This window comes from Pituophis catenifer, unplaced genomic scaffold (assembly GCF_029215685.1).
Source record: "Pituophis catenifer annectens isolate HBS135680 unplaced genomic scaffold, rPitCat1.0.hap2 SCAF_16, whole genome shotgun sequence".
NCBI classification, from domain to species: Eukaryota; Metazoa; Chordata; class Lepidosauria; order Squamata; family Colubridae; genus Pituophis; species Pituophis catenifer.
In genome coordinates, this window is record NW_027256896.1 from 16215570 (window position 1) to 16467697 (window position 252128).

Genomic DNA, 252128 nt, shown 5'->3' on the forward strand with positions numbered 1-252128 from the left:
TGCACTTACCTGTATCCAAAACGGGAGGGGCATGGAGGGGTGGGTGGGGCCAGCCAGGAGTGGGATTTGGGGGTTCTCCGAACTGCACAGAATCTTAGCTAGAGGTTCTCCCGAACCCTTGCGAACCCCCAGCAGCCCACTCTTGGTCGCACCATTTCTCAACCATGGCAACTTTAGGATGTGTGGACTTCAGCTCCCAGAATTCTCCAATCAGCATCTAACCAACTCCCAGAATTCCCCATGCTGACTGGGGAATTCTGGGAGTTGAAGCCTGCCCATATGAAAGTGTTTGAGGTTACAATGGCACGGGAAAAAAACTGACTTACGACTGTTCTTCTCACCTACGACCGTTGCGGCATTCCCCCCCGATCACACAATTTACATTCAGACGTTTGACAAACTGACTCGTAGTTATGACGGTCGCAGTGTTCCCGAGGTCACATTGTGATCCCTTCTGACAAAGCCCAGTCCGCGGGGAAGCCAGATTCACTTAACAACCAGGTGACTAATTTAACAACTGCAGCAGGAAAAGTTGTAAAGGTTGGTGGGGGGGCTAATTCACTTAACCCAGTGTTTCTCAACCTTGGTAGCTTGAAGATGGGTGGACTTCAACTCCCAGAATCCCCAGCCAGCAGCACTGGCTGGGGGATTCTGGGAGTTGAAGTCCACCCATCTTCAAGCTTCCAAGGTTGAGAAACACTGACTTAATCAATTTCTCACTTAGTCACATCAATTCTCGGCTCAATAGTGGTCGTAGGTTGAGAACTACCGTGTTTCCCCAAAAATAAGGTTTAATTTTCTTCTCCAAAAGATGTATTAGGATTTATGTTCTGGTTAGGTCTTATTTTGGGGGGAAATACAGTACTAAATGACAATCTTAACTGCGGCTTATTTTTTATTTATTTTTTTAAATTTGATTTATATGCCGCCCTTCTCCGGGGACTCAGGGCGGCTTACAATGTGCTAAGCAAAAGCCTTCATCCTTTTTGTATATTTATACAAAGTCAACTTATTGCCCCCACAAACTGGGTCCTCAATTTACCTACCTTAGAAAGGATGGAAGGCTGAGTCAACCTTGAGCCTGGTGAGATTCGAACTTACAGTAATTGCAGATTGCTGGTGTTAATCACAATGCTATCAGTCTGCTGAGCCACCAGGCCCTTTTGGGGGTGGGGGGTTCGGGCTTATATTACGAGCATCCTGAAAAATCATGCTAGGGCTTATTTTCCAATTGGGTCTTATTTTCGGGGAAACAGGGTAATTGTACGTTTCGATATAGATTTAAACGCATAAGACTTAAAAAGGCCCTTTAAACGATCGGCACGATAGAGAGGTATGCACTGAACCTTGGCTTCCTTCCAGCGAAGTGGCATGACTCTGCTCGTTGGGATGTGGATCTGCCACATCCGTCCGTCGTTGCCGAGAGACGGATGAGTAATGGTGGCTTTGTGACGGCAGGCAATCCCGATGCGAGAAACCGAGTTCCGAAACTTAGTAGTAGGTGTGGTGCGTTTATCTGGAGAAGAAGAGGAAAAATATGCAGGCAATGAATCAAAGGCGTGCGCCAAGGAGTCTATAAACAAACAGGGCTGCCATAGTTATCTCCCGCAGCATCTATTTCCCCAGCTGTTCAGACAGCTGCAGAGAGGAAATACTGTACAAACCAGGTCAGTGTTGGCTTAAGCCTTTTTTTTTTTTTTTTGTCGGCTACCAAAACTGGAGGACCAAAGAGGACTAGAAAAAAAAAAAAGACTGAATTAAGCAATCACAACGACGATTGCTTTCTGTAAATATTTAAAATATTTCTGTCGACGGTGCACTCTGGATTGCAAAAATAATCACAGGGTTGAATGTACATGGCGGCTCGCTAGGTTGAAACCAAGAATGTGGGGCTGCGGGAAAGCGGTTCACCTCTCTCTAATACAAGCTGAGTTTTCCCAACAGGCTAAAAAAAAAAAAAAAAAGAAAGATGGACGGTGGGATGATCACAGGAATTGTGGTTTGCAAATTGTTTCTTTGGGCTTTGCCCAGAGGCACCAACCTGGTGTAGGTAGTCCTCTGCTTACGAGAGTTCATATAGTGACAGTTCAAAGTTACAAGGGCACCGAAAAACGTGACTTAGGATCGTTTTTCATACTTACAAACCCCGCCAGACATAACTCAACATTTAAATCATAATATTTCTTCAAACGTGAGGATATCGCGGCCCCTCAGGAGTCTGCGGGCCACAGGTGGAGAACGCTGGTCTAGGGAATTCTTTCTTTCTTTCTTTCTTTCTTTTTTCCTTTCTTTCTTTCTTTCTTTCTTTCTTTCTTTCTTTCTTCCTTCCTTCCTTCCTTCCTTCCTTTCTTTCCTTCTTTCCTTCTTTCTTTCTTTCTTTTTCCTTCCTTCCTTCCTTCTTTCTTTTTCCTTCCTTCCTTCCTTTTCTTTCTCTCTTTCTTTTTCCTTCCTTCCTTCCTTCCTTCCTTCCTCTTTTCTTCCTTCTTTTCTTCCTTTTTCTTTTTCTCTTCCACTCTCTTGCTTTCTTTTTCCTTCCTTCCTTTTCTTTCTCTCTCTCTCTTTCTTTTTCCTTCCTTCCTTCTTTTTCTTTCTCTCTCTCTCTCTTTCTTTTTCCTTCCTTCCTTCCTTCCTCTTTTCTTTCTTTCTCTCTCTCTCTTTCTTTTTCCTTCCTTCCTTCCTTCTTTCTTTCTTTCTTTTCTTCCTTCCTTCCTTCATTATTTAATTCATTAGATTTATATTGCCACCTATTTGCACATGGTGACTCAAGGTGGCTTACAGGAATATAAAAACCTCATATATAAAACAAGACTAATAAAAAAGAATAATAAACTAATGTAAGAACCTCCCCCACCCCAGTGACAGCACATCACAAGAGCCATTGAATGGGCTCCATCCCACTCTGGGTCATGTGGCCGGCATGACTCAATGCCAAAGGCGCATGGAATGCTGTTACCTTCCCACCAAAGGTGGTCCCTATTTTTTTTACTTGCATTTTTTTTTTTTGCGTGCTTTCGAACTGCTAGGTTGGCAGAAGCTGGGACAAGTAACGGGAGCTCACCCCGTTACGCGGCACTAGGGATTCGAACCGCTGAACTGCCGATCTTTTGATCGACAAGCTCAGCGTCTTAGCTACTTTGCGTCCCCTAGACACAAAGAGATCTTCCTAATTCAGGAGTTTTCCAGCTAAGAACTGTTGAAATAACCCATGAATAGGGAAGATCTCTCTGTGTCCAAAAAGAAGACAAAGAAACATCTAGGAGATTTCTGTCCTTCAATGGAGTTACAGCAGAAATGCCATCCACAGCTTACTTTTCCTCTGGCATTTCTTAGTCGGGGTTAAAAAATTAACAGAACAGAATAACAGAGTTGGAAGGGACCTTGGAGGTCTTCTAGTCCAACCCCCTGCTCAGGCAGGAAACCCTACACCACTTCAGACCAATGATTATCCAATTTCTTCTTTAAAAACCTCCAACACTGGAGCACCCACAACTTTTGGAGGCAAGTCCACCAGTAAAGTATTCACGTGGCCATAGGTCGGTCTGTCTTTAGCAGCTTTGATGGAAACATCTAAAGATGCTTCCTTCGATAAAATGTCGCACGAGACTGAAAATGCTACAGGAGAAGTGAGAGAAGTAATCGTCCTCACTGTTAGAAGAAGTTTCTCCTTAATTCCAGGTTGCTTCTCTCCTTGATTAGTTTAGAATAGAATAGAATAGAATAGAATAGAATAGAATAGAATAGAATAGAATAGAATAGAATAGAATAGAAGACAAGACAAGACAAGACAAGACAAGACAAGACAAGACAAGACAAGACAAGACAAGACAAGACAAGACAAGACAAGACAATAGAGGAATGGAATGGAATGGAATGGAATGGAATGGAATAGAATAGAATAGAATAGAATAGAATAGAATAGAATAGAATAGAATAGAATAGAATAGAATAGAATAGAATAGAATAGAATAGAATAGAATAACAGAGTTGGAAGGGACCTTGGAGGTCTTTTAGTCCAACCCTCTGCTTAGGCAGGAGACCCTACACCACTTCAGACAAATGATTATGCAACATCTTCTTAAGAACTTCCAGTGTTGGAGCATTTACAACTTCTGGAGGCAAGTTGTTCCACTGATGAATTCTTCTCACCATCAGGAAGTTTCTCCTTAGTTCTAAGTTGCTTCTCTCCTTGATGAGTTTCCACCTGTTGCTTCTTGTCCTGCCTTCGGGTGCTTTGGAGAATAGCTTGACTCCCTCTTCTTTGGGGCAGCCCCTGAGATATTGGAAGACTGCTATCATGTCTCCCCTGGTCCTTCTTTTCATCAGACTAGACATACCCAGTTCCTGCAACCGTTCTTCATATGTTTTAGCCTCCAGTCCCCTAATCGCCTTTGTTGCTCTTCTCTGCACTCTTTCTAGAGTCTCCACATCTTTTTTAGTTTCCTTGTCCTTTGGGAGGTTTAATTCTTTCCTCCTCTGACCGTCTCTACTAATCCCTGCCTTTTTACTCAAGGCACTTGACAGCTCACTTAAGCTGACAGATGCTCCGTAAAGCGAAATATGGCTTGGCAAGGCCGTGTTTCCCTTTTTTTCCTTGGCAGCCGACACATGCCGTTCACGAGAGAGCCATGTGTCTGTTGGTTTTTTGTCTTTTCTTCCGCTGCTCCTTGGAGATTTACCCGAAGAAGGAAACAGCTCAACCTGTTTGGTTGCTACGAAGTACAAAGACTCGTATTTATGTCTGGAGTGAACGTCTGCGTTGGGATTTATTCGGTTTCCTTTTGGAAGTTTGTGAAACTTTGTGGTGGGAGCGGTCCTTTAGAGAACCCAAACAAGGCACCAATGCAATTTGGTACAATGCAAACGGTTGCAGGAACTGGGCAAGGCTGGTCTAGTGAAGAGAAGGACCAGGGGAGACAGGATAGCAGTCTTCCAGTATTTGAGGGGCTGCCACAGAGCGGAGGGGGTCAAGCTGTTTTCCAGAGCACCCAAAGGCCAGACAAGGAATAATGGATGGAAACTGATCAAGGAGAGATTCAACCTGGAAATAAGGAGACAGTGAGAACAATCAACCCATGGAACAGAAGTTGCCTTCGGAAGTTGTGGGAGCTTCATCTCTGGAAGCTTTCAAGAAGAGACTGGACTGCCATCTGTCAGCAATGGTGTAGGGTCTCCTGCTTGGGATGGGGGTTGGACTAGATGACCTACAAGGTCCCTTCCAACTCTGTTAAACTGAATCTAAGATGATCAAAGATCTGGAGACTAAAACATATGAAGAACGGTTGCAGGAACTGGGCCTGGCTAGTCTAGTGAAGAGAAGGACCAGGGGAGACATGATAGCATCTTCCAATATTTGAGGGGCTGCCACAGAGAGGAGGGGGGCAAGCTATTTTCCAGAGCACCTGAAGGCCAGACAAGGAACAATGGATGGAAACTGATCAAGGAGAGATTCAACCTGGAAATAAGGAGAAATTTTATGACAGTGAGAACAATGAACCAGTGGAACAGAAGTTGTCTTCAGAAGTTGTGGTAGCTTCATAGTCCTCTTCCTCCGGTCCTCTTCCTCCCCTTCTTTTCCTTTCCTCCTCCTCCTCCTCCTCCTTTTCCTCCTCTTCCTTCTACTCCTCCTCCCCCCTTCTCTTCCTCTTCTCCTTCTCCATCCACAAAACCACTCCCTTCTAGCACTGATGATGTTCCCTAGTTGGGTCATGAAACGTCTGCAAGAAAGCCACCAAGTTCAGAGACCACCAAGGACCCCTCATTTCAACCCTGAGCTACAAATATTCTCCTTTATAAGGACTACTACCTATATGTAGGAACGTTTACCTAGGCATAAGGGGCGGAAACGTGTTTTAAAACTCCAGAACAATGAAATAACGTTCGGAAGTGGCTCAGACAGATGCCTCCCTAATGGAATTACAATATTAAAAAGGAGAGGAGACGCAACACGATCAGGAGAGCAAGATTCTGTTTTTATAGCCAATCTCAATCAAAGTAGTTTAAGCTTTCCTGTGGAGTTGATTTCCTGGTATGGTCTACTGTAGTGGGGCTGACCCATTTCTTTTTTCATGCATCGAGAAGATCTGTGTGCAGATTATATTATTTGCAGGTATTTGTTTGCAAAGCACACGTAATGCAATTTTTGTCAAGGTTCTGACGGGTGCCCTAATTAAATTATGAGCCTTGAGCCAAGCTTCAAAAGAAATCCAGTTATTTATTAGGAGCTCCATGTCCATACGTTATCATATGAAGCCAACTCTGACCCCACGTAATTTACAGCCCCAGTCATGACCCTGTTTCCCCCCTCACATTCGCCAACGGAGCAATTTTGTGGGTTGTAGAGATCACTCCCCTCTGGCCGCTGTGGGTAACCCTGGGAGACAGCCTTGAGAAAGATCTGTCTGGAATGCACTCCTGTCTTCGGCTGCCGGCTGCTTCGTCGGTTTCCCATCCCCCTTGCCTATGGCAACTCGAGAGCAGGCCAGGAATGCTTTGCGAGTTGGCAGATATCACAAGCACACTTAGGCAATACTGAATTAATATAGTTTTTCCACCAGAATGCAAACACATAGGGAAAAATACAGGTAGCACAATTACAGTTCTCAACCTCAAATTTTTGTTGCCATGCGAGAGATTTTGTTAAGTGAATTTTGCTCCATTTTTACTGGTTTGGGTTTTTTTTTCTTTTAAATGTTTGTATTTTTGATGTGTCATTTCCGCTTTACCATTTTCTTGATTTGTTCGTCATTCTCGGGGGCTTAAAATACATACCTGCAACCAACTCTTTTGAATTTGACTAATAACAGGAAGTGCAGTTTTTAAAGGCACTTTCCCACTTTCTGCTCAGCTCTTGGCCCTTTTTGGAAAGAGTCCCCTGCAAATATTCTGAACAACTGCAATATTTGAGAGTCGGGAAATGGCAAGAAAGGCAGAGGTGTTTTTACACCTGCGTCTTGAATTCCAGAATGTGGATGTAAATATTTCGTAGCCATAGCCTTATGGACCGAACGTTTTTTTTTAACAAAAGCCAATATTCTCAAGTTTGTTTGTTTTTTTAGTCTCCTGCTGGCCCTTTTGAATGGAGTTCTTTCTATAATTAAATATATCAGCTGTTTCGTTTCTCATTCTCAGCCCTGACGGTTTTGAAACTCAGGCTAAAAAAGGGTAGCTGGTTGAGATGATTATTTGCATCCAGCTTACAAAAATAAATCCTTATTAAATTTAACGTGGAAGGGGGAGAAATGTGAGCTCTTTGAAAACCCTTGGCATGTCCAGTTATATAGATTAATCTTGCCTGGCCCTTATAGGAAAATATCTGTAATTTATCCCTTTGATTAATTACACAGAAGAACCGGATGCTTCCTGCCTGCATTTCCGGAAGAAGCTTCGTATTCCCCTTTAACTTACTCTTAATGCTTTGTAACCTCTCAGTACTTTCTTTTAGTGCTTAGTTCAGGGATCATAAATAACGTATATTTTTAGCTTTTCGAGGTTTCCAGACCTTTAGTTCTCCAGGAAAAAAAAATATATTGCGGAGAATTGCAGAAGTATCCAAGAACGGAGAGAAAAACTGATTTTGGACAGTTCAACTCTATTGAAAATTTTTGGCTGCACAAATATCTCCCGGAACTTAAAAGATTTTCTGGCTCCGTAAAAAGCGTCTTGTCACACATTCAACACGTAATCTCTGCAAAACCATCGTTGGCAGCATTCACACAACAGCCGAAGCCTCCAGGGATGAAGCTCCCACAGCTTCCAAAGGCAACTTCTCTTCCATCGGTTGATTGTTCTCATTGTCAAGAAATTTCTCCTTATTTCTAGGTTGAATCTCTCCTTGATCAGTTTCCACCCATTATTCCTTGTCTGGCCTTTGGATGCTTTGGAAAATAGCTTGACTCCTTCCTCTCTGTGGCAGCCCCTTAAATATTGGAAGGTTGCTATGATGTCTCCCCTGGTCCTTCTCTTCACTAGACTAGCCATGCCCAGTTCCTGCAACTGTTCATCGTATGTTTTAGCCTCCAGTCCCCTATTCATCCTGGTTGCTCTTCTCTGCACTCTTTCCAGAGTCTCAACATCTTTTTTTATAGTGTGGGGACCAAAACTGGATGCAGTATTCTAGGTGTGGTCTTACTAAGGCTTTATAGAGTGGTATTAGTACCTCCCTTGATCTTGATTGTATCCGTTAAGATCAAGATAGAATTAAATCTAGGGATCTTCACAACACCAGAAAAAAATGCAGTCCAATCTCTTCTCTTCACTAGACTAGCCATGCCCAGTTCCTGCAACCGTTCATCGTATGTTTTAGCCTCCAGTCCCCTCATCATCCTGGTTGCTCTTCTCTGCACTCTTTCCAGAGTCTCCACATCTTTTTTTATGGTGCGGGGACCAAAACTGGATGCAGGATTCTAGGTGTGTGTGCTAGGACTGTCTAGTTGCAGGCCCTGAATTCTCCTGCTGCTGCGGTGGAAACCCTCCCCTCCCCCCCAACTGAAGAGTTTGTGGGTCAACAGGATAAACCTTGGATGCTTCTGTTGGGCAAATCCTGGCGAGACATCCTTTATCCCCTTCCACGCCATCTGGTAACCTTAAATGTAACTACTGCATTCAAGACGATGGCGTGTCTCAAATATTGTTTATAGATCGGCTGCTGCAATGTAGGTTCAATCCAAGCAAATTGGAAAGTATGCAGCTGGACCTTAACAGCTGTTAGGTATTTTCTTCTCAGCCTCTCTCTCTCTTGCTCTGAAATGAAATATTTGGCGCAGGAGAACGTACATTGTTTACTTTACTTTATTGCTGTTGCACCTCGTACAACGAAATTGAATGTCTTCAATGTACATCATAACTATAAAAATAAAACACAAATACACATCCTTCGCATTTTATACAATTGAATTGAAAACCCCTGATGCTGCATTAATATTGCACTATACAGTAGAATTCAATATAGTTACTGCTCCGGGGGAGAAGTCAGTGATGAAATCTGAACCGGTTTACTATCGGTTCGCTGGCTGTGCATGCATTTTTTTACAACCTATTCGGACACTGCCACTGTCATAAAGATGAGTCAGTAGCCAAGTGTCTGGATTTTGATCACGTGTCCATGGGGATGCCGTAAGTGTGAAAAACGGTCACATACGTCACCAAATGAACTCTTGTAAAACGAGGACTAGCTGTAATCAAAGTTTAGATTAAGATGGCCTCTGATGGCAAAACAGATCTTAATTACGGTGGGAGACTGTGCAGGGGACACAAATCTTGGGGGGAGTGTTTCTCACCGTTGGAGTCACAGGGTGGCCAAATACGTTTGGCGCCATTTATTGGCACCGCTGGTATTTGTTTAGTATGGATTCGGGCCACGTGTGAAGTTAGCAGTTTGCGGCTTAGTCAATAAACTGTGGTTTGGTAAATGCCATCTTGGTGAATTTGTCTGAGGGCGGCTCCTGGCTCGGTTCCCACGGCACGCTAAGCCAAACTCAAGACACCAGATTGTAGGGCTCGTTCGGGCTAAGGCCGGTCATTTTATCCTGAGAAACGTCCAGCCGTGGCAGTTTTCAAGTAAACACGGAAGGAACTGGGGGCACGTGATTGTAAAAAGCTGAGCTTTTATTTAACTTACCCTAAACGGCTGACTCAGGCAGGAGGGCAGGCAGGCAAATTTCTTGCCTTATATAACACTTTGAACGCCCTTTTGTTCGATTATTATTTTGCTCTGTTTTTCATTTGGACATTCCAAGGGCCATTTGTATCAGGGACACGTTACATTATGGGAGAGTTGGTGTTCCCATCTTGGAAAACAGCAACAGATGCGTCTTTCGGTCTTCCAATATTTGAGGGGATGCTACCCCAAAGAAGAAGGGGGTGGGCATGGCTTGGTGGGCATGGCAGGGGAAGGATACTGCAAAACCTCCATTCCCACCCCACTCCAGGGGAAGGATATTGCAAAAACTCCATTCCCACCCCACTCTGGGGCCAGCCAGAGGTGATATTTGCCGGTTCTCTGAACTACTCAAAATTTCCGCTACCGGTTCTCCGAACTGCTCAAAATTTCCGCTACCGGTTCTCCGAACTGCTCAAAATTTCTAGAGCTAGATTAGTGAAGCAATTCTTGTGTGAATTTCAGATCAGCAAGAAGTGTACCCTTAGGCACTACGGTGTGGGTATGTGTTACAGCTTGTCTCCAAAGGGCGCCTTGGTGCTTGCTGTTTCATAGCAACCTACCTAACAAAAGTCAGATTTCAACCGCTAATTGTGTGGAAAGAGAAGGTGCATCGCCCAGTTAGGAAAACAGAATGCCTATTTATGTGCGTGTCTGCTGGACAGACTTATTTTCAAAGAGAATGGAGACCGCCTCAAAATCTGGAGGCTTTGCTTGCGTTCCCATTTCACTCGACATTTTTTTCTGAAAGCCTTGAGGAATTGAGGAATTGAATTCTCCTGTCGTGGGAATGGATGGGAGGAGAGATCTGACATCCCCATGTGTTTACAGTATGAACAGAAGAACAGAGTTGGAAGGGACCTCTAGTACAACCCCTTGCTCAAACAGGAGGCCCTATACCATTTTAGATAAATGGTTGTCCAATCTCTTCTTAAAATCCTCTAGTGATGGAGCAACCCATAACTTCTGGAGGCAAGCAGTTCCACTGGTTAATTCTTCTCCCTGTTAGGACATTTCTCCTTACTTCTAGGTGGCTTCTCTCCTTGATTCCATCCATTGCTTCTTGTCCTACCTTCAGATGCTTTGGAGAATAGGTTGACTCCCTCTTCTTTGTGGCAGCCCCTCAAATATTGGAAGACTGCTGTCATGTCCTCCCTAGTCCTTCTTTTCACTAGACTAAGGTAATGGTAAAGGTTCTCCCGCACCTGCGGGCTAGTCATTCCCGACTCTAGGGCGCGGTGCTCATCTCCGTTTCAAAGCCGAAGAGCCAGCGCTGTCCAAAGACGTCTCCATGGTCATGTGGCCGGCATGACTCAACACCAAAGGCGCATGGAATGCTGTTACCTTCCTACCAAAGGTGGTCCCTATTTTTCTACTTGCATTTTTTACGTGCTTTCGAACTGCTAGGTTGGCAGAAGCTGGGACAAGTAACGGGAGCTCACCCCGTTACACGGCGCTAGGGATTCGAACCGCTGAACTGCCGACCTTTCGATCAACAAGCCAACTCCTGCGACCGTTCTTCCTATGTTTTAGCTTCCAGTTCCCTATTCATCTTTGTTGCTCTTCTCCGTTCCTTTGTATGGAATGAATTAATGGGAGGAATTTCTATACTTTTTTTAAAAAAATTCATTTTTTAAGATCAGATGCAAGGCACATGTGTATGTACAAGACTAAAGAGGAAAAAACGGTGAGGTCACATGTTGGAAAAAATAATTTATGATAATGCAGGTCAGATTTTCCCACTGCTTGCTAGACTCTTGAGCATTATAAACATAGCTTTCGAACATCTGGGAATAATACAGGATCCAGCTGTCAGGGGATTTTTATTATTATTTTTTTCTGTTTCTGAATGAGCTTGGTTTAGTGGCAGTTCAGTCTAACTCATTGTGTAAAAATTCTCAAGGAAGAGGGCAGGGTGGGAAAAAAAATGACACCGTGTAAAAATATTCAAGGGAAAGCAAACAGGAAATCTGTCTCTCCATTTCAGGCTTGTTTTTCGGATGCCATAATGAAATAAATAAATTAAAAAAAACCCCAAAAAACCAACCCCACAGTTTAAATATTTAGTGTTTTTTTTTTTTCCGTGGTTGGCGCCTGCAAAAAATTTTTTTTCCTTTCAGAAAGAAATAAATCGTTGGGTCATAAGAAACGACGTGCTTCCCAGCTGAAGTGCCTGTGTTTTCCATTGAAATTTTTGCTTTTAGAGAAAGAGGAAAAAAAATATTGTGTTTTCAAAGGAGAAAAATGCCTTGATGGACTGGTTAATCACAGATCTCCACGTTAGGCGCAGGGGACCTGTGGCTCTCATGACTGTTGTGGCCCGCCAGTGGCAGCGGAGCCGGCAGCAGATTCGGACGGTGAGAAGGTTGGGGAGGAACATGGGCCAGTCCTGGAGTCTGGGGAAGACTCTGATGAGGGCTCTGCGTCGGAGGCAGAGAGGGGGCCAGGGCCGTATGCCAGTTATCAGCTGCCTTCGGAGTCGGACATCAATAAGGCAGATGAACAGCTGGAGCCTGTTCCCAGTGTGTGCATGCGCAGAGTTGCCAGACGAAGGGAACAGCTAAAGAACAAGGGTCGACTTGGGAGTAAGGCCACAGGTGGACGATGAACGGTCCCTCCCAGAGGGAATAAAAGAGGAGCAAAAGGGGAGTGGAGTTTGCAGGAGACAATTAGTTCGCCTAATTGGTTTGTGACTCTTCGAGACTCTTTGCCAAGTGTTGAAGATATCGGCCTGGCAACTCTCCAAGCCAGATAAGGTCTGTGAGTGTAAGTTCAACCCTTGAAAGACTTCGCTGGATGTGAATGAGAGGAATTCACAGTAACTTAATAAAAAGGACTTTTTGTCGGAATCAAGGAGTCTGCTTTGTGCACTTGGGAAGCCTAGGTCAGAACAATGGCATCAGTGAACTACAAATCCCAGCATCCCCTGCCATTGACCAGAGAGGCTGGGAGGGATTCTTGAGAGTTGTAATGCTCAACCTCTGGAAGGCTGAAAATATCCCCATCTGTTAAGAGTCTTTGCCACCAAATAGAAATAAAAGAAGAAAAAGGAAGGAAGATGCTGCAATTGAATGATGAGCAGGAAAAATAATTAGTCCTTCAGAAGACGTAAACGTCCTTCAGAAGGTCCAGAAATTGACTCTCGAGATTCTATTTGTGGTGTGATTGAATCATCAGACTTCCTCTTTCCAAAAAGGACACTGGATTGGACAAATGAAGAAGTTAATGGAGTTGGCAGCATGCAATTTGGAGATCTGTATCTTTTCCAGATTCTTTAAAAAAAAAAAGACCCTGGCCCAACCAGAAACAACCTTGTCTCCAAGGGGCATCTAAGTAGACTTAATGACCAAATACCATCCATCCTTCCGTTCCTTCTGCTTTTAAGGTCCTAAAGTGGCGATGTTCTTATACGTATGTAATCCCTGGGCTGTCAGAGGCTGCGTTAGCATAGCAGTTAATAATATGCATCCGGGAACTATAATTAGGTGTTGCGATGCAATCTAATTATGTCTAATTATAGCATTGACACATTCCATCCGCCATGGTGCCATCAAAATCACTTGCCCTGCTCTGAATTCATTCTCCTGGCTGGGGGTTCTAATGGAAGCCGTGCTCCGTACGAAGATATTACATATTGGCCGCAACTTACACAGGCTGTCCTCGACGTACGACCACAATTGAGCCCCAAATTTATATTGTGAAGTGAGACGTTTGTTAAGTGAGTTTTTGCCCCGCTGTACGACTTTTCTTGCCACATTTGTTAAGTACCTGCAGTTATTAAATTAGTCACATGGTTGTAAAGGGAACCGGGTTTCCTCATTGACTTAGGATGCAAAAGGGGATTGATTATATGTCCCAGGGACACTGCTCCCCGTCATAAATGTGAGTCAGGAGCCAAGCATCTGAATTTTGATCGCGTGTCCATGGAGGATGGTTTTTTTTTTTTTTTATTTGATTTATATGCCGCCCTTCTCCGGAGACTCAGGGCGGCTTACAATGCGCTAAGCAATAGCCTTCATCCTTTTGTATATTTATACAAAGTCAGCTTATTGCCCCCGCAATCTGGGTCCTCATTTTACCCACCTTAGAAAGGATGGAAGGCTGAGTCAACCTTGAGCCTTGGAGAGATTCGAACCAGCAGTAATTGCAGGCAGCTGTGTTAATAACAGGGTGCTTAGACCACTGTACTATCAAGGCTCTTATTATTATGTTGCATCATAAGTGTGAGAAATGATCCTAGATCACTTTTTCAGTGCTGCTCACTAAGTGAGCTGTTGTAAGTCGAGGACTACCTGTAAACATCACATTTCTGAATCCCTTGAAGGGGAGTCCAGCAATGCGATTTAGGAAAATTAAGGTGCTTTGCCTTTCCATTCCAACCACAGCACTTTGAGTCATTGGTTGTAGGAGAAGAAGAGGCAGAGCTGGGGGCAGAGTCAAGAGAGGAATCAGCCTGCAATCATTGCGTTCCCACAAAGGATCTCCCCCCGCTTTTGACACGTGACGGCAAAAAGGTTAGCCATCACTGCTGTAGGGTTTCCTTCTTGAGCAGGGGGTTGGAATAACAGAATAACAAGTCTGTTATTCTGTCTTGAAATCTATTAACTCTTCTCTAGAACCAATTTAGTGCTGAACGTTAGCTGACTACATTCTTATGTATAGACTTGAACAATAAATATTATTAACTGGAACCTAAACTGTGGTCCTGTTCCTTCACGCCTGACACGGGTGCCTGGTACAAGCCATGATGCCTCTGTGTGTGCCACGGTGAGGTCCTCGTGCCAATGATGGGTTGTTTCATTTCCAAAGTGACATCAGGATATACAGTGTCCTTATTTGTTCTCTTAATCTTTCCTCCTGGCAGGAGATCTGGCCGATATGTTCTTTCCCTAGCTAAAAAGCAGAAGGTGAAAAAAAACATGTTGGATCTGTTTCTAAAGCAGACGAGAATCGAAACTCTGGTTTCTCCTGAGTTGCTAGGAGCCAGATTTTTTTTTTCCTCTTTCTTTCTTGTTTGCTACATACTCCGGCCAGACTGCAAATGTCAGCATCCCAAGGTTGAGGAAGTTGATCCAGCCACAAAGTGACATTTGACTGCCAGGGGAAGGGCTCCATTATATTCACGCTTAATGCTATGCCATGCTATGTTTTGTTTAGCTTTTGCTCAGGAAACCGTACTGACTCAATCACCGTCGCTTAGGCAAGGAAACCTTGATTTAGTGGACTGTGATGTAGCAGAGCCTGGATTTAGCGGACCATTTTGCAGTGTCCGTTATTTCCAATGGTCTGTTAAATCAGAGAATCTGAGGCTTCTGATTTAACTCATTGCTGTAATGGCATCTTTGCACAAACAATGCCCTTTCATGACCTGGGGGGCAGGTATGGAAGTCATCACATAAGTGACCTGATTTGGTTCATTTTGAGAATGATGTCATGAGGTCTGAATTGCCGTGGGTATTTGGTCTGTTAAATCAGAAATATTCAGGAGCTTAGCAACCGGCGACACATTTACAATGATTGCAGCATCCTGGAGTCATGTGAATGCCATTTGTGACCATCCCAGACAGCCTCCGATAAGCAAAGTCAAATAGGGGAAGACGGATTCATTTAATAACCTCATGATTCACTTAGCAACTGTGGCAAATTTTTTTTTTATAAAATTGGCCCCGGTTGTTAAACGTTGGGCACTCTCTGAGCTGCAGAAGGTAAAAAAGACTTTGTAGAAAATAATATGTCTTGGAGAAAAAAATGGAATTCTTGTCGAAAGAGATTTGAGGCTATTCTCTAATAGGATAAACATGTGGAAAATGCAGGACCCTGTTCTCTTAATTTAGCTGCAGCAACTAAAAAAAAAATCCCTTTCTTATGTCTGAGACACCAAGAAGAATTATTTTCTTCAGGAAACACATTTTTCATTCCTTCGGGCTAAATTGAAATTCTTTCGCTTGGACATATCAACAATCTTTGTTGGTGGAGTTGGGAGGGGTTGGTGTGTTAGTCTTTTTTTTTTGTTATTACTTTTTTTTCTGCATGCCGCGAGCTTGCCTGTTTTAGTAACATGTGGTATTAATATTCTTGGTAAGGGATTGCATTTTTGGTTAAGGTTTTTTTCCCCTTCCCCTTCATTTTATTTGTTTAGCGGAGTGATGGCGTTAGGGAAAAAAATGTCCTTGTGTCTAGTTGTTCTGGTGTGCAGGGCTCTATAGCGTCGTTTTGAGGGTAGGAGTTGAAACAATTTATGTCCAGGATGTGAGGGGCCTGTAGATATTTTCCCAGCCCTCTTTTTGACTCGTGCAATATCCAGGTCCTCAATGGAAGGCAGGTTGGTAGTAATTGTTTTTTCTGCAGTTCTAATTATCCTCCGAAGTCCGTGTCTGTCTTGTTGGGTTGCAGAACCAAAGCAGACAGTTATAGAGGTGGAGATGACAGACTCAATAATTCCTCTGTAGAACTGGATCAGCAGCTCCTTGGGCAGTTTGAGTGCCATTGTAACTTTGAATGATCACTAAACGGTTATAAGTCGAGGATGTACATCATAGAGTTTGTGGCCTTTGCCCAGAAACTTCAAGGATGCCCTAAAAATGATGAAGGGTCTCCTTCTTTTTTAAAATTTGCCACCGAATTACCATTTCTAATGTAGAAAAAGGAAAGAAGGCATTAACAAACCTCTCGTTCTTTGATTTCTTGGTTTAAATTGAGCCCCGTGACCTCACCCGTATCTGGTGTAGTTGATTCTTCTGAAAGCTAATTGTCCTTCAGCCAAAGCTCAGGACATTTTTATCTTGGGGTGGTTTCTGTTGAAGGTGGTATCTTATCTCGTGAACTTTGCACACAACTGCAGACTCATTTATTTTCTCGTCTTGAGCATTCCTTGGACAGAAGTAGACAGACTTCCTTCCTATCCAAGCCTTGTTCAAAGAGAAGTGTGGAAGAAATAGGTCCAAGTCCCCTCACACTTGGTCGACACCCTTCTGACACTTTTGAATGTTTGGGACACTTTCCCAGATGCACAAAATGCTCCGTTTTACACATTGGCAAAAAAAAAAAAAAAAAATCAGAACACCAAATAGAAGCTGGGTGGATACGACTTCATAGATGACCCTCACTCTGTCAAGGACCTCAGAGTACTCATCTCAAACAATCTAAGTGCCAGAGCTCACTGTAACAGCATTGCCAAAAAGGCATTAAAAGTTGGCAACCTAATCTTGCAAAGCTTCTTCTCCGGTAACATTGTACTGCAAAGTAGGGCATACAAAACCTTTGCCAAACCAATTCTCGAATACAGCTCGTCTGCCTGGAATCCTCACTGCATATTGGACAGTAATACAATCGAGCGAGTCCAGAGATATTTCACGAGAAGAGTCCTCCACTCCTCTGCTCGCAACAAAATCCCTTATGCCATCAGGCTTGAAATTTTGGGCTTGGACAACCTAAAACTACACCGCCTACGGTCTGACCTAAGCGTAGTACACAAAATTATCTGCTACAATGTCCTACCTGTCAATGACTACTTCAGCTTCAACCGCAACAATACACGAGCATACAATAGATACAAACTCAAGGTAAACCGCTCCAAACTCGATTGCAGAAAATACGACTTCAGCAACAGAGTGGTCAATGCCTGGAATGCACTACCTGACTCTGTGGTTACTTCCCCAACCCCCATAACTTTAACCTTAGATTGTCTATTGTGGACCTCACCACATTCCTAAGAGGTCTTTAAGGGACAGTGCATAAGCGCACCAGTGTGCCTTCCATCCCTGTCCTACTGTCCCCATTTATTCGTATCCATTTCCCGTGTTCATATCCATGTTTATACTTATTCCTGTTATCTCGTACATGTTTGACAAACTAACTAACTAAATAAATAAATAAAATGGATCCTTGGTGATTCTCCATCTGTCTGTGAGTTGCTTTGTTTTTTTTCCCCCTGAGGTTGATTCTCCATGCTCCCTTGTTTATTTTCTTAAACCCAAAAACGGGACTAATTGAGCAACGGCTAATCAAATATTGCTGAATAAAAACAACCCCAGAAAACCAAAATCCTACTTTTTCAAAGCCTGATGCGGTATGTGTGTTACATATTTTTTCACCTCACTATGCTTACATCTCCAGTGTCCATTTACATCTACGGTTTAAAACTAACCACAGTCCTTGAACCAATTCCGCTGTAACACAGATGGATTACATCTGCGGTTCGTCATCGCACTGAGTTTGGGTTTAACCATCGTGTTTGAATTGTTCTAGTAGGGATTCTTACTATACAAAATTGTAAACTGTGGCTTTGTTGTGGCCTGCCAGTGGCCTGTGCAGATCGTGGCTGATCCCAACGACGAGGAGGATGGTGTGGGGTCGCGCCAACAGCCTGCGCAGCCAGTGCTCACATCGGACAGCGAGGAGGCTGAAGAGGATGTGGTGCCAGAGGCAGAGATTCAGCCTGGGCCTTCAGAATCTCCAGAGACTCCTTCAAGTGGAGAGAGCGGAGTGGAGGAACCTCTCCTCAATGCTCGAGCACGCCAAAAGGCAAGAGTGGCTACTCAGGAGGAGGAGGACTCCTCGAGAGTAAGGTTTCAGGATAATTGGTTACTCCCTTAGCCTATTTAAGTCGCACGCAGTTAGTAATTTCTTGCTGGAAACAACATGTAATTATTACAGAGCATTTTGGAGAGTGAGTGTCTTATCGTATCTTGTTTTCTGGGCTGGTTGCCAACCGTTGCCGGACTTTGTTTATTCTTGGTACATTATAACTTTGATAAGGACCATTGGTGTGTGTCACAATCCTTGGGAATCCGGAGCTGGGGCAGAACAGTCTTATATAAACCATGGGGATAGCTTCGTATAACATGAGAAATCAAAAAGAAGCAACATGGCAATATATGAGTACACAACATTGAATTGGGGATGTCTAGTCTAATGAAAAGAAGGACTAGGAGTGACGTGATAGCAGGTTTTCAATATTTGAGGGGCTTTCTCAAAGAAGAGAGGGTCAACCTATGCTCCAAAGCACCAGAAGATGGGACAAGAAGCAATGGAAAGGAAAGAGGACAAGAAGTAAGAAGAAATTTCCTGACAGTGAGGACAATTAATCAGTAGAATGGCTTCCCTCCAGAAGTTATGGATGCTCCATCACTGGAAGTCTTCAAGAAGAGATTGGACAGCCATTTTCAATTTTCAATTCAGAATAGAGCTGGAAGGGATCAAGTAAAATGGCTTATCTCCAGAAGTCGTGGGTGCTCCATCACTGGAGGTTTTTAAGAAGAGACTGGACAACCATTTGTCGGAAATGGTATAAGGTCTCCTGCTTGAGTAGAGGGCTGGACTAGACGACCTCCAAGGTCCCTTCCAATTTGTTAGTCTGTTATTCTGAATCACAAAATCAGAACTCCATCTTAGTCATGACAGACCATTAGGAAAAAAAGGCCATGATTTATTTTTATTTTTTTAAAACAAAATGCTGCCGTTTAAAAATAACCCAGAAAAAGGAGTTTGTGAGAAACAGATGCATCTGTTTCCAGGAAGAGAATGACCAAGTCTTTATTTTCTGAAAACGGTATGCGTGTATGTTTGTGTACAAATCCCCTCGCTTCTTTGTAAGTGAGTTTACTTTTGTGTTCTGCCCTTTAAAAGCCATTTATACGCGCGGTATAAAAGCACATTGTGAGAGACGACAGCAAAGTACACAAATGACAGACCTGTTTGTTATCAGATTGTGGTGTGGGATGGAAAAAGAAAAAAAAAAAACACCAACAAGGGAAGAACAGACAAGAAGCACGTATTATTCCAGTTTCAATCTGTTATTCTTTTTCAAAACGGGAGGAAGAGAATTTTAACTAAGTGTTCAGATACCTGGTTGGCAAAGAGCTAAACTAATATTTGCCAAGCCTGGAGAAGACATAATAGACCTTCAGGAGAAAACGTGCGGCTTGTTAATGTTCCTCTTCTTGTAAACTCTTTTACCAAACGATGCTTTGTGTTGATCGTCGTCTTAATTTGTTTTTACTCTCGGGAAGATCAAGATACACCATCTGTTCGTTTCTACGGTGTTTTATCGTTGGCCAAATGACCCGGATAATCTCCCAGAAGGTACCTGGTTCACTAGGTTTCCTTCTGAGGAACGACCTCTGGATTAAGCTACAGGGCAATCTGAACAGGTCTTCCATGACGGTGAGACAGGTGGGTCCCCAAACGTCTCGGCGTGAGAAGATAAAGAGAAGGTCGTCCAATATTTAGGCATGAGATTTAACCTCGTCCATTTTCTGAAGCCAAGATCTTATCAAGAACGGTTGCTGGAATTGGGTATGTCTAGTTTAATGAAAAGAAGGACCAGGAGATGACATGATAGCTGTCTTCCAATATCTGAGGGGCTGCCACAAAGAAGAGGGAGTCAACCTATTCTCCAAAGCACCTGAAGGCAGGACAAGAAGCAATGGATGGAAACCTATCAAGGAGAGAAGCAACCTAGAACTAAGGAAAAATTTCCTGACAGAACAATTGATCAGCGGAATGACTTGCCTCCAGAAGTTGTGGATGCTCCATCACTGGAAGTTTTTAAGAAAAGACTGGATAGAGCAGGTTACACCTGATAGAACCAACCATAACTTCTCTGAGCCACAGTTTTCCTTCCGACATTTCCATTCCTCTTAAAATGGAAGCAGAGTGTGTTTCTATCCAATGTTTTCCAGGCCAAGGAACATAGGAGATTTTGTAGGATGTCCTGAGGGACACATTCAGGAATGTAATTAGGGATGAGGCAGGACAAACATTAAACTTGATGCGATTTAACATTTCAGAAATGGAATTCATGACGATAAGGAAAACCCAGTGTAAGATCAAGTTCAGCTACAGTCTGGGCACGGGGCCAAAACCCATGAAGTGAACTCAATGCCTTCTCCTCTTCAAACGTGGTTTGTGTACCCAAGAATTTGGGGGGAAGGAATAACTCGAGCAGGCCACACAGAACCGAAAAGCAGCTAGAATTCGGTTAATCTCATTGACCCTTTAGGGTTTTGCTTCTCTGCCGTAGCTCTGAAGTTAGAGCTAATTTAGTGAAAATTGTGCAGCCACCAAGGGATGGTCCTTACTGTAGGTCAGTGTTTCTCAACCTTGGTAGCTTGAAGATGGGTGGACTTCAACTCCCAGAATCCCCCAGCCAGCAACGCGTTGCTGGCTGGGGGATTCTGGGAGTTGAAGTCCACCCATCTTCAAGCTTCCAAGGTTGAGAAACACTGCTGTAGGTTATTTTATGGAAGATCTCTTCAGGAATTTGCCGTTTGTTTTCTCGCCCCCCCTTTATTGTGGAGGTTGTGAAGCTATGGAGTTGATTCTGTCCTTAACCAAAGTATAAAGATAATTCCCAAAGTATAAAGATAATTCATTTAGTGACTGTTTGAAGTTACAACGGCACTGGAAAAGTGACTTACGACCGTTCTTCACCCTTACGGCCATTTCAGCATCCCCACAGTCATGTGATTCAAAATTCAGACGCTTGGCAAACTGACCCCTATTTATGACTGTTACAGCGTCCTGGGGCCACGTGATCTCCTTTTGCGACCTTCCGACAAGTAAAGTCAATGGGGAAAGCAGATTCACTTAACAACCGTGTTCCTAACTGAACACTGGAAAGTGTGGCACAAGAAGTCTTAAAATGGAGAAAACTCACTTGACCCACGTCTCACTTAGCAGCAGGAGTTTTGGCCTCCGTTGTGGTCGTAAGTCGAGGACTACCTGTATTTCTCCATAATGCATTTTAGAAGGATGCATGAATGAATGAAGGGCTGGGGTGGTTAGGTCCCCATAATATATGAATCCAAGACAGACCAACTTGTAATTCCTCTAGTGGAATACGGCACATATTCCCCCAAAGTATCTTGAGATTGTTCTGTTGTAACTTGTTTGTTTTATGCTTATTCTACCAATACGTACGATCCAATGGAAGAGATTATTTGTGGCTCAGGGTTGAACTGTGGGGCCCTTTGGGGTCTCTGAGCTCGGCAGTTTGCTTGCAAGACGTTTCATTACCTAGCTAGGGAACATCATCAGGGCTAGAAGGAAGTGGGGTTTGTGGAGTGGATGAGGAGGGACTGTGGGGCCCTTGCATCACCCAACTAGGTAACATCATCAACTGATGATGTAAGATCCAGCTTCTAAACAATTTTTAAAAAGGAAAACACTGGATTCTTTTCCCTTTGTGAATGGTAGCATTCCTTGAATTTGATTAAAGTGAAGAATCCCTCTCCCTTTCTCCTCTTCCTCCTCTTCTTTTTCTTCTTCTTCTACTTTTCTTCTTCCTATTTCAGTCTCTCTCTTTCTCTCTCTTTTTCTCTCTTTCTTTCTTACTATTTCTTTCTCTTTCCATTTCTCTCTCTCCCTCCTCCTCCTCTTCCACTTTCAGTCTCTCTCTTTCTCTCTCTTCTTCCTCGTTCAGTCTTTCTTTTTCTTTCTTACTATTTCTTTCTCTCTTTCCATTTCTCTCTCTCCCTCTCTCTCTCCTCTCCTCCTCCTCTTCTTTTTCAGTCTCTCTTTCTCTCTCTTCTTCTTTCTCTTTCAGTCTCTTTTTCTCTTTCTCTCTTACTATTTCTTTCTCTTTTTCCATCTCTCTCTCTCCCTTTCCTCCTCCTCTTCTTCTTTCTCTTTCAGTCTCTCTTTTTCTCTCTCTTCTTCTTTCTCTCAGTCTCTTTCTTTTTCTCTCTTTCTTTTTCTTACTATTTCTTTCTCTTTCCATTTTTCTCTCTCCCCCTCTTCTTTTTCAGTCTCTCTGTCTTTCTTCCTTTCAGTCTCTTTCTTTCTTTTTCTCTCTTTTTCTCTCTTACTCTTTCTCTCTCTTTCCATTTCTGTCTCCCTCCCTCTCTCTCCCCCCTTCTTTTTCAGTCTCTCTCTCTCTGTGTCTTTCTTCTTCTCCTTCCTCTTTCAGTCTCTCTTTCTCTTTCTTTCTCTCTTACTATTTCTTTCTCTCTCTCTTTCCATTTCTTTATCTCTCTCTCTCCCCCCACCTCTCCTTCATCGGACTTAGGCTTTTATGAGGAGTTGCTTTTTCATCATTCTTGGCTGTTAAAAAAAATATGTCAGCTCAAGGATTACTAATCTTCTACTGCTCCAAAAAATTAAAACAGCGAGTGGGTGGGGGATCAATTTTGACTGACTCTGCTGCTTAAGCAGAGAGCGCCTATCCTCTTCGCCTTTCCGGCATGGTATCAGCCTGCTGCCCAAATCTTTTGCTTATAAAAACATTGGGAGATCAAAGGTGTGTTCGGGGAAGAGCAGCCAAAATATATTTCTCCCTTTATTTACATAAGAAGCTTTCCTTCTGCGGCTCCCAAGAGTTGCCTATTTGTAATATGTCCCCATCTCTTTGTTCAAACGACTCCGACCGGTCTAAATTCACCCCACCCACCCCGGAATAATGTTGCTTCATGGCCCACCCGGTTCAGTCTTTCTGGCAAAAGCTTTTCAAAACACGGAGCTTATTTTCATATCGTTGGCAGGAATACAGGTAGGTTAGTCCTCGACTTACGACCAAGATTGAGCCCTGTTGCCAAGCGACAGTTGTGAAGTGCGTTTCGCTTCGTTTTGCCATATTTCTCGTTGTTAAGTGAATCGCTGCAGTTTCGTTAAGTCGGGAACCCGGTCGTTAATTGAATCTGGCTTCTTCATTGGCGTTGCTTGTCAGTAGGTCGCAAAAGGGGATCACGTGACCCCCCCCAGGAGACTGAAACCGTCATAAGTATGAATCGGTTGCCAAGCATCTGAATTTTGATCACATGACCACGGGGATGCTGCATGGAGTGGTGCGGTGGCCTAGAGGCGGAGCTCTCTCGCCTCACAATCAGGAGGCTATGAGTTCGATCCTAGGTAGAGGCAGATATTTCTCTCTCTGGGCACACTGAGAATATATCTGCTGGACAAAACTCCGCATTGGCGACAGGAAAGGCATCCGGCCATTCAAACACTTTGCTAGCTCCATTCAGTTGCCCAGAATCTACCCGCAAGGTAGATAAAGAATAAAAATGAGTTCGGCGGGATTCTCCTTGCAGCTTGTCAAAAACGAACCTTTTCAGTTGTTACGTCTATCAAACTAAAAAGCTACGATCTTTCTTTTCGGCTTCCTAAATGTGTCTGTTTGTAGACAAGCAAAAAAAAAAAAAACACACACCAAAACCCCCCACTTCCACTTTAAAAGGTCTCTGTGGGCGCCCTTTGCCAGTGATGTAGAATAATTTAATGCTGTTTATTGTTTCAGCCTCTGTTCTGCGATCCAGTCGGAAGGGCCATCTGCGTTTATATAATTTTTTTTTTTAAAGCTAAGTGAGCGGCTTCTGCATTAGCCAACATGCGGTCGTGTACGCTTAATGGAGTTACGTGCTAATTATTGTTGAGCGTTTTCTGGGAAAATAAACCTGACCGAAGGTCTTTGCTATGAAACAAAAATTATTCACTTGAGGGTGGAGGTTCATCCTTTGAGTTTGTGGATTGGTTTTTGAACGTTTCGTTACCAGGCCGGGTAATGTTTTCCAGCGGAGTTTAGGGGATGTCAGTTTCGGTGTACTTCTGTCTATAAGGACTTCTTTATAAACTCCTTTTCTCTAAGGGACACGGTGGCTCAGTACCTAAGACGCTGAGTTTGTCGATCAGAAGGTCGGCATTTCAGCGGTTCGAATCCCGAGTGCCGCGTAACCGGGTGAGCTCCCGTTACTTGTCCCAGCTTCTGCCAACCTAGCAGTTCGCAAGCAGGTAAAAAAAGGCAAGTAGAAAAATAGGGACCCCCTTTGGTGGGAAGGGAACAGCGTTCCATGCGCCTTTGGCGTTGAGTCATGCCAGTCACATGACCATGGAGATGTCTTTGGACAGCCTTGGTTCTTCGGCTTTGAAACAGAGATGAACACTGCCCCCTCGAGTCAGGAACAACTAGCACATATGTGCAAGGGGAACCTTTACCTTATAAATTCCTTATAAATAAACAGAAGAACACCGACATCTCCTAAACTCCGCTGAAGATGTTATCTAGCCTGATAATGAAACATTCGGAAACCAGTCCAAGGTTTGGAGAATGAAAGTTCACACTCATCCTGCAAATATTTCATCACTATTGCAATATTCGCTTGATTGATGGAGTTTCTCCTGATGTGCAGAGGGGGAAGTAGTCCTCGACTTACGATGGGTTCAATGATGGTCATGAGGCGAGGACTACCTGTATTCCGATGGAGTCCACCTCTACCTTAAGACAGATTCAAGTACAGATTAACAGAGTTGGAAGGGACCTTGTAGGTCATCTAGTCCAACCCCCAACCCAAGCAGGAGACCCTACACCATTTCTGCCAGATGGCAGTCCAGTCTCTTCTTGAAAGCCTCCAGTGATGAAGCTCCCACAACTTCTGAAGGCGACTTCTGTTCCATGGGTTGATGGTTCTCACTGTCAGAAAATTTCTCCTTATTTCCAGGTTGAATCTCTCCTTGGTCAGTTTCCATCCATTATTCCTTGTCTGGCCTTCTGGTGCTTTGGAAAACAGCTTGAACCCCTCTTCTCTGTGGCAGCCCCTCAGATACTGGAAGACTGCTATGATGTCTCCCCTGGTCCTTCTCTTCACTAGACTAGACATACCCAGTTCCTGCAACCGTTCTTCGTATATTTTAGTCTCCAGTCCCCTCATCATCCTGGTTGCTCTTCTCTGCACTCTTTCTAGAGTCTCCACGTCTTTTTTATAGTGTGGTGATCAAAACTGGATACAGTACTCTAGGTGTGGTCTTACTAAGGCTTTATAGGGTGGTTTTAGTACCTCACTTGATCTTGATTGTATCCTTCTGTTAATGCAATATTTACTAGTAAAATATTAGTAGTTTCATTAGTAGTCTGTTTACAAAGGTTTCTTTCTTTCTTTCTTTCTTTCTTTCTTTCTTTCTTTCTCTCTCTCTCTCTCTCTCTCTCTCTCTCTCTCTCTCTCTCTCTTTCTTTCTTTCTTTCATCAGTGCCTGATGATCTGTCTGCAGAGGAGAAAGAGGAACTGCTAAACATCCGCCGTAGAAAGAAAGAACTCATCGATGATATTGAGGTAATCCATTTCCTATCCTAATCAACTTTCTTGTCTCCTGGGTAAGTCCTCGACTTACGACCCCAATTGGGCCAGAATTTCCACCACTAAACCAGGGAGGTTGTTAAGTGAGTCATTGCTTAGTTATAATGACCTTTTTGGCCACAGTTGTTTAAGTGAATCCCTGCCTGGGATTCTGCAGGGATTCTGCCATAGTTGTAAGTACGAAAACCAGTTGCAGGTCATTTTTTTCCAGTTCTGTCGTAATTTCGAATGGTCCCTAAATGGATAGATGGAAGTTGATGACACCCTGTATATGGCGTTTAAATTGTTCTGCAGTTTTTCAACTCAAGAAGTTGTGGTTTTTTTTAAATAACTGCTACTAAGGGAAGGTAATTCAGGCTGCCACGTCATATGAATAAAATGACAGAGCAGGTATCTTAAGATTTATGACGCATCTGAATTCCTTTTTTTTTTTTTTTTTTTTTTTCTTTTTCTTTTGGATCCCTGCAGAAGAAAGTGTCATATTAGAATGTGTTGAGATAGATAGATTAACACTTGAAAAGAAAAGGAAGAAACAGAATACTTTTTAACATGGGACCTATTTTACCAAACGAATAGAAACAGAAGTTAGAAACTAAAAAGACTAAAAAGATAATTAATTATATATTGAAATTTTTCTAAGATGGATGAACTAATCATACTATTACTGTGTGAGTAATATTGATATGTATATTATGATCATCATCATGATTATTGTTGTATCTCTATTCAAAACTAACTGTCCCCAGACAATACGTTGTTCAGATAGTTAATGGAGTACTTTGTATGTGTATTAAAAATTATATTAATAAAACATATATTTTAAAAAAATTCCTTTGAAAAAAAATGAACAAATTTGCTATCCCACAGATGCACTTTCTGGGAAAACTCCTTTAATTTCATTATTTTAATTCGATCGCTTCGATTTAGGCTCTGCCCCACTCCTGAATGACTCTGCAAGGCTCACAATAGGGCATCTAACCAGGGGGAGGGGCTGCTGGGGGTTCGCAGGGGTTTGGGAGAACCTCTAGCTAAGATTCTGTGCAGTTCGGAGAACCCCCAAATCCCACTCCCAGAACCCCCACTACGCCCGTCCCTGGAGTCTCCACGTGGCCCGCTTTGGATGCAGGTAAGTGCAGGGCGCGTGTGGAGGCTCAGGGATGCCGAAAAATGGGCCTACCGGAAGTTCAGGAAGGCTGGAAATGGGCCATTTCCAGCCTCCAGAGGGCCTCCGGAGCCTGGGGAGGGTGTTTTCGCCCTCCCGGAGGCTCGAGAAAAGCCTCCGGAGCCCGGGGAGGGCAAAAACGCCCCCCTGCCATGATGCAGGAGGCTGACTAGGCCACGCCCACCATGGCCATGCCCACCCAGCAATCCTAACCCTAACCCAGACCCCTTGCTAAAATTTTTGAAGCCCCCCCCCCTGCATCTAACATAAAATGCAACACAATTTCCTCTCCCCCCCAAAAAAAATAATAAACCAATAAAAACAAAAAGGTTAGATTTACAATAACAAAACAAGACACGGCCACCGACACCAAAACGACACAACCACAACACACTCGCAAGGGTAAACTCTGACCTGTGTTCTTTCTGCAGCGGTTAAAATTTGAGATTGCTGAAGTTATGACGGAGATCGATCACCTGACCAGCGTCGAGGAAAGGTGAGTTGGCTCAGCTTGCAGGGTTTTTCACGGGAAATATACTTAGTATTTCTGAGATATCGGTTGCATTTCCTTGTCCGCTTCACCGGAATGTGATCAGATGGGGCTCAAATCGGCCACCAAAGGAGGAGAAGGAGCCTCCGGGACGGCGAAAATGGCCTCCCCAGGCTCTGGAGGCCCTCTGGAGGCCCTCTGGAGGCCGGAAATGGGCCATTTCTGGCCTTCCCAAGTGGGTGTGAGAAAAAGCTTTAATTTGTAGGCTAGAAGAAAGTGGGAAGGGGTGATTTTTCTCCTGGTTGGAAAGGAGGCTTTGTCGGGTGCTTGCATTAAAACAGCAAGAAGTGAGTGGGGATACCCTGATGGCCTTTTCTTAAGTCCTTAGAGCAGTGTTTCTAGACCTCAGCAAGTTTTAAGACGTGGACTTCAACTCCCAGAATTCCCCAGACAACCAACGGTACCAAATTATAAATGTCGGCTGCATTTGAAAATTTGGAAACCACCTCTGTGGGTCCTTGGTGTTCTTTGAGCTTGGTTGCTTTCTTGAAGACGTTTCATGACCCTACTAGGTAACAGCATCAGTACTAGTAGGAAGGAGTGAGTTTTTTTGCTCTCTGTTTTTATACAAGTGGCTCACCCTGTTATTGTTGGTGGGGGTTTTCTTGTTGGTTCCTTGATTAGGCCGTTGTGTATAGTTTGATGGTTTGTCTGAGTTGGTAGGACCTTGATTGTCCCGCCAACACTGACAGGGCAGCCACTAGTATATAAACATAGAGCAAATCCCACTCCCTCCTAGCACTGATGGTGTTACTTAATTGGGTAATGAAATGTCTGCAAGAAAAAAAAATCAAGCCCTCCTCTAAGAGTCCTCCTCCTCATCCTCGTCCTCCTCCCCCTTCTCCTCTGCCTCCTCCTCCTCCTCCTCTCTGCAAACATCTCCCTTCTAGCATTGATAATGTTATCTAGTTTGGTAATAAAACGTCTACAAGAAAGCACCCAGGACCCCACGTTTCAATCCCGAGCTACAAATATTCCTTTCCACGGAAAGCATTTGCTAAGCAGAAACTTTGCTGCAGTCCATCAATGTAGACTTTCGCATCAGATCTTCGTATTTATTCAATTTATTGGGTGATCGTTTTTTTTCCTTAGCTGCAAGATACATGCCTTTCTGTATCCAGAGCAGGGATGAATTTTAAAGGGTTTTATTATATCCTAACCCGCTACTTGGATCTTAGCAAACAAATTTTCATTGTCTTTGGGGGGGGGAATAAAAGAGATAACCCATTTCACCCCTTATTCAGAGTGTGTTGTTTTTAGTGCATCTGGACCCCCGAGTGGCTGAAATGCCTTCAAGATGTGATGGTCTCCGCATCAACTTTTTGTAGGTCGAGCTCAGGAGTGAAATGCTCCCGGTTCGGACCGGATCGGGCAATCCGGTAGCAATTGCGGCAGGTGGTTTGAAGAACCGGTAGCGATGGCGGAGTGAGGCTCCGCCCACCTGCCCAAGTGCCGTTACTTCCCGCTTTTAAAAGGTTAAAAAAAAGGCTCTGACGATCGCGCGCCACAGCTGTAATCATCAGAGCCTTTTTTTACCTTTTTAAAGCATTTTTTAACAACCTTTCACCCAAATAGGTTGTAAAAAATGCTTTAAAATAATAATAATAATAATAATAATAAGTTGGCCACGCCCACCCAGTCACATTACCTCACCACCACCACCAAGCCACGCCCACAGAACCGGTAGTAACAAATTTTACATTTCACCACCGGTTGAGCTGGTTAAAAGCCTTGCATCCTGCCCCTGGCACGATGCCCGCAATTCTCACAGCGTTTTTGGCACAACCTCTTTGGTTATGCGTTGATTTTCGTAATATCAATGCAGTTTGCATACAAAACACCTACCCCCTACCACTAATGAAAGACTTGCTGAACCACTTGTCGAAAGGCAAGATTTTCACCAAGTTAGATCTAAGGGAAGTCTACTACTGTTGTGGCCCGTCAGCGGCCTGTGCAGCTAGTAGTTGATTCCGACAGCGAGGAAGCTGGAGCTTTATCAAGCCTCTGCAATCGTTTTTGTTGTGGGATTGTGCTAGCAAAGCAGACGTCCCAAACGCTTATTGGCATCCAGACGCTCGGCGTATTATTCCATCCGTTCCCTTGACTGAATCCCGTTGAACTGGTTTGTGGGTTCAAACCTTATAATTCCTGGCTCCAGAATATTAAAATGTCATTTATGATTCCTTTGCCATGAAGCCAAAGCTACTTTTGATTTTTCTCTTGCGTTAAATACAATTTTAAGCCATGAGAAGGGGTATTCAGCTAAGATGTAGGCTCTTTGTGGGCTCCATTGGATGCTAAAGGTAAAGGTTCCCCTGGCACATATGTGCTAGTTGTTCCCGACTCTAGGGGGCGGTGCTCATCTCCGTTTCAAAGCAGAAGAGCCAGCACGTCTAAAGACGTCTCCGTGGTCCTGTGGCCGGCGTGACTAAATGCCAAAGGCACACGGAACGCTGTTACCTTCCCACCAAAGGTGGTCCATATTTTTCTACTTGCATTTTTTACGTGCTTTCGAACTGCTAGGTTGGCAGAAGCTGGGACAAGTAACGGGAACTCACCCCATTATGCAGTACTCGGGATTCGAACTGCTGAAGTGCCAACCTTCTGATCGACAAACTCAGTGTTTTAGCCACTGAGCCACCATGTCCCTTAGAGAAAATGAATTTATAGGGAAGTCCTTATAAACAAAAGTATACTGAAACTGACATCCCCTAAATGCTGCCCACCTTCCGATCAACAAACTCAGCATCTTAGCCACTGAGCCACTGCGTCCCTCATTGGATGCTAGGATATTGTAAATAATGCCTTCAGTTTAATTGTGCAAATACATTTTTTCTTCTAATGCTTTCCTTTTTCATCTCTCTTCCCTCCAAACTGACAGCAAAGCTACCCAAAGGAATAAGCAGGTTGCAATGGGAAGGAAAAAATTTAACATGGATCCCAAGAAGGTGAGGCTTTTAAAAAAATTTTTTTTTGAGAATGTGTACTTTGAGCTGAGTTGTTTCATGTGGCCCAAACCACATGAACAAACTGGTTTGTTTAACCGCAGTTTGTTCAGTCAACTATAGTTAGAGGAGTTCATCACATACTTTAAGCCAGGGGTGAATAACCTTGGCAATTTTAAGACTTGTGGACTTCAACTCCCAGAATTCTCCAGCCAGCCAACTCCCAGAATTCCCAGCTGCAACGGCAGACGCCATCTTGTTTAATTAACCCACCTCCGCTGAACTCCATCATACCACCTTGTTGGAAAAGTCCAATAAATGGAGCTCGGCATAAATGGTGCTCTCTGGGGCTGTTCTGCAAACCTATCTTTCTTATTACATTTCAGTCTTTAGCTTGTTCTCCCATTTTTCTTTATTAGATCTCAAAGAGACAGTTTAGCGAACGCACGTTCTTTTTGTCTGATTCGCCTCCCTCCATCTTCAGAGCTAAATACATCTGGAGCCTTGTCTTCCCCCTAAGGGGTTAGCTTGATTTTGTTTCCGATGACGTTAATTTCATTTTCTTGAGATATCTGGATTTCCAGAAGACAGGGCCCATTACAAGAAAGGGATATCTGAAGCATGGAGCTGAAAGAAAAATAAAGAGAGAGAGAGAAACTGAGAGAAAGATAGAAAATGAGAGAGAGAAATAAAGAAAGTGAGAGAGAGAGAAGAAAGAGAAAAAAGAGAGAAACACTGAAAGAGAAAGAAGTAAAGAAAGAGAAAGGGAGAAAGAGAAACACTGAAAGAGAAAGAACTAAAGAAATAGAAAGAAAGAAAGAGAGAGAAAGAGAAACATGGAAAGAGAAATAAGTAAAGAAAGAGAAAGAGAGAGAAAGAGAAACACTGAAAGAGAAAGAAAGAAAGAGAAAAAGAGAGAGAGAGAAACACTGAAAGAGAAAGAAGTAAAGAAAGAGAAAGAAAAAGAAAAAGAGAGAAAGAGAAACACTGAAAGAGAAAGAAGTAAAGAAAGAGAAAGAAAGAAAGAGAAACACTGAAAGAGAAAGAAGTAAAGAAAGAGAAAGAAAGAAAGAGAAACACTGAAAGAGAAAGAAGTAAAGAAATAGAAAGTGAGAGAAAGAAAGAAACACTGAAAGAGAAAGAAGTAAAGAAAGAGAAAGAGGAACAGAAAGAGAAAGAAAGAAATAAAGAAAGAAAAAGAAAGAGAAACATTGAAAGAAAAAGAAGTAAAGAAAGAGAAAGAAAGAGAAAGAGAAACACTGAAAGAGAAAGAAGTGAAGAATAGAAAGAGAGAAATAGAAAGAGAAAGAAAGAAAGAGAGAAAGAGAAAGAGAAAGAGAGGGGGGAAGAGGGAGAGAGAGAGAGAAAGAGAAAGAAAAGAGACCCCTTGAACAGCTTTTGAATTGCCACAAATTTCCTTTCTCACGGTGGTTTTGTGGAAGGAAACATAATTCTTTTTGGTAACCAAATACTGCCTCCAGATGGAAATCTGATTTTTGTGTGTCTTTTGACTAGATATTTATTTAGGGAAGCTTTTACAACACAGGCAAAAGTTCTTGACTTAACGACCACAACGGGGGCCAGAATTCCTGCTGCCAAGCAAGGCGATTGTCAAGCGAATTGTGCCCAATTTTTACAACCTTTCCCCCCCACCCCCCCGATTGTTAAGCGAATCAGTGCGGTTGTTAAGTGAATCATATGGTCATTAAGCAAACCTGGCTTCCCCCGTCGACTCTTATTTGTCGGGAAGATGGCAAATGGCGATCCAATGATCCTAGGGGTGTTGCAACCATCATAAATAGATGCTGGTTGCCAAGCTCTCAATCGCGAGGATGCTGTCATGGGCGTGAAGGCGAGGACTTGTCATAAGTGACGTTTTCCCCGTGCTGCTATAACCGTGATGGCGAACCTATGGCACGCGTGCCACAGGTGGCACGTGGAGCCATATTGGTGGGCACACGAGCGTTGCGCTAGCTGAGCTCCAGTGCGCATGCGCGCACCAGCCAGCTGATTTTGGGGCCTTCCGGTCCCACCGGAAGTCGGAAAATGGGCTGCTTGCGGCCTCCAGAGGGCCTCCAGTGGGGTGGGGAAGGCTGTTTTCGCCCTCCCCAGGCTCCTAGAAAACCTCTGGAGCCTGGGGAGGGCAAAAAATGGGCCTACTGGGCTCACCGTGCTATTGCGTGCCAAAAGCCGGGGGGGGGAGGTCGTGCGTGCATGCGTTGGGGAAGGGGTGGGGCACATTGAATTATGGATTTGAGCGATTGCTAAACGAATGGTTTGAAGTGGAGGATGACCAGGTTTTCTGCACACACACAATCACACAGACAGACAGAAAAAAGGGAGTATAAAACAGCAACGGTTTTTCAAGACTAAAAATAGTTTCCAAGCTTGATTTAAAAAAAAAAAATCTTTTGGGCTTACCCTGATAATAAAATAATTCAGTGTATTTTCCTCCTTCGGGAACAGGAAGGGCATTTTTTTTTTTCTTTTGGCACCAAATGCTGCGGCTGCCTTCTGTTTTTCTTCGGTCCAAAAATGCATTTGTTTTTCCTTATTTCTCCTCCATCCTAAACCTGCTTTGAACTTTCCGCTTGTTTGTTTGGGAAAACGAACCCAGTTATTTCCAAGCCAGCCAGTTTGTGGTTCCAGCTGTCTCAAGAAGGAAAAAAAAAAGAGCAATAAATCTCGTCCAGGAATTGCTCCGATTAAATCCCGGGTTTTAAAAAAATGTAGTTAAAAGGCCATTTTCTAAAAGTAGAGTTTGCACACAACGAGCTTCGAGTCAAAAGCAAGCAAACTGCCTGTTGGTTTAACGTTGTTGGTCGCAGTTAATCGTTCGATTAACCATTGTGAAAATAAGCCACGGATTAGCATGGTTTTTAGCAAGGAGGCGGCCAAAGGCTTTGGGTGGACAAGTTCTCCTTGTTCAATAAGCCATGGTTAACACAAGCCATAAGTTAGTGTAGGATTTAGCAGTGTGTAAGCCCAACCATGAAGTGGCCAAGAGTTAGGGTAGATGAGTTTCCTTGCTCAATAAACCATGGTTAAAAGCAAGCCATGAGTTAGAATGCTATTTAGCAATGTGTTGACCCAACCATGGGGTAGCTTTGGGTGGATGAGTTTCCTTGCTCAATAAACCATGGTTAAAAGCAAGCCATGAGTTAGAATGCTATTTAGCAATGTGTTGACCCAACCATGGGGTAGCTTTGGGTGGATGAGTTTCCTTGCTCAATAAACCATGGTTAAAAGCAAGCCATGAGTTAGAATGCTATTTAGCAATGTGTAGACCCAACCATGAGGTAGCTTTGGGTGGATGAGTTTCCTTGCTCAATAAACCATGGTTAAAAGCAAGCCATGGTTAGTGTGGTATTTAGTAATGTGTAAACCCAACCATGAGGTAGCTCTGGGTAGATGAGTTTCTTTGCTCAATAAACCATGGTTAAAAGCAAGCCATGGTTAGTGTGGTATTTAGTAATGTGTAAACCCAACCATGAGGTAGCTCTGGGTAGATGTATTTCCTTGCTCAATAAACCATGGTTAGTGTGGTATTTAGTAATGTGTAAACCCAACCATGAGGTAGCTCTGGGTAGATGAGTTTCTTTGCTCAATAAACCATGGTTAAAAGCAAGCCATGGTTAGTGTGGTATTTAGTAATGTGTAGACCCAACCATGAGGTAGCTCTGGGTAGATGTATTTCCTTGCTCAATAAACCATGGTTAAAAGCAAGCCATGGGTTAGTGTGGTATTTAGCAATGTGTAGACCCAACCATGAGGTAGCTTTGGGTAGATGAGTTTCGGTTGTAAGTGGAGGACTACCTTTATTCCGTATTTCTGGAATGTGAATTTCGATAAACAGCAACAAAGCCTGAATTCTCATCTTCCTTTTATTTTTTTTTCCTCCTCCTGCTGCTTTAGGGAATTCAGTTTCTCATTGAAAATGATCTCCTGCAGAACACGCCGGAAGACATCGCTCAGTTCCTGTATAAAGGGGAGGGGCTTAATAAAACCGTTATTGGCGATTATCTCGGTGAAAGGTAGGTGGAGGCCAGTCCTGGTTGTACGTCGCCTCGAGATGAAAATGGAGACCTGGACTTAGAACCTCAAGTTTCCTTGGCTTTTATAGGCAGTCCTCAACTTGCAACATTTTGTTTAGGGACCGTTCGAGGTTCCAACGGGAGTGGGAAAAGTGACTTATGGCCGTTTTTCACACTTATGACTGTGGCTGCATTTCCATGGTCAACATTCAGATGCTTGAAAGCTGATTCATACTTACGACTGTCGCAGTGTCCCAGGCAAGGGTGGGTTCTACTTACCTTTACTACTGGTTCGCAATGGGAGCGAAGCTTCTGCGCATGTGCAGATCGTCATAAGTAAATATCCACATACCAAAAATATATTTAAAAGGCTCGGCTGTGTTTGCTTGCATTGCTGACAGGTTAAAATTCTACAGGGCATTTATATAATTGGGATTCAGGAGGTGCGGAATTCAAACCAGGATAATTTCATATTAATGATATGCCTTGGTTTCAATCTGTTGAGGCAGCTGTATTTATTTTCCTCTCCTCCCTTCCTTTCACCCACTCAACAAACAGGTGATTTACTTCCCGGTTTACCAAGAAGGAAGTCGTACTTGACCAAAAAAATATCCGGAGAAAAACTTAGAATTCGATAATAAGGAGGTTGTCAGGGTTCCAACGGATGCCCTAATTAAATCATGAGCCTCGCGAAGCTTCAAAAGAAATCCAGTTATTTATTAGGAGCTCCATGTCGGCACATACTCAAATGAAGCCAACTCTGACCCCACGTAATTTACGGCCCTAATCATGACCCTGTTTCCCCCCTCCCCTCTAGGGTGTCTCATCAATCACATTCCCCAACGCAGCAATTTCAGGGGTTGTAGAGATCACTCCCCTCTGGCTGCTGTGGGTAACCCTGGGATACAACCTTGAAAAAGATATGTCTGGAATGTGCTCCTGTCTTTAGCTGCCTGTTGCTTTTTTGGTTCCCTCTCCCCCTTGCTTATGGCAACTCGAGAGTAGGCCAGGGATGCTTTGCGAGTTGACAGAAGCCTTGAAAAAAGATCTCGAGATGTTAGTGACATAGTGAAGGTCTCGAGATCTCTCTCCAAAAGGACTCTCCTGGAGCCTCTTTGCTAAATTGCGTTATTGCTGTTGTTGGTATGATTGTGTCAAAGTTAAACAACAACAACCACCCACCTTTGAATCCACCACGTTCATTTCCTCTTGGCAAAGACTGCCTAGTAATTTACACAACCATCGGCTTGTCTCCGATTTAATGAATGGGTTGTTCGACATATTAATTAAAATTCTTGGAAAGGTTTGACGGGCTCCCTTCGGAAAACCCGCCTGTTAAAAAAAAATCCACCTACCCTGCCTTAGGTGGAAGCGGATCCACAACATTTTAATCTACTTGTACGCCTCTCAAACACACCCTGTTGAATTGCAGGGCTTTGAATTGGCCATGATGAAATGATGATGAATCGTTGTCTTAATGGAGTTCTTCTCACCCGCACTGAAAGGAAGGGGACGGGTGCTCGGTTGTTCCTGTTTCATGGTTGTTTGGTTGTCATCTGGCAACCAAACTATGTCTCTGAGCCATTCTTGGTGCTCTCTGAGCTTGGCTGATTTCTTGCAGATGTTTCATTACCAAGCCAGATAACCTCATCAGTGCACCGAGGATGTTATCTAATTTGGTAATGAAATAAATGTCTGCAAGAAAATAGCCAAGCTCAGAGAGCACCAAAGACCACAAAGTTGTCGTAGTTTTCCTTCTCCTCCTCTTCTTCCTCTTCTCTTCCTCCTCCTCCTTTCTTCCTTCTTCCTTCTCTCCTCCTCCTCCTATCTTCTTCTCTTCCTTTTCTCTCCTTTCTTCCTTCTCTCCTCCTCCTCCTCCTCCTATCTTCTTCTCTTCCTCCTCCTCCTTTCTTCCTTCTTCCTTCTCTCTCCTCCTCCTCCTATCTTCTTCTCTTCCTCCTTTCTTCCTTCTCTCTCCTCCTCCTCCTATCTTCTTCTCTTCCTCCTCCTCCTTTCTTCCTTCTTCCTTCTCTCTCCTCCTCCTCCTATCTTCTTCTCTTCCTCCTTTCTTCCTTCTCTCTCCTCCTCCTCTCTTCCTCCTCCTCCTTTCTTCCTTCTTCCTTCTCCTCCTTTCTTTCTTCTTCCTTCTCTCTCCTCCTCCTCCTCCTATCTTCTTCTCTTCTTCCTCCTTTCTTCCTTCTCTCTCCTCCTCCTCCTATCTTCTTCTCTTCCTCCTCCTCCTTTCTTCCTTCTTCCTTCTCTCTCCTCCTCCTATCTTCTTCTCTTCCTCCTTTCTTCCTTCTCTCTCCTCCTCCTCTCTTCCTCCTCCTCCTTTCTTCCTTCTTCCTTCTCCTCCTTTCTTTCTTCTTCCTTCTCTCTCCTCCTCCTCCTCCTATCTTCTTCTCTTCTTCCTCCTTTCTTCCTTCTCTCTCCTCCTCCTCCTCCTATCTTCTTCTCTTCCTCCTCCTCCTTTCTTCCTTCTTCCTTCTCTCTCCTCCTCCTCCTATCTTCTTCTCTTCCTCCTTTCTTCCTTCTCTCTCCTCCTCCTCCTTTCTTCCTCCTCCTTTCTTCCTTCTTCCTTCTCCTCCTTTCTTTCTTCTTCCTTCTCTCTCCTCCTCCTCCTCCTATCTTCTTCTCTTCTTCCTCCTTTCTTCCTTCTTCCCTCTCTCTCCTCCTTCTCCTCCTATCTTCTTCTCTTCCTCTTCCTCCTCCTCCTTTCTACTTCTTTCCCTCCTCCTTGTCCTCCTTGCCCTCCTCCTCTTCCTGCTCCTCCTCCCTGCAAACCCCACTCCTTTCTAGCACTGATAATGTTACCTAGTTGGGTATTGAAATGTCTCATTACCCAACTCGGAGAGCATCAAGGACCATACAGTCCTCCTCCTCCTCTTCTTCCTCCTCCTTCCTCCTTCCTCCTTCCTTCTCTTTCTCTCTCCTCCTGCTGCTGCTGCTTTCTCCTCTTCCTCCTTTCTACTTCTTCCCCTCTTCCTCCTCCTCCTCCTCCTCCCTACAAATCTCATACCAAGTTCAAAGAGCATCAATGACCATACCAGCGGTAGGTTTCAAAATTTTTTACGTTCTGTGGGTGTGGCTTGGTGGGCGTGGCAGGGGAAGGATACTGCAAAATCTACATTCCCTCCCGATCAGCTGGGACATGGGAGGCAGAGAATAGATGGGGATGGGGCCAGTCAGAATTTTTACTACCGGTTCTCTGAACTACTCAAAATTTCTGCTACCGGTTCTCCAGAACTGGCCAGAACCTGCCGAAATCCACCTCTGGACCATACAGTCCTCCTCTTCCCCAAGTTATGCACTTTTCCAATTAGCTAATAATAAAAATAATTTCTTAAAATGATTGTTGAAAGTTTCCAGGTTTGGACCAGTGACTACAGCTTGGTAACAGGCCAATTACAACAACAAAACAAAATAAAAATAACCCCTCAGCCTCAAAAGCCCAACGCGTGAATATTAAATTAAAAGAGTTACTTATTTCAACTTCTTCATCTTTTCTTTTACAGGGATGACTTTAATATTAAAGTACTTCAGGCTTTTGTTGAACTCCATGAGTTTGTGGATCTCAATCTCGTCCAAGCGTTACGGTAAGAAGTCTTTTTAAGAGCCTGTTTGGGGGTGGGGGGGAGAGAGTTAAAAATGTTTGACACTGTAGTAGAAAGGAAAAATGCTATTTAACAAGGCTTTTCTGGTGTTGTGAAGTTCCCTAGATTTAATTCTATCTTGATCTTAACAGAGAGATACAATCAAGGCCAAGGGAGGTACTAATACCACTCTATAAAGCCTTAGTAAGACCACACCTAGAATCCTGCATCCAGTTTTGGTCCCCACACTATAAAAAAGATGTTGAGACTCTAGAAAAAGTGCAGAGAAGAGCAAGGATGATTAGGGGACTGGAGGCTAAAACATGTGATGAACGGTTGCAGGAACTGGGTATGTCTAGTTTGATGAAGAGAAGGACTAGGGGAGACATGATAGCAGTCTTCCAATATTTGAGGGGCTGCCACAGAGAGGAGGGGGTCAACCTGTTTTCTGAAGGCCAGACAAGGATTAATGGATGGAAACTGACCAAGGAGAGATTCAACATGGAAATAAGGAGAAATTTCTTGACAGTGAGAACCATCAACTGATGGACCAGAAGTTGCCTTCAGAAGTTGTGGGAGCTTCATCACTGGAGGCTTTCAAGAAGAGACTGGACTGCCCTCTGTCAGAAATGGTGTAGGGTCTCCTGCTTGGGCGGGGGGTTGGACTAGATGACCTCCAAGGTCCTTTCCAACTCTGTTAATCTGTTAAATTTAGCATTGTGCACAGCCGCCTACTCTAAGCCACAAGACAGTTCGTGCAGGAATAGCTGGTGTGTTAGGTGATTTCAGCTAATGTTGGTTTCTTAATATAATTCACAGCTTAACAAATGAGCCTGTATTGCGATCGTCTACAGAGATAATTTTTTTAAAGGGCAATTTCTTAAAAATTAAGAAATCAAGATGGCAGCACTATCCTTCTGATAGAAGGCCGCTCCCTTTTGGCTGCCATCTTGATTTTTTTTTTTTAAACCAACCCTTTGGTCAAGTCTGTCCTGTCCATCCTCAGGATCACATTTACTTCCTGATAGTTGGTCAACTAAGCCACTGTTTCAGGTGTGAAATCCAGCAGGTTCTGACAGGTTCTGGAGAACCGATAGCGAAAATTATGAGCAGTTCGGAGAACCGGCAAATACCACCTCTGGCTGGCCCCCGAGTGGGGTGGGAATGGGAATTTTGCAGTATCCTTCCCCTGCCATGCCCACCAAGCCATGCCCACCAAGCCACACCACGCCCACCAAGCCACGCCCACATAACCGCTAGCAAAAAAATTTGGATTTCACCACTGCACTGTTTGGCTATGTTTGCACAGGGGACAAACCCTGTTGTGACTTCAAGCAAGGCAGGAAGCTATTCATAGAATGTGGGGACGAAGGCACCCCGGATCATACAAATCATGGCTTATTGAGAAAGATGTCTGGTATAACAGAGTTGGAAAGGACCTTGGAGGTCTTCTAGTCCAACCCCCTGCTTAGGCAGGAAACCCTACACCACTTCAGACAAATGGTTATCCAACATCTTCTTAAAAACCTCCAGTGTTGGAGCATTCACAACTTCTGGAGGGAAGTTGTTCCACTGATGAATTGTCCTCACCGTCAGGAAATTTCTCCTTAGTTCTAGGTTGCTTCTCTCCTTGATGAGTTTCCACCCATTGCTTCTTGTCCTTCCCTCAGGTGCTTTGGAGAATAGCTTGACTCCCTCTTCTTTGGGGCAGCCCTTGAGATATTGGAACACTGCTATCATGACTCCCCTAGTCCTTCTTTTCATTGTCCAGTTCCTGCAACCGTTCTTCATAATTAAGGAGAGAAGCAACTTAGAACTAAGGAGAAACTTCCTGACAGTGAGAACAATTAATCCGTGGAACAACCTGCCTCCAGAAGTTGTGAAAGCTCCAACACTGGAAGTTTTTAAGATGATGTTGGATAACCCTTTGTCTGAAGTGGTGTAGGGTTTCCTGCCTAAGCAGGGGGCTGGACTAGAAGACCTCCAAGGTCCCTTCCAACTCTGTTATTCTACTCTATACTTTAATCGTATTTTATCATATGAACTTTCTGGATATCTTGGCAGGCAATTCCTGTGGAGTTTTAGGCTGCCGGGGGAAGCTCAAAAAATCGATCGCATGATGGAGGCGTTCGCTTCGCGCTACTGCCTTTGCAACCCTGGGGTCTTCCAGTCTACAGGTGAGTGGGCGTGGCCTTTCCTACCTGCCTTTGTCTTTATCGGTTGGAGACTGCCACATCCCGCAAGCCTCAACCTGTTTGGCGTTGTCATAACTTGGTGGCTGTTGTCATTGGTAACAACTATTGAAGGTTTGCTCGGGAAGGTTTTTGTAAACCTCTTTAGAGTAACTGGGGTTGGAAGGCAAGGAAATTAGCCATGTACAGGTAATCCTCGACTTACTACAGTTCATTTAGTGGACCGTTCAAAATTACGACGGCACCGACGAAAGGGACTTACCGACCATTTTTCACCCTTACGGCCTTGGTAGCCTCCCCATGATCATCACGGGATCAAAATTCAGACGCTTGGCCAACGGGTTCATACTTATGACCGTTGCTGTCTCCCGGGGTCACGTTTTGTGACCTTCTGACAAACCAAATCCACAAGGAAGCCCGATTCACTTAACAACCAGGTTACTAACTTAACCGCTGCAGCGATTTGCTTAACAACGGAGGCAAGAAAAGTCGTAAAAATGAGGGCAATGCACACTTAACAACTGTTTAGCTTCGTTGTTGTTGTTAGTGGCGAAGTCGTGTCCGACCCATCACGACCCCATGGACAACGTTTCTCCAGGCCTCCCTGTCCTCTACCATCCTCTGGAGTCCATTTAAGCTCACGCTGACTGCTTCAGTGACTCCATTCATCCACCTCATTCTCTGCCGTCCCCTTCTTCTTTTGCCCTCAATCGTTCCCAGCATTCGGCTCTTCTCCAGGGAGTCCTTCCTTCTCATTAGGTGGCCAAAGTATTTGAGTTTCCTCTTCAGGATCTGGCCTTCTAAGGAGCACTCATGGTTGATCTCCTCTAGGACTGACTGGTTGGATCTCCTTGCAGTCCAAGGGACTCGCAGGAGTCTTCTCCAGCACCAGAGTTCAAAGGCCTCACTTTGGCGTTTTAGCTTAGCAACGGAAATTTTGGACTCAATTGTGGTTGTAAACTGAGGATTCCCTATAGTCATTTCGTGCGAGCAAAGCTGAAGTTCAGTTTTAAATTCAGATTTCCTTCTTGGCTCGGTGCCTGAGAGAGTTGTGTGTGTGTCCCAAGTTCAACACAACTGGCAGGATGTCTTTTCTCTCTGCCGGGGGTCCTTAAGAGAGGAGAATGTAGTTGTTTACTTTATTCCTAATTTGCCAGAGGCTGGTTTTTTTTACAAGCGGCTGTGGAGGACAATCCTTTTGCTTTGATCTCCCATTCTCCAGATACCTGCTACGTCCTCTCCTTTGCAATCATCATGTTGAACACCAGTCTGCACAACCACAATGTGAGAGACAAGCCAACAGCGGAGAGATTTATCTCAATGAACAGAGGGATTAACGAGGGAGGAGACCTGCCGGAAGAATTGCTACGGGTAAGGGGCTTTGCAAATGGGATGAACATGTGATGGCATATTCATGAAGGATGGCCAAGGAATCAGTGAATCAATTCTTGGTATGATGACTGTAGAAACCAACACAACAGTATTCTGACCATGGGACGTTAGATCTCAGTAGAGAATTGGTGCCAACTCTGTTATTCTATGACTCCGTGATGGTATTCCTGCTATTATTAGTTCTATTATTATTGTGATTGTTTGCACATTCAGGCAGATGTTTAGACAGGGCATTTTTGCCCACCCATCGAGTCTTTCCCAAGGTCCAAGGATAGGCAGATGTAAATGTATGATGGTGTTCAAGGGATCGTGGCAGGTTGTTCAGCTGTTCTGAGTCAAGCTGCCTTTTGCAATTGACTGATGGTGAATTTGTCAGTGCCAATGTTGTTCAGACAACGCTCCAGATAATAAATTATTAGTATTACGGCTTGTTGCAAAGTCAGCCAGATGTTTAAACTGGATTTGGCATTTTTTTGTCCACCTATCGAGACCTTTCCAAGGACCTGGGATAGGCAGCTGTGGATGTTGGATGGTGTTGAAGAGATCGTCGCAGGATGTAAGCTGTTCCAAGTCAAACTGCCTTTTGCAATTGACTGATGGTGAATTTGTCAATGCCACTGATGTTCAAATGGTGCTCCAGTTGTTTTGGGATTTGCACCCAAGATGCTTATCCTTATTGATGTTATCTTTGCTTTCTTCAACCACAGTTGCTCTACTTCTATTTGAAGGTCTTCTTCTTCCTCTTCCTCTTCTTCTTCTTCTTCTTCTTCTTCTTCTTCTTCTTCTTCTTCTTCTTCTTCTTCTTCTTCTTCTTCTTCCTCTTATTTATTTATACCATCAAATCTTCCAAGGTTTCAGAGAAATATACACAAATGCTCTTGGAATTTGACCTTGTAGTATAAACAATACTTCTTCCTGTAATTCTTCAGAGTGGGAAGCCTTCTACTGGAAAGAAAGAATGAGTTTGCTCTTTAAAATCAACACCTCCCCAGGTCATACACCACCTCTAAATTTTGGTTACATGCCAATAAAAACACATTTCCAGATTGTGGACCAAGCTATGTTTCATTTCCAAGTGCTTAACAACTACTGGTTGAAGTTGTCACATGTCCAGATTTCTCCAGATTTGATAAAGAGGAAGGTCTGGAAAGAAGACGTTACCAACTGGTTCTCCAAGAAAACATAAGAGTCTTAATTTCTGGACAGGATGTAGGAGAAGAGGTGGCAGAGCTGGGGGAGGTGGAGTTAAATGTGTCATCAGCCTAGAGTTGTTATGTTCCCAAAAACGGTCCAAATCTAACCCTTCTCGAATTCCACTGACCCTTATCTGGTGCCAATTCAGATTTGAACTTGAGTTGACTAGATTGAGTTGACTAGGGTTGAGCAATGAATCTTCCGAATGGCAATTTAGTGTACATCCAGGATCCTTTGCGCCTGACCTGAGTTTGTCAAGCATATATAAGATAACAGGTAAAAGTAGAAACATAATTTGAATACATGAAAAGAGTAAGTAAAAAGGAATATTAGGACAGGGATGGTAGGCACGCTGGTGCACTTATGCACGCCCCTTATAGACCTCTTAGGAATGGGGTGAGGTCAAAAGTAGGCAGTTTAAGGTTAAAATTTTGGGGGTTTTGGGATGAAACCACAGAGTCAGGTAGTGCATTCCAGGCATTGACCACTCTGTTGCTGAAGTCATATTTTCTGCAGTTGAGTTTGGAGCGGTTTACCTTGAGTTTGTATCTATTATTTGCTCTTGTATTGTTGTGGTTGAAGTTGAAGTAGTCATTGACAGGAAGGACATTGTGGCAGATAATTTTATGTACTATGCTTAAGGATGTGTGGCGTTAACCTTCTCCGCCCTCTGATTTCTTCCAGAATTTATACGAAAGCATTAAAAACGAGCCCTTTAAGATCCCAGAAGACGATGGGAACGATTTAACCCATACCTTTTTTAATCCAGATCGAGAAGGCTGGCTCCTGAAATTAGGTCAGTGGATCCAATCTTCCCTTCCAGCTTTTTCTTCTGCTGATGGTTGTTTTGTCTTTTGCTCTTTCCGCCCTTCCGCTGCTGGGCTGGAAATCTCTTTCTGTTGAAATCATTATTTCACTGGAAAAATGCCTTGCTTTTTGATGATTTTACCCCGAGCTGTGGAATTGGATTTCTGAAGTTACCAATCTCACCCTGAAAGCATGCAGACCAGTGATGGGTTCCTCCTGGTTCGGTCCGGTTCGGCCGAGCCGGTAGCACTGATGATATGACGTCACCGAACCGGTTCTCCCCCCCCCCGCCCTCCCACCCCCCCACGTTATTCTTACCTTTTATTTGGTCCCACCCCCAATCTATTGCTACCTCCTGAGTCCCAGCTGATGACTAGAGGGAAAAAAACTGTTTAAACTCTTGCCACAGGGCTTCAAAGGGCCACCCTACAGCTGATCAGCGTTAAAAGCAAATAAATGAGTCGGGTCGTAAGTGCGAGGACTGGTCGTAAGTGCGAGGACCTTCCAGAAATGACTCTGACCCGCTAGCCACGCCCACCTAGTCACATGACCTCCAAGCCACACCCACAAAATAAGCCACGCCCACAGAACCGGTAGTAAAAAAAATTTAGAACCCACCCCTGATGCAGCCCGTTCTTCCCGAGCATCCGAGCCCATCAAAAGTTCGGTTGGATTTAAATAGGTATTCCGTAATGTACTTTTTCACCATTGGTTCCCAGGAAACGCGCAAGCTTTTTCCTTTTATACCTGAATGTCTTCTGTTTTCCCCCCCCCCCCCACTCTTGTTATTTGTGCCTTTCTGTTTGTTTTGATTTGGGGTTTTGATTTTTTTGGGGGGAGGAACGAGTGGTTTAAACGTGCCTTCTTGTTTTCCTTTTGGGCTGAGATCTCTCACCTTTCTGTTCTGTGATTGGCTGTCCCTTCTTATTCTGCGTTAGGAGGTAGGTATCTCTCTTTTCACCTTCTCTTGCTTGCTTGCTTCTGCTTTCCTTTAATCGTTCCTCGGCATCCATTTTTCCTGACATTTCTCTGCTTGCCACTAAATGGCTCAAGCGGAGCCTGCAGAATTGTGCCGGCCTCAATTTAAACCCGTAGCAAATGATTGAGTCCTTGGTAACATCTTAACATAACACCCTCTCACTGACCAAATTGATTTAGGGCACTTTGATCCGGTGGAACTTTCTGGAATAAGAGCACCAAGGTAGCCCCAATATGGGAGGGGGCTGACAGGCTCCAATCCAGGAGCCTTCAAGCAGTCGCATTCACGACAAACCGTTTTATACCAAATTTATATTTCGCTGATAAAGAAATAAAGGGAGACTAGTATAGATCTATTTCAAGCTATTTAGCTCTCATCAGCTAGCCATACCCTTACTCGGATTCGAACTTGGGCTGCCTGCATGTTAGGCAGTTGTATTAACCTCTGAGCCACAAGTTCTCCTGCCTCCATCAGCTTGAGCCAGGGGAGAAATTAAGTGCTTGTCAGCACTTCAACCTGCATTTATTTTAGTGCTGACATTAGGAGAAGAGGGGGCAGCTGGCAAGAGGATGCTTGACTTCTCACCTACTTATTTTCCTTGAAGATAATATCCCCTAGGAGATGGGATGGGAGGGGGGGACATTCCTGGGAGCTTAAGTAGTAGATATGGGGAGAGTGATTTGGAAGGAGGCCAATGAGATGCAGAGAATTGGGGAACGGAAAGGGAAGGTTTGGGGTCAGGAAGTCAAGAGTTGGCTACGCCACGATCGGGGACAGGTTGTCGTGCTTAATAAAATGAAAGATTTCTTCAAAGACTATCTGTTTGGAAATGCAATTTATTTTGAGACGACATCGAAACCTGACAGAGCTTTTCTATCGGGGCACCTGGTCTACCCCAACATGTAGGAGGGAGCATACTGCTTCCCTTTCGCCTTTCAGCTCCAATCCAGGAGCCCTCAAGCAGTTGCATTCACGACAAACCATTTTATACCAAATTTATATTTGCTGAGAAAGAAATAAAGGGGGACTAGTGTAGATCTATACTAGTCTCCCTTTATTTCTTTCTCAGCAAATATAAATTTGATATATATATATATATATATATATATATATATATATAATTTATTTATTTTATTATTTGTTATATATATATAATTTTATAATTATATATAATAATTATAATTATAAAATAAATATTATTTATTTCTCATTTCTCAACTTGGTCTGTTGTGTGGATGTTTGGGTGATTTAGGGGTGGGGAATTTGTGGTGGGTGGGAGTATGTTGGATCTGGTCTTTGGATGTTAAGTGAATTTTATTGTATGGGTATACTGTGTATACACGTACAATGACAATAAAGTTATTATTATTAAAATCTCAATTTCTTGGGTTTCGCTGCAGATTTTTTTTTTTTGCATGGAACAGACAAAATTCCAGCTCCAATTAATGCCATTGGCATCAACTTGTCTTTATTCCAATGTCAGAAATGAATGCAAACAATGTGAATTGACGCAGGAGATTCTTATTTAATAGACATTTGTTAATAACGGACACTCTCGTGTTAGTCTGCTAAAGTGTGGCATCGGTGTAGTATATTTCTGTTTCTGCCCTAGTTATTGGTATCTTTCTTTTTCTGTGTTTGATCACTGAGCAATAGCTTTTAAAACATAATGTCTGGTTGTACTTATCAGTTGTCATAATAAGAGAGTTATGAGAAAGTTATGGATGTGTTACTGGTCTTTTCAAGGTTGGTAGATTAGCAACGGGAAGAATTCAGGCAAGGAAGAGTTTATGTAAAGGGTAATTCATATACACAATTCTCCCATCTGTAGAGGAATTCTGGAATGGTTTTTCAGGAAACCATTATCTTATTAGGCAGAACAGTTATAGGGGGGGAAAACCTTCCCCCATTTTAAATATATTTTTAATTAAAAATTCATGTCCGCTATATAACTCAAGACACAGTAATTTTTTCAGAGGAAACACAAAACTGAAATATCAAAAATGGTATTTTTGTGCAGACCAGCTCATCTTACAGAACCTTCAGCAGAAACTTTGAAATTGGCCATCACAACTTTTCAAAAATTCAGGCATTTTTTTTTTTTGCGTTTTAATCTTGATTTTCAGAAAGGAACCTGACGTCTCCACACCAGTGGAGGGGTTTCATTACCAGGCTAAATAACGTCTTCTGTTTAAACCCCGCTGAAGATGTTACCCAGCCTGGTAACGAAACGTTCGGAAAACCAACCCGCAAGCTCGGAGAACGAAACTTCACCCTTACTCTACAACACCCCAGCTACAGATATTCACCACTATTGCAAACAAGAGGTTCTCCAAAGTCATCCAGACTCTGATGAAGGATTAGACAATTCATAGACAATTAATAATTGAGATCCTGTCAACTCGCAAAGCATCCCTGGCCTGCTCTCAAGTTGCCATAGGAAAGGGGGGGGGGAATGGGAAACCGATGAAATGGCAGGGCAGCCAAAGACAGATGCACATTTCAGACTTCTCTCTCTCAAGGCTGTATCCCAGGGTTACTTACAGTGGCAGAAGGGGGAGTGATCTCTACAACCCACGAAATTGTCCCGTTGGTGAATGTGATTGATGACACACCCCGGGGGGAGGGGGGGAAATAGGGGCATGATCCAAGCTCTGTTGATTTTTTTTTGAAAAGGGCTCGGTTACAAATTCAGGTTTCATGCGCCGATCAGCCCAAGTAGCATCTGTTTTCATTCCCAGTTAACTTCTAACTTGACTGTCGACTCGTTTCAGAGTCTAACCCTTGTCCATGACAGAGGCAGGAACTGTCTACTGCCCTATTTTAATGCTACAGAGGATGGAAAACGATGTAATGAATTGCAGATGGTTTTCCTCCTCCTCATGGCCGGATTGCCAGAAACCGTTGCCAGAAATCTGAGGTTTGTTTTATTCTTTGGCAAATCTGCCTTCTCACGGATCACAAAAAGGGGTTTGTTTGTTTTTTTTTTGCTCCAGCAATCCCCCAGGATTAGGACTGAGAAAAAGCCATCCCTGCCTCCTTTTTCTTAAATAAGCCCCAGCAAATGTTTAAATTCAGTCCCAAAGGTGCTTTTTCAAGAGGCAAAAACTGGACTTTCTTTGTTGTTCTTTGAAGACGTTTCGCTTCTCATCCAAGAAGCTTCTTCGGCGTCAGAGAGCCGAAGAAGCTTCTTGGATGAGAAGCGAAACATCTTCAAGGAAATGTCAGGGTTCCAAGTAGCACACCCCAATGAAAGAAGACTCCGAGGCTAGAAATTCCTCAAAGTTCCATTTTCTTAGAGATGTCATATTGGCACATCTGGGAATACCCGAATCTGAAAGCTTCCAAGTTTTCCCCACCCAAAAGAAAGTCCCTGGCCAGCACCCACAAGTCCATCACATGGTCCAATCAATGCACTGTCCCAAGTGGAGATGCCCCCCAGTCACACCCCTCCACGTGCAGGGCAAGATGTCCTTGACTCTCTGAGAAAGGAATGTTATTATGACTACATATCTCCGCTGCTTCATACAATCCCCTCAGTTTCCCACAGCACTAAATGTGGGAATAAAGCCTGAAGATCCAATGTAGAAGACAGCTTCCAGGCATGACAGGAAAAACAATGAAAGTCCAGTTCCTTTTTGAAAAAGCACCTTTGGGACAACCATGACCTAGCACAGGGATCTGCAACCTCAAGCACTCAAAGAGCCATTTGGGCCCGTTTCCCACAGAAAAGAAAACACCGGGAGCCACAAAACCCTTCCCGTGCCTGACTATTTCTTGAGCGGCCACAAAACTAGCATATGTAGTTGAATTAAACGTTCTGTTTTCTTCTCAAACTTTTCTTTTCTTGGATTTATCCATAGTTGGCCTACCAGGGGTTGAAAAGCTCAATAAATCGCGTGCCGGCGGGTGTCGCACATTGGCGGTTGTGACGCATATTTTGAGTGACAGGAAGCCGCAGCAGAGGGGTGAAAGAGCCACATGCAGCTCCAGAGCCGCAGGTTGCTGACCCTTGACCTAGGATGACTGAGAATCTCCCCAGACATTTAAAATCAGTCTTTTTCTAAAAGATGCTAGTTGCATCAACGGAGAATAGATTTGACAGCAGATACCGGCAAACAGATTTCCCACCCCCCCACCTTCCAAACCCTGCAGAAAACTTTGAAGTCCACATGATTGTCTGAATATTTTACGACGGGGTATGAAGCGTGCGGTTTTACACTGCGCAGTTTGCATGTAGAGGTAGTTTCCAATTTATGAAAATTGGGATGAGGATTTCCGTTGCTAAGCGACGCACCTGTGAAGTTACCTGGTTTTATGATCTTTTTTTTTGCTATGGTTGTTAAGTAAACCACGGCAGTTGTTAAGCGAATCACCAGGTCAAGTTGTTAAGTGAATCCATTGACTTTTCTTGTCGGGAGTTAACTGAGAAAATCAAAAATGGTGATCACACGATCCCGGGATGTTGAGACCATTGTAATTTTGATCAATGTGACTCAGTGGTGGGATTCAGCCAGTTCGTACGTATTCGGGAGAACCGGTTGTTAACTTTCTAAGCAGTTCGGAGAACTGGTTGTTGGAAGAAATCTCCTTTTGTTTTTTCCTGCTTTATAGGGCTAATCCTGTAAGGAAGGCAGGAAGGAAACATTCTGGTGGTGTTTCTAGCCTAACCTTTATTGTTTACAGAAACTGCCTCTCTGGTTAACCCTTATTACATTGTAACAGCTAAAGTGAAGTGCCCATTGCCACGAGTGACATTGAATTGGCCACGCCCAAATGGTCACATGACCACTAAGCCACGCCTACCCAGCTGGTCATTAGGGCAGAGAACCGGTTGTTAAATTACTTGAATCCCACCACTGATGTGACTCTAGAGATGCTGTGATCGTTGTAAGTTCGAGGACTGGTCATAAGTCTTTTTGTTTTTTCAGTGCTGTTTTCACTGTCACTAAACTATCAGTTGTAATTTGAGGGCTCCCTGTAACTCCGGGCAACATGGGAAACTTCTACCTCTTTCAAATTTTCCTTCGTCTGCTTTTGCTGTGGTTTTTATTCTCCTCTCTACCCCCAAAATAAATACTTTTTGGGGTAGCATTAAGGATTCTATTTGTCCTTCAGCCAGGAAAAAAAAAATCGGTAACGCCCAAGTTTATTTTGGGTGAATTTGGAGACATTGCCTAATGATTAATTGCACGCCAATTTGAAGGGGTGGAAGAGGCAATGAAATTCCTGCAGCAGATGTTGGAGCTTGACAAAATCTTTGCAAGCAACAGATCCCAGGGAGGGATCCCTCTGGACAAGACAATTTTAAAAATTCCAAATTACACTGTCTGTTGGCCCCAGCTCAGCTCCACTGTCTGAGACGAAACCTTTTCTCGTAAACAGCCAAGGTCTGGTTTTAATTACTTCCTCTTCGGCTCAGGAAATAAATATGTCCAAGTTTTGGAATGCCGTTCTTCTCCGATGTTTCTGCTGAAAAGGAACAATTTGGTCGCTCGTTTGCGTTTTCTTCACCAGGAGAGGATAAAATGTCTCTCTCTTTTTTAAAAAATGCCTTATTCGCTTAACCCAAATGCCTGGCCAGCATTTTTGTTCTTTGGGGACATTAAATAATCCTTTGGAGGGTGGAAAAAAAGTAAATTAGAGAAATGTGGAAAGGGATTCTAAAGCGCACCGAGAAAGAAGTAGAAAAACATGGGAGCTCTTTTGCAGAAGGCAAACGTTTTGAGAAAGGAAAAAGTGGATTTTGGCATTGTCTCTCGAGGGAGGGGGTGGCTCTCAAAGATCTAGATCAGAGGTCAGCAACCTGTGGCTCTGGAGCCGCATGTGGCTCTTTCATCCCTCTGCTGTGGCTCCCTGTTGCTGGTCGGCTCCACAATTGATAGGGCTTTCAGTTAGGACAGATAGAGGAAAAAGGATGCCATGCTAGGAGGAGGCTCTATGATGGGGGAACCGGACTTCCGGTCAGCAGGGGAAAACAGATGCCATGCTAGGAGGAGACTCTATGGTGGGGGAACCGACTTCCAGTCGGCAGAGGAAAAAAGACGCTGCGCTAGGAGGAGACTATGATGGGGGAACCAGACTTCCGGTCGGCTCCAGAATTGAATGGGGGCTTCCGGTTAGGACCTTTGTGGCTCTTTGAGTGTTTAAGGTTGCCGACACCTGATCTAGGTAGACAATTGAAGATAAAGTGCTGTTCCTTCCTAGTTGTTCCTTCGTTCTTGTTGGCAAAAGCCACCAGCTTTGGAACCTACTTCAAAGTTGTTGTCTTCGCCACCGATTTGGAGTAGGAGTTGAATCCCGTTGGCGCAATTAAATCAAGTTTTGGGTGGCTCCTCGAAGTGCACAGGTTCCGTCGCTAATTCGCTACCATCTTGAGGGTTTCTTTTCTGGAATTCCTTGCTTGGTGCCCTCGCTCATCTGCCACCCACCAACCAGGAAGAGGCTGTTCTGTTGGTGGCAGGGAATTAAGACATCTGTATGAACGTCATGGAAGTTCTTTGGCTTATTCCTAAAACATCCTTCCTTTAGCCCTTCCAATTCCAGCAGGAATGGAAGACGGGGTCCATAAAATGCTCACCTTCATTTTATCTCCACAATAGTTCTGTAAGGGAGATTGGACAGAGAGTTAGTGCATGGATGAGGTTAGCTGGTTGGGTAATGAAACGTCTACAAACTCAGAGAACCAAGCTCAGAGAACACCAGAGATCCCACAGTTAGTCCAAAGTCTCAATAAATTTCCATTCAGTTTCAACGTTCCATTTCATAGTTGCTCCATATTTCATCTGAAGAGCCAGTGTGTATTTCATAATAGCGACTGGATTTTCCCATCGTGTTAAGCTAGAAAGTCAGGTCACCTGAATTTTGCTTAGAGTGACGTGTGAACCCAGCTCAGAGGCAGCTCAGTTGACGATGGGTGTAGGCAAACCGTGGATTGAGGATTGTGTCTGAACTCAGCTAACTGTGGCTTGATTGTCAATTCATAGTTAAATAAAACCCTGGCTTACTTAGCTCAGCAAATCAATCCAAGCTACCCTTTCTCGATAAGGAGAGGCTCAGTAACCTTGCGTTCATTTTAACCCTACTTCTATATCCATTTTTCCATTCAATTGTCTGATTTTGACACGGCTAATCCTTTAATGAAATAACAAGGTAACCAGGTTATTTTGTCCCATTCATCATAACTTAGGGCAAACCCCAATCTAACTGAGTGGCTTGTCTTGTTTCTTTTTTTTTAGGTGGACGGGTGAAAACGTGGAAAAGGAGATGGTTTATACTGACGGATAACTGCCTCTATTATTTTGAATACACAACAGTGAGTATGGTTTGTTGTTGTTAGTTGCAAAGTTGTTTCCGACCCATCATGACCCCATGGACAACGTTCCTCCAGGCCTCCCTGTTCTCTACCATCCTCTGGAGTCCATTTAAGCTCACGCCGACTGCTTCAGTGACTCCATCCAGCCACCTCGTTCTCTGCCGTCCCCTTCTTCTTTTGCCCTCCATCGTTCCCAGCATTAGGCTCTTCTCCAGGGAGTCCTTCCTTCTCATTAGGTGGCCAAAGGATTTGAGTTTCCTCTTCAGGATCAGGCCTTCTAAAGAGCAGTCGGGGTTGATCTCCTCTAGGACTGACCGGTTTGATCGCCTTGCAGTCCAAGGGACTCACAGGAGTCTTCTCCAGCACCACAGCTCAAAGGCCTCAATTCTTTGGCGCTCAGCCTTTCTTATGGTCGTAGGTGTCCATGTTATAGGTGTTAATAATAATGTCGCTTCTTCCACAGCCAAGCTATTTCAACTGGTTGACTGGATATTCTTTTTTTTCCACGAATTCCTAGGACAAGGAACCCAGAGGAATCATTCCATTGGAAAACCTCAGCATCAAGGAAGTTGAGGATCCAAGGAAACCAGTAAGATCTCCCTCCTTTCCCCCGACTTCTTCAAAAGATCCTTTTCTCCCAGAAGGATCTTTCTTGATGTTCCTTGAAATCAGTCCTCATCCTTAGCGAGTAGCTTTTATGGATGTACCTGCTGCTTTTTGAACCTTCCACTTAGTGGTAAACTCTTGTTCTGGAGATGCATTTCAACGGCTTAGCATTGTGAACGTCTGCTAATGTAAAATAGAAAACGGCTGATACGCAATTGGGTGGGGACGGATGTGAAGGGATGGTTGAATGTTGGCTTGTGCAGCAGAGCAACTCTGTGCCAAACGGAGGTTAAAATGTCAAATGTTGGTCTGTGGTTTGCTCCCTAGAATTGCTTTGAGCTGTACAACCCCGGCCACAAAGGACAGGTGATCAAAGCATGCAAGACGGAAGCCGACGGCCGGGTGGTTGAGGGCAACCACGTGGTGTACAGGATATCGGCTCCCACGCCTGAAGAAAAAGAAGAGTGGATTAAATCCATCAAGTGAGGACTTTATTCATGGAAAGACGAGTAGCACCAGGCCAGCTGTAGGGAGTCCCAGCTGTAAAATGGTGGGGCGGTGACCTAGAGCAGTGGGGGTTCCTCCCGGTTCGGTCCGGTTCGGCCGAGCCGGTAGCGGTGACGATATGACGTCACTGAACCGGTTCTCCCCCCCGCCCTCCCCCCCATGTTATTCTTACCTTTTATTTGGTCCCACCCCCAATCTATTGCTGCCTCCTGAGTCCCAGCTGATGACTAGAGGGAAAAAAACTGTTTAAACTCTTGCCGGGGGGGCTTCAAAGGGCCGCCCTACAGCTGATCAGCGTTAAAAGCAAACAAATGAGTCAGGTCGTAAGTGCGAGGACTGGTCGTAAGTGCGAGGACCTTCCAGAAATGACTCTGACCAGCTAGCCACGCCCACCTAGACACATGACCTCCAAGCCACACCCACAAAATAAGCCACGCCCACAGAACCGGTAGTAAAAAAAATTAGAACCCACCCCTGGCCTAGAGGTGTTCTCGCCTCACAATTAGGAGGCTGTGAGTTCAATCCTAGGTAGAGGCAGATATTTTTCTTTCTCTGGGCACAATGAGAATATATCTGCTGAACAAAACTCCTCATTGGCAACAGGAAGGGCATCTGGCCACTAAACACCATTCAATTGCCCAGACTCCATCCCACAAGGGATTATGGGGTCGTTAAATGATGATGATGATATCATGTGGATGTGTTCACCATACAAGGTAGTCCTTGATTTACCACCACAATTGAGCCCCAAATTTAGGTTGCTAAGTCAGACATTTGTTGTGAGTTTTGCTCCTTATTACGACCTTCCTTGCCACAATTGTTAAGTGAATCACTGGTTAAGTTAGTAACACGGTGGTTAAGTGAATCTGGCTTCCTCATTGATTTTGCTTGTCAGAAGTTTACAAAAGGGGGATCACATTACTTGGTCTGTTGTATTACTTGGTCTGTTGTGTGGATGTTTGGGTGGTTTAGGGGTGGGGAATTGTGGTGGGTGGGAGGGTGTTTGGGGATTGTTATGTGTGTTGGACGTGGTCTTTGGGTGTTAAGTGAATTTCATTGTATGGGTATACTGTGTATACACGTACAATGACAATAAAGTTATTTATTATTTATTTATTTATCACATGACTCCGGGACACTGCAACTGTCATAAATATGACCCAATCGCCAATTGTCCGAATTTTGATCACTTGACCATGGAAATACTGAAGCGGTCGTGTGAAAAAGTCACTTTTTCCACTGCCGTTGTTAACTTCGAACGGTGACTAATTGTTGTAAATCGAGGACTAATTGCACTTAATCCTTGATTTACAACCTTTCCAGCAGGGAAACTTGGGAAGGGGGTGTATTTTAGCCAAAACTACTTAGCGTTGAGAAACCAGGTGGAAAGTAATTGCCCAAAGTCCATACAGAGACAATGGCTTGTTCTTAGTTTGTTATGATCCAGGCAGAGTTTTTCAGCGTTGGCAATTTTAGGATGATGGACTTCTGACTCCCAGAATTCCCCAGTCCACAAACATTAAAACTGTCTAGGTTGAAAACCACCTACATTGCAAACTTAGCCTAATTATTTATTATTATTTGCTTTTGTTTTAGGGCAAGCATCAGCAAAGATCCTTTTTATGACATGCTGGCCACTCGGAAGAGACGGATTGCTAATAAGAAGTAACGCTGAGGAAGGACTCTCACCATCCCTTGTGTCCAGTGCAGAGGAAACCTGTCTCATCCCAACAAACCTGTGTCTTTGCTGTGTGGTGGAACCACAACTGAGCTGGACATTTCTTGTTCTTCTTTACTACTTGTTGGGGATTGTGATTCGTTGGTGTCCTGTCCTTCCTGGTAGAGGGAGATCTTTTCCTCTGTGTCTTTACGAGCTTACATCCAGAGCTTACATCCAGAGCTTACATCCGGAGCTTACAACCAGACTGTTGTGTGTAGCGTTGAACCCTACTGATGTGGCTTTTTGTGTGATCACATTTCTCTCTCCTCTGCAAGATGGTCATGCTTGAAAAAGCTTTCCAGGAAGTTGCTTTTCTCCCCCAACTGGTATTCCTCTCCCCCCTCCCGTTTGTTTCTCTTGGGTTTTTAGCGCAGTCCTCCATATTGTCTTCTCCAAGAGGTTCTCACTCTGCTTCCAGAAAACTGGATTGAAGGGATCCCCGATCCTTGCTCAAAAAAAAAGAAAAGAAAAAAAAAAAAAGAAAAGATAGCTGTTTGCTGGCAGGTGAGGGGGAAAATGGCGATAAGCTTCGAGTCCTTATAATGCCAGGCCCATCTTTTATTTAATAAAACAGATCTCCAAAGATTCCTGGAAGGATTGAGATGGAGAACGTTTTCCTGGGTATTTTGGACAGGATTGGGGCTAAAGCATTGATTTAAATGTTGCTTAACCCGGATAACTTTTAAGAAGTGTTGAACTTCAACTCCCAGAATGTCTCAAGCCTGCATGGAGAATTCTGGAAATTGATTAGGGTGCTGGCTTGGGGATTCTGGGAGTTGAAGTCCACACATCTTAAAAGATGCCCAGGTTGAGAAACACTGATTGAAAGTTATCGATGTTCCTGGTTTGATCTGTTTCCCCTCACCGAGAAGTTTAAGCGAGATGCCATTTCTCCTGGCGTCATTTTTGTGGCCAATAAAACTTGGAATGACCATCGCCGCCGGCTGGTTCTCTGCTGCCATCTAGTGTTCATCCGGACAGCTGCTATTCTGCCTCAGTTGCCTTGTGTCCCTGTTATCCTAACAACCGTGGGAACTTTATAGTTTTGGGGGTTTTTTTGGGAGGGGGGAGTCTTCAAAGGGGTTTTGGAGAATTCAATAGCACTTTAGGTTCAGCTGGCCTGACAGGTGCGAAACTCAACAGGGAATTTGGGCTGGAAAGCTCATTTGAAGATTTTTGGGGTGGGTCGCCCCTTGTGGTACTAAATTTTTTTTAAAAAAAACTTTTTAAGCTTCAGAGCATTTGGAAGAGTTCATACTTACATGTTTGCAAAGGCAGTGCCTATATTTCTAGGTATGCTTGCTGGAGAAAAAAAGGCTTGACGGACAGATTAAGGTTTAATGCTGGCTCCCGACTAGCCATTGTTCACGAATCGAGGGCCCTCCTCCGTGGCATAATTCTGTACGATTTAGTGGCCCACTGAAAGTGAGGCCGTGATTGAACGGGATACATTGGCTGAGCCAATGGCGACTTTTAAGAGGTGTAGGACTTCGACTCCCAGAATTCCCTAGCCAGCATGGCTGGCCGGCTGAGGAATTCTGGGAATTGAAGTCCACCAAGTCTTTAAAAGTAGCTACGGTTGAAGGACACTGTTCTAAACTACCTGAAATTTTGGCTTCATGGACTTTAGGATGTAATCCTAGCCCAGAGGTGGGCAAATGTGGCTCTTTTATAACCTGTAGACTTCAACTCCCAGAATTCCTGAGACAGCCAAGCAGGAATTCTGGGAGTTGAAGTCCACAGGTTGTAATAGAGCAGTGTTTCTCAACCTTGGAAGCTTGAAGATGGGTGGACTTCAACTCCCAGAATCCCCCAGCCAGCAGTGCTGGCTGGGGGATTCTGGGAGTTGAAGTCCACCCATCTTCAAGCTACAAAGGTTGAGAAACACTGTAATAGAGGCACATTTGCCCATCCCTGTCCTAGCCTATTGTGTTTTTGCCAACCAATCATGCCCTCGTACCGTTCACGACACACGTTGCGTGTTTTTGAAACTGTCTAGCGGTAGTGTGAGAAGTGAAAGTACAGCTTTCCATCTGTACGGGCGTTTTTTGTTTTCCCAGCCAGATATTGCAAAAAAAAGTCTGTTAACTCCCCCAGTTCTATTTTTCTTGTACAATATTTCTTAACCACTAAATGTAAAGTAGCTTGTATATAGTGTATATCTGTGTATTGACCGGGTGCTTGGTTATCAATAAAGTGCACAATATAATTCCGTATCCATCGGGAGGGGCCAATCTCGTATGACTCTTTTTTTAAAAAATCCCATTTAGGCGACAGAGCTTCTGCCCGAGATCTCAACGTGAAAGTCAATTCGAGGAAGGTGGGGCACAATTTGGAAAAAAACGTATAGGTTGCCCTGGATTTACCATCATTCATTTAGCAACTGTTCCAAGTTAAAAGGGCACTGAAAAAAACAGAGGGACTTGTGCAGTGGTGAAATGCAAAACGCTTTGCTACCAGTTCTGTGGGCGTGGCTTGGTGGTGGTGGGGTCATGTGACTGGGTGGGCGTGGTTAACTTTAAAAAAAATCATCGGAACCACTTCTTAACAAACTTTTTTAAAGCATTTTTTTTTACTACCAGCCGGTTCGGGCGAATAGGTAGTAAAAAAATGCTTTAAAAAAAGTTTTTTAAAAAAGGTTCTGACAATCGCGCGGCAGTTGTGATAATCGGAACCTTTAAAAAAAAAAAAAAAAAACAACTTTCTAAAGCATTTTTACTACCGGTTTGCCTGAACCAGTAGTTTTTATCACTACCGGTTCGCCAGAACCGGAGCGAACCGGTAACATTTCACCTCTGGACTTGTGGCTGGTCCACGCACTTACATCCGTTGTGGCGTTCCAAGTTGCATGATTAAATTTTGGGCAATTGGTAACCAGCATGTTAGGACTGACTTAAGCCCAATTTGATGTATTTTTAGCAGGCTGACTAGTCTTTTTTTGAGGGGGAAGGGGCATGGTGGATATGGATACCATTTTATGGATATGGCAACAGTGAAGAACAGAAAGGAACTCTGACCCTATATCCAACTTCTATGAGGGAGGGAGGGAGGAAGGAAGAGGGAGGGAGGAAGGGAGAGGGAGGGAGGGAGGAAGGAACGAAGGAAAGGAGGAAGGAGAGAGGAAGGAACAAAGGAAGGGTTGAAGGAAGGAGAAGAAGAGAGGGAGGGAGGGAGAGGGAGGAGGGAGGGAGAGAGGAAGGAACGAAGGGAGAGAGGGAGGGAAGGGAGGGAGGAAGGGAGAGGAAGGAGGAAGGAAGGGAGGAAGGGAGGAAGGAGAGGGAGGGACGGAGGGGAGGGAGGGAGGAAGAAAGGAAGGAAGGAGAGGTAGGGGGGAAGGAAGGAAGGTTGTAGCGTCCTCGGATCATGTGATTGCCAATTGCAACTTCTCAATGTGGAAAGCCAGGTTTGCTTAACATACATAGCACATGATCCACTTAACAACCGTGGCTCAAATTTGTAAAATTGGGCTTGACTGAGTTAAAAACCACCTTGTCCAGCAACCAAAATTCTGCTTTCTATCGCGGTCGTAACTCGTAGTATTTCTGCTTAAATGCTCCCATGCTAATAAAGAGAAAGTCATTGAAATTCTTCCCAATAACTGCAACCCAACCAAGAGCTGGTTAGGCACGTGTCACCGTCAAATGAACTGTGCTGAAATACAGATGGTCCTCGACTTCCAACTGTTCGTTTAGTGACCGTTCAAAGTTACAAAAGCGACTTATGACCATTTTTCACACTTCACGACCATTGCAGCATCCCCATGGACAGCTGATTTAAAATTCAGATGCTTGGCAATACAGTTATAACGGTTACAGTGTCCCAGGGTCGTGTGATTCCCTTTTGCGACCTTCTGATATGCAAAGTCAATGGGGGAAACCAGATTCACTTAACAACCGTGTTACTAACAGAACAGCTGCAGGGACTCGCTTAATAAAGGTGGCAAGAAAAGTAGTACGATGTGGCATAAATCACTTAACACATTTCTCACTTAACGACATAAATCCTGGGCTCAACTGTGTTCGTAAGCTGTCCCAACCTGTAGTTTAGACCCATCAGAGAACAGTCAGATGTAACTGAACTAACAACAGAAACGTCGTTTGATTTGATTTCTCGGATTTATATACTATATAAATTTTACATGCCATATATTTACAAGTGGGGTAAGTGCTTTTTTTTTTATCTTTAAAAAAACAAAGATCAAACTTTATAGACATCTCTGAACAACGCGGCTTGTATAAATCAGACAGATTATTCAGATGAACTGTATTTAATACAGTTTTCCCCACTCTTGTCTCCTGATGCAGGACCAGTGAATTAAGTGTATCACAGTTTGATAGCATTTCATCATTAAAAAAATAATAATAAAAATTAAAAAAAAAAAAGAAAGAAAGAAAGAAAAAAAGAAATCACAGTATGAACGTTGTCTGTAACTAGAAACTTGGAGAAGGAAACAGGAATCAGACAGCCGAGATCGGTCAAGGACGTACATCGCTACATTAAAAATTAACGCAATAAAAAAACTTAAGCGGATTTTTTAAAAAAAATTAAAATTAAAAACGGCTCCTCTCCAGGCGGATACTAGAGATCCCGGCACCTGCTCTCCTCGCTTACTTCTGGCGCAGGCTAGAAGTCCAGATATGGCAGGACAACCTGAGCAATAAAATAAAATTCTGCGGGACAGGGAAGAGATGCCCAAGGACCAGGCAGAGGATGGGAAGAAAAAGCAGGAAAAAAAAAAAAAGAAGGAAGGGCCAGAAATACGACGGGAGTCGCTTTCGCAGGCGACGGTTACAAAAGGCGTATCCTGCAAAGGTTGGGTGAAGGGAAACACCCACGGAAGGAGACACTCGAGTGGGGGAAACGGACGCGGAAGCCTTTCGCAACAATGCACGGGCTGGACATCGCCTGTCGTCGGTCTCGGAAAGGAATTTCAGGTTAAGCCGTGAAGGACAGGCCAGACGGTGTCGAAGCGATCTTCGGACGTGGCCCGCAATACATTCAAAAAGAAAAGAAAAAGAAAAAAAAAACCAAACCCACGGCCAAGCGTCTGAACGTCACGCACTTTGCACAACAGTCCAAAGACGGGAATCCCAACGGAAGGAAAAATGACGTGGAGTTTCTAGTAGCAGACATCGGAAGAGGGGGGGGGAAAAAAAAACCTCGAGGCGCGCTCTCTTTTCTCTCTCTTTCTCTCTCTCTTGCAAACATCCAAGTTGCCTGTGAAATGTTTTAAATAATTAAATTAAATAGACACTTTTATCAGTTGCAGGCTTGCTTAAATTCGGGGAAGGTTCCTCGGCCCCTCCCCCCCGGCGCGGCAAAACAAGGTTCCGACTCGGGAGCGAACATCACGTGGAACATATGTATATATATGTATATATATATATATATATATAAACACATTCAACCTGAGTGGTGGAACGAAGCAGCAGCATTTTGAGATGTTCGGATCCAGGGGCGTTATCTCTCACGGTGACGCGGATTATCAGGAGGAGGTTGCAATTGTTCAGCAGCTGTAGAAGGTTGTCCATCCTCTTGTCGTGTTTGGGGGAATTGCGGAGAATTCTGATTTTTGTTTTGTTTTTGTTTTTTTTTTAAAAAAAGAAGAAAGGCTCAAGGTAAAAACTAAAAAGAAAAAATGAAAAAAGGAGAGACGGGGCTTTCTTCAATGATAAAATCCTGTACAGTATTTTTTTTCTGAAGCACCAATTATGAATATTAAAGAGTTTGTAAGGGTTTTTTTCTTTTTTCCTGGTTTATAAATACACTATAAGCTGGACTTCCAACGGACATTCCGGATCTGAAAGGCAAAGACAACAATATTATTTGGGGAAATGGAGACCTGGAGGGTGGTTTCAATAGCCTGACACTTTTTAAAGGTAAAAGGTAAAGATTCCCCTCACACATATGCGCTAGTCGTTCCCAACTCTAGGGGGCGGTGCTCATCTCCGTTTCAAAGCCGAAGAGCCAGCGCTGTCTGAAGACGTCTCCGTGGTCATGTGGCCAGCAAGACTCAACGCCAAAGGCGCACAGAACGCTGTTACCTTCCCACCAAAGGGGGTCCCTATTTTTCTACTTGCATTTTTTTACATCCTTTCAAACTGCTAGGTTGGCAGAAGCTGGGACAAGTCATGGGAGCTCACTCCGTTATACTAGGGATTCGAACCGCTGAACTGCCGTTTCAATCGACAAGCACAGTGTCTTAGCCACTGAGCCACCGGGTCCCTTTTTAGCCTGACATTTTTTAGCCGGTGGCAAATACAGCTAGTCCTTGATTTACAACAATAATGCAGCCTGAATATTGCTAAGATGGTGTTAAGAAGATCATAAATGAGGTCATCCATGTGACCAATCCGATGGTCAACTTTCAAAACGACTCTGGCTGTAAAACGATTTTACAACTTCGTTATGACTGCAATTGACCCCAAAATTTCTATTGCTAAGCGAGAGATTTGTTAAGTGAGTTTTGTTCCATTTTACGACCTTCCTAGACACAGTTGCTAAGGGAATCCCTGCAGTTAAGTTAGTAACATGGTTGTAAAAGGGAATGGAATGGAATGGAATGGAATGGAATGGAATGGAATGGAATAGAATAGAATAGAATAGAATAGAATAGAATAGAATAGAATAGAATAGAATAGAATAGAATAGAATAAAGAGTAGAATAAGAGTAGAATATAATAGTACAGTAGAAAAAGAGGACAGTAGAATAGTAGAGTAGAATAGAATGTAATAGAAAATGATAGGATATAGGAATGAAGAGTAGAGTAGAGTAGAATAAGAGAGTAGAATAAGAGTAGGGTAGGGTAGGGTAGGGTAGGGTAGGGTAGGGTAGGGTAGAGTAGAATAGAATAGAATAGAATAGAATAGAATAGAATAGAATAGAATAGAATAGAATAGAATAGAATAGAATAGTAGAGTAGAAAAAGAGGACAGTAGAATAGTAGAGTAGAATAGAATGTAATAGAAAAGGATAGGATATAGGAATGAAGAGTAGAGTAGAATAAGAGAGTAGAATAAGGGAAGGGAAGGGAAGGGAAGGGAAGGGTAGGGTAGGGTAGGGTAGGGTAGGGTAGGGTAGGGTAGGGTAGAATAGAATAGAATAGAATAGAATAGAATAGAATAGAATAGAATAGAATAGAATAGAATAGAATAACAGAGCTGGGAGGGACCTTGGAGGTCTTCTAGTCCAACCCCCTGCTTAGGCAGGATACCGTACACCAGGGGTGTCCAAACTTGGCTCCTTGAAGAGTGGTGGATTTCAACTCCCAGAATTCCCCAGCCAGCATGCGCTATAAATATGAGCAAGTTGCTGGCTGGGGAATTCTGGGAGTTGAAGTCCACCACTCTTCAAGGAGCCAAGTTTGGACACCCCTGCCCTACAGCACTTCAGAATATCGGACGTCCCCATGGCCTTTGCTTGCCAGAAGGTCGCAAAAGGAGGAGGATCACATGACCCTGGGACACTGTGACTGTCAGCGGTCAAGCGGCCAAACTTTGATCACGTGATCACGGGGATGCTGCAACGGTCGTTAAGCGTGAAAAACAGTCATAAGTCACTTTTTTTCAGTGCCCTTGTAACTTTAGTCTTAGCTCCCCACAACCATCAAATCAGCCGCTTCTCAAATGCTCGGTGGAATTTTACATCGGCTGCCAGCAAAACTCGTCATTCTTCAACTGGGTTCTGAAACTGACACGCCACAGTGTGTAATTCTAGGACGGGGGGGTCGGCAACCTTAAACACCCAAAGAGCTACAAAGGTCCTAACCGGAAGCCCCCGTTCAATTCTGGAGCTAGCCGGAAGTCCGCTTCCCCCACCATAGAGTCTCCTCCTAGCGCAGCGTCCTTTTTCCTCTATCTGTCCTCACCGAAAGTCCTATCAATTGTGGAGCCAACTGATGACAAGGAGCCGCAGCAGTGGGATGAAAGAGCCACATATGGCTCCAGAGCTACGTGTTGCCGACCCCTGTTCTAGGTGATAGAAGTCCACCGGACGGTTTGTGAAAGACCGGACGGTTTTTTCCCCCAACTCTACGATTCTCTGAGCATCCGAGGAAGACCTCCTGACAGATCAGGTCCCCGTACTCACCACTGTTGTGATCTCTCTGTGGATGGAAGCCATCCCTGTTGCTCCTTTCGAGGGATTTCGCTTTCCGCCAAACAGCGGAAGGGCTTTCCTTGCAGGACGTTGGGCTGTGTTTCCGACAAGCCTCCGAAGAAGATTTGGGCGCCTCCCAGTTTTTGGAATCCTTGATCTGCGGGGCGGTGGGCTTGGGGAGGGAAGGGGCGGAGGCCTCGTCGCCTTCTTCTGATTTCCTGGCTCGCTTCTTCTTTTTCTTCTTCTTCTTCTTGTGTTTGTGTTTGTGGGTCTCGGCCTCGGAGTTGGAGAGGGATGGGTCGGAATCCTGGCGATGCCTGAAGGAGAGCAAAGACCGGGAAAGTCAGAAGGTTCCGGAAAACAGACAGCGAGGCTGCTGTTTTACAGAATATAGAATAGCAGTGTTGGAAAGGACCTCGCAGGTGGCACACGGAGCCATGTCGCCTGGCACGCCAGCTCAGCTAGGGCGCGCATGCACGCGCCGGCCAGCTAATTTTTGGGCCTTCTGGGCCCACCAGAAGTAGGGAAATAGGCTGTTACCTGCCTCCGGAGAGCCTGGGGGTGGGGTTGGGGAAGGCTGTTTTTGCCCTCCCCAGATGCATAGAGAGGATCTGGAGCCAGGTGAGACAGAAAAACGGGCCTACCGGGACATCGCGTGCCAGGAGTGGGGGTCGTGCGCGCAAGCATGGGGCGGGGCACATAGAATTATGGGTGTGGGCATGCTCACGCGCGAACCTCCCCCACACACCCCCTTCCTGGCACGCGATGGCAAAAAAGGTTAGCCATCACTGTCTTATAGTATACCATTCCAGACCTCTATATCCAAGCAGCCACTTCCCCTTCAAGGAGAACTTGCTTAAATTTCTTTTTTTTTTTTTTTAGTCCTCAATTTACAGCCGCAATCGAGCCCAACATTTTCGAAGACAGTGAAGTGAGTTTTGCCCCATCTTACAACCTTTCTTGCCACAGTCGGTAAGTGAATCCCACAGTCGATAATTGAATCCTAAGTTGTTAAGTTAGGAACAGGGTGGTTAAGTCAATCTGGCTTTCCCTGTTGACACCGCTTGCAAAAGGGAACCGCGTCATTCCCCAGGACACTGCAAACGTCATAAATATGAGTCGCTTAGCATCTGAATCTTGATCACGTGACCACGGGGATGCTACAACAGTTGTTAAGTGTGAAAAATGGTCCTTTTTTTTTTTCACTTGCCGTTGTAACTAAACTAACGTTTGAGGACTAGCTGCATGAACGTTAATAGGAATAGCACTTAGATTTATATACCGCTTCACAATGCTTTACAACTCTCTCTAAATGGTTTTACAGAGTCAGCCTCTTGCCTCCAACAATCTGGCTCCTCTTTTTACCCATCTCGGAAGGATGGAAGGCAGAGGCAACCTTGAGCCGGTCAGGATCGAACTCCTGGCAGTGGGCAGAGTCAGCTTGAAATTCCGCATTCTAACCATTGTGTCACCACAGCTTCCTTCCTTCCTTCCTTCCTTCGCAAGCAATAGCAGACTTATATACCACTTCATAGTGCTTTTACAGCCCACTCTAAGCAGTTTATAGAGTCAGCCTCTTGCCCCCAATTACCTTGGAAGGATGGAAGGCTGAGTCAACTTGGAGCCTGGTGAGATTTGAACTGCCCAAATTGCAGTCAGCCGGCAGTCAGCAGTAGTAGCCCTGCAGTACTGCACTCTAAGCACTGCGCCACCATGGCTCGTGACGTAATGTACTGAAAGAGAAAGGGTTCTTCCATGCTTACGATTTATATTGACTGTTTCCTAATATGATTTGATTGCTTATTTGTACCCTATGACTATCATTAAGTGTTGTACCTTATGATTCTTGACAAACGTATCTTTTATGTACACTGAGAGCCTATGCACCAAAGACAAATTCCTTGTGTGTCCAATCACTCTTGGCCAATAAAGAATTCTATTCTATTCTATTCTATTCTATTCTATTCTATTCTATTCTATTCTATTCTGTTCTGTTCTGTTCTGTTCTGTTCTGTTCTGTTCTGTTCTATTCTATTCTTATTCTATTTTTTATTTTTTTTTAAATTTGATTTATATGCCGCCCTTCTCCGGAGACTCAGGGCAGCTAACAATGCGCTAAGCAATAGCCTTCATCCTTTTGTATATTTATACAAAGTCAGCTTATTGCTCCCACAACTGGGTCCTCAATTTACCTACCTTAGAAAGGATGGAAGTCTGAGTCAACCTTGAGCCTTGGCGAGACCCGAACCCGCAGCAATTGCAGGCAGCTGGTCTTAATAACCAGCTTAATAACAGGGTGCCCTAGACCACTGCACTACCAAGGCTATTCTATTCTATTCTATTCTATTCTATTCTATTCTATTCTATTCTATTCTATTCTATTCTATTCTATTCTACCCTACCCTACCCTACCCTACCCATTCATATTCATATTCATATTCATATTCATATTCATATTCTATTCTATTCTATTCTATTCTATTCTATTCTATTCTATTCTATTCTATTCTATTCTATTCTATTCTATTCTTCTAAGCGTCCATTGGAGTTGGGTGGGTGGGATGAATTTAAATACATCATTATAAACGTGGGCTGGCCTAGAGAGAGCGTTACTACTATAGGACAGGACCTACCGGCTGTCTTTGGGACTTGACTGAAGAGCACATTCCTGTGGCTTTGATTCATTCATGGGGTCATTTACTGAGTCATTCACTGAGTCACTCTTTCGGCCACCCCAGAAAGTAGGGGGCGAAGACTGCTGTGCTACCCACATGGCAGGTAAGGAACTAGGGCTAAAAGAAAGGAAGAGGCTTACAGGCTGCCCTGTCAATCCATACATTTCAACCGCCACCAATTCACACCAGGGGTGAAATCTACTTACTTTCCCTACCGGTTTCGGAAGTGCGCCCGCGCGCATCATGTGAGATTTTGGACACTCTGTGCATGTGCAAAGACTTCTGCGTATGCGCAGAGGGTAAAAAACAGGTTACTTCCTGGTTAAAAACAGGAAGTAACGAGTTCCAGGCGGGTGGGTGGACCTTTGCGCTGCCACCGCTACCGGTTCTCCGAACCACCCGCCGCTGCCGCTACCGATTCGCCCGAACCGGTGTGAACCGGTAGCATTTCACCCCTGATTCACACCCATGTCGTGAAGCTATCTTCGGTTGCATGCCACCCGGAGTCGTGTTTTGTGGAGAGGGGCGGCCGTGGAAATTGTGACGGACAAAAGCAGAGAAATAAATACAGGGAGTCCTCGACGTACGACCACCAACTGAGCCCGACGTTTCTGTGGTTAAGTGGGACATCTGCCAAGTGAGTTTTTGCCCCGTTTGATGGGACTTTTCTCGGCCACGTTTGTTAAGGGAATCACTGGTCTTAAATTAGTTAACCCGGTTGTTAAGTGAATCCGCCTTCCCCGTTGATTTTGCTTGTCAAGAAGGTCGCAAAAGGGGAATCACGTGACCCCGGGACACAGCAACCATCACAAATGTGAGTCAATTGTCAAGCATGTAAATCACGTGACCATGGGGATGCTGCAATGGTCATAGGCCACTTTTTTTGGAGCGCCGTTGTAACTTCCGTCGCTAAATGAACTGTTGTAAGAGTCGGGGACTAGCTGAACAGGTAACCCTCGACTTACGACCCCAAATTTCTGCTGCTAAATGAGACAGTTGTTAAGTGAGCTTTGTTAACCCCTGCAGGTGTTAAAGGTAGTAATAAGCTAGTTAAGTGAATCTGGTTTCCCAACTGACTTTGCTTGTTGGAAGGTCACAAAAAAGGGATCACATGACCTCACAAAGACACTGCGACCGTCATAAGTATGAATCAGCTGCCAAGCATCTGAATTTTGGACACGTGACCTTGGGGGATGCTGCAACGGTAGTTAAAAACGGTCATGAGGTCACTTTTTTTCAGTGCAGTTGTAACTTTGAACGGTCACTAAATGAATAGTTATTAAGTCGAGAGCTACCTGTATCCACTTCTTGGAGGATTCTGTTGAAAACTAAGGTATTCACTGAGAGGTAGGTCACAGGGCATCAGCCAGGCCTTTCCAAATGAAATAGGTAAAGGTTCCCCTTGCACATATGTGCTAGTCGTTCCTGACTCTAGGGGGTGGTGCTCATCTCCGTTTCAAAGCCGAAGAGCCAGCGCTGTCCGAAGAAGTCTCTGTGGTCATGTGGCTGGCATGACTCAACACCAAAGACACATGAAACGCTGTTCCCTTCCCACCAAAGGTGGTCCCTATTTTTCTACTTGCATTTTTTAAGTGCTTTCGAACTGCTAGGTTGGCAGAAGCTGGGACAAGGAACGGAGCTCACCCCATCACGCGGCACTAGGGATTCGAACCGCTGAACTGCCGGCCTTTCGATCGACAAGCTCAGCGTCTCAGCCACTGAGCCACCGCGTCCCTTAAATGAAATAAGAAATAGCTTTAAAAGAAATCAAGCTCCTGAAATCTTTCAGCCTCTTTTTTTTTGGGGTGGGGGGGTGGAGGAAGGGGGCAGACGGTGGGGGAAAAGAAGGATTGGGACACCAGTGACCAACTTCAGAAACCACACAGTAGAGATAAAACCCCGTTTACATCTCAGGCTCCCACCGTAGTCTTTTGCTCACCTGGACTCTTTCTCCTTGTGTTTATCTTTTAACTTCTTCTTCTTCTTCGACTTCTTCCGCTTCCGTCCCTTTTGTTCGTCGAGAGAAGGGTCTGGCAAGATTTTGGGGTGTTTCTTTTCGGGGACGCAGTCGCCGGCCTCGGGGCTTGGGGAGAAATGCCTTTTCCGATCGAGGTTGTGGCTCAAACGGCTTTTGTAGTAATTGTACTTATTATAGGGGCTACTGTAAACATGACTTGATTTGCTATAGTCTCTCTCGGAATGAGTCGGCTTCCTCTCCTGGTTATGCCGGGGCACGTGGGAAGCCGAGTAGTAGTAACTGTACGACCGGCACACGTCCCACCTCCTCGGCGTCTCCTGGTAGTACCGCTCCCTGCTCCACGACCTCTCTCCGCCTTTCCCGTAACTGGGCCTGCTCCGTTCAGAGTCCGTTTGGCCCCGGCTGCGGGATCTGTAGGGAGGGTACTTCCCCAAACTCCTGGCGGGATCGGGACTGCCCGGGAACCTGTAGTAGCCAGTGCCGTGGTATTCCCGTCGGGGCTGCTCCTGCTGCTTTCCCCGCTCCCTACTGTAAGCGCACCTTTGTTTGCTGCAGTGTCCATCGGGCTGGCTACGCCCACCTGTTCCGTCTACCTCTTCCTCCTCCTCCTCCTCCTCTTCCTCGGTTTCCGAACGCTTCCTTTTAGGACGATAATATTCTTGGTCGGTTTTTTTGTAATTGTGGGCTTTCTCCTTCGGGGAGGATCTCGGGCCCGGCTTTTCGAGGCTTCTTCGAACCGGCTCGCTGCCGTCTGCTGGTTTGCTTTCCGTCTTTGAACACTGGCTCTCAGCAAGAGTTTTGGGTTGGGGAAGGGGAGAATTCTCGGCGCACGGGGAGTCCTTACTGCTCGGAGGGTTGTCCTGCCTTTCTGGACCCGTCTCGGGTGCCTTTAGGGGAGTTTTTAGCTTTTGGGGCCTAAGTTCACCGTCCAACCTCATCTGGGGGCTCTGGGCGTCTTTTTCTAGCGATCCTGCCTGTCCTTCAGCAGGCTCGGGGTTCTTCTCTGAAGCGGCTTTCTCGTCTTTGGATACACCTGCCTTTTCAGGAAGGACTTGACCGTCTCCTTCTCCAGGGGAGGCTGCTTCATCTGTTTTTAGGGAACCATGCTGCCGGTCGTTCTCAAGCGGTCTGTTTTCTGTCTGGACAATCCTTTCACCAGGGTCCTTCATGGTCGAAGTGACGTCGAGGTCCAAAAGTATTACGGGGCTTGGGATACTGTTGGGAAGGGCAGCAGCGGCCTTTTCAGAAGCGTCCTCGGCTGTTGGTTTTTCTGGTTCAGGAGCGCTGCTGGTCATGAAGAGAAAGACATGTCAAGATGGATGTCAGGCCTGCCACCATTTAAACCTTCTAAACCAGGGGTGTCAAACTCAAGGTCTGGGACCTGATCTGGCATCACGGTGCCTCTACCAGTGAAAACAGAGCTCGCGTGGGCCGCAAGGCGAATTTCACGAGCTCTGTTTTTGCTGGCAGAGGGTTGCAGGAGGCCATCGCAGCTGGACACGGAGCTCGGGAGTCCGTTTTCACTGACACGAGTGACATCAAGCTGGGCACACACACCCTGCCCCCCCCTCCCCCGAGGTCAAACACAAGCCTGATGCGGCCCTCAATGAAATAGAGTTTGACACCCCTGCTCTAAATAAAAACAAGCCTTGGTTGCATTGGTTAAGAAAGGAACAGTTTTATTAGAAGTGCCTTGCAGTAACGCAAAGCCAGAACTGAGAATCGCACGCCAAAATTCCTACGTTCACCTTTTCCCTCCCTTAGCTGTATCTCATTGCCACCCCATGTAACCAATCAGACCCAGGTAAGATGTTTTCATAATGGACAGTCCAAGCACAGTTTGCTATGTGGCTCCCTCCTTCTTCCAGCTGGGTGACCTTGAGGCAGCATCTCGAGAAGATAACAGCATTTACTTTCATTTCCCCAAGCATTCTCCCACTCCCACTCACCCAGTTCATGGCAGTCTGTTACCATATAGCAAGCATAAGGTGGCAGCTGACATGGGATTTCAACCTGAGCATTCCTTAAAAGTTCTTTTAACTTCTGGGGAACCTTTTAAAAAAAAGGGGGGGAGGGAAAAATGAACCTGACGAGCACTCTAGGCATCTGACAATACAGATTTTGTGAGGCCCATAACAAGTTTATCTTGTCAAAAGCAGCTTGTTTTCCTCATGTCACAAAATACAATTCTATCTGGTCCAAAATCTTTTAGCACAGAAGGCTTCAGATGGAGAAACGAACACGGAGATTCATTTCTTCAAAGGCAAACAGATTAAAATGCAACTTGGGAACCTGTTTTTGTTTCTTATCTCAAAATCCTTGCTTCGTACCACGTTCCCTCAGTTCCTAAAATAGGTAGGAAGAATTTACCAGCACAAAGGAACAGGCCACATGGTGAAGGATTAAAGACTGTGACTTGCAAGCTTCACTCAATGAAGGCAGCCATTCCGATTTAAACAACTATAGGCAATTTAATAAACGAATTTATAAAATTGGCAGATATAGTAAATTGATTGTAGTTTGCTTTTTAACTGGAGTGTAGCTATTTTGCCTTTATAAATGTATAAATTTGTGTTCCCAAGGAGGAGAAACATGAAAAATATAATAAAAACAGAAAGGGAACAGAATGATGTGGCTATGTGACTTGAAAATCCAGCTAAGATATAGGTATTTGGCGTTAAGTCTAGATGTGTTCCAAGCACCAATTATTTATTCTTTTGTGTTTTCAGCATCTTTGGTGGTGTACATGGGATTCTTCTCTAATTTTATCTCCACAACAACCTTGTGAGGATGGCTGGTCTGAGAGAGGGATGGCTGGCCTACAGTCATTCTACAAACTCTTTGATCAAGGCGGGATACAATCTTGTATCTTTCCCATGCCAAACCAAGTCCTCAGTGAGGTGCTTCTGCTGAGCCTCCTTCTCGGCCAGATCCAATTTGAGCTGAGCTGTTTTGCCAACTCTTTCTCATGGTGGCTGCTTAGCTCCAACAACTGCTTCTTGTTGGGGCCCTAAGGAGTCCGGGCGGGGAGGCGAGGAGTGGCGGGGGGGGTGCAAGTAGAGGCTGGCGAGGCGCCCCTTGTCGTGAGTGACATCGAGTTGGCACCTCCCACCCAGTCACATGACCACCTAGCCACGCCCGCCCAGCCGGTCATTAGGCAGATCGTATTAGTGGTTCACGTGATTTAAAATTATGACTTTAGTGGTCCCTGAGGTCCGAAAGGTTGGTGACCCCTGATTTAAATGAACATTTAGTTTTAAAGGTGCGTTTCTTTTACAGAGCGCTAATCACCTGCCTCTTAAAATTCAGAACCTACTGTATTTTTTGGAGTATAAGATGCACCGGAGTATAAGATGCACCTTAGTTTTTGGGGAGGAAAGTAAGAAAAAAGCTGATTGGCAGGTGGATCGGCCTCCCGGAATACCCCCAATCAGCTGTTCCCAGAGGTGAATTTTAGCAACAGGTTCCTTGGTTGTGAGCTCTGTGCCTTGCTTTTTTTTTTTTTTTTTTTTTGCTTTTTTCTCTGCTTCTGAAACTTCTGAAACTGTTTCAGAAAAAACTTTCTTTTCTGCCTCTGAAAGCCTCTGAAACAGAGCTTCAGAAAAAAAGCCTCTGAAGCTCTGTTTGGAGGCTTTTTTTCTGAAGCTCTGTTTGGGGGCTTCTTTTCTGAAGCTTCGTTTCTGATGCTTTTTTCAGCCTCTGAAACTTCTGCTTGAGAAGCTGGGCGGGGCTACATTCGGAGTATAAGACGCACCCAGATTTTCACCCTCTTTTTTTGGGGAAAAAGGTGCCGTCTTATACTCCGAAAAATATGGTAGTTAGAATAAAGGAAGACTGTTTTACCTGGAGTCCCCGGGCAAGGTTTTCGACTGCTTGTATCTGAAGGAATCTGAGACGTCCTCTTCAGGGACTGAGGACAACGCTTTTGGAGAACCCTGTAAGATTCAAAAGGGACAAGGTTAACACAATGACAAACAAGGGGATGGGGTAGACTAGATTCCGGTATGACATCCAGAGTGGTAAGATCAGCACACGTGACTTGCCCCCAAGAAGAATGCAACCATCAACTGGAAGAATAGGACACAAGCGGTTCCTTTCAGATCTAGAAGGGATTCCATGGCCACCTCGTTCTGTAGCCTTTTCCAGTTCCATTCAATTCAAACCTTTGTCGTCAGAGTACAACATGTGTACAATGAGATTGGCTGAGCCTCCCTTTGTGTGCATCCCCACCCAACCCAATACAACTCACAATGAAAGACAGTAAAAGAAAAATCCCTAGCCCAGTGGATCCTACTAACAAACACACAATCCTACTGCACCATGTCAATGTATTGCACATCGCGCTGGCCCAGCAAGTCAATCGTACTATGTTGTTGCAAAGTTATTTTCCGTTCAGGAGCCTGACAGCCCACGGATAAAAACTGTTCTTCAGCCTATTTGTGTTGTGGTCCGCCAGCGGCCTGCGGAGCTGGCAGCAGAGTCGGACAGTGAGGAGGCTGGGGGGGAACATGGGCCAGTCCTGGGGGCTGGGGAAGGCTCGGATGAGGGCTCTGCGTCAGAGGCAGAGAGGGGGCCAGGACCATCTGGGACTTATGTGCTGCCTCCGGAGCCTCCAGTTGGACATCAGTGAGGCAGAGGAACAGGGGGAGCCTCTTCCCAGTGCGCGCATGCACAGAGCTGCCAGAAGGCAAGAACAGTTAAAACAAAAGGGGCGACTCGGGAGTAAGGCTTGGAGGTGATTGGTCCCTTTCATAAGACATAAAGGAGGAGCAAAGGGACATGAGCCTTTGCAGGAAGCAACTGTTGTTCGTGCTGGTTGGTTTAAATTCTGCAGCTCCGCTTGACTCTGTGTTCCGTGTGGCCTTGCAAAGCTAATTGCCAATTAGGTCTTTGGCAGCGTGTCAAGGGAGATAAAGGTGGGTGCTTATCAGCCTTATCCCGAAGGGATAAGGCAGACTGTGGCAGACGTCTGTCGGATTCTTTACAAACTATTTGGGACTCATCTGTGAATGAACAGATTGAGAATGAACAGGCTGTGAACGAACAGAATTCACAGCCGTTGAGATAAAAAAGAGGGTTTTGGGGACTAATTGTGTGCTTTTTACTGTCTCAGGAAGCCTAGGTCAGAACAATTTGTGCGGCTGCCTATGCTTGCATATCTCCTTCCCGACGGTAGGAGGGTAAAGAAATAGTGACCAGGGTGAGAGTCATCCCTGAGGATTTTCCTCACTCTTCTAAGGCAGCGAGCCCTAGTGATGTCGTCTAGCGATATCAGGGGATAGTCCACGATGTTTTGGTGCTGTGCTCACCACCCTCTGTTAATGAATTTCTATCTGCGGCTGTCAAGCCAGCATACCACACCGTGATGCAATGAGTGAGGAGGCTTCCTATTGTGGACCAGTTCTTCTCGGAAAAGGAAGAGGTGGAAGCTGAGGCCGCATGTGTGGGAAGCCAGCATTTAAGCATTGAACTCTGGCTTTTCCCTTTGCAACTCAGGAGCCCCAAATCTTATTTGGAAGTTAAAGAAGGAAGAGGTATGAGTACAGGAAGTCCTCGACTTACAGCCATTCGTTTAGCCGTTCGAAGTTACGACGGCGCTGAAAAAAAGTGACTTACGACCATTTTTTTTTAACACTTGCAACCACTGCAGTATCCCCGTGGTCACATGATCCAAATTCAGGCACTTGACTCATACTTAACGACGATTGCAGCGTGCCCGGGAGTCACATGAGCCCCTTTTGTGACTTTCTGACAAGCAAAGTCAATGGGGGAAGCCAGATTCACTTAACAACCCGTATCGCTAACTAAAACAACTGCAGAGATGCACTTAACAACTGCGGCGAGAAAGGTGGTAAAATGGGGGCAAAGCTCACTTAACCACGGCCTCATTGCCTGGCAAATAAAAATGTCGTAAGTTGAGGACTCCCCGCATTTCCAAGAAATCCACTCACTTTTCCGGGCAACCCGTTGGTTTTGGAAAACGGGTGATCTGCCAATTTCACGGGCTTCCCTTGGGAGGTGGGAAGATCATTGCTGATTTGTCCATTCTGCTTCGGGGTATCGTTTAGGCTAATGGAGACCATGACGGTTATGTTTTGGGGTAACTCGGGCTGGCAACTTTCCTTTTCTGGCTTGTGACAGGACGCGCACGAGTTCTCCAGCCCGCCCGCCGTCTCTTCTAATAAAATGCCGTTGGAGACTTTGACGTGGCCGTTCTCTTTCAACAGGCCTTTAGATTCCTCGTCCGATTCTTCGGAAGATTCCGCTCCGTAAGGGACCAAGATGCTGGGACTGTGTTTGGCCTTGCCGTTCATGATCAGCTTGGAACCGGATTTGCCGGGGGCGGTCGGTTTGGAGACTTGGTTAGCAGCCGAGGAGACGGTGGAGGAAGTGCTTGAGGTAGATTGCACTGCGGAAGGGTTTGAAATGGTGGCGGACGGGGCGGGTTTGTTGAGGCTCTCCAAGGTACAGCTGGTGTGAGACACGCTTTGGCGAGCAGGCAGCTTGTTATTGTGAATACTGAGGGTGAGTTTTGGCTTCTTGGAGGAATCCGGGGTGGCGGCCGTGGCCGACCGGTTCATGGTCCACTTGGAGATGGACAAGGAAGGTGCCGACGGAGATTTGACGAGGGAAGCGTTACTAGAAATGGCCACCGTACTGCTGGGCGTTTCCTTCAGGGATCCGTTTCCGTTCAAATGATTCGAATTCTGCAGTTATGCAAAAAGGAGAAAAGAGAAACCCAGAAAATAAGAGATCTATTCCTGGGCAAAAGACATATGATTCCATGTTGGTTTTAACGTTTGATATTGATTTTAATTGATATGTTTTAAATTATGGGCCAAATTTTATTTAATTAGTTTTAAATAATTATTTTAACTTTTGTACAAATGTTTTTATTTTGGCTGTTCACCGCCCTGAGTCCGAAAGGAGAAGGGCGGTATACAAACTTAATAAATAAATAAATAAATAAATAAATAAATAAATAAATAAATAAATAAATAAATAAATAAATAAATAAATAAATAAATAAATAAAATAGATGGAGCGATTGTTAAGGACTTCCTTTCTCGAATTAAAAATCAGGGCTCTCTCTAAACAGTTGGGGTGATGCCCTCTGACTTACCTTTACCATGTGCGGAGGGAGCTGAGGTCCGATAAATCCAGGATTACTTTGTTTATTACCGATCACCCGTTGATTGATAACCGGTCGGGGAGAAGACTGCCCGGGCGTGTGGATAGAATGAATGTGTTCTGCACCGTTTTTCAAGTCATGGGTCCTAATAAAAAAAAAAGTTACATTAAGCCATGTTAACTTCCCCTTCCCACAGATCGCCCTAAGATTCTTTTTTTTTTTTAGGGTGGCATCCTTATTTGTCACCAGGGAAGATGAGTGACTCACCAGAAGTGGGGCAAAAACCCAAGGAAGGTCCTGGTGCCAAGGATCGGAAGATTTTATATATTTTTTTTGAGCACTTGACCTTACCTGATGTAAAACAGCACGTAGGCTTGTTGATTTAATACAGTCCTGATGTCGCTGTTTGAAACAGTGGAGTCATTCATCTGGTACCACTGCCCGTTACTGGCCTTAAAAAGAAAAAGAATTACAGGAAAAAAAAAATTATTGTCGTCTGTAAATCCATTCTCCAATGTGTGGCAAAGCAAAACCTGCAGCTAACAACTTTGGCGGTTAGCTTCCTTAGATCTCAAATTATAACATTTATCCTATGCGACTCTAGGGTGCCATATTGTGGTGATTTTATCAGGATTTTACCGTCAGGTTTCGATGTCATCTCAATTAAATTGCACTCCCAAACAATTAATCTTTGCTGAAATATTCCATTTATTGAGTACGACAGATCTGGCCCCGACTTCGTCGTAGCCGATACTAACCCTCTGACCCCCAAACCCTTCCCTTTCCGTTCCCCAATTCTCATCTTCTCATTGGCCATCTTCCAAGTCAGTCTCCCCAGCTTCTGACCTCACCCCACAGGAATGTTCCCCCGTCCCCTCCCATCTCTTAGGGGATATTATCTACAGAGAAAATAAGTAGGTGAAAAGTCAAGCCTCGTCTTTTTATGGCAGCATCAGAATGCTGACATTTACCTTAATTTAATATTTTATCTTGGATATTGTATTGACCACCTATATGCATTTATCCATTCACCCATCCATCCATCTACCCACCCACCTGTGTTTCCCTGAAAATAAGACCGGGTCTTATATTAATTTTTGCTCCAAAAGACGTATTAGGTCTTATTTTCCAGTTAGGCTTTATTTTCGGGGAAATACGGTACTCAATGCGTCTGGCTGATGATCTTAACTGGGGCTTATTTTTGGGGTAGGGCTTATATTACGAGCATCCTGAAAAATCATGCTAGGGCTTATTTTCCGGTTGGGTTTTATTTTTTTTCAGGGAAACTATCTATCTACCTACCTACCTGTCGATTTGTCTGTCGATCTACCTACACACACACACATTATATATGTGTGTGTGTGCGTTGTGTATTTGCTGATGCTTTAAACTTATATTTGTGTTTGCATGTATAATGTGTTTCATATCAGGGACTGCATGACCTCTGTTGATGCCATATGTTAAATAAAATGTTTAAAAAAACTCCAACCTCCTGCGCCTTCTTTATTTTAAAAAAATGTCTACAGCTCCCACCGAGATATCAGAGGCATTTTTTTCCAAAATAAAACTGTGCCCATGCCTCACTTAGAACTGGACTGCACCAGATGTTTCTCTTCTAGAAGGGGATGCAACTGGTGGTCAGCCAAAAGAGATAAAAATTCTTCCATGCCACAGATGTTACATGTCAACGTTGGATCCAGAAGGAGGCCCAGCCCGTTTCAAAGCCCTCCATCCTTTTTGCAGGAAAATACAGATGCATTACGATCTCAGATACTCCAGATGGCAGTAGGGAAAATTAGAAATGGCAGCTATGTTCTTCGGAAAGACTCCGGATCAATTTTAATTGGAAAAATAAAAGGCTTTTTTTAAAAAAAAAAAGGCTGGTGGGAGAAGAAACGGTGCCCTCTGCTGGGTTTTAGTGAAATACATACTGTACTAAACAATGAAATGATTTTGTTTAGCAGCAGCACAAGGGAAAAAGATTCCAGAAAGAAAAAGAGACTTGCATAGCGTTTTGAAGCAAGCATTTAGTAAAAGTCTAAAAGTAAAAGCACAAATTTCTTGAGAGCAAGAACTGCCTTAAAAGAAGTGTTTCTCAACCGTGGCAACTTGATGTGTGGATTTCAACTTCCAGAATTCCCCAGCCAGCATGCAGGGTTGAGAAACACTGCCATAAACAATTACTGTATTTTTCGGACTATAAGACACACATTTTTTTTCTCCCAAAAGGGGGTGAAAATGTCTGTGCATCTTATAGACCGAATACTGCCGAAGCCCCGCCCACCCACCAGCCATTTTATGACCTCCGCGCGGCCCATTTTCAGCCCTTTTTTGAAGCTTTTTTGGCCTGTTTTCGGGGCTTTTTTCTGCCCATTTTTTCCGGAAAAAAACAGGCCAAAAAAATCCTTGAAAATGGATTGAAATAAATCCTCGAAAATGGGTCGAAAAAATCCTCAAAAATGGGCCGAAAAAGTCCTGAAAATGGGGCACATGGAGGCCATAAACTTTTTTTTGTTGTTTTCCTCTTCTAAATTTAGGTGCGTCTTATAGTCCGAAAAATACGGTAAATGCCTGGGTTTTTACATTTTACAGTGGTTTAGGTTAACAATGATCTCAGAGTTATGAATTAGTGCAGGGATGTCAAACAAAAAGAGCCGAGGTGGCGCAGTGGTTAGGGTGCAGTATTGCAGCTGACTGCTAGTTCAGCAGATCAGCGATCAAATCTCACCGGCTCAAGGTTGACTCAGCCTTCCATCCTTCCGAGGTGGGTAAAATGAGGACCCAGATTGTTGGGGGCAATATGTCTTTGGTGTAAGCCGCCCAGAGTCCTCAGAGAGTGGGCGGTATAAAAATATGACTAATAAAAATAATAAATAATAAATAATAATAATAAACTCAAGGCCCAGGGGCCAGATTTGGCCCTCAGGGCTGTCCTGTAAACGGCTCACGGTGCCTCTGTCAGTGAAAACAGAGGGCCCTCCTGAGCTCCGTTTTTGCTGGCAGAGGATTGCAGGAGGCCGCCGACAGCGGAGCTGGCAGCAGAGTCGGACAGTGAGGAGGTTGGGGAGGAACATGGGCCAGTCCTGGGGGCTGGGGAAAGCTCGGACGAGGACTCTGCGTTGGAGGCAGAGAGAGAGAGATAGACAGTAGTGAGGCAGAGGAACAGCTGGAGCCTGTTCCCAGTGTGCGCATGCGCAGAGCTGCCGGAAGACAAGAACAGCTAAGAAAGCAGGGTCGACTTGGGAGTAAAGCCGCATCTTGGAGGCGATTGGTCCCTCCCATAGGAAACAAAAGAGGAGCGAATAGGGAGGGGGCTTTTGTAAGAAACAATTCATTCGTTCGTGACTCTGAGAGACTCTGGGCCAAGTTTTGCCTTGTACTGCGTTTGGAAACTAGTTACGTGGCAGCTTGCCAAGCGAGATAAGGTCTGTGTTGATAAATATTCCTTTGAAAAATTTTGGACAGGCCTCGCTGACTGTGAATGAAAGGAATTCACAGTGGTGTAAATAAAAGAGGTTTTGCCGGGACCAAGACTCTGCTTCCCGCTTTTTAAGGGAGCCTAAGTCAGAACACAGCCAAAACAGAGGTTGGGAGCCCGTTTTCTCTGGCACGGCGCTCTGGCCACCTCAGGCGCCCGCGACACGAGTGACGTCGAGCTGGCCACGCCCACTCCGCCCCCCTCGAGGTCAAGCACAACCCTGATGCAGCCCTCAATGAAATCGAGTTTGACACCCCTGGCTTAGTGGAATCAAATATTCTTCATCGTGACAACAATTTGGGCTGCGTCCTGTGGCCATCGCCCGTTTCAAATTGTAACGGGTCATAGTATTATGGTCACTTGCTCTGAGACGCCTCCTTGAACGTCTGAGAACAGTAAGAAAGACGAGAAAGATAAAAACACGCTTACCTTTATGTAGCAGTAATAATGTCCAGCGTGACAGCTGAAGCCCGTATGGACTAGCACGGCATAAAGTGCGTAAATGATTGGTTCTCCATTGGGTTGGGACATATATGGTCGTATATCTAAATATTCTGGGTATTTCACTTCCTAAACCGGAGAGACAGAGAGGCGCCTCTGAGTTTGCGTGCAGAATCCAATTTAAAACGCACCCACGGAGAGAAAAGCAACCTCGTAAGAATTAAACTTTTACACTTATCTCTACGGAGAACATCGGTTCACACAATGATGTTTGTGAAAATGCCACCAAAAGAATAGAATATAGAATAACAGAGTTGGAAGGGTTTTTCTAATCCAACCCTGTTCAGGCAAGAAATCCTATACCAGTGATGGCTAACCTTTTTGCCATTGCGTGCCAGGAAGGGGGGGGGGGCGGGGGAGGTTCGTGTGCACGTACCCATAATTCTATGCGCCCCGCCCCGCTCCTGCACATGTGACTCTCCCTCCCCCCACTCCTGGCACACGATGGCCCAGTAGGCCTGTTTTTCTTTCTCACCTGCCTCCAGATCCTCTCTATGCATCTGGGAAGAGCAAAAACAGCCTTCCCCACCCCTCGGAGGCCCAAAATGGCCCGTTTTCCAAGTTCTGGTTGGACAGGAAGTGACTTTTTTGCTGTCCCCAGCCTCCAAAGACTCCTGGAGAGGCTGAGAGCTGAGCTGGTGTGCCAGGTGAAATGGCTCCGCGTGCCACCTGTGGCATGCGTGCCATAGGTTCGCCATCACGGTCCTATACCATTGCAGACAAATGTCTGTACAGTCTCTTCTTAAAAACTTCCAGTGTTGGAGCATTCACAACTTCTGGAGGCAAGTTGATCCACTGATTAATTGTTCTCACTGTCAGGATGTTTCTCCTTAGTTCTAGGTTGCTTCTCTCCTTGATTAGTTTCCACCCATTGCTTCTTGTCCTGCCCTCAGGTGCTTTGGAGAATAGCTTGACTCCCTCTTCTTTAGGGCAGCCCCTGAGATATTGGAAGACTGCTATCATGTCAACCTTGGTCCTTCTCTTCACTAGACCAGCCATGCCCAGTTCCTGCAACCGTTCTTCATATGTTTTAGCCTCCAGTCCCCTAATCCTCTTTGTTGCTCTTCCCTGCACTCTAGAGTCTTTCTAGAGTCACCAATGAGTGACCCCGAGCATCTCACTTCGTCCCTTCTTCTAAGCATTGTTCATTTAACTCAAAACCTTTTTTTTTAATACAATCCTTTATCTGGTTTAATTCTCAGCTGGGTGGGATACTTTCATATATACAGGTAGTCCTCGACTTACGACCACAACAGAGCCCAGAATTTATGTTGTTAAGCGAGACAGTTGTTAAGTGAGTTTTGCCCCGTTTTATGACCTTTCTTGTCACAGTTGTAAAGGGAACCATTGCAATTCTTTAATAACATGGTGGCTAAGTAAATCTAGCTTCCCCATTGACCTTGTCAAAAAGTCACAAATTTATGACATGACCCTGGGTTACTGTGACCGTCATTTATTTATTTATTTATTTGTTCCTATTTCTATACCGCCCTTCTCCAAATAGGACTCAGGGCGGTGAACAGCCAAAGTAAAAAACAGAACATACAAAATTTAAAAACAGTTTAAAATAATTAAATATTTTGGCCGAAAATTAAAACAACCCAATTTAAAATCAATTTAAAATTTAACTCAAGCCAACTGACTCATAAATATGAGTCAGTTGCTCAGTGTCTGAATTTTGATCATGTGACCACAGCGATGCTGCAACGGTTGTTAAGTGTGAAAAACGGTCGTAAGTCACTTTTTCCCCCCAGTGCTGTTGTAACTTCCAACGGTCACTAAATGAACTGTTGTAAGTTGAGGGCTAACCGTATTTCGTTTGTATTGCTAGAGGGCTACGCCATCATTTAAGGAAGCTCATGTCTTACCTTTGTGATTTTGCCACCACTGAAATTTGCAAACCGTTTGAGGGATAAGGTGAGGACATTTGAAGCCCGGTGTATCGTAAACCGCTTGGATGCAGGAACCATTTTTTTACACCTAAAAAACATAAGGGAGATTTAAGACTTATTTTTTCTCTCTCGCCATTTTCGGAAGTTCAACCAACTACTTCCTATTTGGAAATTAGTGTCTGAAAACAGTTTTCTTAAAAGATATGAAAGAGAGGTCAAATCATTCTTCTTTTCCTTCCACTCTTTAAGACTCGTCCTCCTTCGATATCCCTTTGGGCCAGGGGTCTCCAAATTTGTCCACTTTAAGACATGTGGATTTCAACTCCCAGAATCCCCCCAGCCGGCAAGCATGGCTGAGGAATTCTGGGAGTTGAAGTCCACAAGTCTTAAAGTGGACGAATTTGGAGAATTTGCTTTGGGCAGTGCTTTCCAAATCTGACCACTTTAAGATGCGTGGACTTCAACTCCCAGAGTTGGAGCTGGGGAACTCTGGGAGTTGAAGTCCACCCATTTTAAAGTGGCCAAGTTTGGAAAACAGTGCCCTAGAGATTACTGGGAGATGGGGTTGGGGGGAGAGAGATCTAGAGGGGATCTTTTCATTCTCCTTGAAGGATGCCACGTGCATTTAAGGAGCAAACACAGGGCAAAACAGTTAGTTATACATGCCATCCCTTGCTAAATTAACTATAGCATAGCAAAATCGGTTTGGCATTAAATACGAGGTTCTATAACCGAGCCAGACATAGAAGAAGAATCAATTGATGAATTATAAAACATAGGAATTCTCTTTCTTACTTGCTACATTTATATGCATTTTCTCCATCGAGCTGTTCAGGCTTGACAAACTGTTCCAGAGCTTTGTTGACACTTTGAGCTGACTGGAAGGGAGGAAAAACAAAGAAACAAACATGCTTGACTGGGGGAATTCTGGAAGTTCACACTTCTTAAAATTGTCAAGGTTGAGAAACACTTTTCTAGGATGCCAGGCCTCGGCTTAGAGGGCTGTTTTTCTGGGATGTCACCAGGACACCAGAAAAAATAGCCTTAGGAACAGAGATCCACAGTAAGCTAATGTCTTAACTGATGACAAAGTTCTTTGTGATTGTGGTGACATGAGACAACAACACATATGTATACCTGCCCTTCGTGTCCTGATCAATGTACATTGAGCTCATGACAGTGAGACAAACACACTTAATGTGGTTAGTTTCTGGGCAAGATCTGTTTAATTTGTACATATTTTAATCTTGTATCTTATATTTTAAATTTTATGCCTTATTTTAATTGTGATGCTTCTGACACAAATAAATACATCTACAAAATAATGCCCTTCACAAATGCATTGCGCTAAGTATACTTAGGAATTTGCAACAAACAAACAAACACAGCAGCAAAGAAAACAAGAACCTACCTTTATTTCCAATGTAATATCCAGATAGGGATCAAATGTATCGGAAACACCTTTGCAATTCATGCATTTTACTGAAATTTTAAAAAAAGGAGCAGGTTTAACATACAATGAAAGTTAAAAAAAACCCAGAGTATTTGAAATTCTCAATGAACTTTAAATAAATATTCAAAGAATGGATTTCGTTAGGTGTGTACCTCTAGATCTGAGATATCCTCCGAATATCTGATGAATAAAAGTGGTGGCTTGGGTATGTCTGTCCAATCTAAAAATACAGAGGCAGAAGGGGAACTATAAAAAACATCTATACAAGGAGAAACTTAAAAAAAACATCTATCCGTGAATGAAAACAATCATGCACAAAAACAATATGAACAGCCACTTACTTGTTGCTACCGTTCAAACATGCTTTCTGCATAGCGTCGACCGTGTACCTTAGGAATTCGTGGGCATCTTCCTGGTTACCGAAACGGAAGTGTTTTGCTATTCCTAGATAGTAAAGGAGAACATCACGTTACAGATCTTGGGATCGCTTTCCTAAGAGAATAAGAATCGAAGCGCAGAACAGATGACTGAGGATGGAACAAACCCACCGTTATAGCGTTTTTACTTTTATTAGATTCATCAGGTTGAATTGTTTTGTTTGTTTTTAACATTGTAAGGCCTCCCGGAGTCACCTTGTGATTGAGATGTTGGCAAATAAATTTAATATAAACGAACAAAGGAAACAAACCAAAAACCCCTCCCAGGGAGAGGATAATCCATCAAAGGCAGAAAGCAATTTGTGCTACCCAAAGCAGAACTACTAGATTCTGTAATGCTTTGTACCATTGAGTATCAACCACATTAACTCTCAAGACACTTTTTTTCATTATGTATTCAAAATGGACTGTGATCTATCTATCCATCCATCCATCCATCCATCCATCCATCTATCGTATGTATCTATCTACGTATCTATCTATGGTATCTATCTATCTATCTATCTATCTATCTATCTACAGTATCTATCTATCTATCTACAGTATCTATCTATCTATTTACAGTATCTATCTATCTATCATCTATCTATCTATCTATCTATCTATCTATCTATCTATCTATCTATCTATCCATCCATCCATCCATCCATCGTATCTATGTATCTATCTATCTATCGTATCTATGTATCTATCGTATCTATCTATCTATCTATCTATCTATCTATCTATCTATCTATCTATCTATCTATGGTATCTATCTAACTACGGTATCTATCTATCATCTATCTATCTATCTATCTATCTATCTATCTATCTATCTATCTATCTATCTATCTATCTATCTATCTAACTACGGTATCTCTCTCTCTCTCTCTCTCTCTCTCTCTCTCTCTCTCTCCCTACCTCCCTACGGTGTCTATCTATCCATCCATCCATCCATCCATCCATATGTGTGTGTGTGTGTGTGTGTGTGTGTGTGTGTGTGTGTGTGCCTGCCAACCACATTTAACATGTTCAGTTTCCTTTATTGTATCATCTTCCATTGAGATCCGTTGGCTAAGGTAGTCTACTATGTCCAGTTCTTCTCCAGATATAAAATTCTGTACCTACCTCCCTCCCTCCCTCTCTGTGTGTGTCTGTTTATTTTCTTTTCTGAATGGACATCAGAATTTCTTTTTTTAATGTGTGCCAGTGTGTCAATAAAGCTTATCTTATCTTATCTTATTTTTTCTTATCTTATCTTTTGTTTGGGGGGAGAGAAATTTAAAGAACAGAGATTCGCAGTGGCATAAAGCACACTATTGTGTCCCTGGGGTTTTTAGTGGCCAAGGGGGCCCATCGCAGGCCAAAACCTGCCTGGCAACTACGGTAGAGGCTTACGTCTAAGTTCGTTTATGACAGACATCGGCTTGATGACGGTGCCGGAATTGGACAGAGCTTGGTTGATGTGACCTTGCATGGTGCACATCATGCAAAATCCTTGTTCGTGACCTGCATGCAAAGAGAGAAACAAAGAGAGACATATATGCCGTTAGGAAACACGCACACTTGACAAACGACAATACTTTGGGCAATCTGAAACAAGAAACAAAGGTTGGGGAGGGGGAGAGGGAAGAGGAAGCAACACAATAGGAATGATCACTAATTGAGAGGAATAAATAGTACCTAAAATACTACCCATCTTGAGGAAGCAAGGCGAGCCTATGTGTGACTTATACAGCTGTGAAAATATTTAGCCAAACATAGGTTTGTAGTAGTCCCTGATTTACGACTGGCTGCTTAATGACCGCCTGAAGTTACAACAGACCTCCTCAGAGTTGCTTAAGGCCTGGATCTGAAGTTCTGATGTATCCCATTCCCCTCCCCCAATGATCATGAGATCGCATTTTGGGCACTTGGCAACTGGCCCACGTCCACAGCATCCTTCCGAGGTTAGTAAAATGAGGCCCCAAATTGTTGGGGACAAGATGCTGACTCTGTAAACCGCTTAGAGAGGGCTATAAAAGCACTATGAAGCGGTATGCAAGTCTAAGAGCTACTGCTGATTAGCTGTGGTGGCGCAGTGGTTAGAATGCAGTATTGCAGGCTGACTCTGCCGACTGCCAGCAGTTCGATCCTGACCAGCTCAAGGGTTGATTCAGCCTTCCAGCCTTCCGAGGCGGGTCAAATGAGGACCCAGATTGTTGGGGGTGAGAGGCTGACTCTGTAAACCGCTTAGAGAGGGCTGTAAACGCACTATAAGGCGGTATATAAGTCTTAAGTAATTTTGCTATCCTGTGATTATGTGACCACAATTCGTCGTTTTGTTGTTGTTTTGTTTTTTGCTGGAAATCACCTTTAATTCTGGTTTCTGCCCATTGCAGACGATGGATTTGCTCAACGACTGCAGTGTTCACGAACTGCAGTGATTCACTTAAACGACTGTAAACTACTCGCACAACTTACGACCGTAATTCTGAGCTCCGTTTACGGCCGTTGAGGATTACCTGTATAGAAACATCTGTTGTTCCTACCTGGTTTGGGGAGAAAACGCAGGCTTCCTTTTTTTAAAAAAAAAACAGTTTGGAAGAAATGAAAAGGATAAAACATACTCACAGGTTTTGGAGTGTTCGTAGGAGAGCATGTAGTTGGCGAGCGGAGGGGTATATGTCAGACACTGCAGAGCAGAGTTTAGGAAACAGGTGTTGCCGAGGTTTTGGAGACCAGCTCCAACCCGATGCATCTTTTGCCATTTTAAGCAAATCTTCTCTGAGGGGAAAAGGACCTTCTGAGGCGCCGCAATCCCATCGCCAATAACTGTCAGAAATTAAGAGATCAGGAAATTATTTATTTATTTGTTTGTTTATTATTTATTTATTTATTTATTTATTTATTCATTCATTCATTATTTGATTGATTGATTCGATTTATATGCCACCCTTTTTCCGGAGACTCAGGGCGGCTTACAATGCTTTTAAGCAATAGCCTTCATACTTTTGTATATACCTGCTTAGTAGGGCTTTCAGGCCCCCCCTAAGCGGTGTTCTTTTTTATACAAAGTCAGTTTATTGCCCCCACAATCCGGGTCCTCATTTTACCTACCTCGGAAGGATGGAAGGCTGAGTCAACCTTGAGCCTGGTGAGATTTGAACTTGCAGTAATTGCAGGCAGCTGGCAGCTAAATACTACTTTAACAGCAGTTTAGTCCGCTGCGCCACCAAGGCTCCTTGGTTAAGGGGGGGGGGAATTAACAGAACAGAATAATAAGAGTTGAAACGGACCTTGGAGGTTTTCTAGTCCAACCCCCTGTGCTCAGGCAGGAAACTCTATACCAGTGATGGCGAACCTGTGGCACGCGTGCCAAGGGGGCACGCAACGCAGGAGTGAAATGTTCCTGGTTCGGACTGGATCGCCCGATCCGGTAGCGATGGAAGCGGGTGGTTCGGAGAAGCAGTAGCAAAAATCCATGCCCCCCCCCCCCATGCCCAGCTGAGCCGCACAATCATCAGAGGCTTTTTTTTTTTTTAAATTTTTAAAAGCATTTTTTCTACAACCTCTTCAGCCGAAAAAATGCTTTTAAAAGTAAAAAAAAAAAAAAAAAAAAAAAGCCTCTGATGATCGTGCAGCTCAGCTGGGATCATCAAAGGCTTTTAATGCCTCTGACGATCCAAGCTGAGTTGCCTGATCGTCAGAGGCATTTAAAAGAAAAAAAAAAGCCTCTGCCGATTAGGCAACTCAGCTGGGATCGTCAGAGCCTTTTGAAAGCATTTTTTTACCACCTCTTTGCAGAAGAGGTTGTAGAAAAAATGGTTTTAAAAGTAAAAAAAAAAAAAAATTGGCCACACCCACCCAGTACTTCTCCCCCACAGAACTGGTAATTACAAATTTTAGATTTCACCACTGACGCAACGCCCTCTCTGATGGAACGTGAGCCATCGCCCCAGTTCAGCTCTGCTGCGCATGCGCCAACCAGCTGGTCTTCGGGTCTCTGCTGTGCGTGGGGGGGGGGGGGGCTGCTGCGTACAAATACGCAGGGGACGGGGCATGTGGGGGGCATGTGCGGGGGGTTGCGCGTGCATGCACAGGGCCGTGCGCGCATTGCATTTTTGTCTGTGCCATTGAAACTTCGAACGGTCACTAAACGGATGGTTGTCAGTTGAGGATTACCTGTACTGCAACTTTTTTAAGTGTTTTTTTTTTTTTTTGCCTCGATACACACTATTGAATAGCATTATTGTTTTATTTTTGTAGGAAAGATAAAGAACAGAGGATCGCTCAAGACAGCCCTTGGAAATAACTAGTGTGGGAATGATATAATAATTGAAAGGAGAATGTTTGCAGCTCAGGATTTAAATGAGGTCCCTAACATTGATGTTACCTAGTCTGCTAGAAAATAACCAAGCTCAGGGAGCACCAAGGACCCATAGTCCTTCCCCTTCTCCTCCTCTCCACAAACCCCCTTCTAGCACTGAGGATGTTACGTAGTGTGGTAGTGAAATGCCTACAAGAAAAGAACCAAGTGCAGAGAGCACCAAGGACCCCACAGTCCTTCTCCTTCTCCTCTCCACAAACCCTACTCTCTTCTAGAACTGATGATGTTACCTAATGTGGTAATGAAATGTCTGCAAGAAAAGAGCCAAGCTCAGAGAGCACCAAGGACCCCACAGTCCTTCCCCTTCCCCTTCTAATCCTCCACCTCCCTCCCCTCTTCCTCCTCTCCCCAAACCCTACCCACTGATGATGTTACCTAGTTTGGTAATCAAACGCCTGCAGAGGAAAAGAGCCAAGCTCAGAGTAGCCCCCAAACAGGCCTCATGTGATACTTTTAAAAGGGTTTCTCTGTGCTTTTAAATGCGGTTTCATCACTTACCCAGCTCTTTGGCGGAAGGCTTGCATTTATCTGGTCCCGATGTACTGGAATACACCGCGGCTCCTGGCACGGGCTCCAACGAGATCTTGTGTTTCGGAGCCTCTAACGAAGAAGAGACGGCGACCCATCCTGTAGACCCCGAGTCCATGTCACCGGAAGCTGGTGCCAGAGAGTTGAAAGGTTGCTTCTCAGAAGCAGAGGCCTTGGAGGACTCGGTCGTCTTGTCAACTATGGTCATGGTTCATCTCTGGAAAAGAAAAGAGAGGCAGGGAAATATATTGAGCGTGTGACAGAAGGAGCAGATATTCTACACTTCAGAGAAATAAGAATGGAATGAAGGGGAAAAAAAGGATTTAGGTCATTTAAAAGAGAAGGAGAGCACAATCTCTTTTCCTCTACATCAGGGTGTCCAACCTTGGCAACTGTTGAGAGGGATCTTGGAGTCCTAGTGGACAACCATTTAAATAGGAGCCAGCCGTGTGCAGCAGCTGCCAAAAAAGCCAACACAGTTCTGGGCTGCATAAACAGAGGGATAGAATCAAGATCACGTGAAGTGTTAATACCACACTTGGTAAGGCCACACTTGGAATCCTGCATCCAGTTTTGGTCACCACGATGTAAAAAAGACGTGGAGACTCTAGAAAGAGTGCAGAGAAGAGCAACAAAGATGACTAGGGGTCTGGAGGCTAAAAGATATGAAAAATGGTTGCAGGAACTGGGTATGTCTAGTTCAGGGGTCAGCAACCTGCGGCTCTGGAGCCGCATGTGGCTCTTTCACCCCTCTGCTGCAGCTCCCTGTCATTCAAAATATGCGTCACAACCGCCAATGTGCGACACCCACCAGCATACAATTTATTGAGCTTTTCAACCTCCGGTAGGCCAACCATGGATAAATCCAAGAAAAGAAAAGTTTCAGAAGAAAACAGAACACTTAATTCAACTACAAATGCTAGTTTTGTGGCCACTCAAGAAATAGTCAGACACAGGAAGGGTTTTGTGGCTCCCGGTGTTTTCTTTTCTGTGGGAAACGGGCCCAAATGGCTCTTTGAGTGTTTAAGGTTGCAGACCCCTGCGCTAGTTTAATGAAAAGAAGGACCAAGGGTGACATGATAGCAGTGTTCCGATATCTCAGGGGCTGCCACAAAGAAGAGGGGGTCAACCTATTCTCCAAAGTTTTTTAAATTTTATATTTGTGGGTTTTATGATGGCTGTACACCGCCCTGAGTCCCTTTGGGAGAAGGGCGGTATATAAATTAAATTAATAAAATAAAAATAAATAAATAAATAAAGCACCTGAGGGCAGGACAAGAAGCAATGGGTGGAAACTAATCAAGGAGAGAAGCAACCTAGAACTAAGGAGAAATTTCCTGACAGTGAGAAGAATTCATCAGTGGAACAACTTGCCTCCAGAAGTTGTGGATGCTCCAACACTGGAAGTTTTGAAGAAGAGGTTGGATAACCATTTGTCTGAAGTGGTGTAGGGTTTCCTGCCTAAGCAGGGGGTTGGACTAGAAGACCTCCAAGGTCCCTTCCAACTCTGTTATTTTATTATATTTAGGTTTGTGGGCTACAAACTCCCAGAATTCCCCACCCGGACCCCTGTGATTTGACTGCAACAAACTAAGTTAAGTGCCACTAACAAAGAATGATCATTAATAGGACACATCCCTTCCAACTCTGGTATTCTTTATCATATTGTTTTCACTATTCAGGCTACTGAGAGTCTTCGAATAGTTTTTTGAAAGAGCAGTAGGCATTAAAACAAAAACAGAAAGCAAAACTTAGCAAAAGCTGATGAAAACTATATCTCATGGCTATGGAATAGCATTCGTTCCTCCAACAACTCAAGTGTTGTTGACTTTAAAATAGCATTACTTTAAAAAAATCCCCCCAATGACTTCCAATTAGATATTACAAACACAACTGTGGATATTTGTGCTGCTTGTAGCTTAGTAAGGTCAATAAAATAACATCAAAGACACAGTGAAACCCTCATCCTTTTACACACAATGCAGACTTACACCAACCAGAAGGAAGACCAAAAATATCAGTCAAAAGCTCTTGCCAGTGTGACTGGGCTTAATATTAAGCCTGTCTTTATGACCCTGTTAAGAGGAGTCACCAAAGGATTGTTAAGCCACCACACGGTCCTTAAGGCAAAATCCTTTCCCTTAAATGGGCGTGGGGTTGTGGGTTTTTTTTTTTTTTTTTTTTTTTTTTTTTGCCAGAAACCATTCCTAAACATAGTAAATCATGGTTACAGGATGCTGCAACTAGTTGCAAATGCTCATCCTTTTATTCATGATAGACTTACAACAGTGGTGGGTTTCAAATTTTTTTTACTACCGGTTCTGTGGGTGTGGCATGGCTTGGTGGGCGTGGCAGGGGAAGGATACTGTAAAATCTCCATTCCCTCCCCAATCCAGGGGAAGGATACTGCCAAATCCCCATTCCCTCCCTATTCCAGGAGGTTACTGCCAAATCCCCATTTCCTCCCGATCAGCTGGGACGCGGGAGGCAGAGAATAGATGGGGGCGGGGCCAGTCAGAATTTTTACTACGGGTTCTCCGAACTACTCAAAATTTCCACTACCGGTTCTCCAGAACTGGTCAGAACCTGCTGAAAGCCACCTCTGACTTACAACCACAACAATAGATGCCCCCGGGGCAGGAAGGCCTGAGGGCACCTTTCAAAAATGCTCTGCAGGTGAAGACGCCTCCTGCGCTTGGCTCCCAGTGATGGGAGAAACGTGGATTGCACCAAGACAAATCTTCACTGTCCCCTCAACCTCAAACCCGATCCAGGTGTGGTTATTTTTTCGCTGCGGCAGGTGAGTGAGTAGGGGGAGAGGGAAGGCGAGTAGCCTGCCAGAGGGACACCCCAGTTTAAGTAACTTAGTAACGTCAATAAAGACACAGTGAAACCCTCATCCTTTTACCCCCAATACAGACTTACACCAACCAGAAGGAAGACCAAAAATATCAGTCAAAAGCTCTTGCCAGTGTGACTGGGCTTCATATTAAGCCTGTCTTTATGACCCTGTTAAGAGGAGTCACCAAAGGATTATTAAGCAACCACACGGTCCTTAAGGCAAAATCCTTTCCCTTAAATGGGCGTGGGGGTTTTGTGCCAGAAATCAGCCCCCCACCCCAAAACATTGTGAACCGCAGCTGGTCGTAAATGCGAGCCGGTTGCCCACGGCGCCAATAATGTGATCGTAAGGCCGCGGTCCTAATTTTGAGGATGGTTTATGAAACTGTTGAAACTTCCAATGGTTGTTAAATGATTGTTTTTAAGCCAAGGACTAGGCGTAATATTTAACTCGGTTCCCCAGAGAAACGGCCACAATATCTATGAAAACGGAAGATGAACTTACCTCGGTTTACTGGCCGCTAGAGAAAATTAAACCAATTTATTCAATGTCCAGTGAAAGGCAGGCCACCATTTTTTACTGGTCAACTTAATATTCTGTCGGTTTAACCCAAGAACAGCCCAACCCCCGCTTGGAACACACGTACACCGAAGTCACTTGAAGAGCGAGGGAATAAACGGATGCACAACTAACTGCCTTTGGATCGTACAGGCAGTCCTTGACTTACGACGGCGATCCAGCCCCAAAATTTCCGTGGCTGAGAAATTCGTTAAGTGAGCTTTGCCTCATTTTACGACTCGCCTTGCCGCTGTTAAAGGAGTAACACGGTGGTTAAGTGAATCCAGCCTCCCCCCCCGTTGACTTGGCTTGTCAGACGGTCGCCCAAAGCGGATTGCCTGACGCCCCCCCCACCAGGGGACCCCCGCAAACGTCATAAATGTGAGTTGGTTGCCAAGCATCCGAATGCAAATCACGTGGGGATGCTGCAACGGTTGTGTTAAGTGTGAAGAAATGGTCGTAAGTCAACTTTTTTTCAGTGCCGTCGTAACTTTAAATGGTCACTAAGGGAACGGTTGTAAGCCGAGTACTACCTTTATATGCTGTCGGGACAAGCCCGTTTTGCAGAAGTTGGGAATAGGACTGGGATTGGTTGTAAATTTGTGTTTTTTATTTGCCTTTTAAACATTCTATTTTATCCCCCTTTTTTTTTAGCAACTCGGAGTTACAATTTGTGGGTTTATTTACAAGTTCTGCAGGCAGCTTACAATTCTTTTCTTTAAAAAAAAGGTAATTTTTATAAAGGGAACAGGATAAAAGCAAATAAAAACCTCCGGGGGGAGGAAAAATGGTCAGGGATTACACCAATACCCCAAATCCAGCTGGGCCTGAGAGATTTCTAGGACATTTGATAAGTGTATATGTGCACATATACATTCCTATATGTATCTTAGGAAGATGCTGCTCCAGAGGGCAGGTGAGGCAAGATAAAAGGTGTACTTTTTCAATCCTGCAAGGTAACGATGTTTAAATGACATGACTCAGTACGCATCCACTCTGCCTGATCACACCAGACCGGCAGGAACAATTGGAGACACTCAAATAAAAGTCAAGGAGCACCAGTGAAAAATGGAACGAACATGAAATATAAAGAAGACCAAATACGATTTGGTCTTGCAGGACCAAACGGTTGCAGGAACTGGGTAGGTCTAGTTTAATGAAAAGAAGGACTAGGGGAGACATGATAGCAGTCTTCCAATATCTCAGGGGCTGCCCCAAAGAAGAGGGAGTCAAGCTATTCTCCAAAGCACCTGAAGGCTGGAGAAGAAGCAATGGGTGGAAACTAACCAAGGAGAGAAACAACTTAGAACCAAGGAGAAATTTCCTGACAGTGAGAACAATTAATCAGTGGAACAACTTGCCTCCAGAAGTTGCGAATGCTCCAACACTGGAAGTTTTTAACAAGAGATTGGATAACCATTTGTCTGAAGTGGTGTAGGGTTTCCTGCCTAAGCAGGGAGGCAGTTAAGGGTTCCTCATTGTTTTAAAGCCTACTTATTAATATTTAAGCTTTTACAGCAGACCCTGGGGCTGAAAAAAAGGAAAGGAGGCTGGAATGGAATTAAGTTTTCATAATAATTCAATTCCATGAAGGCAAACCAGATTGCTGTCAGATTACGTAGTGAACTTCATGGGGGGAGTCGGAATTTGGTTTAGGTTGTTGTCCAGCTTTCAAGCTGGAGGTGTCCAACCTTGGCAACTTTAAGGCTTGTGGACTTCAACTCCCAGAATTCCTCGGCCAGCCATGGTGACCGAGGAATTCTGGGAGTTGGAAGTCCACAAATCTTAAAAGTTGCCAAGGTTGGACTCCCCCTGTTTTAAGCCGTTGCGAGATGGAAGGCTTGCTTATTTCAAGACGAATGATCATTTCCCGAAATTAATCTCTTTGCAGCTGGCAAGGAGAAGGGATCCTGGTTTGCAAGCAGAACACTTCCTTTCAATGCAGAAATCTGAGATTCTGTCTCCAGAAATTTTTGGAAAGACACCCTTTGATCAAGCTTTCAAAAGTCAGGTTAGAGGGACCAGTTCCAGCGAAAAGCAATTCTTACAGTGAAATCAGGAAAAACTTTCAAAGTTTTTGATGACTTCCTGATGCTCAACTGATTAAAAAGGCGTGTGGTTCGGATTTAAGAATGGATGAATAGCGGAAGCGTTGTTTTTTTTTTCCCCACAGGAGTAACATTAAATAAATTAAACATTTAACAGTTCTCCTTGGTGCAGAAAAACGCACGTTCTCCGAAATCCTTATTAAATCGCATTTCCTTCACAGAATCATAAGGCTCTCAAATTACCAAAATTGCACAATCAAGAGAAAACAAAAATCCAACTGAGAAAGAAGCCTCTGCACCAACACGCTCAAGGATTTACTCATTTCCTGCGTGAGGCTGTTTGCTTTTCATCCGAACACATCACAAGCGGAATTCTCCTTTCCCCATTAACTAGGAAAGGTACAATGTACCAAAAAAAAAAAAGAAAAAAAAAAAAAAGGAGGCAAATTGGGACATAAGAAGGGCCTCGTTTTACAAAGGAGCCCATCATTACGGAATTGCTGGTTAAGAGTTCGCTTGCAAGTCATCTAGGAAATTTGTTTACAGAAGAAAAACACACAACACAAAAACTCCAAAACAGCAGCGAAGAAGACATCAAGCCAAAATTCATTTGGAGGGAGAATAAACTACAGGCAAAACACATCCTTCCAGAAGTGCCTGGAGTGAGACTAGTAATAAGAGAGAACAGGGTGGATAAAAATTGGATTTTTTTAAAAAAAATAAATCAAAACAATCGATTTTTTTAATTTTTATGAAATTTATTGTAATAAAAATGCTTTTGGAGTAAAAATCTATCTAAAGGTAGTTTTCTATTTAAGATGCATTAATAATTTAGTTTATTCAGCATGAAATGGGGCTTAGTTGTAAGTAGCAGGAGGCTATATATTCTACAATATTTACATTTTTGGTAAACTCACTCAATGAATCCAAGCTCTGCAAGCTGAGATAACATGCATTGCATTGATGCATTCACATACAATTTCACAGCAGAGATGGCAGCTGCTCTTTAAAAATTATGATTTAAATCGAGTTGATTTAAATCAAGCCTTTTTACTAGTGATTTAAATCATGATTTAAATCGTGTTTTAAATTGACCTGATTTAAATCAAATCCACCCTGAGAGGGAACCCAAAATTGTCTGCAGATTCAGATCACAAATACAGGTAGTGCTGGATTTGCAGTGATTCGTTTAGTGACCGTCCGAAGTTACAACTGGACTGAAAAAAGGGACTGGTGGCTGTTTTCCATACTTGTGGATCCCCACGGTCTTGCGATCATAATTCGGCTGCTTGGCAACTGACTCGTACTTATGACGATGAGAGTGTCCCCGGGTCAAATGATCGCCTTTTGGCAAGCAAAGTCAATGGGGCAGCCAGATTCACTTAACAACCGTGATTGGAAAAGGGGCAAAACTCAACAACTATCTCGCTTAATAAAAGAAAATTTGGGCTCAATTCTGGTTGTAAGTCGAGGACAACCTGTACACTGGGACTATCCTGTAAGAAAGAATGGTTCAAAACATAACTTCAATGATTAAAACACAAAAGACAAGACATAGACTTCAGAGGATAATTAGAACTGCAGAAAAAACAATTATTTCTACCAACCTGCCTTCCATTGAGGACCTGTATACTGCACGAGTCAAAAAGAGGGCTGTGAAAATATCTACAGACCCCTCGCATCCTGGACATAAACTGTTTCAACTCCTACCCTCAAAACGACGCTATAGGGCACTGCACACCAGAACAACTAGACACAAGGACAGTTTTTTCCTGAATGCCATCACTCTGCTTAACAATTAAATCGCACAACACTGTCAAACTATTCACTAAATCTGCACTACTATTAATCTTCTCATCGTTTCTACCACCCATCTCCTTCCACTTTTGACTGTATGACTGTAATTTTGTTGCTTGTATCCTTACGATTTATATTGATATTGTTTCCGGATTGCTTATTATTTACCTTATGACTATCACTACGTGATGAATGTATCTTGTCTTTTTATGTACACTGAGAGCATACGCACCAAAGACAAATTCCTTGTGTGTCCAATCACACTTGGCCAATAAAGAATTCTATCTATCCAAAAAAAAAAAAAAAAAAAAAAAAGGAAAAGGGGAGAATATGAAAATTGAACCTTAAGCTACAGTCCAAGTGACTCTCTTCAAAAGAACAACAACCCACACTGATCAATCGGCTAAAAAGGAAATACTTCTCTCTCTTAATTCCGCCGTGCCCTCAAAACATTCCTGTTTCAGCAGGCCGGCCTGGCCTAACTTTCCCTTTATATTGCTTTTTGATTTTATTTTAAACTGGGATGTCTTGAATTATCTAGGACCAGAGTGTTTAGTATATTTTAATTGGTTTTTTATTAACGTTTGTATTACATGTATTTTTATCGTTCGCTGTTCACCGCCCTGAGTCCCTTAGGAATAGGGCGGTATATAAATTTAATAAATAAATAAATAAATAATAAATAATCAGCTAACAGTGACTGGAAGGGAGTTGAAAGCCAAATACCAAGTTAAATTTGTTACAGAATGTCTATGTTTCCCAACAGGGATTCCAGCAATTCTTGCAAATTTATGGGGTTAAAAACCATCTGCAGGGGGTTCACTTCCCAATAAGTTGACCTCACAGAAGGCTGTCTGTGTTTGCTGGAAATTCGCTTCCTTATGAAAAAGACTTGGGGGAAAAAGTTATCCAAATAGCTAAATTAAGCTGGCTGGGGAATTCTGGGAGTTGAAGTCCACCAGGCTTAAAGTTGCCAAGGTTGGAGACTCCTGCTTTAACTCAAGGCTTCCTGGCATCCTTCGTCCACATTGACTGATAGCACCAAATCTCTCACTGATGCAAAGATTAACATTTTTAGAATAATTTGGAAATAGAAGCACAATCCCTAAACTCGGCTGCTCTCACCCTTAGCCCTGCAGGTATGTCTCTCCCATACAACAAAACTGTGCGAGAGCCGAGAAGAAGCTGAACGAAACAGAAGATACGCTTCAAACATCACACCTATCATTTTTTCTTTTTTTAAACCATGGTTTCCTGAACAGGTCCCTACTAACCTGATTCATAAGTTTTTTACTAAGTTGTAAAACAGCTATGGGCAAATCAGTGACTTCCCCCAGGCCCCAAATCTTACAGCATTTGCAAAGTGACCAATTTTGCAGAGTGTGATTTTTGGCATTTTGTGTGTTGTGTGCTTAAATTTATATTTATATTTATATTTATATTTTTATATATATATATATATATATATATATATATATATATATATATATATATATATATATATATATAACTCAGACTAACACGAGCACAACCAAGCCCCCACCTAAACAGAACACACCCCCATCCAATCAGAGCACAGCCAACCCCCCCATCCAATCAGAGCACAGCCAAACCCCCAACCAATCAGAACACACCTCCACCCAATCAGAACACAGCCAAGCTCCCACCCAATCAGTTCACACCCCCACTAGCAGTTAAAAGGAAGAAACAGCTGCGATCTCACATTGCTCCTAGAAGCACGAAGCCGAAAACACCAGCCTGAAGATGACGAATGAGACTTCATCAAAACGTCGCCAAGACACTTCCAATTTTGCGTGGGAGAAAAACCGAATAACCAAAGATCTACACACACACACACACACACACACACACACACATATATATATATGTGTGTGTGTGTATATATATGTGTGTGTGTATATATGTGTGTGTGTGTGTGTGTGTGTGTTTTTCCTCTAGCCAGGTTTTCCCTACGTAACCAAGGTTTTTCTGCAGCCCCAATGGGTTTGGTTCTGTAACCAAACCTTGGTTACGTAGGGAAAACCTGGCTAGAGGAAAAACACAATGGTTGTGAATTTTCTTCCAAGGCAACCACCATTAAAACCTCTCCTGTCTGGGACGAGTTTGGAGTGGTTTTAAGGGGAATGAGTGGTAATGGTTTCCTTTTCAAAACCTCTCCATTCCTCTTTGCATCCTTAAAACACAAGCTGCACATTTTCAGTCACATCTTTTGTGGTGATGCTGCCTTCTTGATCCCTCCAGAAAGTTGAAATGTTGTGCTGCAGCCTTTTCAAAAGATCCCCACGAACCATGGTTCATATTGTAAACTACAATAGTTAGGTTGATAAACTGATGAATTAAAATCAAGCCAAATATATGAGAGTTTAGGACAATATACAAGGTGGCTTGAATCCATTATTATGAGGATGTAGGCAGACAAGTAAAGGTAATCCTTGACTTATGACCACAATGGAGCCCAACATTTCTGTTCTTAGGTGAGACATTTGTTAAGTGAGTTCTGCCCCCATTTTATGACCTTCCTTGCAAAATTCATGTAACAAAATCTCCCTTAGAAACAGAAAGGGGAGGAGGGAGAGGAAGAGAGAGAGAGAAAGAAAAGAAAGGGAGGGAGGGATGCTTCTACCAAGTAAGCAACCTACAAGATCCCTCCCTGCAAACAAGTCCATTTGTCTGAAATGGTATAGGCAGAGTTTCCTGCCTAAGCAGAGGGTTGGACTAGAAGACCTCCAAGGTCCCTTCCAACTCTGTCATTCTATTCTATTCAACAGAACACATCTTACAGCAGAACAAATGCCAGGATAAAATTCATTAGCTCTCTAATTAGAAACCTAGAATTATTTTAGGGACCGAGATGAGGATGCATGTGAACTTCTAGCAAAAAAACACCCCCTCCCACTTACACTAGTTCTATTTTTAAGTAAAACAGCGCATGGTTCGCTTACTTTTGATGCTAAACCGTTTCATTTTTAAGTGCCTCTAATTCTTTTCCCTCCTCCAGCTTTGATCTGTAGCCTGAACCTTTCCAATTTAACAACCACTTTTTACAACTAAGTTAGCGGATTCTCTTAACGGATCTGATCTCACCGGGCTTGCCTGAAAAAGCAATTAACTTGCAAAGAATATTTTGTGTGTTTGAGGGTACTTTTGAGGTAGATTTACGGCCATAGTTTCAGTGTTACAAGGAATTATTTATGCCAACAGAGGCTAACATTTCTATAAAGCAGCTCAGAGAAGTAATCAGTCTATAGTGAAAGCAAGCAGACCAGCTGTAAAAAGTCAATTTCCTTTAGTCCTGGAAACTAATGTTACAGAAGCATCTGACAGGCACGCATCCTATGTGGGACGTATCCTATGTGGGAAGGAAAAACTATATTCCCCATCCCGTTCTCAGTTACAGGTCGTCCTCGACTTACAACTGTTCATTTAGTGACCGTTCGAAGTTATGGCACTGAAAAAAGTGACAACTGTTCTTCATCAAACTTACAACAATCGCTGCATCACGTGATAAAAATTCAGATGCTTGGCAACGGACTCATATTTATGACGACGGCAGCATCCCCAACGGTCTCACGATCAAAATTCGGCCACTTGGCAATTGACTCACACTTATGACAGTTGCAGTGTCCTCTGGGGGGTGGGGGGGAGATGTCACGCGATCCCCTTTTGCGACCTCCCGACAAGCAAAATCAATGGGGAAGCCAGATTCACTTAACCACCGTGTGACTACTATTATTATTATTATTATTATTATTATTATTATTATTATTATTATTATTATTATTAATTGAATTTGTATACCGCCCTACTCCCGAAGGACTCAGGGCGGTGAACAGCCAGATAAAATACATATAATACAAATGTTAAAAAAAGCATTAAAATACAATTAAACAATTTGGCCTGGAAAACGAAATTTAAAACACCCCAAATTCTTAAGACTAACTTGGCAACTTTAGCGATCCGCTTAACAACTGTGGCAGGAAAGGTCGTAAAATGGGGGCAAAATTCGCTTAGCAGATGTCTCGCTTAGCAACAGGAATTTTGGTTATAAGTCGAGGACGATCTGTATATTACCTTGGTTATATTACCAAATATACTACTTGGTATATTAATATCTTGGTGTATTACCATTTATTGTGTCAGAGCTGTATCATTTGCATTAAAGGAAAAAGCAACTTCATCTCTACATGTCATGCAGCAAAAATTCATGCAAGAGAAAGATTCACCACCTTTGTCGGAATCTGGTGGCATCTGCTGCAACACTTCACAAATAGGAAGAGAGAGAAACAGGGGAGTTCCAACTCAGGCCTGAGATGCCACAGAGAATGCGCAGCCCCTGCCTGGCTTCATTTCCATCCCCACCACCCCAAGGCCTGATCCCCAGGCGCAGGGGGGCAGGAAAGACAAGCCGGGACTGTAAAGGAATCACTCTTGGTTTGAGAGGCAGTGGCCATGGCAACCAAGCGGGGAAGAAACACACCAATGACACCAGTGACTTTAAAAAGTCGCCCCTTTCAGCAGGCGGAGGGAGGAATGTGGACAGGGCAAGAAAAGAAGGCAAAAGTGAAGGTAAGTAATGCAACAGAAAGATCAGGCAGGCTGGGAGGGGAGGGGGAGAGAGAGAGAGAAAGAAAAAGAAAGAAAGAAAGAAAGAAAGAAAGAAAGAAAGAAAGAAAGAAAGAAAGAAAGAAAGAAGGCAGGCTGCTGACAAACTAAAGGAGAAGTGGGATTTATTTGCTTAAAATAGGGGTGACTCAAAAACAGGGAGCAATAATACAGTGGGAGCATTCAAGTGAAACCTGCAGAGGTAGGAGACGAAATAATTCAGAAGTGCTCAAACAAAGGAGGACAAGGGTGGGGAAGAGGAAGAGGGGGAGAAAGAGAAAGAGAGAGAGAGGGAGGGATGCTTCTACTGGTACCAAACAAGCAACCCACAAGCTCTCTTTGCAAACAAGATCCTCTCTTTTGACCATTTTCACACTCACAGCATCCCTGTGGTCCAGCCATCAAAATTTGGACGCTTGGCAACTGGTTCATAGTTTATATTGATGAGAGTTGTCCAGGGTCCATGTGATCATTTTGTAACTTTCTGACAAGCAAAGTCAAGGGAGGAACCGGGTTCGTTTAACAACTGCATGACTAACTTAACAATTGCAGTGATTCATTCAACAGCCGTGGCAAGAAAGGTCGTAAAATGGGGCAACAGTCTCCCTTAGCAACAGGGGGGGAGGGGGGAGGGAGAGGAAGAGAGAGCAAAAGAGAGAAAGAGAGGGAGGGATGCTTCTACAGAGCAAGCAGCCCACAAGCCTTCTTTGCAAACCAGATCCCCCTCTGCAAACCAGATCCCCCTCTGCAAACCAGACCCCTCTGCCAACAAGATCCCTCTCTGCCAACAAGACCCCTCCCTGCCAACAAGATCCCTCTGTGCAAATAAGATCCCTCCCTGCCAGCAAGACCCCTCCATGCAAACAAGATCCTTCCCTGCCAACAAGATCCCTCCCTGCAAACAAGATCCCTCTCTGCAAACAAGATCCCTCTGCAAACCAGACCCCTCCCTGCCAACAAGATCCCTCTGTGCAAACAAGATCCCTCTGTGCAAACAAGATCCTTCCCTGCCAACAAGATCCCTCCGTGCAAACAAGATCCCTCCATGCAAACAAGATCCCTCCCTGTAAACAAAATCCTTCCCTGCCAACAAGATCCCTCCCTGCAAACAAGATCCCTCTGCAAACAAGACCCCTCTGGGCAAACCCGATCCCTCCCCGTAAACAAGATCCCTCCCTGCAAACAAGATCCCTCTCTGCCAACAAGACCCCTCTGTGCAAACACGATCCCTCTGTGCAAACACGATCCCTCCCTGCCAACAAGATTCTTCCTTGCCAACAAGATCCCTCCCTGCAAACAAGACCCGTCTCTGCAAAAGAAGATCCCTCTCTGCAAACCTTTGTGCCCGCACGTGCAGAGTCGGCGGACCCGCAGCCCAGGATGGAGGCGCCCGGGTCGGCCTCCCTATCTACCGTAGCAAAGCCCCGGAGGGCTGGGCAAAGCGTCGGGGAGAAAGGCGGCTTGGGCACCGAGACAAATCATCACCCCCTCCCCAACCCCGAAATCCGCCCTCCAGGTGCGCTCATTGTTCGCTGCGGCAGGTAAGCGAGTGGGGGGGCGGTGTTAGGAGGGAGGGAGGTCAGCGGCCGGCCAGAGGGGACCCCGCTCTTCCCCCCGGGCTGCCCTGCAAAACCCATCATCCCCAGCAGGCCGAGGAGCGGGGGGGGAGGAGAGACCCAACAGGAGGGAGCCCGCCAAATCACACGGGGGTGGGGGAGGGGAGGGGAGGCAGGGCGAAGAGACCTCCCGCCCCGCGCGCGGAGACACACCTCCCTCCCCCCACCCCGAAGAGACCCCCCCCACCAGCCCTGGAGGAGGAGGAGGAGGGGTCCCTCCCGAGGCCCTCCGGCCCCCCGCGTGCACGACCCCCCCCGCCTCCCCCAGGAGGGGCGCCCCAATTGCCCCCCCTCCCCGCGTGGGAGGAGGAGGAGGGGGCGGGGCCAAGGAGGGAGGGAGGTGGGAGGGGGCGCTCCCTCCTCAGCAGGGGGGCGGGCCGGGCTTGTGCAGGCCAACGGCGGCCTAGCGTGCTTTGCCCGCCCGCCCGCCTCTCCTCTCCTCGCCGGCCCGCCCGCCCGTTTTTCCCGCCGCTTCAGTTACCTGGCTCGGCGCTGCCGGGTCGCTCTTGGCCTCAGCCCGCCCGCCCGTCCGCTCCGCCTCCGCCTCCTGCTTCGCCCGTGTCGGGGAACAATGACGTCCCCGCTCCGCCCGGCCTCCTGCATCCGGGGCCTCCGCGGCCGGCGCGCCTCTGGGTCACACGGGGATCACAGGCGGCGCTTGCACGCCGTCGGGCGACAGGGGGCGCTGCGGGGGCCGGGCGCGATCTCCGGCGCGCAGGCGCCGGGGAGGGGCCGCCGAGGGGCGTGGCCCAGCTGGAGCTTTGGAAGGGCGGGAGTGGAAGGGAGAGGGAGAGAGATGGAAAGAAAAAGAGGGGGAGAGAGAGAGAGAGAGAGGGAGAGAAAGATGGAAAGAGAGGGGGAGAGAAAGAGAGAGGGAGAGAAAGAGAGAGGGGGGAAAGATAGAGAGAAGGAGAAAGAGAGAAAGAGAGAGGAAGAGAAAGATGGAAAGAGAAGGGGAGAGAGAGAGAGAGGGAGAGAAAGATGGAGAGGGGGAGAGAAAGAGAGAGAGACAGGGAGAGAAAGATGGAAAGAGAAGGGGAGAGAAAGAGGAGAGAGAGAGAGAGAAGGGGAGAGAAAGATAGAAAGAGAGAGAGAGAGGGAGAGAAAGATGGAAAGAGAGGGGAAAGAGAGAGAGAAAGAGAAAGATAGAAAGAGAGGGAGAGAAAGATGGAAAGAGAAGGAGAGAGAAAGACAGAGGGAGAGAAAGATAGAAAGAGAGGGGGGAAAGAGAAAGGGGGAGAGAAAGAGGGAGAGACAGAAAGATAGAAAGGGAGAGAAAGATAGAAAGAGGGAGAGAAAGTTAGAAAGAGGAAGAGAAAGAGAGGCAGAAAAAGGGAGAAAGGAAGAGAGGGGGAGAGAAAGAAAGGGAAAGTTAGAAAGGGTCTCTTTGAGAGAGAGGGAGAAAAAGAGGGAGAGAGAGAGAAAGAGAGGAAGTGAAAGAGAGAGAAAGAAAGGGAGAGAGAAAGAGGAAGAAAGATAGAGAGGGAGAGAAAGTGCAAAAGAGAGAAGACAAAAAGAAAAAGAAAGGGAGGGAAAGAAAGATAGAAAGAGGAAGAGAAAGAGAAAAGATAGAAAGAGGGAGAGAAAGAGAAAGAAAGAAAGAAAGAGAGAGGGAGAGAGAGTGAAAGAGAGAGAGAGAGATATAGAGAAAAATCCTGTTCTAATGAGCACTGCCAACTCATAAGGAGCTTATCAAAATGGTGTAGACACCCCACGTTTCCTACTTATCTCAAAAAAATTGACTTCCTGCTGAATTAGCACTATAGATCATCCCCAGTTCTATGTCTCCTGCACAAATATCTCTGCTCTTGGGAAGAAAAAAAAAACATGATAAAAAGATGTGTGAATGTAGAACAGTGCTGGTTAATTTCACAAAAATTCAGAGTTTCCAAGCGCCTTTAATAGCAGGCACTCATTTTTGAAATCTGCTGGGTTTTGACAGGAGATTGAAAAATCCTCTAGCAAGTTCGTAGGAACTTCAATGAGCGAAGAGATCAAAAGTGAACAGGAGCGTCTATTGTAAATTTTTGTTACAGTTCGTGAAAAAACACAAGGCTTCGCTACAGTATAATGTTCAATTACCAGGAAGATGTGATTTAATTAATCGCCTCTCTGTTTGCTGAGTTTCTGAACTGCATATTCCCCTGGGAAATGGATGGCCCCATTAGCTTGACACAGATGCCTCCTGCGTAAAATATGGCTTTAAAAAAAAAAAGACGTCCTATTGAATACTCATACAAATTAAAAAGCATATTTTCTACCAGATCCAAAAAAAGAATATCACGGATGAAATTCAGCAAAAACCAGGCTTGCTGAGTTGTAATGGGATTAATGCTGCATAGTTTTATCACGTTAAGGTACCATCCACATTTAAATAAAATAATCGATCTGAATGCTATGTTAGCAGTGGGAATGCATTTATTATTTCGGGGAAATGCATATGATAAAGTTAGCTGTTCTCATTTGTATTCATTTCTCATTTTTGACACGAGCGGGCTTTTAAAAACATTCTCCAGATATATGCTTGTTCCCATGCGTCCTTCACTTGCTGGAAAAGGCTTTTGAATTACCTGGTGGTGTATTTACCTGACCTAATTTTATTGGAATCCTTGGCAAAGGTAGTCCTTGACTCATGATCACGATTGAACCCAAAATTTCTCTTGCTAAGTGGGGCATGAAGTGGATTTTGCCCCATTTTATGGCCTTTCTTGCCAATGTTGTTAAGTGAATCACTGCAGTTGTTAAAAGTTAGTGATATAGTTGGTAAATGAATCGTTTCCCCATTGACTTTGCTTGTCAGAAAGTCGCAAAAGGGGACCACATGTTTATGGGACACTGCAATTGTCATAAATATGAGCCAGTTGCCATGGGTCTCGATTTTGCACACGTTGACCATGGGGTTGCTGCAATAGTCCTAAGTGTGAAAATGGTTATAAGTCAGTTTTTTAAAGTGCTGTTGTAACTTCAAATGGTCACTATACAAACTGTTGTAAATCAAGGACTACCTAATATTCTCCAAAAGAAGAGAATCAATCAATCAATCAGAATACAGCTGGAAGGGACCATGGAGGTCTTCTAATCCAGCCCCCTGCTCAACCAGGAGACCCTATCCCATTTCAGACAAGGGACTGTCCCCCCCATTGATGAAGCTGACTGTGTGACCATTTGTGTCATCATAAATTTGATAACCCTAATTATGATCAAGTCAATAATAATAATAATTTGATACCTAGGATGCTGGCAGCAACCCGTATCAACCATTAGCACCAGTCAATGATACTTACGATACATTTTTAAATGTTGTTGACTTGAGTTTCATGTTTAATGAATAAAAGAGAGTAATAATAATGTTTAATGAATAAAAGATTAATAATAATAATAATTTGATACCTAGGATGCTGGCAGCAACCCGTATCAACCATTAGCACCAGTCAATGATACTTATGATACATTTTTAAATGTTCAGTTGACTGAGTTTCATGTTTAATGAATAAATAATGTTTAATAATAATATTTAATGAATAAAAGATTAATAATAATAATAATTTGATACCTAGGACGCTGGCAGAAACCCGTATCAACCATTAGCACCAGTCAATGATACTTACGATACATTTTTAAATGTTCAGTTGACTGAGTTTTGTGTTTAATGAGTAAAAGAGAGTAATAATAATATTTAATGAATAAGATTAATAATAATAATTTGATACCTAGGACGCTGGCAGAAACCCGTATCAACCATTAGCACCAGTCAATGATACTTATGATACATTTTTAAATGTTCAGTTGACTGAGTTTCGTGTTTAATGAATAAAAGAGAGTAATAATAATGTTTAATGAATAAAAGATTAATAATAATAATAATAATAATAATAATAATAATAATAATAATAATAATAATAATAATAATAATAATAATTTGATACCTAGGACGCTGGCAGCAACCCGTATCAACCATTAGCACCAGTCAATGATACTTATGATACATTTTTAAGTGTTCAGTTGACTGAGTTTCATGTTTTAATGAATGAGAGCTTAATAATAATAATGGTTAACAATAATGGTTAATAATAATGGTTAATGAATAAAGGAATAATAATAACAATAAATAATAAAATCAGTTAAAAAATAAAATAAACAGTAACCCCTTCTATTGGGCGGCCTGCCACCCCCTTCCACAACCATCCACGCCCTCCGGATTCGCCCCCCTCAGCCCTCCGGCCGGGAACCATGGGCACTGTAGTGGCGGCCTGACGTGCGGGCCGGCCAAGCAAGGGGGCGTCGCCGAGCCAGCCAGCCGGGCGGGCGGGACGAAGACGAAGCAGGGCAGGCCGGCGAACACGCCGAGCAGCGACGGCGGAGGCCTGGCGGAGCGCGGCCATGTGGCGAAGGAAGGCCGTCTTCAGGGTCGGCGGGGCTGGGAGGCCGCGGGTTGTCTTCGACTTCCCCGAGGAAGAGGAGGAGGAGGCCGGAGCCGAGCTGCCTTTCGACGGTGCGCGGGGAAGAAAATAGGGCTGGAGGGGGGGGTATTACGTGGGGAGGTGTGTACACGTGTATCGGTGGTAAGGAGGGAAAGAGGGTGATTTGGGGGGGGGAGGGAGGGGGTGGGGGTGCATCTTGCCTGGGGTGCGGGCTGTGTTTGTGTGTATACAGAATAATCTAGGTTGTTTTATTTATACACACAGAGGTATGCAGTATTTATTTACCTCTGTCTTTTTAATTATATCTGCCTAAATATCTATCTGTATTTCTATCTCTCTATCATCTATTTCTTCTACCTACTAACCTATCTACCTTTTTATCTATCCTCTGCCTATACCTATCTCTCTCTCATCTCTCTCTCTCTCTCTCATCTATCTCTCATCTATCATTCTCTCTCCCTCTATCATCTCTCTATCATCTAGCTATCTAGCTATCATCTAGCTATCATCTAGCTATTTGTCTATCATCTATCATCTAGCTATCATCTAGCTATTTATCTATCATTCTCTCTCTCTCATCTCTCATCTATCTATCATCTATCTACCATCTCTCTCTCTCTCTCTCTCTCTCTCTATCTATCTATGTATCTATCTATCTCCCTCTTTTTATCTATCATCTGCCTATACCTATCTGTTTCTCTCTCTCTCTCTCTCTCTCTCTCTCTCCTATCTCTTTTTATCTATCGTCTGCCTATACCAGGGGTCCCCAAAGTTAGCGACTTTAAGACTTGTGGACTGGCTGGGGAATTCTGGGAGTTGACTTCCACAAGTCTTAAAATTGCCAAGTTTGGAGATCCCTGGACTATACCTATCTGTATCTCTCTTATCATCTGTCTGTCTGTCTGTCTGTCTGTCTGTCTGTCTGTCTGTCTGTCTATCTATCTATCTATCTATCTATCTATCTATCTATCTATCTATCTAATCTCTCTCCTCTTTTTATCTATCATCTGCCTATACCTATCTGTATCTCTCTATCATATCTCTATCTATCTAATCTCTCTCTCTCCTATCTCTTTTTATCTATCGTCTGCCTATACCTATCTGTATTTCTATCTCTCTATCATCTGTCATGTCAGTCAGTCAGTGTCTGTCTGTCTGTCTGTCTGTCTGTCTATCTATCTATCTATCTATCTATCTATCTATCTATCTCTATTCTTCCTTAGATTATTTTATATGCAACTGGGGATTGTTAAGCGTGGGAGTGCATACAAAAAGATGTTTATTTTAGAGGGGGTACACATATATAGATGCACAGTGCACTATATGTGTGAGAGAGACAGGTAATGTGTATTTTTGTGTTTATGTGTATACACTTACACATACAGAGAGAGAGAGAGAGAGAGAGAGAATAATCTAGGGTCTGTTTTATGTATATATATTTATGCATCCCTGAATTATCATGTATACTACTGGGGATTGTAAATGGGGTGTGCATAAATTGATTATTTTAGAGAGAGAGGTATGTGTACATGTGTAGTTCATTTTATACACAACTGGGGATTGTAATGGGGGCTTGTATAAAAAGTTGGCTTTTTAATGACCTACGTATACAATATCTTTCTCTCCTGTGTTTTTGTTCAGTGAATTGCAGTAGACAAAGGTCCCTGCAGGGCGGCCTGTTATAATTTGATATTTAACAAGAGGAGGTTACAAAGTGGATGGAGAAGAAGATGAAGGCAAATGAGGCATAATGAAGGGCAAATTACTACTTGCAGTTGCTAATAAGAAAGCTCCTTTGGATTTGGTTTCCTCCACTCACCTCCACATTTGCAAAACAGACTTAGCAGCATCCCCCTGAGCAGGGAATAGGTTTGCAGTAGAGTTCACCTCAGCGCCCTAATCCACTAAGAAACAAAGTAAAAAAAAAAATTCTCCCTCAATTGTTCAATTTCTGTCTGAATGCTTTTTTCGCTGGAAAGTATTTGCCGGAACCTGTCCAGGCAGTTTTTGCAAATCAGATATGATTGAACAGAAAAGGAAACCTGCATCTAGAAAAACTAGAAAAACGAACATGCTAGTTTTCTACATTTTCAGGTATTGCTCCTAATGCATGGAGAAGAACAGTCAAAGAGAGCTTATTTTTTTTTATTTGTTACATCTACAGGTAGTTCTTGATTTACGCCATGATTTTCAATGGTTTTTTTTTTTTTTTTTTGCTGGTTTCTGGCATCATCTTCCAGTTGCAAAGCAAAAAAAAAAAAAAAAAGCCCATTGGGTAAAATTGATTTGTTTAACGACTGCAGCGTTCGCTTAACGACAGTTGCAAAAAAAAAAAAAGTCAGAAAATCAGATCCAGTCACCTGGCGACCCACTTAAGGACTGCAGTAACTTATGATCATAATTCCAGGCTCGATTGTGACCGTAAATTGAGGATTACCTGTATTTATTTCCTCTATAAAATGAATTTAAGAGTTTATTTTGTTGACTGTGCAGATTGACAACTCTGCACTGGAAAGATGATGCTTTTTGAAGCTGTATTTTTTTTTTTTTAAATAAACCTCCCACAAGGAAAATAAGATATCTTGCATTTTTCTAAGTTCTGGGTTTTTGGGCAAAGATTTAAAATTCAGGATGAGATGTAACTTAATGTTCCTTTGGTTCTGCTTGGGGGAGGGGCGGGATCTTCCTTGATAAAGAAGGAAGAGGTATTTTAAAGTTGTATATTTTCAGTTAAATAGCTACTTTCCATGTAATTCTGTTGCCACTCTTTATTTTTCCTTGCTTGCCTTTGTTTGAAAATGTGGTTTTTGTACCACAGTGTTTTGTACAACGGTCGAAATGCTGAAGGGTATCGAATGGCTGAACTATTACCTTATCGATCTCACGTCTTTATCTTGAGGCCGATAAGTGAAAGGAGCTGTTTCATCATTTCTCTGAATGGGTCTTGTGACTCTGTTTGCAATCTCCTTGCATCAGACGTCCTCTTTGTGGCTTCAGTTGCAAACCCGGATCGTTGCAATTCTGAATGAGGTTCCTTTAAAAATCGAGTCTGCTGCACACATGCTGCACAAGTGTTTAGAGGCCTCCAAAATAAATTCTGTAGTCAGGTGTAAATCGCACAAACGTTTTAGCGCATTGATTGATTTGAAAGGGATGAAGAAAATCAGCATTAAGCTCAGCGGTGGGTTTCACGTTTTGTTACCACTCGTTTGCCGCGTGCGTGCACGCTCACTTCACGGATATGCAGGTGCCTTCAGCGCATGTGCCCAGCCTTATGGGCATGTGTTGCTGTTATGCGTGCCTTCCATGCATGCACCCAGCCTCAAAAATGTGCCTACTGTATTTTTCAGAGTATAAAACGCACCTTTCCCCCCCCCCCAAAAGGGAGTGAAAATTTAGGTGCGTCTTATACACCGAATGTAGCCCCGCCCACCCACTGGCCCCCACCTTTTGGCCTCTGCCTCCCAGCAATTTACCTCCTTGCAAGCAAGCAGCAAGAAGAAACAGCTCCTTTCAGCTTCAGCACAGCTTACTTAGCACGAGTTGATTGGATCGGCCTCCCGACTCTCAGCTGATTTGCTCCCAGCTGTTTTGCGCAGGGCTCTGCTGCTTGCTGCAAGGAGGTAGATTGCTGGGAGAAGATTTTTTTTTTTCCTTTGTGCTAATCAAGCTATGCTGAAAATGAAAATGAAAGAAAAGCAGGCTGTTGGCTGCAATGAGGCAAAATTGCTCAGAGGCAGAGGGAGATTCTTTTTCTTGCTTTCCTCCCCCAAAAAAGGTAGGTGCGTCTTATACTCCGAAAAATACGGTAAATAGGACGGCATAGAGCCGGGGCGGGTAGGCCAGCCCACCCTTGATCTTGGCTACCGGATTGGCCAAACCGGCTAAATACCACCTCTGATTAAGCTATTTCCCATTTAGAATTGATTTCTCTTTTTTTAATTAGTTTTTATTGAATATTTTACATATTCAAAACCAAAAACATAATAGAAAAAGACAAAAAAAACGAAAAAAGAAGAAAAAAAAGGGGGGGGGAACATACACATACACCAAACAGTAAAATACAGAACATAAGTAACAGTATTATATAATATTTTACAACTTTCTTCATCGACAATTATCTTTGCTTTTAAATTTAATCTTCCTAATTATTCCCTTATTCTTGTATAAACATATTAAGCATTCTTGTAAACAAAATTGTTATATATGCTTACGTCAGTGGTGGGTTTCAAATTTTTTTACTACCGGTTCTGTGGGGGTGGCATGGCTTGGTGGGCGTGGCTTGGTGGGCGTGGCAGGGGAAGGATACTGTAAAATCTCCATTCCCTCCCCAATCCAGGGGAAGGATACTGCAAAATCCCCATTTCCTCCCTATCAGCTGGGACTTGGGAGGCAGAGAATAAATGGGGGCTGGGCCAGTCAGAATTTTACTACCGGTTCTCCGAACTACTCAAAATTTCCGCTACCGGTTCTCCAGAACCGGTCAGAACCTGCTGAAACCCACCTCTGACTTACATCCTATTTATTAACATAGTATTTTATCCGTTCCAGCATTCAATACTCTTAGATTCCAATTAATCGAATTTCAATTTACATCCTTATTTCTTTTTTGGATTTCTATTTTCTAGCCACACATAGAATCTATTCCACACTTTATAATAGTCCGAATCATCTCTTTCTTTAATCTCCATTGTCATTTTATCCATTTCAGCACATTCGAGGATCTTTTTGATTACTATTTCTTCAGGCGTTGTGTTAATCTGCTTCCACATTTGTGCCGGAGTAATTCTAGCTGCCGTTATTATATGCAATGTTATGCAGTACAGACTTTTCTCCATTTTCTTATCAATTATTTCTAGAAGAAACAACTCCGGTTTGAAATCAATCTTTCGGAGTGTTTAGAATTGATTTATCCTAAGATAAGCATAAGGCTAAGCTGCATGTAAATTAATAGGAGTTGGAATTCTACAGTTTGAAGAGAAATCACTTATCAAATGCTTTAGCATAGATATGTCGGTATTTTTTTTTTCACAGCACTATTGGTGTGCATTCATGAATGCACATGAATTTCCAGCTATAGTGTTAACTCTCTGAAGTAGAATCAGTGTAGCTATTTGCACAGGGATAAACTCGGCGAAATTATCCTATGCGTTAATTTATATTTTTCTTTTGCGTTTTTGTTCTTTGAAATCTTAATAACCACCGTAGCTCGTGCCATAAATATAAAGCAAATAGGCAGAAAGAGCTGTGAAGCTTTTTATAAATGAGTAACAGCACTTTGTCCATATAACAGTATATGTACGACTAATAAATAGTCGGTATAATAATTCTGGGGATGATTGCTTCTTCTATAGGGGCTTTTATAAAGCGACTCAGCCTTAGAAGTGGATGGCATCTTTATTACATCCCATTTGTCATGAAAAGCAAGCATTTCTCTTATGAGCACGGATCCTGCAGCTTCACAGGGCTATAAAACAGCATTGCAGCATGGATATTCCACGGCATAAATAGGAGGCAGAGATAAATAATGGATAATTGCTTTGCTCTGCACCGTTTCCATCTGTTCCAGAAAAAAAGTTCCAGAAAGAAAGTGGAAGGAAGCGAAATGGCCTTTGAAGGCATCTGGGTTCTTAAACACTGTTGAAACGGGGGGTTGTCCAACCTTGGCAATTTTTAAGACCTATGGACTTCAACTCCCAGAATTCCGGACTTGTGGGAGTTGAAGTCCACAGGTCTTAAAAGTGCCCGACCTTGGCTGCATGTGCAGTGCGCATGTGTAGTGCGCACAAAATGCGCGCTTCGCACAGAAAAAGGAGCCATTTGAAGGTAAGTAGCACAGCAAGGGGTGGGAACAGCTGTGCCGCGTAATTTAGATTCGCTAGAAAGCAGGATTTCCTGCTTTCTAGCGAATCTAAATCATGCGGCACAGCTGATCGTTGGAAATACCAGTTCAGTATTTTTTTTTACTACCGGTTCACCCGAACCGGTGTGAACCGGTAGCATTTCAACCCTGCACCATGTCTTTGAAACTCCTTTAAATCTTATTTTCAGGGCACTGAAGATGTAAAACAGGTTTCCCCTTTTGTTCTTTTTTTTTTCAGATTCTGACTGGCCCGCCGAATTTCGGGGTGCAAATGGTTCCCAGAAATTAATGAACATCAAGTCCTCCTTCGCCAATCAGCTCCTGCTAGTTTCTGTGCTGGAGCACCTTTGCCATGTCTACGCTCAAGATCCGACATGTTCGAGACGATTGTTTCAGTGTTAGTGAAGGGTTTGAATTGATTTTACGGAGGAGTTTGGGATTGTTAGCTTCCCAGAGAGTAGCAACCAAAGAACAGCATTCCTTCAAGCTCGATTTTGTTAAATTCAACCAATGGGTTCAATAGGTGGAAAATTAACACATTCAAGATGGGTTTTGTTTGTATTTAAATATTAAAATGGCAGCTTTTTTAGCCCCGCGGATATGTTTGCCATTGTCCGGCCCACAGCGCTATTGAGGGTGTGGCCAGTGATGTCATCGGGACATCCAGTGGGTGGGACTGCATTATTTTGTTCTTCCTTCCCTCCTTCCTTCCTTCCTTCCTCCCTCTCCTTCCTTCCTTCCTTCCTCCCTCCCTCTCCTTCCTTCCTCCCTCTCCTTCCCTCCCTCCCTCCCTCCCTCTCCTCCCTTCCTTCCCTCTCTCCTCCCTCCCTTCCTCTCCTCTCCTCCCTCCCTCTCCTCCCTTCCTTCCCTCTCTCCTCCCTTCCCTTTCCTGCCTCCCTCCCTTCCTCTCCTCTCCTCCCTCCCTCCCTCCCTTCTTTCCTCTCCTCCCTCCCTCCTTCCCTCTCCTCCCTCCCTTCCTCTCCTCCCTCCCTCCCTTCCTTCCTCTCTCCCTCCCTCACCAATAGAAGATAATATTTGTAGCTCAGGGTTGAACTGTGGAGTCCTTGGTGCTCTCTGAGCTTGGTTATTTTCTTGCAGATGTTTCATGACCCAGTTAGGTAACATCATCAGTGCTAGGTGGGAATGGGGTTTGCAGAGGGGAGGAAGAAGGAGGAGGTGGTGAAGGAGGACTGTGGGGTCCTTGGTGCTCTCTAAGCTTGATTGTGTTCTTGGAGACGTTTCATTACCTATCTAGGTAACCTCATCAGTGCTAGAAGGGTTTGCTCTCTTATACACAAGTGGCCTCACCATTTATAGACTTATAGGAAAGCTTAACATTCGTTTCTCCTGTTTTCCCTCTTGTTGCTCTTTATTTATCTCCCGATGCTTTGGAGCTGCTGTATTTTACTGGGTTTTTTTCATTTGGAGAGCTGGACAAGGCTAGTTTTATTATAACTGTTAGTTGTATTAATAACTTAACTTTTTATTAATCCAAAATCCACCCTCTGGGACCTACAAACATAATTTAAATGTAATAAAAGCAATTGAAGCCGAGGGGAGGCCATAAAAACATAATGAAGACAAGAGTTGAAGAGTGTTCGGTTTATTTTCAAATGGGTCTTGTTTCCCCCCCACTTCCCCACCCCCAATACAGTGCTCTGTAAAACATTTACTCAGATGGGCTTGCTTTCCGATTTCGCCGTCTGTGAAGAATTCAGCAGTTTGCGACTGCAGCATAATCGAGCCATTACCGAACTAATGAAAGCAGCCAACAAGCAAATACACAATGAGGTAATTCTCTCTCTCTCTCTCTCTCTCTCTCTCTCTCTCTCTCTCTCTCTCTCTCTCTCTCTCTCCCTCCCTCTCTCCCTCTCTCCCTCTCTCTCCCTCTCTCTCCCTCTCTCCTTCCTGGCAGGACTATTTGGGAGTTTAGATTGTCTCTTTTAATCCTTGTGCAAAATGAGGACGCTTGGCCAGTTCATTGCTATGGCTGTGGTGAAGTATTTTTGTGGGTTGTTTTTTTTTTTAAATCACGGAGGCATCTTATTTTGTTGAAGGAGGGCAAAGGGATTGAAAACCACTGTTAAGGAATTAAGCAGAGCAACCCTTGAGTAGCAAGGGTGTGCCTATGAAAGCGATTGAGAGAAGTTAGGAATAAACACAGCCAACACACAGATACACTGAGTTGTGTTTACTTTCAGGAAATAGTAATAAGGCACAGTCCAATAAACAGTCCAGGTCATACACATATAAAGCAGTAGATAGTAAAACAATAGTCCAGGGATAATCCAATAACAAAGTCTTCTTACCAGTTGTCATAGTCATACACATTAACAGTTCTTCTGCATTTGCAAACAGTAGCAAAACACAGCAAAGAGCAGTAAAGATCAACAAAGATAAACAAACCATATTTCTAGCTCCCTCTTAAGGACATTGGCTACAGAGCTAACCAATCAGGACACAGTATGATGCAATACAGCAATACAGCAGTCTTAAAGCTATAATGATGGTTTATATTTTGCCAACCCAACGAGTTAGGTAATAATCATTTCCTAACAACCACCATTACATATTCCAGTTTGTTTGGCTATCATGCTAAACTACTGTTTTGGCCCACCGGCGGCCAGCAGAGGTGGCAGCAGATTCGGACAATGAGGAAGTTGGGGAGGAACTTGGGCCAGTCCTGGGGGCTGGGGAAAGCTCAGATGAGGGCTCTGCGTCAGAGGCAGACAAGGGGCCAAGGCCATCTGATAGTTACGTGCAGCTTCCGGAGTCTGACATCAGCGAGGGAGAAGAACAGCGTGAGCCTGTTCCCAGTGTGCGCATGCACAGAGCTGCCAGACGACAAGAACAATTAAGGAAGCAGGGTCGACTTGGGAGTAAGGCTTGGAGATGATTGGCCTCTCCCATAAGACATAAAAGAGGAACAAACGGGACGTGAGCTTTTGCAGGAAGCAATTAGTTCATCTGGCCGATTCAAGAGTTAAAACTTCTGTTTGTGACTCTGTGCCAAGTTTGGCCTTGCCCTGCATCTGGAAATTAGCTCTCTGGCAGCGTTCCACGTGAGATAGGTAGGTGTTGATAACCTTCCTCTGAAAGACTGTTTATCAAGCCTTGCGGACTGTAAATGAAAGTAATTTACAGTCGTATAAATAAAAGGAGTTTTGCGGGACTGTGCTTTATACTTTCTAAGGAAGCCTTTAGGTCAGGACAACTACAGTTGACATTTGTGCTTTAAAGACTGCCGATTTTTGCTGTCTTGGTTTTTCCGTTTTATTTTCACAAATCCAATCTTTGTTTCTTGATTGTGCATTTGTTACTGATCGCAGCGTTTCTTTCGTTTCTCTGTAGGACGTTGGTCATGGCGATTCCTACAAAAACAGGTACGTGTTCAAAGCTCCAGGAGTAATGTTTAAACCAGCTACCTACCGTATTTTATTGAACATGTTGACTTTAAAATAGCTTTAGCATCAGCTTCTGGAGTCCCTGCATTGCAGAAATCAAATTCAGATTAATGTCACGTTTGAAACTGTAAATCATGTGCCATAAAAAGTTCTTGGGCATCGCAAGAAGAGGCAGTTGGTTTCTGTTCTGAATGAGAATTTTTCCATGTCTGGATTGTAAAAGCTGAAGTGCACCAACGCAGGATATAAATCAGTAGTTTGATCCTTGGTAGGCTGCCAACAATCTGGATATTTTTCTACATCGATGTCTCATTTCTATTTCCATACTTCGCTCATCTATCCGTGAAAGAGAGTGCTACAGTGGAAAGTTTTAATTTTTTTTTATAGCAACTCTATATTAATTTGTTGTTGTTAGTTGTGAAGTTGTATCTGACCCATTGCGACCCCATGGACCACGTTCCTCCAGGCCTCCCTGTCCTCTACCATCCTCTGGAGTCCATTTAAGCTCACGCCGACTGCTTCAGTGACTCCATCCAGCCACCTCGTTCTCTGCCGTCCCTTTCTTCTTTTGCCCTCCATCGTTCCCAGTATTCGGCTCTTCTCCAGGGAGTCCTTCCTTCTCATTAGGTGGCCAAAGTATTTGAGTTTCCTCTTCAGGATCTGGCCTTCTAAAGAGCAGTCAGGGTTGATCTCCTCTAGGATTGACCGGTTTGATCACCTTTCAGTCCAAGGGACTCGCAGGAGTCTTCTCCAGCACCAAAGTTCAAAGGCCTCAATTCTTTGACGCTCAGCCTTCCTTATGTTCCGTATTAATACACTCTTTTAAAAACCAGGGAGAACGAAATCCTCTTTGAAGCACAGACATCCCGTTACGTCAACGAATTTGATGAGATTTCGAGGCTCGGGAAAGGAGGGTACGGAACAGTATATAAGGTACTTATAACTGACTGATTTATAACTAAAACCAACCACATTAGCATTGCTTATAATCAAATGGAGGGCTCATTTGTGGGGGTGGGTAGAAATTATGGCAGGCCTTTCCATATATCTAAGATTTTATTCGTATTATAGAATACGGTGCAAGAACATGCTCTTAAGACAACAGATTGTTTTAGTAATAATACACATATTCTGTTGAATTATAATCTTTCGTTATTTGATTATTCGATATTTCAGTACATCATCTTTATGCCCATTTCCATATTCTAAATGTCACTACTTTTACTACGAATAAAGTATTAATAATCATATTTATTGTATTTAACAGACTTACATAGTTCTAATAGTAATGCACACATTTATATTACATTATAATCTTTCATTGTTTATCCCCTTTCTAATTTTTAATTATGCCACTGTTATATTTATTACTAAAACTATATAGGATTGTCAACTATACTAAATGTGAAGAATATTGTTTTAGTTGTACTAAAATGTAAGACATTCAAGTGCCACACTATTTATACGATACGTTTGTAAAAAAAAAACAAAAAACGACGATTGTTGGATTTGCTGAATTACCAAATTTGTAGTGTTTGGGCAATGATGTCACGATACACAGGTGGTTTTTTTCCCTATTTGCCCACCCAAGGCTCATATTCTGAATCGGGCAGGTGATATTTATAATTTTGTTTCATTTATGTCCCACCCTTACTGCACCTTTGTGAAATCCCAGGATCTGCATTCATTTTTAAATCGTTATTATTTTTGCAAAAAAGGATGCTCGTGTCCTCCTCCGTTCTTAATTTACTTTACATCCCTCCGCCTTATTGATCTCCTTTCAGGTCAGAAACAAACTCGACGGTCAATTCTACGCGATTAAAAAAATCTTGATTAAGAAGGCCACCAAACATGATTGCATGAAGGTATGGACTTGTTTTTATGTTGGCTGGAGGGTGTGTTGTGTCAAAGACATGCGTCACGGTTCCCGGCTCCGGGGGTTAGTCGATGTTTCATGTTAAAGGAAAACTCTGAATTTGCAAGCAGAAACTTGGCTATTTTATTGCCTTGCTTCAAACATCTGCTAACCCAAAAAGTCCTGTATTTCCGGCATGAAGAATGGAGAAAGAAAGAGAGAGAGAGAAATAAACAGGAAGTCGGGAGCCCCACCCACTTTTGACTTTGGCACTTCCTGCCGACGAACCCCGCCCACTATTTCTTGCTTGTACTCCCAATACAATGGCGATGGTTGGGGCAGTTAGAAGCTTTTCAGGAGTCTTTCCCATCCCCCAACTCAAATCATATGCTTGGGGGTGCAGAGTTTTTCAAGGGGTCCCCTTGGGCTTGCAGTGCCCTTATAGCGGACATTCCATTTTATGGCGACTATGGAAATTCTCCATTCATCCAGGTCACGGTTGTCCCAAAGGTGCTTTTTCCAGAGGCAACTGGACTTCCTTTGTTTTCCTTCGAAGGCGTTTCACTTCTCATCCAAGAAGCTGAAGAAGCTTCTTGGATGAGAAGCGAAACGTCTTCGAAGAAAAACAAAGGATGTCCAGTTGCCTCTTGAAAAAGCACTTTGGGGACATTTTTTTGGTGACATAGGAGATGACCAGGCAGACCCCGAGGGATGGGTCAAGCACCTCATCAGTTTTGTAACCCTTGACCCCCACCTTGAATTCCGGCCCACCTTGAATTTCGTTGACTCTTTTTATCATTTCGCTTTGGCTGTTAGTAGTTCAGATTCTTGTAGAGAGCATTAGCAGGCAACAAACCTGTCTTCACACGATCGGCCTTGGTTCCTTGATTTCTGGCATCTGACAGGCGGCAGGCAAGGGCAAAGGTGAAAGTCACCCTTAGTTCCATTTCTGGAAACTCTACGGACATCTTGGGAAAGAGCGGCTTATCTGGCCATACCAGGTGTAATAAGTTCTCTCTGATCTTTCTGTAGGTCCTACGGGAAGTGAAAGTCTTGGCTCAGCTGCAACATCCTAACATTGTAGGTTACCACACGGCTTGGATGGAACATGTTCAACCATGTCCAAAAGGGGAGCATTTATTTATTTGTTTGTCTGTCTGTCCGTCCGTCCGTCCGTCCCGTATCTATACCACTGGTCTCATCTGCCTGATTGAACTGTTTGCAGCAGTTTATAATTTGTGAGCTTCATCCCACCCACTCAATTTTAAGGGACGCTGTGGCTCAGGGGCTAAGACGCTGAGCTTGTTGATCGAAAGGTCGGCAGTTCAGCGGTTTGAATCCTTAATGCCACGTAATGGGGTGAGCTCCCGTTCCTTGTCCCAGCTTCTGCCAACCTAGCAGTTCAAAAGCACGTAAAAAAAATGCAAGTAGAAAAATAGGGACCACCTTTGGTGGGAAGGGAACAGCGTTCCATGCGCCTTTGGCGTTTAATCATGCCGGCCACGTGACCACGGAGACGTCTTCGGACAGCACCGGCTCTTCGGCTTTGAAACGGAGATGAGCACCGCCCCCTAGAGTCGGGAACGACTAGCACATATGTGTGAGGAGAACTTTTACCTTTACCTTTTACTCAATTTTATTGATTAAATGTATAAGCCATCTCTCTCGCTGTCTCGAGTGGGCAGCTCACAACAGCATAAAAGCACAGGTGTTAAAACCATTACAATTAAAATTCACAGCCATTGAAAGATTAAAACTAAGAGCACGGAAGGCACGGGGTCTGTAGGGTGCGTTTTTGTCCACACAATTCATAAAAATGCTTTTTAAAGCGTTGCTCCCTGAAGCATATTGGCAGGAACCTGATAAGGTTTACACTCTTAATAAATATGTCACTAATATCTTTTCAACCCGGAAGTGCTTCTAACTCGAGGACAAGGCCCCTGTCAGAAAGATTCACAGAGACTTTAGGAGACTGGAATTAAGTTCCAAGTCCTGTTGATGGGTGCAGGTTCCTGGACTTTCATCACTGTATTTATAAAGCTGTATAATACGAAAGTTTCATGGTATTACTCATAGTACCATCATTAAAACAGTGTTGTCTAGTAGTTCCAAGGGAGAGAGCCTTCTCTTTGGGGGCACCTACTCTTTGGAACAAAATACGAATAATCCCAGAAATTCGCACTTTCCGACGTGCCCTGAAGATATTTCTGTTTCAACAAGCAGGGCTAGCGTAAACATCTAAATTCTATGCCAAGATCTTAGCAGATACACCAAGTTGACTCAATTTATTATTTACTGTTTATATATATAAAAAATATTATTATATTTATATGAAATCTTAATCTGTTCACCGCCCTGAGTCCTTCGGGAGAAGGGCGGTATAGAAATTCAATAAATAAATAAATAAATAAACAACGGTTTGGATACATATCTAAAGATTTTAAACCTGGTTTAAGTGACCTGTCCACATGTCCCACGATGGCCCCAACGTATAAATCGCCCACAACAACAGTAAAATCCAATTTTGTCCGTCTCGTACGAACCCAGGGTTATAAAATTGTCTTTATTATAAAGTGTCCCGTTTCTTCATTACAGGTGGCTTAGTCTTGGATCTTCCATCTCTCAAAATGTCTTCGGAGTCAGAAAATTCTAAGTACGTCTTCTAAGACTCCACAAAAGAAACCTGCGGCATTTTTTAAAAAACAAATTATTTTTAATAAATTATTTTTGGGGGGGCACAGGACCCTGAAGGGGTGTACAGTTGCCTTCCCTGCCTTGATTTTGGAATTATTATTCTTTTGCAGGGACCAGAGTTGCATTCAAGAAATGGAAGACAGTTCCATCATCTTTGCCAATCCGACTCCGGAGGATTCTTTCAGCAGAAATTCTAACGGAAATGAAGGGAATTCTTGCACGCTTCCTTCTGGGACATACGGCAGCAGCAGTGATAGTGATATGAGCAACGAATTGAGGGACAACGGAAACCGGGCCTCGCTGTTACGTCGCTGCAATGAAAATGGGGACCACACCAATGCGAACGATTCCTGTAGGGATGAAGACTCAGAAAAGGAGATATCTTCACCCCGGCCTTGTACGGTAAATACAAATTTGTCTCATATGGGTGTTAATTATGGCTCAGTGGCTAAGACGCTGAGCTTGTCGATCGAAAGGTTGGCAGTTCAGCGGTTCGAATCCCTAGTGCCGCGTAACGGGGTGAATTCCCGTGACTTGTCCCAGCTTCTGCCAACCTAGCAGTTCGAAAGCACGTAAAAAAATGCAAGTAGAAAAATAGGGACCCCCTTTGGTGGGAAAGGAACAGCATTCCGTGCGCCTTTGGCGTTGAGTCATGCTGGCCACATCACCACGGAGACGTCTTCGGACAGCGCTGGCTCTTTGGCTTTGAAACGGAGATAAGAACCGCCCCCTAGAGTCAGGAACGACTAGCACGTATGTAAGTCAAGGGCAACCTGTAACCCAGGAGTGTCAAACTCAAGGCCCGGGGACTGGATCCGGCCTGCGGGGTGATTAGATCTGGCCTGCGGGGCTGCCCTGAAAACAGCGAAGGACCGACCCGCAGTGCCTCTGCCAGCGAAAACGGAGCTCGGAAGGGCTGCGTGTGGCCCTCCCAAGCTCTGTTTTTGCTGGCAGAGGATTGCAGGAGACCGTCCCAGCCGAAAACGGAGCTCGGGAACCCGTTGTCAGGCCTGGGAGCCATCTTTCGCATTGGATCTTCAGGTCTGCCACATTTACTACTGTGGGAAACTGGGAGGGGGGATTGTATGGAGCAGGGGTGATATGTAGTCAAAATAACATTCTTTTCTCTGAGAGTCAAGGACATTCTGCCCTGAACTTGGAGTGGCGTGACTGGGAGGCATCTCCAGTTGGGAGGGTGCATTGATTGGACCATGTGATGGACATGTGGGTGCTGGGGAAGGGACTTGGACTTTCCTTTGGGTGGGGAAAACCTGGAAGCTTTCAGATTCGGGTTTTCCCAGATGTGCCAATATGACCTCTCATAAAATGGAATTTTGAGGAACTTCTAGCCTCGGAGTCTTCTTTCGTTGGGGGTGTTACTTGGAACCCTGACACCTGTTTTTGCTGGCAGAGCTCTCGGGCCACCACAGGTGCCCCCGACACAAATGCCGTCAGGCTGGCCATGCCCACCCTCGCCAGCCCCTGCCCCCCAGCCCCCCAAGATCAAACACAACCCTGATGCGGCCCTCAATGAAATCGAGTTTGACACCTCTCCTTGTAACCGCCTGGCCTTTCATAGGTTTGCTGTAGTATTATACACCTTTCTAGTGGCCCATTGAAAAAAAAAATACCTCCCTCTTTCCTTCTTAGACCGAATATCACCTGATGCTTCACATACAAATGCAATTGTGCGAAACCTCCTTGTGTGATTGGATTGCCGCGAGAAATGACAAATGCCTGAGAGCAACAGATGCCACTAGTAAGTCGTAAAAGCCTAAGCAAATCTCCTGGAAAAGATGCTTGATTGCTTTAAAAAAAAAAAAAAAAAAAAAAAAAAAATCAACGCATTTTAAACAAGACTCACGAACGAGCTGTTATAAAGACATTCCAGCAGAGCACATGCAAAACTGTTTTATTTTTATTTTTTTAATGTTTTTAAAGATCCTTATCATCACATCGAGAAACACTGGACCTTAAAGATTTTCCAGGAGCTGCTAGAAGGAGTGTACTATATCCACATGAATGGAGTCATGCACCGGGACATTAAAGTAAGTAAAATTGACCTAGGCTTCCCACAAGCACAAAGCCAACTCCTCGTCCCGATAAAACCCCTTTTATTTAGTTTATTTTTTTTTTAATTTTCAAAAAACCTTTACTAAAAATTGAAAATATTAAAATACTAATACAAATACATCTGTAACAAAAATATGTCCATGATAGTTATACAATTCAACATCGTTCCAACAGTACACAAATCTTAACTCTATTCATATATTCTCAGATATTCCTTCTTGATCAAATATATGTAAACACAATTTACGTCTTATTTTTTATTTTTATTTATTTATTTTTCATATTTGTATACCGCCCTACTCCCGAAGGACTCGGGGCGGTGAACAGCCATAATAAATACAAATACATATAGAAGTTAAAAACTATTAAGAAACAGATTAAGTAATTTAGGCTCAAAGATTAAAAACATCCAAATTTATCTAAAGAGGTTTAAAACCCAATTTAAAAGCCAGTTTAAAAGCCAATTAAAAAGGGAGAGTTAGGCCAGACCAGCTTGTTGGAATAGAAATGTTTTCAGGGCACGGCGGAATATGCGTAAGTCTTGGATGTTTCGTAACTCCGGGGGAAGCCCGTTCCAGATGGTAGGTGCCCCCACAGAAAAGGCTCTCCCCCTGGGGGCCGTCAGTCGACATTGTTTGGCCGACGGCACCCTGAGGAGTCCCTCTCTATGGGAGCGAACTGGTCGGTGAGAGGCTATTGGTGGCAGGATTTTGATCTATATGTTTCCTATTTTTATTTTCTATCCATTGATACCAGTTTTCCCAGGTTGAGTAATATTCCAAGTCTTCCTTGTTATTTAATTCTAGAATAAGTTTGTCCATTTCTGCACACTCAAAAATTTTCCGGATTATTACACAATCTGTCTGTGTAGTGGACATTTTCCAGGCTTGTGTGAGTACAATTCTTGCTCCTGTAGTAATATGAATGATAAAATATTTAATCCTTTTAGGATATTTTTCCTTCATGATCCCCAGAAGAAACAGTTCAGGCTTCAATTCTATTTGGCAATGTGTAATTTCATTTAACCATTTTTGTATTTTAATCCAGTATTTTGTGATTTCTGGGCAAAGCCACCATACATGAAAAAAGGTACCTTGTGCTTTTTTTACATTTCCAGCAGTTAGGGTTTAGATTGGGATATATTTTTGCAAGACTTGTTGGGGCTAAGTGCCAGCGATAGAACATTTTATACTGATTTTCTTTATATGCGGTGGATTTTGTTAATGTATAATTTTTCTTCTAATTTTTTTCCCAATCTTCTAACTCGATATTATGTCCCACATTTTTAGCCGAAGCTATCATTGGCCCCTTTACAATTTCCTCTTCCAAATCAAAATTTAATAAATAATTATATATTTTATATAGGAATTTCTCTTCCGGGCCTGTTAATAATTTGTCTAGTTGTGTTAACTTCGGTTCAAATCCAAATTCCTCTAAATCTTTTTTGTATCTTGATTATAGCTGGAGATAAAGCCACCAATCTATCATTATTCCCTGCTCCTTTAATTCTTGGTTGGATTTTAATCTTCTCCCGTTATCCAAAATTTCGTTATATTTTACCATTTTACTAATGTCTAATGTGTTAGGGTGAATCATTGCCCTCAACAGTCTGCATCCTCATTTTACCCACCTCAGAAGGATGGAAGGCTGAGTCAACCTTGAGCCTCTCAGGATCAAACTCCTGGCTATGGGCAGAGTCAGCCTGCAATACTGCATTCTAACCACTGTGTACCATGGATGGATGGATGGATGGATGGATGGATGGATGGATGGATGGGAAGGGAAGGGAAGGGAAGGAGGGAGGGAGGGAGGGAGGGAGGGAGGGAGGGAAGGAAGGAAGGAAGGAAGGAAGGAAGGAAGGAAGGAAGGAAGGAAGGAAGGAAGGAAGGAAGAGCAATAACACTTAGACTTACATACCACTCCATAGTTAGTGGTTTACAGCCCTCTCTAAGCGGTTTACAAAGTCAGCCTATTGCCCCCAACAAAGCATCCTCATTTTACCCACCTCGGAAGGTGCACATCTGTTGCACATCTCCAAACGTAGAAACCCCTCCCCGTTTTTCTTCTCTAAATATTCCAACAGGTGAAGCCCTCCCCCCCCCATCGAAAGCAACGTCTGTGAGGATTGACTCGGAACACGAAGCTTAAAAGACTTTCAATTTTATTTTACTTTTTGACCCAACACCTTAGCGTCCCAGGAAAAGCGGGCCCTGCCACAGCGCAGGAATCACGCTAAGGAGAAAGAGGAGGAGGAGGCTGGCATCCCAGGGCCTTTCCCTTACTTCGGACTGGCGGCGCCCGCCGTCAAAAATCCTTTCGACGATTTTCGAGGCGTACGAAAACTCTTGGCTCGTGTAGATAGAGTCCCACAGTTCGATGGGCATCACCTCTTTGAGCCAGTATCTCGAGTTTCCTCCGTAGACCTTCCGGATGTTGAATTTGCAAATGTCCTGTAAGGACCACACTTGTGAAGACACTTGGAGGAGTATGTCCTTCAGCGGCTCCCAGTAGGGGTCATCCAGCAGTCGGGGTAGACGATCCTCAGAGTTGGTGAGCTTCAGCGGGTATGATAGGCTCAGCAGCTTCCAGAGAACGTTGGCCTTCTTGAGATTGGTGGCTTTTTCCAGGAACAGGAAAAGGCACGACTCTGCTTGCAACGTTAAGGCGTTCACGTCCGCCCCATAATTGAGGAGGAGGTTAATAATGTCTTCCCGGCCATTTCGGCAAGCGTGGTGGAGGGCTTCCTGGCCTTTCCAGTCTTTCACGCAGACGTCGGCTCCGTTCATCAGCAGAAGCTCCACGCACTTCCCGTCGGCCGCTAAGACAATGCCGGCCTTGCAGGACAAGGTGTGGACGGCCAGATGGAGCGGGGTCTCTTGGGTCATCGGAGTGGTGGAGTTTACCTTGGCCCCACAGCGGAGTAACATCTGAACGGCTTCTTGGTTGAGGGTTTTGGAAGCGAGGTGAAGAGCGGTTTGGCCGGCTTTTGTCCTGTCGTCTATTCTTGCCCCCCGCTTCAGCAGGTCGGGGATAAGGTGATGACACCCGTTGGTTATAGCCAGATGGAGAGGATGGTGATCGTGGTGGCCAGCCACGTCACTGGGCGTGGCCTTGATGCTCTTCTTCGATTTGATGGGGAGCTGCTTGCTGTCATTCTTTTCTTCTGCTCTGTGGCGGTTCTCCATGCAGCATTCTGCTTTTGGGGGGCTAAATGGGCAGGGATAAAATAAATATTTGCAAGTTCTTTTTCTCTCTAATGGAATATATACCGGGAGCAAACGACACGGTGCTGTCTAGATATCTCTGATGACATCAACTCCAGCCAACCAACCGAAGATGACTTTTCATTCTTTGGTCCTTCACTGCTAAGCAGCTTGGCTCAGCAGTGTTAAAGGGTTTTTTTCTAGGAAAAGGACAAGTAGAGTCCAGGAGTGGAGTCAAGAGAGGAATCAGCCTAGAATCATTACATTCCCACAAACGGTCTAAGAGCAGTCCGTTGAATTCCATTGACTCTGTTTCTACCGTATTTCCCCGAAAATAAGACCCTGTATTATATTTTTTTGCCACAAAAAAGACACCCGGTCTTATTTTTTTTGAGTGGGGGGGGGGGATGTCGTCCACAGACTCATCTCACTTGTGTGCGTCGCCCTTGGCCTCTATTTTTGCTGTCAGAGGCCTTCAGGAAATTCTTTGGCTTTGGATAGTTTCAGCTGGGCCTCGCACACCTCGGCCCATTTCTTCTGCAGCTGGCAAGACTTTCCTGAAGGCCTCTACAGCTGATAATAGAGCTCTGGATCCAGGTTAGGGTAGCTCCACCGCTCCATCCTCACCCTAGCTTAATTTTTACCCATGTACCCTGGAGTAGGTGGGGTCTTAATTGGGGCTTATTTTGACAGTAGGGCTTATATTTGGCACGTGTAAAAATCAAGCTAGGACTTACTTTCTGAGTAGGTCATATTTTGGGGGGGGAAACACGATAGTGCCAGCGTGCTGACCATTCGTTTGATAAGATTCTTGTGTACAGGTAGTCCTCAATTTACAACTGTCCATTTAGTGACCAAAGTTACAACGGCACTGAAAAAAAGTGACTCGTGACTGTTTTTCACACTTAACGACCGTTGCAGCATCCCCATGGTCATGTGACCAAAATTCGGATGCTTGGCAACTGGTTTGTATTGATGACGGTTCCATGTTGAAGGCTCATGCGATTCCCTTTTGCGACCTTCTGACGAGCAAAGTCAGTGGGGAAGCCAGATTCACTTAACAACTGTGTGACTCACTTAACAACTGCAATGATTCGCTTAACAGCTGTGTCAAGAAAGGTCGTTAAAATGTGTTCTGCCCCAGCTACGGACCCCAAAGAACGCAGCGCACACACAGTCTGTACAAACCTTAGTTTACTAAATTAAATCAGTCTTTTTCAAACAAAGGCTGTTAATTAACTTTCTTAACAGCCTACAAAAATCCAAAGAATAAATAATCGTAATCTTAACTATGGTTGGCAGAAAGCCCAGAAGCAATTTGCAGAGAATCCAGACGCGAAGGAGGGTGAACTGAAGTTGTTCCCTACAAATTGCTTCAGTCGGCGTTCCGCAGATGGGCCACAACAAAATGGGGCAAAATTCACTTAATAAATGTTCCACTTAGCAACAGAAATTTTGGACTCAATTGTGGTGGTAAGTGGAGGACTACCTCAATAAGCGCGAGCAATAAATCAGATTGGCTGGAATTTAAAGTGCGGTCCTAATTCTTTGTGTGTCGCAGTTCTTGCCGTTAAGCATTTCCCAAATCCCGTATTATAACTTCGGACATTTGGCAAAACATTACCTCTTTTCAGGATCTCCATTTTGTGTATTGTCTTGCACAAATCTCCCTTTTTCCTTGGACAGTTGGGGAGAAAAAAATACAAAAGTCATAATTGGCAACATGTAAGCTAGTGGCGCAATCTATCATATTTAATGTGGTTTAGTTAAATCAAGACCTATGCAGGCTATTTATAATTTATTGTATGTTTTGCTCTACCGTGTTTCCCCGAAAATAAGACCCTGTTTTATATTTTTTTTGAACTCCGAAATAAACGCTTGGCCTTATTTTCGGGGAGGTCTTATTATTTTGGGGCGCGTGGAGCAAGACGGGGCTTCTCTTGCCGTCTTACCTGATTTCCAGCTCTGTCTCCCTAACCCTAACCAGAGAAAACAGCGGGGACCAGCTCCGCCTGCATTTAAATATTTATGGGGAGGGCTTATTTTCAGGGAAACGTGGAATAAGAAGTAGCTTATTCTTTGAATCTGACCTGATCATCGGCTAACATTTTAGGTGTCCAGAAAGTGATTGCAGAAAGTTTAATTGTTAACACATTTTGCTGGTTGTTTTGAAAGTGTCGGATTTCTGTGGGAAGCCTGCTAAAATATTCTATAATCTGCATTATAATAACTATCAGAAGGATTGACCAAAGAACACGTCACTTTTTCACTGAGGGCTTAATCCAAATGTATTTGTAAGATTTTAATTATCACAAATAGTGAAATTTATAGAGCCGCCTGTCTCAGTAAAAATGACTCTGGGCAGCATATAAGATGACAGCCTCATCTCATAAACTTGTGAATTAGAATTAAGAATTAAGTCCCATTTAACTTTAAATTCTAAAAGTTGATCGATGGAACTTAGTTTTAATTAGATACGCATCAGGTTGTACAGTCATTCCTCTGCTTGTCAAAATGTTCAGGTCAAAAAAAAAAATCACATTTAAAGACCCTTTGGAATGAAATGCTCCTTGATCCACGTCAAACTTGTCGCTTGATAGTATAATTCCCAATTAGGCAAAGCCAAATCTTCCTCGTATTCTAGGATCTTGCAACAATTTTAGTTTTATTCTCGGTTTTTTACCCTGCCAAATGTATTTCAACACTATTTTATTTAAATCCTCAAAATATTCTTTCCCCAGCCTAATTGGAATTGTCTGGAACAAATATAGAATTCTAGGTAAATATATTCATCTTAATCGTTGATATTCTCCCTATTAATGATAGTTGTAAATTTTCCCACTTTGCCAAGTCTGTCACTATCTGTTGTTTGAGTTTATTGTAATTATTCTCTTTAAGTGTACTACATCTTGCTGTCAGGTATATCCCCAAATACTTAAGCTTATTTGTGACCTGCATCTTCAATGCTTCTGCCAGTTTTTCTTTTTGTTTTATTAATATATTTTTTGTCAAAATCTTCGTTTAAAATCTTTATTTTCAAACCTGCTACTTTTCCATATTCTCCTATCTTGTCTATCAATTTCATTGCTGATTCTAATGGATCTTCAAGAATAAAAACCAGGTCATCTGCGAATGCTCGCAATTTGTATTCTTCCTTTTGAATTTTCATTCCTTTTATATCTTTATCTTCTCTAAGGGAATGAAATGCTGTAATTCTGAATTAAGCGTCTTTTCAGAAGGACTGGCTTTGGACAGGCTACATAAAATTCTATGTATAGGTAGTTTTTGACTTACAACGGTTCATTTAGTGACCATTTGAAGTTACAACAGTACTGAAAAACGGGGACCATTTTACCGCCAGGGTCAGGTGATCAAAATTTGGACACTTGGCAACTGACTCGTATTTGTGACAGTTGCAGTGTTCTGTGGGTGTCACGTGATCTCCTTTTGCGACCTGTTTGCAAGCAAAGCCAATGGGGAAGCCAGATTCACTTAACAACCTTGTTACTCGCTTAACAACCGTGGCAAGAAAGGTTGAAAAACATGGGAGAAAAACGCACTTAAGCCATGTTTCACTTGGCAACAGAAACGCGGGACTCCGTTGTCGTCGTAAACTGAGGACGACCTGCATTCTTACGTTTTCAATTCTTTTTTTTTTTTAGTCTTTTAGATTGAGCAGATAATATTCGCTCACCTGGCAGATAACCGTTTGGTAAACTGAATGGGACGGCAGTAACTCCTGGAGCATCGATGTGTTGTTGGTCATGATAGCGACAATTAATTTTTTGTCCGTCGATTCGCTTTCCCATTTGCGGGGACGTCTTATCAAGTTACCCATGGCAAGGGGAGGAACAAAATGGGTAGTTTTGAGCGTGGCGGAAACGCATTTGGGAACCTTCCGTTTGAGCCATTGTTCCTTTGTGACGGTGATGCACGGTTCTGGAACCAGTTAAGAGGTGATCTCATTGGTTTAAAAGGTTGCAGGCCAGCAGAGAAGGTTAATGGCCTCTACAAAGATGTCATGTTCAGATCAGGCGTACGTCTCCACCTGTTGGAGAGCAGCCATCGGAGCAGGGGTCAAGTGAGGAATTAGCCTGGACTCTCTACGTAAACAACAAAGAGCTAGGTCTGACCCTCCCTGAAAGCCTTGTCTAGTAACGCGTTTCTAGATAAGACCTCCCTGGATAATAAATTATGCCCCGAAAATAAGCCCTTGCGGAAATAAGCCCTCCCCGAAAATATTTAACCGCATGCACAGCCGGTCCCTGCCATTTCCTCTGGTTAGGGCAGGGGTCTGCAACCTTAAATACTCAAAAGAGTCATTTGGACCCGTTTCCCACCGAAAAGAAAACACCGGGAGCCACAAAATCCTTCCGGTGCCTGACTATTTCTTGAGCGGCCATAAAACTAGCATATGTAGTTGAATTAAGCGTTCTGTTTTCTTCTGAATCTTTTCTTGGATTTATCCATGGTTGGCCTACCGGGGGTTGAAAAGCTCAATAATCTTGTGTGCCCACCGATATGGCTCTGCGTGCCACCTGTGGCACGTGTGCCATAGGTTCGCCATCACGGCCCTACTCGGTGCTCACAATCAGAATCTCGTCGGCTCTATTTCGACACTTTCATTTAATCTAAAACTCTGATACCAAGTGTTAATTGAAATGTGATTTGAAATTTCTGGAATGCATTCAGAAACCCTTTGTTTTGTACCAATAAAGGAGGATATTTGTAGCTCGGGGTTGAAGTGAGGGGTCCTTGGGGGGGGGTCTCTGAGCTTGCTTGTTTTCTTGCAGACGTTTCGTGACCGAACTAGGTAGCATCATCAGTTCATTGGTTTTGTTTTCACAGCCCCGGAATATCTTTCTCCAAGGACCTAACCATCACGTGAAAATAGGGGACTTTGGGTTAGCCTGTAGAGACATTATAGAGGAAGATACAACCCAACTGCTCAGTGCAGAGAATAATTATGGTAATTATTCCACTCTAACAGTACTTTGGTTATTGATTTGCAGTGCTTTATTTTTTTAAAAAAAATGCTAACATGCGCCCTCTATTTTGGTATAGCGTTCATCCATACCTCCGGAGTGGGCACTTGTCTGTATGCTTCACCTGAACAACTTCAAGGCTCTCATTATGATTTCAAGGTACAACCGTCCCAATCTCCAATCTAACGAGCTTTTTTTTTTGAAACGGGACCTCAGCGGTGAAATTCCATCTTTCAGATGTCAAAGACGTATTAAAAAATAGCACTTCTATAGTGCTGCATAGTGCTTTACAGCCCTTTCTTAGCCAGGGGTCACCAACTGGTGGTCCGTGAGAAAATTTTGGTGGTCCGCAGAAAAATTATTTGCATTTTTTTTATATTGCACTAAATCAGGGGACCTCAAACTCTGCAGCGCCTTACAAAATGACAGTGATTATATTGTACCTTAGAAGTCTGGTGGCCTAGCTTAGAGGGAGATTGAGAGCGCCCTGGGAACAAGTCTGATCCCAGTTTTTTGGGCTTCTCACTTAGAAAGCAAAAAAAGTACAGCTTTGAAATTGCCAAGCTGGCTCAAAGTATCAACCCTGGAAAAGTTTCTGGCCCACATCACTGCTTTTGCTAAAATTTTCCTCCCTAGCAAGAATCACTCCATAAAGGTAAAGGTAAAGGTTCCCCTTGCACATATGTGCTAGTCGTTCCTGACTCTAGGGGGTGGTGCTCATCTCTGTTTCAAAGCCGAAGAGCCAGCGCTGTCCGAAGACGTCTCCGTGGTCATGTGGCCGGCATGACTCAACGCCAAAGGCGCACGGAATGCTGTTCCCTTCCCACCAAAGAAGTTGCATTTTTTACCTGCTTTCGAACTAAGTTGGCAGAAGCTGGGACAAGTCACGGGAACTCACCCCGTCACGCAGCACTAGGGATTCGAACTGCTGAACTGCCAATCTTTCGATCGACAAGCTCAGCATCTTAGCGACTGAGCCACTGCGTCCCTACTATTATGTCACTTCATATATCTATCATATATATATATATATATATCCTGCTCCCCCCCAAAATAAGACCACCTCTGTTAATAAGCCCAATCAGGCTTTTGAGCGCATGGCAATAAGGCCAAGCGCTTATTTCAGGATTCAAAAAAATATAAGGCAGGGTCTTATTTTGGGGGAAACACGGTATATATCACTCCATAGTTGTTGCTATATAGCGCACATCTCCGCATTGATTCTAAGAGACAGGAATATTAAAAAGATGTATTAAAATATGAAAAGTTTTCTGACCCTGAACATTTCTTATCTCCCTAGTCGGATATGTACAGTTTGGGCGTCATCCTGTTTGAACTCTTCCAGCCATTTGGAACCGAAATGGAGAGGACAAAAGTTCTGATGGGCTTAAGACGGGGCAGCCTCCCGCTCACATTTTGTGGGAAGTGGCCAATACAGGCCAGATACGTGAAGCTGCTGACCAGCGACGCATCCTCGCGTAGACCGACAGCCCTTCAGCTGCTGGAAAGTGAACTCTTCCATAATTCAGCAAATGTAAGCCTTGGCCAGATCTGATCCTGATTATCCAAATTATCATGCATTTATCGCAGAGTATCATAAACAGTGGAGGGTTTTAAGAAAAGATTGGACAATCGTTTGTCTGAAATGATATAAGGCCGGGATGGCGAACCTATGGCACGTGGGCCCAAAGTGGCATGTGAAGTCATTTTTGCGGGCACGTGAGCCGTCGCCCTAGATCAGCTCCACCGCGCATGTGCGCGTGCCTCCCGCCAGCCAGCTACTTTTTGGGTCGCTGGCTCGCATGCGGGAGACGTGCGCGCATTCCCATGCCACCCCTCCCGTCCCAGGAGTCTCCACGCAGCCCGTTTTGGATGCCAGGTAAGTACAGGGCTCACACGGAAGCTCTGGGAGGGCGAAAAATGAGCCTACCGGAAGTCTGGAAACGGGCGGAGCGTGCATGGGGGGCATTGCCTTATGGGTAGAGGGTGGGGTTTGGACTAGAAAAATCTCCAAAGTCCCTTCCAACTCTGTTATTCTGTTAAAGCCTGAATATCATAATTTGACTGTAAGACAAATTAGCCCCTAATTATAATTAAATTATATGATGGATTATAATTTAAGATGAGCCCAGATTATTACAATTAGCCCATAATTGTCATAATTTATGACAACGAGCCAGATAAATAGCCCCTGATTTTGAATATCATTTCTCCAGTGTTGGTTAACAACCACAATAAAGGGGGGAAAAAAAGGAATATAATTTAAATAAAATTAAGATGGCTATTCTTAATTTTAAAAAAGGAAGTGATCATCCATGTAGAAGAGTGATCCTCTCCAATCTGGTTGGTTCACTTCCTGTGCTAGCATTACTCTATATGGAATGGAGGCAATAATTGCCTGCTTTCTTTTATTTAGGTCATTTGTGCTCTTCAGCAGAAAGTGATGAAGCAAGAAGAAGAAATCAAGCTTCTTAAAGAAAAAATTAAAGTCCTGTTACAAGAGAGGGAGGAAAGAGACAGAATCAAGCCACTCGGCTCTCCTGTTTAAGCGAACCAAAAATATTTGTCGTTGTGTTACTTTTAACATGTCTTATTTTTTTTATATAAAATCATCTAAATCTATAAGAGCATGTTTCTCATTTGAACTGAGTAGAAATCACAGATAAGCAATCCTGAAATCCTTTATAGTTTCCGACATTTTAACAGTAATGCTGTGGTTACAGCAGGTAGCCAGATCAGACAATCTTGGTTAATCCCAAAGAAGCTAATCAGGATTGGGCTTGTTAACTCTTGGATGGGAGCAGTTAGGAAAGCTGGGAGAAAACCATCGGAGAAGGAAAACCACCTGGTTACCAAGACCAGGTGGATGTGACCAAGGGCCCCCAATTTTCTTGCTGAAGAAGTACCATTTTGCAAAGGACAATTCCGATGAACTTTATTGGCATTACAGCTTTGGTTATTTCTCAAATCTGATATATCCAAACATCATCCCAGATTTCATAACCAGAGAGGTCGAAAAAGTTGAACCTGCTTGCCTGTCCACAGGAGAAAATGCTACTTCAGTAGCTTGAGAGCAGCGTTAAAAGGGGCCAGATTCTCACAAGACCGGAGCCATTTCTGCACGTTGGCTGGGACGGCCTCCGTGCCCCCCGTCTGCTGAAGGGCGCACCAGGTCACGACGTCTGCTACCGTCAATTCGTTGCCCACCAACCAGGAGGTCTTGCCGAGGGTCGCATTCATGCCCCGCAGAACTGCTGCCTTTTCTTTATTGCTTCCTCCTTGGAGTTGGAAGAGGGCGGTGTCGACCCAGCTGTCCATCAATGTGGCTGCGACGGTGTTATGCTTTGCGCCGAGCAAGGAGAATAAGAACCTAGCAATGTTCCCTTCGCCTTCGATGGGGCACATGGTTTGAATGCTGAACTTCATCTGGGGTTTTGGCACTGGAAGGATAATCCCAATGTAGCATTAGACACTGATGACGCTTGGAGAGCTGGTATAAACAGGTAGTCCCCGACTTACAAGCCCAACGGAGCCCAACATTGGGCTGAGCGAGACAGTGGGACGGTGAACTTTGACCCATTTTGCAACCTTCCTTGCCACAGTTGTTAATTGAGTCACTTAGTTTTTAAATTAGTAGCATGGTTGTTAAGTGAATCTGGCTTCCCCATTGACTTTATTTGTCAAAAGGTCCAAAAAGATGATCACATGACACCCATCCCCCAGAGACTACAGCCAGTGTCCAAATTTTGATCATGTGACCATGGAGATGCTCCAATGGTTATAAGTGTGAAAAATGGTCATAAGTCACTTTTTTTCAGAGCCCTTGTAACTTCGAAGAGTCAGTAAACAAATGGTTATAAGTCAAGGACTACCTGTATTCATCATTCCTTCCCAACACGTTTATGATGTCTCATGTAGTTGGAAGAGACATTTCCCTGGCTGTCAGTTTGATTTTTCACATAAGATACTGCCCGACAGGTAACAAATACTCCAAAATGAATATCAAGTACCTCCCCCTTTTCCATCTTACATCAGATTTATTTAAAAGGTTTATATAGCCACACAACTCCATACAGGATATGTCCAATGAAAATCCATTCTTTTATTAATTTAATAAATAAAATAAAAATGGTGTGGGCTAAATCTGTAAGCAGCTATTAATAAGCGCACATGGACTTACCATCTTTCCAAATTAAAGTAACACCCAACTGGTATTCGTGGCGCGATTGTTTCTTTGTCTGCTCACCAAAGCACTTGAGCAGCTTTTCTGGCACGTTTTTCACAGACGAGTGTGTATGAACAGTTGAAAGTATCTTGTACTTCTCACATAGCATACTGTGGAGTATTAGCAACGACAGCGGAGGGAAAGTGGGGTTCGCGTTGATCACGATGTCCTTCAGAGCACCGTAATCCTGCTTTAAAACAAACTTGACTTCAGTGAGCTGTTCAGCTTTCCACTTTTCTAAAGCTTTTGCACATATTATAGTTAATATCCTGCAGGGTTTTCTTAGTACTTTCCGTAGATTAACTGCACTGCAATTCTACACTGCCTATTCATCTTCCACACTGCTTAGACTAGCTGTGGAGAAGAAATGGAATAAGTGACATAAGTGGCTCTCATAGGTGACAAAAGATGAACCAGTCTACACATGTCAGTTGAGAGCTTAAAAATGCTAGGCCTCCAAGAACATTATGAGAATAGAAAAATGGATGGATCTCCGTCCTAAACAGATGGCGAACTGGATCTGGATTAGTCATATTTAGAAATTGTACATTATGCACCACTACATTTGAACACCTCCTATAAACACGTACAATACTTAGAATATGAAGCAACATATTCCAAAATACTCCAAATTCTAAATCATACATTTGTTTATCGGTACCAGTGAACCACTGGCAATTACTACTGATAGAAATTGAATATTTAGGCGACAATATTCTGCAGAGGTTGGAACTGTATAGAAAAGCTGTTCCAGCTCAGATATTCCATGCCATCGGAAACACGAGATGAGACTCAAATGACGCTCCCAAATAAAGGAGAAGGAGCTAGTTATTTTTACTTGGCTAGCTATTAATAAAAAAAGTGGTATTTATCATCAACAAAAGCTTCATTTAAAAAGCTTTTTGCTCCTGCTAGCTGAAGTAATTATTTGTAAACCATTAAAAGCATTTTTAGGCCAATTTTGAACAATTAAGAATACCTTTATTTCCTTAAAGCCCTAAAATTTAATCCTGACATCAGTGTTGGCTTGGGACAAAGTTATGTTACTATTTGGCTGATACTTTTGCAATGTAACTGTAGAATCAACATCACTAAATAAATCCCAAAAGTGCTTTTACAAAAGGCAACTGGACTTTGTTTTTCTTTGAAGACGTTTCACTTCTCATCCAAGAAACTTCTTCTGTTCTTCAGTCAGAACTGAAGAAGCTTCTTGGAAGAGAAGTGAAATGTCTTCAAGGAAAAACAAAGCAGTTGCCTTTTGAAAAAGCACCTTTGGGACAACCATGACCTGGATGACCGAGAATCTCCATAGACATCACTAAATGTACGTTTGGCCAGAATGCAACTTATTTGTTGCAACCAAAAAAAAAAAAAAACCAACTTTGGTTAAACTATTCTAGGCAGAATGCAAGCATTTCAGAATCCGACTTGCCTTCCCAAGTAGACTATCGAGTTCTGCAGAGCTGACAGTTAGAGAAACACAGTCATCTGTTTGAATTATGTTAGTGGCATCGAAGTCCGCATCTGGTGTCTGGATCATTTTTGAGAGGCCATCCACAGCAGCTTTCAATTCATACAAACGTTTCAAGATCTCTTCCTGGCGGAATTCAAGCGCCTGGAGTGTCGGGTCAACTTCATCCTGAATGAAAATTAGGTTAGCATTCAGTTCACCGTTTTGTATTGGGTCAGAACAAAACCAGGTATTCTGGCTATCCCTTTTTATATGCAATTTATTTATATTTTTGTACAAATATACATATTTATATTAGTTACATGTTTCTAGATCACCCATCTCCCTCAAGGAGGGGCTGTAGGCATTGATAGTCAATGGATTTCAATAAAGGAGACTATTTGTAGCTCAGGGTTGACATGAGGGGTCCTTGGTGCTCCCTGAGCTTGTTTTTTTGTTTTTTTTTTTTGCACAAGTTTCATTACCCAAACTAGGTAACTTCATCAGTGCTAGAAAGATTGGAGTTTGCAGGGAGGACGAGGATGAAGGGAAGAAGAGGAAGGGGGAAGGGGAGGACTGTGGGCTCTTTGGTGCTCCCTGAGCTTGCTTGTTTTCTTGCAGATGTTTCATTACTAGTAATTTCATTTCATTGCTAGTAAACATCACCAGCACTGTTGATGTTACCTAGTTTGGGTAATGAAACAACTGCAAGAAAATCACATTTCTTCATTCTGCAAACCTGACTCCCTTCTAGCACTGATGACGGTACCTAGTTTGGGTAATGAAACGTCTACAAGAAAAGAAGCAAACTCAAGAGAGCACAGAGGACCCCCTTCAATGGGTTTATGTTAAGAGTTTATCCCAAATTTTAATTCTCTCCGTACCATTTGATTTTTAGTGTAAGCTACATCGAGTCACTTTGCATTAACACTGTAAATACATTTTAATACACATTTGGTATGCTCACGAATACACACAAGCAATTATTGCAAATATGTTCCCTGAAGGAAAAGGAAGAGAAAGTGAAAGTGACAGGAAGGCAGCCTGATCCGGATCCAGGCGCTGAAAGGAGGGGGGGGAGGAGAGGCGTCCCTTCTCCTACGCGAGCCTCTGTGGGGCCCCAATGGGTCTTGGAGGAAGGCCGCCTCTCCAAAGCTTTCGAACTACAACTCCCACCATCCTGGGCTGGGGCTGATGGAATCTGGGGCCAGGCACCTTTGGGAGCAACTGGAACGATTTAAAGCAGACTCGAAAGAAGTAGCCGGACCTGAGAGGATGGGGATTGTAGTCTGAAAGAGGAGTGGCTTGGGGCAGGGCCAAAAGCATGGGGTTGGGGAGAATGGGGATTGTAGTCCAAATAGGGAGTGGATTCAAGCAGGGCTGAAAACGGGGAGGATGGGGATTGTAATCTGACAAAGGAATGGTTTGGAGTGGGATGAAAAACGGGTGCTGGGGAGGATGGGGACTGTAATCCAAGGGGAAGTGGTTTGGACTGGGGCCGAAAACGGGGGGGGGGGGGCTGGGGAGGATGGGGATTGTAGTTTGAAAGAGGAATGGCTTGGGGCAGGGAGAAAACCTGGGGTGGGGAGAATGGGGATTGTAGTTCGAATAGGGAGTGGATGGGGAGGATGGGGATTGTAATCCAAGGGGGAGTGGCTTGGGGCGGGTCAGAAAACGAGGGAGGGGCTGGGGAGGATGGGGATTGTAGTCCGAAGGCGGAAACCTTTCCAGGGCGGTCTTGGGGCCAGGGAGCCGCGGCCTGCCTGTCATCCCCATACCCACCCACCCCACCAGCCCAAGTGAGGCGCCGCAGGGCCGAGCGGCTCCCTACCTGCTGAGGCGGCGGCGGCGAAGAGACAAGGCCGGAGCCCCCGTCGGCCTCGGCCGGGTGGTGGACGGAGCGCACGCGGTACATGCAGGCGGGGAAGTGCTCGGCCAGAACCGCCGGGCCGGAGCCGTCCTGAAAGGGCCTCACCTTGTACATCGGCATCCCGCCCGCCTCGACGCCGATTCTCCTCACGCCACGGCAGACTGCGCCCCCCTCCCCCCTGCCGCGAGCGCGCCCGCCTCCCATTGGAGGAGCGCCGCCTGACGCCCCGCCCTTCGTGCCTCCCATTGGCCGACCTCCCACGGCCGCCAAGGCTATTGGCCGAAAGAGGCGGGGCTTCCCCGTCGGCCGCGTGCGCTCTTTTTGCTTCCATCTGATGCAAGCTCCAAAGGGAGGGGAAGGGGTGTAGAAGGCGGGTGAAGCGGCCCTTGACTTCACACTTCGGGTTAAAAAACGAAGCCATCTCATGAGGGGAAGGGGGGGGGCTTCTATCCAGATACGTTTCTTGGGGTCAGGAGAAGAAGGCTCAGCGGAGGCCTCTGTCTGCAGCCCCTGCTAGGCTTAACCTCGCCTCCTCTCCAAGCAGGTGGAGGACTCTGAGCTACTGGGGGGAATATTGTATAACACAGCATGTTATACAATATTCTATGAAACGGGTGAATTCAGCAAACCAGGTCAGCCTTTCGTGTGAACCCAGCTCCAGAGGATAAACAAAGAACCGAGGAAAAGTTACTCGAGAAATACTGCTTTGTATATTTCAGGATCTGGGGATTAAGAGTCTGTCATCTGCACCTCCATAACTGTCTGGTTTGGTTCTTCAACCCAACAAGACAGACACAACAACAATGGCTACCTACCTGCCTTCCATTGAGGACTTGTCTACCGCATGAGTCAAAAAGAGGGCTGGGAAAATATCTACAGACCCCTCGCATCCTGGACGTAAACTGTTTCAACTCCTACCCTCAAAACGACGCTATAGAGCACTGCACACCAGAACAACTAGACACAAGGACAGTTTTTTCCCGAACACCATCACTCCGCTAAACAAATAATTCCCTCAACACTGTCAAACTATTCACTAAGTCTGCACTACAATTATTCTTCTCTTCCTTACTAGTATCTATCTCTTCCCACTTATGACTATTACCATGTTGCTTGTATCTTTCAATTATATTGTTTTTATTTGTTCCCTAGTATGATTCGATAGCTTATTAGTAACCTTGACTATCACTAAGTGTTGTATCTTTTTATTCCTGGTGAATGTATTTTATTCTCCTTATGTACACTGAGAGCATATGCACCAAAGACAAATTCCTTGTGTGTCCAATCACACTTGGCCAATAAAGAATTCTATTCTATTCTATTCTATTCTATTCTATTCTATTCTATTCTATTCTATTCTATTCTATTCTATTCTATTCTATTCTATTCTATTCTAGTCTAGTCTAGTCTAGTCTAGTCTAGTCTAGTCTAGTCTAGTCTACCCTACCCTACCCTACCCTACCCTACCCTACCCTACCCTATCCTACGCTACCTTACTCCCTACTCCCTATTCTATTCTATTCTATTCTATTCTATTCTATTCTATTCTATTCTATTCTATTCTATTCTATTCTATTCTACTCTACTCTACTCTACTCTACCCTACGCTACCCTGTGCTACCTTACTCCCTACTCTCTATTGTGTTGTGTTGTGTTGTGTTGTGTTGTGTTGTGTTGTGTTGTGTTGTATTGTATTGTATTGTATTGTATTGTATTGTATTGTATTCTATTCTATTCTATTCTATTCTATTCTATTCTATTCTAGTATTGGGTTCCATGAGGTACCCGAACTGGTGGCTGTCCACACCGCCTCCCTTCCCCTATATACTAAGCTTCGGTAAGATTTCGCTCCACCTTCCTTTTTACTCCCCGATTGGTGCGTAGATGGACCAATGAGAAAGCTTCGCCGCGGTGATTGGAGGAAAAGAATTCTACCCAGAAGCCATCGCGAGCCTGGGAAACTGGGGGGCGTTCGCGGAACCAAGCGAGCCTGTCTCTCCCGGGGAGAAGCGGGGCGCCTCGGCTGCGGGCTCGAAGGGAGTCGCGGGGCTCGGCTAGGGCTCCGGCCCGATCCTGGATTCCCTTCCGTGAGAATCGATTGACGGGAAAAATGGGCGGGAAAGAACCGGACCGCCCCTTTGGGCTCATTTGCATATCATTTGCATACTTCGTTTGAAAAGCGAGCAGGCAGCGAAGGGTTAAATTGCATCAGCGAAACAGAATGGAATTGACTCCAGGGTAAGTGCATTTATTGCAGTGCTTTATTTTATTATTTGATGTTATTTTAATTGGAGTGGAGTTTCAGTGCAAGTGCATGCATTGCGTTGTATTGCTTTATTTTATTATTATTTATATTGGCATGGGATTTCAGTATAAATGTATTTATTGCATTGCATTGCATTGCTTTATTTTATTAATATTTGATGTTATTTTAATTGGAATGGAATTTCAGTGCAAGTGTATTTATTGCATTGCTTTATTTTATTTTATTATTTGATGTTATTTTAATTGGAACGGAATTTCAGTGGAAGTGTATTTATTGCATTGCTTTATTTTATTTTATTATTTTTTGATGTTATTTTAATTGGAATGGAATTTCAGTGCAAGTGTATTTATCACATTGCTTTATTTTATTTTATTATTTGATGTTATTTTAATTGGAACGGAATTTCAGTGGAAGTGTATTTATTGCATTGCTTTGTTTTATTTTATTTTATTTTATTATTATTTGATGTTATTTTAATTGGAATGGAATTTCAGTGGAAGTGTACTTATTGTATTGCATTACTTCATTTTATTATTTTATTTATAGCCCACCTTTATTAGTTTTATAAATTGCTCAAGATTGCAAACATACCTTCCTCCTCCTGTTTTCCCCACCACCATGTGAGATGGGCTGGGCTGAGGTAAAGTGACTGGCCCAAAGTCACCCAACTGGCAGGATTAGAACTCACCACTTCCTGGTTTCTAGCCTGACATTTTAACTGTTAGACCAAACCGATTCAACCTGTAAAGCTTTGACTTCTTGTAAATAGGAACTTTTATATGCTGCCTGACTCCTGGGTGGTTTATACATGGTTCAAAAAAAAACACACACATACACGAAGAACAAGCACTTTGGACAAATGTCTGTGATGTTTTTTTCCTGCAGCATTGCTCAGAGGTAAGTGAATTCTGCAATATGGTTTTAAGAGACAATATTTTGCTCACCCACCGAAGTGACATTTGCTGGGCGGCCTTTCAGAGTGGTTTAAAACCTGTTTCAGAACGAAGATATAACTTTACAGTCCGAAAGCAGAAGTGAAACGAAACCATAGACTACAGTCCGGTGAACCGCAATATTTTCTGAGTGTAAAAAAAATAATTAAAAAAAAAGCTTTGTTGTTTTTCTTTTTTTTTAAAGAGTGGAAAAAACGATCAAGCCAATTGATCGCAGATCAGTTCATCGGATCTGCTCAGGCCAAGTGGTGCTGAATCTATGTACCGCTGTAAAAGAGCTGGTGGAAAACAGCCTCGATGCTGGCGCTACTAACGTTGGTAAGTTGCGTGTTGTTTTAAAGTTGTTAGAATTCAAGACTGTTTTAGTCATTGCTAGTGCAATGATGGCTAACCTTTTTGTCTTCGTGTGCCAAAAGTGTGCCCATGTGCGTGCACCCATAATACAATGCATGCGTGACACACACACACCCGTGCGCCCTGGCACCCTGCAAATTTGCGTGTGTCCCCTGTGCCCCCCCCCATTCTGTCCCCTCCCGCGAGTGGCCTTGCAGAGGCTCAAATAGCCTGGCAGTAACAAACGCAGGCTAGAGAGACTGAAGCTGGCCCTTTAATAAATAGTTCTCTTCCAAAGCATATATCAGTCCAATAGTTACTGGGCAATGTTCCAAAGGTCTTGGCAGACCGCCAGCAGGCTAATGCAGGAATGCAGACTCTTATCAAAAAAACCAAACTAACTCCAAAAACTCCAAACTAACAGTTGTAAATCCACTGCATTCAAAACGCCAACAAATTGTTCACCACGCCTTTCCAGCCCAGTCACACCCCTTTTATACTTTGTAGAGTGTGGCCCTCTGTCTCCTGACCTCACCTCTTGGGACGTGACAATAGCTGTTCTCTACGACGTCTCCTACGTCTCTCTCTTGCATCCAATAAGGGCTCCCCCTCGTCGTTACTCGTCCTCAATTTGGCTGGGGTCCAGAGGCACGTCAGCAACTGTCAGTTCTTGCTGACTCACCAGTGAAGACGGCCCCTCCGGCACATAGCTCGTGCCAGCTTCCTCCTCCTCCCTATCATCCTCCGACTCAGCATGTGAAGATAAATCAGCCTCCGGGCCCGGGGTCACAACACTTCCACACATGTGCGTGCGACCCACCTGCGCCCATTTTTGGGCCTAGTAGGCCTCCCTGCAGCCTCCTGGGACCAAAACCAGGCCACAGGGGCATGCCATCTCCCCCTCATCCCCCCCCCCCCGTGCACCTGTGCACGACCCCCTCACCCCCTGCATATGCTTGCGCAACCCCTGCCCCACATCTCCCGCATGCCCCCTCCCCACGCATCTACAGCAGATACCCGAAAATCAGCTGGCCGGCAGGAGGTGCGCGCTTTGTGTGCCACTTGTGGCACTCATGCCATAGGTTTGTCATCACGGATCTAGTGGTATTTGGAGGGAAGAAGGCAGGAAATCGTGGAAATTTAATCTTCGTTATTTGTTTTTTCATTTATAGAAGTGAAGCTTAAAGATTATGGAGCGGATCTTATTGAAGTCTCTGATAACGGTTGTGGCGTAGAAGAGGATAACTTTGCAGGCTTGAGTACGCTGTATTTCTATGTCTATCTCTATTCATTTTTAATATTACTTACAGTTAATACATTAGTTCTTCCATAAAGAACTACTTTTATTCAAAAAAAAAAAAATGAAGGCAGCTGTTTTTGCATGGTAAGATATTGCTGCCTTTTATTTTTATAATGCAACGTTTGGAAACCTGGATAACCCAAACAACAAAGCTTACGCATCCCTACCCTAAAATTAAATACAAAACGTTTCAAAATGCGCTAGGATTAGCACCATCTTACAACACTTCCCCAGGGTTTTACAGTGCTGTGAGATTGTGAGAACAGGGGGCAAACATGCAGTTCCCTATCATCTTTTGCAGCATTTCCACACCACATGGTCAGATGGCCCTGGTGGGATCCAAAATCATCAGTATAATAAGGATCATTTAGTGACTTTTCCCTCCTCCGAAACATGTAGGAAAATTAAAAAGAGTCATAATTGATTCCTTGCTAGGGGCCGCAGCCTGTTGTGGCCCGTCAGCGGCCTGTACAGCTAGTAGCTGATTCCGACAGCAAGGAGGCTGGTGTGGTGCTGCGCCAGCAGCCTGTGCAGCTGGCACTCAAGTCGGACAATGAGGAGGCTGGAGAAGATATGGTGCCAGAGGCGGGGATTCAGCCAGGGCCTTCAGAACCTCCAGAGGCTCCCATAAGTGAAGAGGACAAAGAGGGGGAGCCTCTTCTCGAGGCACGATCACGCAGAGCTGCCAAAAGGCAGGAGTGGCTCCTCAGGAGGAGGTCTCCTCGAGAGTTAAGGCTTGGGGCGAATTGGCCACTCCCTTAGCCTATTTAAGGAGGAACACCGACTGAAGCAATTTGCAGGGAACAACTCCGTTCACATACCTTCGTGTCTTGTCTTGCTTATCTTATCAGCTTCCTGCAAATTGCTTCTGGGCATTCTGCCAACCACAGTAAGCTTTCAGTTATTAGTCTTTGAATTCTTGGCGGCTGTTAATGCAATTAATTAACAGCCGTTGTTGTAAAAGACTGGTTTATTTAGTAAACTAAGGTCTGAACGGACTTCGTGTGTTCTGCGTTCTTTGGGGTCCGTAGCTGGGACAGAACACAGTCTGGTTAAAAATATATATAGTTTTCAGTGCTTTCTGAATTGCCAGGAAAAAATTGGGTGGCAATGAACCCTTGGCAACAACCTCACCCGTCGGTTCTCTAGGCTGTGGGGGGCCAGCCTAGAGAAACCCTGTGTTGTGGCCTGTCAGCAGCTGGCCCCTCGAGCAGCAGATGAGGAGGAGGAGCGGGAGTCAGGGTCAGCATCAAGGCAACCTGAGAGCTCCGAGGGGGAAGAGGGAATGGAGCTGGCAGAGAGAGAGAGAGAGACAAGAGGAGGAGCCTGGGCCGTCTGTCAGCCCTCAGATGGAGAGTCAACAGCCCCCAGGTCTGGAGGTGGCTGATGAGGAAGAGGAGGAACAGCTGGGTCCGGTGCCTGATGCACAGAAGGCAGAGGAGAGGAGAGCAGTGGAAATGTATGGGCCGGTCCTTGGGACGGAAGAGCCACCACTGCTAGCAAAGCCCCACCCTAACTCTGGGGATAAAAGGCAGGAGGCGGAGATAAATAGATGTGTCAGACAACTATTCATCTCCCTTGCGGATAGATTTGTTAGCTTGCATTGAGAGAGAAACTTTTTGCTCTTCCATCCCAAGGACCGGCCCATAGATTTCCACTGCTCTCCTCTCCTCTGCCTTCTGTGCATCTGTGCGTCAGGCACTGGACCCAGGGGCTCCTAATAAAGGAATCATTGATTTAAATCCAGAGGGTTTGTCGTGTTTGGGGAGCTGGGTCAGAACCCCCTGTTTCCATCCCTCCTCTCACCTCTCTCAAATATCTCTTCCAGCACTGAAGCATTATACTTCCAAGATCCAAGACTTTTCTGACCTCATCAACGTGGAAACGTTTGGCTTTCGAGGCGAAGCTCTGAGCTCTTTGTGCGCGTTAAGGTAAGAAGCTTGTCCACGTGGGGAAGTGTCCTAGCTAAAGCAATTGGTGAATCTTATGCTGGCTTCATTTATTCCCATTTCTGTACATGCACACCAAACCCTCTCTCCCCACAGAAGTGCACACCGGTAGGGAAAAAATTTTGAATTTTACCCCTGCAGTAATGATTATATAGGTAGTCCTTCTTCTGACCTAAGTTTCCCAAAAGCACAAAGCAGACTCCTTGTCCCGACAAAACTAATGTGAATTTCTCTCATTCACATCCAGCAAAGTCCCGGCAAACAGTCTTTCAAGGTTAAATTTACAACCACAGACCTTATCAGGCTTGGAGAGCTGCCAGGCCGATATCTTCCAATGGCTGTAAAAGAAAATACTTGGCAAAGAGTTTCTGAGAGTCACGAACAGATCTTCACACTAATGAAATGAACGAATTGTCTCCTGCAAACTCCCCTCCCCTTTCGCTCCTCTTTATTCCCTATGGGAGGGGCTATTCACCGTCCACCTGAAGCTTTACTCCTGAGTCGACCCTTGTTCCTTAGCTGTTCCCTTCTCCTGACAGCTCTGCGCATGCGCACATTGGGAACAGGCTACAGCTGTTCTTCTGCCCCACTGATGTCCGACTCCGAAGGCAGCTGATAACTGTCAGACGGCCCTGGCCCCATCTCTGCCTCTGACGCAGAGCCCTCATCAGAGCCTTCCCCAGACTCCAGGACTGGTCCAGGTTCCTCCCCAACCTCCTCACTGTCCCAGTCTGCCGCCAGCTTTGCTGGCCACTGGTGGGCCACAACAGTCCTCAGCTTATAACCATTCATTCAGCAGCCGTTTGAAGTTATGACTGTGCTGAACCAATGGTGGTTACACCCGGTCCTCAGAGTTCCGGCGGTCCCAGCACTCCTGTGGCGATGCGAGTCTTTCCCTGCCTCTGCATTTCCTTATTAACCATGAAAACAGTTGTGTTAGGAAATGATTTTACCTCACTTGTTGGGTTGGCAATATATAAACCATCAATATAGCTTTAAGACTGCTGTATTGCATCATACTGTGTCCTGATTGGTTAGCTTTGTAGCCAATGTCCTAGCTAGAAACATGGTTAGTTTCTCTTTGATGCTCTTTGCTGTTTGCTGTGTGGTATTTACTGCTGTTTGCAACTGTTTATGTGTATGACTACGACGACTGGTAAGAAGACTTTGTTATTGGATTATCCCTGGACTATTGTTTTACTATCTACTACTTTATCTGTGTATGACCTGGACTGTTTATTGGACTGTGCCTTACTATTTCCTGAAAGTAAACACAACTCAAGTGTATCTGTGTGTTTGGCTGTGTTATTTCCTCACTACTCTCAATCACTTTTCATTCGCACACCCTTGCTACTCAAGGGTTGCTCTGCGAATTCCTTAACAAATTGCATTCCTTCGTACACAGCAACGTTTCCATTGTCACTTGTCACAAGTCCGCCAATATCGGGACCCGCCTGGCGTTTGATCACAGCGGGAACATCACCAGGAGAGTCCCGTTCTCCCGGCCACAGGGGACCACCGTCAGCGTCCAGCAGCTGTTTCTTACTTTGCCGGTTCGACACAAAGAATTTCAGCGTAACATAAAGAAGGTTTGAACCAGTCACCTTGTTTTTAACACTTAGCAGGAAGAAAGGAGCCCCTTCCTGAGGAAATGAAACCAGGGCAAGTCCCACAGGCTAAAAAATAAAGCATTGCCCCGCCTTTGCTGAGCTGTAAATTAAGTAAACAGAATTTTCGGTTTAAATCGGACTTTCAGCCTAAACGCATAACGTCGATTTCTTCTTGTAATCCTAAATTCAGAAGGGCTTAAAACCCCTCAAAAGTCCACGGTGCTTTGCTATCTTATTGTACTGTTGGAATGCTTAGAACCATAGTCAGTTTGACCTGCCTAGCAATAGAAAAGCTGGCTAAAATATTTGTAATTTGTTCTGTAAGCCGCCATGAGTCGCCATGTGTGAATAGGCAGCAATATAAATTCAATGAATGAATGAATGAATGAATGAATGAATGAATGAATGAATTTATTTTATTTATTTATTTGTTCTTATTTCTATACCGCCCTTCTCCAAATAGGACTCAGGGCGGTGAACAGCCAAAGTAAAAAACAGAACATACAAAATTTAAAACCAGTTTAAAATAATTAAATATTTTGGCCGTAAATTAAAACAACCCAATTTAAAATCAATTTAAAATTAACTCAAGCCAGCCCAGCTAGTTGAAATAAATGGGTTTTCAGGGCCCGACGAAAAATCCGGAGGTCTGTTATTGTACGTATCTCTGGGGGGAGGTTGTTCCAGAGGGTGGGCGCCGCCACAGAGAAGGCTCTCCCCCTGGGAGTCGTCAGCCGACATTGTCTGGCGGACGGCACCCTGAGGAGGCCCACTCTGTGCGAGCGTACTGGCCGGTGGGAGGCTATTGGCGGCAGAAGGCGGTCTCGTAAGTACCCCGGCCCTAAGCCATGGAGCGCTTTAAAGGTGGTCACCAACACCTTGAAGCACACCCGGAAGACCACCGGGAGCCAGTGCAGCTCGCGCAGGAGAGGTGTTACATGGGAGCGCCTCGTCGCCCCCATAATCCCCCGCGCGGCCGCATTCTGGACCAGCTGGAGCCTCCGGGTGCACCCCAATGAATAAATAAATAAATATCTAATCTTAAATGAAAACATTATTTATATTTGATGTCCAAACTGGCGTGCTTGTTTGTTTTTTGTCACACGGTTTCACTCTTGGGGGAAAAAAAAGAGCCTTGCTGAAAAATAACTGTATAAACATTGTAATAAAGAATGGCTTAGTTTTTAGATGCCTGTAATACCATGTTTCCCCGAAAATAAGACCCTGTCTTATTTTTTTTGAACCTTGAAATAAGCTCTTGGCCTTATTGCCATGCGCTCAAAAGCCCAATTGGGCTTATTTATCTATCTATCTATCTATCTATCTATCTATCTATCTATATCTATCTATCTATCATCTATTTATCTATCTATTTATTTTTCATATTTCTATGCCGCCCACTCTCTGAGGACTCTGGGCGGCTTACACCAAAGGCAGTATACTAAATAGCATATTGCCCCCCAACAATCTGGGTCCTCATTTTACCCACCTCGGAAGGATGGAAGGCTGAGTCAACCTTGAGCCGGTGAGATTTGATCCGCTGATCTGCTGAACTAGCAGTCAGCTGAAGTAGCTGCAGTACTGCACTCTAACCACTGCGCCACCTCGGCTCCTAAATTATTATTTAGAGGATGTCTAAATTATTAAATTATTATCAAGGGAGGTCTAATTTTGGAAGAAATAGGGTAGCAGCAAGAAACTTGAGCATGTTTCGTGAACTCCCCAGCCTAGATTTAAAGTCTAAATGCAGCATTTAAAATTCCCTGCTCATTTTTGTCTTAATTTTGCTAAATTTACCATCGTCCACTCTTGGTCCACATCTCCCAAGGTCACGGAGATGTTGACTAGGAAATCCTCCGTTAAAAAGATGGCAGGAATGCTATGATCACAAGTGGCATTTTGGGAAGAAAATCTACTCTTTAAGGGATGTGGTGGCTCAGTGGCTAAGACGCTGAGCTTGTCAATCGAAAGGTCGGCAGTTCAGCGGTTCGAATCCCGAGTGCCACATAACGGGGTGAGCTCCCGTGACTTGTCCCAGCTTCTGCCAACCTAGCAGTTCGAAAGCACGTAAAAAATGCAAGTAGAAAAATAGGGACCACCTCTGGTGGGAAGGGAACAGTGTTCCATGCGCCTTTGGCGTTGAGTCATGCCGGCCACAGGACCACGGAGACATCTTCGGACAGCGCTGGCTCTTCGGCTTTGAAACGGAGATGAGCACTGCCCCCTAGAGTCGGGAACGACTAGCACATACCTGTGAGAGGAACCTTTACATTTTTATTTATTTATTTATTTATTATTTATTATCAGATTTATATACCGCCCTTCTCCCGGAGGACTCAGGACGGTGCACAACATTTACTATTCTTTGTAATAATGGTTTCACTATCGAATATATATGCTGGTCTTGGATCATCATAAAGATCTGATCCAATCACTTTTTTCTCTCTCTCTCTAACACACACCTAAAGGAGTGCAACTTTTTTTCCCCTCTCTTTTCCACGCCCAAAAGGAGTTTGCCAAAATGGTCCAGATCCTGCAAGCGTACTGCATCATTTGCACCGGGGTTCGAATTAACTGCACCAACCAAGTGGGCCAAGGGAAGAAGCAGGCCGTAGTGAGCACCAGCGGAAGTTCTACTTTAAAAGAAAACATCGGCGCCATATTTGGACACAAACAGGTAAAGAACAGGGCTGATGATATTAGCTCATTTGGCGGATGAAACATCGGCAAAAAACCAACCAAATTCAGAGAACACCAAGGACCCCCTCATAAATGTGTAGTTACTTTGACTCTGGCATGGTGCATGATGGTTTGCAAATTCGAGCATCTGGGAATTCAATTTCACTATAGGTTGTTATAGGGGGACGCGGTGGCTCAGTGGCTAAGACGTTGAGTTTGTTGATCAGAAAGTTCGGCAGTTCAGCGGTTCGAATCCCTAGCGCCGCGTAACTTGACTTGTCCCAGCTTCTGGTCAGCAGTTCAGCGGTTCGAATCCCTAGCGCCGCGTAACGGGGTGAGCTCCTGTTACTTGTCCCAACTTCTGCCAACCTAGCAGTTCGAAAGCAGGTAAAAAATGCAAGTAGAAAAATAGGCACCATCTTTGGTGGGAAGGGAACAGCGTTCTGTGCGCCTTTGGCGTTGAGTCCTGCCGGCCACATGACCATGGAGACGTCTTTGGACAGCGCTGGCTCTTCGGCTTTGAAACGGAGATGAGCACCACCCCCTAGAGTCGGGAACGACTAGCACTTATGTGCGAGGGGAACCTTTAGCTTTACCTAGGTTATTATTTTGTTCCTAGGTACAAACCCTGATTCCCTTTGTGCAGCTGCCACCGAGCGAAGAAGTCTGTGAAGAATACGGCTTGAACGTTTCTGCTCTGCCCACTAAGCTTTATACGTAAGTTAAAAATTGGAATTCCTTCCTTCCTTCCTTCCTTCCTTCCTTCCTTCCTTCCTTCCTTCCTTCCTTCCTTCCTTCCTTCCTTCCTTGTGATTAGAATGCAGTATTGCAGGCTAATATTGCTTAGAGTTCGTTTCTAACTGGCTGAAGGTTGACCCTGCCTTCCATCCTTCCAAGGTCGGTAAAAATGAGGACCCAGATTGTTGGGGGCAAGAGGCTGACTCTGTAAACCATTCAGAGAGGGCTGTAAAAGCACTATGAAGCGGTATATACTGTATTTTTCGGAGTATAAGACGCTCTGGACTATAAGACGCACCTACCTTTTTTGGTAAGGAAAAGAAGAAAAAGAAATCTGCCTCTGCCTCCCAGCAATTTTGCCTCGTTGCAGCAAACAGCCTGCTTTACTTTCAGTTTCGTTTTCAGCATAGCTTGATTAGCACAAGGAGAAAAAAAAATCTGCTCCCAGCAATTTACCTCCTTGCAGCAAGCAGCAGAGGCCCGTGCAGCAATAGGCAATGGTAATCTCTGCAGCCTGAAACAGATGAGAGTCGGGAGGCCAATCCAACCGATAATCAACTTGTGCTAATCAGGCTGTGCTGAAGCTGAAAGGGGCTGTTTCTGCTTGCTGCAAGGAGGTAAATTTCTGGGAGGCAGAGGCTAAAGATTGGGGGCCAGTGGGTGGGCGGGGCTACATTCGGCGTACAAGACGCACCCAAATTTTCACCCCCTTTTAGGGGGGGGAAAGGTGCGTTTTATACTCCGAAAAATACGGTAAGTCTAACTGCTATTGTTATGGGATTCTCTTAACATCACGTTCCTTTGAAACAGCATCGCAGGATTTGTTTCGCAGTGCAATCACGGCGATGGGAGGAGCACAACGGATCGGCAGTTCTTTTTTATTAACCAGCGGCCATGCGATCCAGGAAAGGTATGGTTTTTTTTCTCCTGCAGGAATAAATTCTCAATTTTTTTAAAAAAAATTCTCTCTGGGATTCAAAGACCCTCTCATGGAGTGGTGCGGTGGCCTAGAGGTGGAGCTCTCGCCTCCCAATCAGGAGGCTGTGAGTTCGATCCTAGGTAGAGGCAGATATTTCTCTCTCTGGGCACAATGAGAATTATATCTGCCGAACAAAACTCCTCATTGGCAACAGGAAGGGCATCCGGCCAGTAAAACACTCTGGTAGTTCCATTCAGTTGCCCAGACTCCACCCCACAAGTGATTATGGCATTGTTAAATAAAGATGATTCAAGACCCTCTCTTGATTCTTACCTTGTGACTGTACAGATAAGTCCTCAATTTTCAATCGCAACTGAGCCCAACATTTCTGTTAGGTCGTTCAGTGAATTTTGCCCCATTTTACAACCTCTCTTGCTACAGTTGTTAAGTGAATCACTGATGCCAATCGGGGGGGGGGGGGCTTTATATCTTTTTAAATCTCAACCAAATTCAACCGACGTCTGTTATTTTTTTTTTTTTTTTCTGAACAGGTTTCCAAAGTTGTAAATGAAATCTATCATATGTATAACAGGCACCAATATCCATTTATTGTTCTTAATATCCGTGCAGAATCTGGTGAGTTTTATAAATTATCTTCATCGTTAGCTCCTGTTTTTGTAAATTCGGATAATTTGGCCCACTTAATTATCATCATAACATTCTGATAAGGACTACCTAATGATCTTAATGAGCCTGAATCGGTGGTGGGTTTCAGCAGGTTCTGACCAATTCTGGAGAACCGGTAGTGGAAATTTTGAGTAGTTCGGAGAACCGGTAGTAAAAATTCTGAGTGGCCCCACCCCCATCTATTTTCTGCCTCCTGAGTCCCAGCTGGTTGGGAGGAAATGGGGATTTTGCAGTATCCTTCCCGTGGTGTGGGAAGGGAATGAAGATTTTACTGTATCCTTCCCCTGGAGTGGGGAGGGAATGGAGATTTTACAGTATCCTTCCACTGGAGTGGGGAGGGAATGGAGATTTTACAGTATCCTTCCACTGGAGTGGGGAGGGAATGGAGATTTTGCAATATCCTTCCCCTTGGAGTGGGGGGGAAATGGAGATTTTACAGTATCCTTCCCCCAGGAGTCGGGAGGGAATGGGAATTTTGCAGTAACCTTCCCCTAGAGTGGGGAGGGAATGGAGATTTTACAGTATCCTTCTCCTGTCACGCCCACCAAGCAAGCCACGCCCACCAAGCCACGCCCACAGAACTGGTACAAAAAAATTTTTGAATCTCACCTCTGGCCTAAACGATGGAGCCCATCCGTAAGTGCGAAGAAAGAGGAAGCTAACCAAAGACCGGTGAATGTTTTTGATTTCAGGATGCGTGGACATCAACGTGACTCCGGATAAAAGGCAGATCTTGCTCCAGGAAGAGAAGCTTTTATTAGCAATCCTAAAAACATCGTTGATGGCGATGTTTGGCACTGACGTTAATAAATTGGCGGTGAATCAAAAGCTGACCGATGTTGAAGGTAGGAAGTCAAGTTGCTGTTTAAGCAAAACTGTTTTTTTTTTTTTTTGCTTAAAAAAAGGGGGGGGGAGAATCACTTAACAACCGTCTCACTTAGCAAGAGAAATTGTGGGCTCAATTGAGGTCATAAGTCGAGGACTATCTGTACTAAGAAAATCACAACGGTTCTCTCTCTCTTTTTTTTTTTTTTTTTTGCAGGGAACTTGAAAAGCTTCCTCCGAAACGAGGGAGAGGCGTCTCCCTCAGAGACGTCAACCAGGCCTTTTTCTCCAAATCGGGACGAGACATCGACGATAATTGCCCGTCTGAAGGAATCCGTTTCTCGAGGGAAAACCTTTGCTCTTCGGGAGACCGAGAGAGCTCAACCGAAACACAGGCCAACCACCAGCCAAGGAATATTCCAGATGCTTGCCGGTTTTTCCGCCTCTCCCCGAAAGAAAATTCTTCTCAACGAGGGATCCGAAGACGGAAGTGAGGTGGATTCGAGGAATTCCCCGCTTGCGGGCAGGAAGTTGGAGAAATCGAACGAAGATACGGATTCTGGTTTGGGGAGCGTCTCCGCCGAATCAGATGGGGGTTTGAGCACGCCAGAAACGGCCGTCCATTTTAGAGCCGAAAGTGCTGGGGATTCTTCCAAAGAAAAATCCAGTGTTTCTAGTGGAGAAATCCAGAGCAGCGAATGTGGATCTAGCGGGGTTTTCTTGCCCTCCGAACCAAACCAGAACGAAGAAGGCGGGTTCTCTCGACAAGCCGCTTCATCCCCCAAAGCAAAACGTTTTAAAATCAGTCAACCTCTTTCCCCAAAAGCCCATTTCTCGGCGATGACCCCCGAACAGGACTCTGACGCGCAGCCCTTGTATGACGTCCCGGTCAAAATGGAAAAGAGGATGGTGCCTTTAGCCGTCTCTTGGAGCAGCTTAACGGGCCGAATCCAGAGGCAAATTAAGCGCCAGGAGACGGAAGGAGAAATGCTGAAATTCCGAAAATTCAGAGCAAAGATTAGCCCGGGAGAAAACAAAACGGCGGAAGATGAATTAAGAAAGGAAATAAGGTATGGCGGCTCGCCTCTCTTCGCCAGAGAAGAGCGGCGTTCTTGGAAATGCTGTTGACCACTGCTAAGTTTATATCTTTGTTTATTTTTTTCATCTCCTTTTAATGACCCCATAATCCCTTGCGGGGTGGAGTAGTCTGGGCAACTGAATGGAACTACCAGAGTGTTTTACTGGCCAGATGCTGTTCCTGTCGCCAATGCGGAGTTATATTCAGCAGATATATTCTCATTTCTCTCCAGAAAGAGAAATATCTGCCTCTACTTAGGATCGAACTCACAGCCTCCTGATTGTGAGGCGAGAGCTCCACCTCTAGGCCACCGCCCCACTATCATTTGTTTATTCTTTTATTTGTATTATATTTAGAAAGATTCTTTTATGCAGATAGTCCTCAACGACCACCACGGAGCCCAAAATTTGTGGTGCTAAGCGAGACAGTTGTTAAGGGAGTTTTGCTCCATTTTACGACCTTTCCTGCCACAGTTGTTAAGTGAATCACTGCAGTTGTTCAGTTAGTAACACGGTTGTTAAGCGAAGACGGCTTTCCCCATTGACTTGGCTTGTCAGAAAGTCGCAAAAGGGGATCATGTGACCTCGGTTCACTGCGACTGTCATAAATATGAACCAGTTGCCGAGCATCCGAATTTTGAACACGTGACTACAGGGATACTGCAACGGTCGTAAGTCTGAAAAACGGTCACAAGTCACTTTTTTTCCAACTGCCATCATAACTCTGACGGTCACTAAACAAACTGTTGTAACTGGAGAACTTGTAATCTGTCAGATTTATAGGATGTCCCTATGGGTTATGAAGGGTATGCGGTGGCTCAGTGGCTAAGACGCTGAGCTTGTCGATCGAAAGGTCGGCAGTTCAGCGGTTCGAATCCCTAGTGCCGCGTAACGGGGTGAGCTCCAGTTCCTTGTCCCAGCTTCTGCCAACCTAGCAGTTCGAAAGCAGGTAAAAAATGCAAGTAGGAAAATAGGGACCACCTTTGGTGGGAAGGGAACAGCGTTTTCCGTGCGCCTTTGGCGTTGAGTCCTGCCGGCCACATGACCACGGAGACGTCTTCGGACAGCACTGGCTCTTCGGCTTTGAAACCGAGATGTGCACCGCCCCCTAGAGTCAGGAACGACTAGCAAATATGTGCGAGGGGAACCTTTACCTTTAGCTGTATAGGTTATGACTCTTGAGTGACTTTGTAGAGACTCTACAGTCCTTGATTTATGATCACAATTGGGACTTGAACTTCCTTCACTAAGCAGTGCGGGTGTTCAGTGAGTCACACCTAATTTTACACTTTTTTTTTTTTGGCCACTGTCGTTAAATGAATCACGGCTGTCATTAAGCAGATCGGTCTTCCCTCAAACGCAAGAAAGCAAGTCCAGCCTTAGATTTGAAGGCTTAACGTAGCTTTTTCTGCGTAGCAAAGAATTGATGGCTTGTGACTTCCGTGAGGATATTAAGAGTTTTGGATTCCAGAATTGCTGAGCACATTGTAAGCCGCCCTGAGTCTTCGGAGAAGGGCGGCATATAAATCAAATAATAATAATAATACTAATAATAATAATTGGGGGAGAAAAAAACCCCCAGGTTTTAAAAAAAAGAAGGCAGGTCTGACAGTCTACGTCTCTCTGTGTTTCTCCTTCTGCGTGCAGGAAAGAGATGTTTGCTAATATGGAGATCGTTGGCCAGTTTAACCTGGGCTTTATCATCGCCAAGCTGAAATCCGACCTCTTCATCATCGATCAGCACGCTACCGATGAAAAATACAACTTTGAGATGCTGCAAGAGCACACCGTCCTGCAGGGGCAAAAGCTGATCAAGTGAGTGACTTCTCAACAGTTTCGGGGCGGGGGGAAAGTTCCTGGACTGAGCCATAATTGATTCATCCAAGATACGAAGCCATGAACAAGCAAATATATGCACAGAATATATGCACAGAAACACACAAAATCTATTTATCGATCGATCGATCGATCGATCGATCGTCTGCCATATTTTTCGGAGTATAAGACGCACTTTTTTCCTCCCTAAAAGGGGGTGAAAATTTAGGTGCGTCTTATACACCGAATGTAGCCCCGCCCACCCACTGGCCCCCATCCTTTGGCCTCTGCCTCCCAGCAGTTTACCTCCTTGCAGCAAGCAGCAAGAAGAAACGGCTCCTTTCAGCTTCAGCACAGCCTAATTAGCACAAGTTGATTGGATCGGCCTCCTGACTCTCAGCTGTTTTGCGCAGGGCTCTGCTGCTTGCTGCAAGGAGGTAAATTGCTGGGAGCAGATTTTTTTTTTCCCTTGTGCTAATCAAGCTATGCTGAAAACAAAACTGAAAGTAAAGCAGGCTGTTTGCTGTTTGCTGCAAGGAGGCAAAATTGCTGGGAGGCAGAGGCAGATTTCTTTTTCTTCTTTTCCTCCCCAAAAAAGGTAGGTGTGTCTTATAGTCTGGAGCATCTTATACTCCGAAAAATACGATATTGTATCATCTATCATCTATCTATTATCCATCTATCATCTATCTATTATCTATATCATTACCTATCTATCTCCCTCCCTCCCTACACACACACACACACACACATACAGAATTTATCTATCTACACACACATAATCTACCTTTTGTCGCAAAAAGGGACACATGACCTCAGGACACTGAAACCATCATAAATATGACCCAATTGCCAAGCATCCAAATTTTGATCATGTGACCATGGGAATGCTGCAGTGGTCATAAGTGTGAAAAGTCAGTCTGTCTATCCACACACATTCTCTTATCTGTCTGCACACATGCTATTCTGTCCTATCTATTTATCTGTCCATCCACCCACGCACAGTTTATCTATCTACACACACAGTCTATCTATCCATACATAACTCTGTATTATGTATCCATACATAAAGCTGTCTACACATCTATTTTTATCTATCTCTATCTATCTATCTATCTATCTATCTATCTATCTATCTATCTATCTATCTATCTATCTATCTATCTATCATCTCTACATACATACATATATACCCTGTTTCCCCGAAAATAAGACATCCCCTGATAATAAGCCCAATCGGGCTTCTAAGCGCATGCGCTAAAATAAGCCTCCCCCCCCTGAAAATAAGCCTTCCCTAAAAATATTTAAACGCAGAGCTGGAAATCAGGTAAGACAGCAAGAGGATCCCCATCTTGCTCCACGCGCCCTAAAATAATAAGACCTCCCCGAGAATAAGGGCAAGCGCTTATTTTGGGGTTCAAAAAAATATAAGACAGGGTCTTATTTTCGGGGAAACACGGTACATACATACCACACACAATAGATACACACAGTTTCAGAAGGGCTGCCTTCAGATTTAATGCTTGTTGCTTCTCTTCTTCTGTGCCCCCCTTTTCCAGGCCTCAAAATCTTAATTTAACCGCTGTGAGTGAAAGTATCTTAATGGATAATCTGGAGATTTTCCAAAAAAATGGATTTGATTTTGTGGTTGATGAAAACGGTGAGTTCTATCCTACCCATCTCTCCTAGCTTTGGTATAACGGAAGTGGGGAGAAAGTGATTGTCTCTGCTTTGGGAGCGTGCAACATCTTTCAAATACTTAAAATGGAAAAAATTAGCACGCCAAACAATTCCATTTTAAATCTGCCTGAAAGAAGGATCTTCTAACGGTCTTTGAAATTGGAGTTCAGTTGGATATTCTTTTCCTGCCAGAAAAAAATACACTCGGTTTAAAACTTAACCTACAATTATTTAGCTCCTAATTGGCAATTATTACATGAGCAGCTGGGTTAGATGTTGAAATATTATCTCAGTGTAAAGAGACGGTGACCATTATGTTATTTTTAAAACCTTTCAGCTCCTGTAACTCAGAGAGTGAAGCTCATATCTTTACCAACCAGCAAAAACTGGACTTTTGGTCCTCAAGACGTAGAAGAATTAATCTTTATGTTAAGCGATTCTCCGGGAATCATGTGCAGGCCATCCAGAGTAAGGCAGATGTTTGCCTCTCGAGCGTGTCGAAAATCCGTAAGTATAACTGTTGCTGTAAACTGGGGCATGGATGGATGGATGGATGGATGTGAATCTGGCTTTCCCATTGACTTTGCTTGCCAAAAAGTATTGTGGCCAGTCAGCGGCCTGTGCAGCTAGTAGCTGATTCCGACAGCGAGGAGGCTGGTGTGCAGCTGGCACTCGAGTCAGACAGTGAGGAGGCTGGAGAAGATGTGGTGCCAGAGGCAGGGATTCAGCCAGGGCCTTCAGAACCTCCAGAAGCTCCCTTAAGTGAAGAGGACGAAGAGGAGGAGCCTCTTCTCGATACACGGGTGCGCAGAGCTGCCAAAAGGCAGGAGTGGCTCCTCAGGAGGAGGTCTCCTCGAGAGTAAGGCTTGGGGCTAATTGGCCACTCCCTTAGCCTAGGAAGTCCAGTTCCCCCCCCCCCCATAGAGTCTCCTCCTAGCACGCCGTCCTTTTTCCTCTACCTGTCCTAACCGAAAGCCCCATCAATTGTGGAGCCGACCAGCGACAGGGAGCCACAGCAGAGGGATGAAAGAGCCACATGCGGCTCCAGAGCCACAGATTGCTGATCCCTGGGCTAAGCTAAAACGAATTGATACTGAACTCTAGACTTTGCTCCTGTTACAGGTGATGATTGGAACCGCCCTCACGGCCAGTGAAATGAAGAAACTGATTTCTCACATGGGCGAAATTGAGCATCCTTGGAACTGTCCCCACGGCAGACCCACCATACGACATTTAGCCAACCTGGACCTCATTACACAATTGTGACAGGCTACTAGCTCTTAATTTTATTGTGGAATGCAACCGTAGTCTCGTTTTAGAAACACAGGCTATCGCAAAGTTCTCGATTTTGCTGGACCGGAAGCTTAAATCATGGTTTTGTGTTGCAAAAGAAGAACGTGGAGGTTTTTTTCCCCCCTTCTTCTTCTCTTTCTCTCTCAGTAACTGGACACAATAACTTTCCATCTCCTGCCTTCTAAAAAAAAGACTTTTCACATTTTTGTTTGAAAAAGCGGTCAGAAAATAGAGGGGGGGTTTCCCCCCCAAAATGGGCTTGTCTTATTGCTGCCTTTGTAGAAATATTGGTTTTCTGTCCATTTTATCGATTTCCTCTGGACAGAAAGAATTGAGTGTACGTAACTGACTCTTTAGAGGACTTCCTGTTTTAGGGCAGACCTGTTTTGTAAATAAAGATTTTTTTTAAAAAAAAATATACGTGTTCTTTGTGCTTTAACAGAGTGGTTCCCATCTACAGTGTACAATGGGAGGGCCAGTTCCTGTAGGTATGAGAGAGATGGTTAATGCCAGTTGTGAGTTTTATGGTGTCACAGCATTTTAGTGCTGTGAAAGGCTTAAACAATTGTCTATTAACAGCATTTAATATCTGATTTGTCTAATTGTGAATGAATGATCAATTTTAAATCCATTGGTTACTTTATTACAGGTCCCAGGTCCATCGTAGCAGGCCATTAGATCACCTATAAAAAAGTGCGATAGAGAACAGAGAAGAAATATATAATAAAATGATGCAAAACCGTTGAGCTTTAGGAAATATTTTATATAGTCCAGTCAACAATTAATTTATCAAAAATAAAGCTGTACAGGCTGCTAATGTAAATTTTTGTTATTTTAAAATGCTGATCTGCCAGAACATACTAGATATAAAATTCATTTTGATATCTAAGGAACGGCCTTGTTAGAAGTGTTAAAAGCTCCATGTGTGTCTCTCTCTATGGAACCTAAAGGACAAGCAATATTTCAACCTCAGTAAGCTAAAGATGTGTGGACTTCGACTCCCAGAATTCTCCAGCCAGCAAGAGGAATTCTGGGGATTGAAGTCCATGCATCTTAAAGGTTAAGGTTGAGAAATCGTTATGTAGAGTAATCTGCGGATCAGTAGTTTGATATTCCCAGATTTTCTGCAAAATATTTTTTTCTGAAACTCGCCCTCCATTTAACAGTGACAGCGGCATAATTCATGTTCCAATTGGCACTTTTAATCTTCATTGTTTTGAGCATAACATTCCCCTTTAAATTCCTTTCTAATCTACTGTATCTAAATGACTTTCTTGCTCCTGGATAATAGAAAAGCAATAACTTCCCTTCTAAAACGGCATCAGTTTAGCCTCCCACCGACCAGTACGCTCCCATAGAGAGGGGCTCCTCCGGGTGCCGTCGGCCAAACAATGTCGGCGGGCGGCCCCCAGGGGGAGAGCCTTCTCTGTGGGGGCACCTGCCATCTGGAACGAGCTCCCCCCGGAGATACGGAGGATCCCGGATCTGCGTACCTTCCGTCGCGCGCTTAAGACCTTCCTATTTCATCAAGCCGGCCTGACCTAAGTCTTTCCCCTTTTTAAATAGAATTTTAAATCTGGTTTTAAATTATTGGGGTTTTAAATTTGTTCAGCCAAATTATTTAATTCGTTTTAATCTATTTTAAATTTTGTATTTATATGTTTTATTCCTATGGCTGTTCACCGCCCTGAGTCCTTCGGGAGTAGGGCGGTATACAAATTCAATAAATAATAATAATAATCATCATCATCATCATCATCATCATCATTGACATTGCAATACCTGGTGATGCACGAATTGAAGATAAGCAGCAAGAAAAAATCACAAAGTACCGGGACTTACAAATTGAAGTTGAGCGACTGTGGAAAAAGAAATCGTGTGTTGTCCCGATTGTAATTGGAGCCCTCGGAGCAATACCCAAAGGGTTACCCCGCTATTTAGAAATTCTAAATTTGCCGGACTTGAACATTTTGACTCTACAAAAAACCACCTTACTCGGAACAGCTTACATCCTCCGACGATACCTTAACAGTTCCTAGGTCCTTGGTTAGGACTCGAGCTGCTGAGCTATTAACCAGCCTCAAAGGCTGTGAATCTCACTAAAGATTAACCAATAAATAATAATAATAATAATAATAATAATAATAATAATAATAATAATAATAATAATAATAATAATAATAAATAAGGAGTTGTTGGGCCATTTCTAAAATCTGCGTGACTTGGAATTTATCTAGCACCTTGTATCTTCTTTATAACATTACCTTGAAGCTCTGTGTTTCTATGATTCTGTAAAGTTTTATACTGCATTATGCAGAAAGGGGAACCAGGAAGAACAGTTGGCCAAAGCCCCGCCCACTTCTCTGGGAACAACCAGGAAGCTTCTCTCTATCGCCTCGCCCAGCCCCGTGGTTGCTATGGCTACCACCCAAGCCCTACCCGTGGTTGCTATGGCCACGGCTCAGGCTTCTTAGCAACGGGCATCGCAAGGAAAACTTCAGGCAGCTTTTGCGAAGGGTTGCAAAATAGGAGGGATTTCCAAAGAGGTGGATTTTAATATATTTTTTTCCCCTTGGTTTTCTTCGTGGCTTTCAAGTTTGCATTTGCTGCCCGGTCCCTGATAGCTGAAGGACTACAATTCCCCTAATCCCCATCCTGTTCCTGTGATTGCTAATAGGGTTATTGCAAATTTTGGAACATTCCTCCCAAGCTGCTGGTCCTTGCAAGGATTTGGGGCTAGTAGTTAATATTCTTATTTTCGTTATTGAGTCAGATCTGCCCAAATCTGGATCTGTTCCGGCTCTTTAAAGGCCTTAAAATTTGATTAAATTTTAATCAAAAGGCCTTAAAAGGCCTTAAAATTTGATTAAAGAGTTACAGTTTTGAGTGGTTCTTTTGCAATTACATTTGGAGTTTTCAAATGTTTTCTAGAATAGAAACATTTTTTCCCCAAAAAGCCTTACAATCCAAAGACTGTTAAAAATAATAACAATGAGATAAAGCTCTCAGTTTTGAGAAAGTGGTCTGGGTTTTGTTTTTTTTTTAAATTGTGCTATGAGTACAATGACCATATTTTTGTGGGGAAAAAAATATAAAGGATCCATCAGAGTAAAGAAATTTCATTGTTTATGTATGTAACTTGGCTTTACAAAGGAAAATTCAAGAGGAAAACTAAGTGCAGTTAAACATTAATAGCTAAAAATATCTAAAAAGCGCTTTTTTTAAAGTTATAAACTGGAGTTATAAGAAGCAAGTATTAAAAAGGATTTCTGCACTTAGGCTGTGCTTTAAACAGGTCCATTTGTACAGTATAAAAGGAAAATGGGCAAAAAAAAAGTGAATTTTTGAAAATAAATACATAAATAAATCCATAGGACAGTTTTCTGAAATAAAGGACTTTTCTTTGTAATAAAGCAACATAAAATAAATTAATATCTCCTAGTTCTATGAAGCCTTTTTTATATATATGCTTAGCTATGCAGTAAATTCTTTGAACACCTATAAATATTATAATTGTTTTCCATTATGTATCAGGTTTTATTTATTTCAGTAGATTTCTGGTCAACGACTGTAAGTTTTTATTACAATTCAGTATCATCATTGCCTTGAATTGCTCAACGAAGAAAATAAGTAATAAACATACTCGTTTTAAATTTTATTGACCATGTGATTCACTTAACAACTGTAGTGATTTGAAGAACCATGGCAAAAAGGTTGTAAAATCGGGCACGATTCACTTAACAACCACTTTCTGGTTGGCAACAGAAATTCTGGTTTCATTACGGTCGTATGTCGAGGAATACTTGTATATCTCATTCAACCATTTTTCTCTCTGAAGTCTAGGTAAGTCTCCTAATGAAATATTTATTTTTTCCCCACCTCTAGATTAAAAACAAGAGCTTCACTCTTTGGCAGGACGGCTAATTCTGCCCTACGCCGAAGCGATGGGTAAAGATAAGAAGAAAGACAGTAAAAAAGGAGATAAATCCGGGTCTGCTGCAGCCCACGACACGTCCATCGAGTTAGCAATTTCCAGTCTGAATGTCCCACCTCTGTCAGACCAGGGGGATGAGCACTTGGCTACTCGGGCAACTTCCAAAGAAAATAACAAGAACCAAGAGCCTCCCCCTGTCCCTGAACCCATTGAGTATGAAGAACCCATCCTCACACAACTGATTGTTGAAAGGTAAAACCAGAGTTTTGCTAAAAATGAGGTGAGGTCACAGGGAAATGGAATCTAAGGTGTTTTTTTGACCAATTTTGGAGCCCGGCGGAATCCCTGCTCGTGATTTTTGATAGTTTGTGGCAGGGGTGGGCTTCAAAAAGTTTAGCAAGGGGTTCTCTGTCCGGTTGCTGGGTGAGTGTGGCCTAATCGGCCTCCTGCACCATGGCAGGGAGAGGCGTTTTTGCCCTCCCCGGGCTCCGGAGGTTTTTCTCGAGCCTCCGGGAGGCTGAAAACGGCTTCCCCAGGCTCCGGAGGCCCGTTGGAGGCCCATTTCCGGCCTTCCCGAACTTCCGGTAGGCCCGTTTCTCACCCTCCCTGAGCCTCCACACGTGCCCTGCACTTATCTGCATCCAAAACGGGCCACGTGGGAACTCCTGGGAGGGGAGGGGCGGGTTGAGCGGGGCCAGCCAGGAGTGGGATTTGGGGGTTCTCCAAACTGCACAGAATCTTCATCTTGAATTTTCATCTTGAATTTATGTTCTCCATAGGTACGAAGGAGAAAAGGTCCGTGGGTTGTATGAAGGGGAAGGAACTGCCTATTTTCAAGGAGGCAACGTCTACAAGGTGACAACATCTGTGTGTTAAATCTTAAGGATATAGAATTTCCTTCCGTGTGATAGGTGGCCCTTTCATTATTTCCTTGAGGAGTAGGGTGGATTCAAAGACTAGCTTCTTTTATTTCCTGTACGTGGCTTGAAAAGGTGGCGTGAACCAGGGGTGAAATTCAGCAGGTTCTGACAGGTTCTGGAGAACCGGTAGCAGAAATTTTGAGTAGTTTGGAGAACCGGCAAATACCACCTCTGGCTGGCCCCAGAGTGGGGTGGGAATTGAGATTTTGCAATATCCTTCCCCCAGGAGTTGGGAAGGAATGGAGATTTTGCATATCCTTTGGTTGGAGTGGGGTGGGAATGGAGATTTTGTAGTATCCTTCCCCTGGAGTTGGGAGGGAATGGGGATTTTGCAGTATCCTTCCCCTGGAGTGGGGTGGGAATGGAGATTTTGCAGTATCCTTACCCCAGGAGTGGGGTGGGTATGGAGATTTTGCAGTATCCTTCCCTTGGAGTGGGGTGGGAAAGGGGATTTTGCAGTATCCTTCCCCTGGAGTGGGGTGGGAAAGGGGATTTTGCAGTATCCTTCTCCTGGAGTGGGGTGGGAATGGGGATTTTGCAGTATCCTTCCCCTGCCATGCCCACCAAGCCACGCCCACCAAGCTACACCACGCCCACCAAGCCACGCCCACAGAACAGGTAGTAAAAAAAAAATTGAATTCCACCACTGGGGTGAACTCAACCCTGGTGAGACAACCAGGGCTGATTGAAGTTCTAGCAGAGATGTAGACATCTGATTTTTCTTACTGTTCTGCGATTTGGCGGGATCATCATACCATCCACTCATCAGCTTCTTCTTGCCATTTTGTAGGGCGTGTTTTCAGAAGGGCTCATGCATGGACAAGGGACTTACACGTGGAGCGACGGAGTGCAGTACGAGGTAAGCACTGTCCCAGAATTTTCAGGGAAAAGGGCTATTTTTAGATGGAGATGCAGATATCCAAACCTCCATCTTGTTGGGAAGGCCTGGTCTGTCTTAAAATAACGCTCCTGTGTTTACGGAACGGTAGCATTGATGTTCTTTGTCTCTTCGAACTGATCCACTCTCGGCCTGGTTTACAACTGCTTGCAAATCAGAACAACGGAAAGATGGTTACTTGCCAGCACGTGTGCTGGATTTAGGATTTGGGTTCTCCAAAGCATGAAGGCAGGACAAGAAGCATCTCAACCCTGAAGCTGATCCTGGCCGAAGACATCTTGGATGCTTCAGTGTTGCCACACTGAAACCGAGGGGTAGAGGGGGCCGGTTAGAGAGAGCTGGGGTTGTTTGGTCAAAACAAAATACTTTCTCATGGGAACCAAGGACGTTCTCACACCTGGTCAGAGGAAGGAGGAGTGATGTCACCAGACCAGCGGACGCTGCCATGATTGGGCCATGTGACTGATTGTTTGGGTTTGAGGCAGGGGTGGTATTCACTTACCTTCTCTACCGGTTTGCAAATATGTGTGTGCGCCTGTGCGCAGAGCCTTGAAAACGTGAAAAATTGGGACATCATGATGTCCGCGTGGGTGGGCGTGGGCACCTTGCAATCGCCCCTACCGGTTCTCCCGAACCGGATAGAACCTGCTGAATACCACCACTAGTTTGAGGGGTAAAACTTTCATTTTTAATTAGGTGAAAACTAAGAGGCCTCTCAGAGTCGGTTTTCACCAGATATGTGCCAGTGTGATATTTCCAATAAAGCTATTCTTTGAGGAATCCACTTGCCTCGGAGTTTTTGCTTGCAGTGGATCTATTACTTGGAACCCTGACATCGCAATTCCTGGAAACCACTCAAGAGAGAACCAATCTAGAACTAAGGCAGAATTTCCTGACAGAACCAATGAATCAGTGGAACGACTGGCCTCCAGAAGTTGTGGGTGCTCCTTCATCACTGGTGTTTTTAAGAAGAGATCGGACAACTGTTAAGTCCGGACACGAAAAGAGAGGCAGGGCGATCGTAGTAGAGTAAAACAACCGTTTATTGTAGGCAAGAGGGAACAATAACAAAATAATTACGAACTCGGGACTGCCCGAGACTACAGCTCCTTTTATCGGGAGCTGTCCAGCCTGTCAGCCACTGATGCTTGTTCATTTTCCCGCCAGCGGGAAAATGAACCAATGAGTGAAGGCTGATGTAAGACTCACTCCTACTTGCATATTCAACAACAACCACTCATATGAAATGGCTGGCTGGGGAATTCTGGGAGTTGAAGTCCACAAGTCTTAAAATTGCCAAGTTTGGAGGAACACCCCTCCCCCTCCCTCCCCCATTCAACGTTGTCAAGTGTTCCTACCTTTCTGAGTGAAAGGAAGCGAGTGAGCTTTTTCTTACTCCTATATTTTCCTCTCTTGCAGGGAAACTTCGTCAAGAATGTGCAAATGCATCATGGCACTTACAAGTGGCCGGACGGCAGTATGTACGAAGGCGAAGTGAAGTACGGGATCAGACACGGTTTCGGCATGTACAAATGTGGCACCTATCCTGTTTCGTATATTGGCCAGTGGGTGGAAGGCAAGAGACACGGCAAGGTAATGAAAACGTGGCCGCTGGAAGCATACAGGGAGTCCTTGATTTACAACAGTTCATTTAGTGACCATTCAAAGTTACAAAGGCACTGAGAAAAGTGACTTATGACTCTTTTTCACACTTCTGACTGTTGCAGCATCCCCGTGGTCATGTGATCAAAATTCAAACGCTTGGCAACTGACTCATAGTTTGACAGTTACAATGTCCCGGGGTCATGTAATCCCGTTTTGTGACCTTCTGACAAGCCAAGTCAGGAAAAGTCAGAGTCACTTCACAACTGCGCTATTAACTTAACAACTGCAGTGATTTCCTTAACAACTTGCGGCAAGAAAGGGACAAAATTTACTTCAGAACTGTCTCGCCTAGCAACAGAAATTTTGAGCTCAATTGTGGGTTATAAGTGTGAAGTTACCTGTAGTTGCCATGATTGTATTCTGGGCAGGAAGCTCTCCCTTGCACAGATCATGGCATCCAGCACATCCAGTATCAACTTAAAATCCTCTTTAAGAAAAGTTTGAAACATTCTTAAAGATCCATCTCATCCTGGGCACCCTTTTTTTTTTTTTTTGAACTATTACCATCTGGCAGACGGTACAGGATAATAAAAACAAGGACAAAAACAGGCTGAAAAACAGCTTCTATCCCAGAGCAGTAACTATATTGAATTCTACGGTATAGTGCAATAGTAATGCAATATCGGGTTTTCAATTCAATTATATAGAATGTGAAGGATGTGTGTTTTTATTTTATTTTTATAGTTATAATGTATATTGAAGATGGCATTTAATTTCGTTGTACGAGGTGCAATGACAATAAAGTAAAAAGTAAAGTAAAAAGTAAATAAAGTAAAGTAAAGTAAAAAGTAAAGTAAAAAGTAAATAAAGTAAAGTAAAGTAAAGTAAAGTAAAGTAAAGTAAAGTAAAGTAAAGTAAAGTAAAGTACTAAACTAAACTAAACTAAACTAAACTAAACTAAACTAAACTAAACTAAACTAAACTAAACTAAACTAAACTAAACTAAACTAAACTAAACTAAACTAAACTCTTCCTGGCTTTTCCTTCTCACAGCCACAAAGGGGGAAATCTTGGCATTGGCTTCTTGGCAGACTGATGGATAATCCAAACTGGTTTAGTCAGGGGTGAAATGCTCCCGGTTCGGACCAATTCAGCCGAACCGGTAGCGATGGCGGCCGGTGGTCGAGGAATTGGTAGCGATGGCGGCGCGAGACTCCGCCCACCCACCCAGTCATCGTTACTTCCTGGTTTTAACCAGGAAGTAACCTGTTTTTACCCTCTGCACATGCACAGAAGGGTTTGCGGATGCATAGAAGGGTTTGCACACACGCGCAGAGGGTCCGCGTGTGCACTTCCGAACCGGTTGGGAAGGTAAGTAGATTTCACTCCTGGTTTTAGTAATGTAACGTGCGTCCTGCTTGGGTACCACCTGACGGAAGATGCTCGAGTCTTCTTAAGCGCGTTAAAGTGTTTGTGCGATTGATTTTCAGGGCACCATTTACTACAACGAAGCAGGTTCTTCTTGGTACGAAGGAGACTTTGTGAACAATGTAAAAAGTGGATGGGGAGTAAGACGGTAAGACGATCCTTTCTTCTCTGTGGGGAAGTTAGAAGTTGATGGACACTTTTGGAGGAGTTACATTACAGAATAACAGAGCTGGGAGGGACCTTGGAGGTCTTCTAGTCCAACCCCCTGCTCAGGCAGGAAACCCTACACCTCTTCAGACAAATGGTTATCCAACATCTTCTTAAAAACTTCCAGTGTTGGAGCATCCACAACTTCTGGAGGCAAGTTGTTCCACTGATACATTGTTCTCACTGTCAGGAAATTTCTCCTTAGTTCTATGTTGCTTCTCTCCTTGATTAGTTTCCATCCAATGTTTCTTATCTTGCCTTCTGGTGCTTTGGAGAATAGGTTGACCCCCTCTTCTTTGGGGCAGCCCCTTAGATATTGTCCACCCTGGATCACAAAAAGGCTCGCCCCCATTTTAAAGAGCCAGTAGGACAGGGACCACAATAAAATGCAACTGTGGGATTTTGGGAAATACTGTTTGGCCCAGAAACTGAGTTTTAGGATGAAGAGAAGGGATGATAAGGCTTCAAACTCAGTAGTGTTCCTGAAGAAAAAAATTGCTCCTGCATATTTTAATTTTTTTTTAATGGGAGGAAAGCTTGTGATATATGGCATTAGACCTCCTGTCCCAGAATTTTCAGCAAGAGTAGAGTAGAGTAGAGTAGAGTAGAGTAGAGTAGAGTAGAGTAGAGTAGAATAGAATAGAATAGAATAGAATAGAATAGAATAGAATAGAATAGAATAGAATAGAATAGAATTTTATTGGCTAAGTGTGATTGGACACACAAGGAATTTGTCTTGGTGCATATGCTCTCAGTGTACATAAAAGACTAGATATATTTGTCAAGAATCATAAGGTACAACACTTAATGATAGTCATAGGGAACAAATAAGCAATCAAATCATATTAAGAAACAGTCAATATAAATCGTAAGGATATCAGCAACAAGGTTACAGTCATACAATCATTAGTGGAAGGAGATAGTTGATAGGAACGATGAGAAGATTAATAGTAGTGCAGACTTAGTGAATAGTTTGACTAAGAGGGCTATTTTAGATGGAGATGCTGGGAGCCGAACCTCCATCTGGAAGATTCCTGATAAGGGAAGGCCTGGTCTGTCTTAAAATAATGCTTCTCCATTTATTGAACTGTAATGTTGCTGTTCTTCTCGGTCTCTTTAAACAGTTACAAATCTGGAAATATCTATGAAGGACAATGGGAGAGAGACCTGCGCCATGGAGAAGGACGAATGAGGTGGCTTACATCAAACCAGGAATACACTGGAATGTGGGTTAATGGTATACAGGTGAGACCAAACAGAACAGTTTTATCTTTTCCCAATTCCTCCAACTACAGAGTGTTATGGCCACGTCATGTGGGGGAATTCACTAGAGAAAGCAATTATGTTGGGAAGAGTTAGAAGTAAAAGGCCGTCAAAGAACATGGTGGCTGGAGACCATAGAACAACTCGAAGAAGTAGTGCAAGATTGGAAGATGTGAAGAGATCTGGTCCACAGAATCGCCAAGGGTCAGACACGACTAAATGAATAACATCTTCATCACCACCATCATCATCGATGGTTAGGGCTTAGTCTTGTATGGACCTGAGGGTCTCTCTAGACCTTATTTCTCAAAGTTTGGATACTGTATAGAATTCTAAACACTGTCTAAACAATGGCCTAGTTAGGTATGTTAAAAGTCCATGTGTCTCTCTCTGTAGAAGAACCTATAGATCAGCGGATCTCCAACCTTGGCAACTTTTAAGACTTGTGGACTTCAACTCCCGGAATTGCTGGCTGACAAATGTTGAGAGTTGAAGTCCAAAAGTTGTCAAGCCTGAATCTTACTGGGCTGTGGGGTTGTTTCAATCATGGGTTATTCTCACATGAATTCAGGTTGACACAGTTTGGAGCTGAAGGGGGAGAGTAGAGGTGGGTGGAGTCTTCAGCCAAAACAACATAGTTGGCCGATGAGTCAGATACATTCAAACGGCTGGCCGGCCAAAGGAGGAGGAGAGAAGTCACCAAGCAACGGGCTCGATTGGACAGTGTGACATATTGTTTTGGGAAAATGAGAAACTCTTACTTTAAATGGGGTGGAAAGCGCGGGAACCTTTAGTACTGGCTTTCCACCAGTTTGTGCCAAGATGATGTATCTAAATAAATTTGTTCTTTGAGAAAACGGAATGCCTCGGAGTTCAATTTGTGATGGATACATTAATTGGAACCTGACATAAGTCTTAAAGTTCCCAAGGTTGAAGACCCCCTGGCCTCTAGGACAAGCAGTATTTCTCAATCTCAGTACCTTCAAGATGTGTGGACTTCGTCTCCCAGGATTCCCCAGCCAGCAGGAATTCTGGGAGCTGAAGTCCACACACCTTCAAGTCACTAAGATTGAAAAACACTGCTCTGGAGAACGTTCTGTTGGTTGATTTCCCTAGCATGGGCAAGGTACCCATACCTGGTATCTGAAGAGGATCGCTGGGTCACAGTATCCCCTAAGGAATGAATACGTTGGAGATTTCGTCAACGGGGATCGGCACGGACATGGGAAATTCTTCTTTGCCAGCGGCGCAATGTACGATGGAGAATGGGTGCTGAACAAAAAACATGGCACGGTAAGGATGAAGAAGTTTGGGGAAAGAGTGAGAACATCAGAGCAGCTATTTTGCTCTTCTAAACACGTACCGTATTTTTCGGAGTATAAGATGGACCTTTTTACCCACAAAAAGAAGGTGAAAATCTGGGTGCAGGAACTGGGTATGTCTAGTTTAATGAAGAGAAGGACCAGGGGAGACATGATAGCAGTCTTCCAATATCTCAGGGGTTGCCCCAAAGAAGAGGGAGTCAAGCTATTCTCCAAAGCACCTGAGGGCAGGACAAGAAGCAACGGGTGGAAACTAACCAAGGAGAGAAGCAACTTAGAACTAAGGAGAAATTTCCTGATAGTGAGGACAATTAATCAGTGGAACCACTTGCCTCCAGAAGTTGTGAATGCTCCAACACTGCAAGTTTTTAAGATGTTGGATAACCATTTGTCTGAAGTGGTGTAGGGTTTCTTGCCTAAGCAGGGGGTTGGACTAGAAGACCTCCAAGGTCCCTTCCAACTCTGTTTATTCTATTCTATTCTATTCTATTCTATTCTATTCTATTCTATTCTATTCTATTCTATTCTATTCTATTCTATTCTATTCTATTCTATTCTATTCGCAACCACATGGAAGGGGTTCCTCACTATCTTTTCTCATATATTTTTTTGGCTTCCTATTCTTAACTACCTCTCTGAAATTTAGGCACCATCCCATCCACGTACTACTCAGATCCAACCCTGCTGAGCTTCTAAAATGTTTCCCAGCCATGACCTAGCACCCGTTTCTAGCCAACAGTCCCATCTCTTCCTCTAACGTTGTAAACCAACAGCCCGGGAGGTCTTGTGTGGGTCTTGTTATGGGTAGCTAACCAGGTTTTAAAAGCAGAACACTGTTCCTTCCCCACCCACCACCCACCTCCCCAGGGCAAGCTAGTTTTCAAGAACGGTCGTGTGTACGAAGGCGAATTTAACTACGACCACATAGCGGAGTGTCCATCCTTGCAAATCGACATGACTAACATGGAAGAAGTGTGCAACCTCTCCCTGAAGGGTTTATCTGGCATAGGTGAGCTGCTTCGAAGGAGGTGGAAGAAAAGATTAAGCTTGATGAGCTTTGTCTAAAATGCCCCATTAGCCCCTCAACAGGCCTCTGTTGACTTCATGGCCATTGGCGACCGATCCACACATTAATCAGGTCATATACCCTGCTTAGTTTTTTGAAATCAACAAAGGTTAGGGAGTTGTTACTTCTTCTTCTTCTTCTTGTGCCGTATCCGTCATTGGACATTGGCAATCATGTTGGCAATCCTATTTTTATCAACAGCCGCACGAAAAAGTGCTGTTGAGTTTTGTCCCAACCCTTGTCCCAACCCTTTCCCTTGGCTTTCCCAGGAGGCTTATCACCTCCTCATTTGTGATTTTGTCAACCCAACTTATATGTAACAGCCGGCTGTAAATCCACATTTCAAATGCTTCCAGTCCAGTGATGTCAAACCTTTTTGGCACCGAGTGCCCAAACTGGAATGCACGTGCATGCATGCGCCAGAGTGTTGGAAACCTGAAGAGCAGCTGGCTGGTGCGCATGTCTGCGCCAGCCAGCTGGTTTTCGGGTTTCCGGCACGCACATGAGCGCCAGTCAGCTGGTCTTTGTGCATGCTGGAGCACCGGAAACCCGAAGACCAGCTAACCGGTGCGCACGTGCCTGTTTTTTGGCTGTTTTGGGCTGTTTTTTTCAGGCTGTTTTTCAGGCCTGTTTTTTGGCCGTTTTGGGCTGTTTTTTTCAGGCTATTTTCAGGCTGTTTTTCAGGCCTGTTTTTTGGCCGTTTTGGGCTGTTTTTTCAAGCTGTTTTCAGGCTGTTTTTCAGGCCTGTTTTTTGGCCGTTTTGAACTGTTTTTTCAAGCTGTTTTCAGGCTGTTTTTTGGCCGTTTTGGGTTGTTTTTTCAAGCTGTTTTCAGGCTGTTTTTCAGGCCTGTTTTTTTGGCCGTTTTGGGCTGTTTTTTCAAGCTGTTTTGAGGCTGTTTTTCAGGCCTGTTTTTTCAGGCTATTTTCAGGCTGTTTTTCAGGCCTGTTTTTTGGCCGTTTGGGGCTGTTTTTTCAAGCTGTTTTTTCAGGCTGTTTTTCAGGCCTGTTTTTTGGCTGTTTTGGGCTGTTTTTTCAAGCTGTTTTCAGGCTGTTTTTCAGGCCTGCTTTTTGGCCGTTTTGGGCTGTTTATTCAAGCTGTTTTCAGGCTGTTTTTCAGGCCTGTTTTTTGGCCGTTTTGGGCTGTTTTTTCAAGCTGTTTTCAGGCTGTTTTTCAGGCCTCTTTTTTGGCCATTTTGGGCTGTTTTTTCAAGCTGTTTTCAGGCTGTTTTTCAGGCCTGGTTTTTGGCCGTTTTGGGCTGTTTTTTCAGGCTGTTTTCAGGCTGTTTTTCAGGCCTGTTTTTTGGCCGTTTTTTTGGCTGTTTTCCAGTGCTCCAACACCCGCGAAGACCAGCTGGCCGGTGCACATGTGCGTGCCAGAAACAAGATGAACAACTGGCGATGGCATGCGTGCCCACTGAGAGGGCTCTGTGTGCCACCTCTGGCACGTGTGCCATAGATTCACCATCACAGTTCTAGTCTCTCCAAGTGGCTTTCTGTCCGAAACCAACTCTCCACTTCGTAGAGCTGTTACTAGGAAATTTTAATAGATGCAATATTTACCTGAGCTTTGTTACACCCCCCCCACCCCGTTTTTTCCCCTCACTCTTGAAACCCTCTCAGCTCCTAAAATATAATTAGTTTCAAAATACTGGTATTTTGACTGGATGCATTTGACGTTTTCTCTTTTTCACTGCCCTAGATAGCGTCAAAGTTGTTGACAATTCAAGGACCTCCTCTTTGTCAGGACCAAACATCGAAATAGATCTATCGACCTTGTTAGCTTTATTTCCGGAAAAAGACAAGGAAGATGAAATGAAACAGGTATATGGAAAGCTGGTCTACACAACTCTGTGGCCCCGAAGGCGGAAACAAATTTAGACACAAACAGAAGAGAAAAAAGTTAAGAGGGATAGTGGTCTAAAAGAAGAAGCCAAATTCTTTTGGGGTGTTTGGAAGTGGTGTCCACGATTTGCACAATCCAGAAGCTTTCCTGAAGCAACGTGGGAGGCTGACGTCGTGCTGGAATTGTCTTCTTCTGTGCTGGAAAGGGACACCGGCAGACACATCATACAACTGCAGGACCAACAGAAGAGAATATTTGTAGCTCAGGGTTGAACTGGTGAGGTCTTTGATGCTCTCTTGGTGGTTTTCTTGCAGATGTTTCATTACCCAGGTAGGTAACATCATCAGTGCTAGGAGGAATGGGGATTGTGGAGAGGAGGAGGAGGAGGAGGAGGAGGAGGAGGAGGAGGAGGAGGAGGAGGAGGAGGAGGAGGAGGAGGAGGAGGAAGAAGACGAAGACGAAGACGAAGAAGAAGAAGAAGAAGAAGAAGGAGAAGAAGAAGAAGAAGAGGAGGAGGAGAAGGAGAAGAAGGAGGAGGAGGAGGAGGAAGAAGAAGAAGAAGAAGAAGGTGAAGAAGAAGAAGAGGAAGAAGAAGAAGGAGGAGGAGGAGGAGCTTGGAGGTCTTCTTGCAGATGTTTCATTGCTCAACTAGGTAGCTAGCACTGATGAAAGCAAACTGATGACATTACCTAGTTTGGCAATGAAACGTCTGCAAGAAAACCCCCAAGCTCAGAAAGCACCAAGGATCCCACACATCTCCAAGACCCTACTTACTTAAATATCAGTGGTGGCCCTATCAATCCACCTCTCTTATTCTCGATCCATTCTTTGCTTCTCCCAGACAGAATACGCTGTGCTGAGATATATTTCGGAGCTGAGGAGAATCTACACTTTCTACAGCAGCCTGGGCTATGACCACTCCCTGGACAACACCTTCCTGATGACCAAGCTTCAGTTCTGGAGGTTCTTGAAGGACTGCAGGTTTCACTACTGCAACCAGACCCTCGCTGCCATGGACCGGATTCTGAACGGTGTGTATGTCTTATTACAGGCCATTATTTTGGGATGGCTCTTTCTACCACAGGCCCTGGTTTAATCCCAAACTCTAGTTTAATTTCTAAGCAATCTGTGGAGCCATTGCAAGGGACCACCGTTCCATTAGAATGGTGTGAACATTCCCCAAAATTTAAGCGTTGTACAGGTAGTCCTCGATTTAGGACAGTTCATTAAGTTCCTGCCCTCTGGAACGATCCGCCCCCGGAGATACGAAGGATATCGAATCTTCAGGTCTTTCGCCGTGCCCTGAAAACTTTTCTTTTCCATCAAGCAGGGCTGGCGTGAAACACCCCCCCCCTTTCTTAGTCTTTTTTAGTTTTTTAGCTTTTAATTTGTCAATCGGTTTTAATTCGAATTGTTTTAAATGGCCAAAGTATGTAATTCTTTTAATAATTTTAAATTTTGTATTTGGTATGTGTTTTAGTTCTGGCTGTGCACCGCCCTGAGTCCACTAGGAGAAGGGCGGTATACAAATTGAATAAAATAAATAAATAAGTGACTGTTTGAAGTTACAATGGCACTGAAAAAAGTTGGCTTATGACCGTTTTTCACACTTATGGACCGTCGCAGCATCCCCAGGGTCATGTTGTATAGATAGTCCTCAACTTAGTGTCAACTCACAAAGCATCCCTGGCCTGCTCTCAAGTTGCCATAGGCAAGGGGGATGGGAAACCAACGAAACAGCATGGCAGCCAAAGACAGATGCACATTCCAGACTTATCTCTCTCAAGGTTGTCTCCCAGGGTTACCCACAGCGGCCGGAGGGGAATGGTCTCTACAACCCACGAAATTGCTCCCTTGGCGAATGTGATTGATGACACACTGGTGGGGGGGTAACAGGGTCATGATTGGGGCGTAAATTACGTGTGGTCAGAGCTGGCTTCACTTGGGAATGTGCCTACATGAAGCTCCTAATAAATAACTGGATTTTCTTTTGAAGCTTGGCTCGAGGCTACTGATTTAATTAGGACATCCGTCAAAACCCTGACACTTAGGAGAGTTCATTTAGTGACTGTTTGAAGTTACAACGGCACTGAAAAAAGTTGGCTTATGACCGTTTTTCACACTTATGGACCGTCGCAGCATCCCCCCCAGCATCATGTGATCACACTTTGCTTGGCAATTGACTTCTATTTATGACGGTTGTTGCAGTGTCCCGGGGTCTCATGATCCCTTTTTGTTTTCTTCCTCCCCTAACCACTATTTTTAACATGCCCAGCAACTGTGTAGTTGCTCACACTTTTTGCATTTTACAAAATAATTCAATCAATGCTTGAAGCATTCAAATGCAAATTTTCAGGCTCTTCTTTTGCAGTGGGTGGGATTTTCCCCCACTGCCACCCCCTTATAACTTCTTTCCTTTTGGAAATTTTTCCAAATGTTTTTAAAATGGCTTTTTTTTTTTTTTTTTTTTGCAAGAAGGAATGAAAGAGAAAAAGGATTGAAACGACAAAAGGTTAAAGGAAATAGAAACAGGATGCAAGGAGAGTCGGAATGGGGAGAGATAAATACAGGGACTGATCTCTCTCTCTTTCAAAAAAAAATTCACCTCCAAATCTCTGCGAGATGGACCGTGCTTTGCAAAAAACAAGTTTCGTGCTGTTGTTTTTAAGTGGAAGATAATAAAACAATAGGTACTGTAATCTAAGCTAGAGAGTTTTGGAGGTCTTAAAAAGCGACAAGGTATTGAAAGCAAACTTCACCAATCCTGAAGAGGCAGGGGGCGGAGTTATGCAAATCTAAAACCAAAGGCGAAAGCAGAAAGTCCCAAATTTGTCACAATCGAGGAAAATCTATAAATTCTGCAGATCATCGTAACCGGAAGGAGTTCCTTCTGGTGGGATTTGGAAACGATGCGTTTTCAGAGGATACTCCTGAGAGCAGGAGCTGACCTGACTTAGCTTTAGCACTTAGCCTGAACGCAACTCCGATGTTGTCTCACAAACCTCAAATTTCAAGAGAAGGGAAGCCGTTGGCATCCCTCCCACCGTCGGGTATCGCTTCTCGGCCTTTTGGCTAAGATCAAGTGTAGTATCTGTTCTTATCAGTTTAATATCTGATATGTCCTCTATCTGAGGACTGTGTATTAAATGTGTTTTTGGAACTGGGAGATGGACTAGGGGCTTGCTCCATCCACTCCATGCATTGACCTGGTATTGCAGTGCCTCCAGGGACAGTGCCCCCCCCCAATTGGTTCAAAATTAGATTTGAGTTGACTTTCTTTCCTTTTGCTTTATTTTTTTCTTCTTTCTTTGTTCTATATTTTCTTTCTACTTCTTTTCCATCCTTATCTACATCTCCTTCTGTTCCTTTTTCCACCATTCAACTTCTACTTCTATTTTCCTTTTACTTCCTTTCCTATTTTCTTTCCACCCCTTCTCCATTCACTTCTACTTCTTGTCCCTTTCTTCTTCATTTCATTTCCTTCCATGTTTTCTTTCTATTCATCCTCTCTCCATATTTATTTCCGCTTCTCCTCCTCTTCTTATTCCTTTCTTCTCCTTTCACCTCATCTTCTCTTTCTACTTTTCTTTTTCTTTCTTTCTTTCTCTCTCTTCTTCGTGTATTATATTTCTGAGTGAAAGATGATAGATAGATATAGATGATAAATAGATAAATGATAGATAGGCTAGCTAGCTACATAGATAGACACACACATACATAAATGATAGATAGATGATAGATAGATAGATAGATAGATAGATAGATAGATAGATAGATAGAAGCTAGCTAGCTAGTTACATAGACAGACAGATGATATAGATATTTATTTATTGTATTTATTTATTGGTTCGATTTATATGCCGCCCTTCTCTGGAGACTCAGGGCGGCTTACAATGCGTTAAGCAATAGCCTTCATACTTTTGTATATACCTGCTTAGTAGGGCTTCCCCCCCCCCAGCGGTGTTCTTTTTTATACAAAGTCAGCTTATTGCCCCCACAATCTGGGTCCTCATTTTACCTACCTCGGAAGGATGGAAGGCTGAGTCAACCTCGAGCCTGGTGAGATTTGAACTTGCAGTAATTGTAGGCAGCTGGTGCTACTTAACAGCGCTTTAGTCTGCTGCGTCACCAAGGCTCTGATAGGTGATAGATAGATAGATAGATAGATAGATAGATAGATAGATAGATGCTAGTTACATACACACACAGAGAGAGATGATAGAGATAGATAGATAGATGATAGATAGATAGAAAGAAGCTAACTACATACATACACAGAGAAAGAGATGATAGATAGATAGATAGATAGATAGATAGATAGATAGATAGATAGATAGATAGAAGCTAGCTAGCTATATAGACACACGCACACACAAATGATTGATAGATGATAGATAGATACATAGATAGATACATAGATGTTAGCTAGCTACATAGACAGACAGACACATGATAGATAGATAGAGAGATGGAGAGATAGAGAGATATAAACTTCCTCTGTATCTGTGCATGACGGTATTTGTGTTTTTCAGATAAAACATTACTGGAAGAGATTCATTCTCCTTACGAGACTTTGCTACTTAGGATGTTTTTGACCTACCTGATTTACCTGTCCTTCCACATTTATCACAAGGATTTTGAGTAAGTAGAGTGCAGTTGATGAGCTGGTAACGGCGTTTGAGTCCCTCTGCCCAGGTCTATCCGGATCGATAGGCACATCTGCCTGGAGTTTCTAGACGTGCCTCCAGTTTAGACGGGTTTAAAATCTCCAAGTTATGGAGATTTTACACTTGGAGAAATAGGTTGTACGGTCAACCTTTTGCTTGCTGTTTGATAAATGCCGATGATCTCAATCACAACAGGAGCCACAGATGAGGAATGTGGGCAGTGGTTGCGTTTTATCACATCAAGGCCACAAGTTCATTGCCACTGATCTAAGTGAATCAGGGCTCTTATCACCAGTTTAATCCCGAGCTGAGCTGATTAAGAATGTAAATTGGCACCACTGCACCCAAGCATAAATCATGCTTTGATGCTTTGATGATTTTTGACCTCATCGTCCTCTTGAAAGCAGCATCCCTGCTTATGTGTAGCAGATGTATCTTCTAGGGGCACTTAATTTACCATCTGCACTTAATTCTCAGGGAAGGCTTTATATTATTATTTTTCTAGTGCGGTCCCATTAATTGAAGTGGCTATTTATTTTGTTAAAGCTATGGTTTTCCACTTCTGAATCAGGGGTGCTAATTCAGCAGGTTCTGACCAGTTCTGGAGAACCGGTAGCGGAAATTTTGAGTAGTTCGGAGAACCGGCAAATATCACTTCTGACTGGCCCCACCCCCATCTATTTTCTGCCTCCCGAGTCCTAGCTGATTGGGAGGAAGTGGGGATTTTGCAGTATCCTTCCCCTGGAGTGGGGTGGGAATGGAGATTTTGCAGTATCCTTCCCCTGGAGTGGGGAGGGAATGGGGATTTTGCAGTATCCTTCCTCCAGGAGTGGGGTGGGAATTTTGCAGTATCTTTCCCCTGGAGTGGGGTGGGAATGGGGATTTTGCAGTATCCTTCCCCCAGGAGTGGGGTGGGAATTTATTTATTTATTTTTTTTATTTGATTTATATGCCGCCCTTCTCCGGAGACTCAGGGCGGCTTACAATGCGTTAAGCAATAGCCTTCATACTTTTGTATATTTTATACAAAGTCAGCTTATTGCCCCCACAATCTGGGTCCTCATTTAACCTCCCTTAGAAAGGATGGAAGGCTGAGTCAACCTTGAGCCTGGTGAGATTAGAACTTGCAGTAATTGCAGGCAACTGATGTTAATAACAGCACTGTTAATAACAGTGCTTTAGTCTGCTGCGCCACCAGGCTCTTCCCCAGGGAATGGGGGTTTTGCAGTATCTTTTCCCTGGAGTGGGGTGGGAATGGGGGTTTTGCAGTATCCTTCCCCTGGAGTGGGGTGGGAATGGAGATTTTGCAGTATCCTTTCCCTGCCACACCCACAGAACCGGTAGTCAAAACATTTGAATTCCATCACTGTTCTGAATCTGGCCCAACCTTCTCTCACTCAACCCTCTTCAGATTGAGCTGGAACCAAACTCCCAGAATTAAGTTTTGGACCAAGCTGAGTATGGAAAGGACCAGGTTCGGTTGACTCCTGAATGCATCTTCACCACTTAATGTTAACGGGGACAGCCTTTCAGGTGTAAACCGAGCTGAACTTGATTTCCCCACACACACACACCCCTGAATTTTTGAACCTGTCAACTTTTCCAATAGCAACCTTATAACGGTGGTTCTTCTCTAACCCTAGTGACACAAGTCCTCGCCTGTTCAAGTGCTTCTCCAAGCTGATGGTCAAGAATATTTGTCCCTACGCCTGCCGTACCAAAGGTAGGGCCAACTTTCGCATGGCTGGTGGGCAGTGGTGAAATCCTCCATGGGTTGCCACTGGTTCGTTGCATGCACGGTGCGTGTCAAATGCACCCTGTGCGGGCATGCGCTGTGCACACCAAACACATGCTTTGCACGGAAAACGTAAAGGTAAGTAGAACTGCAGGGGGGGGACAGCTGTGCCGCACAATTTAGATTCGCTAGAAAGCAGGATTTTCTGCTTTCTAGCAAATATAAATCACACGGCACAGCTGATCGTTGGAAATACCGGTTCGGACCAACCGGTAGCTTTTTTTTTTACTACCAGTTTGCCCGAACTAGGGCGAACCGGTAGCATTTCACCCCTGCTGGTGGGTTTTCTGACCTTCTCCACTTTCCTCTCCTATGTTGTCCAACCCCTTAATATCCATCTACTAACCAGCTAAGGAGCACAATAGCTCACATGGTTAGGATGCTAGGGTGTGGGTTGGGACGTTCGAGTCCCAAGTGCTGCCGTCGGGCAGGGTTGAGCTCCCGTCCTTCGCTCCAGCTCCTGCCGGAGTCATGAAAGGAGCCCCTAACTGGGTATCCCCGGGGCAAAAGTGACATCACCAGCTACTCCTTTCAACCCAGAAGCATCTGGGTTGAGTGCTATGTTAATCATCTCACCTTCTCCTCACCTTCCCAGGCATTTTGTTCAGCGACCGACAGCAAGCTGTCTACGCGCTCAGTTACATCGATAAGTGCTGGGAGGTTTTCCAGGCGTTCTGTAGACCGAGCACCTTACCTCCTTACGAACCTACAATGAAGATGAGACACTTCATTTGGATGCTGGAAGTAATCTTAACTCTCAGAAATTTAGCAGCAGATCTTTAGCTAACCTTGACCAATCTGATCTTATGGAATATCAAGGTCGCACGATCCAATCTGGGTCAGTCACAGGGATCCAGTGACTGACCCAGATTGGATCTTGCAACATTCTCCATTTTGCCATCATGTTTTGCCAACATTCTCCAGGGGCATGTTTTGCCATCATTTGCCTTCATTTGTAATATGTATAATTTGTATAAGCCAGAGGCTTTTAAAGGCCTTTTTTTTTTTTCTACAACCTCTTCGGCTGAAGAGGTTGTAGAAAAAAATGCTTTTAAAAGCCTCTGACGATCCCAGCTGAGCCGCGCGATCGTCAGAGGCTTTTTCTTTTTTCTTTTAAAAGCATTTTTTTCAGCCGAAAAAGTTGTAGAAAAAATGTTTTTAAAAGTAAAAAAAAAAAAAAGAGCCTCTGATGATCGCGTGGCTCAGTTGGGCATGGGAGGGGGGGCAGGGATTTTTGCTACCGGTTCTCCGAACCACCCACCGCCATCGCTACCGGATCGGGCAATCCGGTCCGAACCGGGAGCATTTCACCCCTGGCTTAAAGGTCACATGCAACGGAAGGGCTAAAGAAATAATATTGGAATTCTAGAAATTCTATGTCGCTGCTAAGAGGTGGCACCAACATGGTGGCTCATAAATCAGTCATCGAAATGCGCTTCTTAACACAACGATGGCTAAAACTAACCATCCATCTTTGCTGTTTTTTCTGTCTTCAGGATTTAAGACTCATCAGCAAACAACTAACAGCTACCAAGGTTGTGAATATTCTGGCCAAAGACAATCCTTTCGTCTCGGATGCAGAGACCGTTAATTTGGAGCACGAGGTATGAACGTAAGAGAGTTTGCGATGGACAGTTTGGCAACAGCAAAACCATTTCAAGAAAAAGGTTTCGAGCAGAATAGAGCCGGAAGGGACTGTTCTGTCCCCAACCCCATGCACACACACCAACAGACGTTCAAGAGTTAAAGACCAAACTAGCCGGCAAAATCCTTTTCCTTATGATAACGGAACTTGGCAACAACCTAGTGGCTGCCTGCCAAGAGTTTATTACTCACGAAGAGGAGAGATAACTTCTCCCCACTCCTGGTACATCAAAAGAAACAGCTCAATAATTACGGAGTTAATCAAGTCCAGAGATAATCCAGCAAAGTCTATAGCAAAAGTCCGGCAATGCAGAATGGCGTGGAAGCTTTCAGCTTTGTTTGTCACAAGGTTTGACTGGCCACCACGCTCCCTTTTATATCCTGTGGGGTGTGGTCCAGTGACTCAGCCTAATCTTGGGCACGCCTTTTCTTCTGTTGCGCGTGCTTATCTCTGCGACGCTGCCGAGGATCCAGCCAAGACTCATTACCCTCATCACTGTCCATCTGTGGCTGCGTGGACGTGCTTGGCCCCAGCCCTATCTCTTGCCCTTCGGCGGACACTCAAGGCATTGCCAGAGAGGAGGGTCCTGGAGAGGGAGGCCTTGCCAACTCCTCTCCTTCACTCTCGGAGTCCTCTCCTGCCGATGACACAGGCTCAGATAACGGAGGCACAACAGGGACCTTGGAGGTCTTCTAGTCCAATTGAATTCTTCAGCCTATTATACCCACAATATTTTGCTGGTCTACTCATTTGTCAAGAATGGGATGAGATTGGTTTGGCACGTTCTGCTTTTCACAAACCCGTGCTGGCTTCTAGTTATAACTTTATTTGTTTCTAGATGTTTGCAGATCTGGGTTTTTTTTTTCCCCCCCATTATCTTTTCCAGTAACTTCCCAGGTATTGATGTATTGAGTGCAACCTTAAGCACTCAAAGAGCCATTTGGACCCGTTTCCCACAGAAAAGAAAACATCGGAAGCCACAAAACCTGGGTGGGCGTGGCCAACTCGATGTCACTCACTTCCACCAGTCACATGACCCACCCACCCCAGCCACGCCTACCCAGCCGATCATTAGGGCAGAGAACCAGTTGTTAAAAAACACCGGGAACCACAAAACCCTTTGACATCTCTCTCTCTCCCTTCCCTCCCTCCCTCCCTCCCCTCTCTCTGTATCTCTCTATGTCTCTCTCTCTCTCTCTCTCTCTGTATCTCTCTATGTCTCTCTCTCTCTCTCCCTCTCTCTCTGTATCTCTCTGTCTCTCTCTCTCTCTGTATCTATGTCTCTCTCTCTCTCTCCCTCTCTCTCTGTATCTCTCTGTCTCTCTCTCTCTCTCTCTGTATCTCTCTGTCTCTCTCACCCTCTCTCTGTATCTCTGTCTCTCTCTATCTCTCTCTGTATCTATGTCTCTCTCTCTCTCTCCCTCTCTCTCTGTATCTCTCTATGTCTCTCTCTCTCTCTCTCTGTATCTCTCTGTCTCTCTCACCCTCTCTCTGTATCTCTGTCTCTCTCTATCTCTCTCTGTATCTATGTCTCTCTCTCTCTCTCCCTCTCTCTCTGTATCTCTCTGTCTCTCTCTCTCTCTCTGTATCTCTCTATGTCTCTCTCTCTCTCTCTCTGTATCTCTCTATGTCTCTCTCACCCTCTCTCTGTATCTCTCTGTCTCTGCCCCGGCCGCTTCTCCATCCCCCGCCGTTGCCCTTACCTTCTCAGGCTAGGTGAGGAGTGACTGGGAGGGGAGGGCGAGGGGCGGGGCCAGCCAGTGGTGGGATCACCCAACAGGGAGTCACAGCAGAGGGCCCAAAGAGCCACATGTGGCTCCGGAGCAGCAGGTTGCTGACTCCTGTGTTAGGCTGATTGGCCTGTAGTTTCCAGGGTCTTTTTTTTTTTCTACCAAGGTCACTTGGTAGAGAAAGTGATGGGGGTTTGGGTCAGTGGTGAAATTCAAAAATTTTCCCTACCGGCTCTGTGGGCATGGCTTGGTGGGTGTGGCTTGGTGCTCATGTGACTGGGTGGGTGTGGCTTGGTGGTCATGTGACCGGGAAAACCAACGATCACACTTTACACAAAAATAACACAAAAGCTACACAACTGACTCACACACCATGCAAAAGCAGCTGGACTTCACACAAAATGGCCCCTGCAACAAGCAGGAACCTCACAGAGTCACAGAGAGCTCCAAAACCAACGATCACACTTTACACAAAAATACCGGTTCGGGCAATAGGTAGTAAAAAAAAAAAAAATGCTTTAAAAAGTAAAAAAAAAAGTTCCGAGGATCCTGCGACACAGCTGATTGTCACAGCTGATTGTTGAAACCTTTTTTTTTTTTTTTACTTTTTTAAAGCATTTTTTTTACTACCTATTGCCCAAACCGGTAGTAAAAAAAAAAAAAATGCTTTAAAAAAGTTTTTAAGAAGTTCAGGGGATCAGCTGTGCAGCGTGATTGTTGGAACTTTTTTTTTTTTTTACTTTTTAAAGCATTTTTTTAAAACTACCGGTTCGAGCGAACCGCCCCAAACCGGTGAAATTTCACCCCTGGTTTGGGTAACTCAGGAGGGCCTTTTGCACGTTGGATTTGAATTTGAGACCCTCGATCGTCGTAAGCCCATTTGCGTTTTGGGGTCTCCTTCCGCTGTGGAAGCTCAGCCTGGTCCTCAGATCTGATTCCCTGCCAGGATCTTATCCCTGAATCTTTCTCCAGCAGAACTTCTCTTGACATCTTTGCCCGGCCTTGTCTTCTTTGGTTTCTCTTTCAGCTTGTCTTCCTTGAGTTCTTTGAAGCTCTGGTCGACTGTGCCCTTCTTTACGTCACCGACGAGATGTTGAAGCAGCAGGCCGAAGAGGTGGCCCAAGCAATCACCGCTTCTTACAGGCCAGATGAGTTGCCTGACAGGAGCGAAGCTGCCTCCCTGCCTCCCGAATTGGCTTCTCCTCAGGTTAGTCCAGCTCTGGTTCCTTGAATGTCCTTTTTTTTTAAAAAAAAAAAAGTTTTTTTTAATTAATAATACAGTTAAAAACATTGGACATGGTTTGACATTTCCGGTTTAGACATCAAAGTGCATTGTGGAAAACCAGCAACTGTCTTGTGGGAATGCAGCTATTGACAATATGCCAAGCTGTGGTTGATGAGAGATGTGTTTCTCCAAGATGGTTGCTGAGAGGCTGTCAGGTTTCGATGCTATCTCAAAATAAATGAATTTCCAAACTGCCGATCTTTGAGGAAATTTTCTCTTTATTGAGCACAGCGATCTGATCCTGGCTCTTTCGCTGTCAGTACTGACCTTTACCCCCCAATCCCTCCCTTTCCGATCCCCAATTCTCTGCTTCTCATTGGCTATCTTCCAAGCCATTTTCCTCATCTCTTCTTCGTCAGATCACAGGAATGTCTCCCCCCCCCCCATCTCCGAGGAGACAGAATCTTCAAAGAGATTTAGTAGGCAAAAGTTCAAGCTTCTCCTCTCTTTATATATGTCAGTGCTGGGATGCTGACAGAGGCGCTGTTTGGCCTAGCCCTGGCCAGATTTTGGGGACAGGAGAGGAAAACGAGGTGCCTTTGCTTCCTTTTTCTAGTCACACTGTGTTCTGTTTTCAACCTCTAGTCTGTTCATACTAGAAGCACCAGCAGTGACGAAGCAAGCACCGAAGCCACTGATGCCGGCACCGTCCAACTTAGCTCCAAAAGTTCCTCAAGCAAGATTGTGCATTTCGAAGTGGGCAAGACGAAGAAATCGGAAGGCCATAAAAAGGGAAGTCAAATGAAGGGAAGTGAACTGTTCTGCCGTCCCAACTCAATTTATTAATGTTGATATTCTGATATCATAATCGCATGCTGGGCTCCTAGCGGAATCCAAGGGGAGAAATACATTTACCAATAGAAGAGAATATTGGGAAAGTTTGAACTGTGGGGTCCTTGGTGCTCTCTGAGCTTGGTTATTTCCTTGTAGACATTTCATTACCCAACTAGGTAACCTCATCAGTATTAGAAGGAAATGAGGTTACATTTAACAACTGTCCTCAGCTCTACTCGTGGCAATTCAAAAGGGATGAATTGAGGGGAATCCGCACATCGTTTTCTTGAGGAGAAACATCACAACGTGTCCTTCTCTAGCACTCCTTCTTTCTCTGTGGTGCCAGGCCAAATTTTGCTAACCCTTCCTTCCTCCGATTCCCGATTTATCCCCTTTTTCTTTTTTTACCTTTTCTTTTCTCAGAAAGGGAAAAGCAAGGAGGGGAAGAAAGAGGAGAAATCCCACAAGGGAAAGTCCCACGGCAAAGAAAAGCCCGCTTCCGCTCAAAGTGAGTGTGAGACATCCAGGCGGTATAATCTACGAACTTTGGACCGGCTCTCCGGAGAAATAAATGAGGGCGGAATGAAGAGTTTGCCCTTTCCTGAGACAATGTTCCTGGTAGAACAATTGCACCAGGGAAGTTGTCCTTGTGAAAGTCAGGCTCAAAGAACCAAGAACAACACAAGGAGTTATTTCGGAGTAGTTTCTTTATTGCTATTCACCTACAGACAGAATCTTGCCAGAGTAAAGCAACCACAGAGGAGAATCTTGCCAGAGAAAAGCAACTACAGACACAATCTTGCCAGAGAAAAGCAGCTATCTGCTGTTGTGACCTAGGCTTACTGAGTAAGCCTTACAAGACACAATTAATCCCAAACAAACCTATTTTATTGTAACAGCTGAGAATTACGTTCATTCCCAGCTGAGTCCCAATTAGTTGCAAAACAAGTCCTTTGGAAGAATAATCACCAACCTTTATCTTCTTTGACACCCTGCCAAAGGCCTTATTTGGCAAAGCCCCACGCAGTTCAGAAACAAACAACAGACGCCGACTGGAAACAGAATTAGAAACGTTGCTTTCCTGCAAAAGGCCCAAGTGCCTTTGTTTCTCTTTTAAGCCTTATGGGAGGGGCCAATCATCTCCTGGCCTTACTCCTGAGTTGTCCCTTTTGCTTGCTGCTCTTGCCTTCTGGCAGCTCTGCGCATGCGTGCACTAGGAACAGGCTCCTCCTATTCCTCTGCCTCTCTGCTGTCCGACTCTGGGGGCTCCGGAGTCCGCGCATCACTCCCAGATGGCCCTGGCCCCATCTCTGCCTCCGACACAGAGCCCTTGTCCGGGCCTTCTCCAGACTCCAGGACTGGCCCATGTTCCTCCCCAGCCTCCTCACTGTCCGACTCCGCTGCCAGCTCCACAGGCTGCTGGCGGACCACAACGTCTGCATAAGTATAGATGTACAAGTAGTGCTCGACTTACGTCCACAATTTCTGTTGTTAAGGGAGACATTTGTTAAGCGAGGCTTGCCCCGTTTTACGACCTTTCTTGCCCCAGCTGTTAAGTGAATCCCTTCAGTTGATAAAGTTAGCAACCTGGTTGTTAAGCGAATCCGGCTTCCCCGTTGACTTGGCTCGTCAGAAGGTCGCAAAAAGGGATCCCACTACCCCAGGACTCTGCGACTGTCATAAATACGAGTTGGTTGAATTTTGATCACATGACCAATGGGGATGCCGCAAAGGCGGTAGCTGTGAGAAATGATCATAAGTCACTTTTTTTTTTCCGTTGTAACTTTGAACGGTCCTTAAATGAACTGTTGTTAAGTCGAGGACTACCTGTAATGGGGAAAGGCATCACGACTCTGCATTTTTTTCAACATAACTGGAGGCTTCCCTCCACACCCACCCACCCCCAAAGGCAAAGCATTGTTTGATTATTCATTAGTTCTGTTTTGTTCGGTTTTTTTCCTTTCAGGCGTAACTGTGAATGTCGTGTTTTCTCCCATCCCGGAAGAGAAAGAAGCAGTCATTGGGCCTCCGCCAAGAAGTGAGCCGGATAAAAGCCTCCGTACTCCAATGAAGGAATTAGCAGGTGTGAGATTTGCAAGGTGTTTTTTGGAAACAAAGCAGGGGTGGAATCCAGCAGGTTCTGACAGGTTCTGGAGAACCGGTTGCGGAAATTTTGAGTAGTTCGCAGAACCGGCAAATACCACCTCTGGCTGGCCCCAGGAGTGGGGTAGGAATGGAGATTTTGCAGTATCCTTCCCCCAGGAGTGGAGAAGGAATGGGGATTTTGCAGTATCCTTCCCCCAGGAGTGGGGTAGGAATGGAGATTTTGCAGTATCCTTCCCCCAGGAGTGGGGTAGGAATGGAGATTTTGTAGTATCCTTCCCCCAGGAGTGGGGAAGGAATGGGGATTTTGCAGTATCCTTCTAGATAGATAGATGATAGATAGATAGATAGATAGATAGATAGATAGATGATAGATAGATAGATAGATAGATAGATAGATAGATAGATAGATAGATAGATGATAGATAGATAGATAGATAGGTAGGTAGGTAGGTAGGTAGGTAGGTAGGTAGATAGATAGATAGATAGATAGATAGATAGATAGATAGATAGATTACAGAGAGAAAGAGAGATTAGGTAGGGAGAGGGGGGAGAGAGAGATGACAGATAGATAGATGATAGATAGATAGATAGATAGATAGATAGATAGATAGATACGATAGATAGATGATGATAGATAGATAGATAGATAGATAGATAGATAGATAGATAGACAAGACAGACAGACAGTCAGTCAGTCAGTCAGACAGACAGACAGACAGATTGATAGATGATAGAGATAGGTAGGTAGGTAGGTAGGTAGATAAGAGAGAGAGAGAGAAAGAGAGAGGGGGGGAATAATAGTTATAGATATACAATTTCTGGATTTGGATGAGTTTTGTCCAAAGCAACACATTTTTTTTTTTACTTTAGTTCCAAAATTCCCCCTTTGAAATGGATTTTCCAGGCTATCCTATTAGACAGTCGGAAATATACATTGGATAAATGTGCATTTCTGCAAGCATCGATGTTCTCACAGGAGGGCAGTAAAGGAATATCCGAGGAGGATATTACAAGCTTCTCTTCCTGAGCTTTGCAGGGTGCATCATGCAAACGATGCGTAAGTCAGAGCATCCATCCAGAGGTAGAAGTGTTCGAGGCATAGATTCATTTCAGTTCAATTTTTCCTGATCAGTTTTTTTTTGGGGGGGGGGAATTCTTTTCAAAATCACTTGATTGATGAATGAATGAATTTATTTCTTGATTAGCCCTTGGGCCATATCAAAGTGCAGAGTTCCAGAATCAAATCACTTGATTGATGTGGAGGCATTTAACTTGGTACTGCAATTGGTATCCGTAATCTGATCGGGGTGGGGTGAGGAGGAGGATTTTGTAGTTCCATTGCTTTGGTCAAAGTCGCTTTCAAACCGACTCCAAGTTAAAGTTTAGCCCCCACAAATGATGTTATCTTATCCATGCAAGGCAGAGGGAGCTCTTATCGGAAAAAAAATATAGAGGAAGAATGTGGAAAATTACATCGTCCAGCTTTCCCTGGTTGTCAACAGCATGCCAGATTAGCTGTATCCTCTCCTAGGGAGCCAGTTTGGTGTAGTGGTGAAGGCATCAGGTTAGAAACTGGGCGACCGTGAGTTCTAGCCCCACCTTAGGCATGAAAGTCAGTTGGGTGACTTTGGGCCAATCACCAGGAAGTTGTGAATTCTAGTTCTGCCTTAGGCATGAAAGCCAGCTGGGTGACTTTGGGACAAACACCAGGAGACTGTGAGTTCTAGTCCTACCTTAGTCATCCAGGCTAGATGGGTGACTCTGGGCCAGTCACTAGGAGACTGTGAATTCTAGCCCCACCTTAGGCATGAAAGCCAGTTGGGTGACTCTGGGCCAGTCACTAGGAGACTGTGAGTTCTAGTCCTACCTTAGTCATTCAGGCTGGATGGGTGACTCTGGGCCAGTCACTAGGAGACTGTGAGTTCTAGTCCTACCTTAGTCATTCAGGCTGGATGGGTGACTCTGGGCCAGTCACTAGGAGACTGTGAGTTCTAGTCCTACCTTAGTCATCCAGGCTGGATGGGTGACTCTGGGCCAGTCACTAGGAGACTGTGAATTCTAGCCCCACCTTAGGCATGAAAGCCAGTTGGGTGACTTTGGGCCAATCACCAGGAAGTTGTGAATTCTAGTTCTGCCTTAGGCAAGAAAGCCAGCTGGGTGATTTTGGGCCAAACACCAGGAGACTGTGAGTTCTAGTCCCACTTTAGGTATGAAAACCAGCTAGGTGACCTTGGGCCAAACACCAGGAGACTGTGAGTTCTAGTTCTACCTTAGCCACAAAGGCAGCCGAGTGACCTTGGGCCAGCCCATTTCTCCCAGCCCTAGGAGAGATGCAATGGCAAACCGCTTCTGAAAAAACCTTGCCAAGAAAACCGCAGTTTTATCCAGACAATCTCCGACAAACAAGATACGATTGAACAGAAGAAGAAAAAATTCTAGGCTACTTGGACTTCTTTCCCGGCGAATTGTTGGCAAAAGCTTGACTTCTACCCATTCTGCGTGGTTTTATATAAAGGTACTTCCTTCCTGCTACCATTCGGTTGGTTGGTTTCTTTGTTTCCCCTTTTCCAGAAAAGCTCGAAAAAGAGAAAAACGAGGAAAAAGACAAGCTCAACCTCTGGATGAGTCAGATGTACGTTTTCTTTGTCAAAAACTTTTTCGCCAACTACAGGAACTTGCAGCTGGTGAACAAAACCATCGTCGATAACAGAGCTCGAGAAGTGGAATTCTTAATCCTGAGGCAAAAACAAGAGGAGGAAGAAGAGGCCAAGTAAGCCACTGTGGTTTGTTTTACGTGGAATACGGGTGGGTGGGTGGGTTGGGGGGAGGAGGAGGGGTCTGAAGGTAACCAAGGTGGTGACCGCAACCTGACGGTTTCTCCATACGGCCAACCATCCGTGGTCCCAAGTTGGGTTGATTTGGATCAAAGCTGTAGCACAAGGGCCAGAGGTGGGTTTCAGCAGGTTCTGACCAGTTCTGGCGAACTGGTAGCGGAAATTTTGAGTAGTTCGGAGCTTCGTTTTCGCTGGCAAGGAGCGCTGCAGGAGGCCGTCGCAGCCGAAAACGGCGCTTGGGAGGGCCACACATTTTCTCGGCAGGGCCGCTCCATTTTCGCTGGCAGAGGCACCGTGGGGGTCAGTCCTTCACTGTTTCCAAGGCGGCCCCGCTGGCCAGATCTAAGCAGCCTGTGGGGCAGATCCGGCCCCCGGACCTTTAAGTTTGACGCCCCTGCTCTAGACCTTCCTATTTGGAAAACAGTGGTTTTAGGTCAAAACCAGGGGTGGGCTGCTGGGGGTTCGCAGGAGAAGCTAAGATTCTGTGCCGTTTGGAGAACCCCCACATCCCACTCCTGGCTGGCCCTGCCCACCCCTCCCCTCCCCAGGGCCCGTTTTGGATGCAGGTAAGTGCAGGGCGTGCGCAGAGGCTCGGGGAGGGCAGAAAACGGGCCTACCGGAAGATTGGGCCTGTTTCCGGCCTCCAGAGGGCCTCCGGAGCCTGAGGAGGATGTTTTCGACTTCCCGGGGGCTTGAGGAAAGCCTCCTGAGCCCGGGGAGGGCAAAAACGTGCAGGCGGCCAACTAGGCCACGCCCACCATGGCCACGCCCACCCAGCAACCATCCGACCTGTAGTTTAGGGTTCAAAGACCCTGACAGATCTCCTCGGTTTTGATTTGACAGGCTCAAGGCTCTGAAGGAGGCCGAGGAGGCCCGAAAATTAGAAGAAGCGGCAGCTGAAAAAGCAGCCTTGGAACTGGAGGAAAGTCTGACTCGAGAAATGGAGGAAAACCTGAGCCAGGTCCAATCCCCTCCGAAAGAAGATTCTCCTACTTTGCTCCAGAGCACGGCCACCAAGGCAGCCATGGCATGGAAGAAGAAGAAAAAGTGAGAAGAGCCGTACGGCCGCCGTTACAGCCAGTCCTCGACCGACGACCGCCATCGAGCCCGACACTTCTGTCGCTGAGCGAGACAAGTCATTGGGTTTTGCCCCATTTTGCGACCTTTCCGGCCACAAGTTCTTAAGCGAATCGCTGCGGCCGTTACAAGTTAGCAACGCGGTTGTTAAAAGGAACCTGGCTTCCCCGTTGACTTTGCTCGTCAAAAGGTCACAAAAAAAAAAAACCACACGACTCCGGGGACGCTCCAACCGTCGTTAAGTCCATGCCAGTTGCCAAGCCTCTGGATTCTGATCACGTGACCCTGAGGATGCTGCCATGCGGTCGTTAAAAATCGTAAGCCACTTAGTCGTAAGTTCATTTAGTGACCGTTTGATCTTACAACGGCACTGAAAAAAGTGACTTGTGATAATTTCTCACACTAACAGCCATTGTAGTATCCCCAGGGTCACGTGATCAAAATTCGGATTCTTTGGCCACTGGTTCATATTTGTGACGTAACCCAGGGTCACATGATCCCCTTTTACGACCTTCTGACAAGCAAAGTCAGCGAGGAAGCCAGATTCACTTAACAACCGTATTGCTAACTTAACAACTGCAGAGATTCACTTAACAACTGGCAAGAAAGGTCGTAAAATGGGGCGAAACTCATTTAACGAACGTTTTCCTTAGCAGCAGAAACTTGGGGCTCTATGGCGGTCGTAAGTCGAGGACTACCTGTGTTTACAGGCCGTCAAAACATCACAAGGCAAAAAGCTGCCTCTAAAACCATTTTATTTTGTAACAAAGAGCAGAAAGAGGATTCAAGTGGTAACAATAAAGTTTTATTATTCAAGTAAAGTTACGCAGTGACGAACAGAGACACCGAATGACGCAGGTTTCCTTCTGACCAATTTTAATCGATTTGAACATAAATACATTAAAATCTAAAAAAAACAAACAAAAGAAAATCCGGTCCGGTCGGAGAGCAAACAGTTTTTGTAGAAAGTGGATTCTTACGCAGCAAGTATTGCTTTACTATTGTCATTAGGCCAGCCACTAATACGACGCGATGAACTGGTCCCAGTAAACAAATTACACCTTTTTGGGGGGGGGGGGTCTTGAAGCCATCTTCAAAGAATGAGAGCCGGGGCTGCCGATCAATCCAAGAAGAAGATATTGTTGAACTGGGTCGCGCAGAGTTTCTTTACTTCTTCTGAAGGGGGAGAAAGGAGGGAGTTCTAAAGCTTAAAAGAATGAAGTATTGTTGTTGAAAAGTTACCATTGGCAAGACATAAAAAGTATCTTTAGCAGATTTCCTAAAGGCTGTCTACCTTTGTATTATTTCTTTGGTTCCAAGCAGGGCTGAAATGCTACCGGTTTGGACCGGTTCGTCCGAACCGGTAATAAAAATGCTACCGGTTTCGGGCGAACCGGGAGTTAAAAAATGCTACCGGTTCGGGTGAATCAGTATTTCCCACGATCAGCTGTGCCGCGCGATTTATATTCGCTAGAAAGCAGGATATCCTAAGGAGACAATCAAAACTATTAATCAATGGAACAACTTGCCTCCAGAAGTTGTGAATGCTCCAACACTGGAAGTTTTTAAGAAGAGGTTGGATAACCATTTGTCTGAAGTGGCGTAGGGTTTCCTGCCTAGGCAGGGGGTTGGACTAGAAGACCTCCAAGGTCCCTTCCAACTCGGTTACTCTGCTATGCTACACATAACTGAACCAAATGCAAATTCTAGGCCTGCCTCGCTCACATCTGCATTTCCTTCTGTTTCTTCTGCCTCAAAACTTACAACCGCCTCCTCATTGCTCTTCTCTCATGCTTCGCAACAATGGTTCTAGATTGAAAACGACGCCGAACAGGCAAATGATTAGGATTTCCCAGTAGATTAAAGCCGGACAATTTCTGTGTTCCTTACCGTTCACTTCAATCAGGTTGGCGTTTTTCTGATTCAAAATAACGTACAGTTCCCGCTGATCCGACTTCTTGCCGACAATCCAGTAGTCGCTCATGGCTTTCACAATGATTTCTTCGTCATCGTCCACCCTTTGAACAAGAAGCAGATCAGATTCCGATAAAAGAAAATATCCGTAGCTCAGGGTTGAAAGGAGAGATCACTGGTGGTCTCGGAGGGAGCCTGGTGGCTTTCTTACATACGTTTCATTACCCAACTAGGTAACGTCATCAGTGCTAGAAGAGAGTGGGGATTACGTAGAGGAAGAGGAGGAGAAGGAAGAGGAGGGCTGTGAAGTCCTTGGTGCTCTCTGAGCTTGGTTATTTTCTTGCAGATGTTTCATTACCCAGGTAGGTAACATTATCAGTGCTAGAAGGGAGAAGGGATTGTGGAGAGGAGAAGGAGATGGAGAAGGAGAAGGAGAAGGAGAGGGAGAAGGTGAAGGAGAAGGAGAGGGAGAGGGAGAAGGAGAGGGAGAAGAAGAGGGAGAAGGAGATGGAGAAGGAGAAGGAGAGGGAGAAGGAGAGGGAGAAGGAGAAGGAGAGGGAGAAGGAGATGGAGAAGGAGAGGGAGAAGGAGAGGGAGAAGGAGAAGGAGAGGGAGAAGGAGAAGAAGAAGGAGAGGGAGAAGGAGATGGAGAAGGAGATGGAGAAGGAGAGGGAGAAGGAGAAGGAGAAGGAGAAGGAGAAGGAGAAGGAGAAGGAGAAGGAGAAGGAGAAGGAGAAGGAGAAGGAGAAGGAAGACTGTGAATTCCTTGGTGTTCTCTGAGCTTCGGTTATTTCCTTGCAGAAGTTTCATTACCCAACTAGGTAGCAACATCAGTGCAAGCATTACCTACTTGGGTAATGAAACATCTCAAGAAAACAACCAAGCTCAGCTAATCAATTGAGGATTGAACCAAAAACAGCCACAACATTTTCTTAGCAACTAAGTGCTTTACTCTTCCCTTTTTCCCTCTGTGGTTTCTGTGTGTGTGTCTTAACTTCCCAGTGTAGCCTATACCTCGGACTTCTTTGTGATCTTCAACCAAATACTACATTCAGCTTGTTCAAGAGCAACGTAGGTCAGATCGATTGTGAGCCAGTTCATAAATACACCAAGCCAGTGGTGAAATTTAAATTTCTGTACTACCGGTTCTGTGGGCGTGGCAGGGGAAGGATACTGCAAAATCTCCATTCCCACCCCACTCCAGGGGAAGGATACTGCAAAATCCCCATTCCCACCCCAGCCCAGGGGAAGGATACTGCAAAATTCCCATTCCCACCCCAGTCCAGGGGGAAGGATACTGCAAAATCCCCATTGCCACCCCAGTCCAGGGGAAGGATACTGCAACATCCCCATTCCCACTCCACTCCAGGGGGAAGGATACTGCAAAATCTCTATTCCCACCCCAGTCCAGGGGGAAGGATACTGCAAAATCCCCATTCCCACCCCACTCTAAGGGGAAGGATACTGCAAAATCTCCATTCCCACCCCAGTCCAGGGGAAGGATACTGCAAAAACTCCATTCCCACCCCACTCCTGGGGGAAGGATGCTGCAAAATCCACATTCCCTCCCCATTCTGGGCCCAGCCAGAGGTGGTATTTGCCGGTTCTCCGAACTACTCAAAATTTCCGCTACCGGTTCTCCGGAACCTGTCAGAACCTGCTGGATTTCACCCCTGCACCAAGCCTGAAATATCCTCTGAAGAAGCAAGTTTTGTTTTTTGCTCGGTCCCAGATTTGGGGATTAAAAACTGTGATTTTCAACATTTTGGGCACTCACACACAAAGTGGCTGCCCTGATGTGTGTGGCACAGTAGAAAACACCCATATACAAGGAGACTAACCAACTCACAGACCCCAATTTTATTTTCTTGGAAAGTCCCCGAGACATTCTTGATGCCCACTGGCACTGTTGGAAATGCCAGTTCCATTGAAAAGAGGCTTAGGATAAGTCATGAACAAATGTTGGTCAAAAAAGGAAATATGATTCATCCTGCATCTGAAACGATTAGGAGAGCGATAAAATACCGTATTTTTCGGAGTATAAGATGCACCTTTTCATCCCCTAAAAGGGGATGAAAATTTGGGTGCTTCTTATACACCGAATGTAGCCCCGCCCACCCACTGGCCCTTACCCTTTGGCCTCTGCCTTCCAGCAATTTACCTCCTTGCAGCCAACAGCAAGAAGAAACAGCCCATTTCAGCTTCAGCACAGCCTGATTAGCACAAGTTGATTGTCGGTTGGATTGGCCTCCCGACTCTCAGCTGTTTCAGGCTGCAGGGATTCCCATTGCCTATTGCTGCGCGGGCCTCCGCTGCTTGCTGCAAGGAGGTAGATTGCTGGGAGCAGATTTTGTTTCCTTGTGCTAATCAAGCTATGCTGAAAACGAAAATGAAAGTAAAGCAGGCTGTTTGCTGCAAGGAGGCAAAATTGCTGGGAGGCAGAGGCAGATTTCTTTTTCTTGTTTTCCTCCCCCCAAAAAGGTAGGGGCGTCTTATCGTCCGGAGCGACTTATACTCTGAAAAATATGGGAGTTGGTGGAGATAAAAGAAGATAGATCACCTCGTAAAGTCGTTGTTGATATCACCAAGGATCTTCATCAAGTCAGGATGGACGGATCCAAGGGAGACAGTTGACGTCCTTCTCAGATGGATGGTACTCTTCTCGGCCAGATTCATATGATTGAAGTAGATAAATTTAAACTGAGGCTCCTTCTCGGACCTAAGAAAGAGATGAACCGAGAGATCAAAGGAGGCATCACAGTTCCTTCTGCGAGCAGGATGAAAATGCATTTCAGATATATCAGAATGGGTTCTTCTAGAATAGAATAGAATAGAATAGAATAGAATAGAATAGAATAGAGTAGAGTAGAGTAGAGTAGAGTAGAGTAGAGTAGAGTAGAGTAGAGTAGAGTAGAGTAGAGTAGAATAGGAGTAGAGTAGAATAGAATAGAATAGAATAGGAGTAGAGTAGAGTAGAGTAGAATAGAATAGAGTAGAGTAGAGTAGAGTAGAGTAGAGTAGAGTAGAGTAGAGTAGAGTAGAGTAGAGTAGAATAGAATAGAATAAAGTAGAGTAGAGTAGAGTAGAGTAGAGTAGAGTAGAGTAGAATAGGAGTAGAGTAGAATAGAATAGAATAGAATAGAATAGAATAGAATAGAATAGAATAGAATAGAATAGAATAGGAGTAGAGTAGAGTAGAGTAGAGTAGAGTAGAGTAGAGTAGAGTAGAGTAGAATAGAATAGAATAGAATAGAATAGAATAGAATAGAATAGAATAGAATAGAATAGAATAGAATAGAATGCTTTCGAACTGCTAGGTTGGCAGAAGCTGGGACAAGTAATGTTAACAGCCAGAAGGTGCCGTTCCCTCTTCCCTCCAGCCAAAAATTTTTTTAAAAAAGGAACTGACCCCGACACCCTTTTCTTGAGGTTGTACTGTTCGCAGATATCCGAAGCTAAGACAGTAAGCTGCGGGCCCACGAGGCTATCGAGTCGGCGGCAGAAATCCAACGTAGGTTGCACAGAGGCTGGGAAAGAGTTGGGAAGGAAGGCGAGAATCAATTTCATTGTACGCATGTTGTGCATTGACAATAAAGGTTTGATTTGAGTTGAGTTGAATCAAACCATTCTCTCATTACAAGGTTCTGGGAATTTTACAGAGAACGGATTATCGCCGCTCATATCCAAACGGCCACGGAGAACGTTCAAAGGACGGGATTTGGGGAACCGAGACAGGAACGGTGATTTCAACCATTATTATTTGATACTCACCATCAATCATAAAGCAGACAGCTGCGCTCATTGCCTGGAAGGGACAAAAGATTGATCAGCTGTTTTTGAGCTATCTCGTTACTATAGAGTCCGGCTCTATGGCTAAGTGAAGAATGTCGGCCCGAGCGAGCATAACAAAAGACTTCTAGTTTGAGGATGTTCTCTTGAGATGAAAGGATAACTTCGATTGTGGAAGGGGAAGGACTGGTACCCCCCAAAATTGGTCTCCAGCCACCGTCAAGCCTAGTGTCAGGTTTCGATGCTATCTCAAAATAAATGAATTTCCAAAACTGCCGATCTTTGAGGAAATTTTCTCTTTATTGAGCACAGCGATCTGATCCTGGCTCTTTCGCGGTCAGTACTGACCTTTACCCCCCCCAATCCCTCCCTTTCCGATCCCCAATTCTCTGCTTCTCATTGGCTATCTTCCAAGCCACTTTCCCCATCTCTTCTTCGTCAGATCACAGGAATGTCTCCCCCCACCTCCCATCTCCGAGGAGACAGAATCTTCAAAGGGATTTAGTAGGCAAAAGTTCAAGTTTCTCCTCTCTTTATATATGTCAGTGCTGGGACGCTGACACCTAGCTAGTGTGGCCAAGGGGTGGGGGTGTGGCCCGCCAGCGGCCTGCGAAGCTGGCAGCAGAGTTGGAAAGCTCAATAAATTGCGTGCCAGCGGGTGACGCACATTGGCGGTTATGACGCATATTTTGAGTGACAGGGAGCCACAGCAGAGGGGTGAAAGAGCCACATGCGGCTCCAGAGCCGCAGGTTGCTGACCTCTGGCCTAGGGCACAGCCCCTTTCCATCCACATGACTGAATTCTCTGGAGGATCAACACCTCTCTTGGGTTAGAAATTCTCTTCTTAAGAGAATTGAGGAAGGTTACCTTATACACGATTAAATGAAGCTCTTCGTAAGCACCGTCCGTGTTCACAAATATTTTAGGGAACCTGCATTTTGCTTCGGGGTCATTCAAATTCAGAGGCCCAGTCAGGAACCTAAAAAGCAAAGACGGCCATCGTTCCACGTGCGACTCTTAAGACCTTGGCCCAAAAGACCAGCTTTATAGCTTTCTAACCCAAGAAATCCAGCTTCGTTTTATAGACCTGATTCCCAAATGGATCACTTCTCCATTTCTTTGCTTTTAACATAGAGCGGTCTTGGATAAATAACAGCAGATTAAGCAAATTAAGAAAGCAGATTAAGCAAATTAAGAAAGAGTGCAGAGAAGAGCAACCAAGATGATTAGGGGACTGGAGGCTAAAACATATGAAGAACGGTTGCAGGAACTGGGTATGTCTACTTTAATGAAAAGAAGGACTAGGGGAGACATGATAGCCGTCTTCCAATATCTCAGGGGCTGCCCCAAAGAAGAGGGAGCCAAGCTATTCTCCAAAGCACCTGAAGGTAGAACAAGAAGCAATGGGTGAAAACTAATCAAGGAGAGAAGCAACCCAAAATTAAGGAGAAATTTCCTGACAGTGAGAACAATTAATCAGTGGAACAACTTGCCACCAGAAGTTGTGAATGCTCCAACATTGGAAGCTTTTAAGAAGAGGTTGGATAACCATTTGTCTGAAGTGGTGTAGGGTTTCCTGCCTAAGCAGGGGGTTGGACTAGAACACCTCCAAGGTCCCTTCCAACTCTGTTATTCTATAACATTCTAAATCAGACTGGAAGAGAGCCAATCTTCAGTAGCTGCAGATGTCACTTGGCATGGGGGTGAATCAAGATAAGAACAGGCCAAATTGGAAAGGCCGTATCTATGGGGAGAAGCCAGGATTTTCAATTTTTCTCCTGTTTGGGGAGGACTTTGTTATTGTCCATGTAAGCAAGTTAAGCTTTCCGAGCCTTACATTAGTTTTTGCGCCGTTTCAAAATGGCGGAAACCAATGCTGCCATTTCTCAGCAGGTGGTGCCGGTGTGGTGGGAAGAGGTACAAACAGGACCAGGGAGCCCTCAGACCGAACACTCCATTGGGCATGCAAAAACACTAGAGATAAGGAATGCCTACCTTCCATAGTGTTGCAGATTTCCGGATATTTCTATATGGATGGGGGAATCTCTTCCGGCCAACTGAAACAAAAGAGACAGTCAAGGAAAATTTTGAGTTTTTTTTTTTTGTTTTTTTTTAAGCAAATCAGACTTGTGCCTGATGTTGTTTCTCTTTAAACCAGGGTCACCGCATGTTCCGGGGGAAGACCGGACACCCAACTCACCTCAGGTTCCATGTGTCTTGGAAAGAGTGAGGTGGTGAGGTATTTGTACAAAATCCTCATGTCCTCTTGTTCCAATCCACTCCTGTTGAAGTTAAAAAAGGCAAAAAGTTACACCTGCCCAATTCTGTCTGATTTTAGGGCACAGTCCTCATCTCCGTTACTCGGCTGAGGGAGCCAGGGTTGTCTGAAGACAATTCTGTGCGCCAAAGACGCATGGAACACTGTTACCTTCCCACCAAAGTGGTACCTATTTATCTACTCACATTTGCATACTTTCGAACTGCTAGTGGTACCTCTTTATCTACTTGCATTTGCACCTTTTCGAACTGCTAGTGGTACTTCTTTATCTACTCGCATTTGCATACTTTCGAACTGCTAGTGGTATCTATCTACTCACATTTGCACATTTTTGAACTGCTAGTAGTACTCGTATTTGTATGCTTTTGAACTGCTAGTGGTACCTATTAGTGGTGGGATTCAGCTGGTTTGGGCCGGTTCAGACGAACCAGTAGGTAAATTGCTGGCTGGCCCCGCCCCTTCCCGGAGTCTCCACACGGCCCGTTTTTGCTCCCAAGAGGCCTCCTAGGCCCAAAACAGCAGGCAGCAGGCTCTCCCAACGGTCCGTTTTCGCTCCCAGGAGGCTGCAGGGAGGCTTACTAGGCCCAAAACGGGGTGTGGGGGGGCAGTGTGTACCCCCCGCAGCCCATTTTTCCTCCCAGGAGGGTGCAGGAAGCCAAGTACTGCTTGTCACACACCCTGGCCACGCCCACCAAACCATGCCCACCAAACCACACCCACAGAACTGGTAGTAAAAAAATTCTGAATCCCACCATTGGTATCTATTTATTTATTTGCATGCTTTCAAACTGCTAGCGGTACCTATTTAACTAGTCAATGTGGAGAACTAAAGTAAAACAGACGCCTCCAATCTGAAGTCAACGCTTTATTACTAAAACCTGGAGGAGCCTCAATAGAATCCCATTCGAATCGGTTAATTATTTTATGCAGGGCTCTCTATCAAGCGCTTTTTATCTAAGCCTCTTCTCTCGGCTCCTTAATCGCTTCTGAATAGGAAACCCTTTTGAGCGCTGGCTCTGAAAAATGAAACTGGAGGCGCCCGGCAGCTGTGCCGTGTCAATAAACACCCTGAAAGCAAACACAGCTGAAGAGAAGCCTTTTGGTTTCTGTTACAGGCTGCAGGCAGCACCCCTCCTTTGTTTCTGTTTAAAATCCAACATTTTTTCTGCGTGAGGTCAAAAGAGAGTTTGCGGGGGGAGAAATCAGCTACTGTTCGATGTTGAAAGCATGGGCTTTCTTTCTTTCAAAATTGAAGTTTGTTCTTCCAAGTTTGGGGGAAAAAAAAGAAACTTAAGATTTTGTGAGGCTGAGGATTGGATTAAAAAAAAAAAACATTTCATCCTTTTTTCCCCCCCTTGGCTTGCAGTTGGGCACAATGGTGTATGTCCAAAATGATGGCTGCTATTCAGCTAGTCCCATTGCTCAAAAACTGCTCGGCTTCCTTTGTTTTACCCATCTTTTTAGTATATTTGAGGAAAAATAACTAACAGAATAACGGAGTTGGAAGCAGCTTCGGAAAAAGGAAACAAAAAGAGGAAGAGGAAAAAAGACGACAAAATATCAGGAGATGAAGGGAGAACATTGAAACAGAGAAAACAGAGCTGGGAGGGACCCTGGAGGTCTTTTAGTCCAACCCTCTTCCGCCTTCCGCCGAGCTCTGAAGACTTTTTTATTTCAGCAAGCTGGGCTGGGTTAAAAAATTTTAATTGGTGAATTTTATGGGTAAGGGGTTTTAAATTGGGGGAAGCCAAAGATAAATTTAATTTTGTTTTATAGTATTTTAATGTTTATAGTCCTTCGGGAGAGGGGGCGGTATAAAAATTTTAAAAATAAAATAAATAAATAAATAAAGCAGGAGACCCTACAGCCATGATGGCGAACCTATGACACATGTGCCACAGGTGGCATGCGCAGCTATTCCTGCGGGCACACGAGCCATCGCCATAGATCAGCTCCACCGCGCATGTGTGCGCGCCTCCCGCCGGCCAGCTGATTTTCGGGTCTCTGCCACGCATGCGGGAGAGGCACACGCGCATGCCGCCCCTCCCCTCCCAGGAGTCTCCACGCAACACGTTTTGGATCCCAGCTCATGTGGAGGTTCTGGGAGAGTGAAAAACGGGCCTACCGGAAGACTGGAAATGGGCCGTTTCTGGCCTCGAGATTTCAGGGAGGCCTGCTAGGCCCAACACGGGGCGTGTGGGAGTCGCGCATGGATTCAAGGGGGACTGAGGGAGCACGGGGGGGGTCACGTGTGCCTGCGCAGAGGGGCAGGGCATGCATGGGGGGCATTGGATTATGGGTCTGGGCACACACATGCGCGCTATCACACGCACAAGCACACTTTTGGCGCCCGAGGAAAAAAAAAGGTTAGCCATCACTGCGCTATAGCATTTCAGACAAGTGGCTGCCCAGTCTCCTCTTAAAAGCCTCTGCTTTGACTGCCAAAAGTCAATTAGAAGACAGCTGGATTAAGAATTTTAGAAGTAGCGTAAATCATATTTGGACAACCAGGTGGCCTGACAGGGGAAATAATATATCCCGTGGCCTGGGAAATACAGGGGAATTTTCTCCTTCTTATGCCTAGGTCCCATCCTTGGCACATTCCTACACTTATGGTGAGACATACGAGTGCAGGGAAGAATGCCGAGCGTGCCCAGGGAGATCCTGCTCCATGAGTGTGCACACAAGCGCCCTACTTCATCCTGGTATCATGTGTATTTCACATTCCACTGAGAGAGCCATCGGCGGGAGCTCCTCCAAAGCGTTCCGGGGTGCTCACCAGATCAGCTGATCGTTGTACAGGAAGGCCGTGTACTTGACGAGACTTAAGCTCTCCTCCATCTTGTTGATGAACGACTGGATCTTCAAGTAGGTCATCTTATCTAGCGGGAAGAAGCTGATGCCGCAGAAGACATCCAGCAGATCGCAGGTCTGCAAGTGAAGCGTTTGCAAGTACTGGAACACAAAGGGAAGGGAAAGGTCTTGAGAAAGAGGACGATCAGCGGCAAAGGGGAAGGATTTGACTACGGTGGTGATGGGGGCCAGCATCGGAACTTAGAATGAATTAGAATTATTTATTTATTGGCCAAGTGGGATTGGACGCACAAGGAATTTGTCTTTGGTGCATAAGCTCTCAGTGTACATAAAAGATACGTTCGTCAAGAATCATAAGGTAGAACGCTTAATGATAGTCATAGGGTGCAAATAAGCAATCGAATCCTACTAGGAAACAGTCAATATAAATCGTAAGGATACAAGCAATAAAGTTACAGTCATGCAGTCACAAGTGGGAGAAGATGGGTGATGGGAACGATGAGAAGATTAATAGTAATAGTAATGCAGACTTAGTGAATAGTTTGACAGTGTTGAGGGAATTCTTTGTTTAGCAGAGTGATGGCGTTCGGGAAAAAACTGTCCTTGTGTCTAGTTGTTCTGGTGTGCAGTGCTCTATAGCGTCGTTTTGAGGGTAAGAGTTGAAACAGTTTATGTCCAGGATGCGAGGGGTCTGTAAAATATTTTCACAGCCCTCTTTTTGACTTGTGCAGTAAGCAGGAAGAGCTGAAGGACCCGATTAGGGACAGATTGTCATGGGGAAAATTTATCTAGGTGGCCGCTAAAAGTCGACACTGACTTAATGACACATAATCAGTTGATCAATGTTCTCCCGATAGTTACAGGAGAAAGTAAGCGCTGAGATCATTTTTTTTAAAAGTCTAGTGGATATTATCACTTGTCTTACTATAGAATCTTGCCAGGGTTCTAAGTTTCCTTCCTTCCTTCCTTCCTTCCTTCCTCCCTTCCTTCCCTCCCTCCCTCCCTTCCTACCTACCGACCTAACCCATTATGTGGAGACCTTGGCTCTCTCTGAGCTTGGCTGTTTTCTTGAAGATGATTCATGATCTAAATAGATAACCTCATCAGTGCCAGAAGGAGTGGGGTTTGTGGAGAGGAGGAGGAGGAGGAGAAAGAGAAGGAGGCGGTAGCAAAGTAGAAGGAAGAATAGAAAAAAAGAAAAGGAATAAGAAACAGGAGGAAAGAAGAGAAGGAGAGTAGAAAGGAGGAGGAGAACTACGGGGTCCTTGGTGCTCTCTGAGCTTGGTTGTTTTCTTGCTGAAGTTTCATGATCCAACTAACACTGATGATGTTCCCTAGTTGGGTCATAAAACGTCTGCCAGAAAACCATCAAGCAGAGAGAACATTTCAATCCTGAGCTACAAATATTCTCTTCTATCGACAATCCCTTATATTTCTCTAGTAGAAGTACTAACACCTTAAACATCCACTTGTTGTTCAGATAATAAGAGGGAAAAATAGTCTTACCCGATGGAAGAATTTCTCCAGTCTTTCTTTCAGAACCCGGATGCCTCCATCTTCCATGGCTTTTCGGAATGTGCCGTTAAAAAGCTAATCGTTATTTTCAAGAGGGAAAAAAATAATAATGGGTTAATGAAATCATCAGTTAATAGCTTGTTTTTCAAGATATAAACATTGAACCGAATGTTGGTCCTGGGATTCCAGCTTCTCTGAATTCAAGGGAAAAATTACACTCCCATTATTTTAGGAATAATGCTTGCATAGCACTTAGGAGTCTATTTACATAAACAGATGACAAACACTCTGTATTTCTGATGGCTAATGGGTGACATCTTTACCTCTCAACCTATATATTCCAAAAATAGCACGCATCACATCAATAATACATGTATGACAGTCAACAGCACACTTTGTTTTAATCATTCATTCATTCCTTTGGCATCCCGTTGCAAACCAATGTGATTATCACCTGCAAGTGCTGATTTGCCCTTTCTTTCTTTTTCATCTACGGACTAGATTATAATCCATTTTTTAAAAATCTGTGTGCCGTCAGGAGGGCACAGGTACAAAAATGGAATAGTTCATGGCAAGAAATAATATGAAAGAAACGTGCCACGGGATAAGGATCAATAAATATTCAGCGCTGGATTTGTATTTCTGCTGCTTCGGAAAAATTGGAGCAAAGTCATGGCATCATGGCATCCAACCATCTCAATTCCTGGCAAATAGAGGGGAAGAAATGGAGGTAGTGACAGATTTTATTTTCCTGGGCTCCAAGATCACCGCAGATGGGGACTGCAGCCAAGAAATTAAAAGACGCTTGCTCCTGGGGAGGAAAGCTATGGCAAACCTAGACAGCATACTAAAAAGCAGAGACATCACCCTGCCAACAAAAGTGCATCTAGTCAAGGCGATGGTTTTCCCAGTTGCAATGTACGGCTGTGAAAGTTGGACCATAAGGAAGGCTGAGCGCCAAAGAATGGAGGCCTTTGAATTCTGGTGCTGGAGAAGACTCCTGCGAGTCCCTTGGACTGCAAGGCCATCCAACCGGTCAGTCCTGGAGGAGACCAACCCTGACTGCTCTTTAGAAGGCCAGATCCTGAAGATGAAACTCAAATGCTTTGGCCACCTAAGGAGAAGGAAGGACTCCCTGGAGAAGAGCCTAATGCTGGGAACGATGGAGGGCAAAAGAAGAAGGGGACGGCAGAGAACGAGGTGGCTGGATGGAGTCACTGAAGCAATTGGTGTGGTGTTAAATGGACTCCAGAAGATGGTAGAGGACAGGAAGGCCTGGAGGAACGTTGTCCATGGGGTCACGATGGGTCAGACACAACTTCACAACTAACAACAACAAAATTTCATTTTACTTTAGGGAAATAAAGGCTGTTTTACCCACTCTAGCTTAATTAACAAATATTATGGCAAAACTGACCTTATACATGTTGTAACATTGCTGTAACACCGAGCTATAAACCTTGTCCTGTAAGAGATCCAGAATCAGAAAGTTATTACCACAAAAAGACAAAGGCAGATATTTTGACTAAGGATGCATTCAGTTACAGAGGCTCTTTTTTTTTTTTTAAACCAAACAAAAACAAAATTGCCAATCGGTACTTTTCTAGCAATCTAGAATAGAATATAACTTTATGAGGGTCATCGACCAGCAATAGACATACAATATATTAAAAAATAATACTGACATTAATAGTGGATAATACCATCCCTGTTAAGAAAATACATGATCTCAAACCGTTAGGGTCACTCCCTAATTTACGCGAGTGGAGAGCCGATAAATATGTGAGTAAATATATTGTTCCAAAAATGGTTATAGATGTCTCCAAAAAATTGGCACGAGTTGACAGCTATAATTCTGAAACCAATTTTTTTTCTTGTGGACATTGCGACACAGAATTTTGCCACTGGACGCGTGGTAGCCGGGTTTGAGTCCTCTGAAGCTCTGTCTGGAGTCTTTTTTTCTGAAGCTCTGTTTGGGGGCTTCTTTTCTGAAGCTTCATTTCTGATGCTTTTTTCAGCCTCTGAAACCTCCATTTGAGAAGCTGGGAGGGGCTACATTTGGAGTATAAGACGCAGCCAGATTTTCACCCTCTTTTTTTGCGGAAAAAGGTGCATCTTATACTCCGGAAAATACGGTAACTGCTGTTTTCAAAAGAAAACTTTTTCAGGGAAATAAGTTTTAACAACTCATGAAAACCAGGTGCAATTAAATCGGAACCAGATGTAATAAACTTAAGAATCAGTGGGTCTGGCTTCTGAATAGGTATTGATCACAATACAGATCGTCCTTGACTTGTGACCATAATTGAACCAGAAATCCTGGCATAAGTTGTTACGGCAGTTAGCCAAGGCATTCATGAGACTGGAAATAATTTTCTTTTTTTCAACGGTCATTAAACAAACACGTTCATTTGAATGGGCGTTTTTTGCTGGGGACTGGGAAAAATGCAGTAAACTGATATGATCAAATGATAAAAAAAAATATGAATCATGGCCACTGTTGCAGAATAGCCCTTCCTTGTGCGTCCAATCACACTTGGCCAATAAAGAATTCTATTCTATTCTATTATGGGCCATAAAGCTGACCCCCTGCTGTGCTGTCACCTTATTTTAAAAGCAAAATTAGGGGAAGGTGGTGCACTTTGGAGGACAGAATTTCAGAAATTGTTTACAGATATTGGAAGAAAGAAAGAAGTATGACTCTTGAGGGGTTCAACTCATGGAATGGAATGGAATGGAATGGAATGGAATGGAATAGAATGGAATAGAATAGAATAGAATAGAATAGAATAGAATAGAATAGAATAGAATAGAATAGAATAGAATAGAATAGAATAGAATAGAATAGAATAGAATAGAATAACAGAGTTGGAAGGGACTTTGGAGGTCTTCTAGTCCAACCCCGTTTAGGCAGGAAACCCTCCACCACTTCAGACAAATGGTTATCCAACATCTTAAAAACTTCCAGTGTTGGAGCATTCACAACTTCTGGAGGCAAGTAGTTCCACTGATTAATTGTTCTCACTGTCAGGAAATTCCTCCTTAGTTCTAAATTGCTTCTCTCCTTAATTAGTTTCCATCCATTGCTTCTTGTCCTGCCCTCAGGTGCTTTAACAACACCTGGATATATTTGCTAACATTTCCAATGTGACAGTTCATTCTTACCAGCAGCTCTTCTTCTTGGTATTCGACGACTGTTTTCCCATCTTTGTGTTTTTCTATTACCGGATTCCGTACGACCTTGAAAATGGTACAAAACAGTTCATTTAAGCCATTTTGTTTTGCCTGTTTTAGCTTCTGTAGTCTCTTTTGAGAACCTTTAGAGAGCAGCAGGCAAATGATGATGAGCTGAGCACTATTTTGGCTCTGAATAAAGGTCAGTGGAATTCATTTCTGGCTACGTAGGGAATTCTAGGCTGATTACTTTTTTGACTCCGCCTCCAGATGGCACCATTTCTTCTCCTACAACTTCTGGTCAAACTGTCATCCAACAAGTTATTCCATCAGACTCCTAAACTGTTTCATTGCATCCACCAATTCTAACAATCATAGCTTAGAAATGGGGCCTGTGTTTTGTTTTGTTTTTGATTTATATGCCGCTCTTCTCCAGAGACTTACAATGCGCTAAGCAATAGCCTTCATCCTTTTTGTACATTTATACAAAGTCAGCTTATTGCCCCCACAACTGGGTCCTCAATTTACCTACCTTAGAAAGGATGGAAGGCTGAGTTTTGATTTCTTTGCCTTTCCTGTCCATCCCCCTTCACCCCTCCCCCGCTTATTGGAGTCTGATAACATGGTTTAATTATCCATCCGTTAACCGTTCCAGAGACATTTTCAGCATAAAGGGTATAAAAATCTGACAGGACATTCAAAAAAATATTACTGAAACAAATGCTTAAAAGAACAGCATCACGCATTTATATACCATAACCATCCAGAAGTTTTCTTCCGGCTCATTGAAGAACTGTCTATTTTTCTGGGTATGTAGTGATTTTGCAGGTTTTGTAGGACTGAAGGTCCTAAGAAGAAGAAAAAATATTATATGAATTAGCTCAGATTAAATGTCCATCGGGACCAGGGGAACATAACGTAATCCATTATAGCTATGATTTCCTCATAAAGGATGAAACCATTAATCCCACTGTGTTCTCAGACCTCCTTGCTTAAGAAATATGTAAACAAATCAAGATGGGAAATTTAGTTTAAACCCTAATTAGCCAAGAAATTCACAGGGCAATTTTAGTTCTATTATTCTTCCTGCCTCTGTTTTTCATAGGGTTTTTTTTAGGGGGGGGGGAAACAAAACAAATCAGAAAAAAAGTAGGTACATTGTCTTAGGTGAAATGTGAGATCATCAGTAACGAGCCTCAGGAACATCAAGATGTCAAATGTTACGTCATCATTACAGAAATGAGACAATTTAATATTTTTGGCCAAGGTTCATGCCATTGGTCCTGTCCATGCTTTTCACAAACACCTATTTGGGGGGGGGGGATGTTAATGTGCGAAAAAAATACTGTATGAACCAAGAATGAACATTTTCATAGTCAAGTCATGGAAGGTATAATTGAGAAAAAAGAAGGTTGGACGATCTAATTCAGTGTTTCTCAACCTTGGCAAAAAGGTAAAGGTTCCCCTCGCACATTTGCGCTAGTCGTTCCCGACTCTAGGGGGTGGTGCTAATCTCCGTTTCAATGCCAAAGAGCCAGCGCTGTCCGAAGTCGTCTCCGTGGTCATGTGACCGGCATGACTCAACGCCAAAGGTGCACGGAACGCTGTTCCCTTCCCACCAAAGGTGGTCCCTATTTTTCTACTTGCATTTTTTACGTGCTTTCGAACTGCTAGGTTGGCAGAAGCTGGGACAAGGAACGGGAGCTCACCCCGTTACGCGGCACTAGGGATTCGAACCGCTGAACTGCCAACCTTTCAATTGACAAGCTCGGCGTTTTAGCCACCACATCCCCTTGGTAACTTTAAGCTAAATGAACTCCCAGAATTCCCTAGCCAGGTGCTGTCCCCAGTGCTGACTGGGGAATTCTGGGAGTTGAAGTCCACACATTTTAAAGATCTAATCTGATCATCAGCTGGGCAATCTTTTTTATTTTTTTAATCTGGAAAGAGCCAAGTAAATTTCATTTTTTTCCCCAAACAAATGAAATACTAGACATGCAGACTTGGGCAGTGTAATACCTTGTAAACTGAACAATGGCCTCACATAATCCAACATTTCTGATTTTTTCATTTTTCTCTGCTTCATTTGGGTAATAGAAGAGGATCTTTTTTTCTTCCTGAAGTTAGAAACAAAACACCTAATTCATTATTTTAAATATATCAGTGCAGCACCTTTAAATACAAGGCCTTCACAACTTACTGCGTTTTACATATTAACCTATTTTAAATTAATTCACAAGTCTATGAACTAGGGCCCTTAAAAGATACATTGTGCTAAAATGTTAACATTCTGAACTATATATATGAAGTTTTTTGTGAAAAAGAAGGAATTTGCAGCATGTACGCAGACACAAAAAAAGTATACATGTGTCTGTGTACATATATACAATATGTAAATGCATGTAAGTTACATGTATCCAAAAGGGGAAAAGGTATAGAGGTGTGTGAAAAAGTGTAAGGGATTTTACAGTATCCTTCCCCTGGAGAGGGGTGGGAATGGAGATTTTACAGTATCCTTCCCCTGGATTGGAGAGGGAATGGGGATTTTACAGTATCCTTCCCCTGGAGTGGGGTGGGAATGGAGATTTTACAGTATCCTTCCCCTGGATTGGAGAGGGAATGGGGATTTTACAGTATCCTTCCCCTGGATTGGAGAGGGAATGGGGACTTTACAGTATCCTTCCCCTGGAGTGGGGTGGGAATGGAGATTTTACAGTATTCTTCCCCTGGATTGGAGAGGGAATGGGGATTTTACAGTATCCTTCCCCTGGAGTGGGGTGGGAATGGAGATTTTACAGTAGCCTTCCCCTGGAGTGGGGTGGGAATGGAGATTTTACAGTAGCCTTCCCCTGGAGTGGGGTGGGAATGGAGATTTTACAGTAGCCTTCCCCTGCCACGCCCACCAAGCCACGCCCACAGAACCGTTAGTAAAAAAAATTGAAATCCACCACTGAAATAGTCCCATAACAAGGGACACCCCCCCCATCTATGTATCTCCAGTTTGTTACACAAAACACACACAAACACAAAAATAATTGTGCATAAACATCCCCCCACACACCAAGCCATGCAGGCCCTTCCTCCTTCCCTCCCTCCTGCCGGCTGGGCCTCGGCCTGTCCGGAGAAAAGGGCCGCCTCTTCGTTCAGTCCCTCCGCTCCGGCTTGGCCCTCAGAGCCGCCCCCCCGAGGAAGGCCCAGCCGGCCCTCCTCCGCCTCCCCTGCCCGCCCTCAGCTGGAGGGTCCCGGCTCTCGCTTCTCCTCCTTCTCTCGCCCGCCCACCTCGCCCTCTCGCGGGCCCAGCCGCGGGTTGTAGACGAAGAAGCCGAGCAGGGCCGGCGACACCAGCTTCTCCGACCCGGCCCCCGACTCCGCCGCCGCCGCTGCCATCCTGCCGGGGGAGGGTGGGGTGTGTGTGGAGGCGGAGCGGAGCAGCCGCGGGTGGCCGCCTTTCGCTTCCTCCCTCGGCCGCCTCTCAGACTGCGGCCTACTCGCCGTCCCCGAGCCACGGCCTCGCCTGGCCCGCCCTGCCGCTGCGCGCGCGTGCCTAGCCGAGATGGAGGCTTCGGCGGCAGGCAGGCAGGCAGGCAGGCCGGCCGAACGAGGGGAAGCGGGAGGATGCGGTGGCCTCGGGACTGCTCTGGATGTGGGAAAGGGAAGGGAAGGAAGGCCTGCGCCGCCCAGTTCTGCCCTGTTGTCTTTGCCGTGAATAAAGTTTATTAGAGAAAGTTTTAAAGACATTAAAAACTTAGGACGAAGGAGGGAGAGAGGTCGGGAAGGAGAGAAGGGGAAGAAAGAAAGAAAGAAAGAAGGAAGGAAGGAAGGAAGGAAGGAAGGAAGGAAGAAAGAAAGAAAGAAAGAAAGAAAGAAAGAAAGAAAGAAAGAAAGAAAGAAAGAAAGAAAGAAAGAAAGAAAGAAAGAAAGAAAGAAAGAAAGAAAGAAAGAAAGAAAGAAAGAAAGAAAGAAAGAAGAGAGAGAGAGAGAGAAAGAAGAAAGAAAAAGAAAAGGGAGGAAGGAAGGAAAAGGAGAAAGACAGGGAAGGAGGAAGGAAGAAAATGAAAAGGAAGAAAAGGAAAGAAAGAAAGAAAGGGAGGAAGGAAGGAGGAAAGAAGAAAACAAGAAAAGGAAGGAATATGAGGAAGGAAGGAAAGAAAGAAGGAAGAAAAAGGAAAGAAAGGGAGGAAGGAAGGAAGGAAGGAAGGATGAAAGAAGAAAAAAAGAAAAGGAAGGAAGAACGAGGAAGGGAGGAAAGAAAAAAGGAAAGAAAAAGAAAGGGAGGAAGGAAGGAAGAACGAAGGAAGGAAGGAAAGAAAAAGAAAGGTGGAGGAAGGAAAGAAAGAAAGAAAAGACAAAGGGAGGGAGGGAGGAAAGAAGAAAGAAAAAGAAAAGAAAGAAAAAGCAAAAGCATTGCGAGAAAGAAGAAAACTTCCAATTTCCTCTGCAGCAAATACAATTGCAGAATTTATGGAATGATTTAAAAAGCTCATTTTTTTACCTTTACCATTTTTTATATATATATTCATCAAAGTCATGACTCATTAGTGCTTCTTTTTTTTCCCTATTTCATGCAGAATGTTTATAAGGGGTTTCTGGTCAAAAATAATGAACAAATTCTTTCCTATTATCAAGGCAGTTAATTTAAGCATCTTTGCAATAATAAGGGGTTAATGATGTGCTAGAAGCTATGGCTTCTGCCTTTTAGGTTCAATCACCAACTAGCAGAGATCCAGCAGACCAAGAGCATTGCCCCATTTCCTTACTATCTTTGTTTTCATTTGTAGTTTGTATTGTGATGGGCATTCAATAAAGCTTCAATAAAATATACTTTCAAAAAAGAACGGAGTCGAGGAAAGTGGAATTCAAACACGTTTATTTCTGTGCAAAAGCAAATTGTTGCTGCTGACAATTTCGAATGCAAAGATAGGTTTGTATCAGATTTTTCAATTTTGAATGCGAAAGATAGGTTTATATCAGATTTTTATACTGTTTGCATAAGAAGATTATAGTTTCATTCATTGGTTATTTACCGCTTCCCGGATTTGTTTACTACGCGTGGAATCAAATCTATAGTAATCCTCAACCTAACGACCATAAATGAGCCCAAAATTTCTGTGGCTAAGCAAAGCAGTGGTTAAGTGAGTTGTGACCCATTTTGTGATCTTTCTTGCAACGGTTGTTAAGTGAATCACAGCAGTTCTTAAGTTAGTAACACAGTTGTTCAGTGAATCTGGCTTCCCCATTGACTTTGCTCGTCAGAAGGTCGCAGAAGGGGATCACATGCAGAGGTGGGTTTCAGCAGGTTCTGACCAGTTCTGGAGAACCGGTAGCGGAAATTTTGAGTAGTTCGGAGAACTGGTAGTAAAAATTCTGACTGGCCCTGCCCCCATCTATTCTCTGCCTCCCAAGTCCCAGCTTATCTGGAGGAAATGGGGATTTTGCAGTAAACTTCCCCTGGAGTGGGGTGGGAATGGAGATTTTACAGTATCCTTCCCCTGCCACGCCCACCAAGCCACACCCACAGAACAGTTAGTAAATTTTGAAACCCACTACTGATCACATCTCTTTGGGACACTCAACGGTCCTAAATGTGAGTCAGTCGTCAAAGTGTCCAAATTTTGAAAAAAAAAATGGTCATAAATCACTCTTTCCAATGCAGTTGTAACTTTAAACAGTCACTAAATGAACTGTTGTAAGTTGAGGTCTACCTGTACATCCAAAATCTTGTATCCAGATCTAAAAGCCATAGAAGAGATGCCGGCACCCCACGTGGTGTCAACAAGCTTAGTTTTTATTTTTCCAACCTCATCTTGTGTATGATATCTGAAATGGCAAGAGTTTTCATCCTGACTTAGAAGACAGATGTTCAAAGAGAAACATCTGTCTGTTGTACCACGGAGACAATGACTTTGAAATCTGCACCAGCACAAAATTATTCGGTAGCTTGAGAGAATTAACATTTGGAAATTGGACAGGTAGTCCTCGAGATATGACATGTTCAAAGTTACAACAGAGGGTCCCAAATGACATACGACCCTGTTTCAAAGTTACAACAGCTGCAATGCCTCTGTGGTCATTCGTCCTTATGACCAATCACAGGGATGCTACACATCTCCTGCCTCTCTCCCCTTTATCCCATTCTACGGGGACCCAAGGGATGGGAAGGGGAGCACGGGACGTGGGGGGGAGGCCTTGGGAGGACCAGGCCAGGGTCTATGCTCGGCCTCCAAGGGCTTCCCCCACCCTGAAGCATCCCATGCTCCACTTAGTGACCCATGTGTTTGTTTAATGATTCATTGGGGAGAACAGAGATATGGGCTCAGCTTCAACTAACAACTGTCACAACCGTAATGGGCAGGCTCCATGACGGTCGTATCTTGAGGACTACCTGTAGTAGCACACCACTGAATAGCAGGCAAAGCATAACAAAAGATCCTTGGGTTTGAAAGTTTCAAGATAACTCTTTCTGGGCAGCAGAAGTTCTTCCATCACGCAAGCGACTTCTGGTCCTTTAGGACTGAACCATCTCCCCGAATTCTGCAATAAAAGGAGAAGTAGCAGTTGGAAGATTTTGACCGGATTTCTCTACCATTCTTCAACTAGATGAGTTGAAGATGAACTAAGATATGTACTGTATATAGAATAGTAGATATATAATCAATCTGTCTATCTATCTATCTATCTATCTATCTATCTATCTATCTATCTATCTATCTATCTATCTATCTATCATCTTATCTGCACTCTTCTTTGTGTAGTCTTGTGTTTCGTTTTTCTGTTATTTTGGGAGTTTGTATTTTAACATTTGCAATAAAATAAAAAATTGATTATAAAAAAATAAGTAAAAAGAGAGACTCTTGTTGACTTTGCCAGACTTTTTCATTGACCGTTGTTGGAAATGGGTTCCTGAGGAACCTTTTCTTCACCAAGGGCAGAATTTGAATTTGAATTCTCTCTTCCTTTTTCTTCTCACTGCCTCCTACATAATAAACCTTCTCTGTTGAAGGTGATGGACAAAACTAAGGGACTCCCAGGGAACAGGAGAACAACATCTCAGGTGACTCCTAGAACATCTCTTTCCACAGCTTAGCTTGCTATCAGTAATGGGTCATCTTCTCAAACCATTTGCTCGGTTCACATTTTGGCTAGGAGCTCCTCCATAGATGGTGCCTGGAGCAAGGATCCCATTCCTCCCTCAAAAAGACCCATCTATTGATTGCATTTCCATCTTCAGGAGGGACCGCATGACAGAACAAATCCAAGTCAACTAACTCCTACCTTCAGCCCCAACCTTCCCATCTCCATCATGGTCTCCTGCCGTTATAAATTTTTCAATTTCTGTCGCTGTTAAGAAGCGAGCCTCGGGCTCAAACCTCTTGAGGAAGTATCTAGAGAGAGGAGAAGAAAAGCAATGTCATGTGATTGTGGCGACATTCTTTTGAGCCGAGTTGATAAATCAGGGACGCCAGACAAAACTCTAAGCCAGTGTTTCTCAACCTTGCCAACTTGAAGCTGTGTGGACTTCAATTTCCCAGAATTCCAAGCTGGCTGGGGGAATTCTGGGAGTTGAAGTCCACACAGCTTCAAGTTGCCAAAGTTGAGAAACATTGCCCTAGGACAGGGGTCTGCAACCTTAAACACTCAAAAGAGCCATTTGGACCCGTTTCCCACAGAAAAGAAAACACCGGGAGCCACAAAACCCTTCCCGTGCCTGACTATTTCTTGAGCGACCACAAAACTAGCATATGTAGTTGAATTAAATGTTCTGTTTTCTTCTGAAACTTTTCTTGGATTTATCCATGGTTGGCCTACCAGGGGTTGAAAAGCTCAATAAACCGTGTGCCGGCGGGTGTCACACATTGGCGGTTGTGACGCATATTTTGAGTGACAGGGAGCCGCAGCAGAGGGGTGAAAGAGCCACATGCGGCTCCAGAGCTGCAGATTGCTGACCCCTGCCCTGGGGGTCATTTGGCATTTTGTCTTTTTTACTTGGCTTTCCACTAAGTTTTTTAACAATTTCTTATTTTGAATCTCTTCATGTATGATGAGAGACGTTAGTATATTAGTACCTTAATGAGTACTTTAACTCAATAGATTCAAACTCAATGTAATTCGCTCTAATCTTGATGGTAGGAAATATGACTTCTGCAATAGAGTAGTAATTGTCTGGAACACTCTACCTGATCCTGTTGTTAGTCTCGCTAACCCCCATACCTTTTACCTTAAACTGTCTACTGTGGACCTTTCACATTTCTTAAGAGGTCCCTAAGGGGGCGTACATAAGTGCCCCAGCGTGTCTATCATCCAGTGGCGGGTTGCCCCTGGTTCGGACCGGTTCTATAGAACCGGTAGTAAAACCGGTGGGAAGCTCCGCCCACCGACCCCGATGTCATCAGGACGGTTATGCGCATGCACAGAAATGCACATGCACACCCGCGAGTGAAGTGAGAACGCGCGCGCAGCCCCATTGCAAACCAGTAGTAAAGGTAAGTAGAACCCACCCCTGCTACCGTCCCTGTCCTACTGTTTCCATTTATATGTACTCATTTTATGTGTTTATGGCTATGTTTTGCTTATTTATTTAAGTCCACAAGTCTTAAAGCTGCCAAGTTTGAGGACTCCCGGTCTTTACTGTTACTTGTTTCCTTGCACTTGTTGATAGATAGATAGATAAATAAAATAAAATAAAATAAAATAAAATAAAATAAAATAAAATAAAATAAAATAAAATAAAATAAAATAAAATAATAAAATAAAATAAAAATAAAATAAAATAAAATAAAATAAAATAAAATAATAAAATAAAATAAAATAAAATAAAATAAAATAAAATAAAATAATAAAATAAAATAAAATAAAATAAAATAAAATAAAATAAAATAAAATAAAATATAAAATAAAATAAAATAAAATATAAACAAACTAAACTGGTGGTGCAGTGGACTAAACTACTGTTAAAGTAGTATTTAGCTGCCAGCTGCCTGCAATTACTGCGAGTTCAATTCTCACCAGGCTCAAGGTTGACTCAGCCTTCCATCCTTCCGAGGTAGGTAAAATGAGGACTTGGATTGTGGGGGCAATAAGATGACTTTGTATGAAATAGAACACCGCTGGGGGGGGGGAGGGGCAAAAGCCCTACTAAGCAGGTATATACAAAAGTATGAAGGCTATTGCTTAAAAGCATTGTAAGCCGCCCTGAGTCTTCGGAGAAGGGCGGCATATAAATCAAACTAATAAATAAACTAAACTAAACTAAACTAAACTAAACTAAACTAAACTAAACTAAACTAAACTAAACTAAACTAAACTAAACTAAACTAAACTAAACTAAACTAATAAAATAAAATAAAATAAAATAAAATAAAATAAAATAAAATAAAATAATAAATAAAATAAAATAAAATAAAATAATAAAATAAAATAAAATAAAATAAAATAAAATAAAATAAAATAAAATAAAATGTGAGTGGAGCCAGGAGTTCAAGAAATATTCTTACATGCATGAAAAGGTTTTTAAATTCAAAGATGTTTGCCTTTTACATCTTCCAACTGTGTAGATCAGGGGTCTCCAATCTTGGCAATTTTAAGACTTGTGGACTTCAACTCCTAGAATTCCTCAGCCAGCTTTGTGGGAGTTGAAGTCTACAAGTCTTAAAGATGCCAAGATTGGAGACTCCTGGTGTAGGTGCAATTTTAAATGAGAGACCTGCAGTACCATTTCAGACAAGCCTGTCAGGAAGGAAAGTCCACAGACTTTACTTGGGCTCCCCCCCCCACCCCCAAAGTAAAAACAACCAGGATTCTACCTATAGTACTCAGAATATATTTAAAGAAAGAGAGAAGAAAATTATGGAGCTTCCTTACTTTATCTCGTCTTCTTCGATATATCCATTTTGATCGCGGTCTAAGATTTGGAAGATGCCCTTGATTTGACTGCTGCTCTTTTTACACATCCCAGTAAGCTGGAAGAACTTTGTGTGGTTGAAACTATCTGGAGCTAGGAAGAGAAGAAGAAGAAGAAGAAGAAGAAGAAGAAGAAGAAGAAGAAGAAGAAGAAGAAGAAGAAGAAGAAGAAGAAGAAGAAGAAGAGGAGGAGGAGGAGGAGGAGGAGGAGGAGGAGGAGGAGGAGGAGGAGGAGGAGGAGGAGGAGGAGGAGGAGGAGGAGGAGGAGGAGGAGGAGGAGGAAGAAGAAGGAGAAGGAGAAGGAGAAGGAGAAGGAGAAGGAGAAGGAGAAGGAGAAGGAGAAGGAGAAGGAGAAGGAGAAGGAGAAGGAGAAATAAGACCATGGTGAGGTAGAACTTTGGAGAAAGGAAGATAAACTTCTCCCCTTCCTCCTCCTTTCTGTCATCCTGATCTTATATCTAGAAAGACAGAATAAAGAGAATTCCTCCTTCGTTCTAAGTTGCTTCTCTCCTTGATGAGTTTCCACCCGTTGCTTCTTGTCCTGCCTTCAGGTGCTTTGGAGAATACCTTGAGTCCCTCTTCTTTGTGGCAGCCCCTGAGATATTGGAAGACTGCTATCACGTCACCCCTAGTCCTTCTTTTCATTAAATTAATCGTACCCAGTTCCTGCAATTATTCTTCATACGTTTTAACCTCCAGTCCCCTAATCATCTTTGTTGCCATTGCTTTGTTGCATACATTCTATTACTAAAGATGCTCGGTTTATAAAACCTCCATGCAAGACAAGTTGACTTTGTTTGCACAAGTACACTTCTTCCGATGTGCTAAACCCAATCCTGTCGACAACAAATGCAAAAAGCCCCCACAAAACATGGACTGACAATTTTAAAAGGGAAGTCAAATCTAAGTCCCCATTTATTTATTTTTTAAATTTGATTTATATGCCGCCCTTCTCCGGAGACTCAGGGTGGCTTACAATGCGCTAAGCAATAGCCTTCATCCTTTTGTATGCTTTATACAAAGTCAGCTTATTGCCCCCACAATCTGGGTCCTCAATTTACCTACCTTAGAAAGGATGGAAGGCTGAGTCGACCTTGAGCCTTGGCGAGATTCGAACCTGCAGTAATTGCAGGCAGCTGGTCTTAATAACAGGGTGCTTTAGACCACTGTACTACCAAGGCTCTTTTTGGATGTCAACATGTCGGTAGAAGCCTACAGTCTTCAACTCTTATTAAGAATCAAACTGATTAGTTACACATCCTGCTTGTAAACCAGATAACCATGCAAGAATTACAATAGAAATATCTCTATTCAAGAGATAGTTTTGGACAAACATTAATTAAGAGGCCATCCTCCTCACCCAATTTTGAAGGGATCAAGATACATTTAAAGTGCAAGACACCTTCTACATTGGTGGCCTAATATTTATTTCTTTTATTTATAATAATTATTATTATTTAAGAGAGACGTGGTGGCTCAGTGTCTAAGATGCTGAGCGTGTCGATCGAAAGGTCGGCAGTTCGGCGGTTCAAATCCCTAGCGCGTTGTAACAGGGTTAGCTCCCGTGACTTGTCCCAGCTTCTACCAACCTAGCAGTTTGAAAGCACGTAAAAAATGGAAGTTGAAAAATAGGGACCACGTTTGGTGGGAAGGTAACAGTGTTCCATGCGCCTTTGGCGTTGAGTCATGCCGGCCACATGATCACGGAGACGTCTTTGGACAGCGCTGGCTCTTTGGCTTTGAAACAGAGATGAGTACTGCCCCCTAGAGTCGGGAACGACTAGCACATATGTGCGAGGGGAACCTTTACCTTTACCTTTAATAATTATTTGGTTTCCAGACTCGTTCTGAGTCCAGATGCTGGAAATTCAGCTCTGTTTGTAAATTTCTCAATCCAAGACTCAGAAAAACAGTCTTAGGCTGCATCTGAGCTTTTGGTCAGATCTAATAAAACAACTTTTAATTTATTTACCCCAATGTCATCTTACCTTGACAATCTTGGAGTGCGGCAGCAATATCCGAAGCACTAAGGAAGTCACTTATGCTCATCTTGGATTCTGCCAAAGGCAGGTATAGCAAAGCAGTATTATAAGGAAAGAAAAAGCAGTATTTTCACTCAAGCAGTATAAGAGAAATAAGAATAATAAAAAGAAGAAACAGCCTCTTAAAAATTGCCTTACAAATGTCTACATAACCAGTATAATAATCAGTATAATCATTCATCAATCACTTTTGTTTTTATCCATGATATTGAAATAGACTTTTTTCCTTCCTTCCTTCCTTCCTTCCTTCCTTCCTTCCTTCCTTCCTTCCTTCCTTCCTTGGTTCTTTGAATACATATAGCTAGATGTTCTCCCTTCCTAGGTTCTTCAATAAATATAGCTATATTCCTTCCTTCCTTCCTTCCTTCCTTCCTTCCTTCCTTCCTTCCTTCCTTCCTTCCTTCCTTCCTTCTTTCCTTGGTTCTTTGAATATATATAGCTAGATATATATTCTGTTCTCCCTTCCTAGGTTCTCCCTTCTGTTCTCCCTTCCTAGGTTCTTCAATAAATATAGCTAGATTCCTTCCTTCCTTCCTTCCTTCCTTCCTTCCTTCCTTCCTTCCTTCCTTCCTTCCTTCCTTCCTTCCTTCCTTCCTCTCTCCAAGTATCAGATTAAGTACCATAGTTTTTCCAGCTTTGTAATTCATCCAAGTCAGAACAATTTAATCACAATTAAGAGTGGAGGCACTTTTGTCACATGCTTCTTTTTGTATGTGTCTCCTTTACACGATTCCTCGAAGGCAAATTACAAACTCCATTTCACAGTCTCTACTTTCTACTTACTTTCTCCTGTACAGGATTCGCAGAGCAGGAATGACAGAGAACCCAAAGAGAAAATAATTTTCTAGCAAGGCGTCTCCTTTGGCCAACAGCGCCCTATCTGATTTATATAAGATACAATGGTCGACAATAGCTACTTGGGTTACCTTTTCGAGGATCAGGTGCACTATTTGAGACTGCGCTCAGGTGTCGCGTTTAACTAATGAACTGGGTTTTGTCTTCCCCACCGTCTATTTATACCCAAGTGTCAGGATTCCAAGTAACACCCCCAACGAAAGAAGACTCTGAGGCTTGAAGTTCCTCAAAGTTACATTTTATTAGAGATGTCATATTGGCACATCTGGGAAACCCGGAATCTGAACGTTTCCAGGTTTTCCCCCACCCAAAGGAAAGTTCAAAGAAAAGACCACCACCTACATGTCCATCACATGGTCCAATCAATGCCCCATCCCAACTGGAGATGCCTCTTGTTGCATCTTCAGGCCTGCCACATTTACTACCGTGGGAAACTGGGAGGAGGGGGATTGTACGGAGACAGGGTGATATATAATCATAATAAGATTCTTTTCTCAGAAAGTCAAGGACATCTTGTCCTGTACCTGGAGAGTTTGGCCTGGCAGGAATCTCCAGTTGGCATGGAGTTTGGATTGGACCATTTGCTGGCCACGAGAGTGTTGGGCAGGGACTTGAACTTTCCTTTGGGTGGGGGAAAACCTGGAGGCTTTCAGATTCTGGTTTTCCCAGTTGTGCCAATATGACATCTCTAATATTTTAAATCGTTCGAGTTTTCTTTCGTTGGGGCTGTTACTTGGTACCCTGGCAATGCCTCCCAGTCCCAATCCTCTAGGTCAGTGGTTCTCAACCTTCCTAATGCCGCGACCCTTTAATACAGTTCCTCATGTTGTGGTGACCCCCAACCATAAAATTGTTCCTAAGACCATTGAAAATATGTATTTTCCGATGGTCTTAGGCGACCCCTGTGAAAGGGTCGTTCGACCCCCCAAAGGGGTCCCGACCCACAGGTTGAGAACCACTGCCCTAGGTGCAGATGTCTTGACCAGGGCCGCATTTAGATGAAAAGAGGCCCTAGGCTATTCCACTTATGAGGCCCTTTCACCAGTGGTGGGATTCAATTTTTTTAACAACAGGTTCTGTGGGCGTGGCTTAGTTGGAGGTGTGGCTTGGCAATCATGGGACTGGGTGGGCGTGGCTAGCTGGTCACGTGACTGTGTAGGCATGGGTAGCTCGTCATGTGACCGGTGTGGGCGTGGCTATGTGCATAGACTTTTTTCAGAGGGCTGAAAAAAGTCATTTCTATTGAAAAAGTTTTCAAATACAGATTTTTCCCCCTTTTTTTCCCCCCCTCTCCCTCCCCCTCCCTAACCCCCCCCTCCCCACCCCACCCATCCCCCCCTATGACTTCTTCATAACAAAAAAAACCTACTTCATAACAGAATACTTACTCCCTCCTCTAGATATTGACCTTTACTTACTAAAAATATTATTAATATTATAACATCCCCCTTTTATCCATACATTTCAGAAAAGAGAAGAGAAAAGAAAGGAAAAAAAAGGAAAGAAAAAAATATTATACTATGACATTATAAAATAACTTCTCCACTTTAAAACTATACAATAAGTCCTACTTTAACATTTAATCTTCTATATATATTACTATAACATTTCAAAGCAACCTTCCCCATCAAATCTAGTTTAACATTTATTCCACTCTATCCATTTCCTCCACTCCCCTAAATATATCACTTAAAAATCCCTTTTCTTAGACTAATCAATCTACTAACTAACTTATTCACCCACTCTCAAGCAAAATTACCATACACAACATTTCTTAATATCTTTGATTCACTGCCCACACTACTTAAAAATATATGTCTATATTTTCCACTATATCTAAATAAAGAAAAAAGAAAAGACAATGACTTTAAGTTTATAATCCATATAGTATCTTCTTTAAGGTCTTTCCACTGGATTGGTAAAACGAACATCCATAATCGGGTAACATAACTTGCTGGTGCAACAGTTTATTCAAGATCTTCAATCATATCTGCCCCCATCAGTAGTAAATATCTTCTTGTATATATAAAAGTAAAAACAACCACCCGAGTGACATTATAATTATATTCCATAATAATAGTGGGTTTCATCAGGATTATTAATTCCCGTCATCGTAATGGGTAACAACCCGATCTTCTGCATGCCCCAGCATAATTCTCTCGCCTTGTGATTCAAGATAATATAATATATTTATCAACACAAAAAAAAAAATTCCAGAATGGATAATTCAAATCCATCAGTTTAAGGCTCATTTCACGTCCCCAAATTACGGCCATGCAGAGATCTGCCACAATCTTCAGGATGATATTAACCAATACGTCGCCTCTTCTGTGTTTACACATAATCATTCATATTTTAAAGTCACTGGCTTCACTGTTGCTTGATTTAGAAATTTCTATTTTTATGCCACCTATTTCTCTTTTTTTTTCTTTACTTTTTGTGGGTTTGGTTTCCATCCTGGTTTCTTTTCTACAAATTGTGTATCATCTGGTCGGATTTTGTTCTGCTTTGTAGATTGGTTTTGTTGGTTTTGTTTTTGTATCTCATTCTTTTTTATCCCTTGTATTTCACCTAATTGGTTTCCATGCTTATCCTTGCCTTGATAAGTCATCACCTTAAGGTTAGATGCCACTTCTCTCAGATTTGTAGATGGTCCAGCTGGGGTATCCAATAAATCCAAAGGCAATTCATCTGGTACAATCTCTATATCTCGATATTTTACCTTTGTTTCCGGCTCCTTCTGCTTATCCTGTATTATACCTGAAGATGTTAAGTTCATTTTCAACCTATTTTGATAAAATTCTTCCGCTCTTTCAACAGTGTTTAGCTGATATCTTTCTCCTTGATATCTAAATATAATACCAACTGGGGCGTCCCACCTGTATATGATATTTCTCTTTTTTAACTCATTCACCAGAAAACCAAATTTCTTCCTTTCCATCAATATCTTAGGTGGGAGTTCCTTGTAAATCCAAATCTTTCTTCCATACAATTGCAACTTAGAATTGAAGGAATTTTGCACGATGTTATTCCTAATTTCTTTGTCTGTAAAATAAATCATCACATCTCTAGGCAATTGCCTTTGCTTGGCACTCCAGGAGTTGATTCGATAAACTCTGTCAATCCTACAAAACACTTCATCAGGTTGAACCTTTAGAATCCCAGCTAGAAATTCAGAAGATATTTTCCTTAAATCATCTCTATTATTTTCCTGCAAACCTCTTAATCTTATCGCATATTCTGTAAAATTATATTGTACCATTAAAATCTCTTTTTCAATCTTCTGTTGCAAATTTTCTGCATTACCATACTTTTGATCAGCATTCATTTTAGATTTTTCTTCTAAGCTATTATCCTGAATATTTATCAAGTCATTTTCAATTTTTTGGATTCTATTGTCCAATTTATCTTGAATTCCTTCCATTTTAGACTCTAGTACGTTAGTATTTGTGTCCAACTGCATCATAAATTCTGTAAAACCATTAGCCATTTTTAAGAATATTTTCTCCAAAGAATCAAACTTAGATTTCACCAATTCTTTAATTTCCTGCTTAAATTTTTCAAATTGCTGATTCACAATCTCCTCCCTTCTTTCAATCTCTTCTATAAAAAATTCTATTATATTAAAATCAGGTTTCTCAGACTGAAGAGTTAAGACTTGTTCCTTTAAGTTGTTGGTGGGGGAATCCCCCCCCCCTTCTTGTTTATCTGACTTTATGAGTCTCAGTGCCATGTTTCCGCCCAGGCAGGCTTTGTAAAAAAAAAAAGCAAGAAAGACTTCTTTCCAATCAACAACAATATCAGGTCTCCAAGGGAGAGAAAAAGAGAAAAAAACACAGGAGCGAAGTTTTGTCTACAAATGTAGCCAGTGGTATTTATTCCGCTACATTGTAGTAATAAAGAACGGAAGGACTTTCCCTTTCTGCCTCTCCTCCAGCCGACGCCATTTTAAAAGGCTTTTTTTTTTCCTCTTTCTTTTCCTCCTCTCTCTTAAGTAATTTCTTTTAAAAAATCAGTAAAATACTTGCAGTTCAGTATTACAGGTCCAGCTCACATTTTCTTTGAGTAGTCTGTTAAATTTGCAGGCTTGCTTTTGACGCCTGGCTCTGCATTTCAGCAGAGGTCTCCCAAAGCCCGGAGCAGCGGCTGGGGATACGGGGCATCTCATCCGCTCCGTCCCAAAAGTAAAGGAAAAACTCTTGGGACTCCGCAGAGAGTTCTACCCACCCCTGCCGGCTCTATCTCCGTTTCCTCATGGAAACGGAGTTTTTTCGAGCCGCCTTTCCGTTGTGAAGGCGGCTCTGACAGGCGATGGAAGCTGACGATCCCAGAGGAACGTCTGGCAGCGACAAGCAACAAACCGGAAGTCGAAAAAAGTCATTTCTGACTGGGCCTCGCACTTTTGACCGGTCCTCACACTTATGACCATCCTCACATTTATGCCCGTGCAGCTTTCTTAACAACCATGTCACTAATTTCACAACTGCTTTTCTTCACCATGGTGACAAGATAGGGCAAAAAACGTAAAATGTGAGGACAGTCGTAAGTTCGAGGACTGGTCAAAAGTGCGAGGACCAGTCAGAAATAACTTTTTCAGCCCTCTGAGTAGTCCATATGCATAAAAGGATACAGCAATAGAGAGGGATGAAGGAAGGGAAGGGAAATTAGAGTAGGAGAGAGAGGGAGGAAGAGAGGAGGAGAAGGAGAAAGGAAGAGGAAGTAGGGAGGAGAAGAAGAGGGGGAGGAAGAGAAAGTAAGAAGGAAAGAAAAGAGAGGTGGTAGCTTTGAGGAGAAAGATTGCTGTACAATAAAAAAGATGAAAGGGAAGAAAGCCAACCCCAAACAAATATAAAGATATTAAGATAAAGAATGAATTGTTAAATTTTAAAGAATAAAAGAGAACAAATATGAATAAATAACAATAATTAGAAACACACATACAAACATACAATGTATTTTCTTTGAACAGAGTATTTGGCCGGTTCACAAATTTAAACAGTGTTTAGTCATTTCAATTAAATTTACAATTTCTATATTTCCTTTTTGCCATATTTATTCCTCATCTATTTTTGTAAAAAACCAATATTACCCTCATCCTCATCTCTAATCTTAATCAAATTCAATTTTTCCCTTCTACTCTATATTATACCCCTTCCCATTGTCATCTATTTTTATATCCATCCTCACATTGGTTAATTATGTAATATTACAGTTGTTTGATATGAATTCAACATGTTAATATAAATCAATTAGTTATATAACTACCTTTTTTTTTTTTTTTTTTGATTTCTTTTTATTGAAAAAGTTTTCAAATACAAATTTTTCCCCCTTTTTCCCCCCCCTCCCCCCCCCTCCCTAACCCCCCCCTCCCCACCCTTCCCCCCCTGTGACTTCTTCGTAACAAAAAAAAAAACCCTAATTCATAACAGATTACTTACTCCCTCCTCAAAATACTGACCTTTACTTACTAAAAGTATTATAAATCCCCCTTTATCCATACATCTCAGAAAAGAAGAAGAGAAAAAAACAAAACAAAAAACAAACACATTATACTATAACTATTATAAAATAACTTCTAATTTAGCATAATAGTGTTTTATATCTATACATTATTGCAACAATTCAAAACCACCTTCCACTTTAAAACTATACGATAAGTCCTACTTTAATAACATTTCAAAGCGGGCTCCCCATAAAATCTAATTTAACATTTATTCCACTCTATCCATTTCCTCCACTCCCCTAAATGTATCACTTAAAAATCCCTTTTCTTAAACTAATCAATCTGTAGCTAGCTTATTCACCCACTGTCTTACAAATTTACCATACACAACTCTTGATATCTTTAATTCACTGCCCACACTACTTAAATATATATATATATATATATTCCATTATATCTAAATAAAAAAAGAAAAGACAATAACTTTAAATTTATAGTCCATATAATATCTTCTTGAAGTCTTTCCACTGGATTGTTAGAACCAACATCCATAATAGGGTAACATAGCTTGCTGATGCAACAGTTTATTCAAGGTCTCCAATCATATCTGCCCCCATCAGTAGTAAACATCTTCTTATATATATAAAAGTAAAAACAACCACCCGAGTGACATTATAATTATATTCCATATAATAATAATTGTGGGTTTCATCAGGATTATTAATTTCCATCATCGTATTGGGTAACAACCCGATCTTCTGCATGTCCCAATATGATTCTCTTGCCTTATAATTCAAAATAATTATAATATATTTATCAACACAAAAAGAAGTTTCAAAGTAGATAATTCAAAACCATCAATTTGAGGCTCTTTCCATGTCCCAAAATTACGGCAATGCAGAGATCTGCCACTATCCTCAGGATGATATTGACCAATGTGTCGCCTCCTCTATGTTTTCACATAATCATTCATATTTTAAAATCACTGGCTTCACTGTTGCTTGGGTTAGAAATTTCTATTTTTGCACAACCTATTTCTTTTTTGTTTTCTTTTTGTGGGTTTGACTTCCATCCTAATTTTTTGTGTCTCGCGTTTCTTTTTTATCCCTTGTATATCCTCTAATTGGTTTCCATGCTTGTCCTTGCCTTGATAAGTCATCACATTAAAATCAGATGGCACTTCTCTCGAATTTGTAGATAATCCAGCTGGGGTATCCGATAAATCCAAAGGCAATTTATCTGGTACAGTCTCTGTCTTTAGTTCCAGCTCCTTCTGCTTATCCTGTATTATATCTGAAGACGTTAAATTCATTTTCAACCTATTTTGATAAAATTCTTCCGCTCTTTCAACAGTATTTAACTGGTATCTTTCTCCTTGATATCTCAATATAATACCAACTGGGACGTCCCACCGGAATTGAATATTTCTCCTTTTTAACTCAGACACCAGAAAGCCAAATTTCTTCCTTTCCATTAATATCTTAGGTGGGAGTTCCTTGTAAATCCAAATCTTTCTTCCATACAATTGCAAATTAGAATTGAAGGAATTTTGCACAATTTTATTCCTAATTTCTTTATCTGAAAAATAGATTACCACATCTCTAGGCAATTGCCTTTGCTTGGCAGTCCAGGAGTTTATTCGATAAGCTCTGTCAATCCTACAAAACACTTCCTCAGGTTGAATCTTTAAAATCCCAGCTAGAAATTCAGAAGATATTTTCCTTAAGTCATCTCTGTTATTTTCCTGCAAACCTCTAAGTCTTATTGCATATTCTGTAAAATTATATTGTATCTTTAGAACCTCTTTTTCAATCCTCTGTTGCAGAGTTTCTACATTACCAGACTTTTGATCAGCATCCATTTTAAATTTTTCTTCTGAACTATAATCCTGAATATTTAACAAATCATTTTCAATTTTTTGAATTCTATTGTCCAATTTGTCTTGAATTTCATCCATTTTTGACTCTAGTAAATTAGCATTTGTTTCCAACCGAATCATGAATTCTGACATTTTTAAAATTTTTTGCTGCAAAAAGTCAAACTTGGATTTCACCAATTCCTTAGTTTCCTGCTTAAATTTTTCAAGTTGCTGATTCACAATCTCATCCCTTCTTTCAATCTCCTCTAAGAGAAATTCTATTATATTAAAATCAGGTTTCTGGGACTGAAGAGTTAAAACTTGTTCCTTTAAATTCTTAGTGGGGGAATCCCCCCCACCTATTTTTTTGTCTGACTTCACAAGCCTCAGTGCCATGTTTCCGCCTAAGCAGGCTTTGTTAGAAGAAAAAAAAAAAACAAGACAAAAGACTTCCAGCCAGCAACAATCAGGCCTCCAGGGGAAAAAGAGAAAAACAAAAACAGGAGCGGAGTTTTGTCTACAAATGTAGCCAGTGGTATTTATTCCGCTACATTGTAAGAATAAAAAACGGAAGAACTTTCCCTCTCAAACTCTTCTCCAGCCGCGGCAGACGCCATTTTAAAAAAAAACCTTTTTTCCTCTTTCTCTTCCTCTATTCTCTTAAGTAATTTTTAAAAGATAAGTAAAATACTTGCGCTTCAGTATTACAGGTCCAGCTCACATTTTCTTTGAGTAATCTGTCAAATTCGCAGGCTTGCTTTTGACGCCTAGCTCTGCATTAGCAGAGGTCTCCCAAAGCCCGGAGCAGCGGCTGGGGATATGGGGCATCTCATCCGCTCCATCCCAAAAGTAAAAGAAAAACTTTTGGGACTCTGCAGAGAGTTCTACCCACCCCTGCCGGCTCTATCTCCGTTTCCTCATGGGAACGGAGTTTTTTCGAGCCGCCGTTCCGTTGTGAAGGCGGCTCTGACAGGCTATGGAAGCTGACGATCCCAAAGGAACGTCTGGCGGCGGCCAGCAGCAAACAGGAAGTCATATAACTACCTTTTTTGTATATTAATCAATATGAACATGAATATTCCAATTATTTCCATGCAATCCAATTTCTTACAAATCAATTAATTATATTTACCAATAATAATAAACCAAATAATTTCCCCCATATATTCCTCCAAACCACAACTTAACCATTTCTGCTTTCAACACAATATACAATTAATAGTATCTCAATTATTACAATTCCCTAGTTAAATAGAGCTTTTTCTCTTTTGTGTTTTAAAATCTCCTCTTTTTCCCTAAATTTCCTGTTGTTTGCACCTACCTTTTTTGGTGAGGAAAAAGAAATCTGCCTGCGTAATTTTCCAACGTGCAAAGACAACAGCCTGCTTTACTTTCTCTTTCGTTTTTCGGTATAGCTGGAGGGGGCGGGGAAATCAGCACTCTTTGCAAGCAAGGAGCAGATCCGTGAGCAAAACAGCTGAGAGCAAATCAGCTGGGGTTCGGGAGCCGATCTAAGCAAAGGCTAATTAGCCTCTGCTGAAGCTCCGGGGGCCAATAAAATTACCAAAAAAACACCGAACCCTTTGTTAAATTGCTGGCTCCCCCGCCCCTCGCCCACCACTATTTATTGGCAATAAATAGTGGTGCGGAGGGGCGAGGCAAGCCAGCAATTTAACAAAGGGTTCGGCTGCAGCACTGGCTCTAGGGCGGCCCTTTGAAGCCCCGAGGCAAGAATTTAAACAGTTTTTTTTCCTCTAGCCATCGGAGGCAGCAATAGATTGGGAGTGGGCTGGGTAAGCGAACGGCCGATGATCCAACAGAACAGAGAGTGAGGGTGAGTGAAGGCATGGAAGCGGCTTTCTCCATCCTGCTCTCTTGCGTCCGGAGCCGGTGGGGAATCACGTGGCAGCCCACGTGGATCCCAGGCAGCGGAACTCAGGCTAGGGAAGGGGTGGGCAATTGTGGCTCTTTTACAACCTGTGGCCTTCAACTCCCAGAATTCCTGAGACAGCCAAGCTGTCTCAGGAATTCTGGGAGTTGAAGGCCACAGGTTGTAAAAGAGCCACAATTGCCCACCCCTGGCTACGGTAGGCTGGCGTCGCGGGGGTGGGAGGCGAGGGGCGGGCGAGCCAGCAATTTAACAAAGGGTTCGGCCGAACCCCCTAGAACCCCCAGAATCCCACCACTGTGTAGGCCCCTCTTGATCTTGAGGCCCTAGGCTGAAGCCTAGTTAGCCTATAGGAAAATCCAGCCCTGGTCTTGACTCCGTAAGAAAGAATATTATTATGGCTATATATCACCCTTGCTCCATGCAATCCCCGCTCTCAGTTTCCCACAGCAGTAAATGTGTCGGGCCTAAAGGTCCAAGATAAAAGTTGGCTTCGAGGAAGGAAGGAAGGAAGGAAGGAAGGAAGGAATCTAGCTATATTTATTGAAGAACCGAAGAGAAGGTTGACATCTAGCTGTATGTATTCAAAGGCGGAAGGAAGGAAGGAAGGAAGGAAGGAAGGAAGGAAGGAAGGAAGGAAGGAAGGAAGGAAGGAATCTAGCTATTTTTATTGAAGAATCTAGGAAGGGAGAAGAGAAGGTTGACATCTAGCTATATGTATTCAAAGAACCAAGGAAGAAAGGAAAGAAGGGAGGAACAAAGGAAAGAAGGGAGGGAGGGAGGGAGGGAGGGAGGAATCTAGCTATTTTTATTGAAGAACCTAGGAAGGGAGAACAGAAGATTGACACCTAGCTATATATATTCAAAGGAGGAAGGAAGGAAGGAAGGAAGGAAGGAAGGAAGGAAGGAAGGAAGGAAGGAAGGAAGGAAGGAAGGAACATTGATAATACATAGAGGTCTTACCTAATTAACTTGGATTCTGGCGGCGAAGAAAATAGCTGTGATATTACTTGGTAGGTGTCTTTTAGAATGAGCGCATATGTTGTGCAGGAGATACTTTGGTGTTGTGGGTTTCAGTGACACGTATCCTTCACAAAGTCCATCCAGAGATAATGAGGAAGGACAAACACCTCCCCACCCCCAAGGATAGCTGTAGAGATATGATGCCCTCCTGGACACGCTTATCTTAACAGGCATGCAAGACCTCCAAACCTAGATAATTGCTTCTTCAGAGCCATGTTGGTGTCTCAGCCATGCCTGGTGCTACCAGGAAGGCTTATGTGATATCCCTTTGCAATGTATCTAGCTTGGTTCAATGATGTCGGGGGCTCCTCCTGAGCTTGGTGGTTTTCTTGCAGATGTTTCATTAACCCAAACTAGGGAACCTCATGACAAGCACTGATGATGTTAGTTTGGGTAATGAAATGTCTACAAGGAAACCTCCAACCTCAGAGAGCATCAAGGACCACACAGGTCTCCTTCTCCTTCTCCTTCTCCTTCTCCTCTTCTCCGCAAATCCCATTCCCTTCTAGCACTGATAATGTTATCTAGCTGGGTAATGAAATGTCTGCAAGAAAACAACCAAGCTCAGAGAGCATCAAGGACCTCATTGTCTCCTTCTCCTTCTCCTTCTCCTTCTCTTTCTCCTTCTCCTTCTCCTTCTCCTTCTCCTCCTCCTTCTCCTTCTCCTTCTCCTTCCCCTTCTCCTTCTCCTTCTCCTTCTCCTTCTCCTTCTCCTTCTCCTTCCCCTTCCCCTTCCCCTTCCCCATCCCCTTCTGCTTCTCCTTCTCCTTCTCCTTCTCCTTCTCCTTCTCCTTCTCCTTCTCCTTCTCCTTCTCCTTCTCCTTCTCCTTCTCCTTCTCCTTCTCCTTCTCCTTTCCCATCCCCTTCTCCTTCTCCTTCTCCTTCTCCTTCCCCTTCCCCTTCCCCATCCCCTTCTGCTTCTGCTTCTCCTTTTCCTTTTCCTTCTCCTTCTCTATCTCCTCCTCCTCCCCCACTTCCCTCTCCTCCTCCCCTTCTCCACTCCACAAACCCCACTCCATTCTAGCACTGATTATATTACGTAGTTGGGTCAGGAAACGTCTGCAAGAAAACCCCCAAGCTCAGAGAGCACCAAGGACCACTTACTTCACCTCTGAGCTACACGTATTCTCCTTTATCGGTATCAACGACGTTGGCTGGTGAATTGCCCTTTTCTGATTTATCTCTCAACATTTCGACATCTCCGTAGGAATGCTTATCTTATCAATGTTGAGGTAGATTTTTACTCATGAGGGGCCAGAAAACCTTCAAAGCAGAGATGCAGAAATCAGGGACTTCCAACTGTGAAATAACTTTTTGCCCAATCTTGTCCTTCAGCAATGACTTGGAAAGAATGAAATGGTTCAAAAGAACTAACTAGTAAGGAGCCCAGAAAATCAAGTCAAGTAAGTGAAATGAATCTGTTTGGTCTCATGGTTAAGGCTAGAAAACAGGGAGACAATGAGTTCTAGTCCCACCTTAGGCATGACAGCTGGCTGGATGAGTTTGGGCCCATCACCAGGAGAAAGTGAGTTCTAGTCCTTCCTTAATCATGAAAGATGGCTGGCTGACTTTGGACAAATTACTAGGAGACGGTGAGTTCTAGTCCCACCTTAGGCATGAAAGCTAGCTGGATGAGTTTGGGCCAATCGTCAGGAGGCAGTGAGTTCTAGTCCTTCCTTAATCACAAAAGCTGGCTGGTTGTCTTTGGACCAATCACTAGGAGACGGTGAGTTCTAGTCCCACCTTAGGCATGAAAGCCAACTGGGTGACTTTGGGCCAATCACTAGGAGATGGTGAGTTCTAGTCCCACTTTAGGCATGAAAGCTAGCTGGGTGACTTTGGGCCAATCACCAGGAGGCGGTGAGTTCTAGTCCTTCTTTAATCACAAAAGCTGACTGGGTGACTTTGGACCAGCCACTAGGAGATGGTGAGTTCTAGTCCCACCTTATGCATGAAAGCTGGCTGGATGACTTTGGGCCAATCACCAGGAGGCAGTGAGTTCTAGTCCTTCCTTAATCACGAAAGCCAACTGGATGACTTTGGACCAACCACTAGGAGACGGTGAGTTCTAGTCCCACTTTAGGCATGAAAACCAGCTGGGTGGGCCAGTCATCCTCTCTCAGCCCAACTCACCTCACAGGATTTTTGTTGTGGGGAAAATAGGAGGTGTGTTGAATATGTTCGCTGCCTTGAATTGTTTGTAAAAACAATAATGGCAGGATATAAACAAACAAACAAACAAACAAAGAGAAGATTGTATATGATAACAGCAGCAAGATTGTTGATAGGTAAATACTGGAAGAATGAAGTTTTACCCACTATTGAGGAATGGACTTTGAAGATGGCCAGTTTTGCAGAGATGGCGAAGATTTCAGCATATTTAAAAGATTGTTCACAAGAGACTTATGAATGGGAATGGAAAAGGTGGATAGAATATGTTCAGAACAAATATCAAACTAGAAAGTATCAAATAGCTTTTATTTGAAAATAATGTATTAGAAATATTTTAATGTAATGAGGTAAAGAGAAAAATTATACAGGGGAGGGAGGGGTTCAAGTCTACATATAAGTGTTATATTAAGGGTTCTTTATGAGTATGAGTATATTATAGGGAAGTCTGGGGGGAGGGGAGGGTTAGGGAGGGTTAGGGAGGTTGGGAAGCTTGGGGGGGGAGGTGGGGGGGGGAAAAAGGGGTGAAAATGTAATTGTAAAACTTTTGCAATAAAAAAAAAAAAGAGAAGATTGGATGAAATCTCATCCCAGAGTTCCGGATTATGCTAATCCTATCCGAAGGGTTGGTCTCCAAAGTGAAACAGAATTGCATTTCAGACCGAAGGAGATCCTTCCGTGCAGATGACGATCTATAGTTACTGGTGCTTCTTTATTCATTGATGACAGCTTCCATCTCAAGCATTGCTTTCTGCCTCCCTTAATTAGAATAATGACATCATTGGGGGGTCAGCCACACTAATGAGAGGGCAGTTTTATTACCTCCCCCAATTGCTGGCCAAAATGGAGCCTCCGTGGGCCTCCCCCAGCTCGTTGCTGGCCGGCAGACCGACTTCCTACTAAGGCATCTGAATTGGTTTCCTGTTTTGAAATATTAAAAGAAACCAATACTAGCGAATAATACACATTTCCTTGGGACGATTCTCTTCCAAGATGGGGCCGTCAGCATGACGGTATGAGACCTCCTTTGTAGGAAAATGTCCCAAATTAGAGACAATTTTTGGGGGGTAATATTTATCGTTCCGGCTGCTTGGGGGAGATTAAGATTCTGCTCGATCCGCAATTGGAACCCAAATTGCTCTAGCTGCCATTCGATATTCTCCACCTGTGGATTTTCAAAACAGATTATCTAGAACGGTCCCCATGGCGACTCCGTAACCGTATCTCACGGCTGGGGCCGTCGGTGATGTAATCAGGGAGAGCCATCCTTAAATTGTTGAATTATTTAGGTTTTCCTCCTTTCGCTCAACACTAAGATGGCCCTAAAGATTAAGGGAGGATTAACCATCTTAGAAAAACAGCTCTTACGGATGGCCGAAAGAAGACGCAAGTATCCAGTGGTGCACAATTGATTGACCCACTCAACACGCTGTTGGCCACTGGATGAAAATAATCGTCACTGCATGCGGAGAACTGAGGTTCTGGTAGCGTTGAAAGGAAGACTTGCTTAGAACAGCAGGACAGGCAAAAAATAGTCCTCGGTTATGGGATATGTCTTTAACTCTTGGCCCCATTAGAGGCACGGAGGAGAGGACAGTGTTGGGGGAAAAAAGTAGATGCCTTCTTGAAGAACAAAAGTCAACCACAGGCCCAGCCTTGACGATCGAAAGAACTTATTTGCCAAATATGAAAGACAGAGAACTCAAAAGTGTGTTTACGGTCTAACTGTTTTTATCGTTGGGAAAATCTTAGATACCTAATAGTGGAAGTAAATGAAGAGTGCAGGGGTGAAATCCAGCAGGTTCTGCCAGGTTCTGGAGAACTGGCAGTGGAAATTTTGAGTAGTTCGGAGAACCGGCAAATATACCACTTCTGGCTGGCCCCAGAGTGGGGTGGGAATGGAGATTTTGCAATATCCTTCCCCTGGAGTGGGGTGGGAATGGAGATTTTGCAGTATCCTTCTCCTGCCACACCTACCAAGCCACACCACGCCCACCAAGCCACGTTCACAGAATCAGTAGTAAAAAAAAAAATTGGATTTTACCACTGGAAGAGTGTGTATTTTCCATCTAACAGATCATGCAGAATGCAAATGTCCATTGTAATGTTCATCATCTCCCTGTCCCATCTGGATTAGGTTTTTTTATAAAAAAAATATTTTAATAAAGCCGTATGCAATGGGAAGTTGGTGTGTTACAAGGTGAACCTTCAATTTCTAGCATTTCTCACTGTTTCCAAGAATGCTTCATAGACACCACTTAAGTATTACTAGCAACTGAAGCTGCTGGATAGCTACAGGGCAACAGCAATAGCATTTGGACTTATATACCGCTTCACAGTGCTTGACAGACCTCTCTAAGCAGTTTACAGAGTCAGTCTATTTGCCCCCAACAATCTGGGTCCTCATTTTAACAACCTCGGAAGGATGGAAGGCTGAGTCAACGGCAATAGCACTTAGACTTATATATCGCTTCACAGTGCATTTACAGCCCTCTCTAAGAGGTTTACGGAATCAGCATTTTGCCCCTAACAATCTGGGTCCTCATTTTACCAACCTCGGAAGCATGGAAGGCTGAGTCAACCTTGAACTGGTCAGGATCGAACTCATGGCAGTGGGCAGAGTCAGCCTGCAATACTGCATTCTAACCACTGCGCCACCATGGCCCTTCAATGAATTTCATTTGGAGATGACCCACTCAGAAGAGTCTGAGTCTGAGAACTAGAAAGTGATTACCCAACATTGCTAGCTTGTAAGGGCAACTGAGCTGGTGTTTGAACCCAACCATCAAATCCGATGCTTAAAGATCAAATGCCAAAAGCTATGTGCGCCATCAATATCTATTGTTGTATCGATGTTTTCTTGTTTATTCTATTGTTCCACCGCTCGATGTTTACGCTTCTTTTCATTTCTCCGTTTTTATCGCTGTAAGCCGCCTAGAATAGCCAGCAAATAAATTGAACCAATGACAAATAATCATTTTGCTACAGGAGCGGTACCCTAGATTGTGTGGTTTTCCATTTTATAAAAAAAAAAAACGAGAAGAGAACAGAAGCAAAATAGATGTGGGAAGCTCCCACATTTATTTTGCTTTTAAAAAAATAGCATTATGTCATTACCATGCCTATGACTGGGACAATGCACTGTCTTTTGAATTTTTTTTGTTTTTGTCCTATCTGGATTTTGAACGTCATTTTGCACGACCTCCAGAGGATCCAGGGCTTAAAGTGAGACTCTGAATCATGTACACTTTCTTGCGATCAATCAGTCAAGTCAGGCCAGTACATGTTGATATGACCCCTCATTTAGGCCATGCTTTGGATACAGATGTTCTGAGCTTCCGGTTCCTTCCTGATTTACGATGGACCAGAGTTACAGATCTGGCACAGAGCTCCAACCCACCCAGCAATGATACGTTTAAAACTCTGAATGAATTTTGAAGCCAGCCTCTCTCTCTCTCTCTCTCTTTCTCTTGAGTTATGGCATGTTCATTCATCATTTGTACCCTTATTTGTGCTTATTTGTACCCTATGACTGTCATTAAGTGCTGTACCTTATGATTCTTGACGAATGTTATCTATTCTTTTATGTATGTATGGGCTCCCCTTGAAGAGCACCCGGAGGCTCCAACTGGTCCAGAACGCAGCAGCGCAGGTAGTGACGAGAGCAGCATGGCGCTCCCATGTAACACCGCTCCTGCGCGAGCTGCACTGGCTCCCGGTGGTCTTCCGGGTGCGCTTCAAGGTGTGGTTATCACCTTTAAAGCGCTCCATGGCTTAGGGCCTAGCTATCTTCGAGACCGCCTGCTGCTACCGATGACCTCCCATCGACCTGTGCGCTCCCACAGAGAGGGCTTCCTCGGGGTGCCATCAGCCAAACAATGTAGGCTGGTGACCCCCAGGGGGAGGGCCTTCTCTGTGGGGGCACCTACCCTCTGGAATCAGTTGCCCACAGAGATAAGGAGAATCCAAGACCTCAGTGCCTTCCGCCGTGCCCTTAAAACCCACTTTTTCCAGCAAGCCGGGCTGGCTTAAGGAGAAATTTTTAAATGTTTTAATTGGTTTGTGATTTTTAATTTTTGGGCCAAATTTATATATATTTTAACTGTTTTTTAATATTTGTATTTCATGTTCTTAATTCTGGCTGTACACCGCCCTGAGTCCTCAGGGAGAAGGGCGGTATATAAATTGGAAATAAAATAAAAAAAAATTGGAAATAAATGTACACTGAGAGTGTATGCACCAAGAAAAATTCCTTGTGCGTCCAATCACACTTGGCCAATAAAGAATTCTATTCTATTCTATTCTTATTTGTACCCTATGACTATCATTAAGTGTTGTACCTTATGATTCTTGATGAATGCATCTTTTCTTTTATGTACACCGAGAGCGTATGCACCAAAGACAAATTCCTTGTGTGTCCAATCACACTTGGCCAATAAAAAATTCTATTCTATTCTATCATTTGAACCAGCCTTTTTCAATCTCAACAACTTTTGCGTGGACTCCCAATTCCCACGGATTCCCAAGCCGGCATGCTGGCCTGGGAAATTCGAGGAGTTGAAGTCCTCACCATCTTAAAAAGTTGCCGAAGTTGGGAATGATGGATTGAAACCAAGCAATTGCATCCGGCAAAGAAACAGGCTCAAAAAAAAATCTGTGAATGATGAAGTCACTTTATATGGATGAACGGACAATTCCATGGGTATGACTAGTATAAGGGGGTTTGTGAACCTGGTTAGGTAAGGCAAAGACCAGTTTAAACCTTCTCAATTTTAACTGTTTTTCCAAAATCATGTCATATACTTGGATGGGAAGAAAGGTTTGGCTAACTCTTGATGCCATTTCTTAGAAAGCTCACCTCACCGAGTCGTCTTAATAGACCCTACCGACAAAAGGAAATATCCAATTTCTTTTCCTTTGGGCTCCGACTTTGCCCTGCTTTTGATGTAGAGAGCCCTTTTAATTATGAATTTTACAACAATAGACAATAATAAAGGTCGAACAGTGCATTGGGGGAGTTAACATAGATCCCAAATTGTAAGAAACAACTTGCTGGCCACTGTCAATGCTGTTTCGCTGTATAAAATGTATAAATAAATAGTTGACTTGCAATAAGAAAGGATGTTGTACAATACAATTGGCTTGGTCTTCCCTTGAATTGCTTTAACCCTTTGTAACCAGGACTAAAAACTCTGGAAAAGAAAAGAAAAAGGGAAAAGGAAAGGGAAGGCGAACAGGCAGGAAAGGAAAGGAAAGGAAAGGAAAGGAAAGGAAAGGAAAGGAAAGGAAAGGAAAGGAAAGGAAAGGAAAGGAAAGGAAAGGAAAGGAGATATATTATTTTGAATCTTGTTTTCTCAAGTCCATAAATAATGTGTTCTTAGATTAGATTAGTTCCTAGATCGTCTCATTGTTCCTATCATCCATCTCCTCCCACTTATGACTGTATGACTGTAACCTTGTTGCTGGTATCCTTAAGATTTATATTGACTGCTTCCTAATATGATTTGATTGTTTATTTGTTCCCTACGACTACCATTAAGTGTTGTACCTTATGATTCTTAACAAATGTATCTTTTCTTCTATGTACACGGAAAGCGTACGGACCAAAGACAAATTCCTTGTGTGTCCAATCACACTTGGTCAATAAAGAATTCTATTCTATTCTATTCTATTCTATTCTATTCTATTCTATTCTATTCTATTCTATTCTATTCTATTCTATTCTATTATCTTGGATAGCAGATGCTAAAGAAAACAGAGCTTCTATCCATTTCAAGTCACTGACTTGTATTATTTATTTATGTATATTAATTTTTTGTATAGCCTTAGGAATTAATTCCAGGGATTGTCTCCGTATCAAGACGTAACGCTTACCTCCCCATACATCCTTGTGGCAACCCACCCTTTCCCTTCCACCAACTGTCTCTGAGTCCTGTTTCCCCACCCCACTATAATTTATAAATTTTAAATAGCCTAATTTTAATATTTTAATTATTTATGGCCCATCATGCTGGACATCAAAGAGGGAGATCGATGAAGTTTTACTTACCGTCCACACCAATTTTGCCATCTCCATCGGTGTCACCTGCTTTCAGAAACTCTAAAGTCTCCTTATCAGTCAATGCTCTGGCTTTCCCATCAAAATTCTGCAGGAAATTCCTAATGAACAGATAATAGCAATAGCGCTTAGACTTATATACCGCTTCACAGTGTTTTTACAGCCCTCTCTAAGCGTTTTACAGAGTCGGCCTCTTGGCCCCAACAATCTGGGTCCTCATTTTACCGACCTCAGAAGGATGGAAGGCTGAGTCAACCTTGAGCCGGTCAGGATCGAACTCCTGGCAGTGGGCAGTCAGCCTGAAGTTCTGCATTCTAACCACTGCGCCACCACAGCTAATCAGCAGTAGCTCTTAGACTTATATATCGCTTCATAATGCTTTTACAGCCCTCTGTAAGCAGTTTACAGAGTCAGCCTCTTGCCCCCAACAATCTGGGTCCTCATTTTATCGACCTCGGAAGGATGGAAGGCTGAGTCATAATTAGATCTGGGCATTTTTTTTGTTAGAAAAGAGACATAAATGCTGGTGTCCAGTAAAGAAATAATGTAAACCACAATTGTGTGACTGCAGGGTGCTGCAAACAGCTATAAATGTGGGCTAGTTTGTGATCATATGACCACAAAGGGGGATGTCACAACTTCTGGATTGTAAGTCTCTTTTGGGGTGTCCGTCATAATGTCCATCACTCAGCGGCCAGTCGTTAAGAGAGGATGGGCTGTACAAAGGATTGATTATGCGTTTGTATTTGGAAATGGCCGCTTGGGACCTTCATCGGGGATCAAGGGATGTTTCTTCAGTTTGACTCACCTCAGTTCCCCTTCCTCAATGTATCCACTCTTGTCTTGATCAATAACTCCGAATACTTTTGTTAGCTGATCCTTGGATTTGCAGTGCAATCCAGATTTGGCGAAGAATGTCTTGCAGCTGAAGGAATCGGCAGCTGTGGAAAAGGAAACAAAGCGAGGAAGAGACAATATCAGGAGATGAAGAGAGAAGAGAGAATAACGGAGTTGGAAAGGACGGCTTGGAGGTCTTCTACCTAGATCAATCCCCTGCTCGAGCAGGAGATCCTAGACGAGGGTTCTCCAACCTTGGCAACTTTAAGACTTGTGAACTTCAATGCTGGCTGAGGAATTCTGGCAGTTGAAATCCACAAGTCTTAGAAGTTGTCAAGGTTGGAGACCCCTGTCCTAGATCATTCTGGACAAATGGTTGCCCAGCCTCTTTAGGAAAACCTCACAACTTCTGAAGGCAAGTCAGTCCACTGGTTAATTGTCCTCACTCCTAAGTTCTAGGTTGCTTCTCTCCTTGATGAGTTTTCCACCCATTGCTTCTTGTCTTGCCTTCTGGTGGTTTGGGAAATAAGTTGACCCAGAATAATAGAATAACAGAATAATAAACTTGGAAGGGACCTTGATCGTATGAGTTTTCTGCGCTGGTTGTAAGTGTAAAGGCTGATCATAAATCTACTTTTCTTGTAACTCTGAGCAATCGCTAAACGAATAGTTGTACGTTGAGCAAATCCAGCATCACTTTTTGCCCTTCCAATCGTGTCAGTTGGGGTGAAGTAGACATTTGAGGCACTGACCTTAATTGACTTTACTCTTGGAGACCAAAAAAGTTTAGGGACAGATTAAATATCAGCCAACCAAAAAAAGCAGAGTAAATAGGAGCTGACTTTAAATCTAGGTGTGTCATGAACTTCTTGGACGTTGGCTGCTTGGCCAGTTCTGACTCAAATTCTCTCCAGCTATGTTCTGGCATCAATCCCGGGGGTGCAGGTGGGTTTTAAGCAGCTGGAATGTCCTGTTTCAGATCAAACATTCCTTATTTTTCAAAAGTCAGATGGACGAGTTTAATGAATGACGTGAGGCAGACAATATTTCCTGCAGAATTTTGTAGGGTTTAGAATTAGAATTTGTCTTTGTCTGCTCAATCTTTTTCTAATGGGAATTGGGACATAAACATCTTCCGTCGTATTCCCAAATAAGGGTGGCATTGTATTTTCCTTCCTTCCTTCCTTCCTTCCTTCCTTCCTTCCTTCCTTCCTTCCTTCCTTCCTTCCTTCCTTCCCTCCCTCTTCCCTTGCTCCTTCCTCCCTCCCTCCCTTTTTCCTCCCTCCCTCCCTCTTTCCTCCCTCCCTCCCTCCTTCGTCCCTTCTTCCCTCCCTCCCTCTTTCCTCTTTCCTCTTCCTTTCTTCCTTTCTTCCTTCCTTCTTTCCTTCCTTCCCTCTCTCCTTCCCTCCCTCCCTCCTTCCTCCCTTCTTCCCTCCCTCCCTCTTTCCTCTTCCTTTCTTCCTTTCTTCCTTTCTTCCTTTCTTCCTTTCTTCCTTTCTTCCTTTCTTCCTTTCTTCCTTTCTTCCTTTCTTCCTTCCTTCTTTCCTTCCTTCCCTCTCTCCTTCCTTCCCTCCCTCCTTCCTCCCTTCTTCCCTCCCTCCCTCTTTCCTCCCTCTTTCTTCCCTCCCTCCCTCGCTCCTTCCTCCCTCCTTCCCTCTTTCCCCTTCCTTCCTTCCTTCCTTCCTTCCTTCCTTCCTTCCTTCGACTGGAAAGTATGGAAGTTAACAACCACTATATCTGAAAGGCATTAGCTTAGGTCTTAGGAGATGCTTAGAGAGGACCTGTGAATCTTCAGAGACCCGTCTCCGCCCCAGGGATACCTATCACTCATCCCTGGCTGGAGGGCTTCCTTCAGATGCTTTGATCTCCTAAAGCTACTCCAGGAAGCTTAAAGCCTAGAGCAGCCACCCTCTCCAGAAGTGAAAGATGGACAATCCTGCCATCCCCAGGACGGCATCTTTGTACTATCCCTCACTTGGGAGAAGAGAACGTGTCAAACACAAGAGCCTTTGAGCTCTCCAGCTTTAGATGGCATGTAAAGAACACGGTTCCTTAAGAAGCTGTTGAGTTAAATGCGTCAATCAGGCGTCTTACTTTTGCAGTCAACGTGGCGTTCTTACAACATCGACTAACATCATTGCTACAATCTGTTCGAACCGATTCTGCAGAGGTTCCGATTTTTCATGCAGGAAAAACATCATATCTCTTCTTGTCCGGATTGTACATGGGCTTTGCATGGCCATATTTAGAGACGGGAAGGAATGCCAGGGGTCACATTTCAAGACTAGGCAGAGTTCGTAAGTGAGCGGGTGGGTGTCTAAACCCCTAGAAAAGTCCTTCCTCCACTGTGCCAAATCCGAACATCATTTTAGGCGTCCAGGTTCTGGGATTTTTAAAGAGGCTTTGGGAAGCTTTTGGTTGATCCATATTTTTAAAGGAATTTTGTGCGATGGCTACTTCTAGGAGAGCTGAACCTCACGGTTTCTGTATTCTTTGGGTGCTAATTTGTAATTTGGACAACCTAAAAAAGTCACAAGTTTTTTTTCCCCCCCACAACTTCATTATAAGGGGATTTTGGTTATATTTTGCTGATGCAACGGAATTCATCTGAACAGTCCAGCTGCAGCTGATCGCACTCCAAAATCGATGAAATGCTCCAGATGTTTTTGGCTGGCAATTCTCCCTGCCCCATCAGCCCTGCTGGATGGGGATGATGGCCACTGTAATCCAGCAAAGAGCAGACGATGGGGAAATGCTGAAAGGTAACCATTCTAAATATTACAGTCAAGAGATTTAAGGGCAGAAAAACCAGGATCTCTATCCAAGATCAGAAAACAACTCAAAAATGTTTTACAATGACTGTTTTTTAGTGGCGTAATCTGCACTTTCTTTAGCAATTTGTTAACATTATAAAAAGAGGTGTGCCTGGTTTTAATATGTTAAATTTAGGAACAGCTGTTTTCCCTATAAAACATTAACACTAATAAAACATTGAGAATAGGGGTGAAATCCAGCAGGTTCTGGCAGGTTCTGGAGAACCGGTAGTGGAAATTTTGAGTAGTTCAGAGAATCGGCAAATGCCACCTCTGGCTGGCCCCAGAGTGGGAATGGAGATTTTGCAATATCCTTCCCCCAGAAGTGGGGAGGGAATGGGGATTTTGTAGTATCCTTCCGCTGGAGTGGAGTGGAAATGGAGATTTTGCAGTATCCTTCCCCTACGATGCCCACCAAGCCACGCCCACAGAACCGGTAGTAAAAAATAAATAAATTTCACCACTGATTCACAACCTCCAGAAAAAATATTAGATGGCTATTTTTTTAAAACCACCCAAGACATTTGGGAATGTTGGAGTAGTGATGGTGGGGTCAGGACGAAAGTTGGGAAGTTGATGGCCTCTCCTCTTCCATATTTGAATCCACGACTTTTTTCAATACACAAGCTTTTTTTTTTTTTAAATCTGTCTATAGGTATAGGTCTATAGAAATTACCTTGGCAGCTTTGTAAACCAGCTGCAATCTCAGCATCAGTCAGTATTCCAGCGAATGCCATCTCAGAGCTGGGAGGAGGTTAAAAAAAAGAAAGAAAGAAATTAAATGGCACACTAGTAACATTTTCAAGACGAGACCCGCAAGACGTGGAAATCTTCGCAAGGAAGAACACTGGCAGAATCAAGAAAGAGAATTTGTAGCCTCCCAATGCATTTCGAAAAACAGAGTTAAAAGGTAGATTAAGATATTAAAAACAGCCAAAAACTAGCAACGAGAATGTCTTTCGTGAAATCTCTGTCTCTCTATCTCTTCATCTCTATTCCTTTCTCTCTCCTTCTCTCTCTGTTTATCATCTCTCTCTCTCTCTCTTTAATTCTACTTCTCTGTCTTGCTATTTCACTTTAACTCGCTTTCTTATCTTCCTTCCTTCCTTCCTTCCTTCCTTCCTTCCTTCCTTCCTTCCTTCCTTCTCTTTCTCAATCTTTTTCTTTTTTGCTTTCTTTGCTCTTTCTTTCTCTTTCTCTCTTTTCCTTTCTCTTTCTCTCTCATTTTCTCTCTTCCTTTTCATTTCTATTTATCTTTACTTACCTCTATTTCTTTATTTTTCTTGCTCTCTCTTTATTTCTCTTTCTTTCTTTCTCTCTTTCTCTTTCTCTCTTTATTTCTCTTTCTCTCTTTCTCTTTAGTTTTCTTTTTCCCTTTCTCTTACCCTCTCTCTATTTCTCTATTCCTTTCTGTCTCTCTGTCTCTGTCTCTGTCTCTCTCTCTGTCTCTCTCTCTCTCTCTCTCTCTCTCTCTCTCTGTCCCACTGAGATAGTCAAAGGTAGTTTCCACGTCAGATTCCCAATTTGTGCAATTTCAGGATCTTTGGCCTGGCTGAAAAAAACCACAACAAAACAGAACTGTTGGCTTTCTGTCTTTGAGATGCCAAATTCCTTCCTAGGCTGTTGTGCTTCTTAAGATCCTAAGGCTCACTCTGGACTGGAAGAACAACAGCAAAAATCATCATCATCATCATCATAGTACTGGTACTTGGCTATGCTCAACTCACCTTGAGGTTGCTTTCCAAAGCAGGGAGAAGAGGCAAGACAATGATCTAAGGAGATTTCTTCCCTTGCAGTCTTGGCTGGAGCTGAGCCTCCGTCTTATATAGGCTTGAGTTAAGACCCCCACAGCCTTTTACAGAAGCCCTCAGACCACGTCATCGCTCAAATGACTGAGGAGATCAGACACTGTATCTGACAAGACCTGCTAGCTAATCAAATTGATATTTATATCTCACAGGAATGTACATTCGGCCTTAGACAATCTAAGAAGTTTTCAAAGTTGCAGCATTTCCCTCCGAAATGCCGATGCTCAGCAAAATAAATAAATAAATAGAGGTTTTTCAAAGCTCTGGTGAGCTTTTATAAATAAGGCCAGCAAATCAACCCATAAACATTTTCTTTGAGGAAAAAAATATATATATTTTTTTGTCTTGGGTTGGGGCACAATTCAATACTGGTTTGTAGAGGTAGTCCTCGCCTTGCGACACGTCATTGTTCAAAGTTACAACGGCCCTGAAAAAAGTGACCGGCGAATGTTTTTCACACACACAATAACAACAAACGTTGCAGCATGCCCAGAGTTACGTGATCAAATATCAGATGCTTGGCAACTGATTCATATTTATGACGGTTGCACGTGTCCGGTTGGGGTGGGTGGGGTGGGGGTCACGTGATCGCCTTCTGATGAGTAAAGTCAATGGGGAAGGCAGATTCCCTTAACAACGGTGTTGCTAACTTAAACAACTGCACGGATTCACTTAGCAACTGCGACAAGGAAGGTTGTAAAATGGGGCGAAACTCACTTAGCAAATGTTTTGCTTAGCAACAGAAATTTTGCTCAGTTGTGGTCACAAGTTGAGGACTACCTGTATGTGATGTTTTAATTATTTGCATTTGAGTTTTATTTCCTTCTCTGAATGTTTCGCTAGCGTTCCGTGAAATGAGCTGCCGAGTGCATTTTCCAGGGATCGTGGATCACGCTGGGAAGTGTAACTCACTGGAACCAATAATGAAATGAAAAGAAATAATGACGAGTCGGACGAAGAGCCAAAAATTGCAGACTTAATCCGTCTGCTTCGTAAACAATGATTAGCTTCCCATTCTCCAGTTGTTGTGAATGGTGTTTGCTCTTGATGATGAAGAATGCAATCCTTGGTTGTATAAACAGAGGCACAGAATCAAAATCACATGATCAAAATTACTACAGCTTCGTAAAGCCTTAGTAAGGCCACACCTGCAATAATGCATCCAGTTTTGGTCACCACATTACAAAAAAGGTGTTGAGACTTTGAGAAAAGTGCAGAGAAGAGCAACTAAGATGATTAGGGGACTGGAGGCTAAAACATATGAAGAATGGTTGCAGGAACTGGGTATGGCTAGTCTTATGAAAAGAAGGACTAGGGGAGACATGATAGCAGTGTTCCAATATCACAGGGGCTGCCCCAAAGAAGAGGGAGTCAAGCTATTCTCCAAAGCACCTGAGGGCAGGACAAGAAGCAATGGGTGGAAACTCATCAAGGAGAGAAGCAACCCAAAATTAAGGAGAAATTTCCTGAAAGTTAGAACAATTCATCAGTGGAACTACTTGCCTCCAGAAGTTGCGAATGCTCCAACACTGGAAGTTTTTAAGAAGAGGTTGGATAACCATTTGTCTGAAGTGGTGTAGGGTTTCCTGCCTAAGCAGGGGGTTGGACTAGAAGACCTCCAAGGTCCCTTCCAGCTCTAGACAGATCCCGAAAAAGACCACTATGATGACGGTGTTACCTAATTTGCCTCCTGGAAGCCATTTCGGTTAGAATGACCCTGCCCTGCTGACCAAATCTGTTATATACTCTCTGATCTTAAAAGTTGCCTATTGCAGCTTTTCCCTCTGGGTTTCACCGAGGCTTATATCCTACTTCAGAGATGCTAGAGGATCAAATTTCAGTTGCTCCGCCACTCTTCTGCTCCTTCCAAAGATGGCGGCCCTCACACAAATCGGGGAACTCTGCGACGGCTTCCTCTTCTACTGGCTGTTGCGAGCCAGGTTTCCACGGGCAAGCGTAGATCCATAAGCTCAAGAAGAATGCTTGGCACTCGGACAATTTAGACCCCCACGAATGTTATGAATTCGAGTCGGGATACTTTGTCTTCGCTGTCTCGTGGCTGCTTCTCCATCTGCAGCTTCTCCTGGCAGCAAGAGGAAGGGGGCACATGTTGGAGACGCACCAGAAATATGTCACTTATACGATATTGTCCCTGTACGATATTTCACCGGGCTGGAGATCGGCCCATGACCAAGCGATGAGCTCTTTTAAACCCAGCAGCTGAATTTGTTTCTCGGTTCCAGAGAGAAGGAACTGGCCATGGGAGAAGCTTTGCTGTCGCAAGGATTTCTGTTAAGCCAAGAAGCCAAAGGGATAGGGGGAGGAACTGGGGAGTCTTCCATGTTCATGAGGTTGGTATAGCAGTCAGCAACCTGCAGCTCTGGAGCCGCATGTGGCTCTTTCATCCCTCTGCTGCGGCTCCCTGTCGCTGGTCGGCTCCACAATTGATAGGGCTTTCGGTTAGGACAGGTAGAAGAAAAAGGACGCCGCGCTAGGAGGAGACTCTATGGTGGGGGAACCGGACTTCCGGTCAGCTCCAGAATTGAATGGGGGGCTTCCAGTTAGGACTTTTGTGGCTCTTTTGAGTATTTAAGATTGCCGACTCCTGAGCTAGGAACAAAATCAAGGCCATGACAGATCTGAATGTCTATGGAGATTTCTCAATCATCCAGCTCCTGGTTGTCTCCAAAAGGCAGCTGAACTTTCTTGAATTTTTTCCCCTCCCCCTTTGAAAACCTTTTGTTTCTCATCCAAGAAGTTTCTTCAGTTCTGAAGAACTTGTCCTGGCCTTACTTTCATAAGACGTTAAAAAGTTTGGCTTCGCCGTCGAGCCTGAGGCCCTGATAATGCAGAGGAGCCCATTTCTTAGCGACCTTGATTGTGGAAACACTTGAGTTCCTCCACTGCTGTGTTGTTGTTGTTGTTTTAATGGGAAGTATGTTTATCAATGTTGGTTTTGTTTTTAGGACGGTTCTCTCCCCTCTTTAACTGCCAGTCGCCCATAATCCTGTAAATGAAATGGATGGCTGAATAAATCTAATAAACAAACAAACAATCATCTCAGGGAAGCTTCTTGGAGAACCTTGATGGACTCGTGTGTAGCTGAGCTATTTGTTTGTCCTCAAAAGAAAGTGTAGATGATTGAATGGCATGATGACGGGTGCCGGCGTGCCAACAGGTGGCACCAAAGGAAGTAACTTCCACGGAAAATGCATTCTACAGAAGAATGCCAGTCTCTTCTCACCACCTCACCCTCTGGCACAATAAGTATGGCCTGGCTCCATGTTCCTACAGAGATGTGGTCTCCTCTTGAATGGACCTGTTCAAAGGTCACCATGTTTTAATTTGGATTCTTCCACTGAGCAAACAGTCTAGAACCACGGTGGCCTCTTCCAACTTTGATTCTATTATTTGTACGTCTAGTTTAATGAAAAGAAGGACTAGGGGAGACATGATAACAGTGTTGAGGGGCTGCCCCAAAGAAGAGGGAGTCAAGCTATTCTCCAAAGCACGTGAGGGCAGGACAAGAAGCAACGGGTGGAAACTCATCAAGGAGAGAAGCAACTTAGAACTAAGGAGAAATTTCCTGACAGTGAGAACAATTAATCAGTGGAACAACTTGCCTCCAGAAGTTGTGAATGCTCCAACACTGGAAGTTTTTAAGAAGAGGTTGGATAACCATTTGTCTGAAGTGGTGTAGGGTTTCCTGCCTGAGCAGGGGATTGGATCCCAGATCAACTGACGATGTAGAAGAACAAACAATAACAGATCTATAGGAGATGCCTGCTATTTGTGTCCATGTAAGTGTCAGCTAGAAAGTGAGCAAGACTTGAGATATACAGGGATTGCTCGACTTATGACCACAATTAAGCCCAAAGTTGCTAAGCAAGACACTTGTTAAGCAGTGGTGGGTTTCAAATTTTTTTTACTACCGGTTCTGTGGGCGTGGCATGGTTTGGTGGGCGTAGTTTGGTGGGCGTGACAGGGGAAGGATACTATAAAATCTCCATTCCCTCCCCACTCCAGGGGAAGGTTACTGCAAAATCCCCATTTCTTCCCGGAACTGAAAGCAGAAGCTGGAACTTAGGAAGCAGAAAATAGACGTGGGCGGGGCCAGTCAGAATTTTTACTACCGGTTCTCCGATCTACTCAAAATTTCTGCTGCCAGTTCTCCAGAACTGGTCAGAACCTGCTGAAACCCACCTCTGTTGTTAAGTGAATTTCCCCCCGTTTCATCACCTTTCTTGCCACAGCTGTTAAATGAATCACTGCACTTGTTAGTAACATGGTTATTAAGTGAATCTGGCTTCCCCACTAGACTTTGCTCATCAGAAGGTCGCAAAAGGAGATCACATGACCCCAGGACACTGCAATTGTCATAAATACGAGTCAGTCGCCAAACGTCTGAATTTTGAGCACGTTGATGCTGCAACAGTCGTGTGAAAAACGGTCATAAGTCCCTCATTTCAGGTCCGTTGTCACTAAATGAACATTTGTAAGTTGTGGACTACCTGTCTATGAGAGCTGTCGGATAATTTACACGAGAGGACCAAGCGCAAACTCAAATATATCTCTGGCAGGGGATCCCCCTCAAATTCTCAAATGACGCATCTGGGCAAGCATTGTGGAAGAGGCATATCTGCCAAATTGGCACTTCTAAAAAGGCCGTGGAGAATTTGTCTGGCGCAATTAGGGCTGTGGATATAATCAAAACCTTCCTAAAATGACATGGGGGAAATTGATGCCGTCCTTATTCCTTGAACCGATACATCGTGGGTACCCGTGTTTCCCCGAAAATAAGACCCTGTCTTATTTATTTTTTTTGAACCCTGAAATAAGCGCTTGGCCTTATTGCCATGCGCTCAAAAGCCCGATTGGGCTTATTATCAGGGGATGTCTTATTTTGGTGGGAAACAGGGTACATGGTGTTTCTCCTGGGGTTAATAATATAACAGAATAACAGAGTTGGAAGGGAGCTTGGAGGTCTTTTAGTCCAATCCTCTGATATGGGTAGGAAACCCCATATCATTTCAGAGAAATAGCTGTCCAGTCTTTTCTTAAAAACCTCCAATGATGGAGAACCCATAACTTCTGGAGAAAAGACTTTTCACTGATACATTGTTCTCACTGTCAGGAAATTTCTCCTCTTCTCCTTCTAGGTTGCTTCTCTCCTTGATTAGTTTCCATCCATTTCTTCTTGTCCTGCCTTCAGGTGCTTTGGAGAATAGCTTGACCCTCTCCTCTTCTTTGTGGCATCCCTGCAAATATTGGAAGATGGTTATCATATCACCCTTAGTCCTTCTTTTCATTAAATTTCATCCAGTCATTCTGACAGAATTCTGCAGGAATCCCAAAGTTTGTTTATCATTGCTGCAGCGAGCAGCCTTCCCGATAAAATGAACCCAATGTACATACCTACTTTTGTAAATAAAGCATAGCCATTGGGATTTACATCCTAGATAAGATTTGGGACTTTTTTTTCCCCCCCAAGGAAACCAAACGATGGCAAATTCCATCTTGGCAGAGGGAGACACAGTGCCCCCCATTTTAACATTGGGGAAACCAAGGCAAGACCGAAAGCTTTGAGGGTCGCAATAATTCGGCAACGAGCCTGTTTGCCGAGGCATTCGGGGAGAAAACTCCGGAGAGTTCCTTCTTCTCTGAGTTCATAGCCTTACATTTGACACGGGGCTCAGCTTCGGTTTTAGCTGTAATCGAGCTGCCCTCCGCATTACGTGATCGGCTTGAAATTCAGGGCTATGCCAGCGATGAAAGTTATATAAATGTCCCAAGATGCTTCGATGGGGCAGTTCTTTTTGGGGGGAAAAAGAGAAAGAAAGAAAGAAAGAAAGAAAGAAAGAAAGAAAGAAAGAAAGAAAGAAAGAAAGAAAGAAAGAAGGAAGGAAGGAAAGAGAGGGAGGGAGGGAGGGAGGGAGGGAGGAAGGAAGGAATCTAGTTATATTCATTAAGAATTTAGGAAGAGAAGGAGGAAGGGAAGACAGAAGGTTGACATCTAGCTTATGAATTGAAAGAACCAAAGAAAGGAGAGTGAGAGAAAGAAGGAAAGAGAAGGAAAGAAGATAAAAAGGAGGGTAGATGGAAGGAAGGGAAAGGAAAGGAAAGGAAAGGAAAGGAAAGGAAAGGAAAGGAAAGGAAAGGAAAGGAAAGGAAAGGAAAGGAAAGGAAAGGAAGGGAAGGAAGGAATCTAGTTATATTCATTAAGAACTTACAAAGAGAAGGAGGAAAGGAAGATAGAAAGTTGACATCTAGCTATATGAATTGAAAGAACCAAAGGAAGGAGAGTGAGAGAAGGAAGGAAAGAGAAGGAAGGAAGATAAAATGGAAGGTAGATGGAAGGAAGGAAGGAGAGAGAAGGAAGGAAGGAAGATAAAAAAGGGAGTGGAAGGAAGCAAGGTGAGAGAGATAAGGAAGGAAGGAAGGAAGGAGGAAGGAGGAGGAAGGAAGGAAGGAAGGAAGGAAGGAAGGAAGGAAGGAAGGAAGGAAGGAAGGAAGGGGCAAGCAAACCAACTCTAACCTCCTACACACCTGCCTCACCTGGTCTCCTGTTCACACAGCTTGTTAAGATGACTGCAAAGGCTGGCAAAAAGGAATATGTTCTCCATGATGTTTCTCTCCACAGGTGGAAAGTTGCGCTGGCTCCTTTTTCCGTGTGTTTTTCTCCATAAGTACGGCAGGCGATTCCCTCCAGCGGGCAGCACCCGGAAAGATCAGCTTTGCATGGAGAAATCAGGGCGGGAGGGTCCCTCTTAAATCAGCATTTATGCCCGCAGCCAGTTCTCTGCCAAAGTCAACTTGGGTGGTTTAGGAAAGTATGCTAACTTTTGGGGTATAAATTGAAAGGCCAGTCATCGTAAGGGGGGGGGGGGCAAGTCATATGCGGGGAGGGGGGGGGGCAAGATAGCTGTCACCCTTGTGTTGTGCCAAGGGACCATGAGAAAGTACGTTTCCTGATTGTACTACTCGGAGCAGGAGGCTTAATAGACCAAAGCAATGTTTTACATTCATTTATTATAGTCATAGTTTGGCTAAAATCCTTTCTACCTTTGTAATAAGTAACCCTCTGGCATTTTATTTTATTTATTTTTTAAATAATTTTTATTAATATGTTCTATACACCAATACACAAATAAAATATACAATCCTGCCACCATGGTATAATGTGATTACATTGTCCATAAATATAAAGTCATTCCTTTATACATACATATTTGCCATCATATATATATATACATCATCATATATCTATTCTATCCCACCTTTTCTGGATCCAATCGTACCATACTTTCCAACTGTTATAAAATTCTGAATCTTTTTCACCATTGATCAATCTAGTTAATCTATCTGATTCCGCACACTCATTAATTTTATATATTATTTTCAAATCTATCGGTAAGTATTGATTTTTCCACTCCTGGTCATACGCTAATCTTGCTGCAGTAATAATGTGAATCAACAAGAACCATATATCTGATTTAACATTCAAAGGTTTTGCCCCCCATAGGAAAATCTCGGGCCTTAATTCCAAATTAATCTGTGTAATTTCCAAAATCCATTGCCATATTTTTTTTCCAATATTTAACCGCCTACGGGCAGGTCCACCATTGGTGAAAATAAGTTCCATTACCCTCTGGTATTTTAAAATGCAGTGCGATTCCGAAAGACTTCCTCGCAATATGTCCTGAGGCGCCTTTTTTCCTTGGATCTAAAATTTAGAAAGCCACCAAGAATTTATTCCCCATCCTCAACTAAGCCAGGATTGAACTTCTGGCATTTCTGAGGACGACTATGGTTCAAACTCTGCCAAGTTTGAAGACCTCTGTACTAGTACCTTCTCCATTCACTTAGTCAACCATCTCATGGACCAAAGGTCAGTGAAGCCCATTCCCTGGGTGTCCCAAAGATGTTCTTTCATCTTCTTCCTTTGGACTTTCTTCTTCCTTTGAAGACACTTCACTTCTCATCCAAGAAGCTGTTCTCAGAACCGAAGAAGCTTCTTGGGCGAGAAGCGAGATATCTTCAAGGAAAGCAAAGGAAGTCCAGTTGCCTCTTTGGGAACAACCATGACCTGGATGACCCTAGAATCTCCATAGACATTCCTGGGGTGGATGGTGTGAATCTCCCAGAGGAGGTCCACAGGCAGAAGATGGAGACCCTACCTCTGGATTTTGTGCATCAACTGGCTGGGGAATTCTGGAAGTTGAAGTCCGCCAGGCTTAAAGTTGCCAATATTGGAGATCCCAGAACTAGAGGACCGAGATGGTAGAGTCCACCCTACTGATGTGACCTCATTCCCACCTCACCCTGCCCAGGAGACCATTCCAGGGGTGGACTGCTGGAGGTTCGCAGGGGTTTGGGAGAACCTCTAGCTAAGATTCTGTGCAGTTTGGAGAACCTCCAAATCCCACTCCTGGCTGCCCCCCCCTCACCCCCTCCCAGGAGTCCCCACACTGCCCATTTTGGATGCAAATAAGTGCAGGATGCGTGCGGAGGCTCGGGGAGAGTGAACAATGGGCCTACTGGAAGAAACGGGCCTGTTTCCAGCCTCCAGAGGGCCTCCGGAGCCTGGGAAGGCTGTTTGTGCCCTCCTGGAGGCTCGAGAAAAGCCTCCGGAGCCCGGGGAGGGCAAAAAAAAAAACACCCCTCCCTGCTGTGGTGCATGAGGCCAACGAGGCCACACCCACCATGGCCACGCCCACCCAGCAACTGGGCAGAGAACCCCTTGCTAAAATTTTTGAAGCCTACTCCTGGGGCATTCCCTTTTGGCTGCGAGAGGCAAATATAAAATAAAAAATTGACAGAAAAGCTACTCCCTCTACTGAAGCATTTTCAAAAGAATGTTATGGCCCGAAGAAGAATTGGCAAGATGGAGCCAGGGCAGCTCCTGCCATGTTTAACTTCCGGCGCTGGAATTTGTGCGTAATTTTGAGAGGCTCTCTCTCTCTCTCTCTCTCTCTCTCTCTCTCTCTCTCTCTCTCTCTCTCTCTCTCTCTCTCTCTTTCTCTCCAACAGACGGATTGCTTTCGGTTTCATGCCTACACGTTCCTTGCCAGGTTGCACATTCTGGAGCCTCCTGGCTCAAACCAGCCACCCAAAATCCTGGAGATGCTCAACAAAAGACCCGTTCTGCAGCACCAGTTTTCGTGGTGGCCACTTTGGCATGTCCTGATTTTCTCCGTACCCCCAACCCCTCTTTTTCCCCCCCCTCAACGAGGTGCAGTAAAATGCAAGCTTTAAGTTTGTCGTGGCGGGTGGGGAGAGGAAAGAAGGAACGGGAAAAGCATCAGACAAACAGAAAGTGCTGGAAGAGATGCCCAATTAGGGCCTTTGGAGGAGAAGACACAGGAGCTGCTGTGGAAGCACATTCCAGCCGGGTGTCTCCCTCCTCTCTCAAGCTCTGGCTAAGATTAGCCTATGCGCCAACAAGAGATGCCACCTGTTCGTCTTGGGCTGAGGCAGCCCAGCGTTTTACAACACCCTCCCCTCCTCCGGCATGGTCGAGCGGAGAGATGCCCTCTTTCTTTCTTTCTTTCTTTCTTTTTTTTTTTTCTTTCTTTCTTTCTTTCTTTCTTTCCTTCCTTCCTTCCTTCCTTCCTTCCTTCCTTCCTTCCTTCTTTATTTTCTTTCTTTCTTTCTTTCTTTCTTTCTTTCTTTCTTTCTTTCTTTCCTTCCTTCCTTCCTTCCTTTATTTTCTTTCTTTCTTTCTTTCTTTCTTTCTTTCCTTCCTTCCTTCCTTCCTTCCTTTATTTTCTTTCTTTCTTTCTTTCTTTCTTCTTTCTTTCTTTCTTTCTTTCTTCTTCTTTCTTTCTTTCTTTCCTTCCTTCCTTCCTTCCTTCCTTCCTTCCTTCCTTCCTTCCTTCCTTCTTTCTTTCTTTCTTTCTTTCTTTCTTTCTTTCTTTCTTTCCTTCCTTCCTTCCTTCTTTATTTTCTTTCTTTCTTTCTTTCTTTCTTTCTTTCTTTCTTTCTTTCTTTCTTTCTTTCTTTCTTCTCCTTCTCCTTCTCTTTTTCTTCTTCTTCTCCTCCTCCTCCTCCTTTCTTCTTCTCCCCTCCTTCTCCCATTCCTCTTATACATCCTCCTCCTCCTTCCTTCTTCTCCCGCTCCCCTCCTCCTCTTCCTCTTCCTCTTCCCCATTTCCTCCCAATCAGCTGGGACTCGGGAGGCAGAGAATAGATGGGGGCGGGGTCAGTCAGAATTTTTACTACCGGTTCTCCGAACTACTCAAAATTTCCGCTACCGGTTCTTCAGAACTGGTCAGAACCTGCTGAAACCCACCTCTGCCCCACACCGTAACAATCCTTCCTAGTGCTAACGATGGTCCATCTTAAAAGAATTCTTCTTCTTTCAAATGATCTATGGACAACTCTATAATCTAAAAACAAGTTTTTTTAATCATCCCATCTTCTAGTTCCCATTTTACAGCTCACAGCTGAGGTTCCCCCTCGGATCATCTAATAAATTCAGAGTCAAAGCGAAATTAGAAAGAAAGGACCATGCCGATTTCTTTCAAAGACCCTGAACAAATTAATTCCATTTACATTTAAATCTAATTAAAAGCGAGGGTAATTTAATATAACAAACACGCATGACACTCTGAACCAGAGGTGAAATCCAGCAGGTTCTGACAGGTTTTGGAGAATTGGTA

General features: G+C 43.9%; 10 protein-coding genes and 1 non-coding gene across 17 annotated transcripts in view; 5 read left to right on the plus strand and 6 right to left on the minus strand.

Moving 5' to 3' along the window:
* CYTH3 (cytohesin 3) overlaps positions 1–55927 on the plus strand; it is a 60844-nt gene extending 4917 nt beyond the window's left edge. The window contains exons 2-13 of the mRNA XM_070955442.1: positions 25616–25698; positions 27316–27380; positions 30316–30382; positions 34295–34413; positions 37929–38009; positions 40071–40183; positions 41421–41569; positions 43469–43580; positions 51809–51885; positions 52403–52474; positions 52819–52973; positions 54595–55927. Of these exons, the coding sequence (XP_070811543.1) occupies positions 25616–25698; positions 27316–27380; positions 30316–30382; positions 34295–34413; positions 37929–38009; positions 40071–40183; positions 41421–41569; positions 43469–43580; positions 51809–51885; positions 52403–52474; positions 52819–52973; positions 54595–54667 (1166 nt within the window). The 3' untranslated portion in view covers positions 54668–55927. The remainder of the gene's footprint in view (positions 1–25615; positions 25699–27315; positions 27381–30315; positions 30383–34294; positions 34414–37928; positions 38010–40070; positions 40184–41420; positions 41570–43468; positions 43581–51808; positions 51886–52402; positions 52475–52818; positions 52974–54594) is intronic.
* Positions 55928–58864: 2937 nt separating this feature from the next.
* Positions 58865–87449, minus strand: USP42 (ubiquitin specific peptidase 42). Its single transcript, XM_070954939.1, has 17 exons — positions 87212–87449; positions 84958–85158; positions 83743–83853; positions 82267–82369; positions 82078–82145; positions 81884–81954; positions 81268–81350; positions 80449–80560; positions 78509–78649; positions 74953–75053; positions 74593–74746; positions 73421–74176; positions 71313–71404; positions 67431–68756; positions 65450–65608; positions 62808–63133; positions 58865–60518 (listed from the first exon to the last, which is right to left on the minus strand). Exons 1-17 carry the CDS (start codon positions 87447–87449, stop codon positions 60475–60477), a joined length of 4086 nt encoding a protein of 1361 aa, XP_070811040.1. The 3' UTR covers positions 58865–60474.
* Positions 87450–105062: 17613 nt separating this feature from the next.
* On the plus strand, positions 105063–131837 carry EIF2AK1 (eukaryotic translation initiation factor 2 alpha kinase 1). Its single transcript, XM_070955012.1, has 16 exons — positions 105063–105217; positions 111248–111406; positions 112664–112800; positions 114361–114392; positions 115247–115346; positions 116198–116278; positions 117301–117485; positions 117667–117668; positions 118864–118921; positions 119073–119364; positions 120613–120721; positions 120904–121010; positions 129087–129207; positions 129303–129382; positions 130524–130757; positions 131640–131837. Exons 1-16 carry the CDS (start codon positions 105106–105108, stop codon positions 131769–131771), a joined length of 1941 nt encoding a protein of 646 aa, XP_070811113.1. The 5' UTR covers positions 105063–105105; the 3' UTR covers positions 131772–131837.
* Positions 123222–128443, minus strand: ANKRD61 (ankyrin repeat domain 61). Its single transcript, XM_070955266.1, has 3 exons — positions 127933–128443; positions 125863–125915; positions 123222–124242 (listed from the first exon to the last, which is right to left on the minus strand). Exons 1-3 carry the CDS (start codon positions 128074–128076, stop codon positions 123222–123224), a joined length of 1218 nt encoding a protein of 405 aa, XP_070811367.1. The 5' UTR covers positions 128077–128443.
* A 294-nt stretch (positions 131838–132131) lies between the features above and the next one.
* AIMP2 (aminoacyl tRNA synthetase complex interacting multifunctional protein 2) lies at positions 132132–136936 on the minus strand. Of its 4 annotated transcripts, none has more exons than XM_070954987.1 (4): positions 136874–136936; positions 134881–135087; positions 133404–133635; positions 132132–132663 (listed from the first exon to the last, which is right to left on the minus strand). In XM_070954987.1, exons 1-4 carry the CDS (start codon positions 136886–136888, stop codon positions 132278–132280), a joined length of 840 nt encoding a protein of 279 aa, XP_070811088.1. In that variant the 5' UTR covers positions 136889–136936; the 3' UTR covers positions 132132–132277. The 4 variants fall into 4 exon arrangements, with proteins under 4 accessions (XP_070811088.1, XP_070811087.1, XP_070811086.1 ...); XM_070954986.1 differs by having other exon boundaries at positions 133404–133638; XM_070954985.1 differs by having other exon boundaries at positions 136730–136928.
* Positions 136937–138846: 1910 nt separating this feature from the next.
* On the plus strand, positions 138847–157268 carry PMS2 (PMS1 homolog 2, mismatch repair system component). 2 transcript variants are annotated; one of them, XM_070955444.1, is made up of 15 exons: positions 138847–139006; positions 140172–140305; positions 141493–141579; positions 143449–143551; positions 144975–145158; positions 147689–147856; positions 148478–148575; positions 149407–149506; positions 150067–150151; positions 150895–151047; positions 151245–152097; positions 153752–153919; positions 155479–155579; positions 155937–156106; positions 156722–157268. In XM_070955444.1, exons 1-15 carry the CDS (start codon positions 138990–138992, stop codon positions 156863–156865), a joined length of 2565 nt encoding a protein of 854 aa, XP_070811545.1. In that variant the 5' UTR covers positions 138847–138989; the 3' UTR covers positions 156866–157268. The 2 variants fall into 2 exon arrangements, with proteins under 2 accessions (XP_070811545.1, XP_070811546.1); XM_070955445.1 differs by lacking the exon at positions 155479–155579 and having other exon boundaries at positions 156722–156842.
* A 3568-nt stretch (positions 157269–160836) lies between these two features.
* Positions 160837–189265, plus strand: LOC139325327 (radial spoke head 10 homolog B-like). The gene is made up of 20 exons (XM_070955142.1): positions 160837–161078; positions 161606–161681; positions 162537–162605; positions 164064–164237; positions 165740–165825; positions 167009–167129; positions 168264–168440; positions 169337–169478; positions 171235–171356; positions 172220–172409; positions 175911–176019; positions 177689–177768; positions 178436–178584; positions 179337–179444; positions 182243–182422; positions 183086–183236; positions 183702–183782; positions 185241–185357; positions 187952–188150; positions 189058–189265. Exons 1-20 carry the CDS (start codon positions 160837–160839, stop codon positions 189263–189265), a joined length of 2781 nt encoding a protein of 926 aa, XP_070811243.1.
* LOC139325540 (U2 spliceosomal RNA) lies at positions 174431–174621 on the plus strand. The gene has a single exon (XR_011601099.1). It is a non-coding gene; the product is annotated as a U2 spliceosomal RNA (small nuclear RNA).
* Positions 189266–190074: 809 nt separating the features above from the next.
* Positions 190075–208296, minus strand: CCZ1 (CCZ1 homolog, vacuolar protein trafficking and biogenesis associated). 3 transcript variants are annotated; one of them, XM_070954812.1, is made up of 15 exons: positions 208056–208290; positions 206796–206893; positions 205531–205624; positions 204768–204842; positions 203020–203067; positions 201594–201677; positions 200053–200228; positions 197196–197277; positions 196991–197052; positions 195863–195974; positions 194977–195010; positions 194615–194732; positions 193766–193924; positions 191182–191309; positions 190075–190467 (listed from the first exon to the last, which is right to left on the minus strand). In XM_070954812.1, the coding sequence occupies exons 1-15, from the start codon at positions 208161–208163 to the stop codon at positions 190412–190414; spliced, it is 1434 nt and encodes a 477-aa protein (XP_070810913.1). In that variant the 5' UTR covers positions 208164–208290; the 3' UTR covers positions 190075–190411. The 3 variants fall into 3 exon arrangements, with proteins under 3 accessions (XP_070810913.1, XP_070810915.1, XP_070810914.1); XM_070954814.1 differs by lacking the exon at positions 208056–208290 and adding an exon at positions 207838–207926; XM_070954813.1 differs by lacking the exons at positions 190075–190467; positions 191182–191309 and adding an exon at positions 191331–191586 and having other exon boundaries at positions 208056–208296.
* A 1330-nt stretch (positions 208297–209626) lies between these two features.
* Positions 209627–226262, minus strand: LOC139325325 (parvalbumin, thymic CPV3-like). Its single transcript, XM_070955139.1, has 5 exons — positions 226193–226262; positions 216662–216730; positions 214635–214767; positions 212049–212158; positions 209627–211307 (listed from the first exon to the last, which is right to left on the minus strand). Exons 2-5 carry the CDS (start codon positions 216720–216722, stop codon positions 211282–211284), a joined length of 330 nt encoding a protein of 109 aa, XP_070811240.1. The 5' UTR covers positions 216723–216730; positions 226193–226262; the 3' UTR covers positions 209627–211281.
* An 8342-nt stretch (positions 226263–234604) lies between these two features.
* LOC139325335 (parvalbumin beta) lies at positions 234605–241492 on the minus strand. Its single transcript, XM_070955156.1, has 5 exons — positions 241387–241492; positions 240336–240403; positions 236818–236950; positions 236001–236110; positions 234605–235143 (listed from the first exon to the last, which is right to left on the minus strand). Exons 2-5 carry the CDS (start codon positions 240394–240396, stop codon positions 235115–235117), a joined length of 333 nt encoding a protein of 110 aa, XP_070811257.1. The 5' UTR covers positions 240397–240403; positions 241387–241492; the 3' UTR covers positions 234605–235114.
* Between the last annotated feature and the right edge of the window lie 10636 nt (positions 241493–252128).

Bases quoted from the DNA above. Each gene is read 5' to 3' on its own strand.
- ANKRD61 (XM_070955266.1), bottom strand. From the start codon at position 128,076: ATGGGTAACTTGATAAGACGTCCCCGCAAATGGGAAAGCGAATCGACG. The intron at 125,916-127,932 runs GTGAGCGAATAT...CAACTGTCCAAG, and splicing joins ACCAAACGGTTATCTGCCAG to GAAAAAGGGAGATTTGTGCA. The intron at 124,243-125,862 runs GTAATGTTTTGC...CTGCCCATTTAG, and splicing joins AATGGAGATCCTGAAAAGAG to CCCCCCAAAAGCAGAATGCT.
- CCZ1 (XM_070954812.1), bottom strand. From the start codon at position 208,163: ATGGCAGCGGCGGCGGCGGAGTCGGGGGCCGGGTCGGAGAAGCTGGTG. The intron at 206,894-208,055 runs GTGGGCGGGCGA...TTCTAACTTCAG, and splicing joins TGGGCCCGCGAGAGGGCGAG to GAAGAAAAAAAGATCCTCTT. The intron at 195,975-196,990 runs GTAGGCATTCCT...TTTGCTTTTTAG, and splicing joins AATCTGCAACACTATGGAAG to GTTCCTGACTGGGCCTCTGA.
- USP42 (XM_070954939.1), bottom strand. From the start codon at position 87,449: ATGACCATAGTTGACAAGACGACCGAGTCCTCCAAGGCCTCTGCTTCT. The intron at 68,757-71,312 runs GTAAAACAGTCT...CTTCATGACCAG, and splicing joins ACCTTGCCCGGGGACTCCAG to CAGCGCTCCTGAACCAGAAA. The intron at 63,134-65,449 runs GTAGGTCCTGTC...GCTCTCCTTCAG, and splicing joins TCAAGTCCCAAAGACAGCCG to GCATCGCCAGGATTCCGACC.
- PMS2 (XM_070955444.1), top strand. The intron at 143,552-144,974 runs GTAAGAAGCTTG...CTTCGTACACAG, and splicing joins AGCTCTTTGTGCGCGTTAAG to CAACGTTTCCATTGTCACTT. The intron at 149,507-150,066 runs GTATGGTTTTTT...TTTTCTGAACAG, and splicing joins GGCCATGCGATCCAGGAAAG to GTTTCCAAAGTTGTAAATGA.
- LOC139325335 (XM_070955156.1), bottom strand. From the start codon at position 240,396: ATGGCATTCGCTGGAATACTGACTGATGCTGAGATTGCAGCTGGTTTA. The intron at 236,951-240,335 runs GTAATTTCTATA...CCTTTTCCACAG, and splicing joins TGGTTTACAAAGCTGCCAAG to CTGCCGATTCCTTCAGCTGC. The intron at 235,144-236,000 runs GTAAGTAAAACT...TTTCTTTTCCAG, and splicing joins TGGCAAAATTGGTGTGGACG to AGTTTTTAGTCCTGGTTACA.
- LOC139325327 (XM_070955142.1), top strand. From the start codon at position 160,837: ATGGGTAAAGATAAGAAGAAAGACAGTAAAAAAGGAGATAAATCCGGG. The intron at 161,079-161,605 runs GTAAAACCAGAG...TGTTCTCCATAG, and splicing joins ACACAACTGATTGTTGAAAG to GTACGAAGGAGAAAAGGTCC. The intron at 171,357-172,219 runs GTATATGGAAAG...TGCTTCTCCCAG, and splicing joins AGGAAGATGAAATGAAACAG to ACAGAATACGCTGTGCTGAG.
- AIMP2 (XM_070954984.1), bottom strand. From the start codon at position 136,888: ATGCCGATGTACAAGGTGAGGCCCTTTCAGGACGGCTCCGGCCCGGCG. The intron at 135,088-136,729 runs GTAGGGAGCCGC...ATTTTCATTCAG, and splicing joins CGCCGCCGCCGCCTCAGCAG to GATGAAGTTGACCCGACACT. The intron at 133,639-134,880 runs GCAAGTCGGATT...TTTGTTTTAAAG, and splicing joins TCGATAGTCTACTTGGGAAG to CAGGATTACGGTGCTCTGAA.
- LOC139325325 (XM_070955139.1), bottom strand. From the start codon at position 216,722: ATGAGCATAAGTGACTTCCTTAGTGCTTCGGATATTGCTGCCGCACTC. The intron at 212,159-214,634 runs GTAAGGAAGCTC...TCCTCTCTCTAG, and splicing joins ATCGAAGAAGACGAGATAAA to ATACTTCCTCAAGAGGTTTG. The intron at 211,308-212,048 runs GTAGGAGTTAGT...CTTTTATTGCAG, and splicing joins TGGGAAGGTTGGGGCTGAAG to AATTCGGGGAGATGGTTCAG.
- EIF2AK1 (XM_070955012.1), top strand. From the start codon at position 105,106: ATGTGGCGAAGGAAGGCCGTCTTCAGGGTCGGCGGGGCTGGGAGGCCG. The intron at 115,347-116,197 runs GTACTTATAACT...ATCTCCTTTCAG, and splicing joins GGTACGGAACAGTATATAAG to GTCAGAAACAAACTCGACGG. The intron at 130,758-131,639 runs GTAAGCCTTGGC...TCTTTTATTTAG, and splicing joins TCTTCCATAATTCAGCAAAT to GTCATTTGTGCTCTTCAGCA.